The 288,358-nt window shown below is 45.2% G+C and overlaps 1 protein-coding gene across 1 annotated transcript; it reads right to left on the bottom strand.

Annotated features, from left to right (window-relative positions):
- Window positions 1-61,601: 61,601 nt before the first annotated feature.
- On the bottom strand, window positions 61,602-218,988 carry LOC137370338 (urea transporter 2-like). Its single transcript, XM_068032707.1, has 8 exons — window positions 218,929-218,988; window positions 194,994-195,183; window positions 183,449-183,577; window positions 135,757-135,949; window positions 120,101-120,248; window positions 84,329-84,463; window positions 81,359-81,408; window positions 61,602-61,769 (listed from the first exon to the last, which is right to left on the bottom strand). The coding sequence occupies exons 1-8, from the start codon at window positions 218,948-218,950 to the stop codon at window positions 61,602-61,604; spliced, it is 1,035 nt and encodes a 344-aa protein (XP_067888808.1). The 5' UTR covers window positions 218,951-218,988.
- Between the last annotated feature and the right edge of the window lie 69,370 nt (window positions 218,989-288,358).

The following is a 288,358-nucleotide window of genomic DNA, read 5'->3' as shown; positions in this document are numbered from 1 at the left end:
AAAGTGCATGGATAGTTCCAAGGGGATAAGGAATACCACTTGAAGACATGGCTATGCACATCTCTATGGGAGCTCCAGACAGAGGCATACAGGTACTACAAGTAATGCCACTTGCTTAGTAAGCCATAGGGCTTCTGAACATGCTCTTCTAGTGCCTTGACCGATCAGGTGGCACCCTCCAATACCTTCTTGCAAGGGTTTCAGTCATTTACAGCCATTTTTAGAGTCATTTACGCCATAGAAGGAGGTCATTTGGCCCATCAAGTCCATGCTGGCTCTTCATGGAGCAATCCTGTTAGTCCCACTGCCCCACTCGATCCCTGTAGCCTTGCAAGTCTATTTCTTTCAAGTGGCCATCCAATTTCCTTTTGAAATCATTGATTGTCACAGTTTTCACCACCCTTGTGGGCAGTGAGTTCAGGTCATTACCACTCAACACGTAAAAAGGTTCTTCCTCATATTCCCCCTGCATCTCTTGCCCAAAACCTTTAATCTGTGTCTTCTTGACCTTCTACCATTAGTTAATGGGAACAGTTTTTCCTTGGCTAACTTATCTATGCCTGTCATAATCTTGTACATTTCTATTAAATCTCCCCTCAATCTCCTTAGTTATAAGGAGAACAAACCCAGCTTTTCCAACCTAACCTTGGAACTAAAATCCTCCATCCCTGGAACCATTCTGGTAAATCTCCTCTGATCCTCTCAAGGACCATCACATCCTTCCGAATGTGTGGTGACCAGAACTGGATGCAATACTCCAGCTGGGGCCTAACCAGAGATTTAATCGGGTTCAGCATAACTTCCCTGCTTTTGTTTTCAATGCCTCTATTTATGATGCCCTAGATTCCATATGCTTTGCTAACCACTCTCTCAATATGTCCTGCCAAATTCAAAGATCAATGCATATACAACCCCAGGTTCCTCTGTTCCTTCACACTCTTTAGATTGTACCATTAAGTATATATTGCTTCTCCCTATCCCTTCTGCCAAAATGAATCACCTCACACTTGTCAGTATTAAATTCCATCTGCCACTTGTCTGTCTATTGTCATGGTCCTGTAGTTTTTTTTCAGAATATGCAGTTTGCCTTTAAGGCTTGCAAGGGATCAGTATTGCTTTAAGAACCAGCAAGCCTCAGGAGTTATAGGAAGGTGCATTCTTATTACCATAGATACCACCACTGGGAGTGAGTCTCATGCATTTGTTACAATTCAGTTTTGAACTAGCTGTTAGTTGAAGACAGTTTGTTCTAACTGACACATACAGACAGCCGACACAGCTGTGATGACAGCACCTGGAAAAAGAGCTCTCAACCATTTAAACTGAAGGAATAGGAATTTAGTCTGTTTAATTATTATCTCTCAAAATTCTAAAAAATGTCAAGCCGAAACAGAGATCTCTGGTAATTTAAATTGGAGAAAGGGGAGTTAGACTGTGACAATCTTTTATCCCTCAAAAATTGTAAAGTCAGATTGATTCTGTTGAAAGTGTTTGCAAGTCGTTAATTGTTGAAATTCGCTGGAGAAGGAAAGCAACTGTGAGGACTTCAAGCAACATTGGACTGTAAGTTTGCAAGGACTCTAATTTTTTCTATTTTAAATGTTGTTTATATCTTCTTAGTGTTTAAGAATTTAGTTCTTCTAATTAATGAGTTAACTTGTTGATTTAAAGACACCTGGTTTGGTTAGCTTCATTCAGGGGTTAATAGATGGTACAATTTGGCTGGGTCTTTCTTTAATTTGGAAAGTTTTAAATGATATGTTATGTGATATGCGGAGCGACGGGATTGAATTATCAGTGCGCTTCTCCCACCACAATCAGAATCGTATATTTTGATTGGGGGCTTTGACTGGAGTGGTCAGTCGTAACACCATTCTGCTAGCCTATCTGTGTCCTGTTGTAGGTGGTTCATATCATCCTCACGATTTGCACACCTCCAAGTTGGTGTCATCGGCAAATTTTGAGATTCTACTCTGTATTCCAAGATCCAAGTCATTTATATACAGCAAGAAAAAGTAGTGGTTCCAGCATTGACCCCTGGGGAGCACCACTGTCTACCGTCCACCAGTCTGAAAAACAACCATTTACCAAGATAATAATAAAAGCAAAATACTACGAATGCTGGAAATCTGAAATAAAAACAGAAAGTGCTGGAAGTACTCAGCAGGTCTGGCAGCTTCTGTAGATAAAGAAGTAGAGTTAACGTTTCAGGTCGGTGACCTTTCATCAGAACTGACAAAGGTTAGAAATGTAATAGGTTTTAAGCAAATTAAGCAGGGGTGGGGGAAAAGAGAACAAAAGGGAAGGTGTTGCTGGGACAGAGAACCAGAGAGATTAACTGATAAGGAGGTCATGGGCAAAGACAAAAACAAAGAGAGTGCTAATTAGAACATTACATTACAGCGCAGTACAGGCCCTTCGGCCCTCGATGTTGCGCCGACTAATGGTGTGGTGAAAGACAAAACATTAGTGCAGAGAGGGTGTTAAATGACAATAATGAACAGCCCTAGCCAAAAGCACAAACATAAGAAAAAGTGGGCAGGCACATGGTAAAAAAATGATGAAAGAAAATAAAATGAAGAAAAATAAAAATAAAAAAGGGCCAGTCATGCTCTGAAATTATTGAACTAAATGTTCAGCCCAGTAGGCTGTAGTGTGCCTAATAGGTAAATGAGGTGCTGTTCCTCGAGCTTGTGTTGATGCTCACTGGAACACTGCAGCAAGCCCAGGACAGAAATCCAGGCATGAGAGTAGGGGATGGTGTTGAAATGGCAAGTGAATGGGGCTCAGGGCCATGTTTTTGGACTGAGCAGAGGTGTTCCACAAAGCAGTCACACAATCTGCATTTGGTCCCTCCAATGTAGAGGAGACCGCATTGTGAGCAGCGAATACAGTATACTAAATTGAAAGAAGTACAAGCAAATCGCCGCTTCACCTGAAAGGAGTGTTTGGGGCCTTGGATAGTGAGGACAGAGGAGGTGAAAGGGCAGGTATTACATCTCCTGCGATTGCAGGGGAAGGTGCCATGGAAAGGAGATGAGGTGTTGGGGGTAATGGAGGAGTGGACCAGGGTGTCACAGAGGGAATGATCCCTTCGGAATGATGACAGGGAGGGGAGAGGAAGATGCGTTTTGTGGTGGCATCACGTTGGAGGTGGTGGAAATGGCGGAGGATGATCCTTTGGATGTGGAGGCTGGTGGGTGGAAAGTGAGGACAAGGGGAACCCTGTCGCGGTTCTGGGAGGGAGGGGAAGTGGTAAAGGCAGAAATGCAGGAAATGGGCCAGACACGGTTGAGGGCCCTGGCAACCACAGTGGGGGGGAATCCTCCATTGAGGAAAAAGGAAGACATATCAGAAGCGCTGTTGTGGAAGGTAGCATCATCAGAGCAGATGCGTCGGAGATGGAGAAATTGGGAGAATGGAATGGAGTCCTTACAGGAGGCAGGGTGTGAAGAAGTGTAGTCGAGGTTGCTGTGGGAGTCAGTGGGCTTATAATGAAGATGAGTAGACAGCCTACGCCAGAGATGGAGACAGAGGAGTTGAGGAAGGGAAGGGAAGTGTCGGAGATGAACCATGATAAGGTAAGAAAAGAGTGGAAATTGGAAGCAAATTTCCAGTTTGGGGCAAGAGCAGGAAATGGCACAGATACAGTCATCAATGTACTAGATAAAAAGTTGGGGGAGGGGCCTAAGGACTGGAACAAGGAATGTTGAACATATCCCACCAAAGGACAAGCACAACTGGGACCCATGCGGGTACACATTACAACACCTTTTATTTAAAGGAAGTGAGTGGAGTTGAAGGAGAAGTTATTCAATGTGAGAACAAGTTCAGCCAGGCTGAGGAGGGTGGTGGTGGATAGGGACTGGTTGGGCCTCTGTTCAATGAAGAAGCAGAGAGTCCTCAAACTGTCCTGGTGGGGTATGGAGGTGTAGAGAGATTGGACGTCTATAGTGAAGAGGAGGCGGTTTGGGCCAGGAAACTGGAAATTGTCAAAATGGCATAGGGCACCAGAAGAGTCACGAATGTAGGTGGGAAGAGACTGGACCAGGGAGAAAAGATAGAGGCTGAAACGATGGGTCTGCCAGGACAGTCCTGTTTGTGGATTTTGGGAAGGAGGTAGAAGTGGGCTGTCCAGGGTTGCGGGTCTATGAGATTGGAAGCTGTAAAGGGAAGATCTCCAGAGGAGATGAGGCTAGTGACAGTCCTGTAGACACTAACTTGATATTCGGTGGTGGGGTCATGGTCCAGGGGAAGGTAGGAAGAAATGTCTGAGAGTTGGCGCTCAGCCTCTGCAACATAGAGGTTGGTACGCCAGACAACAACAGCACCACCCTTGTCAGCAAGTTTGATCACAATGTTGGGGATAGACCTGAGAGAATGGAGTGCAGCAAGTTTAGAGGGAGACAGGTTAGAGTGAGTAAGGGGAGTGGAGAAATTGAGACACCAATGTCTCGCCGACGGTTCTCAATGAAAAGATCAAGAGCAGGTATGAGACCAGAGGGAGGGGAGGAGTTTACCAAGACTCACTATTTTCTATCCTTAAGCCAATTTTTAAAATCCAATTGGACACTGATACTTCTATTCCATGAGCCTGAATTTTGTTACCCAGCGTTTTATTTGGTACTTAATCAAAAGCTGTCTTAAAATCCATATAAACTACATCCACCACATTCCCTTCATCAACCTTCTCTGTTACTTCATCATTTTGATGGTCTGTTGCATTCTCCATAATATGCTGCGGATTTGAGGACAGTGAGGCCATGGAAGGAGACAGCATATTTGGGGGAAGAGCGGGAGGTGAGAGAGGAGGAGAAAGTGGAGGCAGAAAGAGATGACACTAAACAAAAAGCTGCCCCGGCTGCACACTGAGGTGACCAGGCACTACTCAGGGTGCAAAGGCTTGTGAGGATGTCATGAATGTTAGGAATCTCAAGATCCAGGAACATTTCAATTGAGCCCTTCCAACCCAAGCTGAGTGGCATGGCATGGAAGGGAGTCTGAGATACCTGTGTAAACACATGCATGGAAGATGCAGCCTGAAATATCAAATCACTTACCGCCAATGAAGGAAGCATATCTGCCCAGAGGCTTTGCCCTCATCGTGAAGGATTCCGTTATCACTTTCACCACCTCATAGTACTTTCCTGTCACAGCAGCAATAAATCTAACCTCAAACATGTGGCTTAAAATGCCATCATTTATACAGCGCAAAGAGAGGAAAACAGGAAACAGAGACAGTAAGAAGAGACCTCAGTGATCCACTTAGTGCTCCACTTGACGTGGTGGCCTACTTCCTCTTCCTCACCGCCTCCAACATAAGTTCAAGGGTGGCACCAATGAAGTGATGGCCTGCCCTGCCGGGGTGCCAGATCTCCGGCTCTCCTGTGACATCCCGCATCCCTCTGGTTCTGTGCAAGGCTTTGACACAATCAGCAGATTTGTCCTTTAAAAATACCAGCAGCCTAAGTGGCTACTGTGGGAATCTAAATCAGCCCCACTCTTCATCTGACACATCTTCCTACCCACGCCACCATCCTCCCCCCCCACTGACCCCCCTCCCCCCCCCCACCCTGCCCCCCAGCTGTAATTGGACACAAAATCTGTCTCCACACCAATTAAGAACTCACCCCCATGAAAACCCTAAATTTAATCAGTTTCCCACCAGAGGTGGGTTTTTGATCCGAAAACAAACCTGGCTCCTATTTCCCTCCTCTGTGGCAAAAATTCAGCCTCTGATTTCCAACAATAGACTTCCAGCTCAATACATATTGTCAAACTAGGGATTAAAAGTGGTGTCTGTGAACTAAAAATAATTCTGGGTTGTCATTTATTTAGACTCATCCTCACCAATCTGCCTGCCACAGATGCATCTGTCCATGACAGAATTGGTAGGAGTGACCACTGCACAGACCTTCTGGAGACAATGTCTCATCTTCACATTGAGGATACCCTCCATCCTATTGTATGGCACTACCACAGTGAAAAATGGGATAGATTCCGAACAGATCTAGCAATGCAAAACTGGTGTTACGACCAGGTGAGAAAGAGGTCTAGGGCTCCCTTTCAGACTTTACCTGGTTTTAATATAACAGGGTTTTATTTTTAAACACACTGGCTGGAATTTTACGCCACCCCATCGAGTGGAATGGTGGGGGGATCGGGGTGGGGTGTGCGTTAAATGGCGCTGGAGGCTCTGGGAAGCTGTCCTGACCCGCTCCCGACTCCGCCGCATTTTGCGTAGGGCGGGCGGGGGTGGCGGAAAACAGCCCGCCCACCCCAGGCCAAACAAGGCCCTTAAGTGGGCACTTAAGAGTCACTTAAGGGCCTTCGGCCGCCTCCACGTGGATTTTACATGTGGCAAGCGGTTGCCCTGGAGCCAGGAAAAGCCGCCTGATAGAACCAGGTGGCTGCTGATCGTCCTGGAGAGTGTCCGATGGAGGCCTGCCCCCGCTACCCCAACCACCCCCAGCACCCAACACAACCCCCTTCCCCACAACCGACCACCTTTGCTTCACCGGGGTCCGACCGATTTCAACCAAAACCTACCTCTCCCCCGGCTCGACATTTTCTTCTCTCTTCGGCTGGGCTGCCATCCCAGCAGTGGCCACCGCTCCCGGTGGTGTTGCAAGGATGAAGAGCCGCCAGCCCACTGACTGGCAGGCAGCTCAATGAGGCGGGACTTCCTCAAGCAGGTGGAAGTCTCGCCTCGGAACAAGTAAAGCCTGGGGACCCATAAAATACGGAACGCATCCCCAGGCGAGGCGGAAGCGGGTTCGCCACCAACTTTTACGTTGGAGGCCGGTTCCCGTCCACCCACAATAAAATTACGGCCACTGTGTTTTTAGCTCCCCCTTGGTGAATCCTTGTTCACCGCTTTCCAATTATAAGGTAAAGAAACGAGTATAAACAGGCTTAGGTTTAAAGAAGAAAGGTGAAATTTTATTAAACTTAAACTCTAATTCGGTTGGCGCCTATGGATACACGACGCGCCCACGCTAGAATGCATACGCAATACGCACAGGTAAATAGAGACAGAAAAGAGCAGGAGAAAAATTAAAGTGGAAAGGTTTGAGGCAATATCTGAAGAGTTGTTGTTATGGTTCTTCGAGCTCACTGTAGAGTCCTTCAAGAGGTTGGTCTCATACGAACATACAAACATATGAATTAGGAGCAGGAGTAGGCCACTCGAGCCTGCTCCACCATTCAATAAGTTCATGGCTGAACTGATTACTCCATTTTTCCACCTACCCCCGATAAACTTCCACCCCCTTGCTTATCAAGAATCTATCTACTTCTGCCTTAGCCACCAACTTTTGAGGAAGAGAATTTCTCATGTGCCTCTGAGAGAAAAAATTCTCCTTATCACTGCCTTAAATGAACGACCCCTTATTTTTAAACATTGATCCCTGGTTCTAGATTCTCCCACAAGGAGAAGCATCCTTTCCACATCCACCCTGTAAAGACCCCTCAGGATCTTATATGTTTCAATCAAGTCACCTCTTACTCTTCTAAACGCCAGCGAATACAAGCCTAGCCTGTCCAACCTTTCCTCATAAGACAGCCCACCCATTCCAGGTATTAGTCCAGTAAACCTTCTCTGTACTGCCTACAACGCATTTATATCCTTCCTTAAATAAGGAGACCAGTACTGTACACAGATGTGGTCTCACCAATGCCCTGTATAGCTGAAGCATAACCTCCCTACTTTTGTATTCAATTCCTCTCACGATAAATGATAACATTCTATGAGCTTTCTTAATTACATGCTGTACCTGTATGCGAACCTTTTGCGATTCATGTACTAGGATAACCAGATCCCTCTGCATCTCAGAGCTCTGCAATTTCTCACCATTTGGATAATAGGCTTCTTTTTTATTCTTCCTTCCTGCGGGTAGGCGGTGGCATAGTGGCATTCTCACTGGACTAGTAACCCAGAGATCCAGGGTATTTCTCTGGGGACATGGGTTCGAATCCCACCACAGCAGAAGGTGGAATTTGAATTTAATTAATAAATTTGGAATTAAAAGCTAGTCTAATGATGGCCATGAAACCATTGTCGATTGTTGTAAAAACCCATCTGGTTCACTAATGTCCTTTAGGGAAGGAAATCTGCTGTCCTTACCTGGTCTGGCCTACATGTGACTCCAGACCCACAGCAATGTGGTTGATCTTACATGCCCTCTGAAATGGCCTAGCAAGCCACTCAGTTGTACCTAACTGCTACAAAGTCAATAAAAAGGCATCGACCTAGGCACCGTAAATGACAACGGCAAACCCTGTCGACCCTGCAAAGTCCTCCTGACTAATATCTGGGATTTTGTGCCAAAGTTGGGAGAGCTGTCCCACAGACTAGTCAAGCAACAGCCTGACATAGTCATACTCATGGAATCATACCTTACAGACAATATCCCAGAGACTGCCATCACCATCCCCGGGTATGTCCTGTCCCACCGGCAGGACAGACCCACCAGAGGTGGTGGCACAGTGGTATACAGTAGAGAGGGAGTTGCCCTGGGAGTTCTCAACATCGACTCCGGACCCCACAAAGTCTCATGCATCAGGTCAAACATGGGCAAGGTAACGTCCTACTGATTACCACCTACCGCTCTCCCTCAGCTGATGACTCAGTACTCCTCCATGTTGAACACCACTTGGAGGAAGCACTGAGGGTGGCGAGGGCACAAAATGTACTCTGAGTGCGGGACTTCAATGTCCATCACCAAGAGTGGCTCGGTAGCACCACTACTGATCAAGCTGGCCGAGTCCGAAAGGACATACCTGCTAGACTGGGTCTGCGGCAGGTGGTGAGGGAACCAACAAGAGGGAAAAACATACTTGACCTCGTCCTCACCAATCTGCCTGCCGCAGATGCATCTGTCCATGACAGTATTGGTAGGAGTGACCACCGCACAGTCCTTGTGGAGATGAAGTCCCGCCTTCACATTGAGGATATTGTCCATCATGTTGTGTGGCACTATCACCGTGCTAAATTGGGATATCACTGCAGGAGTTCCTCAGGGTAGTGTCCTAGGCCCAACCATCTTCAGCTGCTTCATCAATGACCTTCCTTCAATCATAAGGTCAGAAGTGGGGATGTTCGCTGATGATTGCACAATGTTCAGCACTATTCGGGACTCCTCAGATACTGAAGCAGTCTGTGTAGAAATGCAGCAAGAGCTAGACAAAATCCAGGCTTGGGCTGATAATTGGCAAGTAACATTCGCGCCACACAAGTGCCAGGCAATAACTATCTCCAACGAGAGAGAATCTAACCATCTCCCCTTGACATTCAATGGCATTACACTCGCTGAATCCCCCACTATCAACATCTTGGGGGTTACCATTGACCAGACACTGAACTGGAGTAGCCATATAAATACCGTGACTACAAGAGCAGTTCAGAGGCCAGGAATCCTGCGGCGAGTAACTCACCTTCTGATTCCCCAAAGCCTGTCCACCATCTATAAGGCACAAGTCAGGAGTGTGATGAAATACTCTCTACTTGACTGGATAGGTGCAGCTCCAACAACACTCAAGAAGCTCGACACCATCCAGGAGAAAGCAGCCCGCTTGATTGGCACCCCGTCCACCACCTTCATTCAACATTCACTCCCTTCATCACTGATGCACAGTGGCAGCAGTGTGTACCATCTACAAGATGCACTGCAGCAATGCACCAAGGCTCCTTCAACAGCACCTTCCAAAGCCGCAACATCTACCACTTAGAAGGAAAGGGCAGCAGATGCATGGGAACACCACCACCTGCAAGTTCCCCTCCAAGCCACACACCATCCTGACTTGGAACTATATCGCCATTCCTTGAGTGTCATTGGATCAAAATCCTGGAACTCCCTTCCTAACAGCACTGTGGGTGTACCTATTCCACATGGACTGCAGCAGTTCAAGAAGGCAGCTCACCACCACCTTCTCAAGGGCAATTAGGGATGGGACATAAAAGTTGGCTTAGCCAGTGATGTCCACATTCCATGAACAAATAAAAAAAAAGCTTAACTGTGCCTTTTAGTTTAGACGTTTTTGTGGGTTTTTTTGAGTTTTCATGATGTTCCAAATAAAAATGACTTTTACTGAGTTGTTCTGAATTCACTTAGTTTTTTTCAGGTACATTCTCCCCCTGATATTTACCTAGTTTTTGACACTAAAAATAGAATCTGTGAAATACTGGATAAGCCCATCAGCAATAAAACAAAACATTATTGATCATTAAACATAGGGTCAAGACTTTTAGAAAACTGATTAGGTGGACAAAATAGATGAGATCAGGCTTGTATGGAATAAAAAAAATGTGAAATGTAAGTACATTGGAAGTAAAAAGTGATTCAAGGATCTCTACTGGGTTCTACTGGGAATGTTTCAGGCAAACAGGAAATGAGAGATATCTTGAATTGATTCTTTGTATTTATATTCATGGAAGTAGATGCTGACTCCCTTCTCTGGGAAATGAGGAAGGAATTTCAAGGACAATAGTGATTGCTAATAAGGAAGTGATAGAAACATTGAAGACATTAAAAGATATGGGGTCCAGATCACTTACAAGTATACTTGAAGAAATGGCCAGTTAAAGTGGTCACATTCTAGAAGGAATCTTTAGGAAATCATTACAATTGGGAGTTGTAGCATGGGATGCAATGAAGGGAATTAAATACCTATCTTTAGGAAAGAATAGAAAGACTGTTCTGGAAATAACAGGTTGTTCAGCCTGGCATAAGTCATTGGTAATATAATAGAGGTTAATGTAAAGAACTTAGAAAAATATGAAGCCGTCAGGGCAAATCACCATGGCTTTATGGGCAGCTGGTGGAAAGAACATGATTAACAAACCTGTTGGCATTCTTTGAAGAAGTACTGGCGCTAAAGGGAATTCCAAGGATATCGGTTATCTATGCTTCAGCAAAGCTTTTAGTAAAGAAAGAACCTGTATTTATAAAGTGCCCTTCACAATCTTAGGACACCACAAAGCACTTTACAACCAATTAAGTACTTTTGAAGTGTAGTTACAATCGTAACATATGGAAGCACAGCAGTCAATTTGTATACAAGGTCCCACAAACAACAAGATAATGTCCAGAATCACAGAATCGGTACAGTGCAGAAGGAGGCCATTCAGCCCATTGTGTCTGCACTGGCTCTCCGAAAGAACAATTCCCTCAGTTCCATTCCCCTACCTTCTCCCCGTAACCCTGCACATTCTTCCTTTTCACATAACTGTCTAATTCCCTTTTAACTGCTTCAATTGAACCTGCCTTCATGTCACTTTTGCTTCTCTTACCAAATACTTTAAATTTATACCCTCTCATTCTCGATTTTTTCACGAGTGGGATCAGTTTCTCATCCCTGCAACCATTCTCATGAACCTCTTCTGTACTGTCTCCAATGCCCTCATGTCTTTTCTAAAGTGCAGTGCCCAGAACTGGACACAATACTCCAGCTGAGGCCGAATTAGTGTCTTATACAAGTTCAACATAACATCCTTGCTCTTGTATTCTATGCCCCTGTTAATAAAGCCCAGGATAGTGTATGCTTTATTGACTGCTCTCTCAACCTGTCCTGCCACCTTCAATGACTAATGCACATTTACACCTAGGTCTCTCTGCTCCTGCACCCCTTTTAGAATTGTACCCTTTTTCTAGATTGTCTCTCCAAGTTCTTCTTACTAAAATGAATCACTTCACATTTCTCTGCATTAAACTTCATCTGCCACCTGTCTGCCCATTCCACCAACTTGTCTATGTCCTTTTGAAGTTCTACACTATCCTCCCCACAGTTCACAATGATTCCAAGTTTCGTATCATCTGCAAACTTTGAAATTGTGCCCTGTACACCAAGGTCTAGGTCATTAATATATATCAGGAAAAGCAAGGGTCCCAACACTGATCCCTGGGCAACTCCACTACAAACCTTCCTCCAGCCTGCAAATTATCCATTAACCACTACTCCTTGTTTCTTGTCCCTCAGCCAATTTTGTATCCATGTTGCTAATGTCCCTTTTATTCCATGAGCTACAAGTTTGCACACAAGTCTGTTGTGTGGCACTGTATTAAAGGCCTTTTGCAAGTCCATGTACACCACATCAACAACATTGCCCTCATCAAACTTCTCTGTTAACTCCTCAAAAAATTCCAGCAAGTTAGTTAAAAATGATTTTCCCTTAAGAAATCCTTGCTGGCTTTCCTTAATTAACTTGCATTTGTCCTTGTGACTATTGATTTTGTCCCAAATTATTTTTTCTAGACTTTTTCCCACCACCGAAGTTAAACTGACCAGCCTGTAATTGCTGTGCTTATCTTTACACCCTTTTTTGAACAAGGGTGTTACGTTGACAATTTTCCAGTGCTCTGGCATAACTCCCGAGTCTAAGGAAGACTGAAAAATTATGGCCAGTGCTTCTGCAATTTCCACCCTCACTTCTCTCAGTATCCTTGGATGCATCTTATATGGTCCTGGTACTTTATCCACTTTAAGTGTAGACAGTCTATATAATACTGTCTCATTATCAATGTTAAACCACTGTAGTGTCTGACTTACCTCTGCTTTCAACATTGCCTGGACTGCATCTTCATCCTTGGTAAAGTATTCATTTAGTACCTCAGCTATGCCCTCTGCCTCCATGTGGAAATCAGCTTTCTGGTCCATAATTGGGCCCACTCCTTGTTTTACCACCCTTTTACTACTTATATGCCGATAAAAAAATTTGTGATTTCCTTTAATGATAGCTACCAGTCTCTTCTCATGCTCTCTCTTTGCTTCTCTTATTTGCTTTTTCACTTCCCCTATGGATCTTCTGTATTTAGCTTGGTTCTCAATAATATTTTCTACCTGGCATTTGTCTTAAGCACACTTTTTCTTCTTTGTCTTAATCTTTACCTCTTTTGTCATCCAGGTAGCTCTGGATTGTTTTGCCCTACTTTTCCCTTTCGAGGGAATATACCATGACTGTGCCAAAACTATTCTTCTTTGAAGGTAGCCCATTGTTCATCTACAGGTTTTTCTGCCAGCTTTTGACTCCAATTTATTCGCATCCAGCTCCATTCTTACCCCATTGAAGTTGGCCTTCTGTTAATTATTCTTACCCTGGATTGCTCTTTGTCCTTTTCCATAGTCAGCCTAAAGCTTATGATAAATGATCACTGTCTCCTAAATGCTCTCCTACTTATACTTGATCCAATTGGCCCACCTCATTCCCAAGAAACAGGTCTAGCAGATAATCTGTTTTTTATTGATATTAGTTGAGAGATAAATATTGGTCAGGACAACTCCTGGTTTGGAAATAATTTTTCCTAATTTATCCTGTCACAGAATCACAGAATAATACAGTGCAGAAGAGGCCCTTCAGCCCATCGAGTCTACACCGATGCATTAAAGACACCTGACCTGTCTACCTAATCCCATTTCCCAGCACTTGGCCCATAGCCTTGAATGTTATGACGTGCCAAGTGTTCATCCAGGTACTTTTTAAAGGATGTGAGGCAACCCGCCTCTACCGCCCTCCCAGGCAGTGCATTCCAGACCGTCTCCACCCTCTGGGTAAAAGATTTCTTCCTCAAATCCCCCTTAAACCTCCTGCCCCTCACCTTAAACTTGTGTCCCCTCGTAACTGACCCTTCAAATAAGGGGAACAGCTGCTCCCTATCCACCCTGTCCATGCCCCTCATAATCTTGTATGCCTCGATCAGGTCACCCCTCAGTCTTCTCTGCTCCAGCGAAAACAACCCAAGCCTATCCAACCTCTCTTCATAGCTTAAATGTTCCATCCCAGGCAACATCCTGGTGAATCGCCTTTGCACCCCCTCCAATGCAATCACATCCTTCCTATAATGTGGCGACCAGAATTGCACACAGTACTCCAGCTGTGGCCTTACCAAAGTTCTATACAACTCCAACATGACCTCCCTGCTTTTGTAATCTATGCCTCGATTGATAAAGGCAAGTGTCCCATATGCCTTTTTCACCACCCTATTAACCTGCCCTTCTGCCTTCAGAGATCTATGGACAAACACGCCAAGGTCCCTTTGTTCCTCGGAACTTCCCAGTGTCAGGCCATTCATTGAATACTTCCGTGTCACATTACTCCTTCCAAAGTGTATCACCTCACACTTTTCAGCGTTAAATTCCATCTGCCACTTTTCTGTCCATTTGACCATCCCGTCTATATCTTCCTGTAACCCAAGACACTCAACCTCACTGTTAACCACTCGGCCAATCTTTGTGTCATCCGCGAACTTACTGATCCTACCCCCCACATAGTCATCTATGTTGTTTATATAAATGACAAACAACAGGGGACCCAGCACAGATCCCTGTGGTACACCACTGGACACTGGCTTCCAGTCACTAAAACAGCCGTCTGTCATCACTCTCTGTCTCCTACAGCTAAGCCAATTTTGAATCCACCTTATCAAGTTACCCTGTATCCCATGTGCATTTGCTTTCTTGATAAGTCTCCCATGTGGGACCTTGTCAAAGGCTTCAATGAAATCCATGTAAACTACATCAACTGCACTACCCTCATCTACACACCTGGTCACATGCGCAGAAAATTCAATCAAATTTGTTAGGCATGACCTCCCTCTGACAAAGCCATGCCGACTATTCCTAATCAAATTTTGCCTTTCCAAGTGGTGATAGATTCTCTCCTTCAGAATTTTCTCCAATAGTTTCCCTACCACTGATGTGAGACTCACTGGTCTGTAGTTCCCTGGCTTATCTCTACAACCTTTCTTAAATAGTGGGACCACATTAGCTGTTCTCCAGTCCTCCCCCGTGGCCAGAGAGGAATTAAAAATTTGGGTCAGAGCCCCTGCAATCTCCACCCTCACCTCCCACAGCATCCTGGGATACAAATCGTCCGGACCTGGAGATTTGTCCACTTTTAAGCCTGCCAAAACCTCCAATACCTTGTCACTCCCAGTGACAATTTGCTCAAGAACCTCACAGTCTCTCTCTCTCTCTGAGTTCCATATGTACATCCTCATTCTCTTGGGTGAAGACAGATGTGAAGTATTCATTCAACACCCTACCAATGTCCTCTGGCTCCACCCACAGATTTCCCCCTTGGTCCCTAATGGGTCCTACTCTTTCCCTGGTTATCCTCTTCCCATTGATATACTTATAGAATATCTTGGGATTTTCCCTACTTTTACCAGCCAGAGCTTTCTCATATCCCCTCTTTGCTCTCCTAATTGCTTTCTTAATCTCCATCCTACACTTTCTGTACTCCATAAATGCTTCTCTTGATTCGCTCTCCTTGTATTTGCTAAAAGCCTCTCTTTTCCTTCTCATCGCACCCTGAATGTTTCTGGTCATCCATGGTTCTCTGGACTTGTTGCTCCTACCTATTACCCTAGAGGGAACATGTTGGGCCTGTACCCTCCCCATTTCCTTTTTGAATGCCCCCCACTGCTCTTCTGTAGATTTCCCGACAAGTAATTCTTTCCAGTCTACCTTGGACAGATCCTGCCTTATTTTACTAAAATTCGCTCTCCCCCAATCCAAAACTGTTTTTTGCAACTTGTCTACTTCTTTCTACATAACAAGTTTAAATTGTACCATGTTGTGGTCGCTATCACCAAAATGCACCCCCACCAACACATCAACCACCTGTCCGGCTTCATTCCCCAGAATTAGGTCCAGCACTGCACCCTCCCTTGTTGGATCCTCTACATATTGAGCTAAAAAGTTCTCCTGTATACATTTTAAGATGTCAAAATCCTTTATAATTTTGAACACTTCTATCAGATCTCGTTTCAACCTCCTCTGTTGAAATGAAAAGAACCCCATTTTCTCTATTCTGTTCTCATAACTAAAGTTTCTCATCCCTGTTATCATCTTAGTTAATCTCTCCCGAACCATCTCTATGACATCCTAAAGTAAAGCAACCAAAACTGGACACAATATTCAGAATGCAGACTAACCAATGATTTGTACAGACTTAGCAGTACCTCTTTTCTTTATTCTTTATGCTCCTTTTATAAAACATAGGATTACATATGCTTTTTATTTACAGTTTTGCATTACTGAGAACAACAACAGTCCCAATATTGAGCCCTGTAGGACACCACTGTTTACATTCCTCCAATCTAAATTACATGCATTAACTATTACTCTCTTTTTTCTGTCATTTAACCAACCTCATATCCATGCTTCTACCTTCACTTTAACACAATGCGCATGAATTTAATCAACAAGTCTCTTACCCAGTACTTTATCAAAAGTCTTGAAACTCTATATATACAATATTCATTGTACTTCCATTATCTATGTATTGCTATCTCCTCAAAGAACTCAAGTAATATTGTCAGACTTGCCTTTTTCAAACCCATACTTTCTGTCCTGCATTTACTTCAAAGTGAACTTTGGAGGTTGGTCTAAGAAAACATCAGATAAAAACCAATGTCAATGGGGGTGATTTTGACTTCTGCTTGCCATTAATGGGGCAGTAACAGCCTTGAAATGGGGTCAGTAACTTTACTTTCCCACTAACTCCAATGATATAACCCATATCATTTGGAAAGGGACCTTCTGCTGGGCATCTAAAGTGCCTGCCTGTTTCAAGTGGTAGGCCCTTTAATATGTAAATCAGAGTCCTATTTGCCATTTCAGATTGGAACTGCCATGCATGCTCCGATAAATTCCACAGGTGATAGAGCCAAAGAAGTCTACCAAAGGGTAGTTTGAAAGGGTAGTGCACCTCCAGGCTCCCAAAAATATAAGCTGGGCTCCAGATGTTCCAGGATCCTCCTTTATGATTGCGACTTACCCTCACACATTATTTGCCATCGGCTGTGGCTGCCTGATATTGGCTAGTCTTAATCTCGTGAGCTGCACCAGCATGCCAGTTTGGAAACCTAGGGATTTCCAACTGCAAGCAAATGAGGCTAGAGCCTGAAAATCATAGTAGCCATTAAACCATGGTTCCAGACAACTGGCTGTGTGTCCCACCACTCAATACAAAAAGTCATATCAACACCATTAAGTGCAATGTGATGAGTAGTGAAGGAAAGTAACCATTAACACTGTAAATTAAATAGTGGTAGTCTACAGGATACAGGATTTGGGAGTATTGATCTATGTGGGAAAGAGGGTTCACGTTACCTGCATGCCTTGTGTCCTGAGCTATTTGTGGGATCAGCACACAATGTGCTGAATTTTATGTACCCGCTGCCAATTTTGGCGGTGGGTGAAACAAATAGCGATCTGTCCCTGGCAATGGCATCAGCTGGCTGTGCGCAGGCACTGATGCCATTTTAAAGGGCTGTTAGCTCTACCAGCTAATTTAGATATTTAAAGGTAAAGTGAATTAAAATAAATAAAAACATTTCTTTTGCCTCTCTCCCTGCCCCCCATAACAGTTAAATTAATTATTTGTCCTTCCTCCCCCAAAACACTTCGCTTTACCATCTGATCTTCCCTCTCAAAACTGCACAAACTTTCAACTACAATCCTTCCCACCATACCCTAACCCATGATGTTAATTTGACCCTGTGACACAACCCGCTCCCCCCCCGCCCACACTGCTAAACTTACCTCCTCCATACCAGTCTGGCGCCTTGTTTCCCTGGATGGCAATCCGAAGGCACGGGAGTAGCAGCCCACTGGGCCGAAGATCACAACGGAACATCAGCTTCATTAATTCATTCATTTAAATATTCAAATAGGAGTCCTGTCACCGAGCGACGGTGGGGGGAAGGGGGGCTGCCACAAGGCCTTGCTGCCACTGGTAATATCGGGCTGGGCCCTCCTGGCATTGGGGTGTGTGGCAGGCCTCTCCCGGAGGCACCTTCAGGCCCCCCCGCCACAGAACCCAACACCTGGGGGAGAACACCAGCCCAATGAGTTAAAACAGCTTTATGGGAAGCCTTGTGTAAGTGGAAACAAAACAATGGTTTCTTCTTAAGATTAAGGAACTGATGGAATGTGTGAAAGTCACTCATCCATGTCTATCATAGTCTGGGAGATATTGGTTTGGTCACTGGTGTTTAAAGTAATAAAATGTAATATAATAGTAATAAAATAATATATAACCACAGTAATAGAATGATTTGAAGAGATTAAGCTGAGCTAAGTTCATCCTGCTGTCTCCATGTTGTTAACCTGATATCACTTTTGATACATCTTTGATGTATTGTGATTTAGCAATAGTACGAATGGAATGTAGAGATCAAAGATAGAATTAGTATGAGTTGTGGATAAACCACTGTATGCTGCATTATGCAGTGTGATGTACCTCAGTGCTCATGTTACATTATGTAAGATGAGCTCATTAAAGACCTGTGTACTCGTAATGGAATCATGGAGTGTGGTGTACCTGAGAGCACATACAGGATGGTGTAGTGTGATGTCTCATTAAAGATTTGATTCTGCAGTTGTTACAACTGATGTGTGCATGCTCCAGTATTTAAAGTAACAAAAAAATTAGAACAAGAAAGCAATCCCAACAGTCTACAGATAACTAAAAACTGGCTGCATTGTGTTGTAAAATAGCATTTAAGGAAAACAAGATTTAGGGTTGAAGAGCACATGGAATAGAACACCAATCACTGGACATGATATTAAAACATATGCAAAGCATTGGTTCATCACATATGGACATCTGTGAGCCATTCCAGTTGCCATATTACAACCACCAGTCTGATACCTGGCATTAGACACCTGAGCTACAAGGAGAGACTATAGAAACTAAGGGTGGAATTTTGTGCTGCTGACAGGCATCTCGCCATTCAGGGAAACCGATGCTGAGATCCCCGCATGGCACTTGCATGGAAGGCCCGCCAAATTTAGTGTCAATTAGGCACTTAACTGGACAGTGGCAGGCCTTCCATATGATTTAGGGCCCCATCGCCAGAAGATTCGGCCTTGCAGAGCTTCTGGCCAATCAGAGACTGGCAGCTGTATCACCACCACAGAGATGGTGGCTGCTGCTATAGTTGCAGCGGCCAGACATAGAAGAGCAATGCTGGAACCAGGCATAAGTAGGTCAGTGTGGGAGGGGTCTCGCGGTAATACCACCCAGTTTGCCATTCCCTGTTGCATAAGGGAGGTTACTGCAGCTCTCACTTGGTCTTCTCACATGATGGTTGATATTAATTAGGGTGGCACAGTGGCTAGTACCACAGCCTCACAGCTCCAGCGACCCGGGTTCAGTTCTGGGTACTGTCTGTGCGGAGTTTGCAAGTGCTCCCTGTGACTGTGTGGGTTTCCTCTGGGTGCTCTGGTTTCCACCCCCATGCTAAAGACTTGCAGGTTGATAGGTAAATTGGCCATTGTAAAAATTGCCCCTAGTGTAGGTAGGTGGTAGGAAAGTTGAGGGAAGGTGGGGATGTGAGAGGAAAAATTGGATTAATGTATGATTAGTATAAATGGTTGGTGTGGACTCGTTGCCTGAAGGGCTCGTTTCGGTGCTGTATCTCTCTATGACTCAAAAACCTGTTATGAAGAACAATCAAAAGAGTAAAGAGGGAGATCAAGCGTAGCATACAAGGCTACGGGCCAAGTGCTGGAAAATGGGATTAGAATAGATAGGTGCTTGATGGCTGGCACTGGCACGATGGGCTGAAGGACCTGTTTCTGTGCTGTATGACTCTAATTGGATCAAACTGTCAACTGGAGCACAATCTATTCCTTTCAACATCTTATAAACCTCAACCAGGTCACCATACACTCCTTCCCTGATTCCCCCACCAACACCAACACGCTTCTCTAAATTATAGCATCAATTTTGTTTGATAACGCTCCTGTGAAACACCTTGGGAGGCTTTACTACATTAAGGATGCTATATAAATGCCAGTTGTTGTTGTTATTGATATCGAGGCTTTGGGGAGAGCCACTAGAATAATTCTCAGTTTAAAGCATCTTAGTTATCAAGATCGGCCAAAACAAAGGTTGAGACTCTACATGTTTGAGAAGCATAGACTTAGGGATTATCTGATTGAGGTTTATAATATGACGAAAGGAATAAAATATATTCCAGTTGACAAATTGATCTAATTAAGTAGGTTAGGGAGGACCCTGGGTCACAATTTTAAGTTATATAAGGCTAGATTGCTTGTCTGATGTCCAGTACTGGATAAGCAGGAATGCCCTCCAACTAAACATTGGGAAGACCAAAGCTATTGTTTTTGGTCCTCGCCACAAACTCTATTTCCTAGCCACCTACTCCATTCCTCCCCTTGAAAACTGCCTGAGGCTGAAAGCAGACTTTTGTGTCATATTTGGGCCCAAGATGAGTTTCTGACCAAATATCTGTGCCATTACAAAGACCACCTACTTTGAGCTTCGTACCATTGCCTGATTCAAGTACAGGAGCAAGAATGTCTTGCTGCAATTATACAAGGCCTTGGTGAGACCACACCTGTATTGTGTGCAGTTTTGGTCTCAATATCTGAGGAAGGATGTTCTTCCTTTGGAGGGAGTGCAGCAAAGGTTCACCAGACTGATTCCTGGGATGGCAGGACTGACATATGAAGAGAGATTCGGTCGATTAGGTTTGTATTTGCTAGAGTTTAGAAGAATGAGAGGGGATTCATAGAAACCAACAAAATTCTAACAGCACTGGACAGACTAGATGCAGGAAGGATGTTCCCGATGGCGGGGGAGTCCAGGACCAGGGGGTCAAAGTCTAAGGAGAAGGGGTAATCCATTTAGGACTGAGATGAGGAGGGATTTCTTCACCCAGAGAGTGGTGAACCTGTGGAATTCTCTACCACAGAAATCAGTTGAGGCCAAATCATTAAATATATTCAAGAAAGAGTTAGATAGAGTTCTTAGGGCTAAAGGGATCAAGGGATACGGGGAGAAAGCAGGAACAGGGTACTAAGTTTGGATGATCAGCCATGATCGTATTGAATGGCGGTGCAGGCTCGAAGGGCCGAATGGCCTACCCCTGCTCCTATTTTCTATGTTTCTATGTTTCATCTCATCTGCTGCTGTAATCCTCATCTATGCCTTTTTGTAACCTCTAGACTTGACTATTCAAATGCACTCCTGGCCAGTCTTCCACATTCTACCCTTTGTAATCTTGAAGTCATCCAAAACTCTGCGTTCCGTGTCCTAACTGGCCCCAAGTCCCGTTCATCCATCACCCCTATACTTGGCCTCTGGTTAAGCAAAGCTTCATATTTTAAATTCTCATTCTTGTTTTCAAATCCCTCCATGGCCTCGGCCCACCGCCTCTGTAATCTCCTCCAGTCCTACTCGAGATACCTATGCTCCGCCAATTCTGGCCTTGACCATTCCCAATTGTAATTGTTTCACCATTGGCAGCTACACCTTCAGCTGTCAAGGTCCTAAGCTGTGGAATTCCCTCGCTAAACCTCATCACCTCTCTTCCTCCTTTAAGACACTCTTTAAAACCTACCTATTTGGCCAAGCATTTGCTGATCTAACCTAATATCTCCTTATGTGGCTCAGGGTTAAATTTTTTTGACAACATGCCTGCAAAGCAGTTTGGGACATTTTGCGATGTTAAATTTGCTAATTAGATACAAGTTGTTGTTGGTGTGTGGATGGACCTCATGGTCTTTACCTGCCCATCATTATTTGTAGATTTGTATAATGTGAAACAATTTCTCACTGACACCAGAATAGTACTGTGTATGTACTGTAATGCAACAAACATTTCAAAGTGCAATATTGGGCACCCCATTATATGAAAGATACAAAATTAATAGAGAATGTGTGGCCCAGATGGACTGGAGTGATGCAACCATGCTTACTTAGACATATATTGACACTCCTTCATTGTTTATGGGACAAAATCCTGGAATTCTCCAGCTAATACCATTGTGGATACACCACTAGCACATGGACTACTGCAGTTCAAGGAAAAGACACAGCATCACTTCCTAAAAGCAACTACATATATCATCCACATCCTGAGAACAAATTAAAAAACATAAAGGATTGCAGTTATGAAGGGAGACTTGAGAATTCAGGGCTTTTTTACTGGAGCTGAGAAGATTATGGTGTGGCTTGGAAGGTTCTTCAAGATTATTTACTTATTTAGAGATACAGCACTGAAACAGGCCCTTCGGCCCACCGAGTCTGTGCTGACCAACAGCCACCCATTTATACTAACCCTACAGTAATGCTTTCAAGATGGCTCCTGGGCTGGAAGCTCCCTAGGAAGCTCCCTTGCTGTTCAACTCTATCCATGGCCATCTGCTCCCATCCCTAACGTTTTCTCCCCCAATCTGCCCTCTTAAACTGTTTAAATTCCCCTGGCTCTTTAAATCAGTTCATTTTAGCCCTATCTAAAAGTTAACAGTTAGTTTAGTGTATGTTACCTGGGCCCACTGCCCTCCCCCAGCCACACCTGCTCTTTGTTTTCTCAATGAAATTGATCCGGATGAAACTGACGAGAACAGCTGCCGATACTTTAATCTCCGATCCTGCTGTCTTCACAGTCCAGAGTGTCTGCAGCCACGGCATGCGGTAAGTCCATTGAGGTGAAGAAGGAGCTGCGGGACCCGAGAGAAGTCCTGTGAAAAGGTGCCCCGAACACCCAAAACATCCACGAACGGCCCCCCCGGCCGCAACTTCAAAGCGCCCGCGGGAGATGGCTCGGAGAGCATCTGCAGCGCACTGTCGGCAATGCTGCATGCCTTTATTTAAACCACTGCAAAAAAAAAAACCCTTAGCAAATGTAATCACCTCTAAGTCTGCCAAATGATGCTTCACCTCCCGAAGGACGTGGATGAGCTTTCCGGACGTCGATGGTGGGCACTGAGGAAATGGCTTATTACCTGCACCAGATTCCACCCCCCCTCCCCCCCCCTTTACCCCCCCCCACCCCCGTCCCCTTCCCTGCTCCACCCTCTCAGCTCACCCCCTCACAACCCCGTCCCAGCCCGCCCCCCCCTCGCACCATCTTCACCCCGCACCCCACCCCCTCCCTCTACCCCTCCCCCTTGCATCCCCTCCTCCCACCGGCACCATCCTACACCTGTGTAGGGGCCCCAACAACCCCACTGCCTTGTGGGCGTCTCGGGAGAGACCAAGGCTAAGGGAGTAAACCCTAACAGAAAATCCGGAGCGGAACCCCGTAGGCGGTCATGTGTCACCTTTGGCATGTTTCCGGCAGTTCCTGCAGCCATACTGGTGCCAAACGTCGTGTCCTGCACTCCTTTGGACCCCACCAGAAAGGCCGAGAGGGGGGTTTTGACGACTGGGCAACTCTCAACCTCCATAAATTTGCCCAGGCATGCGCCATGGAGAGGTCACTCCATAGTTGCCTCACAGCGACTGAAACAACACGGAAGGCAGCAGTTACGGGTTATAAGTCCAGATAAATTGGCGTAGAAACTGGGCGCCACGGGTTGCCTTTGTCGGTGGGAGAGGTCATTGCACCTCACTGGACAGCTACCGCCCGCCTCAAACCGGGCAGCCCCCGGTCAATAAGGTTCTGTCCCGCCACAGTCTGCCTGCTTCAATGGGTGCTTGGAGCTCAGGGTCATTGCCCGAAAGGTGGACTGATACACCGCACCAAACAACATGAAAAAAGGAAAGAAGGTACCAGCCCTTCGCTTTGCAAGCTGGAACGTCAGAACTATGTGTCCTGGCCTGTCGGAAGACCTTACACAAATCAACGATTCTCGGAAGACCGCCATCATTAACAACGAGCTCAGTAGACTCAATGTGGACATTGCAGCACTTCAGGAGACTCGCCTCCCCGCGAGTGGCTCTCTAGCAGAGCAAGACTACACCTTCTTCTGGCAGGGCAGGGATCCTGAAGAACCAAGACAGCATGGAGTGGGCTTCGCCATCAGAAACTCCTTGCTCAGCATGATAGAGCCTCCCTCAAATGGCTCGGAACGCATACTGTCCATCCGACTGCTCACCACCTCTGGTCCAGTACACCTACTCAGCATCTATGCTCCAACACTCTGTTCCGCACCTGAAGCTAAAGACCAGTTCTATGAACAACTCCATAACATCATTAGCAGCATCCCCAACACCGAACACCTATTCCTGCTGGGGGACTTTAATGCCAGGGTTGGGGCCGACCATGACTCATGGCCCTCCTGCCTTGGGCGCTACGGCGTTGGAAGGATGAATGAGAACGGGCAGAGACTGCTTGAGTTGTGTACCTATCATAACCTCTGCATCACCAACTCGTTCTTTCACACTAAACCCTGTCACCAGGTTTCATGGAGGCACCCAAGATCACGTCGTTGGCACCAGCTAGACCTCATTGTCACAAGGCGAGCCGCCTTAAACAGTGTTCAAATCACACGCAGCTTCCACAGTGCGGACTGCGACACCGACCACTCCTTGGTGTGCAGCAAGGTTAGACTCAGAACAAAGAAGTTGCATCATTCCAAGCAGAAGGGCCACCCACGCATCAACACGAACAGAATTTCTCACCCACAGCTGTTACAAAAATTTCTAAATTCACTTGTAACAGCCCTTCAAAACACTCCCACAGGGGATGCTGAGACCAAGTGGGCCCACATCAGAGACGCCATCTATGAGTCAGCTTTGACCACCTACGGCAAAAGTGCGAAGAGAAATGCAGACTGGTTTCAATCTCATAATGAAGAGCTGGAACCTGTCATAGCCGCTAAGCGCATTGCACTTTTGAACTACAAGAAAGCCCCCAGCGATTTAACATCCGCAGCACTTAAAGCAGCCAGAAGTACTGCACAAAGAACAGCTAGGCGTTGCGCAAACGACTACTGGCAACACCTATGCAGTCATATTCAGCTGGCCTCAGACACCGGAAACATCAGAGGAATGTATGATGGCATGAAGAGAGCTCTTGGGCCAACCATCAAGAAGATCACCCCCCTCAAATCTAAATCGGGGGACATAATCACTGACCAACGCAAACAGATGGACCGCTGGGTTGAGCACTACCTAGAACTGTACTCCAGGGAGAATGCTGTCACTGAGACTGCCCTCAATGCAGCCCAGCCTCTACCAGTCATGGATGAGCTGGACATACAGCCAACCAAATCGGAACTCAGTGATGCCATTGATTCCCTAGCCAGCGGAAAAGCCCCTGGGAAGGACAGCATTACCCCTGAAATAATCAAGAGTGCCAAGCCTGCTATACTCTCAGCACTACATGAACTGCTATGCCTGTGCTGGGACGAGGGAGCAGTACCCCAGGACATGCGCGATGCCAACATCATCACCCTCTATAAAAACAAAGGTGACCGCGGTGACTGCAACAACTACCGTGGAATCTCCCTGCTCAGCATAGTGGGGAAAGTCTTTGCTCGAGTCGCTCTGAACAGGCTCCAGAAGCTGGCCGAGCGCGTCTACCCTGAGGCACAGTGTGGCTTTCGTGCAGAGAGATCGACTATTGACATGCTGTTCTCCCTTCGTCAGATACAGGAGAAATGCCGTGAACAACAGATGCCCCTCTACATTGCTTTCATTGATCTCACCAAAGCCTTTGACCTCGTCAGCAGACGTGGTCTCTTCAGACTACTAGAAAAGATCGGATGTCCACCAAAGCTACTAAGTATCATCACCTCATTCCATGACAATATGAAAGGCACAATTCAACATGGTGGCTCCTCATCAGAGCCCTTTCCTATCCTGAGTGGTGTGAAACAGGGCTGTGTTCTCGCACCCACACTTTTTGGGATTTTCTTCTCCCTGCTGCTTTCACATGCGTTCAAATCCTCTGAAGAAGGAATTTTCCTCCACACAAGATCAGGGGGCAGGTTGTTCAACCTTGCCCGTCTAAGAGCGAAGTCCAAAGTACGGAAAGTCCTCATCAGAGAACTCCTCTTTGCTGACGATGCTGCTTTAACATCTCACACTGAAGAATGCCTGCAGAGTCTCATCGACAGGTTTGCGTCTGCCTGCAATGAATTTGGCCTAACCATCAGCCTCAAGAAAACGAACATCATGGGGCAGGATGTCAGAAATGCTCCATCCATCAATATTGGCGACGACGCTCTGGAAGTGGTTCAAGAGTTCACCTACCTAGGCTCAACTATCACCAGTAACCTGTCTCTAGATGCAGAAATCAACAAGCGCATGGGCAAGGCTTCCACTGCTATGTTCAGACTGGCCAAGAGAGTGTGGGAAAATGGCGCACTGACACGGAACACAAAAGTCTGAGTGTATCAGGCCTGTGTCCTCAGCACCTTGCTCTACGGCAGCGAGGCCTGGACAACGTATGCCAGCCAAGAGCGACGTCTCAATTCATTCCATCTTCGCTGCCTTCGGAGAATACTTGGCATCAGGTGGCAGGACTATATCTCCAACACAGAAGTCCTTGAAGCGGCCAACACCCCCAGCTTATACACACTACTGAGTCAGCGGCGCTTGAGATGGCTTGGCCATGTGAGCCGCATGGAAGATGGCAGGATCCCCAAAGACACATTGTACAGCGAGCTCGCCACTGGTATCAGACCCACCGGCCGTCCATGTCTCCGTTATAAAGACGTCTGCAAACGCGACATGAAATCGTGTGACATTGATCACAAGTCGTGGGAGTCAGTTGCCAGCATTCGCCAGAGCTGGCGGGCAGCCATAAAGACAGGGCTAAATTGTGGCGAGTCGAAGAGACTTAGTAGTTGGCAGGAAAAAAGACAGAGGCGCAAGGGGAGAGCCAACTGTGCAACAGCCCCAACAAACAAATTTCTCTGCAGCACCTGTGGAAGAGCCTGTTACTCCAGAATTGGCCTTTATAGCCACTCCAGGCGCTGCTTCACAAACCACTGACCACCTCCAGGCGCGTATCCATTGTCTCTCGAGATAAGGAGGCCCAAAAGAAAAAGAAAAAAGAACAGTAATCCCATATTCCCTGTCACCTGCCTACACTAGGGGCAATTTATAATGGCCAATTTACTTATCACCTGTAAGTCTTTGGCTTGTGGGAGGAAACCAGAGCACCTGGCGAAAACCCACGCGGTCACAGGGAGAACTTGCAAACTCCACACAGGCAGTATCCAGAATTGAACCCGGGTCCCTGGAGCTATGAGGCTGCGGTGCTAACCACTGCGCCACTGTACCGCCCATTATAAAGTGTTGTGATAGCTTAAACAGTGGCAGCTAGTTTCCAATTGTTGGCAAGATAGTAGCAAGAGGGCAAAACATTTAAGATAATCACTAAACTGAGTAAAGGGATGTTAGAATAAATGTCTTTACAAAGAGACTGGTTTGAATTTTTATTTATTGATAGACTTCACACCTCTATGATCGATTTAGCATACAAGACCCATTGTGGAAATAGTCTTATTACAATTCTCGCTAAAACACATACATTACATACAAGTATACGAATTAGGAGCAGGGAAAGGCCACTCGGCCCCTCGAGCCTGCTCCACCATTCAATAAGTTCATGGCTGAACTGATTTCTCCACATTCCCACCTACCCCCGATAACCTTTCACCCCCTTGCTTATCAAGAATTTATCTACCGCTGCCTTAATCATATTCAAAGACTCTGCTTCCACCGCCTTTTGAGGAAGAAAATTCCAAAGACTCACACCCCTCTGAGAGAAAACATTTCTCCTCATCTCTGTCTTAAATGGGCGACCCCTTATTTTTAAACAGTGACCCCTAGTTCTAGATTCTCCCACAAGGGGAAACATCCTTTCCACATCCACCCTGTGGCACAGTGGCGCGCACCGCAGCCTCACAGCTCCAGCCACCCGGGTTCAATTCTGGGGACTGCCTGCGTGGAGTTTGCAAGTTCTCCCTGTGTCTGCGTGGGTTTCCTCTGGGTGCTCCGGTTTCCTCCCACAAGCCAAAGACTTGCTGGTTGATAGGTTAATTGGCCATTATAAATTGCCCCTAGTATAGGTAGGTGGTAGGGAAATATAGGGACAGGTGGGGGTGTGGTCGGAATATGGAATTAGTGTAGGATTAGTATCAATGGGTGGTTGATGGTCGGCACAGACTTGGTGGGCCGAAGGGCCTGTTTCAGTGCTGTATCTCTGTAACTGTAACAAGACCCTTCAGGACCTTATATGTTTCAATCAAGTTACGTCTTAGTCTTCTAAATTCCAGCGGATACAAGCCTAGCCTGTCCGATCTTTCCTCATAAGTTAACCCACCCGTTCCAGGTATTAGTCTAGTAAACCTTCTTTGAACTGCTTCCAGCACATTTACATCCTTCCTTAAATAAGGAGACCAATACTGTACACAGTACTCCAGATGTGGTCTCACCAATGCCCCCTTTAGCTGAAGCATAACCTCCATACTTTTGTATTCAATTCCCCTCGCAATAAACGATAACTTTCTATTAGCTTTCCTAATTACGTGCTGTACCTGCATACTAACCTTTTGCGATTCATGCACTAGGACACCCTGATCCCTCTGCATCTCAGAGCTCCGCAATCTCTCACCATTTAGATAATAGGCATGTTTTTTATTCTTCTGTCAAAATGGACAACTTTGCATTTTCCCACATTATACTCCACCTGCCAGATTTTTACCCACTCACTTAATCTATTTATATCCTTTTGTAGCCTCCTTATGTCCTCTTCACAACCTACTTTCATACCTATCTTTGTGTCATCAGCAAATTTAGCAACCATACCTTCAGTTCCTTCATCTTCGTCATTTATGTAAATTGTAAAATGTTGAGGCCCCGGCACAGATCCTTGTGGCACAGCACTTGCCACCAGAAAATGACCTATTTATGTAAGTGAACCTTATCACTTAGAGTAAGAGTTGGTTTAATCATTTGTAATGAAATCTTTATGAATCAAGTTAGTCTGAAGGATAAAAAAACTGTAGAGAGATGAGCAGAGAGTTAATCATCTTAAGTTACTGTAACTGAAATAATGCCTCAAATAGTCATAATGAACAATCTTTCTTATATCTAAGGTATCCAAAATACACTAGATGAAATGTCAGGGATAATTGAACAATTAACAAAATTATTTCGGTGTTCCCAGTTGAGAAACCACACTGGAAGGAAGCACAGTTTAGAGATAGAACTACAACACTGAAGTCCTGATGCAATAATCCGTGCTGTGTGACTTCCCAGCAGCAGAGAGAAATTGTAACAAATTAACTTTACTGCTGTAATTTACCTACAGTTATCTTTTTGGCAACTGTGTAAGTTATCTAGGTTGCGTGCTACTGCTGACAAATAGTCTGATCTTTTGAATGCATAAGAATCAAGCTTCAAGAGTATCAATATTGAATTCCTTCCTGATGGTTTACACAATCTTGAGAGGAACAAAATAATTTGAAGTATATTTTTTGTAAAATAATTAAAATGTAGCAATTCATATATATATATGTTCGATTGAATAAATATTTGAAAGCTATGATTGGGCAGGTAACTTGAGTTATTTAGTCAAACAATATTCCTTAAATCAATTTTGTAATGGGTAAGGTTTAAGAAGGGTTAGAAGGCTCAAGATTATTGAAAGGTGAGAGAAAATTAAAGAACGTAAAGTTAGAAGATTTAAGGAAGGTAAAGTTGCTTTTGATCATGGTCAAAGTGGAGAATATAAAATAGAAGTGGAGAATATAAAGTACAGATCAACAGTTAATTCAATGGCATTAGTTTCAAAGCAAAGAACATACATCAATAATAGTTAACAGGGAACATACAGTACAGGCCAGCTGAAGTCAGGAAAACAAGATGGCCACAATGATGACTCACTGCAAATATAACCCAGAGGTCAAATCAAGGCAACACACAGGGAGGCAGAACTACCTAATGTTCCTCAAGGCAAGAGATTATATGATGTTATGGTCAGAGCACCCAAGGGACAACCCTAATACTTGAAGTTCACCAGAGATACATTGTCTGTGAACTTAACTTTGCTATTTCCACACTACAATATACATTGAATGTTATTTTGTTATTTTGCAAGTAAATCCAGGTAATGCTGATATTGTAATATTTAGGTTAAGCTCATTGCTGTCTTTATTATGACTTAGATTGTTGACTGATGTGAAGCATCAGTTTACATTTAGTATAGTCAAAGATACAGAATCTTGTGATGGTGTCAATCATATTATCATAGATGTAGCCAAATGAAATAGTGTTGCTAGTGGCACAGTGGTTAGCACTGCAGCTTCACAGCTCCAGCGACCTGGGTTCAATTCTCGGTACTGCATGTGCAGAGTTTGCAAGTTCTCCCGGTAACCGTGTGGGTTTTCGCCGGGTGCTCTGTTTTCCTCCCACCGCCAAAGTCTTGCAGGTGATAGGTAAATTGGCCATTGTAAATTGCCCCTAGTGTAGGTTGGTGGTAGGGAATATGGGATTACTGTAGGGTGAGTATAAATGGGTAGTTCTTGGTCGGCGCAGACTCGGTGGGCCGAAGGGCCCGTTTCAGTGCTGTATCTCTAAATAAATAAATAGGAAGTGCTGGAAATACTCAGCAGATAAGGCAGCATCTGTGGAGAAATAAGCAGAGTTAATGTTTCAGGTCTGTGACCTTTCATCAGAACTGGAAAAGGTAAGAAATGTAATAGGTTTCTAACTGCTGAGTATTTCCAGCACTTTCTGTTTTTATTTCAGATTTCCAGCATCCAAAGTATTTTGCTTTTATTTTTGTGTTACTTGTACATCTTTGTATCAAACTCAGTCTTTGATGCTTGTGAAAATTAAGACGTAAGTTGCAGTTCACTCTGTGTTGTACTGTAGTCCTGTTGTTGATGGGCTTTGCCAATATCTGTCAGATTGGGTTTTGTAAGATGTTTCAATAAAGCCAATTTAGACATCATATTTGAATCCTAGACATTAACAGTAAATTATGATCTAATTTCTGATATATGTATTAAAGGGGGAAAAGATTTGTGAATTTAGGTTACATACTGGGAATTTTGAATACAGTCAGATTGGGGCATTTGGAGCATATAGCATTCATGGGCTGAACTTTATGGGGGACTTTGAAGTCCCACCGCTGCGGCCGAAAGTAGGACAAGACTCCTGTATAGTGGGCGATGAGACTATGGGGTGGCAATTTGATGCCAGCGGCCAATTAAAAGGGTGCTGCTGGGACCACCATCCAATTGAGGATGGCGGCCCGCACCCCTCCACCAGGAGCTTTCAGTCCAATCAGAGGGCCTGCAGCTCAGCAGCCTCAGCATCGCTGCTGCTGGTGGTGGCCAGTGCTAAGGCTGCATCACCAGGGAGAGGCCACCTCAATGGTTGGATGCTCTCGAAGAGAAGTGAGCTATTTTGTGAAGGTTGGGGCCAGGCAGACAGGTCTCAGTGATCGAGGCGGAGGACGGGCTGGTGGTGGTGGTTGTTCTGGTGATGTTGTCATGGATGCTGGGAGCCCCTCTGTGGGCCATGGACCACCCATTAAGGGGTGCGGGCCCTGGAAACCTGCTGGGGAACTGCCAGGGTTTACCTGGCAGACTCCCCACGTGGTGGCGGGCCCTCCCAATGCAGGAAAAATGCCTGACAGGGCAGGAGATGGCCCTTAATTGGACAATTAATTGCCCTATTGGCTGCCTAGCAGTTGCCTGTGTTGCTAAGGGTCCCATCACGAGACATTGGGGTCCCCTCCCAATGCCTTTATCCACCACATTGCCTGTCCTCCCGCTTCCCGCCTGTGAAAATTCAGTCTCATATTTCTACAAACACAAATCATAAAATTATAAGTTTACATTTAATGAGTAAAATTTGTCTCAAAGGAAAGCATACAATAAACAGAATATATATCAAATAGGTAGGGTGAATGATATTGACCTACTGGTCATGGCATTGTTACAACCAGGTACAAAAGGTGTCTCGGGGTCTGTTATTATCTTCACCTGGTCTTATTGTAACAGGGTTTAATTTTAAACACACTGTGTTTTGAACTCCCCCTTTGTGAATCCTTGTTTACAACTTTCCAATTATCAGGCAAAGAAATGAGCACACACAGACTTTATGTGGTCTAAAGAAGAAAGATGAAATTTATTAAACCTTAAACTTAAACTCTAATACAGTTCACACCTACGGATATACAACGCACACACGCTAGCATTCATACGCGATATAAACATGTCGATAAGGACAGAAAAAAGCAGAGGAAAAGACAAGTAGAAGAGTTTGAGGCAATATCTTGTTACTGTTTCTCGAGCTCGCTGTAGTCCTTGATTGAAGATATGTTCTTGCATTTCGTTGAGGCCCAGTAGTCTTTTTAAAACCTTGTTCACATAGGAAACCTTTCTCATTTTGAGTTACATATGTTTTCACAAGATTTAGTTCTGTGGGAAGAGATGGAAGCAGGCAGACAAGGAGAGGAGATGTTCTCAGTCCATGAGCACACGGCATTCTCATTTCAAAATCTGCTTTTCCAATTTAAAACTCCCCTAGTTGGTCAGCAGGTGGTCACATGACTGGTTTGACCAGGTCTCTTCTGTGTAATGGGGGACAGGGACTGGTTCCCTTTGTTTACACATTGTCCGGTACTATGTAAATGTCTTTCTAGTCAACGGCTTGCAATTTTTAAGTTTTTAATGTTCATGTAGCTTAATAATGTGTGCAAGTCTGAGGTCTTGGCAGGTGGGGGGTTTGCCTGACAGCATATTTGTGTAAGACATATGCATGTAATAAGTCAAAAATTCAAAACCAGTTAATTCTATCCAATCAGATTGCACCTGAATAAGACTAATACTTAAGTGAGAATAAAAAGATTATTATTTATCCTTCCGATGAGAGGTTACAGACCTGAAACATTAACTCTCTTTTTCTCTCCCCACAGATGCTGCCTGACCTGCTGAGTATTTCCAGCATTTTCTGTTTTTATTTATCCTTGTGTCCCTTTTACAAGGGAAATAAGATTTGATCAGGATGACAGATTACTCAAAGAGTTGAGGAGCCACAAGCGACTTAGTTTAAAGGTTTAAAGTGGTTTATCGAGAAGCAACAGTTCAAATACAGCACGTAATCAGGTACGACCCAGGACAGGTGAGAATGTTCACCACTCTGAGATTGGATGTATGGAATGCCCTGGTCTCTGCTATCTGCTATCTGCTCTAACGATCCCTTTCATGCCTTAATGGTGACCAGGGTGTTAAGCCGAAGCTGGCAACCCTAAAGAGCCTCCTCGCTTTGTCCTATTTTCAATGTTGTATCAGTCCATGGTATGGCTGCTTAAAATTCCAAGTTCATCTAATTTATACTATCAGCAGATTTCAAGCACAGCCACTGGAACAGCTCTGCATGCACCACATTTGAGCGGACACCATTGTTCAAGAAGTCTCAAATTTTTTGGCAGTGTGCACAACTATGTGCTGATTACATGGCAATGATGGTGTGCTCTGTGCTATGGCACCGTGCGTGACTCAGAGTTTGTACACATTTCTGCATTGAAAATCAATGTATGATTTAATTATTAATGTATAATTTATTATATAGTCATGTTTATTTCTATTTTTCCTCCTTCCTTACTGAAGCCAATTTGAGGGTTGACTGCACACCTGAGCCACAGCTCTCAGATGTTTCATCCAATTTCTCTCTTTCATGTATGATGCTAGACAGTGAATATTGGCCAACTATTTGACTATGGAGAGTAACATAACCTAGCCTAAACCTATTCTCCCCAATACTTACAAAAGCAACATTTCCAGTGGTGTGAACTGGATTAGAGATCAGAGGTGTTAATTCTGGCTGATTTTCCTCTCCTAACCTTGAGGCATTGATGTCAACTGTCCTATCCTAACCAAAATAACAATTGAAAGTTTTGTTATTTATTTCAGATTTCCAGCAGTATTTTGCTTTCATTTTAATATCTTATCCTAACTGCTTTTCTGACTACCTGACTATGCACAGACAAAGAATTGAACCTGGGACTTGTCAGGTCTGCATGGTTCACTCCTATACTGGAGTTTGCATTTATAGACTGAGGCATTGGGGAGGCTTTTAAATAGTGTAATTTTTATTTATTAATGCATTTTGTACCTCAAGAGATAGATTTGGCAGAGAGCGTAGAACAGGCATTGCAAAATATATTCTTATTACAATCTTACTTTATAAATACATAGTTTGTGTAAATTAGTCTTAATTTTTTGTAACATATGGATTATTGTACTTGTAATGGAATCTTTCTAAAAATGCTCATCCCAGTGGGATGAAATGTTGTGCAGAAGTCAGCAAAGAGGTAATAATGTAAAGCTACAGTAAATGTAACAGTGCCTCATATACTCACAATCAACAATCAGTCTTCATATATATACAGTATATATACAATATCCCAAAAACACTAGATGAAATGCATGAGTCAACTGAACGGCTAAGGCATGAACTTTATTCCTGATATATTTTGGCATCTGTGTATGTTATCATGCTCAACTGTTGATAAATAGTCTGAACCATTAGAATGCACAATGTTATGAATTCCCAGGAACAATGGGAAAAAACATTGTTCCAATAAAGTCCCTTTATCACCCAGCAAGTAGAATCAGACTGTTATTTCCAGTAAAGGTATGCACATAATCCACTTTTTGTGTTACAGAGATGATAATGGACTTTGCTGCAAAATAATAAGTACAATTTGCATATAATTATAGATATATTATAGTTAGAACAGGGAATTGCGAAATGTCAAGTTAACCAAATGATCACTAGGAATTGTAACAAGAATAAGTGCAAACCCATCAGTAAATCAATACAAAGAATCTGCCAGTTAAAATAATGCTCAAATGAAAATGTTAATTCTTTCAATATGCATGCTTAAGTTTAGCCATTTTTGTTCCCATTACACTTGTACCAGGATAAGCTTGGGCACTGACAATATTGAGAAAAACAAAATGAGCACTGTATGCCATGATCTCTAAGTTGATAACATAATAATAAGGCTTTGAGAGTATCAGCATTGAATTCCTTCCTGGTGATTTTCACAATGGGAGAAGAGAACAAAATAATTTGAAGTGTGTTTTTGTAAAATTAATTAAAATGTATCAATTCTAGTTCCTACTATATATCTGTTCGATTGAATAAATCTTTGAAAGTGATTGAGGTGGTTGAATTTGTCACTATGATTGGGCAGATAACTTGAGTTATTTAGTCAAACAATGTTCATAAAATCAATTTTGTAATGGGTAAGGTTTAAGAAGGCTCAAGATATTTGAAAGGTGAGAAAAAAATTAAAGAACATAAAGTTAGAAGGTTTAAGGAAGGTAAAGTTGCTTTAGATCATAGTCAAAGTGGAGAATATAAAGTAGAAGTGGAGAATATAAAGTATGCATCAACAGTTAATTCAATGGGATTAGTTTCAAAACAAAAAAATACATAATAACTGTGAACAGGGAAGATACAGTACAGGCCAGCTGAAGTCAGGAAAACAAGATGGCCACAAGGAAGACTCACTGCAAATATTACCCATAGGTCAAATCAAGGCAACACACAGGGAGGCAGAGCTACCTAATGTTGCAGCCACCCTGCTACTCAAGGCAAGAGATTGGATGATGTTATGGTCAGAGCACCCAAGGGAAACCCTAACACTTGAAGCTCACCAGAGATACATTGAATACAGTCTGTGAACTTAACTTTGCTATTTCTATACTATAATGTATGTTGAATGCTATTTGTTATTTGCAAGTAAGTGAAATCCAGGTAATGCTGATATTGTAATAGTTAGATTAAGCTTACTGCTGTTCTTATTGCTTATTCTTATTATTGTTCTTATTGCTCAGCATAGTGGGGAAAGTCTTTGCTTGAGTCGCTCTAAACAGGCTCCAGAAGCTGGCCGAGCGCGTCTACCCTGGGGCACAGTGTGGCTTTCGTGCAGAGAGATCGACCATTGACATGCTGTTCTCCCTTCGTCAGATACAGGAGAAATGCCGCGAACAACAGATGCCCCTCTACATTGCTTTCATTGATCTCACCAAAGCCTTTGACCTCGTCAGCAGACGTGGTCTCTTCAGACTACTAGAAAAGATTGGATGCCCACCAAAGCTACTAAGTATCATCACCTCATTCCATGACAATATGAAAGGCACAATTCAACATGGTGGCTCCTCATCAGACCCCTTTCCTGAATGAGTGGCATGAAACAGGGCTGTGTTCTCGCACCCACACTTTTTGGGATTTTCTTCTCCCTGCTGCTTTCACATGCGTTCAAGTCCTCTGAAGAAGAAATTTTCCTCCACACAAGATCAGGGGGCAGGTTGTTCAACCTTGCCCGTCTAAGAGCGAAGTCCAAAGTACGGAAAGTCCTCATCAGGGAACTCCTCTTTGCTGACGATGCTGCTTAAACATCTCACTCTGAAGAGTGCCTGCAGAGTCGCATCGACAGGTTTGCGGCTGCCTGCAATGAATTTGGCCTAACCATCAGCCTCAAGAAAACGAACATCATGGGGCAGGACGACAGAAATGCTCATTCCATCAATATTGGCGACCACGCTCTGGAAGTGGTTCAAGAGTTGACCTACCTAGGCTCAACTATCACCAGTAACCTGTCTCTAGATGCAGAAATCAACAAGCGCATGGGAAAGGCTTCCACTGCTATGTCCAGACTGGCCAAGAGAGTGTGGGAAAATGGCGCACTGACACGGAACACAAAAGTCCGAGTGTATCAAGCCTGTGTCCTCAGTACTTTGCTCTATGGCAGTGAGGCCTGGACAACGTATGTCAGCCAAGAGCGACGTCTCAATTCATTCCATCTTCACTGCCTCCGGAGAATACTTGGCATCAGGTGGCAGGACCGTACCTCCAACACAGAAGTCCTCGAGGCGACCAACATCCCCAGCTTATACACACTACTGAGTCAGCGGCGCTTGAGATGGCTTGGCCATGTGAGCCGCATGGAAGATGGCAGGATCTCCAAAGACACATTGTACAGCGAGCTCGCCACAGGTATCAGACCCATCGGCCGTCCATGTCTCCGCTTTAAAGACGTCTGCAAACGCGACATGAAATCCTGTGACATTGATCACAAGTCGTGGGAGTCAGTTGCCAGCGTTCGCCAGAGCTGGCGGATAGCCATAAAGGTGGGGCTAAAGTGTGGCGAGTCGAAGAGAGCAGTTGGCAGGAAAAAAGACAGAGGCGCAAGGGAAGAGCCAACTGTGTAACAGCCCCAACAATCAAATTTTTCTGCAGCACCTGTGGAAGAGCCTGTCACTCTAGAATTGGCCTTTATAGCCACTCCAGGCGCTGCTCCACACACCACTGACCACCTCCAGGCGCTTACCCATTGTATCTCGAGACAAGGAGGTCAAAGAAGAACCAACAACTGCACATCATTTATCTCCCCTGCAACAAAAGGAGGCCAAAGAATCACTGCTGTTCTTATTATGGCTAAGATTGTTGACTGATATTAAGCAGGATTTCGGAACTCGAGTGGCAGCTGGAGTCACTGCTGTGCATCCGCGAGGCGGAGGACTATGTGGATAGCACATTTAGAGAGATGGTCACACCACAGGTTAGGAGCATGCAGGCAGATAGGGAATGGGTGACCACCAGGCAATCGAAGAGAACCAGGCAGGTAGTGCAGGAGTCCCCTGATATGATCTCACTTGCTAATCGGTTTTCCATTTTGGATACTGGTGAGGGTGATGGTTCCTCAGAGGAATGCAGTCAGAGCCAAGTTTGTGGCCCTACATGTGGCTCAGCTGCAGAGGAGGAGAAGAAGAGGAGTGGAAGAGCAGTGGAAGAGCAGTGGTGATCGGGTATTCATTAGGGGAACAGATAGGCGTTTCTGCGGCACCAGGATGGTGTGGTTGCCTCCCTGGTGCCAGGGTCAAGGATGTCATGGAGAGGCTCCAGGACATTCTTCTGGGGGAGGGTGGTCATGGTCCACATTGGTACCAATGACGTAGGTAAGAAGGGGGATGATGTCCTGTGAGCAGATTTTAGAGAGCTAGGAAGGAGATTGAAAAACAGGACCTCAAAAGCAGTAATCCCAGGATTACTCCCAGTCCCACGTGTGAGTAAGCATAGGAATAGGAATTGAGTGATTGAACACGTGGTTGGAGATATGGTCTAGGAGGGAGGACATCAGATTTCTAAGACATTGGGACTGGTTCTGGGGCAGGTGGGACCTGTAAAAGATGGACGGGTTGCATTTTAGCAGGACTGGGACGAATATCCTCACAGGGAGATTTGCTAGTGCTTTTGGGGAGGGTTTAAACTAAATTGTCAGGGGGATGGGAACCTGAGACGGAGCTCAGATTGGAGAGAACCAAAAGTGTTACTAGCCAGAGGTGTGGTAACCAGGAACAAGTATTAGAGAGGAATACCAAGAAGCACAGGATATATTGGGGGAAATAGATAGCACAAGAGTAGGGAATAGTATGCTATTAGGCGGGGTCACAGTAAGGGAGAAAGTAATAAAGTCTCAATCAGGGTTAATATGCATGTATGTGAATGCATGGAGTGTGGTTAATAAGCCTGGTGAAGTACAGGCGTAAATTGCACTGTGGAAATATGATGTTGTGACTACAATAGTGATCTGGCTCAAAGAAGGGCAGGACTTAGTGTTAAATATTCCTGGATGCAAGGTGTTCAGGAAAGATAGGAAAGGGAAAAAAGGGCGAGGAGTGGCAGTATTGATTAAGGAGAGCATTGCAGTGCTGGAGGAAAAGGATGTCCCAGAGGGGTCGAGGATAGAATCTATTTGGCTGGAGCTAAGGAACAAAAAAGGTGCAGTTACATTGCTCGGTGTTGTCTATAGGCCACCAGCTAGTGAGAAGGATGTGGAGGAACAAATTTGCAGGGAAATTACAGAGAGGTGCAAAAATTATAGGGTAGTTTTAATGGGGGACTTCAATTATCCAAACATAGACTGGGAGAACAGTACTGTAAAGGGCAGTGAAGGGCAAGAGTTCCTAGGGTGTGCTCAGGAAAATTTTCTGCAAAAGTATGTTGCTAGTCCAACAAGAATGCTAGACCTGGTTCTTGGGAATGAGGTGGGCCAAGTGGATCAAGTATCAGTAGGAGAGCATTTAGGAGACAGTGATCATTGTATCATGAACTTTAGGCTGACTATGGAAAAGGACAAAGAGCAATCCAGGGTGAGAATAATTAACTGGGGGAAGGCCAACTCCAGTGGGGTAAGAATGGAGCTGGATGCGAATAAATTGGAGTCAGAAGCTGGCAGGAAAACCAGTAGATGAACAATGGGCTACCTTCAAAGAAGAGATAGTTTGGGCACAGGCCCTTGAAGGGGAAAAGTAAACAAATCCAGAGCTCCCTGGATAACAAAAGAGATAGAGATTTAGATAAAGAAGAAAAATTGTGCTTATGATAGATGCCAGGTAGAAAATATTATTGAGAACCAGGCCGAATATAGAAGGCCCAGAGGGAAATTGAAAAAGCAAATAAGAGAAGCAAAGAGAGAGCATGAGAGGAGCCAGGCAGCTAGCATTAAAGGAAATCCCAAAGTTTTCTTTAGGCATATAAATAGACAAAGCATGGTAAAAGGAGGAGTGGGGCTGATTAGAGACCAGAAAGGGGATTTACACATGGAGGCAGAGGCCATAGCTGACGTATTAAATGAATACTATGCATCTGTCTTTACCAAGGAAGAAGATGCAACCCAGGCAATGTTGAAAGAGAAGGTAAGTCAGACACTACAGGGGTTTAAAATTGATAAAGAGTAAGTATTAGATAGGCTGTCTGAACTTAAAGTGGATAAAGCACCAGGGCCGGATGAGATGCATCCAAGGATACTGAGGGAAGTGAGGGTGTAAATCGCAGAGGCCCTGGCCATAATTTTTCAGTCTTCCTTAGACTCAGAGGTGGTGCCCGAGGACTGGAGAATTGCAAATGTTACACCCTTGTTTGGATTATATTTGCTGGAGTTCAGAAGAGTGAGGGGGAATCTCATAGAAACCTATAAAATTCTAACAGGGCTTGACAGGGTAGATGCAGGAAGGATGTTCCCGATGGTGGGGAAGTCCAGAACCAGGGGTCATAGTCTAAGGATTCCGGGTAAACCTTTCAGGACTGAGATGAGGAGAAATTTCTTCACCCAGAGAGTGGCGAGCCTGTGTAATTTGCTACCACAAAAAGCAGTTGAGGCCCAAACATTGTATGTTTTCAAGAAGGAGTTAGATATAGCTCTTGGGTCTAAAGAGATCAAAGGGTATGGGGCGAAAGCGGGAACAGGCTACTGAGTTGGATGATCAGCCATGATCATAATGAATGGTGGAGCAGGCTCGAAAGGCCGAATGGCCTACTCCTTCTCCTATTTTCTATGTTTCTATGTAAGATACAAAAGCTTGTGATCGTTCAATCATATTATCATAGATGTAGCCAAATAGTGTTATTAATACATTGCTGTGTCTAACTCAGGCCTTGATGCATCTGAAAATTAAGACTTAAGTTGCAGTTCACTCTGTGTTGTACTGCGATCCTGTTGTTGATTTGCTTTGCCAATATCTGTCAGATTGGGTTTTGTAAGATGTTCCAATAGAGTCAATTTAGACATCATATTTGAATCTTTGACAATAACGGTAAATTCTGATCGTCTTTGGCCTCCTTGTCTCGAGAGACAATGGGTAAGTGCCTGGAGATGGTCAGTGGTTTGTGGAGCAGCGCCTGGAGTGGCTATAAAGGCCAATTCTAGAGTGACAGACTCTTTCACAGGCGCTGCAGATAAAATTGGTTGTCGGGGCTGTTACACAGTTGGCTCTCTCCTTGCGCTTCTGTCTTTTTTCCTGCTAACTGCTAAGTCTCTTTGACTCGCCACACTTTAGCCCCGCCTTTATGGCTGTCCACCAGCTCTGGCAATCACTGGCAACTGACTCCCACGACTTGTGATCAATGTCACAGGACTTCATGTCGCGTTTGCAAACATCTTTAAAGCGGAGACATGGACTGATACCAGTGACAAGCTCACTGTACAATGCGTCCTTGGGGATCCTGCCATCTTCCATGTGGCTCACATAACCAAGCCATCTCAAGAGCCGCTGGCTCTGTAGGGCGTATATGCTGGAGATGTTGGCCGCATCGAGGAGTTCTGCGTTGGAGATACGGTCCTGCCACCTGATGCAAAGGATTCTCTGGATGCAGTGAAAATGGAATGAGTTGAGACGTCGCTCTTGGCTGACATACTTTGTCCAGACCTCGCTGCAGTAGAACAAGGTACTGAAGACACAGGCTTGAAACACTCGGACTTTTGTGTTCCGTGTCAGTGCACCATTTTCCCACACCCTCTTGGCCAGTCTGGACATAGCAGCAGACGCCTTTCCCATGCGCTTGTTGATTTCTGCATCAAGAGACAGGTTACTGGTGATAGTTGAGCCTAGGTAGGTGAACTCTTGAACCACTTCCAGAGCGTGGTCGTCGATATTGATTGATGGAGCATTTCTGACGTCCTGTCCCATGAGGTTCGTTTTCTTGAGGCTGATGGTTAGGCCAAATTCGTTGCAGGCAGCCATAATCCTGTCGATGAGTCTCTGCAGCCACTCTTCTGTGTGGGATGTTAATGCAGTATTATCAGCAAAGAGGAGTTCCCTGATGAGGACTTCCTGTACTTTGGTCTTTTCTGTAAGACGGGCAAGGTTGAACAACCTGCCCCCTGATCTTGTGTGGAGGAAAGTTCCTTCTTCTGAAGACTTGAATGCATGTGAGAGCAGCAGGGAGAAGAAGATCCCAAACAGTGTAGGTGCGAGAACACAGCCCTGTTTCACGCCACTCAGGATAGGAAAGGGGTCTGATGAGGCACCGCTATGTTAAGACTGGGCTGCATTGAGGGCGGAATCAGTGACAAAGTTTTGCCTGGAGTACAGTTCTAGGTAGTGCTCCACCCAGCAGTCCATTTGCTTGCGTTGGTCAGTGATCGTGTCAACTGAATTAGACTGGAGCGGGGGTGGGGGGGGGGTGCGATCTTCTTGATGCCATCATACATTCCTCTTATGTTTCCGCTGTCGGAGGCCAGCTGATTACGACCGCACAGGTGTTGCCAGTAGTCATTTGCACAGTGCCTGGCTGTTCTTTGTGCAGTACTTCTGGCTACTTTAAGTGCTACAGATGTTAACTCGCTGGGGGCTTTCTTGTAGTTCAACAGTGCAATGCGCTTAGTGGCTATGACAGGTTCCAGCTCTTCAAAGTGAGATTGAAACCAGTCTGCATTCTGCTTCTCACGTTTGCCAAAGGTGGTCATTGCTGAGTCAGAGATGGCATCTCTGATGTGGGCCCACTTCGTCTCTGCATCCCCTGCAGGAGTGTTTTGAAGGGCTTTTTCAGGTGAATTTAGAAACTTATGTAACAGCTGTGGATAAGAAAATCTGTTAGTGTTGACGCGCAGGCAGCCCTTCTGCTTGGAGTGATGTAGCTTCTTTGGTTTGAGTCTAACTTTGCTACACACCGGGAGTGGTCAGTGTCGCAGTCCGCACTGTGGAAGCTGTGTGTGATTTGGACACTGTTTATAGAGGCTCGCCTTGTGACGATGAGGTCTAACTGGTGCCAATGACGTGATCTTGGGTGCCTCCATGAAACCTGGTTACAGGGTTTAATATGAAAGAACGAGTTGGTGATGCAGAGGTCGTGATAGGTACACAACTCCAGCAATCTCTGTCCATTCTCATTCATCCTTCCAATGCCATAGCGCCCAAGGCAGGAGGGCCATGAGTCATGGTCGGCTCCAACCCTGGCGTTAAAGTCCCCCAGCAGGAACAGGTGTTCGGTATTAGGAATGATACTGATGACATTATGGAGTTCCTCGTAGAACTGGTCTTTAACTTCAGGTGGGGAGCAGAGTGTTGGAGCATAGAACTGAGTAGGTGTACTGGACCAGAGGCGGTGAGCAATCTGATGGACAGTATGCGTTCTGAGCCATTTGAATGTGGCTCTATCATGCTGAGCAAAGAGATTCTGATGGCGAAGCCCACTCCATGCTGTCTTGATTCTTCAGGATCCCTACCCTGCCAGTAGAAGGTGTTGTCTTGCTCTCTCAGAGATCCGCTCGCAGGGAAGCGTGTCTCCTGAAGTGTTGTAATGACCACATTGAGTCTACTGAACTTGTTGTTAATGATGGCGGTCTTCTGAGAGTCGTTGGTTTGTGTAAGGTCTTCTGACAGGCCAGGACACAGTTCTGACGTTCCAGCTTGCAAAATGAAGGGCTGGTACCTTCTTTCCTTTTCGTGTTGTGCTGTTTGGTGCGCTGTTACAGTCCACTTGTCGGGCAATGACCCTGAGCTCCAAGCACCCATTGAAGCAGGTGGACTGTGGCGGGAAAGAACCTTTCTGACCGGGGGCTGCCCGGTTTGAGGCGGGCGGTAGCTGTCCAGTGAGATATGATGACCTCTCCCACCAACAAAGGCAACCTGTGGCGCCCAATCTCTACATCAATTGAGCTGTAACTGCTACCTTCCGTGTTGTTTTGGTCGCTGTGAGGCGACTATGGAGTGACCTCTCCATGGCCCGAGCCTGGGCGGGATGTATGGAGGTTGTGAATTGCCCAAGCATCAAGACCCCCCTCTCGGCCTTCCTAGTGGGGTCCAAAGGAGTGCAGAGCACGACGTTTGGCACTGGTATGGCTGCAGGAACTGCTGGAAACATGCCAAAGGTGACACATGACCGCCTTAGGGGTTCCACGCTGGATTTTCTGTTAGGGTGTACTCCCTTAGCCTTGGTCTCTCCCGAGACGCCCACAAGGCAGTGGGGCTATTAGCTCCTATCCCTGAGCAGGGGCTCTAACACGTAAACTGTGTGATTTCATGGAGGGAGAGGGAAGGGGGGAGGGGGTGCAAAGAGGAGGAGGTGTGAGGAGGAGAGAGTGCGAGGGGGAAGGGGTGGGGGAAGGGTGTGCGAGGGGGAAGGTGGAATGGGGTGGGTGTGAAGGGGGAGTGGGGTATGCGGTGGGGAAGTGGGAGCGGGGGATGCAAGGGGGAGAGGGTGGGGGGGAGGGGGTGCGAGGGGGAGGGGGTTCAAGGGGAGTGCGAGGAGGGAAGGGGTGTGAGGGTGAGGGTGTGTGAGGGGGAGGGGGTGCGGGGGGAAGGGGGAGCGGGGGTGCGAGGGGGAGGGGGAAGGGGGTGCAAGGGGGTAAGGGGTGGGGGGGGAGGTGGCACGGGGGTGCAATGGGGTGCGGAAGGGGGCGCGGTGGGTTGCAAGGGGGAAGTGGGTGTGAGGGGGAGGGGGAAGGGGGTGCGAGGGGGGAGGGGTTGGGGGAAGTGGGTGCAAGGGGGGAGGGGAGGAGGCATCCGGCAGGGGTTGCGACCCTGGCAAGCGGGCCAGCCCGCAGCCTGCACAGCCTCCTCAATGTCAGTGTCGTCCAGGCTGATGCTGTGCTCGTGGTCTGACCTAATTTCTGATCTATGTGCTAAAGGGGGGAAAAAATCTGTGAATATCATTCCATTAACATTTCCTATCCTGAGTGGTGTGAAACAGGGCTGTGTTCTCGCACCCACACTTTTTGGGATTTTCTTCTCCCTGCTGCTTTCACATGCGTTCAAATCCTCTGAAGAAGGAATTTTCCTCCACACAAGATCAGGGGGCAGGTTGTTCAACCTTGCCCGTCTAAGAGCGAAGTCCAAAGTACGGAAAGTCCTCATCAGAGAACTCCTCTTTGCTGACGATGCTGCTTTAACATCTCACACTGAAGAATGCCTGCAGAGTCTCATCGACAGGTTTGCGTCTGCCTGCAATGAATTTGGCCTAACCATCAGCCTCAAGAAAACGAACATCATGGGGCAGGATGTCAGAAATGCTCCATCCATCAATATTGGCGACCACGCTCTGGAAGTGGTTCAAGAGTTCACCTACCTAGGCTCAACTATCACCAGTAACCTGTCTCTAGATGCAGAAATCAACAAGCGCATGGGTAAGGCTTCCACTGCTATGTTCAGACTGGCCAAGAGAGTGTGGGAAAATGGTGCACTGACACGGAACACAAAAGTCCGAGTGTATCAGGCCTGTGTCCTCAGTACCTTGCTCTACGGCAGCGAGGCCTGGACAACGTATGCCAGCCAAGAGCGACGTCTCAATTCATTCCATCTTCGCTGCCTTCGGAGAATACTTGGCATCAGGTGGCAGGACTATATCTCCAACACAGAAGTCCTTGAAGCGGCCAACATCCCCAGCTTATACACACTACTGAGTCAGCGGCGCTTGAGATGGCTTGGCCATGTGAGCCGCATGGAAGATGGCAGGATCCCCAAAGACACATTGTACAGCGAGCTCGCCACTGGTATCAGACCCACCGGCCGTCCATGTCTCCGTTATAAAGACGTCTGCAAACGCGACATGAAATCGTGTGACATTGATCACAAGTCGTGGGAGTCAGTTGCCAGCATTCGCCAGAGCTGGCGGGCAGCCATAAAGACAGGGCTAAATTGTGGCGAGTCGAAGAGACTTAGTAGTTGGCAGGAAAAAAGACAGAGGCGCAAGGGGAGAGCCAACTGTGCAACAGCCCCAACAAACAAATTTCTCTGCAGCACCTGTGGAAGAGCCTGTTACTCCAGAATTGGCCTTTATAGCCACTCCAGGCGCTGCTTCACAAACCACTGACCACCTCCAGGCGCGTATCCATTGTCTCTCGAGATAAGGAGGCCCAAAAGAAAAAGAAAGAAACTTGGGTATACATATTGGAATATTTCAAAACAATCAGATTGGGGCAGTGTGAGCATGTAGCAATCATAGTTAGAACCATAGAACCAGAGATAAATTACAGCACAGAAGGAGGCCATTCAGCCCATTGTGTCCGTGCCGGCCGAACAAACTAGCTGCCCAATCTAATCCCATCTTCCAGCACATGGTCCATAGCCTTGCTGGTTACAGCACTTCAGGTGCATGTCCACATACCTTTTAAAAGAATTGAGGGTTTCTGCCTCCACCACCATTCCTGTCAGTGAATTCCAGACACTCACCACCGTCTGTCCCCTCCAATCCTTCTACCAATCACCTTAAATCTGTGCCCCCAGTAATTGACCTCTCTGCTAGGGGAAACAGATCCTTCCTGTCTACTCTATCTAGGCCCCTCATAATTTTGTACACTTCAATTAAGTCACCCTTCAAACTGCTCTGTTCTTGGGAAAACAACCCTAGTCTTTTCAGTCTTTCCTCATAGCTGCAACTTTCAAACCCTGGTAACCTTCTTGAAAATCTTCTCTGTACTCTCTCCAGGGCAATTATGTCCTTTTTGTAATCTGGTGACCAGAACTGTATGCAATAGTCCAGCTGTTGCTTAACCAGCATTTTATACAGTTCCAGCATTATATCCCTGCTTTTGTACTCAATACCTCGGCCAATAAAGGAAAGCATTCCATATGCTTTCTTTATCACTCTATCTACCTGTCCTGCCACCTTCAAGGACCTGTGGACATGCATTCCAAGGTCTCTCAGTTCTTCTACCCCACTCAATATTCTCCTATTTATTGTGTATTCCCTCACTTTATTTTCCCTCCCCAAATGCATTACCTCACACTTCTCTGGATTGAATTCCATTTGCCACTTTTCCGCACACTCAACCCATTGATATCATTCTGGGGTTTACGGCTACCCTCTTCACTATCAACTACATGGCCGAATTTTGTGTCATCAGCAAATTTCCCAATCATGATTAGATGAGAGATACAGCACTGAAACAGGCCCTTCGGCCCACCGAGTCTGTGCCGAACATCAACCACCCATTTATACTAATCCTACACAAATCCCATATTTCTACCAAACATCCCCACCTGTCCCTATATTTCCCTACCACCTACCTATACTAGTGACAATTTATAATGGCCAATTTACCTATCAACCTGCAAGTCTTTTGGCTTGTGGGAGGAAACCGGAGCACCCGGAGAAAACCCACGCAGACACAGGGAGAACTTGCAAACTCCACACAGGCAGTACCCGGAATCGAACCCGGGTCCCTGGAGCTGTGAGGCTGCGGTGCTAACCACTGTGCCACTGTGCCGCCCATTTTTAAATATCACTCTCCACATGTCCACTGTACAACCAGGAATTATCTTCGTTGACATTGCCACTTAGCACCTTATTGGATTGAGTATACATCAAATGACCATTCATGCCTCACACAATTAAGTTCAAATCATTAATATATATCACAAACAGCAAGGGACCCAACATTGAGCCCTGTGGAACGTCACTGGAAACAGCTTTCCATTCGTAAAATCATCTGTCGACTACTTCCCTTTGTTTTCTGTTCCTGAGTCAATTCTGGATCCAACCTGCCACCCCTGTATCCGATGGGCTTTCATTTTACTGACTAAATACAAACATAAATCATAAATCATAAGCTTGCATTCAATAAGTAACAGTTGTATCAAAGGAAAGCATGCAATAAACAGAATATGTACCAAATAGGCAGGATGAATGATATTGACCTATTGGTGAGGTCATATTTGTGTAAGACATAAGCAGTGTAATGCAGACAAAAATTCAAAACCAGTTAAATGCATCAAAGCACATTGCACATGAATAAGACTAAGGATTATGTAAGAATTAAAGGATTATGATTTCTCCTTGTCTCTTTTACATGGAAAATAGGATTTGATCAGGAATACAGATTACTCAGGAGTTGAGAAGTCACAAGCAGCTTAGTTTAAAGGTTTAAAGTGGTTTATCGAGAAGCAACAGTTCAAATACAGCACATAATCAGATGCGACCCATTACAGGTGAGAATGTTTACCGCTCTGAGATTGGATGAATGGAATGCCCTGGTTTCTGCTACCTGCTCTAACGATCTCTTCCACGCCTTTAGTGTGATCAGGGTGTTAAGCCGAAGCTGGCAACCCTAAAGAGCCTCCTCGCTTTGTCCTATTTTCAATGTTGTATCAGTCCATGGTTTGGCTGCTTCAAATTTCAAATTCATCTCATTTACACTATCAGCAGATTTCAAGCACAGCCACTGGAACAGCTCTGCATGCACCACATTTGAGCGGACACCATTGTTCAAAAAGTCACAAATGTGTGGCCGTGTGCACAACTATGTGCTGATTACATGGCAATGATGGTGTGCTCTGTTCTATGGCAGCGAGTTTGTACCATCACGTTTTATGCATTGAAAATCAGTGTATGATTTAATTATTAATATATTATTTATTATATAGTCATGCTTTTTTCTATTTTTTCCTCTTTTCTCACTTGAAGCCACTGACTCAACTTGAGGGTTGACTCCATGCCTGAGCCACAGCTCTCAGATGTTTCATCCAATTTCCCTCTTTCATGTATGATGCCAAACAGTGAATGTTGGCCAACTATTTGACTATGGAGAGTAACATGACCTAGCCTAAACCTATCCTCCCCAATACCTACACAGGCAACATTTTCAGTGGTGAGAACTGGATAAAGATCAGAGGTGTTAATCCTGGCTGATTTTCCTTTCCTTGCTCAAACAGAAAGTGCTGGAAATACTCAGCAGGTCTGGCAGCATCTGTGGAGAGTGAAACAGAGTTAACATTTCAGGTCTGTGACCTTTTATCAGAAACAGAGGCCGGAGTTTTACCGTAATCGCTGGCTCCGGCACGGGTGGAACTCAAACGGATGCGGCCTCCGTTCCCGCGCTGCGTCTCCTATCCATCGGCATCACGCGCGGGGCAGCCAATTAGCGGCCCCGCGGCGTAATTGAGACCTGAATTGGCTGGTGCAGGCGGGAAGATATACATCATTGGGGGCGGAGCCACATCCGGGAATGTCTGACGTAAACCCTTGAAAAATGTTTACCTCAATGAAATTAACCAGGTATTCATTCATTGTTCAAACATCTGCAGTAGTAGTTGTGGTTCACTGAGAGGCTACAGTTCTGTTAGGGCAGATGGAGTTAGAGATTTAAACACAGGTGGAGGAAGTCATGGAGGGGAGAACCACTCACTCAGCACCCCCATTTTTCGGATGCTTCACTACAGGTCCTCCTTCAGGTGGTTGAGGAGAGGCGTGATATCCTCTTCAATCCAGATGGTAGAAGGCGACCGTCGACAGTGACAAAGAGGGCCTGGCTGGAGGTCGTGGAGGAGGTCAGCAGCCGTGGGGTCGTTCGTTGCACATGGATACAGTGCCGCAAGCGCCTCAATGACCTGCTTCGCTCTGCCCGGGTAAGGGGCATTTCTCATTCATCTAATCGTTATTTTGTCAAGGGAGGGTATATTTGTATTCATGATGCAATGTGGATCCCCTGTATGATCAATTGCCTGGCTGCCTCCTTGCATTGGGATGCAAGATGGGTATATGTGAGATGAATGTTAAGGAGGGATTGATGAGGGCACGCTCAGCAATGGCACAGCAGTTAAATGCCACATCAACCCATTTGGGTGATTGCATTCTCTCTCCCCGTGAAGGTGAGTGAATTTTCCCTTTCAGAGCCTCACAATTACTCTTGTCATACGGTAATCCCAGTTGTGCGGAAATTTACAGACTCTCAATGGAAACGTCTGCCTCTTAAAGACACCCTTGTCTATCGAGCACTTAGATCCAAATTAAATTCAGCTCCCTCTCCATGACCATCAAGTCAGTGGTGTCCAGCTTCATCATCAGAAACATCATCATCATCTGATGACACATCGCGATGACACTGATCCTCCTCCAGTGCCTCTCCATTTTCAGTCGCCAGGTTATGCAAGGCACAGCAGACGACAATTATTCTTGAAACCCTTGAAGGTGCGTACTGCAGTGCTGCACCTGAGTGGTCAAGACACCTGAACCTCATCTTAAGCAGGCCTATAGTTTATTCGATGGTCACTGTGGTGGCCGCATGGCTTTCATTGTATCGTTCCTCCGCATGACCCCTTGGATTTCTAACTGGTGTCATGAGCCATGTCTTCAGAGGATAACCCCCTGTCGCCAAGTATCCATCCCTCCATTCTGTCTGGAGGCCTGAAAAGTGCAGGTACATGGGAGTTTCGGAGAATGAAGGCATCATGACAAATCCCAGGGTAACGTGCACACACCTGCATGATTCTCTGACGATGATCACAGACGATGGTATCTCTTGCGGTTAATCAATGCCCCCAGCTGACCTGCTGGGGCTCTGAAGGCCACATGAGTACAGTCAATCACGCCCTGTTCCATTGGAAACCCAGATATAGTGCTGAAGCCTCTGGCTGTCTCAGCCTCACAAGTGTTGTCCGCCTTGAACGTGAATAATTGATTACCACGTTGGAACAATGCATCAGTCACAACCTTGATGCAGTGGTGTGCTGCTGCTTGTGAGACTCCGCACAAGTCTTCTGCTGAGGCTTGGAATGAGCCAGACGCATAGAAGTTAAGAGATATTGTAACCTTTAGAGCGACTGGCATTGGATGGCCTCCGATACAGTTTGAGGAAACATCCACTGCCAACATCTCACAAAGAGATGTGACAGTCTCCCCTGACAGCCGCAGTCTTCTTCTGCACTGGTGATCTGACAGCTGCAGGTAGCTCAGACGCAGCCGGTATGCCCCTCCTGGTGGGTAGGCACGTATCCTGACATTTGTTCGCTACCGGGCGACTCTGCCACCTGCTCTCCCTCCCACATCACAATGTTGCACTGGGTCAGCTTGTTGCATGTTCCCCTGCACATTTGTCCTTCTGTCCCTCATAGGGGCAAGGTCCTCCTCATCTGATGATCCACCTCCACATTGAACAATTCCCATTGCTGTACTACTCACAAGATGCTCTGACCACAGGTATTAGCTTCCAGCAGTTAGGACTGGCTCACGAGATCCCCTTCCTTTCACCACATAGATCAAAGCAGTGCAGAACACTCAGATGAATCCTTTAGCACTAGTTGCAAGTCACACATCTTGTCAGGATATACAAATAGCATTAGAATTATTTCAGAGTAAAACTGAAAATTGTACTTCCAACTCCCTCCTGAATCAATGCCTGCCACCCTTATGTAGCTGCCGGCTGGCCGACACGCCCCACAAGCCGATTTACGGACGTTAAATCAGACCTCAAATGTAAAATTGTCGTCAATTGCTTTGTAAACGACCTCAATTACCTTTCAATTACGTGTATAAGGGCGGAGAGTGCATACTCGCTCATGCCCGACTTCCGACGTTGGTAAAATGACCTCTGCGCGTAATGACGCCGGGGACACGGCCCGACATCATCGCGCTTCATTTTACCATCCGGATGCCTCCGAAGAGACACGTTTAATGCCGGTAAAATTCCGGCCAGAGAGTGGGCATAAATGGGTCATTTTCTGGTTAGCAAGATGTAACTGGTGATGTGCCGCAGGGATCAGTGCTGCAGCCTCAATTTTTACAATTTATATAAATGACTTGGATGAAGGAACCAAGGATATGGTTGCGAAATTTGCTGATGACACAAAGCTAGGTAGAAAAGTAAGTTGTGAAGAGGGCATATGGAGGCTACAATAGGATATAGATTGGTTAAGTGATTGGGCAAAGATCTGGAGTATAATGTGGAAAAATGTGAAAGTGTCCATTTTGGCAGGAAGAATAAAAAAGAAACATATTATCTAAATGGTGAGAGATTGCAGAGCTCTGAGATGCAGAGGGATCTGGGTGTCCTAGTGCATGAATTGCAAAAGGTTAGTATGCAGGTACAGCAAGTAATTCGGAAAGCTAATAGGATGTTATCGTTTATTGCGAGGGGAATTGAATACAAATGTAGGGAGGTTATGCTTGTTATAACGGGCATTGGTGAGGCATCCTTGAATGTTGATAAATCACCAGGACTGGATAAAATGTACCCCAGGCTGTTAAAAGAAGCAAGAAAGGAAATAGAGAAAAATCGGACCATCATTTTCCAGTCCTCACTGGAAATAGATTTGGTGCCGGAGGATTGTAGAATTGCTAACGTAGTACCTCTGTTTGAGAAGGGAGCAATGGATAGACCGAATAAGTACAGGCCAGTCAGTCTAACCTCAGTCGTGGGCAAATTATTGGAATCTATTCTGGAGACAGGATAAACTGTCACTTAGAAAGGCACTGGTTAATCAAGGATAGTCAGCATGGATTTGTTAAGGGAAGGTCTTGTTTGACCAACTTGATTGAATTTTTTGAAGAACAAGGAAGATTGATGAGGGTAATGCAGTTGATGTGGTCTACATGGATTTTAGCAAGGCTTTTGACAAGGTCCCACATGGCAGACACATGGTTAAAAAAATAAAATCTCACGGGATCCAGGGAAATGCAGCAAGGAGGATATAAAATTGGCTCAGTGGCAGGAAATAAAGGGTAATTGTTGCTGGGTGTTTTTGTGACTGGAGGACTGTTTCCAGTGGCATTCCACAGGGCTCAGTACTAGGTCCCCTGCCTTTTGTGGTATATGTTAACGATTTGGATGTAAATGTAGGGTGCATGATCAAGACGTTTGCAGATGACACAAAGATTGGCCGAATTGTAGATAGCGAAGAGGATGCAGGAAGATATCGATAGTCTGGTCAGATGGGCAGAAAAGTGGCAAATGGAATTCAACCCAGAGAAGTGTGAGGTAATGCATTTGGGGAGGTCAAACAAGTGAAAGGAATACACGATTAATGAGAAAATACTGAGAAGTGTTGAGGAAGTGAGGAACCTTGGAGTGAATGTCCACAGATCCCTGAAGGTAGCAGGATAGGTCGATAAGGTGGTTAAAAAGGCAGATGGTATCCTTTCCTTTATTAGCTGAGGTTATACTGGAACTATGTAACTCATTGGTTAGGCCACTTGAGTACTGTGTGTAGTTCTGCTCACCTCATTACAGAAAGGATGTAATTGCACTAGAGAGGGTACAGAGGAGATTTATGAGAATGTAGCCAGGACTGGAAAAATGCAGCGATGAGGAAAGATTGGATAGGCTGGGGTTGTTCTCCTTGGAACAGAGAAAGCTGAGGGGAGATCTGACTGAAATGCACAAAATTTTTAGGGGCCTGGATCGAGTGGGCCTATTTATTTACTTTAGCAGAGAAGTCAGTGACATGGGGGCATAGAATTAAAGTGATTGGTAGAAAAAGTAGAGGGGAGATGAGGAAAATTTTTTTCAACCAGACGGTGGTGCGGGGGGGTCTGGAACTCACTGCCTAAAAGGGTAGTTGAGGCAGAAACCCTCAACTCATTCAAAAGGAGTCTGGATATGCACCACAAGTGCCGTAATCTGCAGGGCTAAGGACCAAATGCTGGAAGGTGGGATTAGAATGGGTGGATATTATTTCAGCCAGCACAAACACGATGGGCCAAGTGGCCTCTTTCTGTGTCTTGAACTTTCTATGATTCTATGACCACATCTGGAGTACTGTGTACCGTATTGGTCTTATTTAAGAAAGGATGTAAGTGCATTGGAAGCAGTTCAGAGAAGGTTTACTAGACTAATACTTGGAATGGGCGGGTTGTCTTATGATGAAAGGTTGAACAGGCTAGGCTTGTATTCGCTGGCGTTTAGAAGAGTAAGAGGCAACTTGATTGAAACATATAAGACAGGATGGATGTGGAAAGGATGTTTACTCTTGTGGGAGAATCTAGAACTAGTGGTTACTATTTAAAAATAACAGGTCACCCATTTAAGACAGAGATGAGGAAAAATCTTTTCTCTCAGAGGGTCGTGAGTCTTTGGAATTCTCTTCCTCAAAATGTGGTGGAAGCAGAGTCTTTAAATATTTTTAAGGCAGAGGTGGATAGATTCTTGATAAGCAAGGGGGTGAAAGGTTATCAAGGATAGGTGTGAATGTAGAGTCGAGGTGACAATCAGATCAGCCATGATCTTATTGAATGGCAAAGCAGGCTTAAGTGGCTGACTGGCCTACTCCTGCTCCAAATTCATATGTTCGTAATTCGTACTTCCAGCATCCACAGTACTTTGCTTTTATTTCCTTTTCTTACCTTGAGGCACTGATGCCAACTGCCCAATCCTAACTGCTATTCTGGCTGAGATTAACTGACTGCGCACAAACAAGGAATTGAACCTGGGACTTGTCAGGCTGGCAAGTGCTTGTGTCAACTGAACAGCCAACGCATTAACTTTATTCCTGATACATTTTTGGCATCTCAGATTGATAACAACACTGTGCACTACTGTTCATAAGTAGGTCTCAACTATTTAAATAGACATTATCTGACCTCTTAGATAATGTGGAAAAATAAACCTTGGCCTAATTATAGCTCTTTATCATTCAGTTTGATTATTGTTAGTTGGAATAAACCATACAATATGCATTTCCTCCACAAACCTCTTTTTGTATTGCACAAAGGATGGTGAACTTCCCCGTTGCAAAACAATAAACATACTCAAATCATAATTAAAGGTATATTTCAATTGTAAAAAGGAACCACAACTTGGCAGCTATTTATATATAAAGATGATATATATCATGTACCCATTGCTAACAATCATTCAGAGAATTCTAGTGTACAGAATATATTTGTTTCAATGTTTGCACTTACTCACATTTGACAGCTCCATTTGGAACTATAGTCAGGCCATTGTTTGTCTGGTGACTTGGTCCCACACTTGAGTGCTGTGTCGAATGACATTATGCCATCAGAGCAGATGCGTCAAGCACCTTCGTAGGTCCTGGTGCCGTGCCTTGACTATGCTAATGGCCCCGTTTCTAATGGGATGATACCTATGGCCATTGTCAAGGGGTTTTGTGTGGTGACATTTATAAGATTTATGATGGGATATTTATTAGACTTTGTGTTGGGACATTCAAGGGGCATATGCTGTGATATTTATTGGGGATGTGCTTTGATATTTATGACATTGAGCTCTTATGGTAATTAGTGATGGTGCTAATAATGCCCTGCAGATGTTTCCCACATCCCAGAAAAAAAATGATGGGAGATTATATTTATGAAAGATGTGTTGTGATAATTATGGGATTGATGGTGTTATATTTATGAGGGGTGTGCTGTCATATGATTGTTGAAGATAGTGTGGTATGTATTGAGATGTGCTGGACATTTTGGGGGATGGGCTCTGATATTATGACCTGAATTTTATTCAGGTGCCACGTTCTGCGGCGCCCTTTGAACTCAGTGGTGTGCCCGCATTCAGTGGCAGACGCTGAGCCCGTGATATTACGCGCAGGGGCTTATTAGCATCACTGCGCTGAGCCGCAACCCCCCCCCCCCCCACATTACAGGGGGAGAGACGGGGCATCCGGCGCAGTGAGGAACCTTTTGACTGCTGTGTAGCAGTTGCTGGGACCCTATTTAAAGCACCCCAGCACCTGCTTCCTGACAGCTGTCAAAGGAATACTCATCTCACTGTTGAAGAGTAGGGCTGCTGTCAATGTGGCAGCAAAGTAGAAAGTGCTGGAGAAATTCAGCAGGCCAGGCAGCATCTGTGGAGAGAGAAGCAGAGGTAACTTGACCAAGTTCACAGACCAGAAAGTTAACTCTGCTTCTCCCTCCACAGATACTGCCTGACCTGCTGAGTTTCCCCAGCACTTTCCGCTTTGCTGCCACATGCTTACCCTGCTGTGTCTCAGTGTCCTGTGACGTTGCAATCCTCATCTTCCACTCAAGTGTAACATTCCTTCTTGTAGGCGTGCCACACCTGGGTGAATAATCTTAATTTCGCACATTCCAGGACGTGAGATTTAAATGTACCATAAAAGGCAAATACACAGCAGAAATAAAACCATAATTGAAGAATATTTACATACTATGAGCTTCTAATCATCTGAATGTGAAAAGCCGCAGACTCATATGCATTTGGAAACTGTATTCATTTCTCTGCTAACTGCTATGTGAAAAGACATGCGACTACAATAAAACGATCTTTGTAAGAAAACTGGAAAATATGTTGATATTCTAGCTGCATTGCCAACTGGAAATATTACACCAATAACTATGATCAGCTGCTGCAGAAGCAAAGTGTTCGTGAACATGCGTTGATGTGTAATAGTTGAAAAACCATGACAACAGCACAGATTTCCTCACTAGTCCTACATTGGTTTTCAAACCTTGCAGCCAGAAGTTACAGCAGTTACATGGTGGAGTCACCTTTGCATTTAAAGGACCATACCAAAAGTCGAGGATGGCAGATGGGTACTCTAGGGTGGCCGCACAGTTCAGCAAAGCCTCCCTGCTCACTCTTCTCCAGGCTGTGCGGGCAAGGCAGGAGGTGATTTTCACCAGCGATGGTAAGAAGAGGCCCTCCCGTCTGAACGAGGCAGCCTGGCTGGAGATGGCAGAGGAGGTGAGTAGCCATGGGGCCATCCGGTGTCAAAGGGTCCAATGCTAGAAGGGGATGAACGATCACTCTCCCAGCCAGCCAGGACCCGCTAGGCCTCGTGCGCACAGGGTACGTCAAAGTCATCCACAGCCAGAGGGTCATCATATCAGCTGCCTTCCTACAGTCAGACTGCTGGGGCAGAAGTGGCACCGCGTAGGAGAATCTGCAAGCATTTCCAAAAAGCATCGTGACACAAATGGGTCTGCGTGAGTGATACAACAATACAGGAAGGCTGAAAACAAAATCGTCCTCACTAACATGTGCATTGCTTTTACTGTGTGAATGAAGTGTGCCAGCATGTACCGATCGTGGCTCCTCCCATTACATCGCTGGCCTTTCAAAACTGCCAATGTATGGAATAACATCATTGACATGCCATGTGCGTCTCCATGGATGCAGTAATATGGACAATGGCTCAGTATGCTGCTGCCAGTAATGGTGGATGCAAAGATATAGCAGATGCGGCCTGCTGCACAACAGGTGAATGAGGGTGCTGTGTGGCGCGCAGAGCCCATGGTGGTTCCTATGGCGTGGAGAACCTTTGATCAATAAAGCGCTGCTGTGCATCCCTTACTCGCTGCTCACCTTGCATGCGGTGCCTGGATGCTCTCTGTCCTCCCATGTGCCTTTCCTGCTCCAAGTCCTCAGTGTCCTCATCGTCTGAGGATGAGACCTGCTCATGTCTCTCCTCATCCTGCAAGGCCTTCCCCCTATTGAGTGTGTAGTTGTGCAGAGCACAGCAGACAGCAACGATGCAAGCTACCCTTTCCAGTTTGTACTGCAGGGCACCACCCAATCTATCCAGGCAGCGGAATCGCATTTTCAGTATGCCGATTGCCTGCTCAATGGTGGCTCTTGTAGCTCCATGGCTGGTGTTGTATCTCTTCTCTGCAGCAGTGTTGGGTGTCTCACCAGTGTCAGGAGCCATGTCTGCAAGGGGTAGCTCTTATCTCCAAGAAGCCACACACCCATCTGAGCCATTTCAGTGAAAAGCAACGGCAACTGCGACTGGCGGAGGATGAAGGCATCATTGCAGCTGCCTGGAAAGCAGGCACAGATTTGCATGAATCGTTTCCGGTGATCACATACGCGCTGCAGATTGATTGAGTGGAAATCATTATGGTTTATGTATTCAGCTGGTCGCCTGGCGGGAGCCTTGATGGCCACTTGGGTGCAATCTATGACCCCTTGCACCTGTGGGAATCCCGCGATGGAGCTGAAACCAATGGCCCTCTGGGCTTGGCTTTCAGGGTCCGTTGTGAAGCGGATATAGTCACCAGCCCTCTAGAACTGGGCATCGGTGACCTCCCTGATGCAGCGGTGCACTGCTGACTGTGTGACCCCACAAAGGTCTCCAGTGGGCCTCTGAAATGATGCAAAGGCATAAAAATTAAGAGCCGCTGTCACTTTGAGGGCAACATGCATAGGATGTCCCCCGAAGCCCCTGGGCTGCAGGTCATCATTCAGCTGGGCACAGAGATGTGTCACCGCCTCTCTCGACATCCGCAGTCACCTCTGACACTGGCGCTCTGACATTTGCAGGTATGTCCTGCGGGACCTGTAGATGCGTGGCGATCTGTAGTGGCGAGCTCTTCTAGGGTGATGCTGCTCACGACTGGGGGCCTCTATGTGTGCTGCAACTGCCTCTTGGTTTTGCCTGCGTTGCATATGGATCCTCTCCATAAGCGCATAAATGAATATAGGGTGAACCGTCCCTATCTTCAAGTTGCAATTCAACTCAGTTCCTTCAACTCTTTGAAGGTTCCTGACAGGGCAGAGATTGATGTTGAGTGGTATATCAGGTGCTTTCATGCAGCAGTTATGTGGCATGACACTGCCTGTCTTAAATCCCACCCAATTACCACATAAAGATTGTACAAGCTGCATCAATTGGCCCACAACACATATATGCTTCACACGCCTACTGTTGCTGGCACTCTCCCCACATACAGGGTGACTCAAGTGCTATTGCTCCTTCAAAGACAGAGGCAGTCAATGGCACAGAGCTGCTAACCATTACAGAATTGCAGTGGCTGCCTTCTAGTATGCAGAGTGAGACCCCTGAATATCCCCCCTCCCTTTCAGTATGCAGAGTGAGACCGCTGAATATCCCCCCTCCCTCCCAGTATGCAGAGTGAGACCCCTGAATATCCCCCCTCCCTCCCAGCATGCAGAGTGAGACTGCTGAATATCCCCCCTCCCTCTTAGTATGCAGAGTGAGACCCCTGAAAATGGAACTTACCTTCCATAGCGAATCCTTCTGCCTCTGATGACCTGCCAGCTTTTCTGTTCAGGAACGGGAAGGCACATGACAGCCACCCATTCAAAGTAAAATCCGGAAATGTGCATCAAGAGGCTGCATAGTCTGCAGAGGTAAGTACCGTTTTAAATATGGTAATTGGGGTGCCGCCGCCGAGCAGCGGGGAGGCCGCACCATAGTCCTCCCACCGCCGGTAATTTGCGGTGGCCCCTTCTTGACGTCACGGGTCGAGGTGGACCTCTCCCCACAGAATATTACCTGCCCCCTCGCCGCGACCCGTGGTGTCGAGTGGCCATTAAAATTCAGCCCTATGATGCAGGAATGTGCTATGATTGTTACTAGGAGATGTAATGTAATATTTAATCGGGTTGGCATGACATTTATGTGAGATATGCTGGGATATTTATTGGAGCTTGTGTTGATATTTATGGGGCTGTGGCTGTGATACCTATTGGGGTTTAAGCTGTGATGTTTATTGGGGTTTTAATTATATTTATGGGATTTATGCTGGGATATTTACAAGAGAATGTGGTGTAATATTTGTTAGTGTGATATTCATGGGAGCTATGCTGCAATAGTTGTGGGAAATGTGCCTAGATGTTTATAGGATATATGTTAGAATATTTACCGTATTACACTATGACGTTTTTGGTTGATGTTCTGTCATATGTATTAGGGGGTTATGCTGGATTATTTATGGAAAATGCTCTGTGATATTTGTAGAGATGTACTGGGATATTTATAGGCTTTACTGGAATGTTTATGGGTTTTTGCTTAGGATATTAGTGGCTGTTGCAATGTATATTTATTGGGGTTTTTCTTTTCATATTGATGGAGATATTTTGTGATATTTATTAGGGATTTTGCTGGAATGTTTATGGGAGATGTGCTGTAATATTTGAGGGGTTTGTGTTGTGATATTTATGCAGGATGCACTGTGATCTTATCTGGGATGTGCTGTGATATCTGACTTTGGAACTCTACCTCAGAAGGTGGTGGAGGCTGAGTCATTGAATATTTTGCAGGCAGAGGTCGATAGATTCTTGTTAGGCAAGGGAATCAAAGGTTATCGGGGGTAGATGGGAGTGTAGAATTCGAAACACAAACAGATCAGCCATGATCTTATTGAATGGCAGAGCAAGCTCGAGGGGTCGAATGGCCTACTTCTGCTCCTAATTCGTATGCTTGTATTTAAGATTTATGCTGTGATATTTATGGTGGCTATGGTGTGATATTTATTGAGGTTTGCGTTATGGGGAATGTAGTAGGATATTAATGGGGATGTTATTTTTGGAGAATGTGCTGTGATATCTGTGAGGGTTATTGTGGTGTTTATGGCGATGTGCTTGTTATTTATGAGGCTGTGCTATTTATTTGGGTTTGTGCAGGTATATTTGTAGACAATATTCTGAAACAACTATGGGGACATGCTATTTTATTTATGGTGAATATGCTGTGATGTTTATGGAGTGTTGGAACATTTACAGGGTTGTGAGACATTTATGGGCAATATGTTGCAATATCATGGTGGATGTGCTACGTAATTTATTGGGATTTGCACTGACACATCTATAAGTGTTTTTTCTGAGATATTTATGGAAGCTATGCTATCTATGGGATCTGTGTTGGCCTAATTATTGAAGTTTGTGCTGATATTTTTGGTAGATGTGCTGTGATATTTATTTGTGGATATTTCTTTTTAGAGATACAGCACTGAAACAGGCCCTTCGGCCCACCGAGTCTGTGCCGACCATCAACCACCCATTTATACTAATCCTACACTAATTCCATATTCCTACCACATCCCCACCTGTCCCTATATTTCCCTACCACCTACCTATACTAGGGGCAATTTATAATGGCCAATTTACCTATCAACCTGCAAGTCTTTGGCATGTGGGAGGAAACCGCAGCACCCGGAGGAAACCCACGCAGACACAGGGAGAACTTGCAAACTCCACACAGGCAGTACCCAGAATTGAACCCGGGTCGCTGGAGCTGTGAGGCTGCGGTGCTAACCACTGCGCCACTGTGCCATATACTGGGATATATAAGGGGATTAGGTCTATGAAAGGTATACTGTGGTACAGGACTGTGGTATGATTATTATGTGGAATGTGTTGGCGTATTTATTTGTATTTTTGCTGTGATATTTCGGGGGGTTGGCATTGTGATATATATGGAATTTGTACTGTGCTATTTATGGGATGGAGGTGGTTAATGCGATGACATCTTTGGCTGGCAGGTGCTGTATTATTCTCCTTAACAGGTCTCCATGAAAATAGCGTATCAGGGACTAACAGGCCCACTGATCATGGTTTTTCATCCATTTAAAACTACAGTAATTTTACCACAAAGTGGGAGGCCATTAACTCCCGTGGTGGCTCACTAAAAGAGCTATCCACCTTGCTCTATTCCCCTCGCTTTTATTTTCAAAATATTTATTAATTTCTCTTTTAAAAAGTTATTGTTGATTTGGCTTCTGCCATTATTTCTGGTGGGCAATCCATGTCCTACCAACCCTGTAGCTACAAACCTTCTAAGCTTCATTCTTTTGGTGATATTTATTTTAATGGATGGAGAAACGTGGGCAGTGTGCCCACAATTTCCTGATATGTAAGTCCCCTCCACCAGCAGCACAACTGTAGAAAGTTACCCATTAGTGTTATTTTAGCAGTGAAATAGTTAAGGCAAAAATGACTAAATTACTTCTGAACAGCACATCAAAGTTATTTTTTATTGCAACATTAATGTAGTGAACTACTTCTACAATACCAGTACTGATAGTACCATGTTAAATATATGCCATTTTGGCATATTTGGTTGACTCTTAATTGCCCTCTGAAATGGCCTACTCAATTGTGTAAAAACCTCCATGAAAAGCTATAATCCACACAGACAGCAGTGGTTCTACAAGGCAGCTTCCCATCACACTCTGAAGAGCTAGTAGGGATGGGCAATAAATGCTTGCCTTGCCAATGATGCCCACATTCCATCCATTTAACTCATCCATCCTTGGACATTATCCAACCCCCATTATAGCATCAAAAATGAGTCTTGAATCATTTCAAAGTATCTGGTCTTCTGGGTAGGACAGAAGCGGCTTTCATATCCAAGAGAGTATTAATCATTCCGATATTAATCCTAAAGTTGCTTTTTACCAGTTTGTACATCCATCCCCGGGACATGCAGTTGTGAGTTAACTTGAAAACTAACCTGAAAACTGTTGCATGTTCATATATTTTTGATATTCAGAAATTAAAAACATCTAAAATTTACTATTAACATGTCAGGTACTACTGAATGACAAGTAAGCATTTTACCATATTCACGTATATAGAATATATTTATGCACTGGTTCAAAATAAAGACTTTTCATTAAGATTTTTTCATTCTGTTCCTATTCATTCATACTGTTCATGATTCTGTATTTCCTTGAAAATCTTTCTGTTCTTCTCAGGGGAGGTCAATTTACTGAGTGGCATTTTATAAATGGCTTTATTGTTAGTGGTCATCAACAGAAACACAATTGCAGAAAGGCAGAAAGCCCAAGTGCATGCAGGTAATCCAACCTGGAAAACACAAAATTAAGGAGTTATACAGCAACAGCAGTTTAGTTTCAGCAAAAACAGTTGAAGTCTGTACACATTACAAACACAGTAGTCAATGTTGTGCGTTACCAGGTCCCTCAAAACAGCAGTGAGAGAAATAATCAGTTAATGCCTTTTGATGGTATTGATTAAGCGACCAATGTGAAAGAGGGTGACTCCCTGCTCTTCTTCTTTGAAAACAATTTCATGGGTTTATAGGCAGGCCTTGGTTTAGCATCTTATCTGAAAGATGGAATTTCTAATAATGTAGTATTTCTTTACGACTGCATTGGGATAGACTGACAAATACAGGGAGTGTGGACTGGCCACAGAGGTGGCTGCTTGACAGCTCTGCCAACGTCAGGGGCTAGATTTTGAAACCCCAGTGGGTGCAGGAGTGAGTACATGCACAATTTGAAGATTGCATTCTCGGAGGCTGGCACTGGCTCCCACCGCCTCCAGAAAGCGAAGCTATTTTTAAAGAGATGCCAGGAAGGAGGGAACGGGAAGTATGAATGCCTACAGTTAATTGGCAGTTGAGCTCATTGTGGAGTTCACTGAAAGGCTTGTCAGGAGCAGTTTGTTATTTTCAATGAGAGAGCATGGGGAAAATGCCATGTCTGGAATATGGCAGGGTGTAGGAGTTGTGAACACTGTAGGGGGTCAAGAGGGCTATTGGAAGGGCTGTCCAACATATTGTAGAAGTCCAGAATAAAATTCAGCTACCTAAAAAGTACCATACAGTAGCCACTGCTGGAGCTGAAAGACTTGCATGCGGCAGTGGTGAGTGGTAGGAATCATCAGAGGGATGTGAGGCCACTGGCATCACTTGGGCAGCTGGGGCTGGAAGGGGAAGGCCTGGTGAGTGAATGTGTGCCAGCTGAGGGAGGTCAAATTAGAACATGCTGCTCTGACATTGGACATAGCCGCGAGGATGAGCTATATCAGATATAACCTCCTAGACAGAAGGAGGCCAGAGGAGCACAGTGGGGTGAGGGGAGCTGCAAGGGGAAGAAGGCACTACCCAAGACATTGGGTTCACTGCCCAAGAGTCAGCTACCTGCAAATGACAGAGTGCCAATGCTGTAAGAGACTGCGCCTATCCAGGCAGATAGTCTCGGACCTTTGTGCTCTGATCCACAATGACCTGATGTCTCATGGACCCCATGGCAGTCCCTTGCCTGCAGCCTTCAAGGTCACGACGTCCTCAATTTCTATGCAACTGGGTCGTTCCAGAGATCAGTTGCGGACTTACGTGGCATTTTGCAGTCGGCAGCTCATCACACCATCAGGCAGGTCATGGATGCCATATTCCAGAGGGTGGTGGACTACATCCATAGATGGACTAGCACGGGCATAGAGGGCACTGGGCTTTGCTGCCATCAATGGATTCCCTCAGGTACATGGGATCATTGATTGCACCCATATAGCCACTGTGACACTGACACACCAGCCAGCCAGATTCCTGTACAGAAAAGGCTACCACTCATTGAATGTCTAGCTAGTCTGTGATCATAGGTAGCGATTTTGCAGGTTAATGCTCAATTCTCGGGCAGCTGTCACGACTCCTTTATCCTACGAGAGTCCCATGTGTCACACCTCTTTAGGACTATATCCAGACTCTATAGGTGGCTGCTGGGGGATAAGCGGTATCCCCTGAACAAGTGTCTCCTGACGCTCATCTGCTGCCCAGATACAGATGGAGAGAGACGCTACAACCAGAGCCATATACTTACATGGACCTGCATTGAACAGTCCATTGGCATCTTGAAGATTCGCTTCTGTTGCCTTGAGCGGTCAGGTGGTGCCCTACAATATGAGCCAGCCAGAGTGTCTCATACCATGGTCATTTGCTGTGCCCTGCACAACATGACATACAAGGAGGAGATGGATGATGAGGAAGACCTGGAATGGAACTCTACCTCACAGGAGGTCTGGGAGGAGGAAGAAGAGGATGAAGAGGCGGAGATAGGCTTCACTCAAGAGGTGGCTGGTGACCAGAAAGTGGAGGACTGCTGGCGATGCGCTCCCAGATCTCAGGGTGAACTGCTGGCTGGCATGGCTGCAAGGGCCTAAACTAAACTAAAAAAAAAGGGCCACACTGATTCAGCAGCATTTCACCTGATCACTTCTGAGCCCTTATGACCGAAGAAACGTGAACTCACCTTCCAGCTGGGAGAGCTATCACTCCTTGCAAGTTTCACATCCCATTGCCAGTCATGACCATGGAGAATGAGGTTTCCACCACCAATATTCTCCAACATCACAAAGCATAGAAATACAGCAATTCCAGGGCTCTATGCCACCCCACACCCCACAATACTCCAACCCCCTTTTGACATGAAACATCAATAACACACATATCAAATTGAAAACATAGGCAGGTGATATTACAATGAAAACAAAACAGCAACAAATATGGAGAACAGCACCTAGGCAACACATTAAGTGAAATCAATGGCGTGGCGCCTTTCTTTCTCTGCTATGCTGCGGGTGCTCCTCCTGTAGCAGAGTATGAGGTGGAGGCAGCCTGCTCCCTATTCTCTGCCTCGGGCTGCGATGCCTGTGGCTTCCGACCTCGTCTTGGAGGTGCCTGTGGAGGCTACTCCACAGGCTGCTGCACCTACATCATTGCAGGAACTGCCACTGTCACGGGGCCACTCAGCACAGATGGTTTAGTTTAGTTTAGTTTAGAGATACAGCACTGAAACAGGCCCTTCGGCCCACCGAGTCTGTGCAGACCATTAACCACCCATTTATACTAATCCTACACTAATTCCATATTCCTACCACATCCCCACCTGTCCCTATATTTCCCTACCACCTACCTATACTAGGGGCAATTTATAATGGCCAATTAACCTATCAACCTGCAAGTCTTTGGCATGTGGGAGGAAACCGGAGCACCCGGAGGAAACCCACGCAGACACAGGGAGAACTTGCAAACTCCACACAGGCAGTACCCAGAATTGAACCCGGGTCGCTGGAGCTGTAAGGCTGCAGTGCTAACCACTGCGCCACTGTGCAGCCCCTGAGTTGGAGGGGGCAAGGGGCTGAAGCTTGACGCCGGTGCCTCGAGTGGTGGCCCCTTCATCTGCCGCTTAGACTGTCTTAGCCCTTTCCTGGCGCCCTTAGATGCTGGATGAGGCCACTGACATCTGGCATCCACTCGGAGCATCTCTGGGCCATCAGCAACAGAGCAGACAGTCTCATTCTCTCGGTGCATATCAGCGAACTGCTCCAGCACCCACTCTGTGTGCTGCTGCATATGGCTCTCTAAGCGGATGCCAATCTCTCAATGAAGGAGCTCATGTGACTGAATCCCTGAGTCCTGACAGAGCACAAGAGCTGCATGGACTCCTCCATTGCCTGCCCATGGCTCCTCAAGGCCTCAGGGAACTCGGACAGACAGGAATATATCTGCCTCTGATTCTCAAGGAAGACCCTCCTGGTCTGTGACAACCAAGACACAGCATCTTCACCAGTGGAGCATCACTGTGTCTGTCCTTCATTCTCCGAGGGAGACTGACCACAGCTGACTCTGACTCATGCTCCTCCTCCTCCTGCTCATACGTGATGTGAGGTTTACCCAGTGCTCCCCTTTCTATACTACTCTGGTGCCCAAATGAGGTATGTCTGCACTGGTGGAAGGTGCCAAGGTATGATATGATGGTGCTGGTTCCATTGAGACTCCCCCAGCCGAGGAGGGCAGTGCCGATTTGTGCTTGTGCACTCTGCTTCCCCACTGCAACTGGCCCTATGGGAAATGCAAGAAAGTGGAAATGAGAACTCGTCCTACTCAACAATTGCCCTAGCAAAACCTACCCCTTAGATGACAGCAATCAAAGATCCACAACACACATTGGGCAGGAGCCTTCTCCATGCTCTTCACCTCAAGATAGACCTATCAAATGATCCTGCTGTTCCTGGCCTCCTGTCTTGCCATCCTCCACTAACTGACTCATGGGAACTCTCACGATCTCCAGCGCCGTCTCCTCCATCGGGGTCAGAGTATGGAATTGGGCCACACCACTACCCATTCTGGCCATTTCCTGAGCGTTCTGGAATAAAAACAAGAAATGCTGGAAATACTCAGCAGGTCTGGCAGCATCTGTGGAGAGAGAAGCAGAGTTAACGTTTCAGGTCAGTGACTCTTCTTCAGAACCGTTCTGAAGAAGGGTCACTGACCTGAAACGTTAACTCTGCTTCTCTCTCCACAGATGCTGCCAGATCTGCTGAGTATTTCCAGCATTTCTTGTTTTTATTTCAGATTTCCAGCATCCGCAGTATTTTGCTTTTATCCTGAGCGTTCTGGGCTCACTTCCCCTGCAGGATGAGGGAAGAATGGTTTATGAGTAGGCTGTCCTCCATCATCTCTTCCAGCATGACATACACGTGAGTTGATGTGCCCCTCAGTGATGTCCCCTTCTGAATAGACCTCCATATGTGAGCAGGCTGCCATCTCGGTGATGCGACTGGACACTTGATCTGACAATGTTAGGGAGAACTATGGTGAGGTCAGCTTGTATGCATGCTGGTGTTCACAGAGTTGGTGGCCTATCACTCAGGTACCGCTGGCCACTCATCTTACCAGATCATATCAGGTCATTGAATCTCTTCCTCCACTTGACCCATGTCCTTCTGGTGAGTCCCCAGCTGTTGACCTCCAACCATGGCCTCTTGGTCTCTCTGGGGGGGATTTCTCCTTCCAGATGCCAGGAAAAGACAGCACTGCATCCATTAATGCCTAAAGGGAGGCATCAGAAAATCGAGGTGCCTCCCAGGGACACATGCCCATGCCTGGGCTTGCCCTCTGAGCTCTCTGTTACTCCATACCTTCAGGCAAAGGCAAGCCCAGTCATAGCTGCCGTTTCCAGGTCCCACCTCCACACTGCTCCAGGAGCCTCCAATTGGGCACCAAACTCACACCTGGGCCAATTAGACCCTTTTCATTTGAAAATAGGGTTGCATCAGGCGAGGGGTCGTGACCCGCAAATGTTCCGGGCTTTGGGTTCCCGACCCCGGAATGAAAATTCCCTAACGTCTAGATGTTTTGTGTGTGCTAGCAGGATAAAAATAGAATCTTGGGAAAGTAATTCCACCAGCAGGGATCCTCTAAATTTTCAGAGGCTGAACAGATTTAAGAACATTTTTAGCCTGGAGTCTGTGGAAGAAGTAGGGGTGGGAGAACCTGGAGGTACACTGTCCCTACCCAGCAAACATTCGTCTTTGTACAATAGAAACATGGAACACAGTATATTGGCATCTTACCTTGAATAGAAGGCTTTTCATCCTGAAAGTTTGGTAACATATTTTTTTCTCTTCCTCTCAAGTTTTCCCAAGATGAGGCAGCATTATCTGGTGGCTGACAGCCAGGACCAGAACACCTCACTGCAGGTCCCATCACACACATTATGGCCTGGGTTTTAGCCTGGAGGCTTGGTTTTTCCAGCTTGCTGTCGTGAGGTCGGGAATCCTGGAAGAACAGGTTTCCTGAATATCCTGTAGCATTTAGCTGCAGGGCTGCTTTAATTCTTTTTTTGTGAGACTCCCACCCACCGGCAGCCTGACTGACAGGCTGGAGGCTGTTTTTGCAGGAAGCTGGGTTCACAAGGCTGAAGCCTATAAGAGCAGCCATGTAGATGTATTGGGAGAGTGAGGGAGATCGTGGTGGGGCCTCCAGATTGTAGGATGGGGGGGGGTGGAGGTGTGGCATGTTGTCCCAATTGTGGCGGAGGGGTCCCTTCATGGTCCAAAGGATTCTGATCACAGGGATGAGCTGTCCTATGGTAGTCCGGGGAGTCCTGATTGAGGTGGGGGGTTGGGATCTGATGGCGGTCAGGGGGATGGGATGGTGGTTGGTGGTCAGGAGTTGGGGTAGGGGAGCTTACTGGGTAGCTTTTTGGGCCTGGAGCAAGCACTCTTGCCCCTCCTGGCCCACAGGCAGGGCTGTAAAAACACTTTTCTCATGGATTCAGCCCTTCCTGCCTCCTTCAAGCTGCCGCATTTCCTGATGCCTGAGCGGCAGCTGGAGGACAATATAAAGCAGCGGCAGAAAGAGTGCAAGAGTGGGCCTGAGTGGCAGCAGCATATATTTGGAGAACAAAAAAAAAGGAATGACTACAGGATAGCAGGTAGGTGATTGGTTGGTGAGTACTACAGTTTTATTATGCTCTTTAAGCTAGGGAAGTGGGTTAAGCTCAGAACTGAAAAACTATAACTTGCTATTACTTTATTAAATAAATAAGCTAAACAAGATAACTAGATAACCTACTTAATTAACAAAAAACAAAAATAAAACTAAAATAATTGATTATAATCGAAAGTCATAAGTTTATTTCTGGTAAGGTTAGTTTGTTGTGTAATAAATAGAGACATGGCAGGGTGCCTCAGTTCCATCAAATGCACATCCTGTGTCATGTGAGAACTCCAGAATGCTTCTCATTTCCTGGACAACCATAGATGCAGGAAGTGTTGTCAGCTGGAGGAGCCCGAGCTTTAGGTTTCAGAGCTTGAGCAGCAGCTGACGTCACTGCAGTGCATCCGTGAGGCTGAGAACAACATGCATAGCAAGTTTCCAGAGGTGGTCACTCCGCAGCTTAAGGAGTAAGAGGCAAGTAGAGAGGGAATGGGTGACCGCTAGACAGACAAGGGCCAGGCAGGTGTTGCAGGAGTCCCGAGTGTACTTCGCTCTCTAACTGTACTTCAGCTCTGAATATTGGTGAGGGCAATGGTTCCTCTGGGCAGTCTAGCCAAAGCCAAGGCCACAGCACCACAGGTGGTTCATCTGTATGGTGGGAGGAGGGCGGTGGAGCAGGGAGGCAGAGGATAAGAAAAGCAATAGTAATAGGATTCAATAGCTCGGGGAACAGATATGTGCGTCTGTGGTCACGGACGTGATTCCAGGATGGTATGTTGCCTCCCTGGTGCCAGGGTCAAGGATGTCACTGAGTGGGTATGGAACATTCTGAGGGAGAGGGTGAACAGCCAGAGATCGTGGTCCACATTGGTACCAATGACATATGCAGAAAGAAGGATGAAATCCCGCAGGCAGATTTTAGGGAGCTAGGAAAGAAATTAATAAGCAGGACCTCAAAGGTAATAATTTAGTGCCAAACGCTCGTGAGTACAGAAATAGGACGATTGTGCAGATGAATGTGTGGCTGGAGAGATGGTGCAGATGGGAGGGCTTTAGATTTCTGGGGGAGGTAAGACCTATATCAGCCTTAACAGGGCCAGGACCAATATCATGACAGGGAACTTTATTGGGCTGCTGGGAGGGTTTTGGCTACTTTTCAGGGGCATGGGAATCTGAGCATAGTTTCAGAAGGGAGAAAAGCAAAGCTGCAAAATGAAGGCCGAAAATTAGTGAATGAATGTGAAAGGCTGAGGAAGCAAAAGTTGGAAAATAGACATCAAAGGAGTTTTGCAGTGCTAAATGGTATACACTTCAATGTAAGGAATCTAGTGAATAAGGCAGATGAGCTGACGGCACAGTATGATATTATAGCTATTACTGAAACATGCCTAAAGAAGGGCAGGAATGGCAGCTCAACATTCCTGGCCACAGGGTTTTCAGATGAGATGGACGGGTGATAAAAAAGGGGGGTCGTAATATTGATTAAAGAAACAACTGCAGCTCTAAAGAGGGATGATATGCTAGAAGGATCCTCGGAGGAGGTCATATAGGTTGAACTGAGGAACAAAAAAGGGGCAGTCACACTGTTGGAAGCATACTACAGACCCTGGAACAGTCAGGGAGATAGAAAAGCAAATATATAGGCAAATTACTGTGAAATACAAAAACAATAGGGCTGTAATAGCAGAGGATTTTAACTAACCTAATATTAACTTGGATAGAATTAGTATGAAAGGCACAGAGGGAGCAAAATTCTTAAAATGCATTCAAGAGAACTTTTTTAGCCAGTATGTAGCAAGTCCAACAAGAGAAGGGGCAGTTCTAGACTTAGTTCTAGGGAATGGATCTGGGCAGGTGGAAGATGTATCAGTTGGAGAGCATTTTGGTGGTAGTGATCATAATTCAGTTAAATTTAGCATAGGTAAGGAAAATGACAGAAATAGGCCAGGTGTAAATGTTCTCAATTGGGCAAAGGCCAATCTTACTAAGCTGGGGTGTGATTTAGCAAAAATGGGCTGGAAACAGCTACTTGAAGGTAAATCAGTGACTGAGCAGTGGAAGGCATTTAAAGAGGAGGTAGTGAAGGTTCAAAGCAAATATGTTTCCACAAAACAAAAGGGTGGGACTCCCGAATTTAGAGTCCACTGGATGTCAAGGAGCAAACAGGATAGGATAAGGCAAAAAGGGAAGCTTATGTGAAATACTGAGGGTTAAATACTGTAAAAAGTCTGGAAGCGTATAGTAAGTGTAGGGGTGAAAGTAAAAAGGAAATTAGGAAAGCAAAGAGCGGGCATGAAAAAATATTGGCAAGTAAAATCAAAGTTAACCCAAAGATGTCTAATGTCTTCTCCATGAAGAGCAGAAGGATAACTAAGGAAAAAGTAGGACCTATTCGAGACCAAACAGGTGTGGGTAGAGGTGGAAGACTTGGGCATGGTTCTTAATGAATACTTTGTGTCTGTCTTCACAGAAGAAGCTGACAATGCAGACATTGTTGTTAAGGAGGAGTGTAAAATATTGGATGGGATAAACATAATGAGAGAGGAAATATTAAAGGGTTTTAGCATCCTTGAAAATAGATAAAACACTAGGTCTGGATAAAATATATCCCAGGCTGTTAAAAGAAGCAAGGGAGGAAATAGCGGAGGCTCTGATCATCATTTTCCAATCCTCTCTAGCTACAGGTGTTGATGTAAACAACATGGATTTTAGCCAGGCTTTTGAAAAGGTCCCATATGGTAGACTGCAGGAAGATATCAATGGACTTATCAGGTGGGCGGAAAAGTGGCAAATGAAACACGGGACTACATGCATGCTAAACAGCAAAAGCAGCATGTAATAGACAGAGCTAAGCGATCCCACAACCAACATATCAGATCAAAGCTCTGCAGTCCTGCCACATCCAGTCGTGAATGGAGGTGGACAATTAAATTACTAACCTGAGGAGAAGGCTTCACAAATATTTTCATCCTCAATGATCGGGGAGACCAACACAGCAGTGCAAAAGGCAAGGCTGAAGCATTTGCAACCATCTAGGGTGGCACAGTGGTGCAGTGGTTAGCATCGCAGCCTCACAGCTCCAGCAACCTGGGTTCAGTTCTGGGTACTGCCTGTGCGGAGTTTGCAAGTTCTCCCTGTGACTGCGTGGGTTTCCGGCAGGTGCTCCGGTTTCCTCCCACAGCCAAAGACTTGCAGGTTGATAGGTAAATTGGCCATTGTAAATTGCCCCTAGTATAGGTAGGTGGCAGGAGAAGTGAGGGAAGGTGGGGATATGGGATTAATGTAGGATTAGTATAAATGGGTGGTTGATGGTTGGCACAGACCTGGTGGGCCAAAGGGCCTGTTTCAGTGCTGTATCACTCTATCTTCAGCCAGAAGTGCTGAGTGGATGATCCATTGCAGCCTCCTCCTGACGTACCCAGCAACACAGATGCCAATCTTCAGCCAATTTGATTCACTCCATGTGAAATTAAGAAATGGCTGACAGAACTGGATACAGCAAAGGCTATGGGTCCTGACACTGTCCAGGCAATAGCACTGAAGATGTATGCTCCAGAACTAGCCATGCCCCTTGCCAAGCTGTTCCAGTACAGCTACAACACTGGCATCTAGCTGACAATGTGGAAAATTGCCCAGCTATGTCCTGTACACAAGAAGCAGGACAAGGCCAATTACCGGCCTATCAGTCTACTCTTGAACATCAGCAAAGTGATGGATGGTGTCGTTGACCATGCTATCAAGTAGCACTTACACAGAAATAACCTGCTCACCAATGCTTAGTTTGGGTTTCACCAGAACCACTCGGCTCCGGACCTCATTACAGCTTTGGTTCAAACATGGATAAAAGAGCTGAATTCCAGAAGTGAGATGAGAGTGACTGCCCTTGACATCAAGGCAGCATTGAACCGAGTGTAGCAGCAAGGAGCCATAGCAAAATTGAAGTCAAGGGGATAAAAGCAAAATACTGCGGATGCTGGAAATCTGAAATAAAAACAAGAAATGCTGGAACCACTCAGCAGGTCTGGCAGCATCTGTGGAAAGAGAAGCAGAGTTAACGTTTCGGGTCAGTGACCCTTCTTCGGAATTAGCAAATATTAGAAGTGTCAAAGGTTATAAGCAAGTGAGACGGGGGTGGGGCAAGAGATAACAAAGGAGAAGGTGTAGATTGGACAAGGCCACATAGCAGACCAAGAGGTCATGCAGCAAAGGCAAACAATATGTTAATGGTGTGTTGAAAGACAAAAGCATTAGTACAGATAGGGTGTTAACAACCTGAAGATTGAACAGCAGCAAGTACAAACATGAAAAAAAAAGTGGATAAGCAAACTGAACAAACTACAATGAAATGAAATAAACGAAAGAAAAAAAATTGTAAAAAATGTAAAAAAGAAAAAATAACTAAAAATAAAAGTAAAATGGGGGGCCTGTCATGCTCTGAAATTATTGAACTCAATGTTCAGTCCGGCAGGCTGTAGTGTGCCTAATCGGAAAATGAGATGCTGTTCCTCGAGCTTGCGTTGATGTTCAGTGGAAGACTGCAGCAATCCCAGGACAGAGATGTGAGCATGAGAGCAGGGGGGAGTGTTGAAATGGCAAGCAACCGGAAGCTCAGGGTCTTGCTTGCGGACTGAGCGGAGGTGTTCCACAAAGCGGTCACCCAGTCTGCGTTTGGTCTCCCCAATGTAGAGGAGACCACATTGTGAGCAGTGAATACAGTATACTACATTGAGAGAAGTACAAGTAAATCGCTGCTTCACCTGGAAGGAGTGTTTGGGGCCTGGGATAGTGAGGAGAGAGGAGGTAAATGGGCAGGTATTACACCTCCTGCGATTGCAGGAGAAGGTGCCATGGGACGGGGACGAGGTGGTGGGGGTAATGGAGGAGTGGACCAGGGTGTCGCGGAGGGAACGATCTCTTCGGAATGTTGACAGGGGAAGGGAGGGGAAGATGCGACTGGTAGTGGCATCACGCTGGAGGTGGCGGAAATGGCGGAGGATGATCCTTTGGATATGGAGGCTGATGGGGTGGAAAGTGAGGACAAGGGGAACCCTGTCACGGTTCTGGGAGGGAGGGGAAGGGGTGAGGGTAGAGGTGCGGGAAATGGGCCGGACACGGTTGATGACCCTGTCAACAACAGTGGGAGGGAATCCTCAGTTGAGGAAAATGGAGGTCATATCAAAAGCACTATCATGGAAGGTGGCATAATCAGAGCAGATGCGTCGGAGATGGAGAAACTGGGAGAATGGAATGGAGTCCTTACAGGAGGTAGGGTGTGAAGAAGTGTAGTCCAGGTAGCTGTGGGAGTCGGTGGGCTTCCAATGGATATTAGTAGACAACCTATCCCCAGAGATGGAGACAGAGAAGTCGAGGAAGGGAAGGGAAGTGTCAGAGATGGACCATGTAAAGGTGAGAGAAGGGTGGAAATTGGAAGCAAAGTTGATAAAGTTTTCCAGTTCAGGGCGGGAGCAGGAAACGGCACCAATACAGTCATCATTGAAGTCAAGGGGAATTGGGATGAAAGCCCTCCACTTATCCAGCACAAAAGAAGATGGTTGTGCTCGTTGGAGGCCAAACATCTAAACCCCAGGACATTGCTCAGGAGTTCCTCAGGGTAGTGCCCTAGGCTTAAGCAACTTCAACTACTTCATCAATGACCTTCTCTCCAACATAAGGTCTGAAGTGGGGATGTTTGCCGATGACTGCTTAGTATTCTGCACTATTCGCAGCTCCTCAGATACTGAAGCAGTCTGTGTCCACATGCAGCAAGACCTGGATGACATTCAGTCTTGGGCTTATAAGTGGCAAGTAATATTCACGCTACACAAATGCCAGGCAATGACCATCTCAAACAAGACAGAATCTAACCATCTCCCCTTGACGTTCAATGGCATTACCATCGCTGAATCCCCCACCATCAACATCCTGGGGGACACCATTGACCAGAAACTGAACTGGACCAGCCATATAAATACTGTAACTTCAAGAACAGGTCAGAGGTTGGGAATTCTGTGGCAAGTAACTCACCTCCTGACTCCCCAAAGCCTGTCCACCATCCACATGACACAAATTAGGAGTGTGATGGAATACTTTCCACTTGCCTGGATGAATGCAGCTCTAACACTCAAAAAGCTTGATACCATTCATGACAAAGCAGCCTGCTTGATCGGCACCCCATTTACCACCTTTAACATTCACTCCCTCCACCACTGACGCAGTGGCAGCAGTATGTACCATATACACGATACACTGCAACAACTCTCCAAGCGTCCTTTGACAGCACCTTCCAAATCCTCGACCTCTACCACAGAGTCATAATGGCACAAAAAGAGGCCATTCGGCCCATCAAGTCCATGTTGGCACTCTGTAGCGCAATCCAGTCAGCCCCATTCCCTGGCTCTATCCCCATAGCCCTGTAAGTTTATTTCCCTCAAGTGCCCTTCTAATTTCCTTTTGAAATTATTCATCATCTCTGCTTCCACCACCCTCATAAGCAGTGAGTTCCAGGTCATTACTACTCTCTGCATAAAAATGTGTTTCCCTTGTGCATTCTCCATGGCAACACCTCGACCAATCACAGCCAACTTGTCAACCATCAGCATCCTCTTCTCATGCAGTATAAATTGTTGCTCCCTTTGAAATTTGGTATTTTTGAGTCTGTCCAGCAGAGTGCAAGATGAAAAGCTTCAATAGCATGTTTCTTTTTTCAGCAACACTCAAGTTCTATACTACCAAGCAACTTTAAAAATGTTTTTCCTCACATCCTCCCCCCCACATCTCTTGTCCAATACCTTAAATCTGTGCCCCCTAGTCCTTGTACCATCAGCTAATTAGAATAGCTTTTCCTTGTTTACCCCATCAAAACCTGTCAGAACCTTGGATACCTCTATCAAATCTCCCCCTCAATCTCCTTTGCTCCAAGGAGAACCACCCCAGATTTTCCAACCTAACCTTGCAGCTAAAATCCCTCATTCCTGGAACCATTCTGGTAAATCTCCCTGCAACCTCTCAAGGACCCTCACATCCTTCCTAAAGTGTGGTGACCAGAACTGAATGCAATCGTTGTGGCCTGACCAGAGTTTTATAAAGGTTCAGGATAATCTCCCTGTTTTTATACTCAATATCTCTCTTTTGAAGCCCAAGATCTATATGCTTTGCTAACTACTCTCTCAATATGTCTACCACCTTTAAAGATTGATGCACATGAACCCCGAGGTCCCTCTGTCCCTGTACACTCTTTAGAACTGTACCATTTATTCTATATTGTCTCTTCCTGTTCCTTTTACCAAAAGGCATCACCTCACATTTCTCTGTATTAAATTCCATCTGCCACTTGTCTGTCCATTCTGCTAGTCTCCTGAACATTGAACTTTGTAGTATGGTTATGTTTTAAAAACTGTGATTTTTAATGCAGTGTAAAATTGGCATTTAGAGGAAACATGTGACCTCAGAAAAACTGAGCCCAGAGACAAACCAGAGGTCTAGATTCCCCAGCCAGGGAAAACAACCTCTCAGTGTCTACCCTATCAAGCCCTTTCACAATCTTATTTATTTATAGATTCAGCACTGATCCAGGCCCTTCGGTCCACTGAGTCTGTGCTGACCATCAACCATCCATTTATACTAATCCTACATTAACCCCATATTCCCTACCACATCCCCACCATTCTCCTACCACCTACCTACACTAGGGGCAATTTATAATGGCCAATTTACCTATCAACCTGCAAGTCTTTGGCTGTGGGAGGAAACTGGAGCACCCGGCAAAAACTCACGCGGTCACAGGGAGAATTTGCAAACTCCGCACAGGCAGTACCCAGAATCGAACCCGGGTCGCTGGAGCTGTGAGGCTGCAGTGCTAACCACTGCGCCGCCCCTCTTGTATGTTTCAATGAGATCACCTCTTATTTTTCTAAACTCCAGAGAGTAAAAGCCCAATTTACTCAGCCTGTCATCATAGGACAATACTCTCATCCCACGAGCCAGTCTAGTGAACTTTAGTTGCACTGCCTCCAATGCAAGTATATCCTTCCTTGAATATGGAGAGCAAAACTGTATATAGTACTCCAGTTGTGGTCTCACCAAAGCTCTATACAATTGTAGCAATACTTCCTTGTTCTTGTACTCCAGTCCCCTTGCAGCAAAAGTCGACATGTCAGTTGCCTTCTTAATTGCTTGCTGTATCTGCATGCTAACTTCCTGTCTTCCTGTACGAGTACACCCAAGTCTCTCTGAAAATCAACATTTAAAAGTTTCATGCTTTTTTAAGAAATAGTCTGCTTTTCTACTCTTATTACCAAAGTGAATAACCCCACGGCCTTGTGGGCATCTCAGGAGAGACCATGGCTAAGGGAGTAAACCCTAACAGAAAATCCAGAGCGGAACCCCATAGGCGGTCATGTGTCACCTTTGGCATGTTTCCGGCAGTTCCTACAGCCAAACCGGTGCCAAACGTCGTGCTCTGTGCTCCTTTGGACCCCACCAGAAAGGCCGAGAGGGGGGTTTTGACGCTTGGGCAACTCTCAACCTCCGTACATTCGCCCAGGCATGCGCCACGGAGAGGTCACTCCATAGTCGCCTCACAGCAACCGAAACAACACGGAAGGCAGCAGTTACGGGTTATAAGTCCAGCTCAATTGGCGTAGAGATTGGGCGCCACAGGTTGCCTTTGTCGGTGGGAGAGGTCATCGCACCTCACTGGACAGCTACCGCCCGCCTCAAACCGCGCAGCCCCCGGTCAATAAGGTTCTGTCCCGCCACAGTCCACCTGCTTCAATGGGTGCTTGGAGCTCAGGGTCATTGCCCGAAAAGTGGACTGTAACACCGCACCAAACAGCACGAAAAAAGGAAAGAAGGTACCAGCCCTTCGTTTTGCAAGCTGGAACGTCAGAACTATGTGTGCTGGCCTGTCGGAAGACCTTACGCAAATCAACGATTCTCGGAAGACCGCCATCATTAACAACGAGCTCAGTAGACTCAATGTAGACATTGCAGCACTTCAGGAGACATGCCTCCCTGCGAGTGGATCTCAAACAGATCAAGACTACAACTTCTTCTGGCAGGGTAGGGATCCTGAAGAACCAAGACAGCAAGGAGTGGGCTTCGCCATCAGAAACTCCTTGCTCAGCATGATAGAGCCTCCCTCAAATGGCTCGGAACGCATGCTGTCCATCCGACTGCTCACCGCCTCTGGTCCAGTACACCTACTCAGCATCTATGCTCCAACACTCTGCTCCCCATCTGAAGCTAAAGACCACTTCTACGATGAACTCCATAATATCATTAGTAGCATCCCCAACACCGAACACCTGTTCCTGCTGGGAGACTTTAATGTCAGAGTTGGGGCCGACCATGACTCATGGTCCTCCTGCCTTGGGCACTTTGGCGTTGGAAGGATAAATGAGAATGGACAGAGACTGCTTGAGTTCTGTACTTATCATAACCTCTGCATCACCAACTCGTTCTTTCACACTAAACCCTGTCACCAGGTTTCATGGAGGCACCCAAGATCGCGTCGTTGGCACCAGCTGGACCTCATCGTCACAAGGCGAGCCTCCGTAAACAGTGTTCAAGTCACACGCAGCTTCCACAGTGCGGACTGCGACACCGACCACTCCCTGGTGTGCAGCAAGGTTAGACTCAAACTGAAGAAGCTGCATCACTCCAAGCAGAAGGGCCACCCGCGCATCAACACGAGCAGAATTTCTTATCCACAGCTGTTACAAAAATTTCCAAATTCACTTGTAAAAGCCCTTCAAAACACTCCCACAGGGAATGCTGAGACCAAGTGGGCCCACATCAGAGACGCCATCTATGACTCAGCAATGAGTACCTATGGCAAACGTGTGAAGAGAAATGCAGACTGGTTTCAATCTCATTGTGAAGAGCTGGAACCTGTCATAGCCGCTAAGCGCATTGCACTGTTGAACTACAAGAAAGCCCCCAGCGATTTAACATCTGTAGCACTTAAAGCAGCCAGAAGCACTGCACAAAGAACAGCCAGGCGCTGCGCAAACGATTACTGGCAACACCTATGCAGTCATATTCAGCTGGCCTCAGACACCGGAAACATCAGAGGAATGTATGATGGCATGAAGAGAGCTCTTGGGCCAACTATCAAGAAGATCGCCTCCCTCAAATCTAAATCAGGGGACACAATCACTGACCAACGCAAGCAAATGGACCGCTGGGTTAAGCACTACCTAGAACTGTACTCCAGGGAGAATGTTGTCACTGAGACTGCCCTCAATGCAGCCCAGCCTCTACCAGTCATGGATGAGCTGGACGTACAGCCAACAAAATCGGAACTCAGTGATGCCATTGATTCTCCAGCCAGCGGAAAAGCCCCTGGGAAGGACGGCATTACCCCTGAAATAATCAAGAGTGCCAAGCCTGCTATACTCTCAGCACTCCATGAACTGCTTTGCCTGTGCTGGGACGAGGGAACAGTACCTCAGGACATGCGCGATGCCAATATCATCACCCTCTATAAAAACAAAGGTGACCGCGGTGACTGCAACAACTACCGTGGAATCTCCCTGCTCAGCATAGTGGGGACAGTCTTCGCTCGAGTCGCTTTAATGAGGCTCCAGAAGCTGGCCGAGCGCATATTCCCTGAGGCACAGTGTGGCTTTCGTGCAGAGAGATCGACCATTGACATGCTGGTCTCCCTTCGTCAGATACAGGAGAAATGCCGCGAACAACAGATGCCCCTCTACGTTGCTTTCATTGATCTCATCAAAGCCTTTGACCTCGTCAGCAGACGTGGTCTCTTCAAACTACGAGAAAAGATCGGACGTCCACCAAAGCTACTAAGTATCATCACCTCATTCCATGACAATATGAAAGGCACAATTCAACATGGTGGCTCCTCATCAGAGCCCTTTCCTATCCTGAGTGGCGTGAAACAGGGCTGTGTTGTCGCACCCACACTTTTTGGGATTTTCTTCTCCCTGCTGCTTTCACATGTGTTCAAGTCCTCTGAAGAAGGAATTTTTCTCCACACAAGATCAGGGGGCAGGTTGTTCAACCTTGCCCGTCTAAGAGCGAAGTCCAAAGTATGGAAAGTCCTCATCCGGGAACTCCATTTGCTGATGATGCTGCTTTAACATCTCACACTGAAGAGTGCCTGCAGAGTCTCATTGACAGGTTTGCGGCTGCCTGCAATGAATTTGGCCTAACCATCAGCCTCAAGAAAACGAACATCATGGGACAGGACGTCAGAAATGCTCCATCCATCAATATCGGCGACCATGCTCTGGAAGTGGTTCAAGAGTTCACCTACCTAGGCTCAACTATCACCAATAACCTGTTTTTCGATGCAGAAATCGACAAGCGCATGGGAAAGGCTTCCACTGCTATGTCCAGACAGGCCAAGAGAGTGTGGGAAAATGGCGCACTGACACGGAACACAAAAGTCCGTGTGTATCAAACCTGTGTCCTCAGTACCTTGCTCTATGGCAGTGAGGCCTGGACAACGTATGTCAGCCAAGAGCGACATCTCAATTCATTCCATCTTCGCTGCCTCCGGAGAATCCTTGGCATCAGGTGGCAGGACCATATCTCCAACACAGAAGTCCTCGAGGCGGCCAACATCCCCAGCTTATACACACTACTGAGTCAGCGGCGCTTGAGATGGCTTGGCCATGTGAGCCGCATGGAAGATGGCAGGATCCCCAAAGACACATTGTACAGCGAGCTCGCCACTGGTATCAGACCCACCGGCCGTCCTTGTCTCCGCTTTAAAGACGTCTGCAAACGCGACATGAAGTCCTGTGACATTGATCACAAGTCGTGGGAGTCAGTTGCCAGCGATCGCCAGAGCTGGCGGACAGCCATAAAGGCGAGGCTAAAATGTGGCGAGTTGAAGAGACTTAGCAGTTGGCAGGAAAAAAGACAGAAGCGCAAGGGGAGAGCCAACTGTGTAACAGCCCCGACAACCAATTTTTTCTGCAGCACCTGTGTAAGAGTCTGTCACTCTAGTATTGGCCTTTATAGCCACTCCAGGCGCTGCTCCACAAACCACTGACCACCTCTAGGCACTTACCCATTGTCTCTTGAGACAAGGAGGCCAAAGAAGAAGAAGAATAACCTCACACTTCCCACATTATACTCCATCTGCCACCTTGTTGCCCACTTAATTAACCTGTCTATATTTCTTTGCAGTCTCCTTATGTCCTCCTCACAGCTTACATTCCCATCTAACTTCCTATCTGCAAACTTGGATACATTCCTCTCTGTCTCTTTGTCGAAGTCATTAATATAGATTGTAAATAGTTGAGACCCTAGCACTGATCCTTGCGTTACTCCACTAGCTATAGCCTGCCAACTTGGAAATGCCCCATTTATCCCTTCTCTTTGCTTTCTGTCCATTAACTAATCCTCCATCCATGCTAATTATATCACCCCCAACTCCATGAGCCCTTATCTTGCAAATTAACATTTTGTGTGGCACCTTATGGAATGCCTTTTGGAAATCCAAGTATACTACATCGACTGGCTCCCCTTTATCGACTCTACTCGCTGCATCCTTAAATAAATTTGTCAAACATGACTTCTCTTGTTGACATTGTCTGATCATACGATGATTTGCTCAGTGCAGTGTTACGTCTTCCTTAATAATAGATTCCAGCATTTTCCCGATGACTGATGTTGGGTTAACTGGCCTTTTGTTCCTTATTTTTTCTCTCTCCCCTTTCTTGAATAGCGGTGTTACATTTGCTAACTTCCAATCCGCTGGGATCACACTAGAATTGAGGGAATTTTGGAAAATCATAACCAGTGCATACACTAACTCTGCAGCTAACTCGTTTAGAATGCTGGGATATCAGTCACCAGGTCCTGGGGTTTGTCAGCTTTTAGTCCCTTAAGTTCTTCTTATACTTTTTCTCTGCTGATATTAATTACTTTAAGTTCCTTATTCTTATTAGTCCCTTGGTAACTATCTGTTTAGGCTGTTAAAACACCACTACGATCAATAATTTCCCTAAGCCACTTCTTCAGTGATATCAATATCCAGTGTTTGCACAAAAATAGTAATCTTTTAATAATTTACACAAATTCGCTGAAATGAAAGAAAAGATCGAATGGTTGTCAACATCCATACAATTTTTTTTTTCTTAGCTGCTAAGGTAAAACAGGTCCTCAAAGTGGGCTCCATCCTTAGATTTGTTTTGTAACTGCACTTAAGAGACCCCAAGTTACATATGCAGACAGGCAAAGTAAATGCCACCTGGTGGTTAGTTATTTAATTTTTTGACTGAAATTACTAGACTAAGATTAAAGTGAAAAAGTTAGTGAAAAATTAAGGCAGAAGATAGCTTGAAAGCACATTTTGGAGCTAAAGACTAGGCATACAATTCAAAAAGTGCTTCAGCACTGACAAATTTTATGGAAACACTGCTATTTTAAAATGCATCTTAGATTTTGAACTTACCACAGACATCAAGTTCACCAATGCTTCTCCTAAGAATGCACAGAAAATTGCTATTGCAGGAGATTAGAAACATTGTTTAGTAAGTATGAAAGGCAATGGCTAATTTTCTACAATTAGAGTTAAATTACTGCATTTCATTGAAGATTGCTTCAATACCTAATAATCTTTACTTTGAAACAACTTATAGTGTAGTTGTTTCATTAAAGGGAAGAGTTAAAGTCGAGTTGTCCCAATCATATTGCCACAAGAAAGCTTAATCATTTGATGCTAAACTAAAAATAAACTGAACATATTATTTTATATTGGGTACAAATCAATGAACATTTATGGTAAATCTTGTAATTAGAATGCCAAGATGACGATTTGATTTCATTCTCTCATGCAAAATCGCTATACATTTTGTAGTCAAATTCTTCTGCTCCAATACATAGGTTAGCTCCAAGAAATTGACTGAAGGATGAGCTGTTTTCTTTACTAAACATTTTTAGAAAGTAGTCAGAGACTTGTTTTAAAATAGCAAATCTCCTAAGGCATGGCTTTTATAAGTCAATTAGGGTTTTATTAACAGGGTGTATCTGCCCTGTAGGGATAACATCAGGGCGACTGATTCATAGGGCAGAATTTTAACCCCCAGAAACAGTGGTTGTGGTCAGGCGAAATGTAAAAATTTTTAAAGTCTTAAATCTAACTCCAACCCGCCCACTTCCAGGTTGAATGGAGGCGGGACAAGGGCCTGAATTTTACCAGCCCCTTGGTGATGGGTTGGGTGGCCGGAAGGCTGGTAAAATAGCATGGGAAGACATTGGGAGTTATGCCCAAAGTCTTCCTGCAGCCATGCTATTTTGCCAGCAGCAGGGAAGCTGCAGATCTGCTGCCTGCTGGGAGCCAATTGAGCCATTTAAGAATCTCTTTATGCATTTGCGGGCATCTTGGCAGCGCCACTTGGGGAGATCATCCAGTGCAACCTGGGAGCCTCCCAGCAAGCTCTGGGGATGGGGTGGGCCTCCTTTCTGGACATTCCATGGTCCACAGAGGGACCCCCCCACCCCCCAGCGGTAATGGCCACCCCCACAGCAACAGAGCCGCCTGCCCTCAGCAACCACCACTCCTCACCCGATCACTGGGCTTCCCTGCTTGGCCCCAGCGTCTCTAGACACCACTTACCTGAAGTTGAGGGCAAACAGCTGTCAATGCGCTCTCATCCTGCAGGTGCAGCTCCGGCAATGGCCACCAATGCAGTGGCAATGCTGAGCCGCCAGCCCTCTGATTGGGCCAAGGCAGCTCTTAGGAGCAGGCCGCTGCTGTTAATAGGGACGGCAGTCCCAGTGGTGGCCAATTCATTGGCCACGACTGTGAATATGCCTCGCCACGTTCCATCACCGGCTAAAGAGGCTCACCTCCTGCTTTTGGCCCCGGCGGTGGAACTTCAGCTGCCGTCATAAAATTAAGCCCAAGGGGTGAGCATCCAACTGGCTCCCACAAGGCAAGTTGGCAATTTAAATATTATAATGAGGCTGGGAGCCTCAAATTTAACTTCCTTTCCTGGTTTAACCTTGGCCGGCCAGGTTTCCCAGGCCTGGGAAAACCCAACAGCAAAAGGGAGATGACTACAGCTTTGGGGAAGAGGTAACTGCCCTTACAGGCCCTAGCTTACCTGTTTCCATGGGCTTGGGTGGCCCTCGCTAGCATCAGACCTTTCTCCCATCCAAAAAGCTCCCCAATCAAGGATCAGAGTACTCCCACCCACCCCCACCCTGGGTTGAATATCGGACCTGTTCCCTGGACCTTCCCCACTGGGGTCATGAATTGGAACCCCCACCCAACACCCCACTAGCCGGTGCAGGCTCCTTACCTGCTCCTAACTACTCTCTGCCTGACTGGAAGCCAAACCGGTCAATCAGACTGACCTCTAGGCCGGGATCATGTCAGATAAAAAAGTATGCTTTGGAATCAAAACTCCACAGCATGCAGGGAAACCAGGACTTCTGGGTTTCCCCACTGAAACTCTGTCCCCTGTTCGGAAAACCCGCCCCTATCAATATTGGGCCACAGTGACTGAATAAATCAAATTTAACTTTTCTCAAATGATAGCATGGAACTTTTAACTCTTGCTATCAGGACCGAATTCCACAACTTTGCCACTGTACTGTGAAAGCTATAAATGAATGGATAGTCCCTCCTCATGTTCTCTCATTAAACTGTTGACCACCTAACTTCCCTTCCTGACCCCCATGCCAGCTAACATTGTAAATAGTTGCCTGTCCTCAGGTACTTATCCCCTCCATTTCATCATCAGTTTCTCCTCAAAAAACCCACTCTCCAACACTCCATCCTTGCAAACTGCCACCACATCTCTAACTTCCCTTCCCTCTCCAAAGTTCTTGAACATGTTGTTGACTCCCAAATCCATACCCATCTTTTTCACAACTCCAGGTTGGCTGGAATGGGGTCAGCGAACGGTTAAGTTAGAGGTAGAGTACTTAATGCTGTGTTCTTGACACCTCACTGTCATATCTGCGCACTTGTTTGAGTCGGCCAGGATGCTGTCAGAAGCAGGCGGGGCATAATGAATGGATGTCAATTGGGAGTCTCATGAATACATGTTAATAGGGGTCCTATGATGCAATTAAATCCCATTGCCTTTTTAATATGAAACTGTTTAAGTCTCGCCCATTGAATTTAATATTTTGCTGAAAACCTCATTTGAACATAGAAATTTCAATCACTAAGAGAAAGTGAGAGATGAGTTTTTTTTCTCTTCGAACACTGCGAGTGGTTCAATTGGTTTATCAAAAAATCATGCTAACAAAATACTTACATGTGGTTTAACTCATTTAAGATGATTGTTTAAATACAGTTTTCCCATCATTCCATTCCAAATCTTGGCATAATACACATTACAGAAAATGATACTTGTAGACCAGAAGTGAGCATCATGCACAACAGTTTTAGTAATATATAGATACGTACTACACATTATTGCCAAGAGGTGAGTCTGCCATGTCAGGGCATAGAACATTCCTCCCATTGCACCACAGGCCAGAACACAGTTGTAGCTCCATAATCCATCATAGATTTTTTGGAATGGTGAAGCCAGGGATAATCCTAAAAGCAAGTAACAAAGCAAAATAAGTAACTGCTCAGCCCCTTACTGGAAGTTATTTTCAATTTCCTTATGTACAAATATGTCTGTTATATAATTACTTCAGTAAAATAACAAATCAATGGATATCACGTTACAAATCTAGTTTAAACTTTGTGTGTATACCCAAAATGTGGGGCACAAATTTAATCTCCTTGGCACAGCTGAAAGTGTTTTGCTAGGGTGCATTGTGCCAACAGCCATTTCCAACCCATCCCACAAGGCATGCCCTCTTGAGAATGGTGCTCAGTGTGCGACGGAAACCTGTGAAGGAGCATTATCCTGACATCAAACAGACCTACCTGCGATGTCAGGATAGATAATTTGGACCATGCAGCCCCAGACAATGGATTTCTGCCTTACTCTGCAAATAACGAGCACTAAGCTGAGAGATGGGTCCTACACCAGTGCTTTTTAAGTTGCAGGTGAGGTGCTTTTGACTTTTGCTTCGTCTGAGTTTGTGGAAGTATTGTGCTGGGTTTTTGGAGTTGTTTTTTGGCAGTTGGTGCTTACAGTCAGGTCGGACAAAGGAATACCTGACCCAGGTATAGGGGCAGCTGTTGCAGTGCCTTTTGGTCTGCAACATGACCAGGACATGGGGCAGGGCAGGCAGAGAGGGGGAGCCCCATGAAGACGGAGAAGTTGTGGGTTCTTCATAGAAGGCCCTACCCACTAAGGGGTTTTTGGGAGTGTCACACTCACGCATGGAAAAATTGTGAATTATATAATGATCTGACAAAACAAATCCAAGAACAGACACCTTTTCTGAAAAACAAGATAGAGTCGAGAGGTCAGATGACCTCAACCAGTACTGCCAGTACACATTGTTACGACCAGGTCAGAAAGGTGTCCAGTGGTCCCTTTTAGCCTTCACCTGGTCTTATGTAACACGGTTTGATTTTTAAACACACTGTGTTTTGAGCTCCCCCTTGGTGAATCCTTGTTCACCACTTTCCAATTATAAGGCAAAGAAATGAGCATAAACAGGCTTTCTTAGGTTTAAAGAAAAAAAGAGAAATTTATTAAACCTTAAACTCTCATACAGTAAACGCCTATGGATACAGGCCACGCCCCATGCAAGCATGCATACGTGTTACGCACTTGCACAGAAAAAAGAAGAAAAATAAAGTAAAAAAGTCTGAGACAATCTCTGAAGAGGGGTTATTACTGGGCTTCGAGCTCGCTGTAGTCCTTGATTGTAGATAGTCTTGCTTTTCGTTGGGGCCCAGTATTCTTCTGGAACCTGTTTCACTGTAGGAGACTTTTTTCTCTTGAGGTTCATGTGTCTTCAATGGGTCTTCAGTTCCATGAGAAAGAGATGAGAGCAGACACGAGAGAGATCTTTTCAGTCCAGGAGCAAACAGCCTTCTGAGTTCAAATTCTCTGAGACAAGTTCAAATTCTGCAACAGCCATTTAGTCAAGTGACTTAACTGGTCTGACCACTTCTTCTGTGTATCAGGGAAGCAACCTTTGTTCTAACAGTGCCTGCGAGCATGCAAAAAAAGGTCTTTCTGGTGAGGGGCCTGGCAATTCCTTGTGATAGGCCCTCTTTTCTTCCCAGCACCAATTTAAAGTTTTAATGTTCATGTGGCGAAATAATGTGTGCCTCATTCTTGGCAGGTGGGTGCGTGTATGACAACATAGAAACTACAAGAACCCAGAGTCAATCTTCATGTCTGGACCAGCCTTGGAGAAGACATTAAAATGTAAATGGACCATTTTGTTAAGGACCTAATTTTTGACAGACCATCGGCACCATATCTGGGTTGACGACCCGAACCTGCGAATAGAAGGTCGTCCGAGTGAATTCTGTGGAAGCCAGGCAATTAAAAGGGGGCCTCCGGCATTGGCATCCAATTAGATGCAGCAGGCGGGAGCAGCAGTCAGAAGCCCGAATAAAGGCTGAGTAATTAAAGGGACACCAGTAGCACACAGTGGCAGAACTATGCAAAAGAAGGAGGAAGATCGGTGCCAGAAGGGAAAAGGAATCCCCACGATTCCCGGATGCGGCACTTAATGTGATGTTGGAAGTTGATGATGATGGCCTATACCCTAGGGTTCTAAAAGAGATAGCTGCAGAGATAGTGGATGTGCTAGCTATGATTTTCCAGAATTCCTTAGATTCAGGAATGGTCCCGTCAGATTGGAAGTTGGCAAATGTTACACCGCTTTCAAGAAAGGAGGTAGAGAGAAAACAGGGAACTACAGGCCAGTTAGCCTAACATCAGTCTTTCAGAAGATGCTGGAAACTATTAGAACATAATATAGAACATAGAACAGTACAGCACAGTACAGGCCCTTCGGCCCACGATGTTGTGCCGAACCTTTAACCTACTCTAACTAACTACCTACCCTTCATTCTACTATCATCCATGTACCTATCCAAGAGTCGCTTGAATGCCCCTAATGTATCTGTTTCTACTACCACCGCTGGCAGCGCATTCCACGCACCCACCACTCTGTGTGAAGAACCTACCTCTGACATCTCCCCGAAACCTTCCTCCAATCACCTTAAAATTATGACCCCTGGTGATGGCCCTTTCCACCCTGGGAAAAAGTCTCTGGCTATCCACTCTATCTATGCCTCTCATCATCTTGTACCCTTCTATCATGTCACCTCTCATCCTTCTTCGCTCCAATGAGAAAAGCCCTAGCTCCCTCAGTCTTTCTTCGTAAGACATGCCCTCCAGTCCAGGCAGCATCCTGGTCAATCTCCTTTGCACCCTCTCTAAAGCTTCCACATCCTTCCTATAATGAGGCAACCAGAACTGAACACAATATTCCAAGTGTGGTCGAACCAGGGCCTTATAGAGCTGCAGCATAACCTCGCGGCTCTTAAACTCAATCCCCCTGTTAATGAAAGCCAACACACCATACGCTTTCTTAACAACCCTATCAACTTGGGTGGCAACTTTGAGCGATCTATGGACATGGACCCCAATATCCCTCTGTTCCTCCACACTACCAAGAATCCTGTCTTTAAGCCTGTATTCCGCATTCAAATTTGACCTTCCAAAATGAATCACTTCACACTTTTCCAGGTTGAACTCCATCTGCCACTTCTCAGCCCAGCTCTGCATCCTGTCAATGTCCCGTTGCAACCTACAACAGCCTTCCACACTATCCACAACTCCAGCAACCTTCGTGTCATCGGCAAACTTGCTAACCCAGCCTTCCACTTCCTCATCCAAGTCATTTATAAAAATCACAAAGAGCAGAGGTCCCAGAACAGATCCTTGTGGAACACCACTGGTCACCGAGCTCCATGCTGAATACTTTCCATCTACTGCCACCCTCTGACTTCTATGGGCCAGCCAATTTTGTATCCAGACAGCCAATTTTCCCTGAATCCCATGCCTCCTTACTTTCTGAATGAGCTTACCATGGGGAACCTTATCAAACGCCTTGCTAAAATCCATATACACCACATCCACTGCTCTTCCTTCATCAATGTGTTTTGTCACATCTTCAAAGAATTCAATAAGGCTTGTGAGGCATGACCTGCCCCTCACAAAGCCATGCTGACTGTCTCTAATCATACCATGCTTTTCCAAATAATCATAAATCCTGTCTCTCAGAATCCTCTCCAATAATCTGCCCACTACCGACGTATGACTGACTGGTCTATAATTCCCAGGGTTATCCCTATTCCCTTTCTTGAACAAGGGAACAACATTTGCCACCCTCCAATCATCCGGTACTACTCCAGTGGACAGTGAAGACGCAAAGATCATCGCCAAAGGCGCAGCAATCTCTTCCCTCGCTTCCTGTAATATCCTTGGGTATATCCCGTCTGGCCCCGGGGACTTATCTGTCCTCATATCATTCAAAATTTCCAGCACATCCTCCCTCCTAACCTCAACCTGTTTGAGCATATCAGCCTGTTCCACGCTGTCCTCACAAACGACCAGGTCCCTCTCACTAGTGAATACTGAAGCAAAGTATTCATTTAGGACCTCCCCTACCTCCTCCGACGCCAGGCACAAGTTCCCTCCACTATCCCTGATCGGCCCTACCCTCACTCTGGCCATCCTCTTGTTCCTCACATAAGTGTAGAACGCCTTGGGATTTTCCTTAATCCTATCCGCCAAGACTTTTTCATGTCCCCTTCTAGCTCTCCTAAGTCCATTCTTCAGTTCCATCCTGGCTACCTTGTAACCCTCTAGAGCCCTGTCTGATCCTTGCTTCCTCAACCTTAAGTAAGCTTCCTTCTTCCTCTTGACTAGCTGTTCCACATCTCTTGTCATCCAAGGTTCCTTCACCCTACCATCCCTTCCCTGCCTCATCGGGACAAACCTATCCAGCAGTCGCAGCAAGTGCTCCCTAAACAACCTCCACATTTCTGTCGTGCATTTCCCTGAGAACATCTGTTCCCAATTTATGCTCCCCAGTTCCTGCCTAATAGCATTGTAATTTCCCCTCCCCCAATTAAATATTTTCCCATCCCGTCTGCTCCTGTCCCGCTCCATGACTATAGTAAAGGTCAGGGAGTTGTGATCACTATTACTGAAATGCTCTCCCACCAAGAGATCTGCCACCTGGCCTGGTTCGTTGCCAAGCACCAAATCCAACATAGTCTCCCCTCTAGTCGGCCTATCTACATATTGAGTCAGGAAATCTTCCTGGACACACCTGACAAAAGGTGCTCCATCCAAACTATTTGCACTAAGGAGGTTCCAATCAATATTAGGGAAGTTGAAGTCACCCATGACAACAACCCTGTTACTTCTGCACCTTTCCAAAATCTGCCTCCCAATCTGTTCCTCCATGTCTCTGTTGCTATTGGGGGTCTATAGAAAACTCCCAACAAAGTGACTGCTCCTTTCCTGTTTCTGACTTCCACCCATAATGACTCAGTAGACAAACCCTCCTTGACGACCTCCCTTTCTGCAGCTGTGATACTATCCCTGATTAACAATGCCACTCCCCCACCTCTTTTACCTCCCTCCCTATTCCTTTTGAAACATCTAAACCCCGGAACATCCAACATCCATTCCTGCCCCTGTGATATCCACGTCTCCGTAATGGCCACAGCATCGTAGCTCCAAGTACTGATCCATGCTCTAAGTTCATCACCCTTATTCCTGACACTTCTTGCGTTAAAATAGACACACTTCAACCCATCATACTGGCTGCAACTTTGCCCTGTCAACTGTCTAACCTTCCTCACAGACTCTCTGCACTCCGTATCTGCCTGTTCAACAGCTACCCCATCTACTGATCCGTGGCTCCGGTTCCCATCCCCCTGCCAAACTAGTTTAAACCCTCCCGAAGAGCTCTAGCAAACCTCCCGCCCAGGATATTGGTGCCCCTCCAGTTCAGATGCAACCCGTCCTTCTTGTACAGGTCCCACCTTCCCCAGAAGGTATCCCAATGATCCACATATCTGAATCCCTCCCTCCTACACCAGTTCTGTAGCCACGTGTTCAGCTGCAATCGCTCCCTGTTTCTAGCCTCACTAGCACGTGGCACCGGTAACAATCCTGAGATTACTACTCTGCTCGTCCTGCCTTTCAGCTTCCAACCTAACTCCCTATATTCGCTTTTCAGGTCCTCATCCCTTTTCCTAGCTATGTCATTGGTACCGATATGTACCACGACCTCTGGCTGCTCCCCCTCCCCCTTAAGAATCCTGTGGACTCGATCCGAGACATCCCTGACCCTGGCACCCGGGAGGCAACATACCATCCGGGAGTCTCGTTCGCGACCACAGAATCTCCTGTCTGTTCCTCTAACCATTGAATCTCCTATCACTATCGCTGTCCTATTCTCCCCCCTTCCGTTCCGAGCCACTGAGCCAGGCTCAGTGCCAGAGACCTGGCCACTGTGGCTTTCCTCTGGTGGTCCCCCCCCACAACCGTAATCAAAACGGTATACGTATTATTGAGGGGAACGGCCACAGGGGATCCCTGCACTGTGCGCCTATTCCCTTTCCCTCCCCTGACGGTCACCCAGCTACCTTTACCCTGTAACTTAGGTGTCACTACTTCCCTACTTCCCTATAACTGCTCGCTATCACCCCCTCAGCATCCTGAATGATCCGAAGTTCATCCAGCTCCAGCTCCAGTTCCCTAACGCGGTCTGCGAGGAGCTGGAGTTGGGTGCACTTCTCACAGGTGAAGTCAGCAGGGACACAAGTGGTGACCCTCACCTCCCACATCCTGCAAGAGGAGCATGCAACTGCCCTAGCTTCCATCACCTCCGCACTAAATTGACAACAGAGATTTAAAAAAAAAGGAAAACCTTACCTTACCAAACCCTCCACACAAGAGTCCTTTTTTTATGGTTACAGGAGGAGGATGGGTGGGAGACACTACACGTGTAGTGTTTCGGGTTTAGCAACTGCCCGAATATATAGGTTTACTTACCCAGCAGTCCCCTTGTCCGCCGAAACAAAAGGTAAGTTATTTTAAACTGAAACTCACCTTCCCAGCTGACACCTCGCTCGCACTATCGCTGCTTCAGAAAAAGCTGCTGCAACAAAAGGTAAGTTATTTTAAACTGCCCGAATATATAGGTTTACTTACCCAGCAGTCCCCTTGTCCGCCGAAACAAAAGGTAAGTTATTTTAAACTGAAACTCACCTTCCCAGCTGACACCTCGCTCGCAATATCGCTGCTTCAGAAAAAGCTGCTGCAACTATTATTAAAGAAGTCTTAACATTGCACTTGGAAAAGCACAGTATGATTAGAACAAGTCAGCATGGTTTTAATAAAGGGAAATCCTGTTTGACAAATTTATTAGAATTTCCAAAGGTATTCAATAATGTGCCACATAAAAGATTAATAAGGGCTCATGGGGTTGGAGGTAATATATTAGCATGGATAGAGGATTGGTTAACAGACAGGAAGCAGAGAGTGGGCATAAATGGGCATTTACAAGTTAGCAGGCAGTGAATAATGGGGTGCCACAGGGATCAGTGCTGGGGCCTCAGCTATTTACACTCTATATTAATGATTTGGATGAACAGATAGAGAGTAATGTATCTAAGTTTGCTGATGATACAAAGCTTGGTGGAAAGGTAAGCTGCAGGGAGGACATAGAGAGGCTGCAAAGAGATATAGACAGGTTAAGTGAGTGGGCAACAAGATGGTAAATGGAGTATAATGTAGGGAAGTGTGAAGGTGCTCACTTTGGTCATTAAAAATAGAAAAGCATAATATTTTTTAAAAGATGTGAAACTGTTAAGTGTTGATTGTCATGTAGGCCCCCACCTGCCAAGACTGAGGCACAAAATATTTCACCACATGAACATTAAAACTTAAAATTGTGGCTGGAAAGAAAAGAGGGCCTATCACAAAGAATTGCCAAGCCCCTGAATGGAAAGACATTTGCATGCTAACAGGCAGCGTTGGAACAAAGTACCCGGTCCCTGCTTCTCCAATACACAAAAGACCTGGTCAGGCCAGTTTAGTCACATGACTAACTGGCTTTTTAAAAAAACTTGCCAGAGTGTTTGGAAGGGAGAAAGCTGTTCGCTCCTGGACTGGAAAAGAACTCTCTCCCGTCTGCTCTCATCTCATTCTCACCAACTTCGGAAACCAATGAAGACATATCAACTCAAAGACAGAAAAGTCTCCTATGTGAACAAGGTTCAAGAAGAATACTGGGCCCCAATGAAAAGTAAGAGCTGTCAACAATCAAAGACTCTATGGAGAGCTGGAAACACAGAAACAGTAACAAGAAACCCCCTTCAGACTGCCTCAAACTGCTCAACTTTTATTTTTCTTCTGCTCTTTTCTGTCCCTATTTGCATGTGTGTATCACGTGTGCATGCTAGCGTGGGCACGTCGTATATCCATAGGTGTTAACCAAATTAGAGTTTAAGTTTAAGTTTTAACAAATTTCACTTTTCTTCTTTAAACCTAAGAAAACTGGGTGTGTTCATTTCTTTGCCTGATAATTGGAAAATGGTGAACAAGGATTCACAAACACAGTGCGTTTAAAAATCAAACTCTGTTACAATAAGATCAGGTGAAGACAGTAAAAGACCCCTAGACACCTTTCTCGCCTGATCGTAACAGAAATTGGGTGCTCGTGTCCGGAATTTTACCCACAGACAAACAAGAGAAATTGGAAGTGGGAAGCCAAATTGTTCCCAATCAAAAAAGAGCAAGATTAATAGAGGTTTTCTTGCAGTTGTGTGTGATTGAATACTAACATGTCTGCAACTGAAGTGAGTAGCTATCCAAACCAAGGTGAAGTAACTTGGGATAAGTTAAAAGCACTGTCTATGGAGGAGTTGAGAAAAATGGCTGAGCAGTGTGAGATCACTGTATGTGGCAAGGCTGGGAAGTCTGAACCCCTCAGGCTCGGGGCCCACCATTTTTCCCTTGAATCTGAAGAAGTAGAAACAGGCTTAGAAGCAGAATCCGACAGGGTATTGTTAACAAAGATAGAATTGGAACAGAGGAAACCTGAATTAGAAGAAAGAGAAAAAGAGTTAGCACAGGCTGCCCAGTCTGAAATTGAAGCAGAGGGAGTCTTTGATTGCTACTATTTAAAGAGGTACTAATGAGGAAATGGAGTTCTCCTCACAGACCTGAGAGCAAGGAGTGGGTAGTAGTTCACCAGTTAGTGGTGCCACAGAGTTATCGGAGAGAAATATTAAGAAGGGCCCACGAGACTACAGTGGATCTACATGTATACAAAAGCCCAAATTCCGCATAAGACAGCAAGTTAACCGGCCAAAACTCCACAAAGATGTGGTGGAGTATTGCAAGATTTGCCACATGTGCCAGGTTGAGGGGAAACCCCAACCTACAGTGAAAACTGCAACTCTAAGTCCTGTACCGGTGGTAGGAGGACCTTTCAGCAGAGGACTGGTGAACTGTAAGGGACCCCCACCGGGAACAAAATGGGACAGGCAGGGACACGGCTGGCAAAAGGTTATTTAGGGAAGGGGAAAAAGTGACCAAGAGGGCAGGTTAAAGGAAGTCTGGAGGAATGCCGGATGTAAACCCCCACCGTCAGTCAGCCAATCCCACAAAATGTGGGAAGTTAGACCCCACATCCTCCTACGTAAATGCAGACACAGGAGGCATCCCACCAGAGTTGATAACAGCATTTCCAGGAACCTGCAGAGACAAAGAAAGACCTCTAGGGGGCACAGAAACCGTGAGGGTGATGCCTCACCTAGTCAAAGTGCCACAGGGGAGTGCAGTAGAATCTTCACACATACCTGCAGGGAGGAGTGTCTCAGAGAACAAAGGGGAGATTAACAAAGAATCCTCCCCCACAGTCAGAGAAAAAGTGAACCACCCATCCCCTGAAGTCAAAAGCCTTTGCATGACTCAGCAAAGCAGTGAAAGAGAGTTCAGGATAGACCTGCCCACTACTGACTCACTTGGAAAAAATTTCAATTTATGGCGAATTAAATCTAACTGTGTATCACATATGCATGCTAGCGTGGGCGCGTCGTGTATCCGTAGTCATTAACCGAATTAGAGATTAAGTTTAAAAAATTTCACTTTTCTTCTTTAAACCTGAGAAAGCCTGTTGTGCTGGTTTCTTTGCCTTATAATTAGAAAGCGGCAGAGCTAAAAACACAGTATGTTTAAAAATAAAACCCTGTTACAGTAAGACCAGGTGAAGGCTGAATGGGAACCCTAGACCTCTTCCTCACCTGGTCGTAACAAGTGGGAAAATGTGAAATTGCCCATTATAAATTATCTGAATGGTGAGAAATTGCAGAGCTCTGAGATGCAGAGGGATCTGGGTGTCTGAGTGCATGAATCACAAAAGGATAGTGTGCAGGTGCAGCAAGTAATTAGGAAAGCTAATAGAACGTTACTGTTTATTGCGAGGGGAATTGAATACAAAAGTATGGAGGTTATGCTTCAGTTAGACAGGTGAGACCACATCTGCAGTATTGGTCTCCTTACTTAAGGAAGAATTCCTTGGAAGCAATTCAGAGAAGGTTTACTTGACTGAAACCTGGAATGGGTGGGTTGTCTTATGAAGAAAGGTTGGACAGGCTAGGCTTGTATCCGCTGGAGTTTAGAAGAGTAAGAGGTGACTTGATTGAAACATATAAGATTCTGAGGGGTCTTGACAGGGTGGATGTGGAAAGGATGTTTTCTCTTGTGGGAGAATCTAGAATGAGGGGTCGCTGTTTAAAAATAAGGGGTCATCCAATTAAGACAGAGATGAGGAGAAATTTTTTCTCTCAGAGGGCCGATAGTCTTTGGAACAGTCTTCCTCAAAAGGCGGTGGAAGCAGAGTCTTTGAATATTTTTAAGGCAGAGGTAGACAGATTCTTGGTAAGCAAGGGGGTGAAAGGTTATCAGGGATAGGTGGGAATGTAGAATTGAGGTTACAATCAGATCAGCCATAATCTTGTTGAATGGCACAGCAGGCTCGAGGGGCCAAGTGGCCTACTCCTGCTCCTAATTTGTATGCTCGTATCAAATCTCCTCTTAACCTTCTCTGATCTACGTAGAATAATCCGAGCTTCTCCAGTCTATCCACATAACTGAACTCCCACATTTCTGGTAGCATTCTAGTGAATTTCTTCTGCACCATCTCCATCCCTACAATCATCTGAGATCTCAGTGGTCCCCCAATTCTGGCCTCCTACACATCCCCAATTTTAATCCTCTACTGTTGGCAGCCGTGCTTTGAGGTTCCGAGGTCCGATGCTCTGAAATTCCCTCCCTTCAACATTTCTCTCTTCCTTTACGATGCTCTTAAAAAGCTATCTCTTTGACCAAGCTTTTGGTCATTTGTCCTAATATCTCCTTATGTGGCTTGGTGTCTTTTTTTTTGATTATCGCTCCTGTGAAGTGGTTGGGATGTTTTAAAGGCAATATATAAATGCAAGTTGACATTGTTGTTGCTACTATACGATAGCAAACTTATTAAAAAAATTATAATGCCCCCTAAAATCATTAAAGCTACCGATTGTTACCTCTATGTATTTCACATTGTTTTATCCTGGTGGCCTACCTATGACTCTGGGGCTTGCGACTTGCTTTTTCTCTGTGTCTTCAGCTTTATTTCTTCTTCAGGCCTTTATTATCTATTTCGCGATGTTGAGCTCTACACCCTATTGATAGCTTACTATTATTATTTTTAAAAATCCAATTTTACAAAAGAAAAAACTAGGAAGTGGCAACAGCTGAAACAGAGAACCTTATGTTCAGGAAGATTAGGCCATTCAGCCCCTTGAGCTTGCTCTGCCATTGAGTGAGATCATAGCTAATCTGTACCTCAATCTTTTACCCACCTTCGCTCCATATTCCTTCATACCTTTACCTAATAAACATCTATCTATGTCTTGAAAGCTCCAATTTTTTTTATTCATTCAAAGGATGTGGGCATCGCTGGCCAGACCAGCATTTATTGCTCATCCATAATTGCCCTTGAGAAGGTGGTGGTGAGCTGCCTTCTTGAACCACTGCAGTCCATTTGGGGTAGGTATACCCACAGTGCTTTTAGGAAGGGAGTTCCAGGATTTTGGCCCAAAGAAAGTGAACAAACGGCAATATAGTTCCAAGTCAGGATGGTGTGTGGCTTGGACAGGAATGGTGGTGTTCCCCTGCAAATGCTGCCCTTGTCCTTCTAGGTTGTAGAGGTCATGGGTTTGGAAGGTGCTGTCTAAGGAGCCTTGGTGCATTGCTGCAGTGCATCTTGTATATGGTACACACTGCTGCCAGTGTGGGTCTGTGGTACAGGGAGTGCCAAACAAGCGGGCTGCTTTGTCCTGGATGTTGTCGAGTTCCTTGGGTGTTGTTGGAGCTGCACCCATCCAGGCGAGTGGAGAGTATTCTAACATACTCCTGACTTGTGCCCTGTAGATGGTGGACAGGCTTTGGGGAGTCAGGAGGTGAGTTACTCGCTGCAGGATTCCTAGCCTCTGACCTGCTCTTGTAGACACGGTATTTATATGGTTACTCCAGTTCAGTTTCTGGTCAATGGTAGCCCCTAGGATGTTGATAGTGGTGGATTCAGCAATGGTAATGCCATTGAATGTCAAAGGCAGATGGGTAGATTCTCTCTTGTTTGGGATGGTAATTACCTGGCACTTGTATGGCGCGAATGTTACTTGCCACTTATCAGTCCAAGCCTGGATATTGTCCAGGTCTTGCTGCATTTCTACATGGACTGCTTCAGTATCTGAGGAGTTGCAAATGGTGCTGAACATTGTGTAATCATCAGCGAACATCTCTACTTCTGACCTTATGTTTGAAGGACGGTCATTGATGACACAGCTGAAGATGGTTGGGCCCAGTACACGACCCTGAGGAACTCCTGCAGTGATGTCCTGCAGCTGATATGATTGACCTCCAACAACCACAACCATCTTCCTTTGTGCTAGATATGACTCCAATTGTCCCAGCATCCACAGCTACTTGTGGGTAAGTGTTCCAGATATCTACTATTCTTTGTGAATAAATGCTGTCTGACTTTGCTCTTGAAGAGTTTAGCTCTAATTTTAAGATTATGCCCACTTGTTCTTGCTTTCCTACACCAGAGGAAATAGTTTCTCTGTATATCTCCTGTCAAATCTTTTTAACATCTTAACCAACTCGATGTGAACTTGTCTGACAAAAAAGCAGTGCAGAGTTGGCACTAGAACATGGATCTGCTAGCGCCAATTGCTCAAACCGGTAAGGATAATGTTCTTCTTCTTCTTCTTCTTTAGCCTCCTTGCCTCGAGACACAATGGGTAAGCCCCTGGAGGTCATCAGTGGTTTGTGAAGCAGCGCCTGTTGTGGCTACAAAGGCCAATCCCAGAGTGACAGACTCTTCCACAGGTGCTGCAGATAAAGTTGGCTGTCGGGGCTGTTACACAGTTGGCTCTCCCCTTGCACTTCTGTCTTTTTTCCTGCCAACGGCTAAGCCTCTTCGACTCGCCACACTTTGCCCCGCCTTTATGGCTGCCCGCCAGCTCTGGCGATCACTGGCAACTGACTCCCACAACTTGTGATCAATGTCACAGAACTTCATGTCACGTTTGCAGATGTCTTTAAAGCAGAGACATGGACGTCCGGTGGGTTTGATACCAGTGACGAGCTCACTGTACAATGTATCCTTGGGAATCCTGGCATCTTCCATGCGGCTCACATGGCCAAGTCATCTCAAGTGCCGCTGGCTCAGTAGGGTGTATATGCTGGGGATGTTGGCCGCCTCGAGGACTTCTGTGTTGGAGATACGGTCCTGCCACCTGATGCCAAGTATTCTCCGGAGGCAGTGAAGATGGAATGAATTGAGACGTCGCTCTTGGCTGACATATGTTGTCCAGGCCTCGCTGCCATACAGCAAGGTACTGAGGACACAGGCTTGATAAACTCAGACTTTTGTGTTCCATGTCAGTGCGTCATTTTCCCACACTCTCTTGGCCAGTCTGGACATAGCAGTGGAAGCCTTTCCCATGCGCTTGTTGATTTCTGCATCTAGAGACAGGTTACTGGTGATAGTTGAGCCTAGGTAGGTGAACTCTTGAACGACTTCCAGAGCATGGTCGCCGATATTGATGGATGGAGCATTCCTGACGTCCTGTCCCATGATGTTCGTTTTCTTGAGGCTGATGGTTAGGCCAAATTCATTGCAGGCAGCCGCAATCCTGTCGACGAGTCTCTGCAGACACTCTTCAGTGTGAGATGTTAATGCAGCATAGTCAGCAAAGAGGAGTTCCCTGATGAGGACTTTCCGTAATTTATCCTTCGCTCTTAGACGGGCAAGGTTGAACAACCTGCCACCTGATGTTGTGTGGAGGAAAATTCCTTCCTCTGAAGACTTGAACGCATGTGAGAGCAGCAGGGAGAATAAGATTCCAAACAGTGCAGGTGCGAGAACACAGCCCTGTTTCACGCCACTCAGGATAGGAAAGGGGTCTGATGAGGCGCCGCTATGCTGAATTGTGCCTTTCATATTGTCATGGAATGAGGTGATGATACTTAGTAGCTTTGGTGGACATCCGATCTTTTCTAGTAGCCTGAAGAGACCACGTCTGCTGACGAGGTCAAAGACTTTGGTGAGATCAATGAAAGCAACGTAGAGGGGCATCTGTTGTTCGCGGCATTTCTCCTGTAGCCGTCGAAGGGAGAACAGCATGTCAGTGGTGGATCTCTCTGCTTGAAGGCCACACTGTGCCTCAGGGTAGACACGCTCAGCCAGCTTCTGGAGCCTATTTAAAGCGACTCGAGCGAAGGCTGTACCCGCTATGCTGAGCAGGGAGATTCCACGGTAGTTGTTACAGTCACTGTGGTCACCCTTGTTCTTATAGAGGGTGATGATATTGGCATCGCACATGAAAGTATAGCAGGCTTGGCACTCTTGATTATTTCAGGGGTAATGCCATCCTTCCCAGAGGCTTTTCTGCGGGCTAGAGAATCAATGGCATCACTGAGTTCCGATTTTGTTGGCTGTATGTCCAGCTCTCTATGACTGGCAGAGACTGGGCTGCATTGAGGGAGGTCTCAGTGACAACATTTTCCCTGGACTACAGTTCTAGGTAGTGGTACACCCAGCAGTCCATTTGCTTGTGTTGGTCAGTGATTGTGTCCCCTGATTTAGATTTGAGGGGAGTGATCTTCTTGATGGTTGGCCCAAAAGCTCTCTTAATACCATCAGACATTCCTCTGATGTTTCCGGAGTCGGAGGCCTGGCTGTTCTTTGTGCAGTGCTTCTGGCTGCTTTAAGTGCTACGGATGTTAACTCGCTGGGGGCTTTCTTGTAGTTCAACAGTACAATGAGCTTAGCGGCTATGACAGGTTCCAGCTCTTCGAAGTGAGATTGAAACCAGTCTGCATTCTGCTTCACACGTGGTCAACATTGAGTCATAGATGGCGTCTCTGATGTGGGCCCACTTGGTCTCTACATCCCCTGTTGGAGTGTTTTGAAGGGCTTTTTCAAGTGAATTTTGAAACTGGAACGTTTTTTTTCACTGGAACGACGGAGGTGGAGGGGCGACATGATAGAGATTTACAAGGTTTATTTATTTATTTTTATTTATTTCGAAATACAGCACTGAAACAGGCTCTTCGGCCCACCGAGTCTGTGCCGAACATCAACCACCCATTTTATACTAATCCTACATTAATCCCATTACCCTCTCACATCCCCTCAATTCCCCTACCACCTACCTATGCTAGGGACAATTTATAATGGCCAATTTACCTATCAACCTGCAAGTCTTTGGCTGTGGGAGGAAACCGGAGCACCCGGCGAAAACCCACGGGGGTCACAGGGAGAACTTGCAAACTCTGCACAGGCAGTACCCAGAATTGAACCCAGGTCGCTGGAGCTGTGAGGCTGCGGTGCTAACCACTGCGCCACTGTGCCGCATGAGCGGCATGGACAGAGTGGATAGTCAGAAGCTTTTTCCCAGGGTGGAAGAGTCAGTTACTAGGGGACATAAGTTTAAGGTGCGAGGGGCAAAGTTTAGAGGGGATGTGCGAGGCAAGTTCTTTACACAGAGGGTGGTGAGTGCCTGGAACTTGCTGCCGGGGGAGATGGTGGAAGCAGGTATGATAGCGACGTTTAAGAGGCATCTTGACAAATACATGAATAGGATGGGAATAGAGGGATACGGTCCCCGGAAGTGCAGAAGGTTTTAGTTTAGGCAGGCATCAAGATCGGCGCAGGCTTGGAGGACCGAATGGCCTGTTCCTGTGCTGTACTGTTCTTTGTTCTTATGTAACAGCTGTGGATAAGAAATTCTGCTCGTGTTGATGCAGGGGCGGCCCTTCTGCTTGGAGTGATGCAGCTTCTTTGGTTTGAGTCTAACCTTGCTGCACACCAGGGAGTGGTTGGTGTTGCAGTTCGCACTGTGGAAGCTGCGTGTGATTTGAACGCTGTTTAAAGAGGCTCGCCTTGTGACGATGAGGACCAGCTGGTGCCAACAACATAATCTTGGGTGCCTCCAAGAAACCTGGTGACAGGATTTAGTATGAAAGAACGAGTTGGTGATGCAGAGGTTATGATAGATACACAACTCCAGCAGTCTCTGTCCATTCTCATTCATCCTTCCAATGCCATAGCGCCCAAGGCAGGAGGGCCATGAGTCATGGTCGGCCCCAACCCTGGCATTAAAGTCCCCCAGCAGGAACAGATGTTCGGTATTGGGAATGCTATTAATGATATTATGGAGTTCCTCGTAGAACTGGTCTTTAGCTTCAGGTGAGGAGCAGAGTGTTGGAGCATAGATGCTGAGTAGGTGTACTGGATCAGAGGCGGTGAGCAGACGGATGGACAGTATGCGTTCCGAGCCATTTGAAGGTGGCTCTATCATGCTGAGCAAAGAATTTCTGATGGCGAAGCCCACTCCATGCTGTCTTGGTTCTTCAGGATCCCTACCCTGCCAGAAGAAGGTGTCATCTTGGTCTCTTAGAGATCCGCTCGCAGGGAGGCATGTCTCCTGAAGTGCTACAATGTCCACATTGAGTCTACTGAGCTTGTTGTTAATGATGGCGGTCTTCCGAGAATCATTGATTTGTGTAAGGTCTTCTGACAGGCCAGGACACATAGCTCTGACGTTCCAGCTTGCAAAACGAAGGGCTGGTACCTTCTTTCCTTTTTTTGTGGTGCTGTTTGGTGCGGTGTTGCAGTCCACTTTCGGGCAATGATCCTGAGCTCCAAGCACTCATTGAAGCAGGTGGACTGTGGTGGGACAGAAGCTTACTGACCGGGCTGCCCGGTTTGAGGCGGGCGGTAGCTGTCCAGGGAGATGCGATGACCTCTCCCACCGACAAAGGCAACCCGTGGCGCCCAATCTCTACGCCAATTGAACTGGACTTATAACCCGTAACTGCTGCCTTCTGTGTTGTTTTGGTCGCTGTGAGGCGACTATGGACTGACCTCTCCATGGCGCATGCCTGGGCGAATGTATGGAGGTTGTGAGTTGCCCAAGCGTCAAAGCCCCCTCTCGGCCTTCCTGGTGTGGTCCCAAGGAGTGCAGAGCACGATGTTTGGCACCGGTATGGCGGTAGGAACTGCCGGAAACATGCCAAAGGTGACACAAGACCGCCTTCGGGGTTCCGTTCTGGGTTTTCTGTTAGCGTTTACTCCCTTAGCCTTGGTCTCTCCCGAGACGTCTACAAGGCAGCGGAGTTGTTAGGGCCCCTGCTCAGGGATAGATGGATGCCGGTGGGAGGAGGTGGGGGGAAGGGGGTGCGGTGGGAAGGGAAGCGGGTGCGAGGGGGAGCTGGGAAGGGGGCCGCCAGGGGGCCGAGGGGGGTGCGGGGGGGATGGGGTGGGGGGGAAGGAAATAAAACATTACACAGCGGAACTGCTGTTCCGCTGTGTAAGGATAATATAATTGCATAATAACATCATATATTGTTAATTTAAGAATTTGTTCAATGCATCACAACATTTTGGGTGTGCAGTGACTTAACGATGTGGATTTATAAACATCTGATATCTCACGCTTAAATTACCACTGCTCAGTATTTCTTGTCTGGATCTGGCTGGATTCTGTACCCCATAAGTAAAGTGTGAACTCATTTATAATCTCAAATTAGATGCAGAAACTAATTAAACCCTTTTTGTGTTTCCAAAACTAAATCCTCATAGTCCTGCCAGCTGGAAGGAAAGGGTTTATCTCAGAGACTTGCTAGAGTGTGAATTAATTAGAACGTCTCTCTTTAAAAGAAAGTCAAACATCACAGAACAGCCTCTGCCACTGTGTGAAAAGTAACACTTGGATAATACAGCCTGCAATGGGAAACACCTCGATGTTTCAAAAGTACGTTCCAACCATTTCAGTCTCTGTTTAGATTTCAGCAACAACTAGGTTCGGTGGTAGTCAATGCTTCTCAAAATTGAGTCTCGAAAAAGGTGCTCTGTAACAGGCTGTACTATATATTATCTTGATATGGGGGTACAGTAAAAGGTAGCAAGCTTGTCAAAGGGTGATGGTTCGTACATAACGACACCAACTATTCACAGAATCACAGAATTGTTATAGTGCATTAGGAGGCCATTTGGCCCATCGTGTCTGCACCGGCTCTCTGCAAGAGCAATTCCCTCAGCCCCATTCCCCTGCCTTCTCCCCATAACCCTGCACATTCTTTCTTTTCATATAAGTGTCTAATTCCCTTTTGAATGCTTCAGTTGAATCTGCCTTCATCACTTTCTCAGGCACTGCATTCCAGACCTTAACCACTTGCTGCGTGAAAACGTTTTTCCTCATGTCACTTTTGCTTCTCTTATCAAATACTTTAAATCTGTGCCCTCTCATTCTCGATCCTTTCACGAGTGGGAACAGCTTCCCTCTATCTACTCTGTCCAGACTCCGCATGATTTTGAATACCTCCATTACCTCTTCTCTTCTCCAAGGAAAACAGTCCTAACTTCTCCAATCTAGCTTCATAACTGAAATTCCTCAACCCTGGAACCATTCTCGTGTATCTTTTCTGTACTCTCTCCAATGCCCTCACGTCTTTCAGGTGCAGTGCCTAGAATTGGATGCAATATTCCAGCTGAGGCTGAACTAGTGTCTTATACAAGTTCAACATAACTTCCTTGATCTTGTACTGTATGCCTCTATTAATAAAGCCCAGGATACTGTATGCTTTATTGACTGCTCTCTCAACCTGTCCTGCCACCTTCAATGACTTATGCACATATACACCTCGGTCCCTCTGCTCCTGCACCCGCTTTAGAATTGTGCCCTTTATTCTATATTGTCTCTCCATGTTCTTCTGACCAAAATGAAACACCTCACATTTCTCTGCATTGAATTTCATCTACCACCTGTCTGCCCATTCTACCAACTTGTCTATGTCCTTTTGAAGTTCTACACTATCCTCCTCACAGTTCATAACGCTTCCAAGTTTCGTATTATCTGCAAACTTTGAAATTGTGCCCTGTACACCAAGGTCTAGGTCATTAATATATATCAGGAAAAGCAAAGGTCCCAACACTGATCCCTGGGGAACTCCACTACAAACCTTCCTCCAGCCCGCAAATCATCCATTAACCACTACTCTTTGTTTCCTGTCACTCAGCCAATTTTGTATCCATGTTGCTCCTGTCCCTTTTATTCCATGAGCTACAAGTTTGCTCATAAGTCTGTTGTGTAGAACTTTATCAAATGCCTTTTGAAAGTCCATGTACACCACATCAACAGCATTGCCCTCATCAAACCTCTCTGTTACCTACTCAAAAAACTCCAGCAAGTTAGTTAAACATGATTTTCCCTTAAGAAATCCATGCAGGCTTTCCTTAACTATCCTGCATTTGTCCATGTGACCATTAATTTTGTCCCAAATTACTTTTTCTAGATGTTTTCCCACCACCGAAGTTAAACTGACTGGCCTGTAGCTGGGCTTATCTTTACACACTTTTTTGAACAAGGGTGTAACATTTGCAATTCTCCAGTCCTCTGTCACCACCTCTGAGTCTAGGGAAGACTGAAAAATTATGGCCAGTGTCTCTGCGATTTTCACCTTCACTTCCCTCAGTATCCTTGGATGCATCTTATCTGGCCTTGGTGCTTTATCCACTTTAAGTTCAGACAGCCTATCTAATACTTCCTCTTTATCAATTTTAAGCCCCTCCAGTGTCTGACTTACCTTCTCTTTCAACATTGCCTGGGTTGCATCTTCTTCCTTGATAAAGACAGGTGCAAAGTATTCATTTAATACCTCAGCTATGCCCTCTGCCTCCATGTGTAAATCCCCTTTCTGGTCTCGAAATGGCCCCACTCCTCCTTTTACCACCCTTTTACTATTTATATGCCTGTAGAAAACTTTGGGATTTCCTTTAATGCTAGCTGCCAGTCTCTTCTCATGCTCTCTCTTTGCTTCTCTTATTTTCTTTTTCACTTCCCCTCTGGACCTTCTATATTCAGCCTGTTTCTCGATAGTATTTTCTACCTGGCATCTGTCATAAGCACACTTTTTCTTCTTTATCTAAATCTCTACCTCTTTTGTCATCCAGGGAGCCCTGGATTTGTTTGCTCTACTTATCCTCTCCGAGGGAACATACCTTGACTGTGCCCGAACTATCTCTTCTTTGAAGGTAGCCCATTGTTCATCTACAATTTTCCGTGCCAGCTTTTGACTCCAATTTATTCGCCCCAGCTCCATTCTTACCCCCATTGAAGTTGGCCTTCCCTCAGTTAATTATTCTTATCCTGGATTGCTCTTTGTCCTTTTCCATAGTCAACCTAAACCTTATGATACAATGTTCACTATCCCCTAAATGCTCTCCTACTGATGCACTTGGCCTGCCTCATTCCCAAGAACCAGGTCCAGCAGTGCCTCCTTTCTTGTTGGACTGGCAACATACTGTTGTAGAAAATTTTTCTGAACACACTCTAGGAACTTTTGCCCTTCACACTACTATTATCCCAGCCTATCTTTGGATAATTGAAGTCCCCCTTTAAACGACCCTGTACTTTTTGCACCTCTCTGTAATTTCCTTGCAAATTTGTTCCTCCACATCCTTCCCACTAGCTGGTGGCCTATAGATAACACTGAGCAATGTAACTGCACCTTTTTTGTTCCTTAGCTCCAGCCAAATAGATTCTGTCCTCAACCCCTCTGGGACATCCTTTTTCTCCAGCACTGCAATGCTTTCCTTAATCAATACTACCACCCCTCCCCCTTTTTTCCCTTTCCTATCTTTCCTGAACACCTTGTATCCTGGAATATTTAACACCCAGTCCTGCCCTTCTTTGCACCAGGTCTCTGTTATAGCCACAGCAACATATTTTCACATGACAATCTGTGCCTGTACCTCACCAGTCTTATTAACCACATTCCCTGCATTCACATACATGCACATTAACCCTGAGTCAGACTTTATTACTTTCTCCCTTACTCTAGCCCCACCTAATAACGTATTATTATTGCAATATGCCTTGAAAGTGCAACTCACCTTCTAACGTGTACACATAATTAATGGAGTTTATAAGATGGGGAATTGAAATACCTGCGACCTACATGTGGAACTATAATAGATTGAGATACATAGGGCTGAATTTTACTAGTGTCGGTGAGCTTCCAAGATGGCGGCCCACACATGCGGCTTTTACTCCGCAGAGCTACCATGGCGGCTGATTTACATGGCCGGGGTGGACGATGACGTGGGGGGGCGGGGGGCGGGCGCTCCATTCTCGGCAACGGCATCCGGAGCCACTGTGCAGGCAGCGGCACCATTTCTAAGGGGCTTCAAGCCCTTCCATCTAACATGAATTTTTATTTAAATGCATGTTAAAGTTAAAGCAAAAAAATTTAATAAAAGATTTAAGGCCCTTTCCCATCCCTCCAATGACTAAACAACTTATTGATTGCCCTCTCTCCCCAAAAAAAACTTAGCTTGCTATCCCGACCTTCGCCCCCCACAAAGTTTACTAACTTTCACCTTCAACTTCTTCCCACCATCCCCTCCACCAATCGCAATAGTTTTACTCGCTCTGTCCTAAAAGCTTACCTGCTCCCTCCTCCCAACCAGTGTGTCACCTCGGATCTCTGAAAGGAGATCCGAAAGCGCAGGAGTCCTGGCAACCGACCGTAATATGGCAGCAGGATGGCTGATGGGAGCAGGTCGGTCATTAATTCATTAATTTAAATACTTAAATCCTGCTCCTGTCACTGAGCAGCGGGGCGGGTGTGCCACGAGGCCGCGACGTTGCTGGTAATATGTGGCGTGGCCTTCTCGGCATCGAGGCTTGGGGCTGGCCTCTCCTGCAGGCATTTTCCAGGCCCCCCCGTCACAACCTCCGATGTTGGGGGGCCAGTGACATTCGCCCCATATGGTGGAACTTTCTTGGCTGTACAAGAGTGGATTTGGTGGCGGGGTGATACAATTAGGCAGGAGGTGTTTTTTCAGATTCCCGACGGTGGGGTATTTTAGAGAAATTAAGTTAGCAGCATGTTTGCAGCATTCTGGGGCAGCCCCAGCATGGTGGGGATTGTAGCTTTGCATTCATTTCAATGACATGAATACTCATTACCCTACGCAGAGTTACAATTTCCTGTCCTACCTGCCAGATCAAGTGAATGGTGAGTGATATTCCTGCGCCACCCAGTTTACGATTGTTTTACCATGGCGTGCAGCAGTCGGATTTGTGCAGTTGAGTCTCAGGTCTGTCCTGTCTTTAACTCATCCGCAAAACTAATGCTAGCATTGGAATGGATGTTTGCCTCCAGGCTCGGCACCAGCAAGGGTGAATCTTCTCAGAGGATGGTGGCGAAGGCATGAAGTGGGGTGCAGGCGGGTGGGGAGGTGATCTACATGCAGGGTAAGGTAAAGGGCAGGAGGTTTAGAAGGGATTTGAGGAAAAAATTTTTTACTCAGAGGGTGGTTGGAATCTGGAACTCACTGCCTGAAGAGGTGGTAGAGGCAGGAAACCTCACAACATTTAAGAAGTATTTAGATGAGCACTTGAAACGCCATAGCTTACAAGGCTATGGGCCAAGTGCTGGAAAATGGGATTAGAATAGTTAGGCGCTTGATGGCTGGCACAGACACAATGGGCCGAAGGGCCTGTTTCTGTGCTGTATAACTCTATGACTCGGGGAGGGAAGGGTGGGGTTGATCGGGTGCATGTAGGAGCAGGGCAGGATGGCATACAGTGTCCAGGGTGCTGAATGGTTGCTGTTGATGCTGAAGCTGCATGTTGTCAGCTGCGGGGTGGTGGGTGGATTATAGCATTACAATGTGAAGATATTTGGCAAGGACCAAAAGGGAAGGATGAGTACTGTCAACGTCGGGGAGCTGTGGGGCAAATTGAGGGTACTGGCTAGCAGAGGGAACGGTCGCAATCAATGGGGGAAATGGATTCTGTGTGGGGGAAGGTCAAAACCTTCCTGTGGGTAAAACCTGTGGGTAAAACAATCGTAAACTGGGTGGCGCAGGAATATCACTCACCATTCACTTAATCTGGCAGGTAGGACGAAATTGTAACTTTGCGTAGGGTAATGAGTATTCATGTCATTGAAATGATTGCAAAGCTACAATCTCCACCATGCTGGGGCTGCCCCAGAATGCTGCAAACATGCTGCTAACTTAATTTCTCTAATTTGACAACTTCATATGGAGAGGAACAGGACTCATCAACAATGGTCAGCTCGATGTCAGGAATTTCAAGGGTAAGAGTTGGCATGCAGATAGTAACGGGAGTAGGAACGGGGGTGGGATGGCATGAATACATTGATGATTACACTGTGCATGGTAATAGGGGAGGCTCAATGGTAACAGAGGGAAGGGCAACGGTAACATTGGGTTGGTGAAGGGTGATGGGTTCAAGCTGGAAGGTTGCAGAAGGAGGTTGGAAGGTGGGGAGTCTTATCCTGAATTCCATTTGCACTATTTTCTTCAATGATAATGGAAACCACGTGGACACTCAAGGATAGCAAGGAGAGTGGGAGGAGACAAATTATAGTTGGTGTGTCTTCTACCTGGCTGCAATTTGAAGGCAGATATAAGGGAGCTGTTCGTTGGATGTTGCAGTTGCAGTTCACTGGCAACAGAGGGTTGAATTGCCAGGTTCTGCTTATTTATTGTTCAGAAAAGCCGCAGCGAGATGGGTTTCATACACTCAATTTGTCTGGTACCACGGGAAGAACAACAAAGGGAGGGACTAAGGATGTCTCTTTGTCCTCAACTCGTGATGCCTGAAAGTCAGCATCAGGCAGAACAAGAAGGTGAGGATGCTCTGAATCATAACATCCAGGAACGGCCTTATCAAAGACGGGCACTGGGATGTCATCACATCCTCAGGACAGGACAAATTACCTACAAATGTCAGAGAGGCAATGCCAGAGACGCCTAAGGATGACACGAGAAATGGTCACAGAAATTTGTGGGATCCTGCGGCATGACCTGCAGCCACTCGGCTTCGGTGGGAATCCCATGTCAGTTGCCCTCGGGGTGACTGCTGCACTCAATTTTTTTGCAAGGATCCACAGGCGACATATGTGGTATCTCACAATCTGTGAACCGCAGGTGCATCAAAGAGGTGATCAACGCCCTTTTTCGATGCACCAATGATTTTATCTATTTTCCTGCAGGTGAGGATAGCCAGGCACCAAGGTCAGTGGCCTTCGGAGTCATCGCTAGGTTCCCTAGAGTGCAAGGGGTGATTGACTGTACACATGTGTACATTAGAGCTCCCTGGGACCAGCCTGCCGTCTTTGTGAACTGCAAAGGCTTCCACTCTTTAAACGTTCAACTGATTTGTGACCACAGGAGAAGAATCATGCGTATTTGTGCACATTTCGCAGGGTGCTATCATGACTCCTACATTTTGAGGAACTCCCAGCTGCCAGTAGTTTCAAGGAACCAACTGAAGTGGACGCTAGATCCTAGGTGACACTAGTGCGTCATCCCCAAAGCGCTGCTGAACAAAGGTACAATGTTGCTCACGCATCCTCCAGAACCAACATTGAGCACATCATAGGCATGTTGAAAATAAGATTCTACTGCCTTGACCGGTCTAGAGGGAGTCTTCTGTATGCGCAACAGAGGGTATCAAGAATAATCGTTGTCTGCTGTGCCTTTCACAACCTTGCAATGAAACATGCCAACATTCTGCAGGTGGAGGAACAGGAGGAACACCAGTCCACCTCAGATGAGGATGACTATGAAGAGGGTTAGAAGGAGGACAATGCCAACGATGCTGTCATCAATATGAGGGCCATGGAGAGACATGCAAGGGACATCAGGGAGAACCTCCCTTATGCATGTTTCAGCCAAAGGTAAGCCACATCATCAAGGAACGTTGGGAGGAGAAGCATTAAAATTCCCCGCAGAAATTTACTTTTGCCTGCGGTCTTATTCATCGCTGCAATCTTAACAAAGCTTTGCTGCACTTGCATGTGATTGGCAGTTGAAATCATCTATGGGCTACAATGGATGCGACTATGCACTACTGCAAGCAGTGTTAACTTATGACTGCAGAAAAACAAAGTAAGGCATGACAGTAATGGACAAGGTGATTAATTGTCAATAGGATAACAGTCATCATTGAAAACTGAAGGTTCAACATTCAATGAGAAATGCAAAATGGACATTTTCTGAGATGCTTTGCAAACATCAATGCGTTCCTGTCAAAGGCCTCCAAATAACATCTTTGTTTCCATCTGAAACCAAGCAAAAGATTAACGAGAATGGATCAAATTTTAAATGAAATAGATGCACTGAAAAATCTTTACCATTATTACAATATATAAATCACCTGAGCCACCTTCGTGCTCTAAACTGTTTCAATTTCCTTTTTCTGCCACTATGTCTTGTGCTCCTCTGACATTATCTGATGTGGAGGCAGTCTGCTCAGTGCGCTGCCCCGTTTCTGTGGATCACTGTGACGGGCATCCTCTGGCGGAACGAGGCCTTGATGGCTCCATCCTACTGGGGGACTGCAACAATGGTGCTTGAGTATCCCCCGTGTGCTCGCCTGCTGGAGGTAAGGGGGTCAATGTCACAGGGGAGGAGGAGATGCCATTTTCCCTGGGGGTGTCCTGAAAAGAATGCCCAAAAAAGCTGGCTTGTGCTCTTTCTCCATCTGTGTGCACGATGGTACCTGCCTGTCTCCCTGAGGGGAAGGAGCACCTGGAGGGAGGTCCAGGTTCCTTGTCCCCCTCTCGCTTAGACTCTGCTGCATGGAGCCCACGGAAATAGCGTTGGAGTGCAGGTCAGATCACATACAGCTCAAGTGCGTAACCAGACTCACCACAGAGCTCATCAAACTCTTGAATGAGGAAGCCATACGCTCATATGCCTGGGAAATGGCAGACATCATGGCCGGCATGGTCTTCTCCATGGCTTGTGCAGAGCCACACATAACCTCAGGCATCTCCAGCAGATTCTCCACATGGCTTTGCTGCACATCCAGCAGACTTCTCATAGCAACAAACAGAGGATCATCATGAGTGTGGGGCTGAGCAGGGGCCTGGTCCTCAGCCGTAAAGGCCTGCTCGGGTCTGCAAAAAAAAAACCTGACCCGAGCCCAACAGACCCACATCCGACCCGAGCCCGACCCGGCCCGAATCCTTCCATTTTTTCCCGTGCCCGACCCAACCATCAGTTAACTTACCTTCCATTTTTCACTTTGTTGCTGATCTGCACAAGCTTAAGAATAACTAACAAAACCACCTTTCTAGTCCAAAAATTAAATTAACATTGGAGCCACTTACCTGTGATAGAGTGTGTCCGACCTGGCCCGGCCCGAGCCGAGCCTGAATGCCAGACCCGGAAGTGCAATCTGACCTGATCTGAACCCGACACAAGTCGTTGGGTCCCGTCGAGTTCGGGTTGGGTAGCCGGCCTTTACTTAGCAGTCCTCCGATTGTCAGGGGTCCCAGCTGGCAAATGTTCCCTCAGTTGCTGGGATGTGTCCGTGTTGTGCACACCAGCTTGTGACCCAGATTCTAATCGTAAATCCCCCACGGACCGTGTGGATGTATCTGCGCTGGTGGAGGTGGAAGAAGTGGCAGGTGACAGTGCACCCTCTGGGGCATTGGCTTCTTCTTCCTCCCCAGAGGAGGAGTCTTGCGCCACGTTGCATTCCATGACTTAGGTGCGAGCACCTGCAGTGGAGAGAGAAACAGAGGCACTTTAAGCATCTGATGCGCATGAGTTCACACAATTTCCTTTAGTGTCCACATGTGGCTGCAAGAGTGGAGATGACACTTCATCCTTATGCCTTGTGGATCCTGCCTTGCCATCTCTGATCACACTGCCTCCCTCCTCTCTCATGATCTCCAATGCCTCCTCCTCAGCTGTGGTCAGCACCCTCATGTCAGGGACCCTTCCTTCTGTTTTAGCACGCTTGTGCTGGTGTGGCTGCACTTATCCTGCAGCAGACAGTACAGATTTAATAACATGGCAAAAGATGCATCACAACCATTGCATACATGCATCAACATCACTCATTCTGCAGTGGCTTTTGCACGACACATCCAAGCACATAAACTACGCTAATCTTCATCTTGGTGTACAATAATTTAGTGAATGGCACCAAGATTGCTCACACATTCCACTGCATTCCTTGTGTACCCCCTGCCTTAAAGACATTGAGCCAAGGAGGAAAACAATAGAGTTGGTTCGCCAAGACCACTTACCCTCACCGACCTGAGCAAGTCATTGACGCGCTTGCGACACTGAACACAGGTTCTGCATGTCACCCCACAGTTCAAGACCTCTTCTGCTACCTCCATCCAGGCCACCTTGGTCAGGCGGGAGGGTCTTCGGATTCCATCTGCAGGGAAGAAGACCTCCTGCCTTTCTCAGATGGCCTGGAGGAGAACCTGCAGGGAGACACCACTGAACCGTGGGGTGGCCTCAGCCTACTGGCTGGCATCTGACTCACTTTTGTTGCAGGGGAAATAAATGATGTGCAGTTGATGGTTCTTCTTTGACCTCCTTGTCTCGAGAGACAATGGGTAAGCACCTAGAGGTGGTCAGTGGTTTGTGGAGCAGCGCCTGGAGTGGCTATAAAGGCCAATTCTAGGGTGACAGACTCTTCCACAGGTGCTGCAGATAAAATTGGTTGTTGGCTCTCTCCTTGCACTTCTGTCTTTTTTCCTGCCAACTGCTAAGTCTCTTCGACTCGCCACACTTTAGCCCCGCCTTTATGGCTGTCTGCCAGCTCTGGCGATCACCGGCAACTGACTTCCACGACTTGTGGTCAATGTCACAGGACTTCATGTCGCGTTTGCAGACGTCTTTAAAGTGGAGACATGGACGGCCAGTGGGACTGATACCAGTGACGAGCTCGCTGTACAATGTGTCCGTGGGGATCCTGCCATCTTCCATGCAGCTCACGTGGCCAAGCCATCTCATTGCCGCTGGCTCTGTAGGGTGTTTATGCTGGGGATGTTGGCTGCCTCGAGGACTTCTGCGTTGGGGATACGGTCCTGCCACCTGATGCCAAGTTGATGGTGACGTTCACAAAATAAGGAAGGCAAAAAGATTTTGAATTAAGTAAAAGCTTCCATTTCGGTTAATCTGAAGATACTTACATGAAAGGAAGGCTGGTGATCCTTGAGGCTACAAGCACATAATGTCTTATATCTGTGGCGATCATGGTGCTTGGGCTAGTGATGGTGGGTTTCATCAACGAAAGGCCGCCACCGCTGCATGATCCCATGTGTCTCCTGTGCCCATTGCCACACTGTTCATTTACGTATAACAGGAATTGCGGCGGAAGTGGAAGTTACGCCATCGGGAACGACGCGGCACTCATAAAATCCCGGCCATAATGTGTAACGTTGAATATTTTCTGTAATAAACTCCAAGGAAAGTCTGATGAAAATTTAACATGTTTTAATATCAAATTTGCACTCGATGCAGTCAGATGACTTTAAGTACTGAGCAGTAAACATATAGCGAGAGTTGGGACACAGTGTACAATGGAGCACCAAGCAGTGCTCAGTAAGAAAATAGAGGGAAGTGGAGAAGGAAATCTAACATCTGATCAGGTCAATCCTTTTTTTAATTTATTAAAAGATAAACATTTCTGCTACCCCCTGAGTCTCAAAGCACTTCACTTTGAATCAATTATTCTGAAATTCAGTGGCTATTATGTAAGCAATTGGAGCAGTTATATTTCATACAATACAGCTGCATTGGTTGAGAATGGAATGCTGTCAAGAACATGGGGAGAAATCCTCCTCTTCAAATACTGGGAATGCCCTGGAGTGGCAGCCTACTATTTCAACTAACTTCCTTGACTGTGGCTTGAATCCCCAACCATCTGATTCAAGGGCAAGATTGCCACCAACTCAGCCATCCTGAAACGCTGTTAAAGCAGAAGGGACACCATGAATATAAAGAAAATAGAAACTTTGAGAAAATAGAAATACAGAGCAAAAAGATAAAACACAGAGAAAAGAAATAGGAAAATGATAAATATGCTGCAGGGAATAAAGAACTGTCTAGAGACCTAAAGAGAAAAGAGAGCAAAAATCAACTTGAGATGTTATTGGTGTTGCTCAGCAAGCATATTTCACATCAAAGCTGGCTGCTACCTAAATTTTCTGTGCTTTACAAATTCCAACCAGAAGTTTCCTTTGTCACTCTATGATTTAAGGATGTACTCTTCAGCAAGTTGCACAAACCTGCTCCTCCACCATGTTTGTGAAAACAATTTTTAATTCTTTAGTCTAGACAATGTACCATAGATGAAGCAGTGCCAAGGGCAATTCTTCCATTGTAAATTAACATGAATTTATATTCTCATAGAATAATGCCGTAATGTGTATTTAAGCTTTAAGGGTCGATATTATCCGTACCCCCCACAACGGGTTGGAGGGGGATAAGAAACGAAAAAACATGAAACGTGACCCCAACCTGCCAATACGTGCCCGTTGCCATTTTTATGACAGCAGGTTACATGTCGTGCAAGTGTCCCATCTTGGAGAGGCAGGATATTTCCTTATATTATTTAAATCAGACTCTCACTGTGCATTTGGGAGCCTGATTTAATTTATTGCTGGCCGGCCTAGTTTCCCAGACCTTGAAACATCCACCAGCAAAATAGAGGTGAGAGTTGTTGGCTCAATCAGCTGCTTTTTAGAGCACTGCTTGTGGGCCAGGAGGAGCAGGAGTGCTCCCCACAGCCCCTCAACCAAACCTTCTGCTGATGATGGCCTCTCCTTGCTCTCCAACCCCGGATATCTGCCACACTTCCTTCTGATTGCCGAGCTCCGACCCCCTGCTCCCCACGAAGCCCCGACCTTTCCCTCCTTCACTCCTGATTACTGTGCTCCATTTCACCCACTAATCACCAATTTTCCACTCCATCCTAGTTGCGGCCTTCATCCCCACCCCACTACCAACCCCTCTTCTTTCCATCCTTCCTGATTGCCAGACTCCAACTTCCGCACCGCAAACCCCATGTTTCCCTTCCACCATCACAATCGACTGCCGTGCATCAATCCTCCTCACACTGATACCACCTCCACTCTGGATTGCCATGCTCTACCATCACCCCCCACCCCACCGCCACTGCAACCCGTGATAAATCACCAAAGCCAGATTGGGGAACTGCTAATGTTGTACCTCTGTTTAAAAAGGGGGCGAGGGATAGACCAAATAATTACAGGTTGGTCAGCCTAACCTCAGTAGTGGGCAAATTATTGGAATCTATTCTGAGAGACAGGATAAACTGTCACTTCGAAGGGCACGGATTAATAAAGGATAGTCAGCATGGATTTTTTAAGGGAAGATCTTATCTGATCAACTTGATTGAATTTTTTGAAGAAGTAACAAGGAAGATTGCTGAGGGTAGTGCAGTTGATGTGATCTACATGGATTTTTAGCAAGGCTTTTGACAAAGTCCCACGTGGTAGACTGGTTAAAAAACATAAAATCCCATGGGCTCCAGGGAAATGTAGCAAGGTGGATACAAAATTGGCTCTGTGGCAAGAAACAAAGGGTAATTGTTGGTGGGTGTTTTTGCGACTGGAGGGCTTTTCCAGTGGTGTTCCATAGGGCTCAGTACTGGGTCCCCTGATTTTTGTGGTATATGTTAATAATTTGGACAGACATGTAGGGGGCATGATCAAGAAGTTTGCAGACGACACAAAGATTGGCTGTATGGTTGATAATGAGGAGGATAGTTGTAGGCTGCAGGAAGACATTAATGGACTGGTCAGGTTAGCAGAAAAGTGGCAAAAGGAATTCAACATGGAGAAGTGTGAGGTGATGCATTTGGGGAGGTCAAACAAGGCAGAGAAATACATGATTAACGGGAAAATACTGAGAAGTGTAGAGGAAGTGAGGGACCTTGGAGCGAGTGTCCACAGATCCCTGAAGGTAGCAGGACAGATCGATAAGGTGGTTAAGAAGGCATATGGAATCCTTTCCTTTATTAGCCGTGCTATAGAATATAAGAGTCATAGAGTGATACAGCACTGAAACAGGCCCTTCAGCCCACCGAGTCTGTGCCAACCAACAGCCGCCCATTTATACTAATCCTGCATTAATCCCATATTCCCTACCACATCCCCACCTTCCCTCAATTCTCCTACCACCTACCTATACTAGGGGAAATTTATAATGGCCAATTTACCTATCAACCTGCAAGTCTTTGGCTGTGGAAGGAAACCGGAGCACCCGGCAGAAACCCACGCAGTCACAGGGAGAACTTGCAAACTCCGCACAGGCAGTACCCAGAACTGAACCCGGGTCGCTGGAGCTGTGAGGCTGCGGTGCTAACCACTGTGCCACTGAGCAGGGAGGTTATTCTGGAATTGTACAAAACATTAGTTCGGCTACAACTTGAGTACTGTGTGAAGTTCTGGTCACCTCATTACAGAAAGGATGTAATTGCACCAGAGAGGGTAAAGAGGAGATTTACGAGGATGTTGCCGGGATTAGAAAATGCAGCTATGAGGAAAGATTGATTAGGCTGGGGTTGTTCTCCCTGGAACAGAGAAGGCTGACAGGAGATCTGATTGAAATGTACAAAATTGTGAGGGGCCCGGACACAGTGGATGTGAAGGGCCCATTTACCTTAGCAGAGAGGTCAGTGACTCGGAGGCATAGATTAAAAGTGATTGGTAGAAAGATTAGAGGGGAGATGATGAAAAACCTTTTCAACAAGAGGGTGGTGGGGGTCTGGAACTCACTGCCTGAAAGGGTAGTAGAGGCAGAAACCCTCAACCCATTTAAAAGGTGTCTGGATATGCACCGCGTGCAGTAACCTGCAGGGCTATGGACCAAATGCTGGAAGGTGGGTTTAGACTGGGTGGCTCGTTTTTCAGCTGGTTCAGACATGATGGGCCAAGTGGATTCTCTCTGTGCCGTAAACTTTCTATGATTCTATTCTATGATCTTTCCCGACTGCCCAGGACAATCCCCAACACTCCCTGTCTATCACCTTCTACCATTGGCTTTCATGCCTGCCTGCCAGCCAGTCTGTTAATCTGACTAGCTGCTGGTCAGGAAGCAAAATTAAAAAATGATAAAGAGGTCTTGTCATTAAGTTTGGAAGTACCTCCATGTCCCCGAGATAGCTGTGCTCCCCAGCACCCTCCTATTCTTCCCATAAATACTGGCGCCATTTTTTTCCGGATTTGCACAGAAAAACTTATGGTTTTGTGGAAGTGAGCAGAAAGGCATGGCACTATGCTTAATGGGAAATATAGCCAAGTTGGGAATAGTAGCTTTGCTGAGCTTTGATTTTAAGTGGCAGAAACCACAATGAAATAGTTAAAAGTAAAGGCAGAGCATGTGAGACTGTAAAGACTAGCCGACACTGGTAATTGCAAGGACATCTGTTCTTTATGGCCTGATTGTGTGACTCCCTGTGGTTTGGAACAAATGGACTCCTGTGAATCAAATGATGTCCATCCCTGTGTGAGTGATAAGGAGTGCTAGGCCCCTCTTATCTTCGTGAACTGCCACTACTTGTAGCTGCAGACTGCACGAAACACTCAGGAATGTACACCTAATAGAGATAGCAGGATGCGCCACAATTACTTGTCACAAGGTAGAGACAGAACTCATGATCCATGTAGGGAGTGAGACCAGCATGGTTATTGATGATTCCTATGCTCTTGCGAATTAGCTTGCTTGTCCGCTTTGTTTTATCTTGCTGGTACAAAACAATATTTTATTAGTAACAAGTATGTATTGAGAATGGAGTGTATTGTTAACCTCAGTAACAGATGTACTGCATGTCACCACGTGGGTGAAGTCGAAGTGTACCGCACTGATTGGTTAAACAAGGAGGTGTAGCATGAATCTTTATGTATAAACAGTAGTACCTGTATCACAAACTTCACTTACTCTGGTGGGGAGGGGGGGGGGGGGGGGGGAGACCCGACAGACTCTGGTGGAGTCAGTGCCGCTGTTCCCAGAGTAAGTCCGCTGGCGACTGCGCAAATAAAATAATTGATTTTACCTACACATCCGGCTCGGTATATTTACTGAACCAGACTGAAGGCAAAAAGAACTCAGATTAACAGTTTTGCACCTTCAACTATTTTTCAAAATTGGATCCTGGAGTAGTCTCATCAGAAAACTTTTAAATCTATGTCCAGTCAATATTACATTTAGGAATCAGTAATCTGATAGTCATATTAAACCATACAAAATCTGTTGCAACCTTTAACCAACTATGACACAAAACAACAACAACTTGCATTACTATAGTGCCTTTAATATACAAATACTTCGCAAGGCACTTCATCGAAATGTAATCTGTCAAACATCAACATTGAGATAAGAAAAGAGATATTAGGAGGAGTGACTAAAGTTTTGGTCTTTAAGGAATGTCTTAAAGGAGCAAAGTGAGGTGGTGAAATGGGGAGGTTTAAGGGGAGACTTTCAAGGATAAGGACTTAAATGGCTAAAGGCACGGCTGTAAACAGTGGAGTAAAGGCAGTGGGGATGCAGAAGAGGCCAGAGTTGGAGGAAAGCAGAATTTCCAAAGGGTTGAGAACTGTACACCAAAAGCATAAAAGAAGTATTGAAAAATGAGCAATGTAATTAAACTTGTAGTTTGGCCTGTAACGCACCCACTATTAGGTCCTGGGGATCTTAAGCAATGGAAAAGGAGATTGAGGGAAAAGTGCAAAGAATGGCGATAAATATAGTATGCAAAGGAGAGATCAATTAAAGAGTTGTTAGTCCAAGAGCCATCTTTAGAGTCTTTGGGATAGAAATTCGACTGGGTAGCTGTGCAAAATAAGCAGTATCGCATGTGTCACACATTACACACCCCACCTGATATTCATTTTAATTGAAATCAATGAAACTACATATTGGATAGGACACGTAATGTGTACCACATGTGATACTGCCTGGTTTATGTCCCAGCCCCAATTGAATTTCACTCTCTATATTTACTACAAAAAATATGAAATGCAGAAGGAACGTAAGGTCTCTGGGGTGGGGATGGAGCTAAGGTTCCGCTCCCCATCAGGACAGTTAAAAAAAAAGTTTTAAAACCCTGAGCTGTTTGGCCCTTTTCTGACCCCAATCCTCCTCTCACAGTCATCACCTAGCAGGAAAGCCACTACAACTTCCTATTTAGGCTGCTGAGTTCAAATTGCAGTCAGGTTCCGATGATGTCATTGGGCCACACACACACATATTGTTACGACCGACCACTCCAGTCGAAGCTCCCAATCAAAATATACGATTCTGATTGTGGTGGGACCAACGAACTGTTAATTCAATCCCATTGCTCCATAGATTAGCTAATATATCATTTAAAACTTTCCAAATTAAAGGAAGACCCAACCAAACTGTACCATCTATTAACCCCCAAATGAGGCCGACCAAACCAGGTGTCTTTAAATCAAGAAATTAACTCTTTAATTAGAAGAACAAAATTCTTAAACACTATGAAAATATAAACAACATTTAAAATAGAAAAAAATTACAGTCCTTGCAAATTTACAGTCCAATGTTGTTTGAAGTCCTCACATGATATTGCTCAAAGTCCTCACAGGATGGTGCTTTCCTTCTCCAGCGAATTTCAACAATTAACGACTTGTAAATACTTTCATCAGAATCAATCTGACTTAAGAGTTTTTGAGGGATAAAAGATTGTCCCAGTCTAACTTCCCTTTCTTCAATTTAAATTACCAGAGATCTCTGTTTTAGCTTGACTTTTTCTTAGAATTTTGAGAGATAATAATAAACAGACTAAAATCCTATTCCTTCAGTTTAAATGGTAGAGAGCTTGTTTTCTAGGTGCTAACACCAGCTGTCCTCTGTGTCTGTCTGTTCTGTTAGAACAAACTGTCTTCCACCAACAGCCAGTTCAAAACTGAATTGTAACAAATGTATCGCATGAAACTCACTCCCAGTGGCTATATCTATGGTAACGAGAATGCATCCTTTGAATGGCTCCAAATGGCTGTTTCTAAGGCAACGAAAATGCACCTTCCTATAACTCCTGAGGCTTGCTGGTTCTTAAAGCAATACTGATCCTTTGCAAGCCTTAAAGGCAAACTGAATATTCCCGGAAACAAAACTGCAGGACCATGACAACATATATTATCTCTCTCTCTCTCTCTCTCTCTCTCTATATATATATATATATATATATATATATATATATATATATATATATATATATATACACACACATACAAAAGAGGTCGACACCAGCTTTTGGCTGCTGTTGTTGCCTCCTACTCAGATGAGCAGGTTAAAATCTCGTGGTGTCTGCACAGCGGGTAAATAGCCTGTGTGATTTTAGTTGTCCAACTGCAGCTGGGTGCGTAGGGTTACAATTGCCCCCTCGGTTGTTATTATACTATTATACAGATTTAAAGTATTTGGTAAGAGAAGCAAAAGTGACATGAGGAAAAACTTCTTCATGCAGCAAGTGGTTAAGGTCTGGAATGCGCTGCCTGAGAACATGGTGGAGGCAGATTCAATTGAAACATTCAAAAGGGAATTAGACAGCAACATGAAAAGGAAGAATGTATATTATGGGAAGAAGGCAGGGGAATGGAACCGAGGGAATTGCTCTTTCAGAGAGCCAGTGCGGACATGATGGGCCGAATGGCTTCCTTCTGCACTGTTACGATTCTGTGATTCTATTTGTTGAGATACTGGCAGCTCTATTCGATTGACCAAGACAATTCTCACTTTTCTATGAAAAGCAAAGGCCCACTAAGTACACAAACAGACCCTGTTTCCAGAATCTTCTGTATCAACAAGGATGTAATCTTACCTGCCAATATACCGAGACAGGATCCAATTACAGCATGCAGACATAAAACTGGAGATGAGATAACTAATGCAATAAGGAAAATGCCACCAGTCCAGGGATTGTCACAGCCATACACCTGCCCAACACCCACTGGGATAGCTCTCAGAAGCTGAAAAAAAAATTAGGCAGAATTTGATAATTGATTCACGTAAACTTAAAAGTATAAAGGTCCTGGAAGCTGCTGATATGAAATCACAACTTATAAGTTTCATTTACTACTGCTAAAACTAAACAATATTCCCATATAGCATTGTTTTACTATATAGTTTGCCTTAGAATTTTCTTTATTTCCGCTCATATTAGTTTTCCTTCCTTTATTTCTTTTGTAATTGGTTTGACTTGCTGCTTCCTCTATCAAAGTCCATTAGAGTCCTTGCCATCTCTCTCTCTCTGGTTACACTCTGAAGTCAATGGAAATAAAAATGGAGAGACATGTAAAGTGGGCTGCCGACTCGCTAACCGTTTACTCTATTGTACATACTTAAGATTGACTCCAAGGAGTAAAGGTAAGGCCTCTGCTGCCACTTCCCAGAGCTTACAGTTCCTTGCCACATGGCGGCCCTGGGAAACAGTGAAACATTGAGCAGACGGGAAGGAAATCCTCAAGGACCTTATCCCTCCCTCCATCACATTTGAATGCAGAGAAGAGGTCAGTGACAGTCCCAGTGGGGGTGGGGAATAAAGTCTTGGTCAGGATATTGAAGCAGCAGTAGATTTCAATGCTAAAATTTTCCTTCATTCCCTGAAACTATCCTGCCGGAAATTCTTCAGAATCAGGGAAGAAAATTTGCTCTTGTAAAAGTCGTTAGCCTTGTTAGTGATGCAAGTTTGGATCTACGACTGGAAAACTGGTGACAACAATAAAGTTAATGTTGGCTGGGAGAGGAAAATGTACATATTGAATGCTCTTATATCATCTGAAGCCCAGATCATACAGTTTATTTTGCCCATTTCTTAGAGAAACAGTTTTGAAAATAGTAGTAGTGTACATTAATGATTTAGACGTGAATATAGGAGGTATGATCAGTAAGTTCGCAGATGACATGAAAATTGGTGGTGTCGTAAATAGTGAGGAGGAAAGCCTTGGATTACAGGACGATATAGATGGGCTGGTAAAATGGACGGAGCAGTGGCAAATGGAATTTAATCCTGAGATGTGTGAGGTGATGCATTTTGGGAGGACTAAGAAGGCAAGGGAATATACAATGGATGGTAGGACACTAGGAAGCACAGAAGGTCAGAGGGACCTTGGTGTACTTGTCCATAGATCACTGAAGGCAGCAGTACAGGTAGATGAAGTGGTTAGGAAGGCATATGGGATAAATGCCTTTATTAGCCGAGGCATAGAATATAAGAGCAGGGAGGTTATGATGGAGCTGTATAAAATGCTAATTAGGCCACAGCTGGATTACTGTGTACAGTTCTGGGCACCACACTATAGGAAGGATGCGATTGCACTGGAGAGGGTGCAGAGGAGATTCACTAGGATGTTGCCTGGGCTGGAGGTTTCAGCTCTGAAGAGAGATTGAAAAGGTATGGGTTGTTTTCCTTAGAGCAGAGAAGGCTGAGGGGGGACATGATTGAGGTATATAAAATTATGAGGGGCATTGATAGATTAGATAGGAAGAAACTTTTTCTCTTAGCAGACGGGGAAATAACCAGGGGGCATAGATTTAAGGTTACGGGTAGGAGGTTTAGAGGGGATTTGAGGAAAGAAATTTTCACCCAGAGGGTGGTTGGAATCTGGAACGCACTGCCTGAAGAGGCGGTAGAGGCAGGAACCATCACAACATTTAAATGAGCACTTGAAATGCCATAGCATACAAGGCTACGGGCCAAGTGCTGGAAAATGGGATTAGAATAGGTAGGTGCTTGATGGCCGGCACAGATATGATGGGCCAAAGGGCCTGTTTCTGTGCTGTATGACTCTAGTTTTGTCTTTAAATATTAGAGTAATTTTTGGAAGGTATATTTGATAAAATCTGCCTTATTTATCTGCTATTAGAATTAATTGAATGAAAATCAGACAAGTTCTAGAACAGATCCACTCAAATCAGATTCTCATTTAGATGAAGGAGACTAAAAATTACTCCAATTTTTTTAAAGCATATTAACACAAATACATAAAAAGCTGTGAGATGATAGATAGTTAAGATGCTAATGATCTGGTTTTGATGTTATGTCCCGATACACGATAAATTATAAGTAATTTAATAGCTTGTCCTGGAAATCAAAAAATTCACTCGTAGTATGTCAGAAAGTCTTTGATTTCCTTCTGCTTGTGAACGGAGGGAGATAAAAGACAGGCAGTCAGGTTTTTAAAGAGAAAGCATAAAAGGTCTTTGCGGAATACTAAAAAGTTAAGAAATGCTCAAGGACAGTTAGAAATCGTCTTGTTTCAGCCAAATAAGATGATCCGATGTTGTGATAGCTGGGTACACGATGCACCACAAAAGATGTTACAACCTTTGTACAGTGCTTTCTGAGAGATAATGGGCTGAAGTTTCAGGCCCTGCCAGGAGTTGCAACGGAGGTGGACGGGGCCTGAAAATAGCAGCACTGGCCAGCATGTTGGTTTTGGGATGCCATTCCCGGTGCTGGCAATGTTCACCAGGGTGGGGAGAGGTGCAAGAGAGCAATCCTGTCTGCCTCCCGATTAAGGCCAATTAAAGTTGTTAAAGAGCTCATTGTAAGCTTGTTAAGGGGGAGGTTAGAATCTTCACAGGGACGCACGGATTGCATGCCCTGTCTGAAACTAATCAGCTAAAAAGAGGTGGGTGCAGAGTAGGGAGCCAGTCATGGCTGCCTTAGGGAATTACCCCAGCCCTATAAAAAGGTCAGCAGGATATAAGAGGGGGACACCGACTTTGGGGAACAAGGTGCCCTTGGCGCTGCATAGGTGGTGGGGACAGTGGGCAGTCAGCACTCGGGCATTGAATGGGGTCATTAGCCCTCATAATCGCAGGGCAAAAGAACAGAGGGCAAGGCTGCCAATCACAATATGGGGAGTTGGTGGCGTAGTGGTAATGTCACTGGATGAGTAATTCAGATGCCTAGGCTAATGGTCTGGGGAAACAGGTTCAAATCTCATGAAATTTGAACTCAATTAATAAATCTGGAATTAAAAAAAGCTAGTCTAATGGTGACCATGAAACCAGTGTCAATTGTTGTAAAACCTTACCTGGTCTGGCCTCAATGTGACTCCAGACCCACAGCAATGTGGTTGACTCTTAAATACCCTCTAGAATGGCCTTGCAAGCCATGCAGTTGTATTAAACTGCTACAGAGTGTAAGAAAAGGATTGAAACCGGACAAACCACACGGCATTGACCTAGGCACTGGAAACGACACTGACAAACCCAGCACTGTTGACCCTGCAAAGTCCTCCTTACAGCACCTGGGGGCTTGTGCTAAAATTGGGAGAGCTGTCTCACAGACAAGTCAAGTAACAGCCTGCCACAGTCATACTCACGGAATCATACCTTACAATGTCCCTGACACCACCATCAACAGATGTAGCGGCACAGTGGGATACAGTCAGGACGGAGTTGCCCTGGGAGTCCTCAACATTGACTTCAGATCCCATGAAGTCTCATGGCATCAGTTTCAACATGGCCAAGGAAACCTCCTGCTGATTACCACTGACTGCTCCCCCTTGGCTGATAAATCAGTGCTTCACCATGTTGAACACCAGTTGGAAGAATCGCTAAGGGTAGCTAGGGCATAGAATGCACTCTAGGTGGGGGACTTCAATATCCAGCATCAAGAGTGGCTAGGTAGCACCACTACTGACTGAGTTGGCCAAGTCCTAAAGGACGTGGCTGCTAGATTGGGTCTGCAGCAGGTGGTGAGGGAAGCAAGAGGGAATAACCTACTTGACCTCATTCTCATCAATCTACCTGTCGCAGATGCATCTGCCCATGACAGTATTGGTAGGAGTGACCACCACACAGTCCTTGTGGACAAGAAGGCCCATCTGCACTTTGAGGATACCCACCATCGTGCTGTGTGGCACTACCACCGTGCTAAATGGGATAAATTTTGAACAGATCTAGCAAATCAAAACTGGGCAAGCATGAGGCGCTGCAGCTGCAGAATTGTATTCAACCACAATCCGCAACCTCATGGTCCAGCATATCTCCCACTCTACCATTACCATCAAGCCAGGGGACCAACCATGGTTCAATGAAGAGTGCAGGAGGGTGTGCCAGGAGCAACACCAGGCATACCTCAAAATGAGGTGTCAGTCTGGTGAAGCTACAACGCAGGACTACTTGCATGCCAAACAGCGGAAGCAGCATGCGATAGACAGAGCTAAGTGATCCCACAACCAATGGATCAGTTTTAAGCTCTACAGTCCTGCCATATCCGGTCATAAATGGTGGTGGACAATTAAACAATGAACAGGAGGAGCAGGCTCCACAAACATCCCCATTCTCAACGATGGGGGAGCTGAGCACATCAGGGCAAAACCCAAGGCTGAAGCATTTGCAACAATCTTCAGCCAGAAGTGCCGAGTAGATGATTCATCTCGGCCTCCTCTTGAGGTCCCCAGCATCACAGATGACAGTCTTCAGCCTATTCAATTCACTCCACGTGATATCAAGAAACGGCTGAAGGCACTGGATACTGCATAGGCTATGTTCCCTGACAACATTCCGGCAATAGTACTGAAGACTTGTGCTCCAGAACTAGCTGCCAACCCGATCCAGTACAACTACAACACTGGCATCTACCCGACGATGTGGAAAATTGCTCAAGTATGTCCTGTACACAAAAAGCGGGATAAGTCCAACCCAGCCAATTACCGCCCTATCAGTCTACTCTCGATCATCCGCAAAGTGATGAAAAGTGTCGTTGACAGTGCTATCAAGTGGCACTTGCTCAGCAATAACTTGCACAATGACGCTCAGTTTGGGTTCCGTCAGGGCCACTCAGCTCCTGACCTCATTACAGCCTTGGTTCAAACATGGACAAAAGAGCTGAACTCAAGAGGTGAGGTGAGAATGACTGCCCTTGACGTCATGGCAGTTTTTGACAGAATATGGCATCAACGAGGCCGAGCAAAACTGGAGTCAATGGGAATCAGGGAAAAAACTCTCTGCTGGTTGGCGTCATACCTGGCGCAAAGGAAGATGGTTGTGGTTGTTGGAGATCAATCATATCAGTCCCAGGCCATCACTGCAGGAGTTGCTCAGGGTAGTGTTCTAGGCTCAACCAACTTCAGCTGCTTCATCAATGACATTCCTTCCATCATAAGGTCAGAAGTGGGGATGTTCGCTGATGATTGCACAACGATCAGCACCATTCGCAACTCCTCAGATACTGAAGTAGCCCACGTCCACTTGCAGCAAGACCTGGACAACATCCAGGCTTGGGCGGATAAGTGGCAAGTAACATTCATGCCACACAAGTGCCAGGTAATGACCATCTCCAACAAGAGAGAATCTGACTATCTCCCCTTGACATTCAACGGCATTACCATCGCTGAATCCCCCACTAACATCCTAGGGGATACTATTGACCAGAAACTGAACTGGAGTAGCCATATAAATACCGTGGCTACAAGAGCAGATCAGAGGCTGAGAATTCTGCAGCGAGTAACTCACCTCCTGACTCCCCAATGCCTCGCCACCGTCTACAAGACACAAGTCAGGAGTGTGATGGAATACTCTCCACTTGCCTGGATGGGTGCAGCTCCAACAACACTCAAGAAGCTCGACACCATCCAGGATAAAGCAGCCTACCTGACTGGCACACCATCAACACCTTGAATTTTCACTCCCAGCACCACCGCGCAGTGGCAGGAGTGTGTACCATTTACAAGATGCACTGCAGCAACTCACCACGCCTCCTTAGACAACACCTTCCAAACCTACGACCTCTACCAACCAGAAGGACAAGGGTAGCAGATACATGGGAACACTGCCACCTGCAAGTTCCCCTCCAAGCCACATACCATCTTGACTTGGAACTATATTGCTGTTCCTACACTGTCGCTCGGTCAAAATCCTGGAACTCCCTTCCTAACAGCACTGTGGGTGTTCCTACATCCCAAGGACGTCAGTGGTTCAAGAAGGCCACTTACTACCACCTTCTCAAGGACAATTACGGATGGGCAACAAATGCTGACCTGGCCAGCAAAGCCCACATCCCTTGAATGAATAAAAAAAAAATGATGCCCACTTTTCCATAAGAAAGGCTGCAGTGGCAAAGAGCGCATGACAGTCAGATTTTGGGCTACACCATCTGCAGGAAGGAGCAGGAGGGTATGGGAGAGGAAAGAAGGGCAGGAAGGTAATGGAGGCCATGCACTCAACACAAGATCTACCCCCGAAGACGGAGCTACCTGGAGATGACCGAGACCCAGTGACGCAGGTGCCTGTGACTCTCCAGGCAGACGGTCACAGACATTTGTGCCCTCGTCACCGAATATCTTGCACCTCACAGCACTGGTTGTATGCCCTGCCAGTAGTCATCAGTCATGTGGCCTTGAGCTTCTTCACTTCTGGATGCTTCCCAGGATCAGTTGGGGACCTTAGTGGCATCTCACATATGGCAGCAGACCACTGTATCTCACAGGTCATTGATGCCCTCTTTGCCAGAGTGGACAGTACATTCATTTCACGACAGAGCTGGCCTCATAGGCACAGAGTGCATTAGGTTTCAGGGGCATTGCTGGGCATCATCGATTGCATTCATCTGCCCATCAAGGCACCAGTGACTTCCCAATCATATTCACCAAAAGGAAGAACTTCCACTCCCTCAATATTTAACTGGACTGCCAATTACAATAAGAGCCTCCTCCACGTGTATGCTCACTTTCCTGGCAGCTGCCATAACTCAGAGTCATAGAGTTACACAGCAAAGAAACAGGCCCTTCGGACCACCGTATCTGTGCCAGCCATCAAGCACCTAACTACTCTAATCCCATTTTCCAGCACTTGGCCCGTAGCCTTGTATGCTATGGCATTTCAAGTGCTCATCTAAATACTTCTTAAATGTTGTGAGTGTTCCTGCCTCTACCACCTCTTCAGGCAGTGAGTTCCAGATTCCAAACACCCTCTGGGTGAAATTTTTTTTCCTCAAATCCCCTCTAAACCTCCTGCCCCTTACCTTAAATCTATGCCCACTGGTTATTGACCCCTCCGCTAAGGGAAAAAGTTTCTTCCCATCTAACCTATCAATGCCCCTCATAATTTGTATACCTCAATCATATCTCCCCTCAGCCTTCTCTGCTCTAAGGGAAACAACCCTAGCCTTTTCAGTCTCTCTTCATAGCTGAAATGCTCCAGCCCAGGCAACATCCTGGTGAATCTGCACCCTCTCCAGTGCTATCACATCCTTCCTATAGTGTGGTGCCCAGACCTGTACACAGTACTCCAGTTGTGGCCTAACTAGCGTTTTATACAGCTCTATCATAATCTCCCTGCTCTTACATTCTATGGCTCAGTTGATAAAAGCACGTGTCCCAAATGCCTTCCTAACCACTTTATCTACCTGTGCTGCTGCCTTCAGTGATCTATGGACAAGTACACCAAGATCCCTCTGACCCTTTGTACTTCCTAGTGTCCTACCATCCATTGTATATTCCCTTGCCTTGTTAGTCCTCCCAAAATGCATCACCTCACACTTCTCGGGATTAAATTCCATTTGCCACCTCTCTGCTCATCTTACCAGCCCATCTATATTGTCCTGCAATCTGAGGCTTTCCTCCTCACTATTTATGACACCACCAATTTTCATGTCATCTGAGAACTTACTGATCATACCTCCTTTATTCACATCTAAATCATTAATGTACACTACAAACAGCAAGGGTCCCAGCATCAATCCCTGCAGTATACCACTGGTCACAGGCTTCCACTCGCACTAAAAACCCTCGACCATCACCGTCTGCCCATTGGATCCACTTTGCCAAATTACCCTGGATCCTATAGGCTCTTACATTCTTAACCAATCTCCTATGCAGGACCTTATCAAAAGCCTTACTGAAGTCCATGTAGACTACATCAAATGCATTGCCCTCATCTACACATCTAGTCACTACCTCGAAAAATTCAATCAAGTTAGTTAGTCACAATCTCCCCCTGACAAAGCCATGCTGACTATCCTTGATTAATCCCTGCCTCTCCAGGTGGAGATTAATCCTGTCCCTCAGAATTTTTTCCAATATTTTCCCAACCACGGATGTTAGACACACTGGCCTGTAATTACCTGGTTTATCCCTGCTTGAATAATAGCACCACATTTGCTGTCCTCTGGTACCTCTCCTGTGGCCAGAGAGGATTTGAAAATTTGTGTCAGAGCCCCTGCTATCTCCTCTCTTGCCACACATAATAGCCTGGGATACATCTCATCTGGGCCTGGGGTTTTATTCACTTTTAAGCCCTCTAAAACAGCTCATACTTCCTCCCTTTCAATGCTAATATGTTCAAGTATATCACAATCCCTCTCCCTGATCTCTGCACCTACATCGTCCTTCTCCATAGTGAACACTGATGAAAAGTAATCATTTAAAACCTCACCTGTGTCCTCCGGCTCCACACACAGTTTGCCACTTTGGTCCCTAATTTTTTTTTTTATTCTTTCATGTGATGTGGGCCAGGCCAGCATGTATTGTCCATCCCTAATTTCCCTTGAACTGAGTGGCTTGCTAGGCCATTTCAGAGGGCATGTAAGAGTCAACCACATTGCTGTGGATCTGGAATCACATGTAGGCCAGACCAGGTAAGGACAGCAGATTTCCTTCCCTAAAGGACATTAGTGAACCAGATGGGTTTTTACAACAATCGACAATGGTTTCATGGCCATTAGACTAGCTTTAAATTCCAGATATTATTTGAATTCAAATTCCACCTTCCGCTGTGGTGGGATTCGAACCCATATCCCCAGAGCAATACCTGGGTCTGAGTTACTAGTCCAGTGACAATACCAGTATGCCACCGCCTCCCCTAATGGGCCCTACTGTTTCCCTGCTTATCCTCTTGCCCTTAATATACGTATAAAATGCCTTAGGATTTTCCTTTATCTTGCCCGCCAGTGTTTTTTCATGTCTCCTCTTTGCTCTCCTAATTACTTTTTTTAGTGCCCCCCTACACTTTCTTTACCCCTCTAGTTCCTCCGCTGTTTTCAGCGCTTTGAATCTGCCATAAGCCTCCTTTTTCCCCTTATCCAATCCCCTATATCCCTTGACATCCAGGGTTCCCTGGACTTGTTGGTCCTACCCTTCATCTTGACAGGAACATGTTGGCCCTGAACCCTCACTATTTCCTCTTTGAATGATAGCCACTGGTCTGATGTAGACTTTCCTACAAGTAGCTGCTCCCAGTCCACTCTGGCCAGGTCCTGTTGTATCATAATGAAATCGGCCTTCCCCCAATTCAGTACCTTTATTTCCGGCCAGTCTTTGTGCTTTTCCATAACTACCTTAAATCTTACAGAGTTATGGTCACTATTCCCGAAATGCTCCCCCGCTGACATTTCTACCACTTGTCCAGCTTCATTCCCTAGGATTAGGTCCAGTACTGCCCCTTCTCTTGTCGGACTTTCTAAGTACTGGCTCAAAAAGCTTTCCTGTATACATTTTAAGAATTCCGCCCCCTCTAAGTCTTTTACACTAAGAATATCCCAGTTAAAATTAGGTAAGTTGAAATCTCCTACTATTATTACCCTATTATTTTTACACCTCTCTGAGATTTGCCTCCATATCTGCTCTTCTATCTCTCTCTGACTGTTTGGAGGTCTGTAGTATACTCCCAGCCAAGTGATTGCCCCCTTTTTGTTTTTAAGTTCTACCCATATGGACTCATTTGAAGAACCTTCTAAGATATCATCCCTCCTTACTGCATAATTGACTCCTTGATCAACAGTGCAATGCCACCTCCTCTTTTATCCCCTCCCCTGTCACGCCTGAAGATTCTATACCCTGGAATATTGAGCTGACAGTCCTGCCCCTCCCTCAACCATGTCTCTGTGATAGCAACAATATTATAATTCCATGTGCTAATCAATGCCCTCAATTCATCTGTCTTACTACTAAGACTCCTTGCATTAAAATAGATGCAATCCAGCCTTGCATTTTTCACTTGTGCCTTAACAGGTCTATATTTGCTCTGCCTTCCAGACTGACTCAGTTTCTCTTCTATATTTGACTGAGCATCGCCCCCGACTGTACCTCCACTCCGGATTCCATTCCCCTGCCAAATTAGTTTAAACCCCACCCTCCCAACAGCACTAGCAAACCTCCCAGCAAGGATGTTGGTCCCATTCCAGTTCAGGTGCAACCCGTCCAACTTGTACAGGTCCCACCTTTGCCAGAAACAGACCCAGTGATCCAGGAAACTAAAGCCCTCCCTCCTGCACCATCTCTTCAGCCATGCATTCATCTGCTCTATCCTCCTATTCCTATACTCACTCGCACGTGGCACCGGAGTAATCCTGAGATTACAAGCTTTGAGGTCCTGCTTTTTAATCTGCTACCTAGCTCCCTAATTCTTGTTGCAGGACCTCATCCCTCTTTTTACCTATGTCATTGGTACCAGTGTGTACCACGACCTCTGACTGGTCACCCTCCCCCTTCATCCTCCACCAGTCCAGGCTGCCTCAGATCTTCACTTCAACCACCAAAGACGTGGATGGATCCTGGGGGACAAGGGATAGCCCTTAAAGAGATGGCTACTGACTCCTCGGTAGGAACCCCAGACAGAGGTGATACAACCAATGCCACAAAGTCACTGGGACAACCATTGAGCAGGTCATCGGGCTTCCAAATGCGATTCCAGTGCCTGGACCAACACCCTCCTGCAAGGGTTTCCATATCAATTAAGGGCTCATCCCTGTGAAATTTGTGATTTTAATCAGTTTCATACCGGAGGCAGGTTTGGGACCTGAAAACAGTCCCGACTCCTTTTTATAAAAGCAAAATACTGCGGATGCTGGAAATCTGAAACAAAAACAAGAAATGCTGGATTCACTCAGCAGGTCTGGCAGCATCTGTGGAAAGAGAAGCAGAGTTAACGTTTCGGGTCAGTGACCCTTCTTCGGAACTGACAAATATTAGAAAAGTCACAGATTATAAACAAGTGAGGTGGGGGTTGGGCAAGAGATAACAAAGGAGAAGGTGCAGATTGGACCAGGCCACATAGCTGACCAAAAGGTCACGGAGCAAAGGCAAACAATATGTTAATGGTGTGCTGAAAGACAAAGCATTAGTACAGATTAGGTGTGAATATACTGAATATTGAACATCAGCAAGTGCAAACCTGAAGAAAAACAACCTGAAAAAAACAGTGGGTGAGCAAACTGAACAAACTAAGATGAACTGAAATAAATACAAAAAAAGATTGTAAAAAATGTAAAAAGGAATGCCAAAAAAAAAAAAGGAAGAAAAAATAACTAAAAATGACTAAAAATGAAAGTAAAGTGGGGGGCTGTCATGCTCTGAAATTATTGAACTCAATGTTCAGACCGGCAGGCTGTAGTGTGCCTAATCGGTAGATGAGATGCTGTTCCTCGAGCTTGCGTTGATGTTCATTGGAACACTGCAGCAATCCCAGGACAGAGATGTGAGCATGAGAGCAGGGGGGAGTGTTGAAATGGCAAGCAACCGGAAGCTCAGGGTCCTGCTTGCGGACTGAGCGGAGATGTTCCGCAAAGCGGTCACCCAGTCTGCGCTTGGTCTCCCCAATGTAGAGGAGACCACACTGTGAGCAGCGAATACAGTATACTACATTGAAAGAAGTACAAGTAAATCGCTGCTTCACCTGAAAGGAGTGTTTGGGGCCTGGGATAGTGAGGAGAGAGGAGGTAAAGGGACAGGTATTACACCTCCTGCGATTGCAAGGGAAGGTGCCCTGGGACGGGGACGAGGTGGTGGGGGTAATGGAGGAGTGGACCAGGGTGTCGCGGAGGGAACGATCCCTTCGGAATGCTGACAGGGGAAGGGAGGGGAAGATGCGACTGGTAGTGGCATCACGCTGGAGGTGGCGAAAATGGCGGAGGATGATCCTTTGGATATGGAGGCTGGTGGGATGAAAAGTGAGGACAAGGGGAACCCTGTCACGGTTCTGGGAGGGAGGGGAAGGGGTGAGGGTAGAGGTGCGGGGAATGGGTCGGACACGGTTGAGGGCCCTGTCAACCACAGTGGGGGGAAATCCTCGGTTGAGGAAAAAGGAGGTCATATCAGAAGCACCATCATGGAAGGTAGCATCATCAGAGCAGATGCGTCGGAGACGGAGAAACTGGGAGAATGGAATGGAGTCCTTACAGGAGGTAGGGTGTGAAGAAGTGTAGTCGAGGTAGCTGTGGGAGTCAGTGGGCTTATAATGGATATTGGTAGACAACCTATCCCCAGAGATGGAGACAGAGAAGTCGAGGAAGGGAAGGGAAGTGTCAGAGATGGACCATGTAAAGGTGAGAGAAGGGTGGAAATTGGAAGCAAAGTTGATAAAGTTTTCTAGTTCGGGGCGGGAGCAGGAAACGGCACCGATACAGTCATCAATGTACCGGAAAAAGAGTTGGGGGAGGGGGCCTGAGTAGGACTGGAACAAAGAATGCTCGACATATCCCACAAAAAGACAGGCATAACTAGGACCCATGCGGGTACCCATAGCGACACCTTTTACTTGAAGGAAATGCATGGAGTTGAAGGAGAAGTTGTTCAATGTGAGAACAAGTTCAGCCAGGCGGAGGAGGGTGTTGGTGGATGGGGACTGGTTGGGCCTCTGTTCCAGGAAGAAGCGGAGAGCCCTCAAACCATCCTGGTGGGGGATGGAGGTGTAGAGCGATTGGACGTCCATAGTGAAGAGGAGGCGGTTGGGACCAGGAAACTGGAAATTGTCAAAATGACGTAGGGCGTCAGAAGAGTCACGGATGTAGGTGGGAAGAGACTGGACCAGCGGAGAAAAGATAGAGTCTAGATAGGAAGAAATAAGTTCAGTTGGGCAGGAGCAGGCTGACACAATGGGTCTGCCAGGACAGTCCCGTTTGTGGATTTTGGGAAGGAGGTAGAAGCGGGCTGTCCGGGGTTGCGGGACTATGAGGTTGGAAGCTGTAGAGGGAAGATCTCCAGAGATGAGGTCAGTGACAGTCCTTTGGACGGTGGCTTGATGTTCGGTGGTGGGGTCATGGTCCAGAGGGAGGTAGGAAGAGGTGTCTGTGAGTTGGCGTTGAGCTTCTGCAAGGTAGAGGTCGGTACGCCATACAACAACAGCACCACCCTTGTCTGCAGGTTTGATGACCATGTCGGGGTTAGACCTGAGAGAACGGAGTGCCTCAAGTTCAGAGGGGGACAGGTTAGAGTGAGTGAGGGGGGCAGAGAAATTGAGACGACCAATGTCTCGCCGACAGTTTTCAATGAAGAGATCAAGAGCGGGTAAGAGGCCAGGGTGAGGGGTCCAGGTAGAGGGAGAATGCTGGAGGCGGGTGAATGGGTCTGCTGGTCGGGGGGAGGACTCCTGGTCGAAGAAGTGAGCCCGGAGGCGGAGGCGACGGAAGAAGAGCTCAACGTCATGCCGAGCGCGAAATTCATTGAGGTGGGGGCGTAAGGGGATAAAACTGAGACCTTTGCTGAGTACAGAACGCTCAGCATCAGAGAGGGGGAGGTCAGAGGGTATAGTGAATACACGGCAAGGGGTCAGATCAGAAGGGGTGGGGTCAGAGGGAAGTGAAGCGGAAGGAGGATCTGGAGGGGCATTAGTCCCCATCAGCTGCTGGAGCTTGCGTTCCTTAACACCTGAAAGGAAGAAAAAAAGTTTTTTGTTAATGCGTCGGATGAGACGTAAGATGAGATGAAACTGCGGAGTAGAACAGATTTGAGATAAGGTGAGACGGTGCTGCTGGAGAGAGAGGTCCAGTGTGTGCATATGGCGGCGCATAGCACTGAGTGTGGATCTCAGGATGCGGCGAGAGTAGCAGTCCGAGGAACGTTGTATTTCTCGGAGATACCTGTGATCCTGGGTGGTTTCAAAGCATGATGGGTGAAACTGCAGTTGGAATCCACGTGGAATCAGTCGGAGCCGGAGACAGTCACTGAGGAAGGAGATGTGGCTGTGAAAACGGGTTTTGGTAGATACCTTATCAAACACCAGGAGGGAAATAGAAAGCAATGAAGGTGAACAAGGTAAAAGAGACAAACGAAAATCCCGTCGGAGAGAAGAGTAGAACTTCTTCAAGGTAGGCATTCCTGGAAGAGAAGTGGCAGTGAATTAAACACTAAAATAAAAGCAAAATACTGCGGATGCTGGAAATCTGAAACAAAAACAAGAAATGCTGGATTCACTCAACAGGTCTGGCAGCATCTGTGGAAAGAGAAGCAGAGTTAACGTTTCGGGTCAGTGACCCTTCTTCGGAACTGACAAATATTGGAAAAGTCACAGATTATAAACAAGTGAGGTGGGGGTTGGGCAAGAGATAACAAAGGAGAAGGTGCAGATTGGACCAGGCCACATAGCTGACCAAAAGGTCACGGAGCAAAGGCAAACAATATGTTAATGGTGTGTTGAAAGACAAAGCATTAGTACAGATTAGGTGTGAATATACTGAATATTGAACATCAGCAAGTGCAAACCTGAAGAAAAACAACCTGAAAAAAACAGTGGGTGAGCAAACTGAACAAACTAAGATGAACTGAAATAAATACAAAAAAAGATTGTAAAAAATGTAAAAAGGAATGCCAAAAAAAAAAGGAAAAAAAATAACTAAAAATGACTAAAAATGAAAGTAAAGTGGGGGGCTGTCATGCTCTGAAATTATTGAACTCAATGTTCAGACCGGCAGGCTGTAGTGTGCCTAATCGGTAGATGAGATGCTGTTCCTCGAGCTTGCGTTGATGTTCACTGGAACACTGCAGCAATCCCAGGACAGAGATGTGAGCATGAGAGCAGGGGGGAGTGTTGAAATGGCAAGCAACCGGAAGCTCAGGGTCCTGCTTGCGGACTGAGCGGAGATGTTCCGCAAAGCGGTCACCCAGTCTGCGCTTGGTCTCCCCAATGTAGAGGAGACCACACTGTGAGCAGCGAATACAGTATACTACATTGAAAGAAGTAGTCAGTGGACCCGACTCCTTTTTCCCGCCTCCGTGGGGAAAATTCAGCCCAATGATGTAGTTAACCTAAACATTTTGAAATCATAGCCAGAAAAGGGAAGTACTATAACTGAAGCAATTGTACAGTGAAAAATTGTTAACCTTTGAAATACCAGCAAACTTCAGGCATGGATTAATATGTCTGTGCTATTTAAATGCAGTATGTTCAATCACAACAGAGACAAACAGGTGAAAATCTGGAATTATACCACATAGGCATTGAAAAGGATTTTAAATTAATCAGTTTTGCATATACAGGTTGGATGCCCAAAATCTGGCTGTCCAAAAACCGGAATTGTCTGAAAACTGGACATTTTTGAAAATATTCTATTCGAGATTCAGTTAAATGATATTCAGATTTATTGTCCAAATACCAGGACAATTCACAGCCTCGCTCTTTGGATGTCCAATCTGTAGTAATATTTTGCTGCAAATATCTAATGCTGCTGGAGTCCTCATATGTACTTGTCCTGAAAGCAATGAATGTTTCCATAATGAGGTAGATAAGATTCTGTAGTATAATTTTGCTTACCATTGGAACACTGAGATCTGACCACGTCGTGTTTAGTGGTGCAGTCATGGGTTGAATAAGAACCTGGGGGAAATGCTGGTTGCTATGTCCTGTTGCAGCCATAAACATTGACAGAAGAATATTAAAAGGCAGCGTGAAAACAGGCAGATCCCATTTTTCCATCACAGCGGCCAAGGCACTTGAAAGCACAGGGCTGCAAAAAAAAATCATGTTACTGCAGATGTGAACTGGCTACCAGCTTAATTTGTGAAATGAGAGGTATGCCTTTTTAAAGGTTAGGAAATAGAAAATTCTTCATTCTGATCAACTTGCTGTGCATTGCATCACAATAATAACTTGCATTTAAGCAGCACCTTTAATGGAGTAAAATGTCCCAAGGTGTTTCACAAGACCGTTATCAAACAAAATTTTCCATATAAGGAGATATTAGATCAGGCAACTTAAAGCTTGGTCAAAGAGGTAGGCTTTAAGGAGCATCTTAAACAAGGAGAGGTAGAGAGGCAGAGAGGGACGGAATTCCAGAGTTTAGGGCCCAGACAGCTGAAAGCACAATGCCAGTGGTGTGACGATGGAGATAGGATGTGTGCAAGAGGCTACAATTGGAGGAGTGTAGATATATCCCAAGCTTTGTTGAACTGGAGGAAGTTACAGAGGTGAGGTCATGGAGCTTTGAACACAAGGATGAGAATTTTAAAATGGAGGCGCAGCTGGACTGTGAGTCAAGGTGGGTCAGCGAGCACAGGGGTGATGGATGAATGGGACTTAGTGTGAGCTAGGATATGGGATTTGGAGTTTTAAATAAGCTGATGTTTATGGAGAGTGGAAAGTGGGAAGCCGGCTGAGAGATCATTGGAATAATTGAGTCTGAAGCTAACAAAGGCAAGGATGAAGGGCAGCACGTAGATGAGAAATAGGATGGGATCCTCGGCAGATTTCGAAGGTAATGATGGAGAAGCCAAAGCAGAAGGTTCTCTGGCTATGACCGGAATTGTATTAAAATATTAGTGCTGCAAGTAACATTAAGAATGTGTTAACTGTCAGTGGTAGATAAACTATAGGAACCCATAATTTTGAGGCAAATGAAACCCAAATGTAGTTTATTATAAAAACCTCAGGTGTGATCTTTGGACTTCCCTCAGCCATGCCAATCATACAGAATGGAACAGCAGTCGATGTTTGAACTCATTGTTTTCTGTGCAGAGATAGAACATGATGGGCATTATTTTGGTGAAAGGGTGAAAACAGGCACTTAATGGATGCTGTGCTAATAAGACAAGTTTGTTTGGAAGTCTGGGTTTAGCACACAATTTTGATCCTAATTGCTGGTTACTATAATTTGAACTCGCCTCGAGGTGCTAAAGCAGGCTCCTGCCAATTTAGTACTCAAGCTCTCATTAGAAACAGTTTTCATGGAGCAGTATATGTGGGTTTCAGGTACCCACTTCCAGTGAATATGTGCAGTGTGTGAGCTGACATATAACAGCTTGCTTTAGGATGGCTCAGGGTTCAAGTGAGAGGGCACACAGGTTCTCGGCTGTGGCACTGGAGGCACAGAGAAGGAGGGATGTGCTGTATCCATGGTTGGGGGGAGGGTGGAAGGAGTCCATCTCACCCTTCTGTTCCTCTCTCCTGCAGCAGCTGGTGCTACTCTGCCTGGCCTCCTGCCATTCCTTCTGCAGACCAAAGGGGTCTCCTCGCAAGATGCTGATGACCAATCATGCCCTTTCTCCTTGTGACTCCTATATTATGTCCAATAAGGTAGAGTTGCACAGCACTTACTCTTTTTAGATGAAGTGCTCAGAGAATTTCCAGATTATAAGAATGTCGGTGAAGTCTTGAGAAATTGTCCAGGAAACCTCCCGATGTGTTTCAAAAGTCCTCTTCAAGCCTCCAGCACCAGGCGAACACTAAAATGTGATATACCTTGAAGTAGCATTTGAAATCCTCTGCAATAACTAGTTTGCTCCCAATCGGCTGCACCATGTTAGGAGAGGACATTAGGTCATTCGCTAGCCCCCAAAATAGCATGTAGCCTGCTTAATGAGTGCTAACAGACAATTCAAGTGGCAATCAGCTGCTTAGCAATCCTCCAGGCTGCCATTCAACTCCTTCACTGACATGGCATCTTGCATAAAACCGGCAATTCAACTTAAGACCCCACCTTGGCCACTTTGGAAACTCTTTAACATCAAAAGTATCCAGAGAAAATCATCCCATCAGTTTTAAAGGGAAGAACTTAAGGGCATTGTTATATTACAGTTACCATGCTCAGACCAGTGCCAGTACAAAGCCATTTGGGGTTGGCAATTTCTCCCAGTGATGCCACAGGATGACTGGTGTGGGAAATGACTGACTGGGAACTAATGTGATGTTCAGTTTGCTGGAGTAGAGGTAGATTAGAACAGTGTGTAACCGTGCTATGCCTGATCTAGGTGTTCTTGAAGCTGACATTACATGCTCCAAATGGAAAGTTCTTTATTTCTCAGCGTTATGATCCTGATGAGCATAAAATGCATGAAAAACAAAAGTCACAACATGTTTACTGCCTTTGCAGTACTTTGTATCCAGGACCAGATATAGTAGCAGGTGATATTCTGTGACCTGAAGCCTTTTTTTAAAATTTGTTTCGTCACTTGTGGGCATCACTGGCAAGGCCAGTATTTGTTGCCCATCTCTAATTGCCCTTGGTGAGCCACCTTCTTGAACTGCTGCAGTCCATCTGGTGCGGGTACACCCAGAGTGCTGTTAGAAGGGAGTTCCAGGGTTTTGACCCAGCGACAGTGAAGGAACGACGATATAGTTCCAAGTCAGGATGGTGTGTGGCTTGGAGTGGAACTTGCAGATGGTGGTGTTCCCATGCAGCTGCTGCCCTTGTCCTTCTAGGTGGTAGAGATCGCGGGTTTGGAAGGTGCTGTCTAAAGAGCCTTGGTGCGTAGCTGCAGTACATCTTGTAGATGATAAACACTGTTGCCACTGTGCTTTGGTGGTGGAAGGAGTAAATGTTTGTAGATGGGGTGCCAATAAAGCAGGTTGTGTGGATGTGTTGAGCTTCTTGAGTGTTGCTGCAGCTGCACTCAGCCAGGCAAGTGGACAGTATTCCAACACATTCCTGACTTGTGCCTTGCAGATGGTGGACATGCTTTCCAAGTCGGGAGATGAGTTACTTGCTGCAGAATTGCCAGCCTCTGACCTGCTGTTGCAGCCATAGTGTTTATATGGCTGGTCCAGTCAAGTTTCTGGTCAATGGGAACCCCAGGATGTTGATGCCGGGGGACTCAGTGATGGTAATGCCGTTAAACGTCAAGGAGAGATGGTAAAATTCTCTCTTGTTGGAGATGTTTGGACCAAGGCTGTAATGAGGCCTAGAGCTGAGTGGCCCTGGCGGAACCCAAACTGAGCATCGGTGACCAGGTTGTTGCTAAGTGCCGCTTGTTAGCACAGTTGATTATACCTTCCTTTACTATGCTAACGATTGAGAATAGACTGATGGGGCGCTAATTGGCTGGATTAGATTTGTTTTGCTTTTTGTGGTCAGGACATACCTGGGCAATTTTCCACGTTGTCAGGTAGATGTCTGTGTTATAGCTGTACTGGAACAGCTTGGCTAAGTGTGCGGCTAGTTCTGGGGCACAAGCCTTCAATGCTACAGCCGGGATGTTGTCAGGGCCCATAGCCTTTGTTGTATCCAGTGGCTATGTTGGATTGGGAAACTATGTGAGAAGGTATGATGATAGACAGGCAATAGCTAACATTTAAAGAACTAATATATAGTAAACAGCAAAAATATATTTCTTTAATGCAGAAAAACCCAGCAAGGGAAGTATTCTAACCATGGCTATCAAAAGAAATAAAGGATTGTATTGGAGCAAAGGAAGAGGTGTATAAAGTTGTCAAAAAATGGTAAGCCTAAGGATTGGGAGCATTTCAGAATTCTGCAAAGGAGGATCAAGAAAAAGATTAAGAAAGGGAAAACAGAATGAGAGTAAACTAGCGAGAAACATAAAATTGACTGTAAAAGCTTCTACAGGTATGTAAAAAGGAAAAGATTAGCAAAGACAAACGTGGGTCTATTACAAGCGGAGTCAGGAGAATTTATAGTGGGGAATAAGGAAATGGCAGATAAACACATACTTTGTGTCTGTTTTCATGGAGGAAAATACAAAAAACCTCCCAAAAATAATGGAGAATTAAGGAACTAGTGTAAATGAGGAACTGGAAGATATTAATATTATTTAAAAATAGTACTAGAGAAATTAATGGGACTTAAAGTAGATAAATCCCCTGGACCTGATGATCGACACTGTTGAATGTTGAGACTGTAGAAATAGTAGATGCATTGGAGGTCATCTTTCAAGATTCTGTAGACTCTGGAATGGTTCTTGCAGATTGGAAGGTGGCAAATGTAATCCCACTAGTTAAGAAAGGGGAGAGAGGGAAAACAGGGAACTATAGACCTGTTAGCCTAACATCAGTCATAGGGAAAATACTATAATCTATAATAAAGGATGTGATAACAGGACATTTAGAAAATAATGGTAGGATTGGGCAAAGTCAAGATGGATTTATGAAAGGAAAATCATGTTTAACAAATCTGTTGGAGTTTTTTGAGGATGTAACTAGAAGAATAGATAAGGGGGACGTCTGCAAACGCGACATGAAATCGTGTGACATTGATCACAAGTCGTGGGAGTCAGTTGCCAGCATTCGCCAGAGCTGGCGGGCAGCCATAAAGACAGGGCTAAATTGTGGCGAGTCGAAGAGACTTAGTAGTTGGCAGGAAAAAAGACAGAGGCGCAAGGGGAGAGCCAACTGTCCAACAGCCCCAACAAACAAATTTCTCTGCAGCACCTGTGGAAGAGCCTGTTACTCCAGAATTGGCCTTTATAGCCACTCCAGGCGCTGCTTCACAAACCACTGACCACCTCCAGGCGCGTATCCATTGTCTCTCGAGATAAGGAGGCCCAAAAGAAAGTGGATATGGTAAATTTAGATTTTCAGAAAGCTTTTGATAAGATTCCACACAAAAGATTGGTGAACAAAATTAGAGTACATGGGATTGGGGGGAATATACTGGCATGGATTGACAGCTGGTTAACGGACAGAAAACAGACAGCAGAAATAAATGGGTAATTTTTGAATTGGCAGGCTGTGACTAGTTCGGTATCACAAGGATCAGTGCTTGGGCTCCAGCTATTCACAAACTATATCAATGATTTAGATGTGGGGATTAAATTTAATATTTCCAAGTTTGCAGATGACACAAAACCAGGTGGAAGTGTGAGTTGTGAGGAGGATGCCAAGATGCTTCAAGTGAGTTTGGAGAGGCTAAGCGAGTGGGGAAAAATTTGGCAGATGGAATACAATGTGGAGAAATGTGAGATTATCCAATATGGTAGGAAAAACAGAAATAGAGTATTTCTTAAATGGTGAGAGGCTGGGAAGTGTTGAATTTCAAAGGGACTTGGGTGTTCTTGTTCATGAGTCACTGAAAGCGAACATGCAGGTGCAGCAAGCAATTAAGGCGGCCAATAGTATGTTGGCCTTCATTATTAGGGGATTTGAGTATAGGAATAAAGATGTCTTACTGCAATTATATGGAGCCTTGGTGAGACTGCATCTGGAATAGTGTGTGCAGTTTTGGTCTTCTTAGCCATAGAGGGAGTGCAACAAAGGTTCATCAAATTAATTCCTGGGATGGAGGGACTGTCCTATGAGGAAAGATTAAATAGACTGAGCCTTTATTCTCTGGAGTTTAGAAAAATGAGAGATGATCTCATTCAAACATACAAAATTCTTACAGGGCTCGTCAGGGTAGATGCAGGAAAGATGTTTCCCCTGGCCGGGGAGTCCAGAATCAGGGGACACAGTCTCAAAATAAGGGGCAGTTCATTTAGGACTGAGATAAGGAGGAACTTCTTCACTCAGAAGGTGGTGAATCTTTGGAATTCTCTGTCCCAAAGGGCTGTGGAGGCTCAGTCGCTGAGTATGTTCAAGACTAAGATCGATAGATTTCTACATATTAAAAACAACAGGGGTTACGGGGATAGTGCAGGAAAATGGTGTTGAAGTAGAAGATCAGCCATGATCTCACTGAATGGTGGAGTGGGCCCAAAGGGCTGAATGGCCGACTCCTGCTCCTATTTCTTATGTTCTTTAGTTGTTTCTTGATATCACATGGAGCGAACTGAATTGACTGAAGACTGGCATTTAGGATGCTGCAGGCGGTTGCCAAGATGGATCATCCAGTCAGCACTTCTGGTTGAAGATGGTTGCAAAGGCTTCAGCCTTGTCTTTTGCATTGATGTGCAGGGCTCCTCCAATGTTGAGGATGGGGATGTTTTTGGAATTGTCCCGTTAACTGTTGATTAAAGTTGATTAAATAAATATGGAATTAAAATAAATTAGTATTAGTAATGGTGACCATGACAACTGCCAGATTGTTGTAAAAACCCATCTAGTTCATTACTGTCCTTGAGGGAAGGAAATCTGCTGTCTTAATCAGTCTGGCTTATATGTCATTCTGGATCCACAGCAATGTGGTTGACTCTAGCAAGCCACTCAACTGTATCAAACTGCTACAGAAAAGTAGAAGATGAATATAACCAGATGGACAACCCGGAATCAGCACAGGTAGTGAACCTGTCAAAAGCACACCCAACCCAGTCGGCCCTGCAAAGTTCTTCTCACTAACATTTGGGTACTTGTGCCAAAGTGGGACAACTGTCCCACAGACTGACACAGTAATACTCACAGAATCATATCTTTCAGCCAACGTTCCAGACTCTGCCATCACCATCCCCGAGTACGTCTGATCCCAATGTCAGGACAGACTCACCAGAGTCAGGAGGAAGTGGTCCTGGAAGCCTCAACATTGACTCTGAACCCTATGAATTCTCATGGCATCAGGTCAAACATGGGCAAGGAAACCTCCTGATGATTACCACCTAATGCCTTCTCTCAGCTGATGAATCAGTACTCCTTCCTGATGAACAGCACTTGTAAAAATCAGGGGCTAATTCTGGTTCAATGAGGAGTGTTGGAAGAGCAGGCCAGCAGTACAAGGTGTACCTAAAAATGAGGTGCCAATCTGGTTGTCCCATAATCAATGGATTAGAGCAAAGTTCTTCAGCCCTTCCAAATCCAGTCATGAATGATGATAGACAAACAACTAATGGCACGTGGCGAATCCATGAACATCCCCATCCTCAATGATGGTGGAGCCTAGTACATAAGTACAAAAAAAGCATTCGCAACAATCTTCAGCCAAATGGGCCAAGTAGAAGATTCATCTTAGCCTCCTCCTGAGAATGCTGGTATCACACTGATATTCAGTTTGGGTTCCACCAGGACCATACGGCTCCAGACTTCATTACAGCTTTAGTCCAAACGTGGACAAAAGAGCTAAATTCCAGAGGTGAGGTGGAAGCGACTGTCTCTGGCATCAAGGCAGCATTTGACCGAGTGTGGCATCAAGGAGCCCCAATAAACTGAAGTCACTGGGAATCAGGGTAAAACTCTCCATTGGCTGCAGTCATACCTAGCACAAAGGAAAATGATTCTGGTTGCTGAAGGCCAATCATTTCAGGAGTTGCAAGAGTTCCTCAGGGCCAACCATCTTCAGCCGATGCATCAATGACTTTTTCTCCATCATAAAGTCACAAGTGGGGATGTTTGCTGATGATTGCTCAGATGTTCAATTACAGTCGCAACTTCTCAGATAATAAAGCAGTCCGTGCCTGCATGCAGCAAGACCTGGACAACATTGAGACTCGGGCAGATAGGTGGCAAGTAACATTTGTGCCAGACAAGTTCCAGGCAATGACCATCTACAACAAGAGAGTCAAACCACCTCCCCATCCCTTTCAACAGAATTACCGTCACCATTTACGAGAAATTGAACTGCAGCAACCACATAAATACTGTGGCTATAGGACCAGGTCAGAGGCTGGATATTTTGTAGCAATTTACCTCCTAACTCCCCAAAGTCTGTCCACAAGACAAAAGTCAGGACTGTGATGGAATACTCTTCACTTGCCTGGATGAGTGTAGCTCCAACAACACTCAAGAAGCTCGACAGGACGAAGCAACTCACTTGATCGGCACCTAATCCACCTCCTTAAACATTCACTTCCTCCACCATCAGTGCACCTTGGCAGCAGTGTATTCCATTTACTAGATGCATTCCAGCAACACACCAAAGCTTCTTCAACAATACATTCCAAGCTTGCAACCTCTACTGTCTGGAAGAACAAGGGCATAGGCGCATGGAAACACTACAAGCTGTAAGTTTCCCTTCAAGTCACACACCATCCTGACTTGGCAATATATTACTGTTCCTTCATCATTGTTGGGTCAAATTCCTGGAACTCCCTACACAACAGCACTGGGGTGTACCTACACCACAAGGACTATAGCGGTTCACGAAGCGGCTCAACAATACCTTCTTAACGGCAATTAGGGATGGGCAATAAGTGCTGGCCTGACCAGGGATACACCCAGCCCGTGAATAAATAAAAGAAAAGGAACAATAGGTCCAAACAGTAGAAATGCATTTTAAACAAAGTGTTCTTTCTGCCACTGACTTTATGCTTTATTAACCTGACTGTGCCAATGCTGTTCAGGACTTTGTGGGCTGTGTAATGGAGTTATCAGCAAGTCATATTCATGATCTCCTAGAATCCATCCCTGTAGTCTGTCATACCTCTTAAACATTCCAGGCAGAGTGGAATGGAACAGAGTGAAGGGCTCATGTGTTCACCCTGGGAAGTTGGCATATACATGAGTAATGACATTTTGTTCATTACTAACCACCTGTATGCTCATATTTTTCCACAATAATAACACATCCATAATAAAAATAACGATGACTAAATTGGTTATGTAGCACAAAGGTAGCAGTTCGTGACTGAGTACAGTTTGAGACAGTGTGTGAGATTGGGAATTTGGTAAGTGTAGGAATTCGGTGCAGCAAAGGAGGTGGTGCTGCTCTAACCTTTTACAAAAAAGAAGTGGTCTGAGAAAGGGAGCCAGAGACCAACAGCGAGACCTGACAGCTGAAGTCCAGAACATTAATTATGTGAGCAGGCAGGTGAGTTTCAAGTTGTTTTCCTCTCTAAACCGGGGGAATATTGCATTAAATTTATAGCTTTACTAGTTAAACCAATTGATATAACCACAGATAGTTGTTGAGATATTTCTAAACATATTTTGTTAAATAAAACACAATAAAGATGACAGGACAGGTGATGTGCTGCAGCTGTAGCATGTGGAAGCTGGGGGACACGTGTGTGATCCACTGCAACCACATCTGCAGTAAGTGTCTGTAGCTCGAGGAACTTCGGCTCAGAGTTAGTAGGGTGATAGCGAGGGCTTTAAATTAAATAGTGGGTTCACGTGAGAGGAGATTTGGAAAGTTATACAGAAATGACAAGGAAATAGTGTATGGTAATGATACGTGTTATGAGAACCAGAGTGTGACAGGAAGGGATAGAGTGTACAAACATAAGAGTGCACCAGCAAATAAGGTCAGAGCAGGGAAAAATGGTAAGAAGACAGAATTAAAGGCTTCTTATCTGAATACTTGCAGCATTCATAACAAGATGGATGAACTGATAGCACAAATAGAAATAAATGAGTATGATATGACAGTCATTACACAGTCATGGCTGCAAGGTGATGAAGGTTGGGACCTGAATATTCAAGGGTATTTGATATTTCGGAAGGTCAGGAGGAAAAGGAGTTGGGGTAACTCTGTTAATGAAGAATGAGATTAGTACAATAGTACTTGGTTCAGAAGATCAAGATGATCAGTTTAGGCAGAAATAAGAAATCGCAAAGGAAAGAAATCACTGCTAGGAATAGTTTATAGGTCCCCTAACAGTAACTATAAAATTGGACAGAGTATATCTTCTTCTTCTTTGGCCTCCTTGTCTCGGGATACAATGGGTAAGCGCCTGGAGGTGGTCAGTGGTTTGTGGAGCAGCGCCTGAAGTGGCTATAAAGGCCAATACTAGAGTGACAGACTCTTCCACAGATGCTGCAGAAAAAATTGGTTGTCGGGGCTGTTACACAGTTGGCTCTCCCCTTGCGCTTCTGTCTTTTTTCCTGCCAACTGCTAAGTCTCTTCGACTCGCCAAAATTTAGCCCCACCTTTATGGCTGCCCGCCAGCTCTGGCGATCGCTGGCAACTGACTCCCACGACTTGTGATCAATGTCACAGGACTTCATGTCGCGTTTGCAGACGTCTTTAAAGCGGAGACATGGACGGCTGGTAGGTCTGATACCAGTGGCGAGCCCGCTGTACAATGTGTCCTTGGGGATCCTGCCATCTTCCATGCGGCTCACATGGCCAAGCCATCTCAAGCGCCGCTGACTCAGTAGTGTGTATAAGCTGGGGATGTTGGCTGCCTCGAGGACTTCTGTGTTGGAGATGCGGTCCTACCACCTGATGCCAAGGATTCTCCGGAGGCAGCGAAGATGGAATGAATTGAGACGTCGCTCTTGGCTGACATACGTTGTCCAGGCCTCGCTGCTGTATACATCAAGAAATAATGGCAAATGTAGCCTGATGGATGAGTTCATAGAGTGTATTTGGTACAGTTTCTTAGAACAATACATTCTAGAACCGACCAGGGACCAGTCTATTTTGGACCTGGTAATGTGTAATGAGACAGGATTAAAGACCTCATAGTATAGGATCCTCTAGGCAAGAGTGATTATAACATAAGATCCCACATAGGAGGTTAGTAAACAAAATTAGAGCAGATGGCATTGGGAGTGATATACTGCTATGGATTGAGAATTGGTTAACAGACAGAAATAGGAATAAATGGGTCATTCTCAGGATGGCAAGCTGTTAATAGTGGGGTACAACAAGTATCAGTGCTTGGGTCACAGCTGTTCACAATCTATATAAATGATTTAAGTCTGGAGACCAATTGTAATATCTCCAAATTTGCTGATGACACAAAACTAAGTGGGAATATAAGTTGTGAGGAAGATGCAAGCAGGCTTCAAGGGGATTTGGACAGGTTGAGTGAATGGGCATGAACATGGTAGTGATCTACTTTGGTAGGAAAATAGAAAAGCAGAATACTTCTTAAATGGTGAGAGGTTGGGAACTGTTAATGTCGAAAGGGGACTGGCTGTCCTTCCTTATTCATGAGTCACTAAAAGGTAGTATGCAGTTGCAGCAAGCAATTAGGAAGGCAAATGGTACTGAATTTCACATTCAGTTTGTGGGTGAGAAATGTGGGTCCAGAACTAGTGTCTTAAACTTAAATAAGGTTAATTACAAGGATAGAAAGACTGAGTTGGCTAATGTGGATAGGGAAAATAGGTTAAAAGGTAAGATGGTAGAGAAGCAATGGCAGACATTTAAGGAGGTATTTCATAACTCTCAACAAAGGTATATTCTATTGAGGAAGAAAGACTCTACTAGAAGGATGCACCATTCAAGTCTAACTAAGGAAGTTAAAGTGGTAACAAATTGAAAGAAAAAGCATACAATGCTGTGAAGGTTGGTGGTAGGCCAAAAGATTGGGAAAATTTTAGAAACCAGCAAAGAAGGACTAAAAAATGGAGGGAGGAATTGGAGTATGAGAGGAAACCTGCAAGAAATATAAAAATAGACAGTAAAAGCTTTTACAAATATAGAAAAAGGGAGAATAGCTAAAGTGAGCATTGGTCCCTTGGAGGGTGAGAATTAATAATGGGAAACAAGGAAATGGTAGAGGCTTTGAACAAGTATTTTGTATCCATTGTCACAATAGAACACACAAAATGCAATACAGCAGATGAATTGCCAGCTCAAATTGAAATTCATATGTATGAGCTGATAGCCATTACAGAGACGTAATTGCATGGAAACCAAAGCTGGGACCTGAATATCCGAGGGTACGTGACATTCAGGAAGGACAGGAAACTGGGAAAAGGGGGTGGGATAGTTTTGTTAATGAAAGAGGGCATTAGTACTGTAGTGAGAGATGACGTAAGTTGTAAAGATCAAGACGTAGAATCAGTTTGCGTGTAACTAAGAAACATCAAGGGGCAGAAAAAATTGGTCAGAGTTATTTACAGGCCACCAAACAACAGTGGTAATGCAAATCACAACATAAATCAGGAAGTTAGAGATGCATGTAACCATGGTAATACAGTAATAATGGGCAAGTTCAATCGACATATAGACTGAGTAAACCTTATTAATACTAATGTTGTGGAGGACGAATCCTTGGAGTATATGCGAGATGATTTTCTAGAGCAGTATGTTGAGGAACCAACTAGGGAACAGGCTATTTTAGATCGAGTATTGTGCAATACAAAAGGGCCAATTAATAATGTTGCTGTAAAGAAGCCTTTGGGAAAGACTGACCATAACATGGTAGAATTTTACATTAAGTTTGAAAGTGATGTAGTTCAATCAAAAACTAGAGTCTTAAATCTAAGCAAAGGAAACTATGAAGTATGAAGGGCAAATTGGCTATGGTGGATTGGGAAACTACATTCAAAGGTATGACAGTAGACAGGCAATGGCTAACATTTGAAGAACTGATGCATAGTTTACAAAAATACATTCCTTTAATGCACAAAAGCCCAACAAGGTAAGTGTTCCAACCAAGGCTAACGAAAGAAATCAAGGATTGTATTAGAGCAAGGGAAGAGACGTATAAAGTTGCCAAAAAAAATGGTAAGCCTGAGGATTGGAAGCATTTTAGAATTCTGCACAGGAGGGCCAAGAAAAAGATTCTTTGGGCCTCCTTATCTCGAGAGACAATAGATATGCGCCTGGAGGTGGTCAGTGGTTTGTGAAGCAACGCCTGGAGTGGCGATAAAGGCCAATTCTAGAGTGACAGGCTCTTCCACAGGTGCTGTAGAGAAATTTGTTTGTCGGTGCTGTTGCACAGTTGGCTCTCCCCTTGCGCCTCTGTCTTTTTTCCTGCCAACTACTAAGTCTCTTCGACTCGCCACATTTTAACCCTGTCTTTATGGCTGCCTGCCAGCTCTGGCGAACGCTGGCAACTGACTCCCACGACTAGTGATCAATGTCACAGGATTTCATGTCGCGTTTGCAGTCTTCTTTAAAGCGAAGACATGGACGGCCGGTGGGTCTGATACCAGTGGCGAGCTCGCTGTACAATGTGTCTTTGGGGATCCTGCCATCTTCCATGCGGCTCACATGGCCAAGCCATCTCAAGCGCCGCTGACTCAGTAGTGTGTACAAGCTGGGGATGTTGGCCGCCTCGAGGACTTCTGTGTTGGAGATATGGTCCTGCCACCTGATGCCAAGTATTCTCCGGAGGCAGCGAAGATGGAATAAATTGAGACGTCGCTCTTGGCTGACATACGTTGTCCAGGCCTCGCTGCCATAGAGCAAGGTACTGAGGACACAGGCCTGATACACTCGGACTTTTGTGTTCCGTGTCAGTGCGCCATTTTCCCACACTCTCTTGGCCAGTCTGGACATAGCAGTGGAAGCCTTACCCATGCGCTTGTTGATTTCTGCATCTAGAGACAGGTTACTGGTGATAGTTGAGCCTAGGTAGGTGAACTCTTGAACCACTTCCAGAGCGTGGTCGCCAATATTGATGGATGGAGCATTTCTGACGTCCTGCCCCATGATGTTCGTTTTCTTGAGGCTGATGGTTAGGCCAAATTCATTGCAGGCAGCCGCAAACCTGTCAATGAGACTCTGCAGGCACTCTTCAGTGTGAGATGTTAAAGCAGCATAATCAGCAAATGGAGTTCCCGGATGAGGACTTTCCATACTTTGGACTTCGCTCTTAGACGGGCAAGGTTGAACAACCTGCCCCCTGATCTTGTGTGGAGAAAAATTCCTTCTTCAGAGGACTTGAACACATGTGAAAGCAGCAGGGAGAAGAAAATCCCAAAAAGTGTGGGTGCGACAACACAGCCCTGTTTCACGCCACTCAGGATAGGAAAGGGCTCTGATGAGGAGCCACCATGTTGAATTGTGCCTTTCATATTGTCATGGAATGAGGTGATGATACTTAGTAGCTTTGGTGGGCATCCGATCTTTTCTAGTAGTCTGAAGAGACCACGTCTGCTGACGAGGTCAAAGGCTTTGGTGAGATCAATGAAAGCAATGTAGAGGGGCATCTGTTGTTCACGGCATTTCTCCTGTACCTGACAAAGGGAGAACAGCATGTCAACGGTCGATCTCTCTGCACGAAAGCCACACTGTGCCTCAGGGTAGAGGCGCTCGGCCAGCTTCTGGAGCCTGTTCAGAGCGACTCGAGCAAAGACTTTCCCCACTATGCTGAGCAGGGAGATTCCACGGTAGTTGTTGCAGTCACCGCAGTCACCTTTGTTTTTATAGAGGGTGATGATATTGGCATCGCGCATGTCCTGTGGTACTGCTCCCTCGTCCCAGCACAGGCATAGCAGTTCATGTAGTGCTGAGAGTATAGCAGGCTTGGCACTCTTGATTATTTCAGGGGTAATGCTGTCCTTCCCAGGGGCTTTTTCGCTGGCTGGAGAATCAATGGCATCACTGAGTTCTGATTTGATTGGCTGTATGTTAAGCTCATCCATGACTGGTAGAGGCTGGGCTGCATTGAGGGCAGTCTCAGTGACAGCATTCTCCCTGGAGTACAGTTCTAGGTAGTGCTCAACCCAGCGGTCCATTTGTTTGTGTTGGTCAGTGATTATGTCCCCGGATTTAGATTTGAGGGGGGCGATCTTCTTGATGGTTGGCCCAAGAGCTCTCTTCATGCCATCATACATTCCTCTGATGTTTCCGGTGTCTGAGGCCAGCTGAATATGACTGCATAGGTGTTGCCAGTAGTCGTTTGCGCAGCGCCTGGCTGTTCTTTGTGCAGTGCTTCTGGCTGCTTTAAGTGCTACGGATGTTAAATCGCTGGGGGCTTTCTTGTAGTTCAACAGTGCAATGCGCTTAGCGGCTATGACAGGTTCCAGCTCTTCATTATGAGATTGAAACCAGTCTGCATTTCTCTTCGCACTTTTGCCGTAGGTGGTCAAAGCTGACTCATAGATGGCGTCTCTGATGTGGGCCCACTTGGTCTCAGCATCCCCTGTGGGAGTGTTTTGAAGGGCTGTTACAAGTGAATTTAGAAATTTTTGTAACAGCTGTGGGTGAGAAATTCTGCTCGTGTTGATGCGCGGGTGGCCCTTCTGCTTGGAATGATGCAACTTCTTTGGTCTGAGTCTAACCTTGCTGCACACCAGGGAGTGGTCGGTGTCGCAGTCCGCACTGTGGAAGCTGCGTGTGTTGTGAACACTGTTTAAGGAGGCTCGCCTTGTGACGATGAGGTCTAGCTGGTGCCAACGACGTGATCTTGGGTGCCTCCATGAAACCTGGTGACAGGGTTTAGTGTGAAAGAACGAGTTGGTGATGCAGAGGTTATGATAGATACACAACTCAAGCAGTCTCTGCCCGTTCTCATTCATCCTTCCAACGCCATAGCGCCCAAGGCAGGAGGGCCATGAGTCATGGTCGGCCTCAACCCTGGCATTAAAGTCCCCCAGCAGGAATAGGTGTTCGGTGTTGGGGATGCTGCTAATGATGTTATGGAGTTGCTCGTAGAACTGATCTTTAGCTTCAGGTGGGGAGCAGCGTGTTGGAGCATAGATGCTGAGTAGGTGTACTGGACCAGAGGTGGTGAGCAGTCGGTTGGACAGTATGCGTTCCGAGCCATTTGAGGGAGGCTCTATCATGCTGAGCAAGGAGTTTCTGATGGCGAAGCGCACACCATGCTGTCTTGGTTCTTCAGGATCCCTGCCTTGCCAGAAGAAGGTGTAGTCTTGCTCTGCTAGAGATCCACTCGCGGGGAGGCGAGTCTCCTGAAGTACTGCAATGTCTACATTGAGTCTACTGAGCTCGTTGTTAATGATGGCGGTCTTCCGAGAATCGTTGATTTGTGTAAGGTCTTCCGACAGGCCAGGACACAGAGTTCTGACGTTCCAGCTTGCAAAGCGAAGGGCTGGTACCTTCTTTCCTTTTTTCGTGTTGTTTGGTGCGGTGTATCAGTCCACCTTTCGGGCAATGACCCTGAGCTCCAAGCACCCATTGAAGCAGGTAGACTGTGGCGGGACAGAACCTTATTGACTGGGAGCTGCCCGGTTTGAGGCGGGCCGTAGCTGTCCAGTGAGGTGCAATGACCTCTCCCACCGACAAAGGCAACCCGTGGCGCCCAGTTAAGAAAGGGAAAATAGAATGAGAGTAAACTAGGGAGAAACATAAAAACAACAGAGGAGACCCTCCATCGTGTTGTGTGCATTATCACCGTGCTAAATTGGATAGATTCAGATAGCATCATCCATGAGGCGCTGTAAGCCATCATCTGCAGCAGAATTGTATTCAACGACAATCTGTAACCTCATGACCCGGCATATCACTCACTCTACCATTACTATCAAGCCAGGGGATCAACCTTGGTTCAATGAGGAGTGCAGGAAAGCACACCAGGAGCAGCATCAGGCATACCTAAAAATGAGGTGCCAACATGATAAAGCTACAACACAGGACTACTTGCATGCGAAACAGAAGAAGCAGCAGTATGAGATAGAGCTAAGCAATCCCACAACCAACGGATCAGATCTAAGCACTGAAGATCTGCCACATCCAGTCGTGAATGGTGGTGGATAATTAAACAACTAAGCGGAGGAGGAGGATCCACAAACATCCCCATTCTCAATATTGGGGGAGCCCAGCACATCAGTTCAAAAGACAAGGCTGAATTGCTCGCAACCATCTTCAGCCAGAAGTGCCGAGTGGATAATCCACCTCAGCCTTCTCCTGAGGTTCCCAGCACCACAGATGCCAGTCTTCAGCTAATTCAATTCACTTCATGTGATATCAATAAACGACTGAAGGCACTGGACACAGCAAAGGCTATGGGCCCTTACAACATCCTGGCTGTAGTACTGAAGACTTGTGCTCCAGAACGAGCCGCGTCCCTCGTAGCTGTATTGGAACTGCTTGGCAACACTAGCATCTACCCAACAATGAGAAAAATTGCCCGAGTGTGTCCTATCCACAAAAAGCAGGACAAATTCAATCCAGACTATAACCACTCCATCAGTCTACTCTCAATCAGCAGCAAAATGATAGAAGGTGTCATTGACAGTGCTATCAAGCGGCACTTACTCACTAATAATCTACTCACCGATGCTCAGTTTGGGTTCCGCCAGGGGAACTTGGCTCCTGACTTCATTATAGCTTTAGTCTAAACATGGATAAAGGATCTGAATTCCAGAGGTGAGGTGAGAGTGACTGGCCTTGTCATCAGTGACATTTGACTGAGTGTGGCATCAAGCAGCCCTAGCAAAATTGAAGGCAATGAGCATCGGGGGAAAACCCTCCAGTGTCTGGAGTCATATCTGGCATCAAGGAAGATGGTTATGGTTGTTGGAGCTCAATCATCTCAGCCCCACAGGACGTCGCTGCAGGAGTTCCTCAGGGTATTGTCCTCAGCCCAACCATCTTCAGCTGCTTCATCAATGACCTTTCCTCCATCAAAAGCTCAGAAGTGGGGATGTTCGTTGATGATTGCAGTGTTCAGTACCATTTGTGACTCAGATAAAGAAACAGTCCTGGACATGCAGCAAGACCTGAACTCGCCAAATCTCCTTGGGCAGATAAGTGGCAAGTAACATTTGTGCCACACACATACCAGGCAATGGCCATCTCTAATAAGAGAGAATCTAACATCTCCCTTCGACATTCAATGGCATTAAAGTTGCTTAATCCCCCACCATCAACATCCTGGGGTTCCCATTGATCAGAAATGTAACTTGACCAGCCATATAAATATTGTGGCTACAACAGTAGGTCAGAGGTTGGGAATTCTGCAGTGTGTAATTCACCTCCTGACTCCCTAAAGTCTGTCCACCATCTATAAGGCACAAATAAGGAGTGTGATGGAATTCTCTCCACTTGCCTGGATGAGTGCAGCTCCAAACATCACCCAAGAAGCTCAACACCATCTAGGACAAAGCAGTCCCCTTCATTTGCACCCCATCCAGCACCTTAAACATTCATTTCCTCCACCACTGGTGCACAGTGGGAGCATGTGTGTACCATTTACAAGACGTACTGGAGCAACTCGCCAAGTCTCCTTCAACAGCACCTCTTCCACTAGTACAGTAGGTGCATGGGAACCCCACCACCTGCAAGTTACCCTCCAAGCCACACACCATCCTGACTTGGAACTATATCGTTGTTCCTTCACTGTCACTGAGTCAAAATCCTGGAACTCCCTTCCTAACAACACTGTGGGTGTACGTACCCCACATGAACTGCAGAGGTTCAAGATGGCAGCTCACCACCACCTTCTCAAGGGCAATTAGGGATGGGCAATAAATGCTGGCCTTGTCAGTGATGCTCACATCCTATGAAAGCAGAAAAAAGATGCACTGTAACCTACTGTGATGTTGTAGTCAACTGTACACATCAGCTCTTTACTAGAGTAATTCAAAACTAATTCCACTGTGCTATTTATCTACTCTTTCCTTAAAAGATGTAATACCTTCATTCTCAACTGTGGCAAAGCATTCCATGCTCTGACAATTCTGTACATAAAGAAATTTCCCATCATTAATCAACCAGAGAATATAGATTTCCCTATTCACCCTATTAAAACCATTCATTTGAAAGTATTCAAAAAAATCTCTTTCATCTTCTGTGTCATAGTGGAAATAGTCCCAGGATCTCATGTCTCCTCAAAAGTATAGTTTCTCCTCCCTAATATTAATGGCTATGCAATATCTACTCAATAAGCACTCTACCTTTTGCACCAATGTCAGGGATGCAGATATACTAAGGTATAACAAGTCCTCTTCATATTTGAGAAAATTAGGTTTTAATGCAAAATCTACTGAAAGTCAGGAAGGCCCCAGTGCACCAGCCCCACTGTTTCTTGGGCTATGTAAAGGACAGAGTGTCTATTGCATTTACAAGGCAAATGATGATGGGGTGGCCCCAGCGGTGGGGACTGTTTGCTCCCCAGCTCAGTTGCAACTTGAAGCAAGATTGGAGGCTTGTATGCTGAGCAAGATGAGGTGTACAGAACTCAAAATGGGCAGAAGGGGAGTCCACTGGGGGTGGAGACAAGCCAGGGAAGTGTCCTGAACATTTGGAGAAAAGGCAATTTTTTTTAAATATTGAAAAAAATTTGTATTTGCCCATGCAAACTGGGGTGTAGATTTATAAATCATGAAAAGTAGCAACACAGGTTGACAAGGTCATTGACTAAAACACCAACCAAGCATTGGGGTTCATTTCTAGATGAATTGAGCACAAATGAAAAGCTATGTTAAACTTATATTGAACCGTGGTCAGACGACATATACAGGGGGCAAAATTAGATAGCCTCCGAAAACAGGCACTGGGGTCACAATGCGCGATTAGCTGTTAAACGTTCCTTCGGATGCAAACATTGTGCTGCCCCCTAATATAAATGTAAATGATAGTAGCATGCAGCCCAGCACTAAGCATGCTGTTCAGTGGCTGAATACCTCAACAGGAGGCCCAATGCTGTGCAAGGATAGCACCACTCAAAGCCAGCTTGCCTCTTTTAAACGGGAGGTGCATCCTGGTTGGAGCAGGTTCTAGAAGTGGCTGGGGAAGATAGTCTGACCTATAAGACTGACTAATGGCTCTACTGGGGAAAAAGCAGGCTCCAAGATTCTTCGACGCTGCACTGGAGGCTTTGGTGCAGAAGGTGGAGAGGAAGAGAGAGGTCCTCCATCTGCAGGGCTCCAGGAGGCCCTCCAAAAACGTCACTGTGGAGGCATTGGGACCAGATAGCCATTAGAGTCATTGCCAGCAGTCTAGCCCAGAGGACCTGGATGCAGTGCTGCAAGAAGTTCAATTATCTCAGGCAAGTGGTCAAGGTCAATGAATGCACCTTTACATGTCACATCCCACCAACTGAACCACAGCCCTATCACTCTCTATCAATCATGCCGCATACCTAACATTCATAGCTTCACCTCACCTTCAGACACTTAGCACTGCTGCAGGCCTCATACTTACATCTCGTAGCTTACACATATCATTCAACTATAACATGCACATCACACAAACACATTGCACCATACTCACTGACACATTTCCCTCTCTCTTGAAGGACAAGTTGGCGCATAACCGGAAACAAAAATATCTAACCAGTGGGGCACTGGCACGGCTACATGTCTTTACTCCCATGGAGGAGATGGTGTTTGCCATCAATGGAGCAGCCATAACTGAGGCTGTGGCCAACAATGGGGCTCAAACCATCAAAAATGATGGTATGCCCATACCTAATCTTCTTTCTCACATCCTACTTCCCCATCATCCCAGTCTTTTCTGATTTACAAGGTCCATGTGGTGTGAGCATGCATTGCTTGCTTTCCATCCCCTCCCTCAGTACAATCCTACTTTTGTGCCTTTCTACTTTCAGATATCCAAGATCTGAAATCTGACCAGGCAGTGGTGGAAGAGAAAGAGATGGAAGAGCAGGAAGAAAATGATGAAGAAGGAATACCTCCACTCTCTCTCACACTTGCAATCACCAACTCAGAAATTGACACTCCTCATACCTGATAGGATAGCCTTGAGGCAGATGTGTTGAGACAACAAGCACGAGTGGACTGCAGCCAGAGCAAGGGGAAAGGATTGCACAGGTACCAGCTCGCTGGAGGAGGAGGTTGCAAAGGTGTTTTTCTGCTGAGGTTTCAAATGAGAACTTTGATGGGGAAGCATACAGAAGAATGCACATTGACATGCATTGACAGAAAGCTTACTGTCAATTTCAAGGAGCATGTAGGTGTCTGGCACCAACATGGCATTGGGCTTTGCGTAGAGCTATGGACACATCCTCTTCAGCATGGAAATGATGGCCAACTCCATAAGAACACTTACCGACTCATCCACGATGCCGCATCTACTTCCAAGATGTTTCAACTTCCATTGCAGCACGAGCTAAAATCATCACACATCTGGGTGTTGAGGTGGAACTCATATTGCAGCCATGCAAGCTCAGCTTTCTGTGATGCAGCCTCACACTACTGACACCATAGCTGCAGATATCAATGTTCTTAGGGGCTTGCAGGGTGTTACCCCTGGACAGCATCCATTCTCCCAACATGCCACTCCACCAGTACCATTGCTGGTGTGCATTTATCAGACAGCCCAAGCTGGTAATGAACATCATAAGAGTCATAGAGTTATACAGCACAGAAACAGGCCCTTCGGCCCACCGTGTTCGCGCTGGCCATCAAACACCTATCTATTCTAATCCCATTTTCCAGCACTTGGCCTTCAGCCTTGTATGCTATGGTGTTTCAAGTGCTCATCTAAATACTTTTTAATTTTTTTTTTTATTCGTTCATGGGATGTGGGCGTCGCTGGCCAGGCCAGCATTTATTGCCCATCCCTAATTGCTCTTGAGAAGGTGGTGGTGAGCTGCCTTCTTGAACCGCTGCAGTCCATTTGGGGTAGGTATACCCACAGTGCTGTTAGGAAGGGAGTTCCAGGATTTTGACCCAGCGATAGTGAAGGAACGGCAACATAGTACCAAGTCAGGATGGTGTGTGACTTGGAGGGGAAATGCAGGTGGTGGTGTTCCCATGCATTTGCAGCCCTTGTCCTTCTAGTTGGTCGAGGTCGCAGGTTTGGAAGGTGATGTCTAAGCAGCCTTGGTGCATTGCTGCAGTGCATCTTATAGATGGTACACACTGCTGCAACTGTGCGTCGCTGGTGGAGGGAGTGAATGTTTGTAGATGGGGTGCCAATCAAGCGGGCTGCTTTGTCCTAGATGGTGTCGAGCTTCTTGAGTGTTGTTGGAGCTGCACCCATCCAGGCAAGTGGAGAGTATTCCATCACACTCCTGACTTCTGCCTTGTAGATGGTGGACAGGCTTTGGGGAGTCAGGAGGTGAGTTACTCGCCTCAGGATTCCTAGCCTCTGACCTGCTCTTGTAGCCGCGGAATTTATATGGCTACTTCAGTCCAGTTTCTGGTCAATGGTAGCCCCTAGGAAGTTGATAGTGGGGGATTCAGCGATGGTAATGCCGTTGAATGTAAAGGGGAGACGGTTACATTCTCTCTTGTTGGAGATGGTCATTGCCTAGCACTTGTGTGGCACGAATGTTACTTGCCACTTATCAGCCCAAGCCTGGTTATTGTCCAAGTCTTGCTGCATTTCTACACGGACTGCTTCAGTATCTGAGGAGTCGCAAATGGTGCTGAACATTGTGCAATCATCAGCAAACATCCCCACTTCTGACCTGATGATTAAAGGAAGATCATTGATGAAGCAGCTGAAGATGGTTGGGCCTGGGACACTACCCTGAGGAACTCCTGCAGTGATGTCCTGGAGCTCAGATGATTGACCTCCAACAACACAACCATCTTCCTTTGCACGAGGTATGACTCCAGCCAGCAGAGGGTTTTCCCGATTCCAATTGACCTCAGTTTTGCTCGGGCTCCTTGATGCCATACTCGGTCAAATGCTGCCTTGATGTCAAGGGCATTCACTCTCATCTCACCTCTCGAGTTCAGCTCTTTTGTCCATGTGTGAACCTAGGCTGGAATGAGGTCCAGAGCTGAATGGCCTTGGCGGAACCCAAACTGAGTGTCACTGAGCAGGTTATTGTTAAGCAAGTGCTGCTTGATGGCACTGTTGATGACACCTTCCATCACTGATGATTGAGAGTAGGCTGATGGGGCGATAATTGGTCGGGGTGGACTTGTCCCATACTTGGGCAATTTTCCACATTGCTGGGTAGATGCCAGTGTTGTAGCTGTACTGGAACAGCTTGGCTAGGGGCACGACAAGTTCTGGAGCACAGGTCTTCAGTACTATTGCCGGAATATTGTCAAGGCCCATAGCTTTTGCAGTATCCAGTGCCTTCAATCGTTTCATGATATCACGCGGAGCGAATCGAATTGGCTGAAGTCTGGCATCTGTGATGCTGGGGACTTCAGGAGGAGGCCGAGATGGATCATCAACTCGGCACTTCTGGCTGAAGATTGTTGCAAATGCTTCAGCCTTATCTTTCACACTGATGTGCTCGGCTCCCCCATCATTGAGGATGGGGATATTTGTGGAGCCACCTCCTCCACTTAGTTGTTTAATTGTCCACCACCATTCACAGCTGGATGTGGCAGGACTGCAAAGCTTAGATCTGATCCGTTGGTTATGGGATCGTTTAGCTCTGTCTATCGCCTGCTGCTTACGCAGTTTGGCACGCAGATAGTCCTGTGTTGTAGCTTCACCAGGTTGACACCTCATTTTGAGGTATGCCTGGTGTTGCTCCTGGCATGCCCTCCTGCACTCTTCATTGAACCTGGGTTGGAATCCTGGCTTGATGGTAATGGTAGAGTGGGGGAATGCTGGGCCATGAGGTTACAGATTGTGGTTGAGTCCAATTCTGCTGCTGCTGATGGCCCACAGCACCTCATGGATGCCCAGTTTTGCATTGCTAGATCTGTTCGAATTCTATCCCATTTAGCACGGTGGTAGTGCCACACAACATGATGGAGGGTATCCTCAATGTGAAGCCGGGACTTCGTCTCCACAAGGACTGTGCGGTGGTCACTCCTACCAATACTAGCATGGACAGATGCATCTGCGGCAGGCAGATTGGTGAGGACGAAGTCAAGTATGTTTTCCCCTCTTGTTGGTCCCCTCATTACCTGCTGCATACCCAGTCTCGCAGATATGTCCTTTAAGACTCGGCCAGCTCGGTGAGTAGTGGTGCTACCGAGCCACTCTTGGTGATGGACATTGAAGTCCCCCACCCAGAGCACATTCTGTGCCCTCGCCAGCCTCTGTGCTTCCTCCAAGTGCTATTCAACATGGAGGAGTACTGATTCATCAGCTGAGGGAGGGCAGTCGGTGGTAATCAGCAGGAGGTTTCCTTGTCCATGTTTGATCTGATGCCATGAGACTTCATGGGGTACAGAGTCGATGTTGAGGACTCCCAGGGCAACTCCCTCGCTACTGGATACCACTGTGCCACCACCTCTGGTGGATCTGTCCTGCCGGTGGGACAGGACATACACGGGGATGGTAATGGCAGTGTCTGGGACATTGTCTGTAAGGTATGATTGCGTGTGTATGACTATGTCAGGCTGTTGCTCGACTCGTCTATGCAACAGCTCTCCCAACTTTGGCACAAGCCCCCAGATGTTAGTAAGGAGGACTTTGCAGGGGTCGACAGGGCTGGGTTTGCCATTGTCGTTTCCAGTGCCTAGGTTGATGCCGGGTGGTCCGTCCGGTTTCATTCCTTTTTATTGACTTTGTAGCGGTTAGATACAACTGAATGGCTTGCACTCCCATTCCAGAGGGTATGTAAGAGTCAATCAGATTGCTGTGGGTCTGGAGTCACATGTAGGCCAGACCAGGAAAGGACAGCAGATTCCCTTCCCTAAAGGACATTAGTGAACCAGATGGGTTTTTACAACAATCGACAATGGTTTTATGGCCATCATAAGACTAGCTTTTTCTTCCAGATTTATTAATTGAATTCAAATTCCAGCTTCTGCTGTGGTGGGATTTGAACCCATGACCCCAGACCAATACCCTGGGTCTCTGGGTTACTAGTCCAGTGACAATACCACTACGCCACTGCCTCGCCATCTGCGAACTTACTGATCATACCTCCTTTAGTCACGTCTAAATCATTAATGCACACTACAAACAGCAAGGGTCCCAGCACCGATCCCTGCAGTACACCACTGGTCACAGGCTTCCACTCGCAAAAACAACCCTCGACCATCACCCTCTGCCTCCTGCCACTAAGACAATTTTGGATCCAATTTGCCAAATTGCCTTGGATACCATGGGCTCTTACCTTTTTGCCCAATCTCCCATGAAGGACCTTATCAAAAGCCTTACTGAATTCCATGTAGACTACATCAACTGCTTTACCCTCATCTACACATCTAGTCACCTCCTCGAAAAATTCAATCAAATTTTTTAGACATGGTCTCCCCCTGACAAAGCTATGCTGACTATCCTTGATTAATCCCTGCCTCGCCAAGTGGAGATTAATCCTGTCCCTCAGAATTTTTTCCAATAGTTTCCCAACCACTGATGTTAGACTCACTGGCCTGTAATTACCTGGTTTATCCCTACTGCCCTTCTTGAATAATGGTACCACATTCGCTGTCCTCCACTCCTCTGGCACTTCTCCTGGGGCCAGAGAGGATTTGAAAATTTGTGTCAGAGCCCCTGCAATCTCCTCCCTTGCCTCACATAGCAGCCTGGGATACATCTCATCTGGGCCTTGGGATTTATCCACTTTTAAGCCCGCTAAAACAGCTAATACTTTCTCCCTTTCAATGCTAATTTGTTTAAGTATACCACAATCCCCCTCCCTGATCTCGACACTGACATTGTCCTTCTCCATAGTGAACACAGATGAAAAATAATCAGTTAAAACATCACCAATGCCCTCTGGCTCCACACACAGATTGCCACTTTGGTCCTCAATGGGCCCTACTCTTTCCCTGCTTATTCTCTTGCCCTGAATATACTTATAAAACATCTTAGGATTTTCATCTTGCCCACCAGTATTTTTTCATGCCCCCTCTTCGCTCTCCTAATTACTTTTTCAAGTACTCCCTGCACTTTCAATACTCCTCGAGAGCTTCTGCTGTTTTCAGCGCTTTGAATCTGCCATAAGGCACCCTTTTTTTCCTTATCTAATCCTCTATATCCCTTGACATCCAGGGTTTCCTGGACTTATTGGTCCTACCCTTCACCTTTACGGGAACATGTTGGCCTTGAACTCTCACTATTTCCTTTTTGAATGACTCCCACTGGTCCGATGTAGACTTTCCTACAAGTAGCTGCTCCCAGTTCACTTTGGCCAGATCCTGTTTTATCATATTGAAATCAGCCTTCCCCCAATTCGGTACCTTTACTTCCAGTCTATCTTTGACCACAAATTCTTACACTTGGTGTTGTAGTATGTGTGCAAGAGACTGAAACCAATTTACAATTTGAGCAAAGCTTCTAATTAATACGTGCTAATAGAAATAATTCAAGAAAATCAAAAATGAATAATCCAAGAAAAATGTAAATAAAAATCTCTCAAGGACAAGCTCAACACCATCCAGGACAAAACAGGCCACATGATCGGTATCCATCAGCACCTTAAACATTCACTCCCTCCGCCACTGCCACACTGTGGCAGCAATATGTACCATCTACAAGATGCACTGTAGCAATTCATTAAGGCTCCTTCGAAAGCACCTTCGAAATGTGTGGCCTCAATCACCTAGAATAACAAGTGCAGCAGGCGCATAGGAACACCATCACCTGCAAGTTCTCCTCACAGTCATACATGTTATGAGATTGCTTCTATTTTGTTTTGTAAAATATGTGTTAAGGACTTGTATTTGAATTATGGACACTGATTCATCAGGAATTTTGAAGAGATGGCTGACCATTGTGGTTTAAGTTAAAAAAGTTACTAGGTTCTGGCCAGCAAACGAGTCTTACTGGAAGGCACCTGTTTTCTAATAAAAACCCAGCAGGGGTTGTTTTGACTTAGAGAGATGTTTACAAAAAAGTGACAAGCCAAGATTTATAGACAGTATGAGACTTGACTTCTGGAATGGTTTCAGTTTCAATTTGAACTGTTAAAAATCCAGTTTGCTTATTGACCTGCCAGGAGACTACCAGCCCATCTTTCACTTGAAAAGAAATCCCGTATCTTTGAAGAAATCTTGCATCGAATGTGTAGGAAGAAACCTTGTTGCTGCCTCCCTGCTGTAAGACTTATTTGGAGCCTTCTGTAACTGCATCTCTTGGAAAGCCTACCTAAACTGATCTCCAACATCGCCTGGAAGGAACTGTTCTGGGAAGATCCTCGTGACAGCCGCCTATTCGCATTTGGGATGCCTAACCAACACAAAGGACATCTTTCCATACCTTCTTTTTAGCCTAAGTTTTTTTTATTCCTTCTATTACTTTTTAACAGCTGTAAACAAAAATCCCTTTTTTTTTCCTGGTTATCTGGTTGTGTATGTATGAGTATTTGTGTGAGGACTAGGATAAATAAGGGGCTTCAATATTTCAATTTGTGCCCATTTTTAACTTTATTATTGGTTAAGACTTGGTTTATAATAAATGGATATTTTTTTTGTTTATTAAAGAAACCTGGTTGGTGTGCCTTATTCTAGGGAAAAATAGAGAATATGATTGACTGGTTCAGTAAGTGGGGAAATTTGAATATATATTGTGACCTGTGGAGAAGTGGCACTGAATTAACAGTGTATTCCTCCTGCCTCAATCATAACATACAGCATCCTGACTTGGAACTTTTTTTTATGATTCCTGTCATGGGATGTGGGCGTCACTGGCAAGACCAGCATTTACTGCTCATTTCAACTGTTATGTACTGGGTTTTGTACAACTGAATGGCTTGCTAGGCCATTTCAGAAAGCAGTTAAGAGTCAACCACATTGCTATGGGTCTGGAGTCACATGTAGGCCAGACCAGGTAAGGACGGCAGATTTCCTTCGCAAAAGGACATTAGTGAACCAGATGGGCTTTTACGAACAATCAATGGTAGTTTTATGGTCACGATTACTGAGACTACCTTTCAATTCCAGGTTATTAATTAATTGAATTAATTAATTAATTGAATTTAAATTCCACCAGCTGCCATGGTGGAATTTGAACCCATGTAGCAGAATATTAAAAAAAAACTTACAGCCTACAAAGAGAGAAAAGACCATGCTGAAATGTTTGCTTACAGATATTTTCAGTACAGTAATAAAGATCCCTTACTCTTGCAATGATGAAAAAATAATGCCGTTTGACCTCTGAACTTGTAAAGGTTTCATCTCCATTCATGGAGAAAATAGGGATTAGTTTTGGAAAAAATGAAAAAAATGTGGAGTAATTAAACTTTAATAAATCAATTAAACCAGATGAAATGCATCAAAGAAAACTTCACAAAACGAAGGCTTAAGAAGGGAGAACTATGTCTGAAATGGGTTGCAGCTCATTAAATACAGGAAAAACACTGACTGGAGATTAGAAAATAGTGTTCCAGTTTGTTTTATAAGGTCAGATTTATAATCCTGTGTATTACAGACCAGCTAGCAAGACATTATAGTAGGAAAAACACTGAAGTTAATTATAAAGGAAGCAATTCAAGCATATTTAACAAGAATAAAGGGAACAACTCCAAATCAACATAGGGATTATGATAGGTAAATCATGTCTAACAAATTTATTATGAAGGCAGTCGTTCTTTTGGAAAATTGTGTAACACTATAAAGATAGTTTTTCTCTTTTGTCCAGTCTCTTCCCACCTATATCTGTAACTCTTCCGATGCCCTCCATCACTTTTACTGTGTCCAGTTTCCCATACTTAACCGTTTCCTCTTCACCATGGGTGTGCATCCTCTCTACTCCTCCATCTCTCAGAGGATGGCTCAAGGTCTGTCCGCTTCTTCCTTGAACGAGGCACGATCAGTCCCCATCCACCAATGCCCTCCGCCGCCTGGCTGAACTTGTTCTCACATTGAACAGCTTCTCCTTTAAGCCCACTCACTTCCTCCAAATAAAAGGTGTTGGAACCTGGGTCCTCGTTACGGCTGCCTTTTTGTGGAATGTGTAGGACATTCTAATGTTCCAGTCCTACTGCAGAGCCCTCCCTCACCTCTTTGCAATACATTGATGATTGTATTGGTGCTATTTCCTGCCCCAAACTGGAAAATTTCATTGACTTTGCTTCCAATTTCCACCCTTTCCTCACCTTCACATGGCCCATCACTGACTCTTTCCGACCGCTGTGACTCCATTTCTGGGGACAGGCTACCAACCAATATCCACTATAAATCCACTGACTCCCATAGCTACCTTGACTACACTTCCTCACATCCCAATTCCTGTAAGGACTCTATTCCATTTTCCCAATTTCTCTGTCGTATTTGTTCTGACAATACCACCTTTTGAATCAGTGCTCCTGACACGTCTTTCGTTTTCTCAACGGAAGATTCCCCCCCAACTGTGGCTCGACCATGTCCTTTCCATTTTGGGCACTTCTACTCTCACAGCTTTCCCTCCCTCCCAGAATCATGATAGGATTTCCCTTGTCCCCACTTTCCACCCTACCAGCTTCCAGATGCAACGGATCATTCTCCGCCATTTCGGCTATCTCCAGCATGATGCCATCACCAAACACATCTTCCTCTCCCCTTTCAGCATTCCGAAGGGAACGTTTACTCCGCAACACTCTGGTCCACTCTTCAACACCCCCTCCCCTTCCCTTGGCACTTTTCTATGCAAGTGCAGGAGATGCAAAACCTGCCTTTGACTTCATCTCTTTTCAATGCTTAAGGCCTCAAACACTCCTTCCAGGTGAAACAGTGATTTATTTGTACTTCGTTAAATTTAGCATACTGAATTCGCTGCTCATGATGCAGTCTCCTGTACATTGAAGGGACAAAATGCAGATTGGGTGACCTCTTTGTGGAAAGCCACTATTCTGCAAGCATGACCCTGATATTCCTGTCGCCTGTCATTTTGATTCCCTGCCCCACACACATTCTGAACACTCTGTCCTCAGCGTCCTATACTGATCAATGCTCAAAGCTCAATGTAAGCTGGAGGAACAGCTCCCCTCATCTTTTGATTAGACAGTTTACAGCCTTCCGGACTCAACATTTGAGTTCAATAATTTTAGATCATAATCTTCACCCCCAACATTTTGTTTTGTCTGGCAGCTGCTGGTGATGATTCTGTTTTCCCATTTACACCTTCTCTGGATCCATTTTTTGTTTCTTTACTTGTCCTATTGCCATCTCCTTCTGCCTTGCAACATCATCGCTTTTGTCATTTAGCCTCTCCTGCCTTTCACCTTATCACAGACCATCCCTTGGGCTGAATTTAGTGAGCCCGTCGTGGGTCCGGGCAGCAGACCCGGAAGTGGGCACCGTCACCATTCATCATGTTTGCAGCTATCTGACCATGACCACGCGACGGTCGTCCCATTTAAATGCAGGAGGCTCAGGGCCCGTCTGATTGGAGGACAGGGGAGGGCAGCGAGATGCCAATGGCGTTGTCAGCGGAGATAAATGCAAGTGCAAGTGCCATACTTAAAGTGCTGCCTGGCCTGGAGTCCCTCTGCTGCTGATCCCCCTGCCTGGAATCCCTCTGCTGCTGTATTCATGAAACACCCTGCCTAGAATCCCTCTGCTGCTGACCAAGGCCTCAAAAGGCGAGGAGCTCTCCGCAGGCTAAGAGGGACCAGTTGACACCAGGTAGCCCCACAGTTCAGTGATGCCTCCCTAGAGATTCTCCTCCAGGCTGCAAGGGAAATGCTGGAAGTCCTCCTTGCAAGGGATGGCAAGAAGAGATGCTTCCGCCTTACTAAGTGTGCCTGGATCGAGATTGCAGAGGAGGTCAGCAGCCGTAGGGTCACCCAATGCAACTTGGTCCCGTGCAGGAAGAGAGTCAATGACCTACTTCATTCTGCCGAGGTGTGTGCTCCATACCTCGCTCCTCTTTGGGGCTTGCATGTGGTTATACAGGGGTCAATGTGACATGAGGAAGGTGTCACCACAAAGGTGATGGCAAGGAGGGTATGGCAGATACATGGATGCATCTCAGTGACAGGCCACCTTCTTTCGCTGCTCAGCCCAATGATGTCCTGAGACCAGACGTGGGAAGGAGCCATGTAGAAATCCCATCAGGGGATGGGGAGCTGCCAGTAGCAGAACAGTTCTCTTGCTCTTCCTGGGAAGTCCTACCATGTCCCTCTTTCAACTTGTAGGACAAACAGGCCCTTAACGCTATGGAAACTTCAAGAACTGGCAGTGGAATAGCTGACATCCGTCCTCTCTTGGTAGTTGAGGAGGAGGCACTGAAGCTAGCAGGGGCACAGGGTAGCCGCTCAATAGCAGATAGTGAAATTGGAGCCTTCGCACAAGAGAGTGAAGACCACCATTCCTTTGGAGATCCACATCATGCATGGTTGGCAGGACAAGATTTGCACAGCCTAACCCACACATTTGTGTTCTCTCTTGCAGGTCATCGTCCCAGGAAGCTCCAGCTGAAGGGCTGCGGGGGGTGGGGGGTGGTGGGCAGCCGTCAACCTGAGGAGGAGCAGCAGTTAGACGATATACCGTCACATGACTGTGCTGCATCTTCCACCAGCACAGATATTCTCACCTTGGTGAGTTTGTGCTCGGCCTTAGAATCAGGGTCACAAGTTGGTGAGAGCACCACACGCTTCCTCCATTGAGAGGCTGGAGACCCTCATGGACAGCCAGATCCCACAGATGTGCGCAGACCCGCACAACATTGCCTTGGCCACGTGCTCAACGCAGCAGTGGCAAGGTGAGAGAAGGACGAGGTGCTTGAAGTCTTCTCCAGGTACAAGTTCTTCTCTGGTGAGCACGGAGGTTCATGTGAACTTTGAAAGGAAGGAGCAGAGCCTGACCTCTACAGATATAAAGGAGGCGACAGACTGAATACATTGAGGTGAATCTTTATTGACTTCACTTTGAGAGACCATCATGATGGCTGGAAGTAAGTATGAGATTGTCTCTGGTCTCCCTTGCTCGTCTCTCAATGTGCCTGGGCCTCCAGTGCAAGGGGTTCAAGATTCTGTACTGCCAGCTCATTAGCCTCCACCACGTCCTCCTCATCGATTGAGGACTGGTGTTCAATCATGTCCTCTTCATGCAAGGCCTCACACCCTCTGTTGTGCTAGATTGTGCAGAGCACAGCAGACCACCATGATGTGCGAGGTGCTTGCTGGGGCATACTTCAGGACTCCACAGGATCAATCCAGGCAACAGAATCTCACCTTAAGCAGTCCAATGGCCTGCTCGATGGTCGTTCAGCTGGAGCCATGGCCAGCGTTAAATCTCTCCTTTGCTGCAGTGTGAGGGTTCCTCAACGGCATCAGTGGCCATGTCTTCAATGGGTTAGCCCTTGTTCCCGAGAGTCCATCCCTGAAGGAAAGTGAAATGCTGTGGCATCTGGGGCTGTTAAAGTACGTAGGCATCATGGTTGCTTCCCGGGATGTTGGCACACTCCTGCGGGAAACACTTTTGATGGTAGCAGACCAGTCTAACGTTGATAGAATGGAAACTTTTCCTGTTGAAGGTGGCAGCTGGCTGGTCTGTTGAAGCCTTGATGGCCACATACATGCAGTCTATCACACCCGGTGCCTGGGAGAGTCCAGCGATGGCTCCACCCAATGGCCCTCTCTGTCTGACCGTTATGGTCAGTGTACAGAACCACCATCCTCCAGGGCATTGATCACCTCCTTGATGCAGCGATAGGCTGTTGCTTGGGTGACCCCACACATGTACCTGGTAGATCCCTGGAGAGATCCAGGCACATTAAAGTTGAGTGCCACGGTTATCTTCTGGGCCACTGGTATAGCATGACCACTGAATCCCATTGGCCGCAACTTGTCCTGCAACATGGCACATAAGTCGGTGATGATCTACCTGGAGAGCTGCAGTCTTCACTGACACTGCTTGAGCATTTGGAGGTAACTGGGTTGAGTCCGGTACACACTCTGACGCAGGTGGGCACTTCTTGGCACGGTAGGCTGCTGTTGCTCTTGTCTTGGAGATTCATGGGCAGGTGCAGCTGCCTCCTGGCCCTCCCTTGTCGAAGGTGCTACATCACACCATGGTGGTTCACAAAGTCAGGGTGTATGAGACACATGCCAGCTGATCAGTCGGCCTCCAGAGTGCTGACCTTGCAGAGACAAACGTGCCTTGGCACCTCTGCCTTTGCTACTCCCCTTGGCTTACGCGCTAATTGCCCTCAGTGCCCAGAGACAGGTCATTGGGTTCAACTGGTCTATGCCAGTGTTTATGCTTTAGACGAGCCTCCTCCCACACTGCTTCATCTAACCTTATCAGCATATCCTTCAGTTCCTTTTCTCCTTCATGTACTTACCTAGATTCCCTTTAATGCATTTATACTATTCACCTCAACTACTGTATGTAGTACCAAATTCCACATTCCAGCCATTGTCTGGGTAAAGAAATTTCAACTACATTCCTTATTGGATTGATCAGCCTTATGTTTATACAGTAGGCAAATAGCAGAGTTTCTGTTGGAATGGTGGGTGCCAAAGAGATGCCTAAACTATCAGTTGTGCCCATCTACCCCATGCTAATCAGGTTCCCTTCCAATGAAACTGCAAACTCTGGAGTATACCACTGGGAAAAATTTGGTGCAACTACTGGGATAGTGTCCTATGGATGTTTGGCATCTTGGGATTTCTTGCAATGTACTGGGCTGTATTAACAAGGGGTTAGAATGTACATCTCAAAAGTCAAAGCTACATCTTTGTTTATAAATTCTCTCACAGCATAATGAGTCATTCCCCAGATCATTCTCTTTCCTTTGTTCTTTGTCTGGATCTACGGGAGAGTTTCTATTAAGTGCGACATTGCTGCAACTCATTCATGTGGCAAAATGCTCCTGCCAATTTAAATAATATTGAAGTGTACTTCAACTGTGACAAAGCATGCATGGATTAAGATGGAACTTGATGTGAACAACTGAAGGTTACAAACAGAGGAAATCTTAAGTTAAGAAAAAGATAATTTTAAGTAAATGAGCCTCCCACTTATTTGTTGATTTCAGCAATTCTCACCATATTCCTTTCCCTTTTGATACATGCTGCCCTTCGACATCATCCAAAAATACAATGTCAGGTTCCCTATGTACGCAAACAACCACCAACTCTACCTCACCGCCACTTTTCTCGACTTCTCTACTGTCTCTAAACTGTCAGACTGCTTGTCCGACATCCAGTACAAGATGAGCAGAAATTTTCTCCAACTAAATATTGGGATGACCGAAGCTATTGTCTTCGGTCTCTGCCACAAACTCTGTTCCCGAACCACCAATTCCATCCTCTGGCAACTGTGTGAATGAGACCATTGGCAACTTTGGTGTCACGTTTGACCCCAAGATGAGCTTCCAACCACACATCCGTGCAATCATCAAGACCATCTACTCAATCTAGGAACAGAAGTAGGCCATTAGAATCATAGAATGTTTATGGCACAGAAAGAGGCCACTTGGCCCATCGTGTTGGTGCTGGCCGAAAAACATTCCACTCATTCTAATCCCACCTTCCAGCATTTGGTCCGCAGCCCTGCAGATTACGGCACTTGAGGTGCATATCCTGACTTTTTTTGAATGAATTGAGGGTTTCTGCCTCAACTACTCTTTCAGGCAGTGAGTTCCAGACCCCCACCATCCTCTGGATGAAAAAATCTTTTCCTCATCTCCCCTCTAATCTTTCTACCTATCACTTTAAATCTATGTCCCCTAGTCACTGACCTCTCTGCTAAGGTAAATAAATAAATCTGCCCCTCAAAATTTGGTACATTTCAAACAGATCTTCCCTCAGCCTTCTCAGCTCCAAGGACCCCAGCCTATCCAATCTTTCCTCATAGCTGCATTTTTCCAGTCCTGGCACATCCTCGTACCATTGAGCCCTTTGAGCCTGTTCTGCGCTAATCTATGAGAGCATGGCGGATCTGCAACCTCAGGTCAGATATCCACCCTTGTCCCTTATCCCTTAATACCTTAGGTTAACAAAAAATTTTCAATCTCAGATTGAAAATCAATGGTTTCAGGTGAGCAGAAAAGTGGCAAATGGAATTCAATCCAGGAAAAAGTGTGAGGTAATGCATTTGGGGAGGGCAACCAAGGCAAGGGAAATCTCAATAAATGGCAGGATTCTGCAAAGTGTAGATAAACAGAGGGACCTTGGAATGTATGTCTACAGATCCCTGAAGGGAGCAGGACAGGTAGATAAGATGGTCAAGAAAGCATATGAGATTCTTTCCTTTATTAGCCAAGGCATAGAATTTAAGAGCAGGGAGCTTATGCTAGAACTGCTATGAAACACTAGTTAGAGTACTACTTACAGTTCTAGTCACCGCATTACAGGAAAGATGCAGTCACATTAGAGAGGGTACAGAAGAGATTTATAAGGATGTTTTCAGGAATGGAGACGTTTAACCAGGGAGGAAAGATTGAATAGGCTGGGGTTGATTTCTTTGGAACAGAGGAGGCCAAGGGGAGATTTAATGGAAGTGAATAAAGTTATGAAGGGCCTAGATAGTGGATAGGAAGGACATATTTCCTTTAGCAGAGAGATCAATAACCAAAGGGCATAGATTTAAAGTAAAGAAGGCTGAGAGGAGAGTTGAGAAGGGTTTGTTTTTTCATCCAGAGGCAGTGGGAATCTGGAACTCACTGCCTGAAAGGGTGGTAGAAGCACAAATCCTCATCGCATTTAAAAAGCACTTGGATAGGCACTTGAGGTGTCATAACCAACAGGACTACAGACCAAGAGCTGGATGGTGGAAGTGGACTCGATAGCTGTTTTACAGCAGCCATGGACACGATGGTCTCCTTCTATACTGTAAATCTTTCTATTTTCTGTTTAAAATTAGCAATTTATCTAGCATCAATTGCTGTTTGCAGAAGAGAGTTCCAAGCCCTTTGTGTGTATAAGGGTTTCTTAATTCACACATAAAAGGTTTGGCTCTAAGATTTAGACTATGCCACTTAGTCCTAGACATCCAAGCAATGAAAATAGTTTCTCTCTATTTACCCTCTCTGTTCCCCTTTAATCAAACTTCAATCAAATGACCCCATAAACTTCTAAATTCCAGGGAGAGAACGAGAGCGAGAACGGGAGAGAGAGCGAGAGAGAGACCAGCAGCAGTGTAAACATGCGGGTCTGGGAGAGAGAACAGCGAGACAGGTGGCAAGATAAAGCAGCGGGTCTGAGAGTGCGCACAGCGAGACCAGTGGCAGGCTAAAGGAGTGGGTCTGAGAGCGAGCACAGCGAGACTGGTGGCAACGTAAATGAGCGGGTCTGAGAGAGAGCACTACAAGACAGATGGCAGTATAAACAAGCGGGTCTGAGAAAGAGAACACAGCGAGACCAGCGGCAGGCTAAAGCAGCGGGTCTGAGAGAGAGCAGAGCGAGACTGGTGGCAGGATAAAGGAGTGGGTCTGAGAGGGAGCACAGCGAGACTGGCGGCAGGATAAAGGAGCAGGTCTGAGAGAGAGCAGAACAAGACTGGCGGCAGGATAAAAGGAACGGGTCTGAGGGAGGTGCCGAATGACTGCGTTCTAAAGGAAATCAAAGTGTGACATCACAGAAAGGAAGGTAAGTGATCAGTTGACTATTTCTCTTTTGTTGTCTCTCTAAATTAGGGTATTGGTTCAAATTAGCAGATGGGAAAATAAAAATATTCAATTGGGGTAGTATAACAGTAAGTGCTGTAATAAGAGTATAAACACAGAACTGCTCTCGAGATATTAATTACAACTGATAGTTTATACAGGGTACTAAATAGAATGTTAAATAAGGGAATATTGCATTTTTTTAGATCATGGATGGGAAGTTGTGACCTGTTGCCTCCAATTTCTGCACCATGTGGGAACTTCACAACACTTCAAGCGTCTTGGGCAACCACGTGTGGAGAAAGCGTCTCCAGGTGCCACAGCTTGAGCTCAGGATTTCCGAGCTTGAGGGGCAGCTGGACTCAATGCGGAGCATCAGGGAGGATGAGAGTTTCCTGGATAATATGTTCCAGGAGGTGGTCACCCCACAGGCAGTGAGAGTTTAGGATATTAGATGGATGGCCATCTGGAAGAGTAGAAAGAGACAGGAAGTGCAGGAGTCTTCGGGGTGTATGCCACTCTCAAACTGGTATTTTGGAGACTGGCTGGGAGCGATGACACCTTGAAGGAGTGCAATGCAGACCAGGGCATCAATGGGCAAAGAATTGTACAGGAGGGAACTGGAAAGTGCAGAAATGCAGTTGTTATAGGTGATTCCATAGTCAGGGGAAAGATAGACATTTCTGTAACTGTCATTGTGAGTCCCACTGGTGTGTAGCCTCCTTGGTGCAAGGGTAAAAGGACATTATGGAGAGGGTGCAGGATATTCTGCAGGGGGGAAGTGAGCCAGAAGTTGTGGTACACATTGGTACCAACGATATTGAAAGGGCAGGTATTGAGGTTCTATGGTCAGATTTTCAGGAGTTAGGGAGGAAGTTAAAGAATAGGACCTCGAAGGTTGTACTTTATGGATTATTCCCAGTGTCACACATGAGCACACACATCACCCTCGAGAAGAACAAGGGTGACCACGGTGACTGCAACAACTGCCGTGGAATCTCCCTGTTCAGCATAGTGGGGAAAGTCTTCGCTCGAGTCGCTTTAAACAGGCTCCAGAAGCTGGCTGAGCGTGTCTACCCTGAGGCACAGTGTGGCGTTCGAGCAGAGAGAGCCACCATTGACATGCTGTTCTCCCTTCGCCAGCTACAGGAGAAATGCCGCGAACAAAAATTGCCCCTCTACGTTGCTTTCATTGATCTCACCAAAGCCTTTGACCTCGTCAGCAGACGTGGTCTCTTCACACGACGAGAAAAGATCAGATGTCCAGCAAAGCTACTAAGTATCATCACCTCATTCCATGACAATATGAAAGGCACAATTCAGCATAGTGGCGCCTCATCAGACCCCTTTCCTATCCTGAGTGGCGTGAAACAGGACTGTGTTCTCGCACCTACACTGTTTGGGTTCTTCTTCTCCGTGGTGCTCTCATATGCGTTCAAGTCTTCAGAAGATGGAATTTTCCTCCACACAAGATCAGGTGGCAGGTTGTTCAACCTTGCCCGTCTAGAGCGAAGACCAAAGTGTGGAAAGTCCTCATCAGGAAATTCCTCTTTGTTGACGATGCTGCATTAACATCTCACACTGAAGAGTGTCTGCAAAGACTCATCGACAGGATTGTGGCTGCCTGCAACGAATTTGGCCTAACCATCAGCCTCAAGAAAACGAACATCATGGGACAAGACGTCAGAAATGCTCCATCCATCAATATCGGCGACCACGCTCTGGAAGTGGTTCAAGAGTTCACCTACCTAGGCTCAACTATCACCAGTAACCTGTCTCTCGATGCAGAAATCAACAAGCGCATGGGGAAAGGCTTCCACTACTATGTCCAGACTGGCCAAGAGAGTGTGGGAAAATGGCGTACTGACACGGAACACAAAAGTTCGAATGTATCAAGCCTGTGTCCTCAGTACCTTGCTCTACAGCAGCGAGGCCTGGACAACGTACGTCAGCCAAGAGCGACGTCTCAATTCATTCCATCTTCGCTGCCTCCGGAGAATCCTTGGCATCAGGTGGCAGGACCGTATCTGCAACACAGAAGTCCTCGAGGCAGCCAACATCCCCAGCATATACACCCTACTGAGCCAGCGGCGCTTGAGGTGGCTTGGGCATGTGAGCCGCATGGAAGACGGCAGGATCCCCAACGACGCATCGTACAGCGAGCTCGTCACTAACATCAGACCCATCGGCCGTCCATGTCTCCGCTTTAAAGACGTCTGCAAACGTGACATGAAGTCCTGCGACACTGATCACAAGTCGTGGGAGTCAGTTGCCAGTGATCGCCAGAGCTGGCAGGCAGCCATAAAGGTGGGGCTAAAGTGTGGCGAGTCGAAGAGACTTAGCAGTTGGCAGGAAAAAAGACAGAAGTGCAAGGGGAGAGCCAACTGTGTAACAGTCCCGACAGCCAATTTTATCTGCAGCACCTGTGGAAGAGTCTGTCACTTTAGAATTGGCCTTTATAGCCACTTCAGGCGCTGCTTCACAAACCACTGACCACCTCCAGGTACTTACCCCTTGTCTCTCGAGACAAGGAGGCAAAGAGAGAAGAGAGACACATGAGCGAGAATAGAAATAGGAAGATAGAGAGGATCAATACATGGCTTGAAGCATGGTGCATGAGAGAGGGAGGGCTTCAGATTCTTAGGGCACTGGAACCAGTTCTGGGGCAGAAAGCACCATTAAAAGGGACGGGTTGCACCACAACAGGACTGGGATCAAAGTCCTCCAGGGGAAATTCACTGGTGTGGCTGAGAAGGATTTAAAGTAAATTGGCAGGGGGATGGGCTCCAGCATATAGAAGTAGAAAACAGGTTAAGGAGCATAATATAAGAGTGTTGGACAGTACTAGACAGGGGAGTAGTTACGTATTAGATGGAGCAGACTGAGAACGACTACGAGGAATGCAAAGATAGGATTGCCATGCTTGTGTGTAAATGCACTAAGTGTGATGAATAAGGTTGGTGAACTACAAGCACAAAGAGCAGTACAAGAACATGATGTAATGTCAATAACGGAAACGTGGCTTAAATTGGTGAGGACTGGGTGCTTAATATACAAGGATATAAAGTGTTCAGAAAAGATAGAGAAGAAAAAAAAGGTGGGGTGGCAGTACTGATTAGGGAACACATTGTAGTGTTGGAAAGAGAGGATGTCCTTGATGGTTTAGAGTTGGTTAGAGTTGAGAAGCGAAAAGGGTATAATCACACTACTAGGGGTATTCTTTTGGCCTCCAAATAGTGAGCGAGAGATAGATGATCAAATCTGCAGGGAAATCAGAGATGTGCAAGGACTATACAGTAGTGATATTGGGGGGCTTTAACTACCCTAATATCGCTTGGGATAATATTAGAGTAAAGGGTAAGGAGGGGAAGGAAATTCTGAAATGTGCTCAGGAGAACTTCTTTGACCAATATGTTCTCAGCCCAACTGGATAAAAGCAAAATACTGAGGCTGCTGGAAATCTGAAATAAAAACAGAAAGTGCCGGAAATACTCAGTAGGTCTGGCAGCATCTGTGGTGAGAGAAACAGAGTTAATGTTTCAGGTCGATGACCTTTCATCAGAAGCGTTCTGCACTGAGAGTTGGTGAGTCTGGTGAGAGAGTGTTTTCAGATTAATTTGTATTTAAAGTCTACTTTTTTCTTCAATTTAGCAATTAACTAAAAAGTACTCCTGAAGTTAGGGGAAGTTAGTATTATTGCAGCCTTAAAAGGCTACATATGTCAGGTTCGGGTCAGGTCTGTATTCTGCGTCCAGCATTCGGGCTCGGCTCGGGTCGGGTCAGGTTGGATTGTACTGTTTTGTTTCGTATTGTTTTCATTTTAATCTACATTTAATCTAATAACTTTGTTATTTTTGGGTCGGATCGGGCATTTAAAAAATTTAAGAACTAGGGTCCGGGTTGGCCGTTGTCGGATCGGGCCCGGATCGGGTTTTAATTTTATACCCAATCTAGGCTTTAGCTGGCTGGCTGGTTAGCTAAGTTTTTTTACCTTTTTTCAGCCTCCAGTAGCTGGCTCTTACTTCGGTACAGGGGAAGAACTGATTGGTGAGTAACTGGTAAGTTATTCCACTTATTCTAATTGTAATAAATAGTTTTTAAAAGTTACGATATGGAAGGTCAGCTCGGCCAAGTGAAATGTACTTCCTGCGGTATGTGGAAAGTCCTGGATGCACCACATGTCCTGGACTAACACATCTGCAGGAAGTGTCACCGGCTGCAGAAGCTTGAGCTCCAGGTTTGGAACCCGAGCTGTGGCTGGAGTCACTGTTGTGCATACACAAGGTGGAGGACAATGTGGATAGCACATTTAGGGAGGTGGTCACATCGTAGGTCAGGAGCATTCAGACAGAGGGGGAATGGGTGACCACCAGGCAGTCTAAGAGAACCAGGCAGGTAGTGCAGGAGTACCCTGAGTCTATCTTGCTTGCTTATTGGTTTTCCATTTTGGATACTGGTGAGGACGATGGTTCCTCAGGGTGTGCAGCCAGAGCAAACTCTGTGGCACCATGGATGGCTCAGCTGCACAGGAGGGGAGGAAGAAGAGTGGAAGAGAATAGCGATAGGAGTTTCGATGGTCAGGAGATCAGACAGGTGCTTCTGTGGCAGTAAACGTGACTCCAGGATGGTGTGTTGTCTCCCTGGTGCCAGTGTTAAGAATATTACGGAGCAGCTGCAGGACATCCTTCTGGGGGTGGGGGGGGGGGAAGGGATGAACAGCCAGTGGTCGTGATCCACATTGGTACCAATGACATTGGTAGGAAGAGGGATGAGGTCCTGAAAGCAGATTTTAGGAAGTTAGGAAGAAAATTAAAAAGCAGGGCCTCAAGAGCAGTAATATCAGGATTACTCCCAGTGACACGTGCTAGTGAACATAGGAATAGCAGGATTGATCAATTGAACAAGTGACTGGAGAATTGGTGTAGGCGGGAGGGCATCAGATTTCTGAGGCAATGGGACTGGTTCTGTGACAGGTGGGACCTGTACAAGATGGATGGGCTATACCTTAACAGGACCAGAACTAATATCCTTGCAGGGAGATTTGCTAGTGCTGTTGGGGAGGGTTTAAACTAGATTGGCAGGGAGATGGGAACCTGAGGGGTAGCTCAAATTGGAAGGAAATAAAGCTGGTGACAGGAAGTAGAAAAGTAGCAAGCGAAATTAGAAGGCAGGCGAAACAAAGACGAGCATCAACTAGGCTTAGAATGCAGGATAATGTGAAAGACAAGGTTAAGGGCACTCTACCTAAATGCACACAGCATTCACAACAAGGTAGATGATTTAAAGGCACAAATAGAGGTAAATGGGTATGATCTAATTGCCATTACGGAAATGTGGCTACAGGGTGACCAAGACTAGGAACTGAATATTCAAGGATATTCAACATTTAGGAAGGACAGGTAAAAAGGAAGAGGTGGTGTTGCACTGATAATGAGTACATTAGTAAGGGAGGATCTCAGATCGGAAGAACAAAATGTGGAATCTGTTTGAGTGGATCTAAGAAACAGCAAGGGGTAGCAAACATTGGTAAGAGTTGTTTATAGGCCACCAAACAGTGGTGGTAGTGTGGGGCAAGGCATTAATCAGGAAATTAGAGAAGCATGTAGCATGGATAATACAGTAATCATGGCTGACTTCAATCGGCATATAGACTGGGTAAACCTAATGAGCACTAATGCTGAGAAGGGCGAGTTTCTGGAGTGTGTTAGGGATGGTTTTCTCAAGCAGTATGTTGAGGAACCGACTAGAGAAAGGCTATTTTAGATGTAGTATTATGTAATGAGAAAGGGCTAATTAATAGTCTTGTAAAAGACCCTTTAGGAATGAGTGACCATAATGATAGAATTTTACATTATGCTTGAAAGTGAGGTTGTTCAATCTGAAGCGAGGGAGTTAAGTTTGAACAAAGGGAATTATGAAGGTATGAGGGACAAATTGGCTGAGGTGAATTGGGAAAATACATTAAAAAGTATGATAGTACATAGGCAATGGATCGTCTTGAAAGAATTTTTGCACAGCTTACAGCTACATTCCTTCAAGGCACAAAAACCTAAAAAAAGTCAGTCAACCATGGCTAACAAAGGAAGTTAAGGATTGTATAAGATTAAAAGAAAAGGCCTATAAAGTTGCCAGAAATAGCAATAAACCTGAGGATTGGGAGGATTTTAGAATTTCGCAAAGGAGGACCAAGAAACTGATAAGGAAAAGGAAAATAGAATATGAATGTAAACTAGCAAAAAACAAAAATGGACTGTAAAAGCATCTATAAGTACATAAAAAGGAAACATTTGGCTGAGACAAATGTGGGTGCATTATAGGCAGAGTCAGGAGAATTTATAATGGGGAATAGAGAAATGGCAGAGAAGCTAAATGGATTACTTTGTGTCTGTCTGCAGAGAAAGATACAAGAAATCTCCAGAATTGGAGACCCAAGGGACTAGGGAGAATGAGGAATTGAAGGAAATTAGTATTAGTGAGAAGGTTGTATTGGAGAAATTAATGGGACTGAAGGTTGATAAGTCCCCAGGTCCTGATATTCTACATCCCAGAGTGTTGAAAGAAGTAGCTATGGAGATAGTGGATGCATTGGTGATCATCTTCCAAATTCTATAGATTATGGAATGGTTGCTACAGATTGGAAGGTATCAAATGTCACCCCGCTATGTAATTAAGGAGACAGAGAGAAAACAGGGAACTACACACTAGTTTAGTGATTTCATAGCAATTTACGTCATAGAAGGAGGCCATTCGGCCTATCGAGTCCATGTCAGCTCTCCGCCACGCAATCCAGTCAGTCTCATTTACCTGCTCGATCCCCGTATTTATTTATTTATTTAGAGATACAGCACTGAAACAGGCCCTTCGGCCCACTGAGTCTGTGCCGACCATCAACCACCCATTTATACTAATCCTACATTAATCCCATATTCCTACCACATCCCCTCAATTCCCCTACCACCTACCTATACTAGGGGCAATTTATAATGGCCAATTTACCTATCAACCTGCAGGTCTTTGGCTGTGGAAGGAAACCGGAGCACCCGGCGAAAACCCACGCAGTCACAGTGAGAACTTGCAAACTCCGCACAGGCAGTATCCAGAATTGAACCCGGGTCGCTGGAGCTGTGAGGCTGCGGTGCTAACCACTGCGCTGTAAGTTTATTTCCTTTCCTCCAATTTCCTTTTCAAATCATTGTCTCTGCTTTCACTGCCCTTGTGGGCAGCAAGTTCCAGGTCATTACCACTCGGTGCATTAAAAAAAAAGTTCTTCCTCACACTTCATGTGCATCTGTTGCCCAAAACCTTCAATCTGTGTCCCCTAGTCCTTCTCCCATCAGTTAATTGGAACAGTTTTCCTTACCTAACTTATCTAAGCCTGTCATAAGCCTGATGACCTCTACCAAATCGCCCCTCAATCGTCTTTGTTCCAGGGAGAACAAACCCAGCTTTGCCAACCTAACCTTGTAACTATAATCTCCCATCCCTGGAACCATTCTGTTACATCTCTTCTGCACCCTCTCAATGACCCTCATATCCTTCCTAAAGTGTGATGACCAGAACTCAACGCAACACTCTAGTTGGGGCCTAACCAGAGCTTTACAAAGTTTCAGCATGACTTCCCTGCTTTTTTACTCTATGCCTCTACTTATGAAGCCAAGATCCCATATGCTTTGCTAACCACTCTCTCAATATGTTCCGCCCGCCACCTTCAAAAATCGATGCACATGCACCCGCAGGTCCGTCTGTTTCTCTACACTCTTTAGAACTGTAAGGCTTACATCATTAGTAGGGAAAATGCTAGAATCTATTCTAAAGGATGTGATAAATGGACACTTGGGTAATAATTGGGCATAGTCAACATGGATTTATGAATGGGAAATCATGTTTGACGAACCTGTTGGAGTTCTTTGAGGATGTTCCTAACAGAATTGATAAAGGGGAGTTGGTGGATGTTGTATACTTGGATTTTCAGAAGGCTTTTGATAAAGTCTCCCACAGGAGATTGGTTAGCAAAATTAAAGCACATGGGATAGGAGGTAATATACTGGCATGGATTAAGGATTGGTTAACAGGCCATGGATTAAGGATTGGTTAACAGGCAGAAAACAGAGTAGGAATAAATGGATCATTCTCGCGTTGGCAGGCTGTGACTAATGGGGTATCACAAGGATCAGTACTTGGGCCCCAGCTGCTCAATATATGTCAATGATTTGGATATGGGGACCAAATGTAATATTTCTAAGTTCGCGGATGACATAAACTAGGTGGGAATGTGTGTTGTGAGAAAGACGCAAAGTGGTTTCAAGGGGATTTGAACAGATTTAGTGACTGGGCAAGAACATGACAGATGGAATATAATGTGGAAAAATGTGAGGTTATCCACTATGGTAGGAGGAAAATATATGCAGAGTATTTCTTGAAAGATAAGAGATTAGAAAGTATAGATGTACAAAGGGACCTGGGTGTCCTCATTAATAAGTCACTGAAAGCTAAAATGCAGGCGCAGCAAGCAATGAAGGCGGCTAATGGTATGTTAGCCTTTATCGCAAGAGGATTTGAGTACAGGAGTAGTGAAGTCTTCCTTCAATTGTACAGAACCTTTGTTATTGTGTGCAGTTTTGGTCCCTTACCTTAGGAAGGATATTACTGCCATAGAGGGAATCCCGGGATGGCGGGACTGTTATATGAAGAAAGATTGGGGAAACTGGGCCTGTATTAGATTAGATTAGATTAGATTAGAGATACAGCACTGAAACAGGCCCTTCGGCCCACCGAGTCTGTGCCGAACATCAACCACCCATTTATACTAATCCTACACTAATCCCATATTCCCAACAAACATCCCCACCTGTCCCTATATTTCCCTACCACCTACCTATACTGGTGACAATTTATTCTCTAGAGTTTCGAAGAATGAGACGTGATCTCATTGAAACTTACAAAATACGTAAGGGGATAGACAGAGTAGATGCAGGTAAGATGTTTCCCCTGGTTGGGGAGTCTAGAATCGGGAGGCATTTTCAAAATCAGGGGGAAGCCACTTAGGACCGAGATGAGGAGAAATTTCTTTACTCAGAGAGGGTTGTGAATCTTTGGAATTCTCTCCCCCAGAGGGCTGTGGCGCTCAGTCATTGAGTATGTTTAAAGCAGAGATTGACTGATTTCAAAATACCAATGACAGAGAGGGATATGGGGATAGTGTGGGAAAAAGGCATTGAAGTGGATGATTTTAATTCTATCCATAAAATATCCACTGCTTGCTTATCTCTCATTATATCCTCTCATCATTGAAGTGATTTAATTTTAATTACTAAAGCTACTCCTCTCCCTCTACAATTTCCATGCAGACCTTATAACCTGGTATATGTAGTTCACATTCCTAGCCATCTTGCAGCCATGTCTCCATAATGGCGGCCACGTCATACCATCCAAGTTGAATTTGCACCTGCAATTTGTTCCTTATACTCTGTGCATTTATATAAAGAACATTTATTTGGGCTACATGTTCTAACCTGTCCTTCAGTTCTTATTTATTACTCACATGGTTCTTCTAGCTCTTTCCTGGTTTAATCACTTAACCCTCTTTTAGTTTTTTTTAATCTGTAGTCCCTAAAACACAATTTCTTACTGTTACTCTACTCTCTTCCCTTTTGTTTGTTTTTTGTATTATTACCTTTCCATCTGGGACTTCCCCTTCATTTACTAGTTTAAAATCCTTGTGACCGTCCTATTTATCCTTCCTACTAGGATCCTGGTCCCATCCAGGCTCAGGTGGAGTCCATCCCAATGGTACAGTTCCTTCCTGTCCCAATACTGATGGCAGTGCCCCCTAAAATTGAACCCCTCTTTCCTGCATCATTCCTTCAACCATCTGTTCACCTCCCAAATACTAATTTGCTCATGGTTCAGGAAACAACCCACAGATTATAACCCTTGAGGTCCTGTTCTTTAAATTTAGCTCCTAGTGCCTGGTACTCTCCAAACAGAACAGCTGGCTTACTCTTCCCCATGTAGTTGGCGCCAACATGGACCACAACAACAGAATTCTCCACCTCCCTCTGAAAAATCCTTTTAAGTCAGTTCGAGATGCCCCTTACCCCAGTATCAGGTAGGCAACACATCATAAAAGGAAAAAAGTAATAAAAGTAAATGTTGGTCCCTTAAAGTCTGAGACAGGAGAAATTATAATAGGGAAGAACGAAATAGCAGAGCTGTTAAACAAATATTTTGTATCTGGCTTCACAGCAGAAAACACAAAAAGCTTCTAAAAATAGTGGGGAACCAAAGGGACAATGATTGAAGAACTTGAAGCTTAGTAGTAGAACTCTTGGCTCTGAGTCATAAAATTGTACGTTCAAGTCCTGCTCCATAGGCTTGAGCACAAAATGTAGGCTGACACTTCGGTGCAATACTGACAGAATGCTGCACTGTTGTGGGTGCTGTCTTTTGAATGACATGTTTAAGCAAGACCATGTCTTCTCTCTCCCGTAGACTTAAAACATCCCGTGGCATAATTTTGAAGAGAAAGAGCAGAGTTTTCTCCACTGCCAATAGTTTCCTTGTTTGACCATGCCTCAGTTGGAAAAGGAACAACCTTGTTTGGGGTGTAAACCCCAGTAAAAACACATAAGAACTTAATTAAAACAAAGGGGCACAGCACACAGATAGCTGAGGAATTGTAGATATGATTATAGAAAAGGTATTGAGGAGGATCCCAGAAACTAGGAGTCGTCATGGACACCAGATATGATTATAGAAAAGGTATTGAGGAGGATCCCAGAAACTGTCCTTGGACTTAGCAGATATAGGGAGTCCTCATGGACACCAGATATGATTAAACTCCTAATAGACAATGGGAAACTGTGAAGTTTTGAACAGGTTCTCACTGAGCCAAATAAGGAATTATCATTATGTCATTATACCAGACCCCTATGAGTAAGTAAGAGGGGCGGGTCTTAGAAACAAGATTTAACCCCTGACTGAAACTGAGGAAGGTACGAGAACCCGGGGGAAGAACACTCGGGAAGAACACTCGAGAAGAGAAGAGAAGAGCAACCGCAAGTCCGAGACTGATCACCTCATGTCTTGATGGGTAGTATACTGTACAAGTAGTGAGAGCTTGTACTTTGATGATTTAGTGTGTGAATAAAATGTTGACATACCTTTCACCAATCGAATTCCGTGGATTCTTTAAGAGTATAGAGTGCGTATTAGGCACAACAGAAGTGGACTGAGGCTCCAGCAGATCAGGATCTTGGCCTAATTTCTGGCCTCTCCACCTATGTACAGCAGGAGTATGCCCAAAGGGCTGTGGACTTTCAGCCCCTTTTGTTGCCATATTTTGGTTATATTCTGTATTCTCAATTCATGCAACTTGAATAATTTATTAATAAGTAGCAACACAGAATAATCAATCAAGTTATTTTTATCTCAAATACTAGAAAATGAGAAAAAGTTGAATGTAGATTATGTGCTTCAACTGTTCTAAATGTAAAAATAGATTGCTCCACATACCATAATATTGACATGACAATCACAGGCAGTAGTAGCCACCAATACCAATCTCCTTTATTGGAAAACACAGCCATTAGAAGGCCAACCAAAATGCCATTGTACCCATGAAGTCCTGTTGCAATTTCAGATCTGAAAAAATACAGCAACATAATTTATGCTAACATTTCATAACCCAACATTTTCCTAACAAAGTTATCTTTAAGGAAAAAATTTGGCCTTCCAAACAGTGGACTCCTATTCAAATTATAACAGGTGGTAATAAGTAATTGTAGTCCACCATCTGCTGGAAGCCTAATTGAAGGTATATGGAGAACTCCTTTTAAGTTTAAATGAAAATTCAAAACAGTGCCTCATTCCATATGATTAAATTTTGAAGAAAATTTCTCAATAAACTGTCAAAATAAACCAATCGGGGAAACCATGCTTAATATTTCAATTTAAGAGTTGGGGAGTCAGCTTCCTCTCAATATTTATGTAAATGTTTTCCTTTCCTGCTGAAGCTACGCTTCTGTACTTTTCAAAGTGGGCTACACGTTAATAGTTTTTCAACTTGCACTTTTATGATGCCTTTAACATAATGAAATATCTGAAGTATTTCCTTTACAAACAGTATTGTAAGAGACCCATACAGCATGAGGGGAAGTGGCCAAAAGTGTGTTTGAAGGGGTAAGTTGTTATAAGGCTTTTGAAGGCTGACAAGAGAGATATAGTAGTATAGCGATATTGTACTACACTAGCTAACCCTGATGTTATTTGTTCAAATCCTACCATGGCAAGCTGTGAAACTGAATTCAATAATACTGGTAATTTGTGAGCTAGCATCAGAACAAAATAACCATGAAAGATACCCTTTTGTTAAACTTTTTTCATTCATGTCCTTCAGGGAACAGAAACTGCCACTTCTACCTGATCTATATGTGATTCTTAATGCTCTTTAAGTGGCTTAGTAAAACATTCAGCTGTACAAAGCAATCGTTATGAAGCATCATCATCATCATCATAAAGACTGCACTGCTGTCAGATCTATTCGTGGACCTCACTGATTCCTCATCTACATGCTGCCCTTCAGTTACATCATCTGAAGACATATTTGCCTGGTTCCACACATTTGCTGATGAATCATAGAAAGTTTACATCATAGAAAGAGGTCACTTGGTCCATCGTGTTTGCGCCTGACACCCAGCTCTACCACTTCACCACTTCTCTCGACTCCTCCACTGTTTCTAAGATGTTGGCCCATTGCCTGCCATCTAATCTTGATTTAACCGCAATTTCTCCAATTAAAAATTGGGAAGACCACAGTCATTGGCTTCAACCTTGACCACAAATTTGATTCCCGTGCTACTGATTTCTTCCCACCTCTCCAGCTGCATTTGACCTGGATACCCCTCCTGACTGACTTATTTTACTGGGCACTGTTCTCTTGGATCACCAACAGTGTCCAGTTCCCAGTACAATTCCTACCCACTGGTCACAATGTCATTCCTGCTGATTTTGGGCAGAACATAGATTTATTGCCTCATGTTCTCCAGAAACTCCAACCTGTGCAAAATGCAATTGTCTATATCCTGATCATAATATGTTTGTCTATCACTTCTAGACAAGTCAATCTAGACTGGCTCCCTGTTAAAGGTCTGCTCGAATCTACAAATAAGACCCGACCCGAGCCCGACAGAACCCCATCTGACCCAGAGCTCGACCCGATCCCGATTCCTTCCAATTTTTCCCGCGCCCGACCCGACACGACCATCAGTTAACTTACCTTCTGCTCTTCGCTTTGTTCCTTACCTGCACAAGCTTAAAATAACTAACAAAACCACCTTTAAAGTCCAAAAAGTAAATTAACATTAAAGTCACTTACCCGAGGTGGTGATAGAGTGTGTCCGATCCGGCCTGACCCATCCCAAGCCCGAATGACAGACCCGGAAGTGTGACCCGACCCAAACCCGACACGTTGTGGGGTCCCGTCGGGTTCGGGTCGGGTAGCAGGCCTTTACTCCCTGTTTCCGAAAGTTTTACATTTAAATTGTTCATTCTCTTCTCAAGTTCCTCTATGGTCTTGCCCCAAGCCCACCTCTGCAATCTTCTCCAAACAACTGTCCATCCCAGAGCTCTCAAGCTTCGAGGCCACTTGTGTGACCCACCCTCTCTTTGCATTACTGTTGATGACTATGTGTTCAGCTGCCTAGGTTGCACTGTCTGGAATTCTCTCCGAAAACTGCTCCACCTGTCTACTTCCTCTCCTTACAATTGGTGGATGAGGTATATTTGATGTTGTGTATATGGACTTTCAAAAGTAGTTTGATGAAGTACCACATATTAAATGTTGGCAAAATTGAAGTTCACATGATAAAAGGGGCAGAGGCGGCTTTTATACGAATTGGCTATGGGAGAGAAAACAGAATTATGGTGAATGGCTGTTTTTCTGACTAGAAGGATAAATACTAGGGGTCATGATAACATAGGATATATGGCATACAAACAGGCCATTCAGCCCAACCAGTCCATGTCAGCATTTTGCTGCACTCCAGCCTCCTCCCATCTTTCCTCATTTAAATGCATCATTGTAATCCTCTATTCCCTTCCCCTTCATATACTTGTTTGGCTTCCCCTTAAATGCATCTATACTATTCGCTTCAACCATTCCATGGTCACGAGTTCCACATTCTCACCACTCTTTTTGTAAAGAAATTTCTTCTGAATTCCCCGTTGGATTTCTTGGTGACTATCTTATACTGATGGCCTCTAGTTATGCTCTTCCCCACAGATGGGAACATTCTCTCTATGTACTCTATCAAAACCTTTCATAATTTTGAAGACCACTATGAGTCACCCCCTCAGCTTTCTTTTCTCGAGAGAAAAGAGATCCAGCCTGTTCATCCTTTCCTGACAATGTATACTCACACATTTCTGGTATCTTTCTTGTAAATCTCCTCTGCACCCTCTCCACTGCCTCTAACCTTTATACAATATGACAACCAGAACTGTACGCAGTAATGTGTGTGTGGTCTAATCAAAGTTCAATACAGGTTTAGTATAACTTCCCTACTTTTCAATTCTATCCCTCTAGAAGTAAAGCCTACTGCTTAATTTGCTTTTTTATGGCCTAACTAACCTGTGGCACAACTTTTAGTGATTGGTGTATTTGTACTCAGAGATCCCTTTGTTCCTCTACCCCATCTAGACTCGCACCTTCCGAGTAATAAGTGACCTCTCTATTCTTCCCACCAAAATGTACTACCTCACATTTATCTGTGTTGAACTTAATTTGCCAATTATTTGTCTGTCCTGCAAGTTTATTAATGTCCTCCTCAGTACTGACCACCACCGCACCCCCCCCCCCCCCACCAATTTTGCATCAACTGAAAATTTAGAAATTGTGGATTTGATTCCAAAGTCTAAATTGTTAATGTAAATTGTGAACAGCAGTGGTGCCTGCACTGATCTTTGTGGAGCATCACTTCCCAACTTCTACCACTCTGATTAACTACCCCTTACTCCTCCTCTTTGCTTTCTTTCTTGAAGCTAGCTTGCAATCCATTCTGCCACTTGTCCCCTGACTCTGCACTCTCTGACCTTATTCATGAGTCTATATTAAGGCACCTTATTGAAGCCTTTTGAAAATCCAGATAAATTACATCTACTGAATTATCATTGTCTACCCTCTTACCTCCTCAAGTTCAATAAGGTTGGTCAAGCAAGATTTTCTCTTTTGAAATCCATGTGCATTATTCATTATATTTTTTTATTTTCTAGATGTTCTTCTATTCACTCCTTTAGTAGGGATTCATTATTTTTCCTATCACTAATATTCAGCTGACTGCTGTATAATTCCCTGGGCATGTTCTGTCCCCCTTCTTAAATATAGGAATTATGTTAGCTATCCACCAGTCCTCTGGCACTACACCTTTCTCTAACGAATTATTAAATATGTGTAATAATGCCTTTGCTATCTCTTCCCTAGATTATTTTAAAATGTGTGGATGCAATCCATCTGGATCAGGGGTCTTATCCTCTTTTGAGTTTGATTAGTTTACATCCCCTCTTTTATTTTAAATGTACTTATCTCATTGCTCATTTCATCATTCAATGTCATGTTTACCTGTTCTATCTCCCTGGTAAATACAAAGTGAAATAATTATTTAATATTTCTCATTACCTGTGATATTATCCCGTCTATCCTGTAATGGTCCTATTCCCATGCCAGCCTTCTTTTTTTATTGATGTGCTTGTAAAATATTTTACTTTTATATTCCTTGATAATTTAATTTCATAGTTCCTCTTTGCCTTCTTAATTGTTTTATTTTGACTTCTCTCCTAATCTCTTATTCTCACATATCATGCACTCCTCTGCTGTCTATGTGATTAGTTTAGTTTAGTTTAGAGATACAGCACTGAAACAGGCCCTACGGCCCACCGAGTCTGTGCCGACCATCAACCACCCATTTATACTAATCCTACACTAATTCCATATTCCTACCACATCCCCACCTGTCCCTATATTTCCCTATCACCTACCTATACTAGGGGCAATTTATAATGGCCAATTTACCTATCAACCTGCAAATCTTTGGCATGTGGGAGGAAACCGGAGCACCCAGAGGAAACCCACGCAGACACAGGGAGAACTTGCAAACTCCACGCAGGCAGTACCCAGAATTGAACCCGGGTCGCTGGAGCTGTGAGGCTGCGGTGCTAACCACTGTGCCACTATGCATGCCTTTTTCCTAACCCTCAATTGTTCTCTGATGTCTTTATTCATCCCTGGAGTCTCGATAGCATTTAGTTTGTTCTTTCCTTTGAGCAGAATATATTTTTCCTGCATTCTGTTGAACACTATTTTAAATGATTCCCATTGTTGCTCTACATCGTTGTTTGCCAATATTGTTGCCCATTTTATTTTCCCAAATTCTATTCTCACTCCTTCAAAATCAGCTTTTCTCCAATCTATTAACTTGAGTTACATCATACTTGCGTTTTCTCTATTATCAATCTTAAAGCATATGATAGTATGGTCACTGTTGCCTAGATGTTCCTCTACTTTTACTTATCTGTTTTGGTTCATGTCCCTTTACTAGATCCAATAGTAAATTTTTGCTTGTTGGACTTTTTAACATATTGGGTTAGAAAGGAGTCCTGTATACATTACAGGAACTCAATTCCCTCATCCCCTTTTCCTATTTCTCTTGTAGAATTAATATTGGGGTAGTTGAAATACCCCGTGATTATTATTCTATGTTTTTTACCTAATTCCCTTAGTTGTCTGCATATTTCTTCTTCCACCTCCTTTCCACTATTAGGTGGTCTGTTGACTACACCTATTAGTGTGATTGATCCTTGATTTTCTTTTATCCCAACCCATTTGGATTCTATTATTGTTTCGCTGATAGGATATGGGGGGAAAGCGGGAACAGGTTACGGAGTTGGATGATCAGTCATGATCATAATGAATGGCGGAGCAGGCTCGAAGGGCCGAATGACCTACTCCTTTTCCTATTTTCTATGCTTCTATGTTCCTTTATTCTACTGCCATCATGTTATCCCTAATAAGTATAGCTACTTCACCTCCCCTTTTCCCCTCTATATCTTTTCTAAGTATATTATACCCTATAATGTTTAATTCCCAGTCCTGATTTTTCGGTAGCCATGGCCAGAATTTTACACTACCCCCCACCCCAATCCCAGGAACCGGCTTGGGGGTTTGCAGTGGCGGGGGTGGGGGGGGAAAGAGGGGGTTTGGGGTTCTAAAATTTTGGGGGAGGCAGGGCGCACCATTCCCATCACCTACCTGCCCGTTGCTATTTTACTAGCGGCAGGGGAGGTGGTGAACGGCCTGCCTGCTGCAGGCCAATTGAGGTCCTTAACTGGCCAATTAATTGCCGCTAAAGGGCCTCCTCCCATTGACAGTATATTACATAGATACATATGAACATACAAATTAGGAGCAGAAGGCGGTCACTCGGCCCCTTGAGCCTGCTCCATAATTCAATAAGATCATGGCTGATCTGATTGTAACCTCAACTCCACATTCTCGCCTACCGGCAATAACCTTTCACCCCTTATCAAGAATCTATCAACCTCTGCCTTAAAAATATTCAAAGACTCTGCTTCTACCACCTTTTGAGGAAGAGAGTTCCAAAGACTCACTACCCTGAGAAAAGATTTCTCCTCATCTCGGTTTTAAATGGGCGAGCCCTTTTTTTTTTTAAAGTGACGTCTGGTTCTAGATTCTCGCACAAGAGGAAACATCCTTTCCACATTCACCCTGTCAAGACCCATCAGAATCTTATATGTTTCAATCAAGTCGCCTCTTACTCTTCTAAACTCCAGCGGATACAAGCCTAGCCTGTCCAACCTTTCCTCATAAAACAACCCGCCCATTCCAGGTATTAGACTTGCAAACCTTCTCTGAACTGTTTCCAATGCATTTACATCCTTCCTTCAATAAGGAGACCAATACTGTACACAGTACTCCAGATGTAGTCTCACCAATGCCCTGTAAAACTGAAGCGTAACTTCCCTACTTTTGTATTCAATTCCCCTTGCAATAAACGATAACATTCTATTAGCTTTCCTAACTACTTGCTGAATATGCATACTAACCTTTTACGATTCATGCACAAGGACACCCAGATCCATCTGCATCTCAGAGCTCTGCAATCTCTCATCATTTAGATAATATGCTTTTTTATTCTTCTTGCCAAAATGGACAATTTCACATTTTCCCACATTATACTCCATTTGCCAGATCTTTGCCCACTCACTTAACATATCTATATTCCTTTGTAGTCTCCTTATGTCCTCTTCACAACTTACTTTCCTACCTAACTCTGTGTCATCAGCAAATTTAGCAACCATACCCTTGGTCCCTTCAGCCAAGTCATTTATATAAATTGTAAAAAGCCCCAGCACCGATCCCTGTGGCAAACCACTCGTTACATCTTGCCAACCAGAAAATGACCCATTTATGCCTACACTCTTTTCTGTTCACTTGCCAACCTTCTATCCATGCCAAAATGGATGGAACGTGCTTCCCAATATTGGACAGATTCGGGATTTTCCGACTTTTTGAAAGCCTGCATGAAAACCCAAAATCTGTTCGATGTTGGGAAGCACGTTGCTGCTTCAACAGCTGTCATCTCTGAAACTGACAGCGCAATTATATGCATTTTCTTTAAGTTTGATATTATCAAGTCTAGTATAGCCTGCTCTCTGGTTGAATCCAGAAAGTGCTGTTCTAATAAACTATCCCGAAAACATTCTAAACTCCTCATCTAGGCTACCTTTGCCCATCTCATTTTTCCAGTCTATATGTAGATTAAAATCCTCCACGATTATTGCTGTACCTTTCTGACAAGCACCCATTATTTCTTCCTTTATACCCTGTCCTACTGTGTGGTTGTTAGGGAGCCTCTCCCACAGGTGACTTCTTGCCTTTATCATTTCTCATCTCGACCCAAACTGCTTCTACATCCTGGTTTCCTGAACTTAGGACATCCCTTTCTATTGTGCTAATACCATTATTAATTAACAGAGCCACTCTTCCACCTTTTCCTAGCTTCCTGTCCTTCCTAAAATGTCATGTATCCTTCAATATTCAATATCCCAATCTATGTCATCCTGCAGCCATTGCTCTGGAATGGCTATCAGATAGTACTTATTTATTTCTACTTGCACCATCAGTTCATCTATTTTTGTTCTGAATGCTACGTGCATTCAGATACAGAGCCTTTAGTTTTGTCCTTTTATTTTTGTAACCTCTAGCCTTGTCTGCTGATTTACCCTTAGACTTGTAATCACTGTCCCTACTTGTCACAGTATGTTTATCTTTCCCCCATACGAATACCTTTCTCTCTTGCCTTGTCTCTACTCTTTGATTTACTATATCTTCCCAAATTTGATCCTTTGCCCCCCCCATTTAGATAAAACCCTCTCTACCTCCCTAGTTATGCGGCTCGCTAGAACGCTGGAGCCAGCACGGTTCGGGTGTAGACGGTCCCAAAGGTACAGCCTCCACTTTCCCCAGTACTGGTGCCAGTGCCCCATGAACTGGAACCCACTTCTACCACACTGGTCTTTTGAGCCACATATTCATTTTATTTGGCCTACTCCAATTTGCAAGTGGTCAGGTAATAATCCAGAGATTACCTTTGAGGTTCTGCTTCTTAATTCCTTCTTATTACCTGTGGTGGATGGGTACTTCAGCACCTGAAGAGGCTGCACAGTAAAACCTGGTGGCCTTGTTGGGGTGTGCCCTCCTGATCGGGCACTCTGTCACCCACAGATGACCCCCAGTGGCAAAAGCTGTCCCTGCTGGAACACCTTACCCTGCCTCCTCGATCGACTCCCCTCCACCCCCCCCAGCCTGGGATCGCGGCATGGCTCGATCACCACTTACCTTTTCCCGAGGCCTCCTCCATTGTTGCTAGTCCTGGCTGGGTGCAATCCCAGCAGTGGCCACCACTCCCAGTGGCACTCATTGCGCTGAAGAGCTGCCGGCCCTCTGATTGGATGACAGCTCAGAGGCATAATTTCCTGCCGAGGCCAATTCGGGACCTAGACTGCATAAAACTGCTGCATGGCTTCCAGGCCCAGCAATGGTGGGCTTGTCCCCAATGTTTTAGCTGGTGGATGGGGCCACCACCACAATGTAAAAATCTGGCCCATGTCTCTAATCCCTACTAAATCTGGTTCCTCCTAATGCATGATTGCATCCGCCTCCCCTGTTTTATTACTGACACTGTGTATTGCTGTACAGACATTTTAACTAATTTTTAATAGGATTTCTGCTCACTTTATGCTTAACCTTTATCGACTCACTTTTTTAAACTCTACTTATTCCCTTGCCAATGCCCTCCCTTACTTTATTCTTTCCTTGCTTTCCTTCCCTGTTTTGTCTACAGTTAGGCTGCTCAAGTTTTTTGTAGTTCCCAACCTCCCTATTTACCCTTTCTGCGAGGATACGGGCCCCATCCAATTCAGGTGGAGCACGTACCATTGGTACAGCTCCTTCCTGTTCCAGAACTGGTACCAGTGCCCAATGAATAGGAATCCATTTCCCACACCAGCCCTTCAGCCATGTGTTAATTCTCATGATTTGTCTTCTATGCCAATTTGCACTAGACTTGAGCAATAATCCAGAAATTATTACCCTCGAGGTCGTGCTTTTTAATTTAGCTCCTATCTCCTGATATTCCCTCAGCAGGACCTCCTTCCTGTTCCTACCTATGTCGTTTGTTCCAATATGGGCCATGACAATGGATTTATCCCCTCTCTTTCCAAGTTCCTCTCCAGCGGCTGTGCGACATCCCTTACTCTGGCATCAGGCAGGCAACACACCCTTCGGGATGCTCATTCTTGGCTGTAGTAGACACTATCTATCCCTTAATTATAGGGTCCCCTATTAGTCCCACTGTTCTAGTCCTTCCTTACCTTGGACAGCCTTCTGAGCCACAGTGCCTTGGTCTGCATTGTAGCTGCTCTCCCTGTGTTCTTTCTCCTTGTCTCCACAGGTAGCCAGTATATTGTACCTGTTAGATAAGACCAGTGTGACCTTATTCTCAACTTCTCCTAAATCCTCATTCCAGGCTCCCCAACAGTCACATCCTCTCTTTCCTGAACTTGTGTTTTCCTCGGGGGTGTGACTGTATTATGGATTAAACTATCCAGAAAATCCTCTTCCTGTTGGAGTCTCTCCAACTCGCACTCCAGCTCAATGACTGAGCCGGAGAGATTCCAGATGGAGATCGAGGCAGTCTTGCTCTCCACTATCTCCCCAGTTCTGCAGTCCAAACACACAACCTTGCTCTGCCATATCTTAGACTAATCTGATTTTAGTTATTTAATTAAAGTCTTTATTCAACAATTATTTGTAGTTTATATTAAATAGTTTAACTATTTGAGCTATGAATGAAATACAGTACTTGTATTTTCCTGGTCCTAGTTTAAATTACTGCCCTAATTTATGGGGAAAAAAACCCCTTAAAACTCACCAATCACCTGTCTGCTCACCCAATTAATGCCTCTTGACTTCAGCTCTCAGGTCTCATCTCCCGCTTCCCCTCTCAGGCTGCTCCCCGTTTTGTAAAATACCAGAATAGCACCTCTGCGCTGAATTCCGTCACTCATCAAATTCCCCGAGTTAAGTACTCTGTAGATGAAGTACTCCGTCGAGCTGGACTTCTGCTACTTACTCAGTACTAGGATCACTGTTTTTTGATACACACTAATTGTTTGGACATCGGGGTACAAGGCACAATTTCAAGTTATGCAGTTGACATGAAACCTGAAAGTGTAATGAATAGTGAGGAAGATAATAATCTTCAAGAGTACAGAGACAGACTGTTCGAATGGGAAGACATATGACTGATGAAATTCAATGCAGAAAAGTGTGAGATGATACATTTTGGTAGGAAGATAAAGGAGAGACAATACAAGCTAAAAGGGGTGCAAGAACAGAGACTATTGTGCACAAATCTTTGAAGGTGGCAGGACAGGTTAACAAAGCAATTAATAAAGCAGGGCTTTATAAACAGAGACAAAGTACAGGAAGTATGCCAAACCTATATATAAAAAAAAAACTAGCTTGACCCCCAGATGGAGTATGGTTTTCAATTCTGGGCACTATTTCAGTAGGATATGAAGACTTTGGAGAGATTCGCCAGAATGTTTCCAGGGAGACATGCAGGATTATAATTGCGAGGCTAGACTACAAAAGCTGAGATTGTTCTTCTTAGGAGCAGAGAAGGCCAAGAGGAGATTTGATAGGAGGTGTTTAAAATCATGAAGTGTTTAGATAATATAAATAAAAGTAACTGTTTCCAATGGCAGAAAGGTCGCTAATCAGAGGGCACAGATTTAAGGTGGTTTGCAAAAGGAAGAACCTAACAAGTGGTTAGGATTTGAATGCATGATAGTTTGGTGCAAACAGATTCAATAGTATCGTTCAAAGGGAATTGGAGAAATACTTGAAGTTTTAAAAATTGCAGGTATATAGAGAAAGAGTGGCGGAGTGGGACCAACTGGATTGCTCTTCAGAAGAGTTGATGGGCCAAACGGCCATCTTCTGTGCCAAACGATTCCATGATTAAAAAGCCACCTCAACTTTTAGTATTTCCTTTACCTTGGTGTTGGTTATTCCACTTTTGTGAAGCACATTGGGATGTTTCCCTATTATAAAGGCACTATAATAAATGCAAGTTGCCGCTATTCATCAACCTTTTCAATAGAGCTCAGGGGAGTAAAATACATTAGTTGGTTGAAACATTTCCGCAATATTCCAGAATGGCTAAATCTTGTCCTCAGTTATCAAATTTATTTACAAAACTAAAAAATATAACTTTAGAATGAGAAATATTAGGGGCTAGATTTTCCCATGGATGCTGGTGACTACACTAATAGGTTAAATGCTATTTCGCAGTATAAACACTAGTGCCATAATTAAAAGTAAATACAGTGGAAAACATCACAAACATTGAAATCAATTTAATGCCCATTTAAAAAAATAATTGTAAAAATAAAATGTATATTACCCCAGTACAATTACCTGTCCTGACTGAGCAAAAGTGCTGCCAGAGTTGAGAACACAGTTCCCACGAAGCCATTCAGTGCCCACCATGGATTCTGTATAATTAGCCCGGCTATAATAATAATCCCGCTCAATGAATTGTTGACAAACATCACCTGAGCAATTCCACGCAAGTTCCAGTCAATAAATAGAAAGACAACGTTCTGCTCTGCAATATTTTCAGAAAAAAAAATTAGAGCATCCGTTATGTGTGCTTCTATTGCACCTGTGACTTTTACTTCTGTGTACATAAACAATCTATATACTAATATCTCAATTATAAAGTTAAATTGCAATCAAAAATGGGCACATTTGCTACTATTTGAAACTAAAACATAGCAAATTGGAAATAAAACCAAACTGGTGGCTTCCTTTTTAGCATAGACTAAATACAAAAACTTCATCACTCGAGGTGATTGCTATAGTGAAGCTGGCCACTGAACAAAGTAAAGTGGGTGCTGTCAAATCTGCCTGCTCCTCCTTTTTGCACTTAAACAACATCCATGTTACTTTAATAGAATTTTTATATGGTGAATCTTCTCTTTCCATCATGTTACAATCCTGTTAAAATAAAGTGGATTGTTTACAAACCTGTGAAGGATTTTAAGCTTTCTGATATAGACTTTTTGATATTTGCTCAATGAGGACGAAGTAAGGCCTATGGAGTGAGAACTGTTCAGGAGACATTCAACCAGGAGATGAATGAAAGAATGGACTGAAAAATCCTAGATGAGCAGGTGAATACTTGGTAAGAGAGAAAAATAGGTTAAAGTATGTATAACAAATGAAGGATAAATCATGTGCAGCCAATGGAATCAAACAAAAATAACAGGTAGACTAAGGAGCAATAGCCTACCAAGGAATGGATCGTTTGTAACAAAACATCAATTGCGCCTGTTTGGGACCCCAACCACCAGATTAAACATTTACTCCCTCCATCAACGGTGCACTGCAGCAACTCGACAAGGCTTCCTCGACAGCACCTTCCAAACCTGCGACCTCTACCAACTAGAAGAACAAGGGCAGCAGACATCTGGGAGCACCATCACCTGCAAGTTCCCCTTCAAATTACAGACTATCCTGACTTGGAACTACATCGCCATTCCTTCAGTGTTGCTGGGTCAAAATCCTGGAACTCACTCCCAACAGCATTGTGCGTCTACCTACAGCACGTGGTCTGCAGTGGTTCAAGAAGGTGGCTCACCACCACCTTCTCAAGGACAATTAGGGATGGGCAATAAATGCAGGCCTTGCCAGTGACATTCAATTCTTATGAATGAATCAGAAAAAAAAAGCAAAAGGTCCTGGGCCATAGTAGTTAGCTTGACAAAGATTGAAAAGCTTCATGGACTTGTTTACAGCTCAAGCTGCCTTGAGAAAGTATGTACGATAGACCCATTGAAACCTGTTGTGCCATCACGGACATTTACTCATTTTGCTAACAGCGAAAGATAAGGAAAATAAAAAGGACAGTTGCTGCCAATACCATGAGAAATAGAAAAAAAAACCCAGCAGATTCTGCCTGGCAACAGTAAGAAAAGGTATAACTCATGAAGGGCGATTTTTCATGAGACCAGAAGCAGCATTCTTGAAAGATGTTGAAGAACCAACTTCCTCAACTCTTCCACAACAAGGATCTGATCACCCTTGTTTCAGAGTAGTGCTCCCCAGGATAATGTTTTTGGCTTCATTACCTGGAAAAACGGTCATGTCAATAAAAATTGTTTAGAGTGTTTAAAACCATTATTGGGTCTCAGTAGATTCTTGACTGTTCTGGTCCACTAATAGAGAAAAAAATGTAGACCTGCATATGCAGTGACACAGTGTACATGGATGATGGTGAGAAAAATGTCCAAGTCAAAGTAAGTACTACAAAAACCATTAAGAGGGTGCATGAATCTATGGAGAAACAGTGAACTCGTAGAAGTGGAGGTGCAGTGACCTGTGGTTGCCTTATGCTTACACAGGGGCAAGGCGGCATAGGAGTTATATTACTGGATTAGTAATCCTGAGGCCTGGACTAATGATCTGGAGAAGAGTTCCAATCCCACCATAGCAACTGGGGAATTTTAATTCAATTAACTAAATAAATATGGAATATAGAGTTTGATAACTACCGGATTGTCGTAAAAATCTATATGGTTCACTAATGCCTTTAAGGAAGGAAATCTGTTCTCCTTACCCAATCTGGGCTATGTGACTCCAGACCCACAGCAATGTGGTTGATTCTTAACTGTTGTCCTAAATGCCCTTGCAAGCCACTCAGTTGTATTCTCGAGAGCAATTATGGATGGATAATAGATGGAACTTACTGTGAAAATGCTGCACATCACAAATGGGATTGGTTCACAAATAAGTGGTGACTAAATACTTTAGGGTAGACTCTTTTTCAATTGTCACGAACACATGGTATACCTAACGATGATTTTTAATCCATCGGCTGGAAACCTGAATTAAACTTATAAAAAAGGTGACTGCTAGCAGCTAACATGGCCACAGAAATGTGAATCATAAAACCCTATGTTCTAATGCATCGAGGTGGAGTCAAATGTATGGCTAGTGCCCTCCAGAACAATGACTTGGGGAGTTTGGAGTAAATCACCTGGCCAGTCTCTATTATCAAGACATTAAAGGCAATCACTTGGGACATTAACCTGGTGGAGGCAAACCACTCAACGACAATCACTTGAACAATGGGACCCTTATTGAGAGAAGGGAATTCCGAGACATGAACTAATTAAGTTGCAAGAGGAAATATACACTGAGCCATCAACTGGCACACCACGGGCTGAATTTTATTCGGGCGCAGCGCAGCGCCTTTTCAACTTAGCAGGGTGCCCGCATTTAAAGGCTGCTGCGCGGGGGCTCATTAGAATCACGGCACCGAGCCACCTTCCCCATATTACATGTGGAAAGGTGAGACATTCGGCGCAATGAGAGAGCTTTTGACAGTTGTGTAGCAGGTGCTGGGGCTCTATTTTAAGCACCCCAGCACCTTCTTCCTGACAGCTGTCAAAGAAATATTTACCTGACTGCTGAAGAGTGGGGCTGCTGTCAATCTGGCAGCAAAGCAGAAAGCACTGCTGAAGTCCAGCAGGTCAGGTAGCATCTGTGGAGAGAGAAGCAAAGATGCCTTTGGCCTGACCTGCTGAGCGACGCCAGCACTTTCCACTTTGCTGCTACATACTTACCCTGCTGTGTCCCAGTGTCCTGTGAAGTTGCAATCCTCTTCTCCCACTCAAGTGTAACATTCCTTTTTGTAGGCGTGCCGCACCTGGGTGAATAATCTTAAATTTGCACGCTCCAGGACGAGAAACCTAAAGACTATGAAAGGTATTACAGAGGATTACAGAGAACACACTGACACAAATGAGAATGCACGGTGTCACAGCAATGTAAATACGTCTTTCACTAAATGTTTCTCCTTTGTGTGTCCTTTTCTCTGTGCAAATGATGTATGCCAGCATGTAGCACCAATGTCACATCCCTTTGTACCATTGGCCCTTCAGGAGAGCGAACATATGAAATATCATTGCCATGCCACCATTACTCATGCGCGTCTCCTCGGATGCGGTGACATGGACATTGGCTCAGTCAGCTGCTGCCTCTAATGGTTTACACAGAGATGCTGCAGATGTGGACTGGTGCACAGCAGGTGAGCGAGGGTTATGTGTGGCTTACAAAGCTTATGTCAGTTCCTATGGGAGCAGATAGCCTTTGTCTGATAAGCCACTTCCGTATATCGCTAGCTCACCGCTAGCCCTGCGTGCAGAGCCTGGGTGCCATCTGCCCTCCCATGCGTCTTTCATGTTGTAGGTCCTCAGCATCCTCATAGTCCGAGGTGGAACCCTGTTGATATCCCTCCTCATCATGTCAGGCCTGGCCCCTATTGGGTGCGTAGTTGTGCAGAGCAGCAAAGAAAGGAGCTGGACTTTTCGGCCCATAGTACAGGGCATCACCCTATCCATACAGGCATTGGAAGTGCTCTTTCAGCATGCCGATCTTCTGCTCAATGGCGGCTCATGTAGCTCAGTGGCTGGCATTGTATCTTTCCTCTTCAGCAGTGGTGGGGTCACTCACTGGTGTTGGGAGCCACGTTTGCAAAGGATAGCCCTTATCTCCAAGAAGTCACTCCTCCATCTGAGCCAGTTCAGTGAACAGCGGTGGCAGTCGGGACTGGCACAAGACCAAGGTGTCACGGCAGCTGCCTGAGAAGTGGTCACACCTTCGCAGCAAGCATCTCCGGTGATCACATACCAGCTTCACCTAGATTGAGAGGGCTCCTTCAGTAGTGATGTCTGCGGGTGGTAGCCTGGCAGGAGGCTTGATGGCCACATGAGTGCAGTCTATGAACATTACAACCTATGGTTCTCCAGAAATGGTGCCAGAACCAATCACCCTGTGAGCCTGGCTGTGAGAGTCTGCCCTGAAGCGGACATACTCACTGGCCCTCCAGTGCAGGCCATTGGTGACCTCCCTGATGCAGCTGTGCACTGCTGACTGTGTGACCCCACAAAGGTCTCTGGTGGGCCTCTAAAAAGCTGTAGAGGTATCAGGCTTGAGAACCACTGCCACTATGAGAAACAATACCATGGGATGTCCACCGGAGCCCATGGGCTGCAGGTCATCCTTGAGCAGAGCACAGAGACGTGTCACCACCTTCTCTACATGTGCAATCGCCTTTGACACTGGTGCTCTGACATCCGATGGCATGTCATGTGGGGCCTGTAGATGCACGGCAAACGTAATGGCAAGCTCCCCTTGGGGGCTGCTGCTCACAACCGGGGACCTCTACGTGGATCGCACATGCCTGTTGGTATTGCCTCTGGCACATATGGATCCTCACGTGCAGAGGATCACACAATGTAGGATGAGTTATACCTATTTCCATGGTATTGATGGGTACATCAGCTGCTTTCCTGGATCAATTATGTGGCGTGCTATGGCATTACCCATCTTGGCCAACACTCAGAATGGCACAGCATGACCACATCAAGATCCTACCAGCTGAATCGATTGCCCCCACCATCCATATAACCTTAATGCTCCTGCCCTTTCTGGCACCCTCCCCACACACATGGTGCCGAGTGTGCCATTGCTCCCTTACAGACACAGAGCATACACTGTTAACAGAGGGATGGTACACAGTACCCCCCTTTATGCCAGCAGAGCTTTCCCTCCAGTAATCCCAGACTCCCTCCCTTTAAGAATGCAGAGTGAGACCCTTGTGTATCGTGTATCGCCGCCTCCCTCTTCCCTTCCAGTATGCAGAGTGAGACCCCTGTGTATCCCATCCCTCTCTCCTCCCTTCCGTAATGCAGAGTGAGACGCTTGAGTAACAGAACTTACCCTCGCTGGCGACAAGTTCTGCCTCTGAGGACCTTCCGGCTTTTCAAATCAGGAACGGGACGGCACATGACGGCTATGCGTTCAGCGAAAAGTCAGGAACATTCTGTGGAGGGGTGGCGGGCTGCACAATCGGCAAAGGTAAAGTAACGTTTACCATATGCTAATTGTGGTGTTGCCGCCGTGTGGCAGGTGCCACACCAAGGTCCCACTGCCGCAGGCAATACGCGGTAGGCCCTTCTCAACATCGCGGGTTGAGGCGGGCCTCTCCTCGCAGCATTTTACCAGCCCCCAGTCACAGAGTTAAACAGTCTGTGCCAGCCATCAAGCACCTATCTATTCTAATCCCATTTTCCAGCACTTGGCCCGTAGACTTGTATGCTATGGCGTTTCAAGGGCTCATCTAAATACTTCTTAAATGTTGTGATGGTTCCTATTCCAGATTTGAACTACCCTCTGGGTGAAAACATTTTTCCTCAAATCCCCTCTAAACCTCCTGGCCCCTTACCTTAAATCTATGCCCTCTGGTTATTGATCCCTCTGCTATGGGAAAAGGTTTCTTCCTACCCACCCTATCCATGCCCCTCATAATTTTGTATACCTCAGTCAGGTCCCCCTCAGCCTTCTCTGCTCGAAGGAAACCAACCGTGGCCTTTTCAGTCTCTCTTCATAGCTGAAATGCTCCAGCCGAGGCAACATCCTGGTGAATCTCCTCTGCACCCCCTCAGTACAATCACATCCTTCCTATAGTGTGGTGCCCAGAACTGTACACAGTACTCCAGCTGTGGCCTAACATTTTATACAGCTCCATCATAACCTCCCTGCTCTTATATTCTATGCCTTGGCTAATAAAGGCATGTATACCATATGCCTTCCTTAGCACCTTAACTACCTGTGCTGCTCCCTTCAGTGATCTATGGACAAGTACACCAAGGTCCCTCTGACCCTCTGTACCTCCTTTGGTCCTACCATCCATTGTATATTCCCTTGCTTTGTTAGTCCTCCCAAAATGCATCACCTCACACTTCTCAGGATTAAGTTCCATTTGTCACTGCTCTGCCCATTTTACCAGCCCATCTATCATCCTGTAATCTAAGGCTTCCCTCCTCACTATTTAGGACACCACCAATTTTCACGTCACCTGCGAATTTACTGATCATACCTCCTATATTCACATCTAAATCATTAATGTACACGACAAACAGCAAGGGTCCCAGCACCGATCCCTGCAGTACACCACTGGTCACAGGGTTCCACTCGAATAAACCACCCTCGACCATCACTTTCTGACTCCTGCCACGAAGCCAATTTTGGATCCAATTTTCCAATTTGCCCTGGATCCCATAGGCTCCTACCTTCTTAACCAATCTCCCATACGGGACCTTATCAAAAACCTTGCTGAAGTCCATGTAGACTACCTCAACTGCTTTACCCTCATCTACATCTCGTCACCTCCTCGAAAAATTCAATCATTGCTGGGAGGTTTGCTAGTGCTGTTGAGGAACGGGGGTGGTTTAAACTAATTAGGTAGGGGGATGGGATACAGAGTGGAGGTGCAGTATGGGGTGATGCACAGTCAAATATAGAAGAGAAACTGAGTCAGTCTAGAAGGACAGCAAATATCAACCTGTTAAGGCACAAGTGAAAAATGCAAGGCTGGATTGCACCTATTTTAAAACAAGGAGTCTTAATAGTAAGGCATATGAATTGAGGGCATTGATTAGCACATGGGATTATGATATTATTGCCATCACAGAGACGTGGATGAGGGAGGGGCAGGACTGGCAGCTCAATACTCCAAGGTATAGAATCTTCAGGCGTGAAAGGGGAGGGGATAAAAGAGGAGGTGGCATTGCACTGTTGATCAAGGAGTCAATTACTACAGTAAGGAGTAAGAATGATATCTTCGAAGGTTCCTCAAATGAGGCCATATGGGTAGAACTTAAAAACAAAAAGGGGGCAATCACTTATCTGGAAGTGTAATACAGGCCTCCAAACAAACAGTCAGGGAGAGATAGAGGAGCAGATATGTAGACAAATCTCAGAGGTGTAAAAATATTAGGGTAATAATAGTAGGGGATTTCAACTTCCCTAATATCAACTGGGATAGTCTTAGTGTAAAAGACTTAAAGGGGGCGGAAATCTTAAAATGCATGCAGGAGAGCTTTTTGAGCCAGTACGTAGAAAGTCCTACAAGAGAAGGGGCAGTACTGGACCTAATCCTGGGGAATGAAGCTGGACAAGTGGTAGAAGTGTCAATGGGGGAGCATTTTGGGGATAGTGACGATAACTCTAAGAGTTAAGGTAGTTATGGAAAAGGACAAAGACGGACTGGAAATAAAAGCACTGAATTGGGGGGTGGTGGGGGAAGGCTGATTTCAATATGATAAAACAGAATCTGGCCAAAGTGGACTGGGAGCAGCTACTTGTAGGAAAGTCTACATCAGACCAGTGAGAGTCATTCAAAGATGAAATAGTGAGAGTTCAGGGCCAACATGTTCCTGTCAAGGTGAAGGGTAGGACCAACAAGTCCAGCGAACCCTGGATGTCAAGGGATATAGGGGATTGGATAAGGGGAAAAAGGAGGCTTATGGCAGATTCAGAGCACTGAAAACAGCAGAGGCACTAGAGGAGTATAGAAAATGCAGGGGTGGGGGTACTTAAAAAACTAATGATGGCAGCGAAGAGGGGACATGAAAAAACACTGGTGGGCAAGATAAAGGAAAATCCCAAGGCGCTTTATAATTTATATCAAGGGCAAGAGGATAAGCAGGGAAAGAGTAGGGCCCATTTGGGACCCAAGTGGCAATCCGTGTGTGGAGCTCGAGGACGTAGGTGAGGTTTTAAATGATTACTTTTCATCTGTGTTCACTATGGAGAAGGACAATGTCGATGTAGAGATCAGGGAGGGGGATTGTGATATACTCGCACAAACTAGCATTGAAAGGGAGGAGGTATTAGTGGTTTTGTGGGGGCTTAAAAGTGGATACATCCCCAGGCCCAGATGAGATGTATCTCAAGTTGCTATGTGAGGCAAGGGAGGAGATAGCAGGGGCTCTGACACAAATTTTCAAATCCTCTCTGACCACAGGAGAGGTACCAGAGGACTGGAGGACAGCGAATGTGGTGCCGTTATTCAAGAAGGGTAGCAGGGATAAACCAGGTAATTACAGGTCGGTGAGTCTACCATCAGTGGTTGAGAAACTATTGGAAAAAATTCAGAAGGACAGGATTAATCTCCACTTGGACAGGCAGAGATTAATCAAGGAAAGTCAGCATGGCTTTGTCGGGGGAATATCAGTATTCACCAAGGAGAAGGACTTGGTGGATGAAGAGCCGAGGGAAGGGAGTGCAGATAGTCTCAGTCATCTCATTATCAAAAAGGACGAGGTGTTGGGTGTCTTGCAAAGTATTAAGGTAGATAAGTCCCCAGGGCCTGATGGGATCTACCCCAGAATACTGAGGGAGGCAAGGGAAGAAATTGCTGGGGCCTTGACAGAAATCTTTGCATCCTCATTGGCTACAGGTGAGGTCCCAGAGGACTGGAGAATAGCCAATGTTGTTCCTTTGTTTAAGAAGGGGAGCAAGGATAATCCAGGAAATTATAGGCCGGTGAGTCTTACGTCAGTGGTAGGGAAATTATTAGAGAGGATTCTTCGGGACAGGATTTACTCCCATTTGGAAACAAACAAACTTATTAGTGAGAGACAGCATGGTTTTGTGAAGGGGAGGTCGTGTCTTACTAATTTGATTGAGTTTTTTGAGGAAGTGACGAAGATGATTGATGAAGGAAGCGCGGTGGATGTTGTCTATATGGACTTCAGTAAAGCCTTTGACATGGTCCCGCATGGCAGACTGGTGCAAAAGGTGAAGTCACACGGGATCAGAGGTGAGCTGGCAAGATGGATACAGAACTGGCTCAGTCACAGAAGACAAAGGGTAACAGTGGATGGGTGTTTTTCTGAATGGAGGGATGTGACTAGTGGTGTTCCGCAGGGATCAGTGCTGAGACCTTTGCTGTTTGTAGTATATAAAAATGATTTGGAGGAAAATGTAGCTGGTCTGATTAGTAAGTTTGCGGACGACACAAAGGTTGGTGGAGTTGCGGATAATGATGAGGATTATCAGAGGATACAGCAGGATATAGATCGGTTGGAGACTTGGGCGGAGAAATGGTAGATGGAGTTTAATCCGGACAAATGTGAGGTAATGCATTTTGGAAGGTCTAATGCAGGTGGGAAGCAGACAGTAAATGGCAGAACCCTTTGGAGTATTGACAGTCAGAGAGATCTGGGCGTACAGGTCCACAGGTCACTGAAAGTGGCAACGCAGGTGGATAAGGTAGACAAGAAGGCATACAGCATGCTTGCCTTCATCAGTCAGGGCATAGAGTATAAAACTTGGCAAGTCATGTTGCAGCTGTACAGAACCTTAGTTCGGCCACACTTAGAATATTGCGTGCAATTCTGGTCGCCACACTACCAGAAGGACGTGGAGGCTTTGGAGAGGGTACAGAGGAGGTTTACCAGGATGTTGCCTGGTCTGGAGGGCATTAGCTATGAGGAGAGGTTGGAAAAACTCGGATTGTTTTCACTGGAACGACAGAGGTGGAGGGGCGACATGATAGAGGTTTACAAAGTTATGAGCGGCATGGACAGAGTGGATAGTCAGAAGCTTTTTCCCAGGGTGGAAGAGTCAGTTACTAGGGGACATAGGTTTAAGATGCGAGGGGCAAAGTTTAGAAGGGATGTGCGAGGTAAGTTTTTTTTTTACACAGAGGGTGGTGAGTGCCTGGAACTTGCTGCCAGGGGAGGTGGTGGAAGCAGATACGATAGCGACGTTTAAGAGACATCTTGACAAATATATGAATAGGAAGGGAATAGAGGGATATGGGCCCCGGAAGTGCAGAAGGTGTTAGTTTCGGCAGGCATCAAGATCGGCGCAGGCCTGGAGGGCCGAATGGCCTGTTCCTGTGCTGTACTGTTCTTTGTTCTTTGTCTCCTCTTGCCAGAGAGGATTTGAAAATTTGTGTCAGAGCCCCTGCTATCTCCTCCCTTGCCTCACATAACAGCCTGGGATACATCTCATCTGGGCCTGGGGATTTATCCACTTTTAAGCCTGCTTAAATGGCTAATACTTCCTCCCTTGCCATCCTAATATGTTCAAGTATATTACAATTTCTCTCCCTGATCTCTACACCTACATCGCTCTTCCCCATAGTGAACACAGATGAAAAGTAATCATTTAACATTTCACCTATGTCCTTCGGCTCCACACACAGATTGCCACTTTGGTCCCTAATGGGCCCTACTCTTTCCCTGCTTATCCTCTTGCCCTGAATAGACTTATACAATGCCTTAGGATTTTCCTTTACCTTGCCTGCTGGTGTTTTTTCATGTCCCCTCTACGCTCTCCTAATTACTTTCTTAAGTACCCTTCATCCTTTCTATACTCCTCTGGGGCCTCAGCTGTTTTCAGCACTCTGAATCTGCCATAAGCCTCTTTTTTTTCCTGATCCAACCCTCTATATTGCTCGACATCCAGGGTTCCCTGGACTTGTTGGTCCTACCCTTCATCTTAGTGGTGACTCCCCGTCTGCTCTGGCCAGATCCTGTTCTATCATATTGAAATCAGCCTTCCCCCAATTCAGTACCTCTATTTGCTGTCCATCTTTGTCCTTTTCCATAACTACCCTATATCTTACAGAGTTATGGTCACTATCCTCGAAATGCTCCCCTACTGACACTTCTACCACTTGTCCGGCTTCATTCCCTAAGATTACGTCCAGTACGGCCCCTTCTCTTGTAGGACTTTCGACGTGCTGGCTCAAAAAGCTCTCCTGTATGCATTTTAAGAATTCCGCCCCCTTTAAGCCTTTTGCACTAAGACTATCCCAGTTAATATTGGGGAAGTTAAAATCCCATTACTATACTATTATTCAACACTATTATTCCCCTATTATTTTTACACCTCTCTGAGATTTGCCTGCATACCTGCTCCTCTATCTCTCCCTGACTATTTGGAGGCCTGTCGTACACTCCCAGCCAAGTAATTGCCCCCTTCTTGAAATGTACTTTTCACTAATTTAAATTTATATATTTGTGTTTTAGTACCCTGACTTATTTTACTACTCATCTCTGTATATTGTTTCTTAATATAATTAATCTAATCTGATATATAACTCCCTTGTGCAGTGTTCCTCCAGCTAACTGATTCAATTGCAGCACACCAGTTTGTTGGTGCACATCACAATGTGTGGCACGTACCCGAGGGATACTACACTTCTGGTCATCCCTCTCCTCCTTCCAGTTGGATTCAAACAGTTTTCCAAAAATTTGTTGCAAATTAAAATTGGTAAGCCAATGACAATTATCATAACGAATGTCTCTTGGTAACGCAGAGCACGCACAGAGTGATCGCTGACGTCATTAGTGCATCTGAACATTGGTTAGCATGGGTCTGTGCATGTGCACACCGATGTCACCATGCAATGACGCCAGACGTAATGATGTCTGATCTTTGCATCACCCCTAAATGCCTGCAATTGCCGCCTCCATTCCATTCCCAACAGTATCCCGCTCCCTCCTACACCCATCTGCTCACCGCTCGCTCCCCACCTCGCTGCTTCCCCACCCCTCCTGGCCACTTGCTCCCCGCCTCGCCACTTAACCCCCCCCTCCACCCGCTGTGCCCCAGCTGCTCGCTCTCAGCTTCCCCCGCCCCCCCCACCCTCAGCCTCCTCCATCCCACCCCCCAACAGTATCCTACTCCCTCCTGCGCTCGTCTGCTCACCGCTTGTTTCCTGCCTCCTCCCCTCAGCCACTTTTTAAAAAATTCATTCATGGGATGTGGGTGTCGCTGGCTAGGCCAGCATTTATTGCCCATCCCTAATTGCCCACGAGAAGGTGGTGGTGAGCTTCCTTCTTGAACCACTGCAGTCCATGTGAGGTAGGTAGACCCACAGTGCTATTTGGAAGGGAATACCAGGATATTGACCCAGCGACAGTGAAGGAATGGCGATATAGTTCGAAGTCAGGATGGTGTGTGGCTTGGAGGGGAACTTGCAGGTGGTGGTGTTCCCATGCATTTGCTGCCCTTGTCCTTCTAGGTGGTAGAGGTCGCAGGTTTGGAAGGTGTTGTCGAAGGAGCCTTCGTGCGTTGCTGCAGTGCATCTTGTAGATGGTGCACACTGCTGCCACTGTGCGTCAGTGGTGGAGTGAGTGAACGTTTGTGGATGGGGCGCCAATCAAGCGGGCTGCTTTGTCCTGGATGGTGTCGAGCTTCTTGAGTGTTGTTGGAGCTGCACCTATCCAGTCAAGTGGAGAGTATTCCATCACACTCCTGACTTGTGCCTTGTAGATGGTGGACAGACTTTGGGGAGTCAGGAGGTGAGTTACTCGCCACAGGATTCCTAGCCTCTGACCTGCTCATGTGGCCACATTATTTATATGGCTACTCCAGTTCAGTTTCTGGTCAATGGTAGCCCCTAGGATGTTGATAGTGGGGGATTCAGCAATGGTAATGCCATTGAACGTCAACGGGAGATGGTTAGATTCTCTCTTGTTGGAGATGATCATTGCCTGGCAATTGTGTGGCACGAATGTTACTTGCCATTTATCAGCCCAAGCCTGGATATTGTCCAGGTCTTGCTGCATTTCTACATGGGCTTCTTCAGTATCTGAGGAGTCCCGATTGGTGTTGAACATTGTGCAATCATCAGCAAACATCCCCACTTCTGACCTTATGATTGAAGGAAAGGTCATTGATGGTTAGGCCTGGGACACTACCCTGAGGAACTTCTGCAGTAATGTCCTGGACCTCAGATGATTGACTTTCAAAAACCACAACCATCTTCCTTTGCGTTAGGTATGACTCCAACGAGCGGCGAGTTTTCCCCCTGATTCCCATTGACTCTAGTTACGCGAGGGCTCCTTCATGCCATACTCGGTCAAATGCTGCCTTGATGGCAGGGCCCTGGGGGGTGTTGTTGAGCATAGAGACCTTGGGGTGCAAGTACATAGTTCCCTGAAAGTGGCAACACAGGTAGACAGGGTGGTGAAAAAGGCGTAAGGCATGCTTGCCTTCATCGGCCGAGGCATTGAGCACAAGAGTTAGGACATCATGTTACAGTTGTACATAACGTTGGTTAAGCCACATTTGGAGCACTGTGTGCAGTTCTGGTTGCCGCACTACAGGAAAGATGTGATTAAGCGAGAGAGGGTGCAGAAAAGATTCACAAGGATGTTGCCTAGTTTGGAGGGCTTGAGTTATGTAGAAAGATTGGATAGGCTGGGTCTGTTTTCCCTGGAGCGAAGGAGGCTGAGAGGAGACACGAGAGAGGTATATAAAATTATGAGAGGCATAGATAGGGTAGATAGCCAGAGTCTGTTTCCATTGGTAGGGGTGATTAAAACTAGAGGGCATAGATTTAAAGTGAGAGGGAGGAGGTTGAAAGGGGATCAAAGGGGTAAATTTTTCACAAAGAATAGAGGGTATCTGGAATGAGCTGCCTGAGGAGGTGGTGGAGGCAGGAACAGTAGCGACATTTAAGAGACATCCAGACAGGTACTTGAATGAGCAAGGCATAGAGAGATATGGAATTAATGCAGGCAGGTGCGATTAGTATAGATAGGCATTATGGTCGGCATGGACGCGGTGGGCCGAAGGGACTGTTTCTATGCTGTACGACTCTATGACTCTATGTCAAAGGCTGTCACTCTCACCTCACCTCTCGAGTTCAGCTCTTTTGTCCATGTTTGAACCAAGGCTGTAATGAGGTCAGGAGCTGAGTTGCCCTGGCGGAACCCAAATGGAGTGTCACTGAGCAGGTTATTGCTGAGCAAGTGCTGCTTCATGGCACTGTTGACGACACCTTCCATCACTTCACTGACGATTGAGACTGATGGGATGGTATTTGGCCAGGTTGGACTTGTCCTGCTTTTTGTGCACAGGACATACCTGGGCAATTTTCCACATTGCCAGGTAGATGTTCTGGAGCATAGGTCTTCAGTACTATTGCTGAAGTATTCTCAGGGCCCATAGCCTTTGCAGTATCCAGTGCCTCCAGTCGTTTCTTGATATCATAGAACATAGAACAGTACAGCACAGTACAGGTCCTTCGGCCCACGATGTTGTGCCGAACCTTTAACCTACTCTAAGATCAAACTAACTACCTACCCTTCATTCTGCTATCATCCATGTACCTATCCAAGAGTCGCTTAAATATCCCTAATGTATCTGCTTCTACTACCACCGCTGGCAGCGCATTCCACGCACCCACCACTCTCTGTATAAAGAACCTACCTCTGACATCTCCCTGAAACATTCCTCCAATCACGTTAAAATTATGTCCCCTGGTGATAGCCCTTTCCACCCTGGGAAAATGTCTCTGGCTATCCACTCTATCTATGCCTCTCATCATCTTGTACCCCTCTATTAAGTCACCTCTCATCCTTCTTCGCTCCAATGAGAAAAGCCCTAGCTCCCTCAGTCTTTCTTCGTAAGACATGCCCTCCAGTCCAGGCAGCATCCTGGTAAACAAAAACAAGAAATGCTGGAATCACTCAGCAGGTCTGGCAGCATCTGTGGAAAGAGAAGCAGAGTTAACGTTTCGGGTCAGTGACCCTTCTTCGGAACTGACAAATATTAGAAAAGTCACAGATTATAAGCAAGTGAGGTGGGGGTGGGGCAAGAGATAACAAAGGAGAAGGTGCAGATTGGACCAGGCCACATAGCTGACCAAAAGGTCACGGAGCAAAGGCAAACAATATGTTAATGGTGTGTTGAAAGACAAAGCATTAGTGCAGATTAGGTGTGAATACACTGAATATTGAACAGCAGCAAGTGCAAACCTGAAAAAAAACCTGAAAAAAAACAGTGGGTAAGCAAACTGAACAAACTAAGATGAAATGAAATAAATGCAAAAAAAATTGCAAAAAATGTAAAAAAAGGATGTAAAAAAAAAAGGAAGAAAAAATAACTAAAAATGAAAGTAAAATGGGGGGCTGTCATGCTCTGAAATTATTGAACTCAATGTTCAGTCCGGCAGGCTGTAGTGTGCCTAATCGGTAGATGAGATGCTGTTCCTCGAGCTTGCGTTGATGTTCACTGGAACACTGCAGCAATCCCAGGACAGAGATGTGAGCATGAGAGCAGGGGGGAGTGTTGAAATGGCAAGCAACCGGAAGCTCAGGGTCCTGCTTGCGGACTGAGCGGAGATGTTCCGCAAAGCGGTCTGGGTGATCTATGGACATGGACCCCAAGATCCCTCTGTTCCTCCACACTACCAAGAATCCTGTCTTTAAGCCTGTATTCCGCATTCAAATTCGACCTTCCAAAATGAATCACTTCACACTTTTCCAGGTTGAACTCCATCTGCCACTTCTCAGCCCAACTCTGCATCCTGTCAATGTCCCGTTGCAACCTACAACAGCCTTTCACACTATCCACAACTCCAGCAACCTTCGTGTCATCGGCAAACTTGCTAACCCAGCTTTCTACTTCCTCATCCAAGTCATTTATAAAGATCACAAAGAGCAGAGGTCCCAGAACAGATCCCTGCGGAACACCACTGGTCACCGAGCTCCAGGCTGAATACTTTCCATCTACTACCACCCTCTGACTTCTATGGGCCAGCCAATTTTGCATCCAGACAGCCAACTTCCCCTGTATCCCATGCCTCCTCACTTTCTGAATGAGCCTACCATGGGGAACCTTATCAAACGCCTTGCTAAAATCCATATACACCACATCCACTGCTCTTCCTTCATCAATGTGTTTTGTCACATCTTCAAAGAATTCAATAAGGCTTGTGAGGCATGTCTGCCCCTCACAAAGCCATGCTGACTGTCTCTAATCAAACCATGCTTTTCCAAATAATCATAGATCCTGTCTCTCAGAATCCTCTCCAATAATTTGCCCACTGCCGACGTAAGACTGACTGGTCTATAATTCCCACGGTTATCCCTATTCCCTTTCTTGAACAAGGGAACAACAGTTGCCACCCTCCAATCATCCGGTACTGCTCTAGTGGACAGCGAGGACGCAAAGATCATCGCCAAAGGCGCAACAATCTCTTCCCTCGCTTCCCGTAATATCCTTGGGTATATCCCGTCTGGCCCCGGGGACTTATCTGTCCTCATGTCTTTCAAAATTTCCAGCACATCCTCCCTCTTAACCTCAACCTGTTCGAGCATATCAGCCTGTTCCACGCTGTCCTCACAAACGACCAGTTCCCTCTCACTAGTGAATACTGAAGCAAAGTATTCATTTAGGACCTCCCCTACCTCCTCCAACGCCAGGCACAAGTTCCCTCCACTATCCCTGATCGGCCCTACCCTCACTCTGACCATCCTCTTGTTCCTCACATAAGTGTAGAACGCCTTGGGATTTTCCTTAATCCTACCCGCCAAGACTTTTTCATGTCCCCTTCTAGCTCTCATAAGTCCATTCTTCAGTTCCTTCCTGGCTACCTTGTAATCCTCGAGAGCCCTGTCTGATCCTTGCTTCCTCAACCTTAAGTAAGCTTCCTTCTTCCTCTTGAAAAGCTGTTCCACATCTCTTGTCATCCAAGGTTCCTTCACCCTACCATCCCTTCCTTGCGTCATCGGGACAAACCTATCCAGCAGTCGCAGCAAGTGCTCCCTAAAGAACCTCCACATTTCTGTCGTGCATTTCCTTAAGAACCTCTGTTCCCAGTTTATGCTCCCCAGTTCCTGCCTAATAGCATTGTAACTCCCCCTCCCCCAATTAAATATTTTCCCATCCCGTCTGCTCCTGTCCCTCTCCATGACTATAGTAAAGGTCAGGGAGTTGTGATCACGATCACGCAGAGTGAATCAAATTGGCTGAAGTCTGGCATCGGTGATGCTGGGGACTTCAGGAGGAGGCCGAGATGGATCATCAACTCGGCACTTCTGGCTGAAGATTGTTGCAAATGCTTCTGCCTGATCTTTCGCACTGATGTGCTGGGCTCCCCCATTATCAAGGATGGGGATATTTATGTAGCCACCTCCTTCAGTTAGTTGTTTAATTGTCCACCACCATTCACGGCTGGATGTGGAAGGAGTGCAGAGCTTAGATCTGATGCGTTGATTATGAGATCGCTTCGCTGTCTATTGCATGCTGATTACGCAGTTTGGCATGCAAGTAGTCATCTGTTGTAGCTTCACCAGGCTGACACCTCATTTTGAGGTATGCCTGGTGCTGCTCCTGGCATGCCCTCCTGCACTCTTCATTGAACCAGGGTTGGTCTCCTGGTTTGATGGTAATGGTAGAGTGGTGGATATGCCGGGCCATGAGGTTACAGATTGTGGTTGAGTACAATTCTGCTGCTGCTGATGGCCCACAGCGCCTCATGGATGCCCAGTTTTGCATGGCTAGATCGGTTCGAAATCTATCCCATTTAGTACAGTGATAGTGCCACACAACACAATGGAGGGTATCCTCAATGTGAAGGCGGGACAGTGCGGTGGTCACTCCAACCAATACTGTCATGGACAGATGCATGCAGCAGGCAGATTGGTGAGGATGAGATAATGTATGTTTTTCCCTCACCACCTGCTGCAGACCCAGTCTAGCAGCTATGTCCTTTAGGACTTGGCCAGCTTGGTCAGTAGTGGTGCTACCGAGCCACTCTTGTGATGGACATTGCAGTCCCCCACCCAGCTTACATTCTGCCCCCTTGCCACCCTCAGTGCTTCCTCCAAGTACTGTTCAACATGGAGGAGTACTGACTCATCAGCTGAGGGAGGGCGGTAGGTGGTAATCAGCAGGAGGTTTCCTTGCCCATATTTGACGTGATGCTATGAGACTTCATGGGGTCCGGAGTTGATGTTGAGGACTCCCAGGGCAACTCCCTCCCGACTGTATTCAACTGTACCGCCACCTCTGCTGGGTCTTTCCTGCCAGTGGGACAGGATACATCCGGCGATAGTGATGGCAGTGTCTGGGACATTGTCAGGTATGATTCCGTGAGTGTGACTATGTCAGGATGCTACTTGACTAGTCTGTGGGACAGCTCTTCCAACTTTGGCACAAGCCCCCAGATGTTAGTAAGGAGGACTTTGCAGGGTTGACCGGGCTGGGTTTGCTGTTGTCGTTTCCGGTGCCTTGGTCGATGCTGGTTTCATTCCTTTTTATTGACTTCGTAGTGGTTAGATACAACTGAGTGGCTTGCCAGGCCATTTCAGAGGGCATTTAAGAGTCAACCACATTGCTGTGGGTCTGGAGTCACATGTAGGCCGGACCAGGTAAGGACAGCAGATTTCCTTCCCTAAAGGAGATTTGTGAGCCAGATGGGTTTTTAGAACAATTGACCATTTTTTCATGGCCATCATTAGACTTGCTTTTTAATTCCAGATTTATTAATTGAATTCAAATTCCACCTTCTGCTGTAGTGGGATTTGAACCAGTGTCCCCAGAGCAATACCCTGGGTCTCTGTGACAATACCACCATGCCACCGCCTCCCCTGAGCTCTTGCTCCCGACTCGCCGTTCCCCCCCACCGCAGCCATTGAGGGGGTTTGGGTTTAATTCTTTCTGTAACAAATTGAGCAGTGCCATTTTTATTCCTGGCAGCTGCCTGAGACGTTGCAGACAATGACGTTTCTGTTGATGAGGCTGCATTTGTGCATGTACCAGTACTGCATCACCTTAGTGGTTGCATTTTCAGCAAATGCAGCCTCATCATGAATGCCAAATAAAAACAACAAACAAGTTGTAGTGATAGGGGATTCGATGGTTAGGAGAACAGACAGGTGTTTCTGTGGCCGTAGATGGGACTCCAGGGTGGTATGTTGCCTCCCTGGTGCCATGGTCAAGGATGTCACGGAACGGCTACAGGACATTCTTCTGGGGGAGCGTGAACAGCCAGAGGTGGTCCATGTTAGCACCAATGACATAGGTAGGAACGGGGATGAGGTACTGAAAGCAGATTTTAGGGAGCTAGGAAGGAGATCAAAAAGCAGGACCCCAAAAGCAGTAATCACAAGCTTACTCCCAGATCCATGTGCAAGTATAGGAATAGGAAAATTGAGCGATTGAATACGTGGCTGCAGAACTGGTGTAGGAGGGAGGGCATCAGATGTCTGAGGCATTGGGACCATTTCTGGGGCAGCTGGGACCTATACAAGATGGACAGGTTGCATCTTAGCAGGACTTGGACTAATATTCTTGCAGGGAGATTTGCTCGTGCTGTTGGGGAGGGTTTAAACTAGATTGGCAGGAGGATGGGAACCTGACAGGGAGCTCTGATCAGAGGGAAGCAAAACTGTCAGGGGTGTGGGAACAAGGAGCAAATATCAGAGAAGAATACCAAGGTGAACAGAATACTGCGAGAGATAGATAGCACTAGAGTAGGGAATAGTAAGTTTTTAGGTGGAGTCAGAGTAAGGGAGAAAATAATAAAATCTATATCAGGTGTCATGCTAGGCCCCACCTGCCAAGAATGAGGCACATTAATTTTGTCATGAACATTGATTTTAAACTGCTACTGGAGCGACGAAAGGACTTGTTAAAAAGATCAGCTATGACTGGAAAAGCTATTTGCATACTAATAGACGGTGTTTGGAAGGACAAAGCAGCCATTCCCTGACATTCAACCCACAATGGACCTTGATCACCAGGTATTGTGTGCAAGAGGAGCATTCCAGGCCCTGCTAAGATTATATAATCCACAGAGCCAAGACATGGTCAGACCAGTTAGTCACATGACTAACTGCTTGGCAACCTGGGATTTTTTTCTGAATGGCACAAACAGTTTGAACTTGAAGAGTGTCTGTTTGCTCCTGGACTGAGAAGATCTCTCAGTCTGCTCCCATCTCTTTCTCACAAGCCTCTGAATCCACTGAAGACACATGAACCCCAAGAAAGAAAAGTCTCCTACAGCGAACAAGGTTTAAGAATACTGGGTCCCAGCAAAAAACAAGATCTACCGACAATCAAGGACTCTACAGCGAGCTCGAAGATCCGTAACAAAAAACTCTCTGCAGAGATTAACTCAAACTTTTCCACTTTATTTTTCTTCTGCTCTTGTCTGTCCCTATCTGCAGGTGTGTATCACGTATGTATGCTAGCGTGGGAGTGTTGTGAATCTGTAGGTGTTAACCGAATTAGAGTTTAAGTTTAATAAAATTTCAAATTTTCTCATTTAAACCTAAGAAAACCTGTTTGTGCTGGTGTCTTTGCCTTATAATTGGAAAGCAATGAACAAGGATTCACCAAGGGGAGCTAAAAAAAAATACGGTGTTTTTAAGAATTAAACCCTGTTACGGTAAGAGCAGGTGAAGGCTGAGAGGGACCCCGAGACACCTTTCTCACTTGGGCATAACACAGGGTTAACGTGCATATATGTGACTGCACGGACTGTGGCTAGTAAGATTGGTGAGGGATAGATGCAGATTGCCGTGTGGAAATACTATGTTCTGGCTGTAACAGAGACGTGGTTCATAGAAGGGCAGGACTGGGTGTTAAATATTCCTGGATACAAGGTGTTCAGGAAAGATAGGAAAGGGAAAAAAGGGGGAGGCGTGGCAGTATTGATTAAGGAGAGCATTGCAGTGCTGGAAAAAAAGGATGTCCCAGTGGGGTTGAGGATAGAATCAATTTGGCTCGAGCTAAGGAACAAAAAAGCTGCAGTTACATTGTTCGGTGTTGTCTATAAGCCACCAACAGGCAAGAAGGATGTGGAGGAACAAATTTGTAAGAAAATTACAGAGAGGTGCAAAAATTATAGGGCAGTTATACGGGGGGACTTTAATTATCCAAACATAGACTGGGATAGTAGTAGTGTAAAGGGCAGTGTGAGGGGCAAGAGTTCCTAGAATGTGTTCAGGAAAATTTCTAAACATCAGTATGTTGCTAGCCCAACGAGAAAAGAGGCACTGCTAGACCTGGTTCTTGGGATCTTCTAGCAAACAAGAGCGAACCAAGCAGCAATAACAAACAATGGATGAATAAGGACATTACCATAAAATAGAAACTAAGGAGGAGGCATAAAGGAAGAAAAAAGAATGAGGTGGGCCAAGTGGATCAAGTGTCAGCAGCAGAGCATTTAGGGGACAGTGATCATTGTATCATAAGGTTTAAGCTGACTATGGAAAAGGACAAAGAACAATCCACTGTAAGAATAATTAACTGAGGGAAAGCCAACTTCAAAGGGGTAAGAATGGAGCTGGGGGCGAATAAATTGGAGTCAAAATGTGGCAGGAAAATAGGTAGCTGAACAATAGGCTATCTTCAAAGAAGAGACAGTTCAGGCACGGTCAAGGTATGTTCCCTTGAGGGGGAACGGTAGGGCAAACAAATCCCGAGCTCCCTGGATGAACAAAAAGAGGTAGAGATTAAGATAAAGACGAAAAGGTGTGCTTACGATAGATGTCAGGCAGAAAATACTATTGAGAACCAGGCTAAGTATAGAAGATCCAGAGGGGAAGTGAAAGAGCAAATAAGAGAAGCAAAGAAAGAGCATGAAAAGAAACTGGCAACTAGCATTTCTAGACATTATATATATATAAATAAATAGGGTGGTAAAAGGAGGAGTGCAGCCTATTCGGGACCATGAAAGGGGCTTATACATGGAGGCAGAGGGCATAGCTGGAGGTATTAAATGAATACTTTGCATCTGTCTTTATCGAAGAAGAAGAGGCAACCCAGGCAATGGTGAAAGAGGAGATAATGCAGACATTAGAAGGGTTGAAAATTGATAAAGAGGAAGTATTAGATAGGCTGTCTGTACTTAAAGTGGATAAGGCACCAGGACCAGATAAGATGCATCCAAGGATACCGAGGGAAGTGAGGGTGGAAATCGTGGAGGCACTGGCCATAATTTTTCAGTCTTCCTTAGTCTCGGGGGTGGTGCCAGAGGACTGGAGAATTGCAAATGTTACACTCTTGTTCAAAAAACGGGTATAAAGATAAGCCCAGCAACTACAGGTCAGTCAGTTTAACTTTGATGGTGGGGAAACTTCTAGAAAAAAATCAGGACAAAATTAATAGTCACCTGGACAAATGCAGGATAATTAAGGAAAGCCAGCATGGATTTCTTAAGGGAAAATCATGTTAAACTAACTAGTTGGGAGTTTTTTGAGGAGGTAACAGATAGGGTTGATGAGGGTAATGCTATTGAAGTGGTGTATATGGACTTTCAAAAGGCGTTTGATACAGTACCACACAACAGACTTGTGAGCAAATTTATAGCTCATGGAATAAAAGGAACGGTAGCAACGTGGATATGGAATTGGATGAGTGACAGGAAACAAAGAGTAGTGGTTAATGGATGTTTTCGGGCTGGTGGAAGGTTTGTATTAGAGTCCTCCAGGGGCCAGTGTTGGGACCCTTGCTTTTCCTGATATATATTAATGACCTAGACCTTGGCATATAGGGAACAATTTCAAAGTTTGAAGAGGATACGAAACTTGGAAGCATTGTGAACTGTGAGGAGTGTAGAACTTCAAAAAGGACATAGACAAGTTGGTGGAATGGACAGACAGGTGCAGATGAAGTTCCATGCAGAGAAATTTGAAATGATTCATTTTGGTAGGAAGAACATGGAGTGACTATATAAAATAAAAGGGTACAATTTTAAAGTGGGTGCAGGAGCAGAGGGACCTGGGTGTATATGCGCATAAGTCATTGAAGGTGGCAGGGCAGGTTGAGAGAGTGGTTAATAAAGCATGCAGTATCCTAGGGGAAGAAAGGGCAGTTTTCCTTGAAGTGAAGGCTGAGAGATGATTTGACAGAGGTACTCAAAATCATGGGTGGTCTGGACAAAGTAGATAGAGAGAAACTGTTCCCACTTGTGAAAGGATCGAGAACAAGAGGGCACAGATTTAAAGTGTTTGTTAAGGGAAGCAAGTGACATGAGGAAAAACTTGTTCACGCAGAGAGTGGTTAAGGTCTGGAATGCACTGCCTGAGAGCATGTTGGAGACAGGTTCAATTGAAGCATTCAAAAGGGAATGAGGCTGTTATATGAAAAGAAAGAATGTGCAGAGTTACGGGGAGAAGGCGGGGGAATGGAACGGAGTAAATTGTTCTTTCAGAGAGCCGGTGCAGACACGATAGGCCGAATGGCCTCCTTCTGCACTGTAACAATTCTGTGAACAACAACTTGTATTTTTTAGCATCTTTAATGTAGTAAAACATCCCAAGGTGCTTCAAAAGAGCATTATCAGATAACATTGTCTCAGGCTATTCACTTCCTTCACTGCTGTGCTGATACCTTCAAATGTTCATCCATGTTAAACTTACTTATTCCTGGTCTTGGGACTGAAATATACCCAGCTTTATTGTAAAGCTGCACAATGTTGCTCAAATGCATCATTAATAATCTTAACATACTGTTAATGCTCATCAATACATTTCTTGTGAGCTAGGAATAATCGAGCATTTCGATCCTTGCTAATCATCCAGAGTCATTTTACATGAGTAGTGCTATATAAATTCTATTTTATAACCCATTAAAATAGTCCATTTGTCCTTTGCCCCCAATATTACTTTTTTCTTTACACACATCTTCACTTTTTGCTAAAATTAGCAAAGACAGAAAATTCAGTCCTGTAGTTTCTTACCTTTGAGCCAATCACCAAACATTCTGATTTTATCAGGGAAAAGTAGAATATGTTCACAATTACTGCAGAAATTCTTGAAGCTATCTTGTTTGATGACTGAGTGCTCTTCTATATTAAGTGCTACTGTTTGGTGCATGAATGCATTTGTCTCCAGCTAAAAATCAAGTTCATTCAGAAAATAATGTTAACATTTTTTTTTTAATTAGACCCATAAAGAAACAACTATCAGACATGCACAAAACTTGGAAAAGCTGACAAGCAGCTTCAAAAAAGATGGCACAGCCCCAAAAGAAGCTTACGACCCAACAGACAATATTCAACTGAAAATCAAGCTCAATTACAGCCTATGACCAAGAGCACTGCTTCAAGGCAACTGAATATGTACATTTATTTTTATCAGATTCAATTTCAGGATTTCTTTTTTGGTGTTTTGTAATCACCTTGAGCAATTCAATTTGTCTTTCTGTAAAAATCAAGACCCAATGATTTCATAATTAGTTTCAATGAAAGCGCAATAAACTGGTCATATCGAAGCTGCAGCTAGATCCAATATTCTATCAGTTGCATCATATTGCAAAAAAAAACTGAAGTGTGTATTTTTTTTCAGTGACAGATTTAGAATTTTTAAAATGTAGTATGAAATCTGATGATACAAAATTTATTTTCTCAGGAAACAGAAACATAGAAAATAGGAGCAGGAGTAGGCCATTCGGCCCTTCGAGACTGCTCCGCCATTCATTATGATCATGGCTGATCATCCAACTCAGTAACCTGTTCCCACTTGCGCCCCATATCCTTTGATCCCTTTAAACCCAAGAGCTATATCTAACCCCTTCTTGAAAACATACAACGTTTTGGCCTGGGGACATGTCCTCTGGAAATTTTGATTCTTGATACTTTTTGGTGCACTTTCCAGCATTTTGAAGTGAACATAATTCTTTTCATTCCTGGCTTTCTATGTTCTTTTGCTGAGCTTGTTTCTTTCCCCATACATTTCTTTTTCCTCCTGCTGTTCAAATTCATCCATATTGTGCATCTTTACCACTTTCTATGCATGCTTATGTAGACCTGTTATTTTGACCATGAGCAATGTTATGGGGCTTGTACTAGTTAAATGACAAAATTCAATCTAATCCAAAATGATATATGAGTTGGAACAAAGAAATTTAAGAATAAAATGTGCTGCACTGTGTCAAGAAAAAAATATTGAGTTAGTATGTGTTCAAAGTAAGCTTTGAATCAAATAAACTGGGCCACATTCACTAAGCTTTTGGGGGCTAAATTCAAAAGTCCCCAACAATGGGCACAGGGGTCATGATGAGTGACCTTGTGCCCATTAAATGCAACATGGGCAGCACGCAAACTTCGTGCTGCTTGCTAGTTTACATGATAGTGCTGGCAGAACACTGCAATCCATGCTGTTGATTGGCTGGACACCTGAGCAAAGCACCAATTATTACCAGTTGAAGCTAACCTGCAATGCTTAGAGCTTGCCTGCACCTCTTAAAGGGGAGGTGCACTGTGGATGGAGCAAGTGCTGGGATAGGAGTCCTTTGAGAGCTGAGTATGATCTGGGACAACATAGGAGAGTGGGCTCCAAAGTTTTCCAATGCTTCACTGGAGGCCTTGGTGGAGGAGGTGCAAAGGAGGAGAGATGTCCTGTATCGACAGCGGGCTGGGGGCCCACCAAACAAATGCTCAGAAGGCAGTGGGAACAGACAGCTGTGGAGGCCGTTATCAGGAGTCAGGCCCTGAGGAACTGAACTTCTTGCAGCACTGATGCATCCAATGACCTAACACGATTGGTCAAGGTTAGTGAATGCATCTTCAAATGCCATATTCTACCAACTGCACCATTAGCCTCATACACTGCCCAAATCACCACAAGTGAAATGAAAGCCTTGCTGCTACACGAAACATTGATGTGTTGAAACAATGTTTCCAATGCCTGGACTGCTCTGGAGGAGCCTTGCAGTACTCAGCATAACCTTGCCATCCTGAGGGAACAGACCTTCACCAGGTAAACAGCAAGCAGCTCAGTAAGAGTAGCAGGAGGAGGAAGAGGAAGAGAGAGAACAACCGAGATAGCCTCTCTCTGGCCAGACTGTCCTTGAACAACTCATAAGAGTTTGATACCAGTAATCACAATTCCCCATTCACCAACAGTCCCATACCTTACCTTTCTTTTGTTAATGAACATCACAGCATCCGCTTGGCCACAATGCTAAAATAAAAGCCACTGCAAAAAAAACATCCCAAACCAAGTTTATGAATTGAATCATTCCATATTGTATACAAAAGTCAATTAATCACCCTACTCCATTCCCTTAATGCCTGTCTTCTGTGTGCCTTTGCTGGTCCCAGTGCTCCTACACAGTACACCCCAGTGGCTGGTGGAAGGCTGCTGACTTTCAGTGGGGGAGACTGCAGATAGCACTGAAAGGTGACCTTGAGCAGCTCTGGACCTAGAAGGCTCGAATGTGGGCTGCATCATCTCAACATGGGTGACAGCAATGGGGTGGGCTGGCTGGCCACATCAAGGGTACGAGCAGAGTAGTAGGGGTGGGAGGACGAATGCTGTTTTCAAGAGGACAGCAGGTTCATGTTCTATGGGGCCACTGCCTCTGCCCAAGGACAGTGCCTCAGCAACCCTAGTAATCTGTCAGAGGACAGATTGCTGGACTGCTAGGAGATCCTGCAAGCCCCTTTGCGCACTATAATACAGACCCTTGATGGCAGCAGTCTGAGCCTGCATGACTTTAATCTGAGCTTCCACTGCAGCACTCAGACTTCTGGTAGAATCTGAGACATCAGCCATCACATGATGCATCATGGTTGGGCCCACAAGTGTACTGATGGAGTTGGCCACCATCTCTATGCTGGAAAGGGTGGGCTCCAAGCTCTATGCAAAGCCATGTGCCAAGTTAGTGCTGGACCCATCCATGCTCCTCAACATTGTCAAAAAGCCTGCCTTCCCAATGCACCAAGAATTTTGGCCCTATCACCCACACCTTCCCTTTTGTTCTCTTCGCCACCAAATCACCCCCTCCTCCTTCACTTGCTAAAACCCAATTCTTTTGTAACCTTTGGTCAGTTCTGATGAAAGGTCACAGATTTACAGCATCTGCAGTATTTTGCTTTTATTTTAGTATTTAATTCACTGCCACTTCTCTTCCAGGAATGCCTACCTTGAAGAAGTTCTGCTCTTCTCTCAGACGGGATTTCCATTTGTCTCTTTTACCTTGTTCACCTTCATTGCTTTCTATTTCCCTCCTCGAGTTTGATAAGGTGTCTACCAAAACTCGTTTTCACAGCCACATCTCCTTCTTCAGAAACTGTCTCCAGCTCCAACTTATTCCATGTGAATGCCAACTGAAGTTCCATCCTTCATGTTTTGAATCCACCCAGGGTTATAGGCATCTCAGAGAAATACAACGTTCCTTGGACTGCTGTGTTCACCGCATCCTGAGATTCATACTCTGTGCCATGCGCCGCCATATGTACACAGTTGACCTCTCTCTCTCCAGAAGCACTGCCTCACCATATCTCAAAGCTGTTCTGTTCCAGTTTCATCTCACCCATTGTTTTTATCTGACGCGTTAACAAAAAAACCTTTACTCTTCCTTTCAAGCGTTAAGGAACGCAAGTTCCAGCCGCTCATGGGTACCAACGTCCCTAAAGATCCTTCTTCCCCTTCACTTCCCTCTGACCCCATCCCTTCTCCTAATCTGACCCCTTGCCATGTATTCACACTACCCTCTGACCTTCCCATCTCTGAAGCTGAACGATCTGTACTTAACAAAGGACTCCATTTTATCCCCTTATGCCCCCACCTCAATGAATTTCGTGCTTGGCATGACGTTGAGCTCTTCTGCTGTCGTCTTCGCCTCCGGGCTCACTTGTTTGACCAGGAATCCTCCCCCTGACCAGCGGACCCTTTCATCCGCCTCCAGCATTCTCCCTCCACCTGGACCCCTCCCTCTGGCCTGTTACCCACTCTTGATATTTTCATTCAGAACGGTTGGCGTGACATCTGTCGTCTCAATTTCTCTGCTCCCCTCGCTCACTCTAACCTGTCTCCCTCCACATTTGCTGCACTCCATTCTCTCAGGTCTAACCGACATTGTGACCAAACCTGCTGACAAGGGTGATGCTGTTGTTGTTTGAGGTATCAACCTTTTACCTTGCAGAGGCTGAGCGCCAACTCTCAGACACTTCTTCCTACCTCCTCCTGAACCATGACTCCACCACTGAACATCAAGCCATTATCTCCAAGACTGTCACTGACCTCATCTCCTCCGGAAATCTTCCCTCTACAGCTTCCAACCTCATAGTCCCGCAACCCCAGACAGCCCGCTTTTACCTCTTTCCTAAAATTCACAAAAAGGATTGTCCTGGTATATCCAGCGTTTCAGCCTGTGAGTGCCCCACTGAACTTATTTCTTCCTATCCTGACTCTCTCTTTTCTCACCTGGTCCAGTCTCATGCCCACCTACATCAGTGACTCTTCTGATGCCCTACATTATTGCGACCTCTTCACTATGGACATCCAATCTCTCAATAATTCCATCCCCACCAGGATGGTCTGAGGGCTCTCCACTTCTTCCTGGAACAGAGGCCCAACCAGTCCCCATCCACCACCAGCCTTCTCCGCTTGGATGAACTTGTTCTTACATTGAACAACTTCTCCTTCAACTCCACTCACTTCCTTCAAATAAAAAGTGTTGCTATGGGTAGCCGCATGGGTCCTAGTTATGTCTGTCTTTTTGTGGGATATGTTGAACATTCCTTGTTCCAGTCCTACTCAGCACCCCCCTCCCCCATCACCTCTTTTGATGACTATCGGTGCTGCTTCCTATTCTCACCCCGAACTGGAAAACTTAATCAACTTTGCTTCCAATTTCCACCCTTCTCTCACCTTTACTTGATCTATCTCTGACACTTCCCTTCCTCGACTTCTCTGTCTCCATCTCTGGGGGTAGGCTGTCTACTAATATTCATTACAAGCCCACCAACTCCCACGGCTACTTTGACTACACTTCCTCACACTCTGTTTCCTGTAAGGACTCCATCCCATTCTCCCGGTTCTCCGTCTCCAACACATCTGTTCTGATGATGCAACCTTCCACAACAGCACTTCTGACATGTCTTCCTTTTTCCTCAACCGAGGAATTCCCCCCACTGTGGTTGACAGCGTCCTCAACTGTGTCCGACCCATTTCCCATACTTCTGCTCCCACCCCTTCCCCTCCCTCCCAGCACCGCGACAGGGTTCCCCCTTGTCTTGACTTTTCGCCACCACCAGCCTCCACATCCAAAGGATCATCCTCTGCCATTTCCACCATCTCCAGCACGATACCAATACGTTGAGGAACGAACTAGAGAACAGGCTATCCTAGACTGGATATGGTGCAATGAGAAAGGGTTCATGAACAATCTTGCAGCGCGGTGTCCCTTGGGGAGGAGTGACCATAATATGATAGAGTTCTTCATTAAGATGGAGTGTGAAGTAGTTGAATCCTAAACTAGGGTCCTGAATCTAAATAAAAGGAAACTACGAGGGTATGAGGTGTGAGTTGGCTATGGTAGATTGGGGAACTTTACTAAAAGGGTTGATGGTGGATAGATAATGGATAATATTTAAAGAACATGTGCATGAATTACAACAATTGTTCATTCCTGTATGGCACAAAAATAAAACCGGAAAGGTAGCTTACAAAAGAAATTAGGGATAGTATTAGATCCAAAGAGGAGGCATATATGTCCAGCGAAGCCATATGGGTAGAACTTAGAAATAAGAAAGGGGTGTTCACTTTGATGGGATTATACTATAGGCCCCTCAATAGTCAGAGGGAATTGGGGGAGCATATATGTAGGGAAGTGACAGATCGGTGTAGGAATTATAGGGTTGTAATAGTAGGTGATTTTAACTTCCCTAATATTGACTGGGACTGCCTTAGTGCTAAGGGATCAGATTGGGAAGAATTTGTTAAGTGTGTCCAGGATAATTTTCTGAAGCAGTATGTGGATGGCCCTACTAGAGAAGGGGCTACACTCGACCTCCTCTTAGGAAATGAGGTTGGGCAGGTGGTTGATGTGTCAGTGGGGGAGCACTTTGGGAACAGTGACCATAACTCTATTAACTTCAAGATCGTTATGGAAAAGGATAGGACTGGTCCTCAAGTTGAAGTCCTAAATTGGGGGAAGGCTAATTTCGATGGCATCAGACAGGAACTCTCAAAAGTTGAATGGGAGAGGCTGTTTACAGGTAAAGGGATGTCTGGCAAGTGGGAGGCTTTTAAAAGTGAGATAGGAAGAGTTCAGGGCCGGCCTGTTCCTGTTAGATTGAAGGGCAAGGCTAGCAAGTTTAGGGAACCTGGGTTGACGAGAGATATTGAGGGTCTGGTCAGGACAAAGAAGGAGGCATATGTCAGGTATAGGCAGCTGGGATCAAGCAAGTCCCTCGTGGAGTATAGAGGATGTAAGAATACACTTAAGAAGGAAATTAGGAGGGTGTAAAGGGGCCATGAGATTTCCTTGGCAGATAAGATAAAAGGAGAATCCTAAAAGATTCTATAAGTATATTAAGAGTAAAAAAGTGTAGCTAGGGAGAGAGTAGGACCCCTTGAGGATCAGTGAGGTAATCTATGTGTGGAGCCACGGGAAATGGGCAAGGTCTTAAATGAATACTTCTCGTCTGTATTTACCGTGGAGAAGGTCATGGAAGCTAGTGAGTTCAAGGGAGGGAACAGCAATATCCTGGAGCATATCAACGTTACAAAGGAGGAGGTGTTGGAGGTTTTGAAGCGCATTAAGGTGGATAAATCCCCAGGGCCTGACCAGGTGTATCCTAGTGTATGCTATGGAAAGCAAGGTAGGAGATTGCTGGGGCCCTGGCAGAGATTTTTGTATCATCAGCCACGGGTGAGGTACCAGAAGACTGGAGGATAGCTAATGTTGTCCCTTTATTTAAGAAGGGCAGCAGGGATAAGCCAGGGAACTACAGGCCGGTAAGCCTTACATCAGTGGTGGGAAAGTTATTGGAAGGGATTCTGAGAGACAGGATTTATATGCATTTGGAAAGGCAAGGTCTGATTAGGGATAGTCAGCATGGCTTTATGCGTGGGAAATCATGTCTCACGAATTTGATTGAGTTTTTTGAAGAGGAGACCAAGAGGATTGACGAGGGCAGGGCGGTGGACGTTGTCCACATGAACTTTAGCAAGGCCTCTGACAAGGTCCCGCATGGTAGCCTGGTCTGGAAGGTTCGAACACATGGGATCAAGGGTGAGCTGGCAAATTGGATACAAAATTGGCTTGGTGATAGGAGACAGAGGGTTGTTTTTCATATTGGAGGACGGTGACCAGTGGTGTGCCGCAGGGATCGGTGCTGGGCCCTCTGTTGTTTGTCATATATATTAATGACTTGGATGTGAATGTAGGAGGCATGATTAGTAAGTTTGCAGATGACACCAAAATTGGTGGTATAGTGGACAGTGAAGAAGGTTGTCTAAGGTTACTACAGGATATAGATAAACTGGGAAAGAGGGCAAGGGATTGGCAAATTAAATTTAATGTAGACAAGTGTGAAGTGATGCATTTTGGGAAGTTAAACTAGGGCAGGACATATACAGTGAATGGCAGGGCCCTGGGGAGTGTTGTTGAGCAGAGAGACCTTGGGGTGCAAGTACATAGTTCCCTGAAAGTGGCAACACAGGTAGACAGGGTGGTGAAGAAGCCCTATGGCATGCTTGCCTTCATCTGCCGAGGCATTGAGTACAAGAATTGGGACGTCATGTTACAGTTGTTCATAACGTTGGTTAGGCCACATTTGGTGTACTGTGTGCAGTTCTGGTCCCCGCACTACAGGAACGATGTGATTAAGCTCGAGAGGGTGCAGAAAAGATTCACAAGGATGTTGCCTGGATTGGAGGGCTTGAATTATAAAGAGAGATTGGATAGGCTGGGTCTGTTTTCCCTGGAGTTAAGGAGGCTGAGAGAAGATATGATTGAGGTATATAAAATTTTGAGAGGCATAGATAGGTTAGATAGCCAGAGTCTGTTGCCCATGGTAGGGGTGACTAAAACTGGAGGGCATAGATTTAAGGTGAGGGAGGAGGTTTAAAGGGGATCAAAGAGGTACATTTTTCACACAAAGAATAGTGGGTATCTGGAATGAGCTGCCAGAGGAGGCGGTGAAGGCAGGAACAGTAGCAACATTTAAGAGGCATCTGTACAGGTACTTGAATGAGCAAGGCATAGAGGGATATGGAATTAATGCAGGCAGGTGGGATTAATATAGATAGGCATTATGGTCGGCATAGACGCGGTGGGCCGAAGGGCCTGTTTCTATGCTGTACGGCTCTGTGACTCTTATGACTAAAATTGCCAGAAAAAGCAGTAAGTCTGAGGATTGGGAGCAGTTTAGACTTCAGCAATGGAGGACAAAGAGGTTGATTAAGCAGGGGAAAATAGAGTACGAGAATAAACTTGCGGGGAACATAAAAACTGACTGTAAAATTTTCTATAAATATGTGAAGAGAAAAAGATTAGTGAAGACCAATGTAGGTCCCTTACAATCAGAAACAGGGAAATTATAATGCGGAACAAAGAAATGGCAGAACAATTAAACACATACTTTGATTAGAGATACAGCACTGAAACAGGCCCTTCGGCCCACCGAATCTGTGCCGAACATCAACCACCCATTTATACTAATCCTACACTAATCCCATATTCCGACCAAACATCCCCACCTGTCCCTATATTTCCCTACCACCTACCTATACTAGTGACAATTTATAATGGCCAATTTACCTACCAACCTGCAAGTCTTTTGGCTTGTGGGAGGAAACCGGAGCACCCAGAGAAAACCCAAGCAGACACGGGGAGAACTTGCAAACTCCACACAGGCAGTACCCAGAATCGAACCCGGGTCCCTGAAGCTGTGAGGCTGCAGTGCTAACCACTGCGCCACTGTGCCGCCCTTTGGTTCTGTCTTCACAAAGGAGGACACATAACCCCCCAGAAAAGGTTAGGGAACCAAGGGTCTAATGAGAGGGAGGAATTGAAGGAAATCAGTATTAGTAAAAAAAATAGTGCGAGGGAAATTAATGGGGTTACAGGCTGACAAATCCCCAGGGCTTGATAATCTAAATCCCAGAGTACTAAAGGAAGTGGCCCTGGAAATAGTGGATGCATTGGTGGTCATCTTCCAAAATTCTATCGACTCTGCAGCAGTTCCTGCAGATTGGAGGATGGCAAATGTAACCCCACTATTTAACAAAGGAGGGAGAGAAAAAACAGGGAATTACAGACCAGTTAGCCTTACATCAGTATTGGGGAAAATGCCAGAGTCTATTATAAAGGATACGATAGCAGAACACCTGGAAAGCATAAAAAGGATTGGCAAAGTCAGCATGGGTTTACGAAAAGGAAATCATGCTTAACAAATCTACTGGAGTTTTTTTTGAGGATGTAACTAGTAGAATAAATAAGGGAGATGTGGTGTATTTGGATTTTCAGAAGGCTTTTGATAATGTCCCACATAAGAGGTTAGTGTGCAAAATTAAAGCACATGAGATTGGAGTAATATACTGGCATGGATTGAGAATTGGTTGACAGACAGGAAACAGAGAGTTGGAATAAACTGGTCTTTTTCCGAGCGGCAGGCAGTGACTAATGGGGTACCGCAGGGAGCAGCGCTTGGGTCCCAGCTATTCACAATATACATTAAATGACTTGGGTGAGGGAACTAAATGTAACATTTCCAAGTTTGCAGACAACACAAAGCTGGGGGGTGGGGGGGTAATGTGAGCTGTGAGAAGGATGCAAAGAGGCTCCAATGTGATTTGGACAAGTTGGGCGAGTGGGCAAATGCATGGCAGACGCAGTATAACGTGGATAAATGTGAGGTTATCCACTTTGGTTATAAAAACAGAAAGGCAGAGTATCTGAATGGCGATAGATTGGAAAGGGGGAAGTGCAATGAGCCCTGGGTGTCCTTGTACAGCGGCCGCTGAAACCAAGCATTCAGGTGCAGCAAGCCTTCATTGGCCTTCATTGCAAGAGGATTTGATTACAGGAGCAAGGATGTCTTACTGCAGTTATACAGGGCCTTGGTGAGACCACATCTGGAGTATCGTGTGCAGTTCTGGTCTCCTTATCTGAGGAAGGATGTTCTTGCCATGGAGGGAGTGCAAAGAAGATTTACTAGGCTGATTCCTGGGATGACAGGATTGATGTATGAGGAGAGATTGGGTCAACTAGGCCTACATTCACTAGAGTTTAGAAGAATGAGAGGGGAGCTCATAGAAACCTATAAATTTCTAACAGGACTAGACAGGCTAGGTGCAGGGAGGATGTTCCCGATAGCTGGGGCGTCCAGAACCAGAGGTCACAGTCTCAGGAAACAGGGTATTCCATTTAGAACAGATATGAGGAGAAATCTCTTCACTCAAGAGGGTGGTGAACCTGTGGAATTCTCTACTGCAGAAGGCAGTGGAGGACAAATCATTAAATATATTTAGGAAGGAGATCGATATATTGCTTAATACCAAAGGGATCAAGGGATACAGGGAGAAAGCGGGAACTGGGTACTGAATTAGACTATCAGTCATGATCTTTTTGAATGGCGGAGCAGGCCCAAAGAGCCGAATGGCCTACTCCTGCTCCTATTTTCTATGTTTCTAAAGGGAAGCGTATCAGTGACTATTGTGCAATCATTTTGCTGATGTGATTATGGTGAATAGCTGGCAGTGTGTGCAAGCTGTGAGATGTGGGTGTGAGGCTTGCAGCAGTGCTATATATGTGAGGTAAGGTGAAGCTATGAATGTAAGTTATGAGTCATGTTTGATAGAGAATGTTGATAGGTTGTGAACCAAAATCATCAGCCATGTGGTTAGTGGATAGCCTCGTCACCCAGTAGCCACCCTTCAGCTTGCCATGGTCACCCAAATATAGATGGCACAGCAGGCTGAAGAATAAAGGCATCATGACTTATGCCACTATACCAGGCATTGACCTGTTTGATTCTCTGCCTATGGTCATATACCAGCTGGATGCTGAGGCAGTTGAATCCCTTTCAATTCCTGTATAGGGCAGAGTTGGCATGTGGCACTCGTAAAGCAATTTGACTGCAGTCAATGGCACTCTGCAGTATGGGGAAACCTGCAATCCTAGCAAGGCCGTGTGCTCGCTCTGCCTGCTTCTCTCAGACAAGAGAGAATGAAATGTTGTTAGTTCTCAATGAATAGAAGTGTCAGTTACTTCCTTTTCACAACAGTGGATGGTAAATGAGATGCTGCAAATATCGTCACCTTCAGTCTGGAAGGAGCCAGACACACAACAGCCACTGGCTATGCTGTCCTTGCCCTGCTCGGAGGTTGCATTTGTGACTGCAGCAGCTAGCAGGATTCAGTGAGGATGTCCTTACTGAAGTACAGACATCGCACACATTGTTCTTCGCTGAGGTTCAGTTGGAGAATTGTTTCAGAACATCCTGGATGATATGGCCTCCTGTTGAGAGTCCTTCTTCCCCTCCTCCTCCCTCTTTCAGCAGCTTCTCCTGCTCTGTATGACCTCTGTTCATTCTCAAAGTCATGGTGTATTCCATGGGACATGTCTATTGGTGCATCCATGTCTCGGAGCAATCAAGTTTCAGCAGAAGCCTTAAAGTCAGGATAATGTCCTTGAGCACCTGCCACATCACTCCCTGTTGACTTCGGCAACTTGAAACAACTACAGAAAGCACCAAACAGTTGTAGAATCGAAACAGTGGGAAGAAATGAACCAGCAATGAACCTATAAGTAGTTGATGATCCCTTTAAATTGCACTAGTGGGGTTATTTCCTGCTGCTGAACATGTGTACAGCTGTTAAAGGTTAAGAAAGGGTGATTGCTGGAGCATTGAGCTTCAAAATGGCAATGACAGGGTCAAATCAGCATTGTTAGCTGATTCGCATCATGATCTGCCTGCTCTACATACTTGTGGCAGCATTCACTATGTGAATTAATGCCTTCACCAATACAGCATCTAGCATGACTTGCCTCAAAAGTGTGCAACTGCGCATGTACTACGGATGCCATTTTGGACACCAAACAGTGACGGAAGGTCCAGACAACAGGGCTGATCAATCCAAACCGTCATTTTTATTTTTAGCATTGAATTTTAATTATGAATCTATTCCTCTATACTTTTCAGGCCGTCATATTTTAATAAAACAAATTCTATTTAATTTGAAGTTGTGGAATATGTGCTGGTAATGCGGTAGATTACCATGGAGATACTGGAAATATTACATTCTCAGTTTGTTACATAATGCACTTTATGTGCTCATAACACATTTATATTTTACATTCTGTTACAAGGTTTTGTTTATGTATTAAAATCTTGGACTTTCATGCATTTTAAAAAACTGGAAAAATAGGATTTTCAGTAGACTTGAACACCTGAAAATAGTTAGAATTTCTGCAATGTTTTGAAAGGAAGTTCATAACAAAAGTTGAACTTTATGGGTTCTTTGAAAGGAAGCTGAACTTGTACAAGGACAGGAAAGCAGGGAATTTCAAGGAAACCACAGGGGTTTGGCTTTCCTCAGAGCAGTTATTTTTGAATGACAAGAGGCAGTGTCTGGACATGTGACCATATTGAGGAAGGTCTTTTTCACTTTGGACCCTTTAAAAAGCCAGTGATTTGGACAAAGAGCAGCCATTTGAAATCTTTGCTTTGAGCTGCCTAGAGCAAGTGAAGACCCAGACAAAAAGTGTTACCTCTCTCTGTAAAAGGAGACTTGCATCTCTTGAAGAGGAATCCTGCATTTGAAAGGTGGCAGATTCCGGTTGCCTCCTGTCTGAAGAATTCCTGCATCCAGTGAGATTCCTGTTGCTTCGTATATTCTTAGAAATCCTGAAATCTGAAGAATTCTTCTACTGCTAGACTGCTGCTGACCTAAGACACACCCTGATGGAAGACCTATGTGACTCCTGCTGCATTTAAATTGCTGTGAACGCCTACCTATCACAGACTGCTCATCAACCTCGCTTGGAGAGATTATCAGTGGCATCCGGCTATTTGACTCTGGGACACCTCACCGTACCGAAAACATCCCACCAAAACGTGATAAACGCAATTATTATGATTCCTTCTATTCTTAAGAAACAGCTGTAAACTAAAATCCTTTTTTCCCCTGGTTAACCATTTTTTCTAATGTATGTGTGTTTTGAATGCATTAGGGTTAAGGAAATAAGGAGTTTTTCAAATCGATTTATTTCTGAGAAAAGAAATAATAGGTCTTAACTACTGAAGAGTTAATGTTGTTGTTATTGTTGCTTCAAGAAACCTGGTTTGGTGTGCTTTATTCTGGGGGACAAATAGAGTATCTAATTTGGCTATTCTTTGGTAGGTGGAAAAACTTTCTTGATATGCTGTGACCTGTTGAGTAGTGGAACTGAATTAAGAGTGCATTACTCCCGCCTTGGTCGTAACAATTTAAAAAGCAAGCAGCAAGTTATTTAAAATTATAAAAAATTAAATATATATTTATATGCAACTTTGGAAGATCTTCACTCCTAAGCCTAAAAGGTAGTGCAGAAAATGTTGGTCTATGAAGTTATGAATCTCCTTAGGCACTCTCTCAGGTCCAAGGATGATTTGCTTCCAATCCGGTTTAATGCTTTCCAAGATGGCTAACAAGTCCGAATGATTATGAATACCTGCTCTGGACAGGAAATTATCTTTCCCTTGTAACTGAGTGAATAGACTGGAGCTTTCAGAAATAGCTACCCTGACAAATGTCCAGTTTGCATTGTATCCAATGAAGTACTTTTACTGAGCATTTAAAAATTATACTAATTTGTCACAGTTCCATTAGTTTGGGGGAAAGGAGAATTATAGCAAAGAATGGTCTCTACGTATTGTAGGGTGTCCTTTTTTATGTAACCCATAGATACTGGGATATTTTAACTGTGGTGATATGAAATGACAGACAGGGCATTTGTGCTCAGAGTAGTTAAATTGCCACACTGAACCTCAGCCTCAGCTGGCAATAGAGACTAACTGATTTGTGACTAGTAAATCTCATCCTTCACATTCCTCCATAGCCTCACCTCTTCCTATCTCTGTAACTTCCTCCAACCCTTCAACCCCCAGGAGATCTCATATTTCTAGCAACACACAATTAGCAGCTGAGCATTCAACTACCAAGGCTCGAAGCTCTGAGGTTCCCTCCCTAAACTTCACCCACTCTCCCTCTTCCTTAAGATGCTAAAAATTTCTCTCTGATCAAATTTTGGTCACCTGTTTCAATATTTCTGTGGCTCGGTGTCAAATTTTCATTTGGTAACAGTCCTGTAAAGTGCTTTGGATGTTTTACTATATTAAAGGGGGTATATTAATGTAAATTGTTGTTGTTGCTGTAGTTTCCCCTTTGGCATAAGGCTAATGCAGTTGTGCAATCTGCCAGTACCTGCTGACAGCGAGTTTTTAAAATAGATAAAATTAAGTGCAGATACCAGATTGTTGTAGCTGTCAGAGGGAACCAAATTCAACTGTCGAATGATACAACACAGGAGCTCTTCCAAACTATTTTGCCTGTGCCAGTTCTTTGAAAAAAGCTGTCCAATTAGTCCCACTCCCCTGCTCTTTTACCATAGCCCTGAAAATATTTCTACTTGGAGTATTTATCCAATTCCAATTTATCCAATTTGAAAGTTGCTTTTTAAAAAAAAAAGTCGTTCATAAGATGTGGGCAATGGTGGCTAAACCAGCATTTATTGCCCATGCCCAATTGCCCTCGAGAAGGTGGTGGTGAGCTGCCTTCTTGAACTGCTGCAGTCCTTGGGGTGCAGCTACACCCACAGTGCTATTAGGAAGGGAGTTCCAGGATTTTGATCCACCGACAGTGGAGGAATGGCAATATAGTTCCAAGTCAGGATAGTGTGCAGCTTGGAGGGGAACTTGCAGGTGGTAGTGTTCCTATGCATCTGATGCCCTTGTCCTTCTAGGTGGTAGAGGTCGTAGATTTGGAAGGTGCTGTCTAAAGGAGCCTTGGTGCATTGCTGCAGTGCATCTTGTCGATGGTACACACTACTGCCACTGTATGTCGGTGCTGAAGGAAGTGAATGTTGAAGGTTGTGGTTGTGGTGCCAATCAAGTGGGCTGCTTTGTCCTGGATGGTGTCGAGCTTCTCGAGTGTTGTTGGAGCTACACTCATCCAATTAAGTGGAGAGTATACATCATCCTTATGGTGGGAGGGGCTGCTCACCTGGCATCTGGCATTAACCCTTACGTGTCCTTATACTACATCTCCCCCCAAATCTTTATCCAACATTTTCTTCAACATATTGTTACAACTGAGGCGGGAGGAGTGCGTACACACACGCACACGTTAACGAAAAAATAAGGGATTTTTGGATCACAGCTCTGTTACAGACAAAAAAAAACTTGGGCAGAGTACTTGCTCGTTTTTGAAGAAAACAGCAGGTGAGATATGTTGTTCCAAAATTGGCATGCAGTCTAACTTCTGAGTACATGTAGACAGGTCACGAGGATCTTTAGAACAGTTCTTTTCAGGCAGCATTGAGAATTTTTAGCAGGCTTTCTTTAAATACAGGAAACAAGATGAATCAACACAATGGACTTCACAGGATCTTCTATGGAATTGCTGGAAAGTGAAGCTGGGTCATAGTCTTCTCTTCTTTCTTGGCTACTTCTTCAGACTTGACTTTATCTCGGCTCACTCCAGAAGGTAAAATACAACACTGACTCAAACAAAAAGCGTGAGTTTTTCTGCATTCCCAATTGCTCTGCTACTACTGGGCTTGATCAATCAAGGGAATGCTTGTCACTTTTCTGCCTGTGTTACCAGGGTCCCTGTTCTATGTTTAACTAAAGTCATGTGACAACCAGTAACATTGTTGCCACCAGTTCCTTCAGTGCTCCCTTGATGGCTTCCTTGTAAAAAAAAAACCCTGGTCCAGCATTTATTCCAGTTTAACTAAAATTTTTTTTTTTTAAGGAATTTAATTACCAAAACAGACTTTATCTACTATCCTTTCTCCCCGTCACTTGACTTCATAGATTTAGTTTGTTAGGAGGGTTCACAACTCTCCCCGATCTTCTTGTAGTTGGATTGGGATGATCAGTACTCTTCCTTGCAAGTCTGGATCGCTGACTTCGTTGTTCTTTACTAAGGATTGTAGTATTCTGTTTGCTTTGGGTTTGTTCATCTTCAGCTGAATCCTCCAAATGAATGATTGACTGTTGCTTCTGGGGGAATAGAGATAATGTTTCCCCTATTCCTACGTATATTTCCTTCAGTGTGTGCACCACATATGATCTCTGGTAGTTTTCATCTCGATGGATTACTGTACCTTCCTTTTCTAGGTCACGTATCCCTACTCTTTAGCCATTACTCAGTTTCAGCAAGTCTCTGGCACAAAATTTTATGTTGTAATTTTGAGTTTGTTACCTTCTATAAGAGTTTTCCCAGTCTCTTACTCTCTTGTAGTTCCTGGACATTCAATCCTGGAAGCAATTTTTTAGGCAACACCAGAAGTTGCATTCTTATCTTCCTGCCCATCAGTAACTCTGCAGGTGATTCTCCACCATTGATGTATGGACTTCGATAAATTAGAAGTGACGTTGGAAGAGCTTTATTCTTCAATAAAGATTTGATAGTTCTTGCACCTCTTTCCGCTTCACTATTCGACTGTGGATAACATGGTGAGCTTGTGAGATTTTGAAATCCTATTGTTGCAAACAGTGAAATATTCATTCGCAAACTGGTCCTTTGTCTGCCAGTATCTCATCAGGGATACCATATATTGCAAAGATGTCTTGTAGGATTCTTATAACTGCTTCAATTGTCATTGAATGCAAGCTTCACACTTCTATCCACCTTGAGAAATAAATCAATGACAATTTAGGACCTCCTGTTGAACATGAATAAATCCATGATAAAAACAGAAAGTGCTGGAAATACTCAGCGGGTCAGGCAGCATCTGTGGAGAAAGAAGCAGAGTTAACATTTCAGATCGGTGGCATTTCCTTTTCTTCTGGAAGGTGGTGCACTTCATTCACTTGTGTGTGTGAAGGCATCTTGCTTTCTGATTTTGAGCAAAGAGGTCTTGCTCTGGCACATTTTCCCATTTTTTTTTGTTGAAAAAACAACAATTGAAACATTCTGTTTTACTAGCTGGATACTGCTCCACAGTACTGACACAGTTTCCTGGTGTCATGCACCTTCTCACCCGTATGCGTCTTCTTCCCTATATATTGCGTTTGGCTTTGTACAATTCTTGAAACCAGTCATTGGATTTCCTCTAACCCAAGGCTTCTCTTCAGCCCGCATTTTAGCTCTATTTTATTCAAGGACTTCAGCTGTCATATGATCGGAATTGCCTTTGAGTGTAAGGTGATCTTTCGACTGTAAGAGATCTGATAAAGATTTATCAGCTATCCTGACAGCTATTTGGTCCGTTATCAGTTCAGTCTTTAATTCTCCACATCCCTGAGCCAATCTGTACAGACAATTTATATAAGAATCTACATTTTCAGCCATCTTCTGGATTTGCTTATTAAATCTTGCTCTTTCCAGAAATTTTGTTACTGCGTAGATTGAAATATATCCTCAAATTTATCCCTTGCCTCACAATAACGTCATCCACAACTGCACCCATAGAGTATAAGGCAGTATTTACTTGTTCTGTTTCTGATTTGGTGTGGAGTTGGATAGAAATCCTCAATCGTAGGAATCTTTTTCTCCACAAGGCCCATTTTTATACCTAACTGGGTCCTTCCTGATCATGGAAGCTTTCAGGCATTTCCAATTGCTGATCCATTTTTCTTCCCTAGGCTTTGTTAGCCTTTTATTTTATTTTTAAGGTACTCCCATGTCTTTAAATGGTTGAGGCTTTGCTGGAGGTGTTTGCAGTCTTTCTGGGGATTTCACACGCTTTCTCTATGCAGTCTTACTGGGTAATGGATGCCAACTGCACCCAACTCCCAATTTGCCTTATCGCCCAATCGACCTCTCGCCCCACTTTTTCCCCCCCGATCCTGTGCACCGCTAGCCAAGAATGGCTCCTCTGAAATTATCTCACCCAATTTTGGATTTGTTGGACCTGAGTGTTTTGTTGCAGAGCACCACACTTCTGCGGTGCAGTTTGGAAGCCTACACGTTGATTCATCGGATGTTCGCCACTTCTTCAGGCGTGGAGCAGCTCTGGAGCTTGTTGCAGTCCCCCCGACGAGATCTGCTGTTCTCCTGACACGACTGCATGAAACAAGGTGCTTTTCAATACTTTTTGGTCATTTTAACCACTGCCACAATATTGCTTGTTGTTGTTGTAGTGTAGCAAGGACATTGTGGAGATCGTCTCAGACTTTGGATAAGGTTAACTAATACCTCTTATTATTTACACAACACTATTTACATTCTCAAGCCTCCTCAGCTAGCATCCTTCACGTCATTGTTCACTTCTTCCAAAACCCAGCACCAAGTGACTGTTACATCATCACCCTAATGGTGGGAGGGGTTGCTCACCCTGTCTCCAGCATTAACGCTTAAATGACTTTATACTTCAGCTTCCACTGCCTTTTCAAACATTGTTTCCAAATCATAACTTGCTGCATAAAAAAATTACCTCACCTCCCTTCTGGTTCTTTTGCCAATTACCTCCGGTTACTGATCCTTCTGCCACTGGAAACAGTTTCTCCTTATTTACTCCATGAAACTATCCATGACTTTCAACAGCTCTATTACAGGTCCCCTTATCATTCTCTGCTTTAAGGTGAACAGCCCCAGCGTCTTCAGCCTCTCCACACAACACAAGTGCCTCATCCCTATTACCACTCCAGTAAATGTCCTCTGTGCCCCCTTGAAAGCCAACTTTTGATTGTGTCACCACCTACTCCTATGTTTATGACTCAGGTGCCTGTAAGATTATGGATGATGCAATTGCCCAAAAAATTATTTGGCCTGTAATAGATAGCATCTTACCTCCATAACCCTAACAAATCCTTTCTAGAACTATCCAAGCAATTAGATGTCATCTACTCATACTACTAATTATCTGGCCTTTTTCCCGCTCATGAGCTTCTATTTGGATGTACATGTACCACTATTAATTCTTTGGTTCCAAAAGCCCTATCTATGCAGACCGTAAGCAATGTATCGGCGAACATAATATTCAATGGACTGACAATTATATTCCTTTAGAATGCCACTCGCTTGTGTTAAAATTGATTGGAAATATTGATTTTATGATTGATGAGGAAATGAGCACTAGCAGCACCTGCTGCCACTTTAAACCTGACGGCCGTTGGTGCACATGCGCAGGGGAAGGACTTTCCGCGGCGCGAGTGCTCGGAGGCGCCAGTAACCATCAAACATCGACTGCATCTTTATATTCATTTTGGACATTGATTCCTTAATGCATAAAGACACACTTAAATAAGAAACATAGTATGAACATAATACATTTACAAAATACCAATATTTAATGGAAAACTACCTGGACCAGCTTCTCGTCCAACATTGTTCCTCTGTTATCTGTTTGAAAACTGAACCTCAACTGGTGGATTAATTGAGGTGCAGAATCAGAACTCCGTGTGAAATTCTTCATACTGGAGCGTGTGCTGGAGTATTTACTTGATTAACATGGGGCTGCATCAACCCACATGACTGCATTCAGCCAATTGGGAAATACTTGAAACTCAGGCGGGGAAAGTGATCAGGAGGGCTGGGAAGTTTACGAAAGTTCAGCATTTACAGCTTTCAGGCTATTTGATGGTGACACTTGTATTAGTCTGGATTCCTGCAATAAGTAAGAGGAATGCGCAATCTGGTCAGTTTATAATTATGCAATAGTTTGAAGCCGGAATTGATAGTTCTACTGGAGGCTTGTTTGAATGACGAGAAAAATCAATGAAGCTGAGGAAATCGCGGAAGCAGAATGTTCTTTCCCCCTTCACAAATCCGAGAAATTCGATGTGGCAATGCTAATGAACAAGAAGGCCTCTTTGAAAAGTAGGACAATGCAGGCAGGAAAAAGGAGTGGATAGGGGATATAGTGATAGGGGATTCTATCATAAGGGGTACGAATAGGCGTTTCTGTGGTTGCAAACGTGACTCCAGGATGGTATGTTGCCTCCCTGATGCTAGGGTGAAGGATGTCACGTAGCGGCTGCAGGACATTCTGAAGGGGGAGGGGGAGCAACCAGAGGTCGTGGTACACATTGGTACCAATGACATAGGTAGAAAAAGGGATGAGGTCCTGCAAAAAGAATTTAGGGAGCTAGGTAGCAGATTAAAAAGCAGGACCTCTAAGTTTGTAATCTCTGGTTTACTCCTAGTGCCACGTGCTAGTGAGTTTAGAAATAGGAGGATAAAGCAGATGATTGCGTGGCTGAGGAGATGGTGCAGGAGGGAGGGCTTGAGTATCCTGGATCACTGTGTCTGTTTCTGGCAAAGCTGGGACCTGTACAAGTTGGATGGGTTGCACCTAAACCGGAATGGGGCAAGCATCCTTGTTGGGGGGTGGGGGGGTTAAACTAATTTCGCAGGGGGATGGGATACAGAGTGGAGGTACAGCAGGGGGTAATAGAGAACAGGAAGTGAGTCTGTCTGGAAGGCAGAGCAAATAGAGACCTGTTAAGGCACAAGTGAAAAATGCAAGGCTGGATTGCATCTATTCAATGCAAGGAGTCTTACTCGTAAGGCAGATGAATTGAGGGTGTTGATTAGCACATGGGATTATGATATTATTGCTATCACAGAGAAATGGTTGAGGGAGGGACAGAACTGGCCTCAATATTCCAGGGTATAGAATCTTCTGGCGCGACAGGGGAGGGGATAAAAGAGGAGGTGGCATTACACTGTTGATCAAGGAGTCAATTACTGCAGTAAGGAGGGATGATATTTTAGAAGGTTTCTCAAATGAGGCCATTTGGGTAAAACTTAAAAACAAAAAGGGGGCAATCACTTGGCTGGGTGTCTACTACAGACCTCCAAACAGTCAGGAAGAGATAGAGGAGCAGATATGTAGGCAAATCGCAGAGAGGTGCAAAAATAATATGGTAAGAATAGTAGGGGATTTCAACTTCCGCAATATTAACTGTGATAGTCATAGTGCAAAAGGCTTAAAGGGGGTGGAACTCTTAAAATGCATACAGGAGAGCTTTTTGAGCCAGTACGTAGAAAGTCCTACAAGAGAAGGGGCAGTACTGGACCTAATCCTAGGGAATGAAGCTGAACAAGTGATAGAAGTGTTAGTAGGGGAGCATTTTGGGGATAGTGACCATAACTCTGTAAGATTTAAGGTAGTTATGGAAAAGGTCAAGGATGGACCAGAAATAAAGGTACTGATATGGGGGAAGGCCGATTTCAGTATGATAAAACAGAATCTGGCCGAAGTGGACTGGGAGCAGCTACTTGTAGCAAAGTCTACATCACATCAGTGGGAGTCATTCAAAGAGGAAATTGTGAGAGTTCAGAGCCAACATGTATCCGTCAAGGTGAAGGGTAGGACCAACAGGCCCAGGGAACTCTGGATATCAAGGGATATAGAGGGTTGGATTAGGAAAAAAAAGGAGACTTACGGCAGATCCCAAGCGCTGAAAACAGCAGAGACACTAGAGGAGTACAGAAAGTGTAGGGTGGCACTTAAAAAAAGTAATTAGGAGAGCGAAGAGGGGACATGAAAAAACACTGGCGGACAAGATAAAGGAAAATCCCAAGGCATTTTATAAGTATATTAAGGGCAAGAGGATAACCAGGGAAAGGGTAGGGCCCATTAGGGACCAACGTGGCAATCTTTGTGTGGAGGACGTAGGTGAGTTTTAAATGATTACTTTTCATCAGTGTTCACTATGGAGAAGGACGATGTAGGTGTAGAAATCAGGGAAGGGGATTGTGATATACTTGAACATATTAGCATTGAAAGGGAGGAATTATTAGCTGTTTTAGCGGGCTTAAAAATGGATAAATCCTCAGGCCCAGATGAGATGTATCCCAGGCTGTTATGTGACGCAAGGGAGGAGATGGCAGGGGCTCTGACACAAACTTTCAAATCCTCTCTGGCCACAGGAGAGGTACCTGTGGAGGACAGCGAATGTGGTACCATTATTCTAGAAGGGTTGCAAGGATAAACCAGGTAATTGCAGGCCAGCGAGTCTAACATCAGTGGTTGGTAAAATATTGGAAAAAATTCTGAGGGACAGGATTAATCTCCATTTGGAGAGGCAGGGATTAATCAGAGATAGTCAGCATAGCTTTGTCGGGGGGAGATCATATCTAATTAACTTGATTTAATTTTTCGAGGAGGTGAGTAGATGTGTCGATGAGGGTACAGCAGTTGATGTAGGACACATGGATTTCAGTAAGGCAGAGGGTAATGGTCGAGGGCTGTTTTTGCGATTGGAAGCCTGTGATCAGTGGTGTACCACAGGGATCGGTACTGGGACCCTTAATGTTTGTAGTGTACATTAATGGTTTAGATGTGAATATATGAGATATGATCAGTAAGATCACAAATGACACGAAAATTGTTAGTGTTGTAAATAGTAAGGAGGAAATCCTTAGATTACAGGGAGATATAGATGGGCTGGTAAGATGGGTGGAGCAGCGACAAATGGAATTTAATCCTGAAAACTGTGAGGTAATGCATTTTGGGAGGACTAACAAGGCAAGGGTATATACAATGGATGGTAGGACCCTAGGAAGTACAGAAGGTCAGAGGGACCTTGGTGTACTTGTCCATAGATCACTGAAGGCAACAGCACAGGTCGATCAGGTGGTTAGGAAGGCATATGGGATACTTCCCTTATCAGCCGAGGCAAAGAATATAAGAGCAGGGAGATTATGACGGAGCTGTATAAAATGCTAGTTAGGCCACAGCTGGAGTACTGTGGACAGTTCTGGGCACCACACTATTGGAAGGATGTGATTGCATTGGCGAGGGTGCAGAGGAGATTCACCAGGATGTTGCCTGGGCTGGAGCATTTCAGCTATGAAGAGAGACTGAAAAGGCTAGGGTTGTTTTCCTTAGAGCAGAGAAGGCTGAGGGGGGACATGATTGAGGTGTGCAAGATTATGAGGGGCATTGATAGGTTAGATAGGAAGAAACGTTTTCCCTTAGCGAAGGGGTCAATAACCAGGGGGCTTAGATTTAGGCTAAGGGGTAGGAGGCTTTGGGGGGATTTGAGGAAAAAAAATTTCACCCAGCAAGTGGTTGGAATCTGGAATGCACTGACTGAAGAACTGGTGGAGGCAGGAACTCTCACAACATTTAACAAGTATTTAGATGAGCACTTGAAACGCCATAGCACACAAGGCAAGTGCAGGAATATGGGATTAGTATAGTTGGGTGCTAGATGGCCGGCATAGACACGATGGACCGAAGGGCCTGTTTTTGTGCTGTATAACTCTATGACTCTAGAGTAGGGAATACCACCTACATAACCAAAATAGACAAGGATATTGGTAGGTTCCCTTAACTGCCCGAGCAAAAGAAATCTCGGTTTTTGTCACCCCAGACAGCCTATTCCAGTGCTGAGTGATACCTTTTGGATAAAGGAATACCCCAGCCACCTTCCAAAGGATAATGAACCAGGTAGTGGCTGACCTACGCAACTGTGTAGTGTACCTGGACGATTTACTAATGTACAGTAAGACCTAGACCAATTATAAGCCCTTTTCCGAAGGTTACAGTCAGCTGGCCTAGTGGTAAATCTTGCAAAATGTGAGTTTGCTAAAGCTCAAGTAACTTACTTAGGGCATGTTGTAGGTTAGGGGTGAGTGCTCCCAGGGCAGCAAAAGTACAGGTGCTGATGGATTTTCCCATCCCCATGACCAAATGGGAAATAATGCGATTTCTGGGAATATGTGGACTTTACCACAAGTTTGTCCCAAACCTCAGCACTATAGCTGCCCCACTGACATACTTACTGCAGAAAATGCAAAGGTAGTTTGATCAGAGAGGCGCCAGACAGCTTTCATTAGGCTAAAAGCCATTCTAACCAATGAACCAGTGCTTGCAGCTCCAAATTATAATATCTTTAAAGTGTCAGTTGATGCTAGTGACTTAGGGGTAGGTGCCATCCTGTTCCAAGATGATTAGTTAGGCATTGAGAGACCAGTGGGTACTTCTCCAAAAAATTAAACCAACACCAAAAGAGGTATTCTGCTGTGGAAAAGGAAACACTGGGAATGTTGCTAACTCTCCAGCATTTTGAAGTTTATGTCCAAAATGGATATAGAGAGACTATTGTCTACACTGACCATAATCCCTTTAACCTTTGTTGAGAAATTCAAAAATCAAAATGCAAGGCTATTTCGATGGAGCCTGCTTTTACAACCCTACCACTTAAAAAAAATTACCCACATTGCAGGAAAAAAATAATGTGATAGCTGATGCGTTGTTCAGAGTATAACTCGACGCAGAATCATCCTAGAAAAAAACACTAAACCAGAGCCTAGCTATGGCAGTGTGAGTTTGAGAAGTGAGTGTTTGAGGATGAATGTGTGTGTTCTTTTTTACCTACAACCTTGTAATGAAATATTCCTGTGGTCTCATTTCATTCTCGTGGTGAAGAGATGTCAAGAAAACCTGCTATGCCAATGAGGGTTTTTTAATTAATTGGTTGGAAACCTACATTAAACTTTTAATGAAAAAAGCTGGAATCCTACAGTTAACTTTTAAAAAGCTGGCAGCCAAGATGGCCACCACAATTTGCATCTGAAATACCTCACATTCTAGGACATCGAATTGGAGACAGTTGTCTGACAAGAAGCCCAGCCAGGACAATGTTTTGGCTAACTGAGTAGATTATCCAGATCACGCTCGTTGGCAGGATATTCAAAGCCATCCTGAGGCATTCATGAGTGGAGACGTCCCTCCACGGGGTGAACACTTACAATACCAACTGAGTGAGGTTTTGGGTTTTCGATTTAGGACCTCATTAATAACAAAGGGGATTGAGAGAACTATGTGACCATCTCCCCAGGCTGTGTAAAACTGGGAGTTTTGTTACACAGCAGACAAGCTAATGAGACCTTGAAGCAGAGGCTTCATGTGCTAACGAGGCAGAAAGCCAGTGTGTCTCTCTCTCCCGATAACATCACAAGTTTAAAAACCATCTTCGGCTGTGGACCATCCAAGTCTACAGATTGCTACAGACAGAGACACCAGGGGAAGAAAACCACCGACAATTCTGTCTCCAATAAAATGCTGAGCCAGGTAGGCCAGCCACAAGGCAAGAGCACAAATTCAGCCAGATGACAACAGAATCATCCAATCTCACAGACTGTGTATTAATTTTACTTGTTTTTTTTTAGAGATACAGCACTGAAACAGGCCCTTCGGCCCACCGAGTCTGTGCCGACCATCAACCACCCATTTATACTAATCCTACACTAATCCCATATTCCTACCACCTCCCCACCTGTCCCTATATTTCCCTACCATCTACCTATACTAGGGGCAATTTATAATGGCCAATTTACCTACCAACCTGCAAGTCTTTTGGCTTGTTCTGGACTCTAATCCAAACCAAACTGTTTCTTATCACTCTGTACTCTATTTGTGTGTATGATTCTCATGTGCGTGTGTGAGTGAAAGTGTAGCATAATTTTATTATTTTTTCTAGATCGGGTTTAGTTTGTTTTAAGTACAATAAACTCACCTCTTTCTTGTTTAAACTCAAGAAACCTGTCCGATTGGTTCTTTACAATCACAACAAAGGTAACAGGTAAAACGCTCACTGAAGTGGTAAGCACGACCACTGTTTAAAAGAAATAAAACCTGTTGCGGTCAAACAAGAGGAAGGGCAAGGAAGAGCCTTGTGACCCCTCCTCACCTGATCGTAACAATATGTTTGAGAGACTTTTGGTTCCCTTTCATGTTGCCCAGTAATCTATTCTCATACTATCTTTGCCCCTCTTATTTCCTTTTTCTGTTCTACCTGTACTTTTTGAAGGGGGTACTTTCAGCTGCTGAGACCCTGAACTCTAGATTTTGCTCCCTAAACCTCCATCGCTGTCTCCTTTAAGCCACTTCTTAAAACCTACCTATTTCTCCTAATGTCTCCTCATGTGACTTGGGGTCAAATGTTGTTTGATAATTATAGAGTAGTTATAATGGGGGCTTTAATTATCCAACCATAGACTGGGATAGTAGTAGTGTAAAGGGCAGTGAGGGGCAAGAGTTCCTACGGTGTGTTCAGGAAAATTTTCTACAGCAACATGTTTCTCGTCCAACGGGAAAGGAGGGACTGCTAGACTTGGTTCTTGCGAATGAGGTGAGCTAAGTGGATCAAGTGTCAGTAGAAGAGCATTTAGGGGACAGTGGTCATTGTATCATAGGTTTTAGGCTGACTATGGAAAAGAACAAATAACGATCCAGAATAAGAATAATTAACTGGGGAAAAGTCAACTTCAATGGGGGTAAGAACAGATCTGGGACGAATAAATTGGAGTCAAACGTTGGCAGGAAATACGGTAACTGAACAATGGGCTACTTTCAAAGAAGAGAGAGTTCGGGCACGGTCAAGGTATATTCCCTTGAAGGCAAAAGGTAAGGCAAATAAATCCAGAGCTCCCTGGATGACAAAAGAGGTAGCTATTAACATAAAGAAGAAAAAGTATTCTGAGGACAGATGCCAGATAAAAAATACTATTGAGAACCACGCAAAATATAGAAGGTCCAGACGGGAAGTGAAAAAGAAAATAAGAGAAGCAAAGCGAGAGCATGAAAAGCGACTAGCATGTTAACATTATAGAGAATCTCAAAGTTTTCCATAGACATATAAATAGTAAAAAGGTGGTAAAAAGAGGAGTTGGGCCGATTAGGAACAAAAAAGTGGATTTGTGCATGGAGGCAGAGGGCATAGCTGAGGTATTAAATGAATACTTTGCATCTATATTTACTAAGGAAGAAGATGCAACCCAGACAATGTTGAAAGAGGAGGTAATTTAGACACTTGAAGCATTTAAAATTAATGAGGAGGTATTGGATAGGCTATCTGTACTTAAAGTGGATAAGGCACTAGGTCCGGATGAGATGCATCCAAGGATTACTGAGGGAAGTGAGAGTGGAAATTTCGGAAGCACTGGCCATAAATTTTTAATTTTCCTTAGACTCTACGGTGATGCCAGATGACTGGAGAATTGCAAATGTTACACCCTTGTTCAAAAAAGGGTGTAAAGATAAGCCCAGTAATTACAAGCTAGTCAGTTTAACTTCAGTGGTGGGGAATTGACTGAGTGAGAGTTGTGGTTAATGGATGTTTTTTGGTCTGGAGGACAGTTTGTAGTGGAGTTCCCCAGGGGCCAGTGTTGGGACCCTTGCTTTTCCTGATATATATTAATGACCTAGACCTTGGTGTACAGGGCACAGTTTCAAAGTTTGCGGATGATACGAAACTTGGAAGCATTGTGAACTGTGAGCAGGATAGTGTAGAACTTCAAAAGGCCGTAGTCAAGTTGGTGGAAAGGGTGGACAAGTGGCAGATGAAGTTCAATGTGGATAAATGTGAAGTGATTAATTTTGGTAGGAAGGATATGGAGAGACAATATAAAATAAAGGGTACAATTCTAAAGGGGGTGCAGGAGCAGAGGGACCTGGGTGTATATGTGCATAAGTCATTGAAGGTGGCAGGACAGGTTGAGAGAGTGGTAAATAAAACATACAGTATCCTAGGCTTTATTAATAGGGGTATAGAGTACAAGAGCAAGGAAGTTATGTTGAACTTGTATAAGACACTAGTTTGGCTTCAGCTGGAGTATTGCCTCCAGTTTTGGGCCCGTGCTTTAGGAAGAATGTGACAGCATTAGAGAGGGTGCAGAAATGATTCACGAGAATGGTTCCAGGGACAAGGAACTTCAGTTATGAAGATAGATTGGAGAGTTGAGACTGTTTTCCTTGGAGAAGAGAAGGCTGAGAGCAGATTTGACAGAGGTATTCAAAATCATGAGGGGTCTGGACAGAGTAGTTTGGGAGAAACTGTTCCCACTCGTGAAAGGAGCGAGAACGAGAGGGCACAGATTTAAAGTAATTGGTAAAAGAGGCGACATGTGGAATAACGTTTTCACCCAGCGAATGGTTAAGGTCTGGATTGCACTGCCTGAGAGTATGGAGACAGGTTCAGTTGAAGCATTCAAAAAGGAATTACAGTTATATGAAAAGGAAGAATGTGCAATGAGAAGGCAGGGGAGTGGCACTAGGTGAAATGCTCATTAGGAGAGCCGGTGCAGACAGATCGGCCAAATGGCTTCCTTGTGCGCTATAACAATTGTGTGAATTCTGAGCATCTTTGATTTTTTTTTTACTCGCGAGGGAATGTGGGTGTCGCTAGGTATTGCCTATCCCTAATTGCCCTTGACAAGGTGGCGGTGAGCTGCCTTCTTAAACTGCCCACCCTCGGGGGGTGGGGGTTGGTGGTGTTTGCTGGTGGTGTTTGCTAGTGCTGTTGGGGAGGGTTTAAACTAGAATGGCAGGGAGATGGGAATCTGAGCAGGGAGACAGAGGAGGGGGAAACAAGGATAGAAATGAAAGACAGAAAGGTAAGAAGCAAAAGTGGAAGACAGAGAAAACAAGGGTGAGAAACAAATGGGGCCATAGTGCAAAATAAAGCTAAGATGCCTAACAATGTTATAAAGACAAATCAAAAGGCATTGTGTCTTAACGCATGGAGCATTCACAATAAGGTAGATGAATTAACAGCGCAAATAAATATAAACAGTTTTGATATAGTTGCGATTACGGAGACATGGCTGCAGGGTGATCAAGGATGGGAACTGAACGTCCAGGGGTATTCAATATTTAGGAAGGACAGGCAAAAAGGGAAAGGAGGAAATCAATGCAATAGTGAGGAAGGATATTGGCTCGGAAAAGCATGATGTGGAATCTGTATGGGTGGAGTGAAGAAACATCAAGGGGCAGAAAACGTTGGTGGGGGTAGTCTATAGGCCCCCAAACAGTAGTGGAGATGTAAGGGATGGCATTAAACAGGAAATTAGAGATGCATGCAATAAGGGTACAACTGTAATCATGGGTGACTTTAATCTACATATAGATTGGTCAAACCAAATTAGAAATAATACTGTGGAAGAGGATTTCCTGGAGTGTGTACGCGACGGTTTTTTAGACCAATACATTGAGGAACCAACTGGAGAACAGGCTATCCTAGACTGGGTACTGTGCAATGAGAAAGGATTAATGAACAGTCTTGTTGTGCAGAGTCCCTTGGGGAGGAGTGACTATAACATGATAGAATTCTTCATTAAGATGGAGAGTGATGTAGTTGATTCCGAAACTAGGGTCCTGAATCTCAATAAAGTAAACTACGAAGGTATGAGGTGCGAGTTGGCTATGGTAGATTGGGAAACTTTACTAAAAGGGTTGACGGTGGATAGGCAATGGATAATATTTAAAGAACGTGTGCATGAAATACAACAATTGTTCATTCCTGTCTGGTGCAAAAATAAAAACGGAAAATGTGGCTCAACCATGGCTTACAAAAGAAATTAGGGATAGTATTAGATCCAAAGATGAGGCATATAAAATTGCCAGAAAAAGCAGCAAGTCTTAAGGATTGGGAGCAGTTTAGAATTCAGCAAAGGAGGACAAAGGGGTTGATTAAGCAGAGGAAAATAGAGTATGAGAATTAACTTGCAGTGAACATAAAAACTGACTGTAAAAGCTTCTATAAATATGTGAAGAGATAAAGATTAATGAAGACAAATATAAGTCCCTTACAGTCAGAAATGGGGGAAATTATAATGGGGAACAAAGAAATGGCAGAACAATTGAACACATACTTTGGTTTTGTCTTCACAAAGGAGGACACAAATAACCTCCCAGAAAGGTTAGGGAACCAAGGGTCTAATGAAAGGGAGGAACTGAAGGAAATCAGTATTAGTAAAAAAAATGGTTCTAAGGTTAAAGGCTGACAAATCCCCAGGGCCTGATAATCTAAATCCCAGACTACTAAAGGAAGTGGCCCTGGAAATAGTGGATGCGTGGGTGGTCATCTTCCAAAATTCTATAGACTCTGGAGCAGTTCCTACAGATTGGAGGGTGGCAAATGTAACCTCACTATTTAACAAAGGAGGGAATTACAGACCAGTTAGCTTTACATCAGTAGTGGTGAAAATGCTAGAGTCTGCTATAAAGGGTACAATAGCAGACACCTGGAGAGCATAAACGGGATAGGGCAAAGTCAGCATGGGTTTACGAAAGGGAAATCATGCTTAACAAACCTACTGGAGTTTTTCGAGGATGTAACTAGTAGAATAGATGAGGGAGAACCAGTGGATGTAGTGCATTTGGATTTTCAGAAGGTTTTGATAAGGTCTCACATAAGAGCTTAGTGTGCAAAATTAAGGCACGTGGGATTGGGGGTAATATACTGGCATGGATTGAGAATTGGTTGATGGACAGGAAACAGAGAGTAGGAATAAATGGGTCTTTTTCCGGGTGGCAGGCAGTGACTAGTGGGGTACCGCTGGGATCAGTGCTTGGCCCCCAGCTATTCACAATACATATTAATGACTTGGGTGAGGGTACTAAATGTAACATTTCCAAGTTTGCAGACAACACCAAGCTGGGGAGGAAAGTGAGCTGTGAGGAGGACGCAAAGCAGCTCCAAGTTGGACAAGTGGGCAAATGCATGGCAGATGCAGTATAACGTGAATAAATGTGAGGTTATCCACTTTGGTTGTAAAAACAGAAAGGCAGATTATTATCTGAATGGTAATAGATTGGGAAAGGGGGAGGTGCAGCAAGACCTGGGTGTCCTTGTACACCACTCTCTGAAAGCAAGTATTCAGGTGCAGCAAGCAGTTAGGAAGGTGAATGGTATGTTGGCCTTCATTGCGAGAAGATTTGCGTACCGGAGCAAGGATGATTTGGTGAGACCACATCTGGAATATTGTGTGCAATTTTGGTCTCCTTATCTGAGGAAGGATGTTCATGCCATGGAGGGAGTGCAAAGAAGATTTACTAGGCTGATTCCTGGGATGGCAGAATTGACGTATGAGGAAAGATTGGGTCGACTAGGCCTATATTCACTAGAGTTTAGAGGAATGAGAGGGGAGCTCATAGAAACCTATAAATTTCTAACAGGACTAGACAGGCTAGATGCAGGGAAGATGTTACCAATGGCTGGTGAGTCCAGAACCAGGGGTCACAGTCTCAGCATATGGAGTATGCCATTTAGAACTGAGATGAGAAATTTCTTCAGAGGGTGGTGAACCTGTGGAATTCTCTACTGCAGAAGGCGGTGGAGGCCATGTCATTAAATATATCCAAGAAGGAGATAGATATATTTCTTAATGCCAAGGGGATCAAGGGATATGGGGAGAAAGTGGAAACAATTAGCCATGATCTTTTTTGAATGGCGGAGCAGGGCCGAATGGCCTACTCCTATTTTTTTATGTTTCTATGCAGTCCTTGGGATGTAGGTACGCCAACTGTGCTGTTAGGAACGGAGCTCAGCAACCATGAAGGAACGGCGATATAGTTCCAAGTCAGGATGGTGTGTGGCTTGTTTGGGAACTTGCAGGTGGTGGTGTTCCCATGCATCTTCTGCCCTTGTCCTTCTCGGTGGTAGAGATCACGGGTTTGGAAGGTGCTGTCTAAGGAGCCTTGGCGTGTGGCTGCAGTGCATTTTGTAGATGGTACACGCTGCTGCCACTGTATGTTGGTGGCGGAGGGAGTGAATGTTGAAGGTGGTGGATGGATTGCCAATCAAGCGGGCTGCTTTGTCGTAGATGGTGTCAAGCTTCTTGAGTGTTGGAGCTGCACCCATCCAGGCAAGTGGAGAGTATTCCATCACACTTTGATTTGTGCCTTGTAGATGGTGGACAGGCATTGGGAATCAGGAGGTGAGGTACTCGCTGCAGAATTCCCTCAGATCAATACTGCCGTCTACTCTCCTTATTTTCCTCTCTGCTATATTTCCTGAATACAGATACAGCCAAATAGCAGTAATTGAGGGAGATGTTCTAATTTGCCAAATATATTGACAGGATTTATGATGTCTTACCTTACAGTGTGGTGTTGGTTTAAGCAGATAAACTAGAGAGTAAGTGAGAATTGTATTTTTGTGTGTTCTGGAATTGGGTACTTAATTGATGCTTACATGTAGATTCATGTTATGACTGTGTAAGTAAGCTTGTTGAGAATTTTCTTGAGAATTCCCTTGATTGGCATGTAAGAACATAAGAAATAAAGGCAGGAGGCCATTTGGCACTTGAGGCTTGCTCTGCCATACAGTAAGATATTGGCTGACCTTCTACCTCAACTCTGCTTTCTCGTTCTGTCTCCTTATCACTTGATTCCCTTAGTATCCAAAAATCTATTGATCTCTGTTTTGAATATACTCAACGACTGAGTATCTGCAGCCCGTCGGGGTAGAGGATTCCAAAGATTCACAACACTTTGAGTGAAGAAATTTCTCCTTATCTTAGTCCTTCAATGGCTGACCCCTAGTTCTAGACTGTCCAGGCAGGGGAAACAGCCTCCCAGCATCTACCCTTCAGGCTCCTCAAGAATTTTATATCTTTCAGTGAATTCACTTCTCATTCTTCTAAACTGTAGGGAATGTAGGCCAAGTCGACTCAATCTCTCCTCATAGGACAATTTCCTCATCCCAGCAATTAGTCTAGTAAACCTTCATTGCACTCCCTCAAAGGTTAAGTGTATTCTTACTTGCATATGAAGACCAAGACTGTACATAGTAGACCAGGTGTGTTGTCACTAAAGCCCTATATAATTGCAGTAAGACTTCTTTACTCCTGTACTCCAATCTCTGTAATAAAGGCTAACATACTTTTGCTTTACTAATTGCTAGCTGCCAACTTTCTGTGATTCATGCACATGGGAAGAACATAGGAACACAGGAGCAGGAGTAGGCCATTCAGCCCATCGAACTTGCTCTGCCATTCAATATGATCATGGCTGATCTTCCACTTCAATACATTTTTCCCACACTATCCCCATATCTCTTTATATCATTGGTATTTGGAAATTTGTCAGTCTCTACTTTAAACATACTCAATGACTGAGTTTCTCTACCCTCTGGGGTAGAGAATTCCAAAGATTCACAACCCTCTGAGTAAAGAAATTCCTCCACATCTCTGTCCTAAGTGGCTTCCCCCTTATTTTGAAATTGTGTCCCTTGGTTCTAGGCTCCGCAACCAGGGGAAACATCTTACCTGCATTTACCCTGTCTATCCCTTTAAGTATTTTGTAGGTTTCAATGAGATCACCTCTCAGTCTTCGAAACTCTGGAGAATACAAGCCCAGTTTCCCCAAAGTCTCTTCATAGGACAGTCCTGCCATCCCAGGAACAAGTCTGGTGAACCTTCATTGCACTCCCTCTATGGTAATATCCTTCCTAAAGTAAGGGGACCAAAACTGCGCACAGTACTCCTGGTGCAGTCTAACCAAACTTCTATACAATTGAAGCAAGACTTCACTACTCCTGTACTCAAATCCTCTTGCGATAAAGGCTAACCTATCATTAGCCTTCTTAATTGCTTGCTGCACCTGCGTGTTAGCATTCAGTGACTTATTGACGAGGGCACCCTTTTCTCTTTGTACATCTACATTTTCTAATCTCTTACCATTTAAGAAATACTCTGCACATCTGCTTCCTCCTACCAAAATGGATAACCTCACATTTTTCCACATTGTATTCTGTCTGCCACATTCTTGCCCACTCACTAACCCTGTCCAAATCTCCTTGAAGACACTTTGCATCTTCCTCACAACACGCTTTCCCACCTAGTTTTGTGTCATCTACAAACTTGGAAATACTACATTTGGTCCCCACATCCAAATCATTGTGAACATCTGGGGCCCAAGTACTGATCCTTACAGTACCCCACTAGTCACAGCCTGCTAATGCGAGAATGACCCGTTTATTCCTACTCTGTATTTTCTGCCTGTTAACCAATTCTTAATCCATTCCAGTATATTATGCTTTAATTTTGCTAACCAACTTCTTGTAGGGGACTTCATCAAAAGCCTTCTAAAAATCCAAGTATATTACATCCACTGACTCCCCTTTATCAATTCTGTTGGTAACATCCTCAAAAGACTCCAAGAGGTTCATCAAACATGATTTCCCATTCATAAATCCATGTGACTATGCCCAATCAGATCATTATTATCTGTGTTCATTTATCACATCCTTCAGAATAGATTCCAACATTTTCCCTACTACTGATATAAGGCTAACAGGTCTGTAGTTCCCTGTTTTCTTTCTCCCTTCTTAAATAGTGGGGTGACATTTGCTACCTTCCAGTCTGCAGGAACCATTCCAGAATCTATAGGATTTTGGAAGATGATCACCAATAGAGTCATAGAGTGATACAGCACCGAAACAGGCCCTTCGGCCCAACGAGTCCGCGCCGACCATCAACCACCCATTTATACTAATCCTACATTAATCCCATTTTCCCTCTCAAATCCTCACCTTCCCTCAATTCTCCTACCACCTACCTACACTAGGGGCAATTTTTTTTTTTTTACAATGGCCTATTTACCTATCAACCCGCAAGTCTTTGGCGTGTGGGAGGAAACCGGAGCACCCGGAGGAAACCCATGCAGTCACAGGGAGAACTTGCAAACTCTGCAAGGGCAGTACCGAACCCAGGTCGCTGGAGCTGTGAGGCTGCGGTGCTAGCCACTGCGCCGCCCTATCAATGCATCCACTATCTCCATAGCTACCTCTTTCAACACACTGGGATGTAGAATATCAGGTCCCGGGGACTTATCAACCTGGAGCCCCTTTATTTTCTCCAATACAACCTTCTTACTAATACTAATTTCCTTCAATTCCTCATTCGCCCTTGTATCTCTAATTCTGAGAGATTTCTTGTATCTTCCTCAGTGAAGACAGACACAAAGTAATCATTTAGCTTCTCTGCCATTTCTCTATTCCCCATTATAAATTCTCCTGACTCTGCCTGTAATGGAGCAACAGTTGGCTTCGCCAAACGTTTCCTTTTTGCGTACCTAGAAAAGCTTTTACAGTCCGTTTTTATGTTTTTTGCTATTTTACATTCATATTCTATTCTTCCTTTCTTAATCAGTTTCTTAGTCCTCCTGTGCTGTATTCTAAAATCCTCCCAAACCTCAGATTTACTATTTCTGGCAACTTTACAGGCCTTTTCTTTTAATCTTGTACAATCCTTAACTTTCTTTGTTAGCCACAGTTGACTGCCATTACATTTGGGGTTTTTGTGCCTTGAAGGAATGTATACAAGGACACCCAAATCCCTCTGCATACCAACAGTTCTCAGTCTCTCTCTTTTTTTTAAAAAAAATGTTCTTTTCTATTTTTCGTACCAAAGTGGATAACTTCACTTTTCTTCATGTTGTTACCATTGCTTCCATTTTTTTTTTGTGAATTTTTTTTTGAGGACTTGGGATTTAACACTGAAATGGATTCCATAGATGCTGGACATTTTGTTTTGTTTAAAAAAGAGGTCATTGGAAGGTCTTCTGGACTTGGTTGAAAACAAACAATTACTGGAAGCATCAAGGAGTGCTAAAAACAAGCCCTTACTGGAAGGCACCTGTCTTCAGATAATTACCCAACAGGGATTTTTTTGACTTGGGGAAGGATGTTTACAAAGAAGTGACAGGTCACGATTTATAGGGGTCAGGAGGCTTGAATCTTGTGACATTGTTTTTGGTTTCGCTTTGGACAGTGAGTTGGGATATGGACAGTATTAAAAAGACACTTAGAATCAACTTGCCAAGGGAGCAAACCCCAACTCAGCTTGTTCCATCTCTTTAAAAAAGCCTGCCAACTTTTCTGTCTCTTTAAGAAGCCCTGAGAAGCAAGTGTAAGAAATTGGCTGAACCCCTGTTGCTGTATTTTCCTGGAAAGCCTGCCCAAACTGATCTTCAACGTCATCTGAAAAGAACTGTTCTAGGAAGTTCCCAGTGACAGCCGTACATGCTTATTTGGGACACCAAACCAAAACAAAGGACATCTGACATTTTTCCATACCTTTTTTTTCCTTCAAGAATTAGCATGTATTTGGCCAAAATATTATTTTTCTGCTTTTTTTGTAATACAGCTCTAAAGAAAAAATCTCTATTTTTTCGGTTCACGGGTGCATGTGTGTGTGTATGAGGGGCTAAATAAAGTGAACTTTCATATTTTACTCTGTGTGTTAATGCTTGGCTTCATTACTGGTTATGTCTTGTGTTTATGATCCTGTAGTTTTTTTTCGGGAAGAATGCGCTGGTAAAGGAGCAGTACTGCTTTGAGGCAACAAGCTCTAGAGACTGAGTCAAAGAATGCATTCTCATTGACGGGATACAGCCATTCGGAGAACAAGGGCACGAGATACAATATTACAGTTTAATTTTGAACTGGCTTATGATGGAAACAGACTGTTCTGACTCTGAGACACAGACAGACAGCTGGACCAGCATATACTGAAAGAATGAGAGTATTCTCTCAGTTTATTTAAACCTTATTTATTATATTCTCAGAATTCTGATGTCAAGCCAGATTAATTTCTTAACAGAAACTAACCAAATTCGTTTAACCACTGAACTGTAATTGTTGAAATTCATCGAAGGAGAAGGAAAACATCACTTCAACTGCTGAATTAGACTATGGAATGTTCTACTGTTGAACCTTTTTTTTCCCCATCGGACGGCTGTGAGGACATCAAGCAAACTTGGACTATTCCACATTGGAAGATTTCATGTTGGCAGGAGCGTAAATATGCTCTGACACTAATTTTTCTATTTTAAATGTTGTTTAAATTGGCTGGGTCTTTCTTTAATTTGGAAAGTTTAAAATGATATGTTAGGCGATCTGTGGAGGGACGGGATTGAATCAACAGTACATTTCTCACACCGCAATCAGAATCGTATATCTTGATTGGGGGCTTTGACTTGAGCGGTCAGTCGTAGCATTTGTTTCATAATAAACTGAGAAATTTTGTTGTTTATTAAAGATACTTGGTTTATGTGTTTTATTCTGGGATAAAATTAGAGTCTATGATTGGCTGTATTGGTAACTGGCAAATTTAAATATATGTTGTGACCTGTGGAGAAGTGGAACTAGAAAAACAGTGCACTCCTCCCGCCTCGGCCGTAACAACGTTCTATTCTATATGCCGTATTCTCGTCCACTCACTTAACCTGTCTTATATCCCTTTGCAATTTCTTTGCATCCTCCTCACATCTTAACCTTCCCACCTAGCTTTGTATTGTCAGAAAACATGGATACATTACATTCGGTCCCCTCATTTAAGTTGTTGATATAGATTAGAAATAGCTGAGGCTCAAGCATTGATCCTTGCAGTACCCAAGTATTTCCAGCCTGCCAACCCGAAGATGACTGATTTTTTCTTAGTGTTTTTTTTTGGTCTGTTAACCAATCCTCCATCCATGACAATATATTATCCCCAATCCCCTCGATCCCATGAGCCCTAGTTTTGAGTACAAAGAACAGTACAGCACAGGAACAGGCCATTCGGCCCTCCAAGCCTGCACCGATCTTGATGCCTGTCTAAACTAAAACCTTCTGCACTTCCAGGGACCGTATCCCTCTATTCCCATTCGATTCATGTATTTGTCAAGATGCCTCTTAAACATCGCAATTGTACCTGCTTCCACCACCTTCCCCGGCAGCAAGTTCCAGGCACTCACCATCCTCTGTGTAAAAAAAACTTGCCTCGCACATCCCCTCTATACTTTGCCCCTCGCACCTTAAACCTATGTCCCCTAGTAACTGACTCTTCCACCCTGGGAAAAAGCTTCTGACTATCCAATCTGTCCATGCCACTCATAACTTTGTAAACCTCTATCATGTCGCCCCTCCACCTCCCTCATTCCAGTGAAAACAATCCGAGTTTATCCAACCTCTCCTCATAGCTAATGCCCTCCAGACCAGGCAACATCCTAGTAAACCTCTTCTGTACCCTCTCCAAAGCCTCCACGTCCTTCTGGTAGTGTGGCGACCAGAATTGCACGCAATATTCTAAGTGTGCCTAACTAAGGTTCTGTACAGCTGCAGCACGACTTGCCAATTTTTATACTCTATGCCCCGACCGATGAAGGCAAGCATGCCGTATGCCTTCTTGACTACCCTATCCACCTGTGTTGCCACTTTCAGTGACCTGTGGATCTGTACACTTTGGTTCGGCCACATTTGGAATACTGCGTACAGTTCTGATCGCCACATTATCAAAAGGATGTGGATGCTTTGGAGAGGGTGCAGAGGAGGTTCACCAGGATGTTGCCTGGTATGGAGGGCGCTAGCTATGAAGAGAGGTTGAGCAGATTAGGATTATTTTCATTAGAAAGATGGAGGTTGAGGGAGGACCTGATTGAGGTGTACAAAATCATGAGAGGTATAGACAGGGTGGACAGCAAGAGGCTTTTTCCCAGAGTGGGGGTTTCAATTACGAGAGGACACGAGTTCAAAGTGAAAGGGGAAATGTTTAGGGGGGATATGCGTGGAAAGTTCTTTACGCAGAGGGTGGTGGGCACCTGGAACGCGTTGCCAGCGGAGGTGGTAGACGCGGGCACGATGGAGTCTTTTAAGATGTATCTAGACAGATACATGAATGGGCAGGAAGAAAAGAGATACAGAACCTTAGAAAATAGGCGACATGTGTAGAGAGAGTATCTGGATCGGCGCAGGCTTGGAGGGCCGAAGGGCCTGTTCCTGTGCTGTAATTATCTTTGTTCTTTGTTCTTTGTATCTCTCTGCCTGTCAATAATCCTAAGGGTTCTGCCATTTTCTGTATACTTCCCACCTGTATTAGATCTTCCAAAATGCATTACCTCACATTTGTCCGGATTAAACTCCATCTGCCATTTCTCCGCCCAAGTCTCCAACCGATCTGTATCTTCTGACAATCCTCATCACTATCCGCAACTCTACCGACCTTTGTGTCGTCTGCAAACTTACTAATCAGACCAGCTACATTTTCCTCCACATCATTTATATATACTACAAATAGCAAAGGTCCCAGCACTGATCCCTGCGGAACACCACCAGTCACAGCCCTCCATTCAGAAAAGCGCCCTTCCACTGCTACCCTCTGTCTTCTATGACCGAGCCAGTTCTGTATCCATCTTGCCAGCTCACCGCTGATCCCGTGTGACTTCACCTTTTGCACCAGTCTGCCATGCGGGACCTTGTCAAAGTCTTTACTGAAGTCCATATAGACAACATCCACTGCCCTGCCTTCATCAATCATCTTCATCACTTCCTCAAAAAACTCAATCAAATTAGTGAGACACGACCTCCCCTTCATAAAACCATGCTGCCTCTCGCTAATAAGTTCATTTGTTTCCAAATGGAGTAAATCCTGACCTGAAGAATCCTCTCTAATAATTTCCCTAACACTGATGTAAGGCTCACCGGCCTATAATTTCCTGGTTTATCCTTGCTACCCTTCTTAAACAAAGGAACAACATTGGCTATTCTCCAGTCCTCTGTGACCTCACCTGTAGCCAATGAGGATACAAAGATTTCTGTCAAGGCCCCAGCAATTTCTTCCCTTGCCTCCCTCAGTACTCTGGGATAGATCCCATCAGGCCCTGGGGACTTATTTATTTAGAGATGCTGCACTGAAACAGGCCCTTCGGCCCACCGAGTCTGTGTCGACCAACAACCACCCATTTATACTAACCCTACATTAATCCCATATTCCCTATCACCTACCTACATTGGGAGCAATTTACAATGACCAATTTACCTATCACCTGCAAGCCTTTCGCTGTGGGAGGAAACCGGCGTACCCGGCGAAAATCCACGCGGTCACAGGGAGAACTTGCAAACTCCGCACAGGCAGTACCCAGAATCGAACCCGGATCCCTTGAGCTATGAGGCTGCGGTGCTAACCACTGCGCCACTGTGCCGCCCATTATCTACCTTAATGCTTTGCAAGACGCTCAACACCTCCTTTTTGACAACGACATGACCCAGACTATCTACACTCCCTTCCCTAGACTCATCATCCACCAAGTCCTTCTCTTTGGTGAATACTGATGCAAAGTACTCATTTAGTATCTCGCCCATTTCCTCTGGCTCCACACATAGACTCCCTCCTCTGTCCTTGAGTGGGCCAACCCTTTCCCTGGTTACCCTCTTGCTCTTTATATACGTATAAAAAGCCTTGGGATTCTCCTTAATCCTGTTTGCCAATGACTTTTCATGACCTCTTTTAGCTCTCCTGACTCCTTGCTTAAGTTCCTTCCTACTGTGTTTATATTCCTCAAAGATTTCCTCTGTTCCCAGCCTTCTAGCCCTTACGAATGCTTCCTTTTTCTTTTTGACTGGACTGACAATATCCCGCGTTATCCAAGGTTCCCGAAACTTGCCAAACTTATCCTTCATCTTCACAGGAACATGCCGGTCCTGGATTCTAATAAACTGACATTTGAAAGACTCCCACATGCCAGATGTTGATTTACACTCAAACAGCCGCCCCAAATCTAAATTCTTCAGTTCCTGCCTAATATTGTTATAATTAGCCTTCCCCCAATTTAGCACCTTCACCCGAGGACTACTCTTATCCTTATCCACAAGTACCTTAAAACTTACGGAATTCTGGTCACTGTTCCAGAAATGCTCCCCTACTGAGACTTCAACCACTGGGCCGGGCTCATTCCCCAATACCAGGTCCAGTACGGCCCCTTCCCTAGTTGGACTATCTACATATTGTTTCAAGAAGCCCTCCTGGATGCTCCTTACAAATTCTGCCCCATCCAAACCCCTAGCACTAAGTGAGTCCCACTCAATATAGGGGAAGTTAAAATCACCCACCGCTACAACCCTGTTACCTTTGCATCTTTCCAAATTCTGTCTACATATCTGCTCCTCTACCTTCCGCTGGCAGCTGGGAGGCCTGTAGTAATCCCCCAACATCGTGACTGAACCCTTCCTATTGCTGAGCTCCACCCATGTTGCCTCGCTGCATGACCCCTCCGAGGTGTCCTCCCGCAGTAGAGCTGTGATATTCTCCTTAACCAGTAATGCAACTCCCCCACCACTTTTACATCCCCCTCTATCCCGCCTGAAGCTTCTAAAGCCTGGAACATTTATTCGACAGGATTACTCGGGACAGGATTTATTCCCATTTAGAAACCAACGAACTTATTAGCGAGAGACAGCATGGTTTTGTGAAGGGGAGGTCGTGTCTTACTAATTTGATTGAGATTTTTGAGGAAGCTTTGGAGAGGGTACAGAGGAGGTTTACCAGGATGTTGTCTGGTCTGGAGGGCATTAGCTATGAGGAGAGGTTGGAAAAACTCGGATTGTTTTCACTGGAACGACGGAGTGGAGGGGCGACATGATAGAGGTTTACAAAGTTATGTGCAGCATGGACAGAGTGGATCATCAGAAGCTTTTTCCCAGGATGGAAGTGTCAGTTACTTGGGCACATAGGTTTAAGGTGCGAGGGGCAAAGTTTAGAGGGGATGTACGAGGCAAGTTTTTTACACAGAGGGTGGTGAGTGCCTGGAACCTGCTGCCAGGGGAGGTGGTGGAAGCAGATACGATAGCGACGTTTAAGTGACAGCTTGACAAATACATGAATAGGAAGGGAATAGAGGGATATGGGCCCCGGAAGTACAGAAGGTGTTAGTTTAAGCAAGCATCAAGATCGGCACAGGCTTGGAGGTCCGAATGGCCTGTTTCTGTTCTGTACTGTTCTTTGTTCTTTGAAGACAGATCAGAAATATTTGTTTAGTGTCTTTGCCATTTCCTTATTCCCCAGTATGACTTCTGCTATGTCTCTAAGGGACTTACATGTACTTTTGCTCATCTCTTTTTTTACATTTGCAGAGAAGCTTTTCGGATCTGTTTTTATGTCTCTCGCTAGTTCTATTTTCTCTCTATCAATTTCTTGGTCATCCTTTGCTGAAATCCTCCCAATTCTCACTGTTACTATTTTTAATGACATTAATAAGTGTCTTCCTTTAATCTAACACTGTCTTTATCTTCTCTTGTTCGCCACTTTTCTTGTTGGGTTTTTATTCCTTAAAGGAATGCATATTTGTTGTGAATTATTAATTCTTTCTTTCAATGTTTACCATTGCTTATCTACCATCATAATCTCATTTCCCAATCTATTTTTGTCAATACTCCACTCATACCTATGTAGTTTGCTTTATTTGGGTTGAAACCCTAGTTTTGGACTTAACTAATTCAAACTTAGAATATTATTCTATCATGTTCTAATCACTTGACCCCAAAGGCTGCTTTATTAAAAGATTATTAATTATTTTATTGCATAAAACTAGACCTAAAATAGCCTGTTCCGTTGTTGGTTCCTCAACATACTGATTCAGAAAACTACCTTAAATGCATTCCAGGAACTCTTCCTGTAAACTATTGCTGCAAATTTGGTTTGCCCAGTCTGTATGAAGTTTTCCATAATTACTGTTTTACCCTTGTTACATGCACCTCTAATTTCCTGATTTATACTCTGCCTGACATTACAACTACTGTTAGGGGGCCTATAAACTGTTTCCACCAGTGTGTTCTGCCTATTGTTGTTCCTTTATCCATAAATCTACCCTGATCCTACATCTTGATTTTCTGAGCTAAGATCCTTTCTTTCTCGCCTTTATTTCATCTTTTATCAAGGCTACCCCTGCCTCTATTTCTTAATCTCTTCTAAAAGTCAAGTATCCTGGACTTTTTAGTTCCAAACCTTGGTCACTCTGCAACCACACTTTCATAATGGCAATTAGATTAAACCTATTTATTTCTAACTGTGCTATGAATTCATCCATTTTGTTGCAAAATATATGATGTTCCTTCACTGTCGCTGCGTCAAAGTCCTGAAACTCCCTTCCTAACAGCACAGTTGATGTACCTCCACCCCAAGGACTGCAGCGGTTCATGAAGGCAGCTCACCACCACCTTCTCAAGGGCAATTAGGAATGGGCAATAAATACTGGCCTAGCCAGCAATGCCCACATCCCTCGAATGAATAAAAAAAATGCTTCTCGCATTTGGATACAGTGCCTTCAGTTTTAATTTTTTTCTATTTTTCTCTGATGTCTCCTTAGTCATGAATGCCCTGTTACCTTTGTTGAGGTCTCTGTCCCTTCCTGACCCACTGTACTTATTTTTTTTTCACCCAAATTGGTATTCTTCTCTACAACCTTAACTTTGATCTTAATGCCTTTCAATTTACCCTTTCCTGAATCCTTCTGCAGCATCCCCTGCCCTCCACCTAAACATCTGCTTTAATTGAAAGCCTGATGAACCTCCCTACCTATTTAATCTGCCAGGACACTGGTCCTAGTCCAGTTACAGAACAACTTCCACTTTTCCTCAGAACTGGTGCCATGCACCATGAATGAAAAACCCCTGACTTCAACACCACTCTTTTAGCTATGTATTTAACCTTCTAATCTGTTTGTCCCAATGCCAATTTGTGTGTGGTTCAGTTAACAATTGAGAGTGTGTTACCTGTGAGGTACACAAGCTCCTCAAACTCTAACAGCAGAACCTCATTCCTAGTTCTACCTATGTCATTGGTTCCTACATGGACTACAGCTAGGTCCTCCCCTTCCAACTCCAAGTTCTTCTCCAGCCGTGAGGAGATGTCCTTAACGCTGGCACCGGATAGGCAACACAATCACTCAAACTCCCGGTTTCAGCCGCAGAGAACAGTATCTGACCACTGAATATACGGTCCCCTACCATTACCGCATTCCTTTTCACTCCTCCGACTTGAATGGCCTGCTGTCCCAAGGTGCTATGGCCAGTTTGTTCATGTACTCATGCAAGCTTTGCTCGTCCACACAGGCAGCAAGAACCTGGTACCTGTTGGTTAAGGGCAAAGGCCAAAGCACCTCCGGCCCTGGTGCAAACACTGTTTATGCGGTGTGTCATGCTGGGCCCCCACCTGCTAAGAATGAGGTATATTAATTTTGCCATATGGACATTAAATTTCAAATTGTTACTGGGAAGAGAGAAGGCCTGTTACAAGGGCTGCCAGACTTGGATGGAAAAGATTTGCATACCTACAGACAGTGCTGTGTAGACAAAGGACCGTTCCCTGACCCATTCAACCCATAATGGATGTTGATCACTGAACAGTGAGGGGTGGGGAAGCGCTTTCCAGGGCATGCTGGGGTGATGTAATCCACAGGGGCCAGGACTGGTTGGACCAGCTGGTCACATGACTAACTGGCTGTTCCAGGATTTTTTGAACTAGCCACAGAGAGTTTGAACTCAGAAAGACTGTTTGCTCCTGGACTGAGAAGATCTCTCCTGTCTGCTCCCATCTCAAGACTCTGAATCCACTGAAGACACACGAGCCCCAAGAGAGAAAAGTCACCTACAGCAAACAAGACTTAAGAAGAATACAGGGCTCCAACAAAAAGCAAGATCTACCTACAATCAAGGATTCTACAGTGAACTCGAAGAACCGTAACAAAGATATTGCCTCAAACTTTTCCAGTTTATTTTTAGTTTAGTTTAGTTTAGAGATACAGCACTGAAACAGGCTCTTCGGCCCATCGAGTCTGTGCCGACCATCAACCACCCATTTATACTAATCCTACACTAATTCCATATTCCTACCACATCCCCACCTGTCTCTATATTTCCCTACCACCTACCTATACTAGGGGCAATTTATAATGGCCAATTTACCTATCAACCTGCAAGTCTTTGTTATGTGGGAGGAAACCAGAGCACCCAGAGGAAACCCACGCAGACACAGAGAAAACTTGCAAACTCCACACAGGCAGTACCCAGAATTGAACCCGGGTCGCTGGAGCTGTGAGGCTGTGGTGCTAACCACTGCGCCACTGTCCCTATTTGCATGTGTGTATCGCGTATGCATGCTAGCGTGGGCGTGTCGTGTATCCTTAGGCATTAACCGAATTAGAGTTTAAGTTTAATAAATTTCAACTTTTCTTCTTTAAACCTAAGAAAACCCGTTTGTGCTGGTTTCTTTGCCTTATAATTGGGAAGCGGTGAACAAGGATTCACCAAGGAGGAGCTAAAAAAACGGTGTGTTTAAAATTAAACCCTGTTAGGGAAGACCAGGTGAAGGCTAAAAGGGAACCCGAGACCTCTTTCTCACCAGGTTATAACAGATGTATCGGGTTTCTGCCAAAGTTACTGCAGCTCATTGGCAGAACCCCTGAGAAAATTGCAGTTAATGGAAAGGAATGGCACTCAGCATTCACCTCTGCCTGACTGTTGCCCACAAAGTTTTCTTGGGCTTTTGAGGCGAGACTTGCTCTAGTCAGCCTCTTGTCCAGTGCAGCACCCTCTACAAGGGATCTGTGAACATAGCAAGAAACAGCAAGGCTTTTCAACCAATCAGATTAAAGAACCCTCCCTGAGACACGTAGGCTGAGAAATTGGCCTTGTTAGTGTCCAGTTTTTGGTTGCTAAGTGTGCCCTTATGGCTTGCCAGAGAGAGGCAGGTGGAGTTTAAACACGGCTTTGTCAGGATTGCAGGCTTCCCCAGGGTGCAGTGTGCTGTTGACTCCACGCACATCACTTTGTGGCCGCATATGTCTACTCTGCCATGTGCTGGAAATGAAAGGGCTTCTACTGCCTCAACGTTCATTGGTGTATGATTATAGAGAGCAAACACATAGGTTAATGCCTGATATTCTGCTAGCAGTGGTGATGCCTTTTTTCTGTGGCAGTCCGCTGTGCGAGCTGCATTTATGCCATCAGGGCAAACCAGAGGGTGGCTACTGGATGACAAAGGCAAACCACTTGACCACATGGCTTACTCCAGTGTGCAACCCCATGCACATATTTGCAGCATGCATGCAATGAAAGCCATGCTGCCACATGAAATATGATAGAACAGACTACTGACCAGCTGAAACAACAGTTCTACTGCCTGGACCGCTCTGGAGGAGCCTTGCAATTCGCAGCAGAGCGGTTGTCAAGATCTGTTGTGGTCTGCTGTATTCTACACAACCTTACATTCGTGAGGACAGAACCCTTGCCACCAGCTGTCACGAGCAGATGTGGAGGTGAGGCAGAGCAGGATGAAGGGAGGAGGGAACCTGGACAGCCCCTTTCTGCCTGGGTTGTCCATGAATAACTCATCTGTGTGCAATCTGTGTGCGACCACAATTCCCCATTCAGCAACAGTCCCATGCCGTACCTTCCCTCTGTCACTGACCATCACAGTGTTCACTTGGCCACAATGCAAAAGTAAAAGCCACCACAAAATAAACATTCCAGCCAACTTTATAAATGAAATCATGCCATATTGCATTAAAAAAGTCAATTAATCACCCCTGTTCATTCACTTAGTGCCTGTTTTCCATGTGTTTTGCCTCTCCTGGTGCTCCTAAGCAGTGCTACTCCAGTGGCTCCAGTAAGGCTGGTGGAAAACTGCCAACTTTCAGTGAAAGAAACTGCAGATAGCCTGAAGGACACTCTCGAGCAGCTCTGGCCTAGAAGGCTTGGCTGCAGACTGCACCATCCTGGCATGCGTAGCAGCAGTCTGGGCTGGGCGGCTAACAATCAACAGCAAGTGGCAGGGGTGAGAGAATGAATGCTGTCTTCCTGAGAGATGACAGCAGGTTTGTGTTCTGTGGGGCCACTGCCACTTCTCTGGGGTGGTGCCTCAGCAATCCTAGTAATCTGTTACAGAACAGATTGCTGAGCTGCTGTGATGTTCTGCAAGATCCTTTGCACACTGTAATCCACAGCCATGATGGCAGCAGTCTGAGCTTGCATGGCGACAAGCTGACCTTGCATAACAGCAGCCTGAGCTTCCACTGCAGCACTCAGACATTGGGTGGCTGCTGCTTGTGCTGCAAGGGAAGCTGTGACATTAGACAGCAGACACTGCATCGTGGTTGGGTCCAGAAATGTGACGACAGAGTTGGCTACCACTTCTATACTGGACAAGATGGGCTCCAACCTCTGCACAAAGCCTTGTGCCAAACTGGTACCAGACTCCGCCAAGCTCCTTGATATTGATCAGTAATTTCCCAATGTACCAAGCATTTCACTGTGCAAACCCATCAGTATTCTTCTGCAGGTTGTCCCATTGAAAATCTCATCTCAGGCCTCTGCAGCAGAACTTATGTGTCACTGCAGCCTCCAGTGACCTGGCACCTGTGCTATCCTGGCTGCAGGCCACTCATTGCCCGATCTCTCATCAAATGCAGATCCTGCCTGTGTGCTATCCTCTAAATTACAGGCAGTGCTAGTATCTGAGCTGGTTGCTGTGAGTGTGAAATGAAGTGACTGTGTGTCTTTATCATCATTGGGTTCTTGCTGTTCCTCCACTGCCTGGACAGGTTGCACCTCCTGGACAACTGAATGGAGAAAGGCATAAAGTTAAGGTTGTGGTGCAGGAAGGGGAAAGTAAGAGGTGCATGCTTACACCATCTGCATCTTGTAACTCAGAAAAGAGTATGAAATGAGGGGGAGGTGGGATGTGAGTAGGAGGATTAGGTATGAAGATGCGGTCATCGTTGATAATTTCACCCCCATTGCGCTTCCCAATAATGGCCAGAACCATCTCCTCCATGGGTGCTAGGATATGCAGGCAGGCCTGTCCCCCTTTGGTTAGCTCCTACTCCTTCCAGTTGAGTGCCAGCTTGTCCTGCAAGAGAGAGAAAAGTGTGTCAATGAGTGTCATACGATCTGTTTGGATGATATGGCTGTTATGGTTGAATAGCTGGCAGTGTGTGAAAGTTATGAAATGTGGCTGTGAGGCTTGCTGTAGTGCTAAGTGTGTGAAGGTGAGGTGGAGCATATAAGTGTCAGGTATGAGTCGTGATTGATTAGAAATTGTTCGTAGATGAACGATGGGGGTGTGGGGAATTGCGCAGTGTCTGAGGCTTGTACTGCAATTGGAAGGATAAGGCATTTGAAGATGTCCAATTGTGTGAGGTCATTGAACTAATTGGGGTACTACATCCAGGTCCTCGGGGCTTGATTCCTGGCAGTGACGTCCACAACTATCTGTTCCTACTGCCTTCCTAGCGTGCTTCTGGAGGGCCTCTTTGACCCTCTGCAGACACAGGTTACTTCTTCTCCTTTCTACCTCATCTACTAAGACCTCCAGTGCAGTGCCTGAAAACCATGGAGCCTGCTGTCTCCCATGTGTTACGACCAGGTGCAAAATGTGTCTAGGGATCTGTTACTATCTTCACCTGGTCTTATTGCAACGGGGTTTAATTTTAAACACACTGTTTTTTGAGCCCCCCTTTTGTGAATACTTGTTCACAACTTTCCAATTATAAGGCAAAGAAATAAGCACAAACAGGCTTTCTGTGGTTTAAAGAAGAAAGATGAAATTTATTAAACCTTAAACTTAAACTCTAATATGGTTCACGCCTACAGATATACGACGCGCCCAAGCCAGCATACACACGCAATATAAACATGCAGATAGGGACAGAAAAGAGCAGAAGAAAAGACAAGTAGAACTGTTTGAGGCAATATCTTGTTACTGTTTCTCGGGATCGCTGCAGTCCTTGATTGAAGATATAGTCTTGTGTTCCATTGGGGCCCAGTAGTCTTCTTAAAATCTTGTTCATGTAGGAAACCTTTCTCTCTTTGAGTTTCACGTATTTTCACAAGATTCAGTTCAGTGGGAAGGAGATGGAAGCAGGCAAACAGGAGAGGCTGTAATTCTTGCTTCAGTTCCAGGAGAGATCTCTACTTCATGAGCACATAGCTTTGACTCTTCCAATTCCTTTGTTGGGAGTTGAAATGCAAAAAAACTCCCAGGTTGTACAGCATATTGGCCAGGAGACTAGGGATAATTCCCTTGCTCTTCAAAGTAGTGCCACAGGATCTTATGTCCACCTGAGAGGGCAGACCAGGCCTCGGTTTAACATCTCATCCAAAAGGTAGCACCTCTGGCAGTGCAGCACTCCCTCAGTATGTACTGGAGTATCAACATTGATTTTTGTGCTCAAGTCCTGGATTGGGATTTAAACCCACAAAATTCTGACTCAGAAGGGAGAGTGCAACCAACTGAGCCACAGCTGACTTTTAATGTTAGACAAACATAGAACATGTTGCCTGCATTGCAATGAACAGGCATGTGATAATCGCGCATTGCGATCCTAGTGCCTGGTTTTTATTGGGGCTATCCAATTTAGTTCTCACTGAGTCAAAACTATAAGTATAAAGCAGGAATCATAAATTAGATATAAATCATGTACAGAAGCACACTAAAATTTGATGCAGTTAGGAGTGAGAGAGAGAAAAGACAGACAGAAAAAGTAAGAATTTTAAAAAAAATTTCCAACACGAATTAATTTCTGAAGGAATGAGACTCCACAGTTGCAAAATTAAAGTTTCAGGGTCACAGAATTTGTTTGGCAGTAATTATCATTTAAGACACACTTAAAAATTCACTTACTCCTGAATACATCAGCCCTAACATTTCCTGATATCTTTAGTGGGGAACGAGTGGACAAGTGCTCCAACTTCACGCTGTTGCATGTGTTACAGCCAGATGGTAAGGGGTGTGGGTCGTTCCCACTGTTTGCCTTCCAACTGACCGCAATCGTGTTCTTTTTAAAAATGATGAGTTAGCCCCTGAGTGTTTTACTTGCCAAATAAACAGACAGCGACAGGTTTTCTCGTAGGTTTAAAACAGAAGATGAACTATTTATTGAACAATGTTCATTCCCAAAATGGTCACAACTGCACCCATGCACGCATTCACTCACACACACACAAGAATAGCTAGATAGCGAGAAAAAGGGTAAGTGATTTGAAGTGAGGTTGGTCTTTGGGGTTCACGGTAAACCTGTTGAATCTTCTCAGAGGACAGTTTCTTTGAAAGTTGGAGGCCTGCGTGTTTGTTGTTTTCTAGTGGTTAAGACTTCAGACTGGAGGCGGTGGTCACTTTCAATTCTCTGCTGTACCAAGGTAGGCTGTGGCGTAGTGGTATTAATAGTGAACTAGTAACCCACAGACCCAGGGTATTTCTCTGGGGACATGGGTTCGAATCCCACCACAGCAGAAGGTGGAATTTGAATTTAATTAATAAATCTGGAATTAAAAGCTAGTCTAATGATGCCATGAAACCATTGTCGACTGTTGTAAAAACCCATCTGGTTCACTAATGTCCTTTAGGGAAGGAAATCTGCTGTCCTTACCTGGTCTGGCCTACATGTGACTCCAGACCCACAGCAATGTGGTTAACTCTTACATGCCCTCTGAAATGGCCGAGCAAGCCACTCAGTTGTATCTAACCGCTACAAAGTCGATAAAAAGGAATGAAACCGGACGGACCACCCGGCATTGACCTAGGCACCGGAAACGACAACAGCAAACCCTGTCCTGTCGACCCTGCAAAGTCCTCCTTACTAACATCTGGGGGCTTGTGCCAAAGTTGGGAGAGCTGTCCCACAGACTAGTCAAGCAACAGCCTGACATAGTCATACTCACGGAATCATATCTTACAGACAATGTCCCAGACATTACCATCACCATCCCCAGGTATGTCCTGTCCCACCAGCAGGACAGACCCACCAGAGGTGGTGGCACAGTGGTATACAGTAGGGAGGGAGTTGCCCTGGGAGTCCTCAACATCGACTCCGGACCCCATGAAGTCTCATGGCATCAGGTCAAACATGGGCAAGGTAACCTCCTACTGATTACCACCTACTGCCCTCCCTCAGCTGATGACTCAGTACTCCTCCATGTTGAACACCACTTGGAGGAAGCATTGAGGGTGGCAAGGGCACCAAATGTACTCTGGGTGAGGGACTTCAATGTCCATCACCAAGAGTGGCTCGGGAGCACAACGACTGACCGAGCTGGCCGAGTCCTAAAGGACATAGCTGCTAGACTGGGTCTGCGGCAGGTGGTGGGGGAACCAACATGAGGGAAAAACATACTTGGCCTCGTCCTCACCAATCTGCCTGCCGCAGATGCATCTGTCCATGACAGTATTGGGAGGAGTGATCACCGCACAGTACTTGTGGAGACAAAGTCCCGCCTTCATATTGAGGATACCGTCCATCGTGTTGTGTGGCACTATCACCATGCTAAATGGGATAGATTTCGAACAGATCGAGCAATGCAAAACTGGGGCGCTGTGGGTCATCAGCAGCAGCAGAATTGTACTCGACCACAATCTGTAACCTCATGGCCCGGCATATCCCCCACTCTACCATTACCATCAAGCCAGGAGACCAACCCTGTTTCAATGAAGAGTGCAGGAGGACATGCCAGGAGTAGCACCAGACATACCTCAAAATGAGGTGTCAACCTGATGAAGCTACAACCCAGGACTACTTGCATGCCAAACTGCGTAAGCAGCATGTGATAGACAGAGCTAAGCGATCCCATTACCAATGGATCAGATCTATGCTCTGCACTCCTTCCACATCCAGCCATGAATGGTGGTGGGCAATTAAACAACTAACTGGAGGGGGTGGCTCCACAAATATCCCCATCCTCAATGATGGGGGAGCCCAGCACATCAGTGCGAAAGATAAGGCTGAAGCATTTGCAACAATCTTCAGCCAGAAGTGCCGAGTTGATGATCCATCTCGGCCTCATCCTGAAGTCCCCAGCATCACAGATTCCAGACTTCTGCCAATTCGATTCACTCCGCGTGATATCAAGAAACGACTGAAGGCACTGGATACTGCAAAAGCTATGGGCCCTGACAATATTCCGGCAATAGTACTGAAGACCTGTGCTCCAGAACTTGCCGCGCCCCCTAGCCAAGCTGTTCCAGTACAGCTACAACACTGGCACCTACCCTGCAATGTGAGAAATTGCCCAGGTATGTCCTGTACACAAAAAGCAGGACAAGTCCAACCCGGCCAATTACTGCCCCATCAGCCTACTCTCAATCATCAGTAAAGTGATGGAAGGTGTCATCAACAGTGCCATCAAGCGGCACTTGCTTAGCAATAACCTGCTCAGTGACGCTCAGTTTTGGTTCCGCCAGGACCACTCAGCTCCTGACCTCATTACAGCCTTGGTTCAAACATGGACAAAAGAGCTGAACTCAAGAGGTGAGGTGAGAGTGACTGCCCTTGACATCAAGGCAGCATTTGACTGAGTATGGCATCAAGGAGCCCTAGCAAAACTGAGGTCAATGGGAATCAGGGGGAAAACCCTCCGCTGGCTGGAGTCATACCTAGCGCAAAGGAAGATGGTTGTTGGAGGTCAATCATCTGAGCTCCAGGACGTTACTGCAGGAGTTCCTCAGGGTAGTGTCCTAGGCCCAACCATCTTCAGCTGCTTCATCAATGACCTCCCTTCAATCATAAGGTCAGAAGTGTGGATGTTCGCTGATGATTGCACAATGTTCAGCACCATTCGTGACTCCTCAGATACTGAAGCAGTCCGTGTAGAAATGCAGCAAGACCTGGACAATATCCAGGCTTGGGTTGATAAGTGGCAAGTAATATTCGTGCCACACAAGTGCCAGGCAATGACCATCTCCAACAAGAGAGAATCTAACCATCTCCCCTTGACATTCAACGGCATTACCATCGCTGAATCCCCCACTATCAACATCCTAGGGGCTACCATTGCCCAGAAACTGAACTGGAGTAGCCATATAAATACCGAGAAGAGCAGGTCAGAAGCTAGGAATCCTGAGGCGAGTAACTCACCTCTTGACTCCCCAAAGCCTGTCCACCATGTACAAGGCAGAAGTCAGGACTGTGACGGAATACTCTCCACTTGCCTGGATGGGTGCAGCTCCAACAACACTCAAGAAGCTCGACACCATCCAGGACAAAGCAGCCCGCTTGATTGGCACCCCATCTACAAACATTCACTCCCTCCACCACCGACGCACAGTGGCAGCAGTGTGTACCATCTACAAGATGCACTGCAGCAATGCACCAAGGCTCCTTAGACAGCACCTTCCAAATCCGCGACCTCTACTAACTAGAAGGACAAGGGCAGCAAATACATGGGAACACCACCACCTGCAAGTTCCCCTCCAAATCACACACCATCCTGACTTGGAACTATATCACCGTTCCTTCACTGTCGCTGGGTCAAAATCCTAGAACTCCCTTCCTAACAGCACTGTGGGTCGACATACCCCAAATGGACTGCAGCGGTTAAAGAAGGCAGCTCACCACCACCTTCTGAAGGGCAATTAGGGATGGGCAATAAATGCTGGCATAGCCAGTGACGCCCACATCCCATGAATGAATAATTTAAAAAAAGGTGTAGAATTTGCAGCAGAGCTCCTTACTTGCCTGGCTGGGCTTCTTTCCACAGCCACTGGCTAGACTGCTTCTGTGAGGTTGTTGTAATCTCTCCCCTTCTGTCTCCAGAGAGCTATCCTTTAAGGTAAAAATCTCTTACATTAGCCTCTGTAGGAGACGCACACCCCCATCTCTCACTGTGACCACACAATGGAACAGGATGTGACTACTTCACACTTTCTTTGTTTCAGAAGAACCCATTCAATTCAGGAATGTCTCTTGATGATTTCAGCTTGGAATGTATCCTTTTGTCCTTAGCAGACAGGGAGACAGTTTGAATAGATAGGCCAAGTCAGCCAACCTTCGGCAGCCATTTTGCAGCACATTGTACAATTTTTAAGGAAAAGTAAATTTTTTATAGCTCCTCAGTTTGGTTCTGTAATTTCATCGCTGCACTTCTCATGCACGTGATTTTAATGCCAGGTCTATCGGCAAGGATTGTGCGCATCCTGTGGAGGAACGGGTTATCTCTGACAGGAATTTCCACATGTGCGGCCTTCAGAAGTCGCTGTTCAATTTACTTCGTAATAACAGTAAGCACTGTAGCCTCACTGTCATTGTTAACATGAGATCCGAACCATGGTATTTGTCTTTGTCGCTCCAATGACATCTATAATTCTTGAAATAAAACAAAACCTGTGCTTTTGTACATGGTCAAGCAGTTTTATTTTCCCTTAAAATAAAGAACTTACATTTATATAGTTGCCTAGTAATTACTGGAGCGCGCATTTGGCATCAAGCACAGTGAATTGGATTTTTTTACCTCACCTTTCAGATCGTATTACATCTGCACTGCAAATTGCTGGAAATGCACATTGATAAAGGTGTATCTGTGATTTTATAAATATCAGGTCCAATGGTCTATCTCCTTAACCAATGAAATTTAAGGTGAGGACATGGCACAGAGCAAATGATAGTAAAGGAAATCGGGTTACTTAAAGTCAAGTCAGATAGAGAAAGAGAGGTAAAGAAAGATTCAATTAATAAGAGGGAGGAAAAGAGACAACAAGGAAAACTAAGAAAAAAAAACATTTAAAATTTGATAAAAACCCTTGGAACAATTAACTTCACAGTTTTAACTGTTCCCTTTTGGGCCTCCAAGGTTGATTGGCATTTAGGACCGTGAATCATGTCATTTATTGGATCCTTACAGCATTAATACCAATGTTAATAGCTGCAGCAAGGTTATTTTGCATTTATGCCACAAATCCAGTAGTTCCTTGAAACTCATGGGGCTGGATCTTGTTCTCCTCCTGTCGTCGGGTTCCGTGGTGGGGGCACTGGAAGATCAGAGCAGCAGTGGCCCACCACAAAGCTCGACGCCGGGATTGCCGGGCCCGATCTTCCCAATGGCAGGAAAGCTCCATGGCGGGCCCTCCATCACTCTGCGACAGGACTCGACTTTACATATTTAAATTATCTGTTGGCATGAATTAAAATGAAAACTAGAGCAATCTTACCTGCAGTTCTGGATCTTCCGCATGACATGTGGCACTCATGCGCCTTCACTTTCCTGTCCGGGGACTGCTGGCACCACTGAGATGGGGAGGGGGTAACTCTGCATTTGTAGTGTAGTGGGGGAGTGGGGAAATGGTGTGAACTCTGCTTTTTTAGAGTCATAGAGAGATACAGCACTGAAACAGGCCCTTTGGCCCACCGAGTCTGTACCAACCAGCAACCACCCATTTATACTAACCCTACATTAATCCCATATTCCCCCACCATTCTCCTACCACCTACCTACACTAGGGGAAATTTACAATGGCTAATCAACCTGCAAGTCTTTGGCTGTGGGAGGAAACCAGAGCACCCAGTGGAAACCCATGCAGTCACAGGGAGAACTTGCAAACTCCACACAGGCAGTACCCAGAACTTAACCCAGGCCGCTGGAGCTGTGAGGCTGCAGTGCTAACCACTGCACCACTGTGCGGTTTTGGTGGGGGGTGGTGGTGGGGGCCAGTGTCAACTCTGGGCTGGCAGCCCTTTAAAAATGGCGCCAGTGCCTGCATAGATACAGTTGACGCTGTTCACAGCATCACCAAGGCCGTCCCTGTTGGGGGTGCGGCTGCCCTGCATATGATAATGAGCTGCTGGGCTCTGAGCGTGGCAGTGCGTGGCCCGTATGTTGGCTACCATTTTTTACGCTTGCCACCGCTCACAGCGGTGAGACCATAAGATTCAGCCCATGGGGAGGTTGATAGTGAGCTCCTGTTACTATGAAGCTAACGGCAGAGCGGCGCAAATCATCCGGCAATTTGTGGCAATTCCCAACTCATGACATGTTGCTTCATTGCCACAAATTGTTGGCTTTTTACGTGCCAATAATGGCAGGTGCCTTGTACTCACCATTATTTTTACTGCAATATCTGGGCTAATGCCTTTCATGTCCTCCCAAAGCTCTTGAATTTACTTTCTGAAGTGCATTTGTTCTGTAGCAAATCTAGCAGCCGAATGAAATAAGTGATCAGTTCTGTTAATTTACTTAATTATATGCTAACTGAAAATTTATTGATCTTTTTGAGTATCACCTTTGCTTAGTTTGTAGCTCTGTTATCTACTGAGTGAGAAAGCTATGGGTTGAAGCCCCAGTACAGCACCAGAGCACATAATTTAAGGTGATACTTCAGTCCCACACCAAAGGTGAGCTGCATTGTTGGATGCACCATCCTTCAGATAAAATGTTAAGAGGATTCACGTGCTCATTATTTCATAATTCAAAATCCTATGGTACTGAAGATAAACAAGCAATTTTCCCAGTGCCCTGGCCAATATTACTCATCACCAAAAAAAAACCCTGATTAACTGATCATTCATTTCATTTGCTGTTTGTGCACATTTGTCTGCTTCATTTTCGTACATAACAACAGCAAATGCACTTCAAAACTTCAAAAGAAATTCATTGGGACATGATAATGCACTATAGAAATCCAAATCATTCTTCTCAGTGTTTGTTTTAGCATATTTGGAGGGATGTGCAATTTCACTCAATACAAATTCTTAAGGCATTGCAACTGCAACTTGAGAAGCCAATTTTAGTGCATCTGCAATTATGTAACTGCAGTCAGACACATCTTTTTGTTTGTGTAGACATGCGTAGCATCTACCATGTTTTCTTGGTAATCCTGTCATCCAGTGAGTGAAGCATATTTAATAACATAAAAACAAGAGTATGCCATTCAGCCTTTCAAACCTGTTCTATTAGATCATGGCTGATCTGCACCTCAGTTCCATTTATCTGCCTTTGCCAGATATCTCTTGATATCCTACCTAACAAAAATCTATCAATCTATATCACTGGCTATTGTAGCCCTCTTTGTTTCTTCTCTTGTCTTGGTTATTGAATGTCATACATTTTGAGAAAAGGCACACCAGTTTTATTTTCCAAATGCTGATGGATTTCTGTGTATTTTCAGGACCTTCTGGATTTTTCATACTTCCAGCATTTGCAGTTTTTCTTTTCTTTGCCACCTTTTCATGTCGTCTTGACATCGTTTGGGATCTGCTGTGGAATTCTTCCATTGATGTAGATATTATTTCGCCATATAATTTCACCTAAAGCTGCTTCTTTGTGTGTGGACTGCGAGAGAGGCGACCCTGGATCTTGTGCATCTTGTGCAGGTGGTTGTGATGCTCAATAATAAGGGTTACCTCTGATTTAGTAAAATTCAGCATCCATTTTCTCTGTGCAATTATACTGTAATTGTTCAATTGATCTGGATTACTGTCTGGTTGGTTTGAAAAGAGATCCAGAGGCTGACTTATTCTTGATACTAAACCATGCCTAAATTCCATTTAGATTGTTCCTATCAGCGTGTGTCATGCTGCTGTTCAAGAAATATCATATTCCTGCATGACTAACAGTTACATTAACTGACAACTAATTGTATAGAGGGTCTGAGTGTTAACTTGAAAATGAGCCCAGGAATAAATGTACATGCATTCTTAAGATATATGTGTATATAGTTTCCTTTTTTTGTAAGAAGTAGTGTGGAACACTATTTTTGTAGAATTTTATGATTGCCTAACCAAATGGCAGGTTGCTGCACATGATTTCAAAAATGCCATTAGTAGGAGTTCCAGAAAATCATGTAATAATGGCACATTTACACTTCTCAAACAACTACCAAGCTAACTGCTTAACTGGTATGAATAAACTGTAGATATCTAGCTGAGGAGTAGTGGGAATGCACCAAAATGAAGCCTTTACAAACTGCAAGATAAAATTACAGAATACTCAATTTATTGCCAGAGGCCTGGAGGGTGTCATGGGTGGTATCATGGAGATGTGTATTCACACTAAGGAATGAATGAATTCCCATGAGTGACAAATTACCCTTTTATCTTCATATGGAGGTGAATGACCTATATGGGAATCTATTTCAGTGTTTGGTGTTAGATTTGAATTTTGCACTTAGTTTGGCAGAGACATTACAACTGCCAATCTTTTACTTTTCATGAGTTAAACACTGCTATACTACATCAGTGCACAATGACTGAAGTACCAAATAAATCAACAATTATAGAATCATAGAATTGTTACAGCACAGAAGGAAGCCATTCAGCCCATCGTGTCTGTGCCAGCTGTCTGCAAGAGCAACTCACCTAGTTCCACTTCCCTGCTTTTCCATGTCGCCCTGCAACTCTTTCCTCTTCAGATAATTATCCAATTCTTTTTTGAATGCCTCGATTGAATCTGCCTCCACCACACTCTCAGGCAGTGCATTCCAGATCCTAAACAAAGAACAAAGAACAGTAAAGCACAGGAACAGGCCATTCGGCCCTCCAAGCCTGCTCCGATCTTGATGCCTGTTAAACTAAAACCTTCGGCACTTCTGGGGACCGTATCCCTCTATTCCCATCCGATTCATGTATTTGTCAAGATGCCTCTTAAACGTCGCTATCGTACCTGCTTCCACCATCTCCCCCGGCAGCAAGTTCCAGGCACTCACCACCCTCTGTGTAAAGAACTTGCCTCGCACATCCCCTCTAAACTTTGCCCCTCGCACCTTAAACCTATGTCCCCTAGTAACTGACTCTTCCACCCTGGGAAAAAGCTTCTGGCTATCCACTCTGTCCATGCCACTCATAATTTTGTAAACCTCTATCATGTCGCCCCTCCACTTCCGTCGTTCCAGTGAAAACAATCCGAGTTTATCCAACCTCGCCTCATAGCTAATGCCCTCCAGACCAGGCAGCATCCTGGTAAACCTCCTCTGTACCCTCTCCAAAGCCTCCACGTCCTTCTGGTAGTGTGGCGACCAGAATTGCACGCAATATTCTAAGTGTGGCCTAACTAAGGTTCTGTACAGCTGCAGCATGACTTGCCAATTTTTATACTCTATGCCCCGACCGATGAAGGCAAGCATGCCGTATGCCTTCTTGACTACCTTATCCGCCTGCGTTGCCACTTTCAGTGACCTGTGGACCTGTACGCCCAGATCTCTCTGCCTGTCAATACTCCTAAGGGTTCTGCCATTTACTGTATACTTCCCACCTGTATTAGTTCTTCCAAAATGCATTACCTCACATTTGTCCGGATTAAACTCCATCTGCCATTTCTCCACCCAAGTCTCCAACCGATCTATATCCTGCTGTATCTTCTGACAATCCTCATCACTATCCGCAATTCCACCAACCTTTGTGTCGTCCGCAAACTTACTAATCAGACCAGCTACATTTTCCTCCAAATCATTTATATATAATACAAACAGCAAAGGTCCCAGCACTGATCCCTGCGGAACACGACTAGTCACAGCCCTCCATTCAGAAAAGCACCCTTCCACTGCTACCCTCTGCCTTCTATGACCAAACCAGTTCTGTATCCATCTTGCCAGCTCACCTCTGATCCCGTGTGACTTCACCTTTTGTACCAGTCTGCCATGAGGGACCTTGTCAAAGGCTTTACTGAAGTCCATATAGATAACATCCACTGCCCTTCCTTCATCAATCATCTTCGTCACTTCCTCAAAAAACTCGATCAAATTAGTGAGACACGACCTCCCCTTCACAAAACCATGCTGCCTCTTGCTAATAAGTTCATTTGTTTCCAAATGGGAGTAAATCCTGTCCAGAAGAATCCTCTCTCAAAATTTCCCTACCACTGACGTAAGGCTCACCGGCCTATAATTTCCTGGATTATTCTTGCTACCCTTCTTAAACAAAGGAACAACATTGGCTATTCTCCAATCCACTGGGATCTCACCTGTCGCCAATGAGGATACAAAGATTTCTGTCAAGGCCCCAGCAATTTATTCCCTTGCCTTCCTCAGTATTCTGGGGTAGATCCCATCAGGCCCTGGGGACTTATCTACCTTAATGCTTTGTAAGACGCCCAAAACCTCCTCCTTTTTGATAACGACATGACCCAGACTACACTCCCTTCCCTAGGCTCATCATCCACCAAGTCCTTCTCCTTGGTGAATACTGATGCAAAGTACTCATTTAGCACTTCGCCCATTTCCTCTGGCTCCACGCATAGATTCCCTCCTCTGTCTTTGAGTGGGCCAACCCTTTCCCTGGTTACCCTCTTGCCCTTTTTATATGTATAAAAAGCATTGGGATTCTCCTTAATCCTGTTTGCCAATGACTTTTCATGACCCCTCTTAGCCCTCCTGGCTCCTTGCTTAAGTTCCTTCTTACTTTCTTTATATTCCTCAAGGGCTTTGTCTGTTCCTAGCCTTCTACCCCTTACAAATGCTTCCTTTTTCTTTTTGACTAGGCTCACAATATCCCTCGTTATCCAAGGTTCCCGAAACTTGCCAAACTTATCCTTCTTCCTCACAGGAACATGCCGAACTTGGATTCTAATCAACTGACGTTTGAAAGCCTCCCACATGTCAGATGTTAATTTACTCTCAAACAGCCGCCCCCAATCTAAATTCTCCAGTTCCTGCCTAATATTGTTATAATTAGCCTTCCCCCAATTTAGCACCTTCACCTGAGGACTACTCATCCTTATCCACAAGTACCTTAAAACTTACGGAATTCTGATCACTGTTCCTGAAATGCTCCCCCTACTGAGACTTCGACCACTTGGCCGGGTTCATTCCCCAGTACCAGGTCCAGTACAGCTCCTTCCCTAGTTGGACTATCTACATATTGTTTCAAGAAGCTCTCGTGGATGCTCCTTACAAATTCTGCCCCATCCAAGCCCCTAGCACTAAGTGAGTCCCAGTCCATAAACACTTGAGTAAAAAAAGTATTTCCTCATGTCGCTATTGCTTCTTTTGTCAATCACCTTAAATTGGTGACCTCTTGTTCTCGATCCTTCTGCCAATGTGCTGGGTCTGATGACTATTGTATGATCGTTTTAAAAGTGATGTCCCTTTAAGAACTCAGGATGCTAATGGGTTAAGTACCAGGGTGTAGTCATGTGACTAGAAGCCATAGTCGCTCTGCACTTTAACACCCTGGACAAAGGTTCTGTATATAGTTTGCTCTGTATTGTATGTACTAGTTTAGCTGTTAATAAACCTTCCAGAGATCGTCAAGGAACTGGAATCCACATACATCTTTGTGTTGCTTAAGATAACGCAAAGAAACTCATGACATGGTGGCAGCGGTGGTAAGAAGACAAGATACAAGCTTCAAGACCACAGGTAAAACAGCAAACAAATTTTGAAAGCAATACAGAAACCAATAACCAGGGGGCATAGGTTTAAGGTAAGGGGCAGGAGGTTTAGAGGGCATTTGAGGAAAAATCTTTTCATCCAGAGAGTGGTTGGAATCTGGAACACACTACCTGAAAGGGTGCTAGAGGCAGGAACCTTCACAACATTTAAGAAATACTTAGATGAGCACTTGAAACGCCATAGCGTACAAGGCTATGGACCAAGTGCTGGAAAATGGGATTAGAATAGTTAGGTGCTTGATGGCCGGCACAGACACGATGGGCCGAAGGGCCTGTTTCTGTGCTGTATAACTCTATGACTCTAGAGACATAGAAGAGAAAATTTGAAGCAACAAGCGAAGAAACTTTAAAACAAGTACCTGAAAAGAGTGAAAGAAAGCTACATACCTTAGAAGGCTGAGAAAAGCTCCATAGAATGGAAGCATGGCTGAAAAGCAAGTGATTGGGTGAGTCATTGTGCCAACTATCAAGAAATCCTGGTTAAAAAAAAGCCTTTGCAGAGTATTAAAAAATTGATTTTCCAAAGGCTCCGTGTGAGCTAGAGAAAAAAGAGGGAAAACCTTGAAAAGCACACGGACTGAGAAAAAGCAAAGTCTGATAGTTAAAAAAAAGCGTGGGAATCCCCTGAGTCTCCATCCATCATAGCAGTCATGCTGAAAAAATCATTAAACCGGTCAAGCATGAAGAAGATAAATAAACTCTAGCAAAAAAAAAGCAAAGGGAAAAATACTTGACTGCCTATCGAACAGCTTTGTAAACACAAGAGAAGTACTGAAAGAGAAAAAACAGAGAACTCTGTTAAGCACCTGTTACACTCTGTCAAAGCAGCTAGCCCGATTGAAAGAATCTCTTAATGAGGGAACAGCGCAGAATTAATAGAACAAATTTTAAAACACATTTTAAGCCATAAATAGGAAAGTGATAATAACAGTGCTGAAGGCACACACACAGCTGAACAAAGTTGAATAGAGAGCAGAAAGCAACAGAACAGCAGAAGGATGGATATTAAATGTCCCAGCATGAACTGGAAGGCCATTGATATCCTATTAAAGTTCAGACTTTTTAAATAAAGAATGCATTTATGCTTCCTAGACCAAGCAGTTGCAGAACCAGAGAAGCAAGCTGTGAAAATACTGATAGTAGTTGGAAATGAGGGTTTATATAGAATCAATACCTCTGGCTTATCTGAAGAGGCCCAGAAAGATCCCGCAAAGATATGGAAAGTGTTCGAAGATCAGATTCAGGTAAGAGTGAATTTTAGAATTCATTGCCTGGAATTGATGTCCTACAGGTAATGAATGCAATTTTTCAGAAACTGAGCTGTGGGAGTGAATACTGGAGCTGGTGATTGTCTCAACACCTATTGAAGCATTCCAAAAAGACCTCTTGGGAAAAAGGAAAGTCACAGCTTTGATGCACTGCTAGAAAATGGCAGGAAATACGAAGCTATTGTAGCTGGACAACAGCATCTGCACACACTTGGTGCAGCCGACAGTATTAGTACGGTAACCTGATCACAAAAAGCAAGCAAGCTGTGAAGTAAGTGTGGTTTCTGTCACTCACTGTGAAGTTGTCCTGCATTTCAAGATCTGTGCAAGGCATTTGGTGCAAAAGGACACTGGGCCCACCTATGCAAGAAATCTGGCTCCAAAGACGCAGCCAGAAGTCACAATAGGACACAAACAAACAGAAGACAGGCACAGCAACATGGCAACAGCAGCAAGGAGAGCGCCGGAGACCTGTGTAATTGAAAGCCGATATATGAAGTCCACTGCGAAATAGATCTGAGACAAGACTCAGAGCGGAGAGATTCTCAGCCAGAAGATGAGCAGGCATTTCACATTGTGAACCTGACACATTGTATTGATTAAGTCAAACAACTGGAAGCCTTTGCTACTATTAATATCATGTGCCCAAAGAAAGTTGGCAAACACACACTCTGGACTAAAATTGACAAGGGAGTTAGTGTAAATATCCTACCAGTTTGAATCCTGAAGGATATGGCCCGGGGTCTTTGGAAATTATTCATACAACCGACAACTGCAAATTTAATTGCATACAATGGATCATCCATCCCTTTCAGTGGCACACTAACAATTCAATGCAGCTATGGCAAGTCGGCATGGAAACCACAAATATTTTATTCTGCAGACACGAGTGGACTAGCAGTGGCAGGATTACCAGCCTCAACATTGTGACTATCCACGAGATCACCAAGGTACCCATTACAACAGAAGAGACCAAGGGTACCTGCATTGAGTCAGATCAGAAGGGATGGAGTCAAAGGGAAGTGAAGGGGAAGAAGGTTCTGGAGGGGCATTAGTCCCCATCAGCTGCTGGAGCTTGCATTCCTTAACACCTGAAAGGTGACCGAATATGGCACTCAATGGGCTGAATTTTATGAGTGCGCTGCTGTTCGCGGCGGCGCACTCTGATGGTGCCATGCATCCCACGCGGATGCACCGCCCCTGAGCACCCACGATATTAGGCGCAGGGGCTGATTTAAATAGAGGGGGCGGAGCGCCCACCCCCGATGATGTAGAGGGGGCAGCCGCTGCATCCCGAGGAACAGCATCTCATTTTCCGATTAGGCACACTACAGCCTACCGGACTGAACATTGAGTTTAATAATTTGAGAGCATGACTGGCCCTTGTTTATTTTTATTTTATTTATTTTGTTTCATCATTTGTTTACCATGTGCCTGCCTACTTTTTTTTCATGTTTCTGCTTTTGGCTAGGGCTGTTCATTATTCTGTCATTAGCTCTCTCTCTGTACTAATGCTTTGTCTTTCACCACACCATGAGCACACTCTTTGCCTTTGCTCCATGACCTCCTTGTCAGTTATTCTCTCCGGCCCTCTGTCCTATCACACACCTTCCCTTTTGTTCTCTTTACGCCGCCCCCCGCCCCCCCCACCCCCGCACTCCCGCTTTACTTGTTTAAAACCTATTAGAATTTTAACCTTTCCCAGTTCTGATTGAAGATCACTGACCTGAAACGTTAACTCTGCTTCTCTCTCCACAGATGCTGCCAGACCTGCCGAGTATTTCCAGCAATTTTTGTTTTTATTTCCGATTTTCAGCATCCGCTGTATTTTGCTTTTATATTATTGCCATATTCAGTCTGTTCGATGTGGTCTTGAAGCGATCTTTTTGTTGAAAGAAAGTGTTGATTATGGACAGATCTATAGGGTGTATGGGGTGTTCAAATATAGGTTGCATCCTATTTGTAGGCTGGACTGGAATCACTGGTCCTCATCTACACCCAACTCTCACTGTTGGCTCCAAGTGCCACACCCCGGCACACAGTCTTAGTTGACGGGCAAAACATAGTGAGGGGAGAAATGATGAACATGACACCACTGGGCAGACGTCTTTCTTGACAAAGATAACGGCCAGGGAGGAAGAATTCCAAGTGGCTCAAATGACCATCAAGTTCTGGACCAAAGGCGTACCACACCATATTGTGTGGACTACATTTGTTGGTATACCAGCTATGGATAAAATAGCAAGAGAAGGTGGGTCCCTTCAATCCTTGGTCAGCAACCCACTTAGGAGAGGGAAATTCTGAATCCAAACCTCACTGCCACCGTCCTAGTTTGCTGGGCTTCGACAGATGAGCCCGCGGCTTAAAGGGTGTGGTCAGTCAGCGCAAACTAAACTGCACCTTAAAGCACTATTGCACAGACAGAAAGGAAAGATCCACTCCAATGCAGCTCAACAAGTAAGTCCAGTAGTGATGGAAAAGAGATGAAAACGACAGGTGCAAGATGACATGGGCAGCCTCAGTTCCAATCCTGAATGCAGGCAGCTCAGGATATTCTTTGTTTTGATGATGACCTAGAAATGACATCATCACCCGGTAGCACCCTGAACAATCAAAGAGCCTTTTTGAAGGACAGCACTGCCTAGAAAAGTTGACCTAAACAAATGCTCATCTCCCCACCACCCAGTTGGCTTGCTGCAGTCAACGGGCATCTCTTAATGCGGCCAAACTGCGACAGAGAAGAAAATGTGAACTTCTAACCTTGCTTAAAAGGTGAGAAAAGAAGAAAAATTCTGAAACTCGCCTACTGGAACGTGAGAACAATGCTCGACTCTGGTGATAGCAGCCGCCCCCAATGATACTCAGCCCTGGTGGCCCATAAGTTTGCCAGACTAGATGTTGATATAGAGGCACTGAGTGAGGTCCGTTTCTCGGAGCAAGGCAGCCTGACTGAACACAACATTGGCTACACCCTCTTTTGGTCAAGTAGACCTCAAGGTGAACAATACTGCTTTGGTGTCAGCTTCATGGTGAAGAAGACTATCGCCACTAAACTTTCAAGCTTGCCATTTGGCAATTCCAAACGTGTCATGTCCCTGCACCTCCCTCTCCAAGACCAGCAGCATGCAACTCTCATCAGCGTTTATGCTCCAACTCTGAAGGCTAACCCAGCTGACAAAGATAAGTTCTACACAGATCTCCATGAACTCATCCAGAATGCCCCTCCCATAGACAAAATTTTCGTCCTTGGCGATTTCAATGCCAATGTGGGCTGTGACAGCCTGGCATGAAGGGAGCGCTCAGAAACCATGAAGTTGGAAACTGCAAAGAAAATGGACGTCTGCTCTTGGAACTCAGTGCAGAAAAGCAGCTGTCTATAACACTAAGTCTAGGTCATTAAAATATATTAAGAAAATCAGGGATCTTAACACTGACCCCTTGGGAACTCCACGATATACCTCATCAAGTCTGAAAAACAACCATTCACAACTACTCCAGCTCCTCACAGACCGCGTTAGGGAACTGGAGCTGGAGCTGGATGAACTTCGGATCATTCAGGCAGCTGAGGGGGTGATAGAGAGCAGTTATAGGGAAGTAGTGACACCTAAGTTACAGGATAAAGGTAGCTGGGTGACTGTCAGGGGAGGGAAAGGGAATAGGCGCACAGTGCAGGGATCCCCTGTGTCCGTTCCCCTCAATAATAAGTATACCGTTTTGGATATGGTTGGGGGGGACGACCTACCAGGGGAAAGCCACAGCGGCCAGGTCTCTGGCACTGAGCCTGGCTCTGTGGCTCAGAAGGGAACGGGGGAGAATAGGAGAGCGATAGTGATAGGAGATTCAATGGTTAGAGGAACAGACAGGAGATTCTGTGGTCGTGAACGAGACTCCCGGATGATATGTTGCCTCCCGGGTGCCAGGGTCAGGGATGTCTCGGATCAAGTCTACAGGATTCTTAAGGGGGAGGGGGAGCAGCCAGAAGTCGTGGTACATATCGGTACCAATGACATAACTAGGAAAAGGGATGAGGACCTGAAAAGCGAATATAGGGAGTTAGGTTGGAAGCTAAAAGGCAGGACGAGCAGGATAGTAATCTCAGGATTGATACCGGTGCCACGTGCTAGTGAGGCTAGAAACAGAGAGCGAGTGCAGCTGAACACGTGGCTACAGAACTGGTGTAGGAGGGAGGGATTCAGATATGTGGATCATTGGGATACCTTCTGGGGAAGGTGGGACCTGCTCAAGAAGGACGGGTTGCATCTGAACTGGCGGGGCACCAATATCCTGGGTGGGAGGTTTGCTTGCACTCTTCGGGAGGGTTTAAACTAGTTTGGCAGGGGGATGGGAACCGGAGCTACGGATCAGTGGATGGGGTAGCTGTTGAACAGGCAGATACAGAGTGCAGAGAATCTGTGAGGAAGGTTAGACAGTTGACAGGGCAAAGTTGCAGCCAGTATGATGGGTTGAAGTGTGTCTATTTTAACGCAAGAAGTGTCAGGAATAAGGGTGATGAACTTAGAGCATGGATCAAGTACTTGGAGCTCCGATGTTGTGGCCATTACGGAGACTTGGATATCACAGGGGCAGGAATGGATGTTGGATGTTCTGGGGTTTAGATGTTTCAAAAGGAATAGGGAGGGAGGTAAAGAGGTGGGGGAGTGGCATTGCTAATCAGGGATAGTATCACAGCTGCAGAAAGGGAGGTCGTTGAGCAGGGTTTGTCTACAGATTCACTATGGGTGGAAGTCAGAAACAGGAAAGGAGCAGTCACTTTATTGGGAGTTTTCTACAGACCCCCAATAGCAACAGAGACATGGAGGAACAGATTGGGAGGCAGATTTTGGAAAGGTGCAGAAGTAACAGGGTTGTTGTCATGGGTGACTTCAACTTCCCCAATATTGATTGGAACCTCCTTAGTGCAAATAGTTTGGATGGAGCAGTTTTTGTCAGGTGTGTCCAGGAAGGTTTCCTGACTCAATATGTAGATAGGCCGACTAGAGGGGAGGGTATGTTGGATTTGGTGCTTGGCAACGAACCAGGCCAGGTGGCAGATCTCTCGGTGGGAGAGCATTTCGGTGATAGTGATCACAACTCCCTGACCTTTACTATAGTCATGGAGAGGGACAGGAGCAGACGGGATGGGAAAATATTTAATTGGGGGAGGGGAAATTACAATGCTATTAGGCAGGAACTGGGGAGCATAAATTGGGAACAGATGTTCTCAGGGAAATGCACGACAGAAATGTGGAGGTTGTTTAGGGAGCACTTGCTGCGACTGCTGGATAGGTTTGTCCCGATGAGGCAAGGAAGGGATGGTAGGGTGAAGGAACCTTGGATGACAAGAGATGTGGAACAGCTGGTCAAGAGGAAGCTTACTTAAGGTTGAGGAAGCAAGGATCAGACAGGGCTCTAGAGGGTTACAAGGTAGCCAGGAAGGAACTGAAGAATGGACTTAGGAGAGCTAGAAGGGGACATGAAAAAGTCTTGGCGGGTAGGATTAAGGAAAATCCCAAGGCGTTCTACACTTACGTGAGGAACAAGAGGATGGCCAGAGTGAGGGTAGGGCCGATCAGGGATAGTGGAGGGAACTTGTGCCTGGAGTCGGAGGAGGTAGGGGAGGTCCTAAATGAATACTTTGCTTCAGTATTCACTAGTGAGAGGGACCTGGTCGTTTGTGAGGACAGCATGAAACAGGCTGATATGCTCGAACAGGTTGATGTTAAGAGGGAGGATGTGCTGGAAATTTTGAAAGACGTGAGGACAGATAAGTCCCCGGGGCCAGACGGGATATATCCAAGGATATTACGGGAAGCGAGGGAAGAGATTGCCGCGCCTTTGACGATGATCTTTGCGTCCTCACTGTCCACTGGAGTAGTGCCAGATGATTGGAGGGTGGCAAATGCTATTCCCTTGTTCAAGAAAGGGAATAGGGATAACCCTGGGAATTATAGACCACTCAGTCTTACGTCGGTAGTGGGCAAATTATTGGAGAGGATTCTGAGAGACAGGATCTATGATTATTTGGAAAAGCATAGTTTGATTAGAGACAGTCAGCATGGCTTTGTGAGGGGCAGGTCATGCCTCACAAACCTTATTGAATTCTTTGAAGATGTGACAAAACACGTTGATGAAGGAAGAGCAGTGGATGTGGATTTTAGCAAGGCGTTTGATAAGGTTCCCCATGGTAGGCTCATTCAGAAAGTAAGGAGGCATGGGATACAGGGAAAGTTGGCTGTCTGGATACAGAATTGGCTGGCCCATAGAAGACAGAGGGTGGCAGTAGATGGAAAGTATTCAGCCTGGAGCTCGATGACCAGCGGTGTTCCACAAGGATCTGTTCTGGGACCTCTGCTCTTTGTGATTTATATAAATGACTTGGATGAGGAAGTGGAAGGCTGGGTTAGCAAGTTTGCCGATGACACGAAGGTTGCTGGAGTTGTGGATAGTGTGGAAGGCTGTTGTAGGTTGCAACGGGACATTGACAGGATGCAGAGCTGGGCTGAGAAGTGGCAGATGGAGTTCAACATGGAAAAGTGTGAAGTGATTCATTTTGGAAGGTCGAATTTGAATGCAGAATACAGGCTTAAAGACAGGATTCTTGGAAGTGTGGAGGAACAGAGGGATCTTGGGGTCCATGTCTATAGATCGCTCAAAGTTGCCACCCAAGTTGATAGGGTTGTTAAGAAAGCGTATGGTGTGTTGGCTTTCATTAACAGGGGGATTGAGTTTAAGAGCCGCGAGATTATGCTGCAGCTCTATAAAGCCCTGGTTAGACCACACTTGGAATATTGTGTTCAGTTCTGGTCGCCTCATTATGGGAAGGATGTGGAAGCTTTAGAGAGGGTGCAGAGGAGATTGACCAGGATGCTGCCTGGACTGGAGGGCATGTCCTACGAAGAAAGATTGAGGGAGCTAGGGCTTTTCTCATTGGAGCGAAGAAGGATGAGAGGTGACATGATAGAGGGGTACAAGATGATGAGAGGCATAGATAGAGTGGATAGCCAGAGACTTTTTCCCAAGGCGGAAAGGGCTATCACCAGGGGGCATAATTTTAAGCTGATTGGAGGAAGGTTTCGGGGAGATGTCAGAGGTAGGTTCTTTACACAGAGAGTGGTGGGTGCGTGGAATGCAGATACATAGGGACATTTAAGCGACTCTTGGATAGGTACATGGATGATAGTAGTATGAAGGGTATGTAGGTAGTTTGATCCTAGAGTAGGTTAAAGGTTCGGCACAACATCGTGGGCCGAAGGGCCTGTACTGTGCTGTACTGTTCTATGTTCTATGTTCTACTCTCTGTTTCCTGTCACTCA

Source organism: Heterodontus francisci, chromosome 1, assembly GCF_036365525.1.
Source record: "Heterodontus francisci isolate sHetFra1 chromosome 1, sHetFra1.hap1, whole genome shotgun sequence".
NCBI classification, from domain to species: Eukaryota; Metazoa; Chordata; class Chondrichthyes; order Heterodontiformes; family Heterodontidae; genus Heterodontus; species Heterodontus francisci.
This window is presented reverse-complemented; position numbering and strand designations above follow the sequence as displayed.

Bases quoted from the DNA above. Each gene is read 5' to 3' on its own strand.
- LOC137370338 (XM_068032707.1), bottom strand. From the start codon at position 218,950: ATGTTTGGTGATTGGCTCAAAG. The intron at 183,578-194,993 runs GTAATTGTACTG...GTATTTTTTCAG, and splicing joins CTTTTGCTCAGTCAGGACAG to ATCTGAAATTGCAACAGGAC. The intron at 120,249-135,756 runs GTAAGCAAAATT...TTTTTTTTTCAG, and splicing joins CAGATCTCAGTGTTCCAATG to CTTCTGAGAGCTATCCCAGT.